Source organism: Synchiropus splendidus, chromosome 10, assembly GCF_027744825.2.
Source record: "Synchiropus splendidus isolate RoL2022-P1 chromosome 10, RoL_Sspl_1.0, whole genome shotgun sequence".
Classification (NCBI taxonomy): Eukaryota; Metazoa; Chordata; class Actinopteri; order Syngnathiformes; family Callionymidae; genus Synchiropus; species Synchiropus splendidus.
Genome location: NC_071343.1, coordinates 8,124,857 through 8,407,865, shown reverse-complemented (window position 1 = coordinate 8,407,865; position 283,009 = coordinate 8,124,857). Strand labels below are relative to the sequence as shown.

Genomic DNA, 283,009 nt, shown 5'->3' with positions numbered 1-283,009 from the left:
TCTATAATTATAGATATTTATGCAAAATTATATACATGGAGAAATAGAGTTGATTATCTGACACAAAAACACAATTGTAATTGTTGCATTGTACTTGACAAGTAACTTGTATTTAACTGTAGTATTATTATTATTATTATTATTATTATTTTTTTTTTTTTTTTTTTGACAGTTTGATTTGTAACCCATAGTTTTCATTTAGGGAACATTATTTTTGTTATTATTATTCCTTATTATTACAGGTTATTGACTGAGCAAACTTACAAGATCAGCTGTGGAGATCTTTGCAGATGAGCAACGGCTCTACTTCTCCTCTCAACCATTCATATATTTGACCCCTTTACCAAATGACCTTCGTATTCTGTCGTCTTCTTTAATGCAGCACTTCACCAATGTCTGCATATAGGGTGCGTGCACACTCTTCTCACTTATATGTAACTTAAACTATTAGAAATTGGGAATCAAATCGTTTAGTAAACAATACATTGGTCGATTCTGTGGATGTTTGAGCTTGCAATGAAGCTGGTCGCCACTGGGGGGCATTGTTGCCGTTCAGGCATCAACCGGAGATATTTTCCTTCCCTGATAGCGGGGAAGACTTGTGTTGCATCACAATTCTCCTCTTCTCCTTCGCCTTATTTACATTTCCTGGGCTACATTCAAAATGTCAATCTGGTCAGAGAAGAATGTTGTGTTACATTTAAAAAGGGAGGCTGACAAATGCCACCAGACGCCTCACACTTGGCTCCTCGAGGGTTTCTTTTCCATTTAAGTGACACGTTTGTGTTACAGCAGGTTTCACCTAAGACTTGTACTATTTTATTTTGAGGCCGACAACTTTTAAAACAGGTCCCTCGAGGACTGATCAAACTAAATAAATGATAGTCTACAGTATACCAATTATAAATGGGAATCCCAGACATATTCTGAGAACATCGGAATATAATTCTGAACAGCTGAGAATGAGACAAAGACTCTCATGCAGTAACACACAGCACAGTTCTGACGCTGCAGTCTCGGATCAGGTACAACACAAACCGGAATTTCCAGTCTATGTCAGGAACACCCAGTTCACCTGTATTTTGTCCAGAACACTGTACACAAAAGGTCACTGACGCAGGAGGGAGAAAGAGAATGATCCGTGACGGACAAACATGATATTTCTCCTCTTATTTCATCTGTCAACGTGGCTGATTTGTATTACTTCAGAAGCACAAGTGAAATACGTCAGAATGATGGTGATGTAACTTCCATCAACACGAGCAAGCAAAAGATAGAACAGAGTAAAACCAATTTGACTCTCTAGAGGTAAAACAGCAACATCTGAGTGAGATATTAAGAGACAGTGTTGCATTGTAGGAAAAAGCAATATTACTTATGAAGCCACACACGACTCTGTCGTCTGGAAACAAACTACTGAGTGAAAGTCCACACTTCACTTGCTTGCACAACATATGACAGATATACTCCTGAACAAACTCAACTACAGTGGTACCTCGACCACAATCCGTTCCAGACGGCCGTTCGAGAAGCGATTTGTTCTGAAATCTGAATCGATTTTTCCCATTACAATGAATGGAAAAAGAAAGAATGCGTTCCAAGCCTTAAAATAGTCTTTTGTCGGAGTGAATGTAGAGTGTCTGCTGCAGGTGCGCTGTTCCTCTATGTGTGTGGCCGCTGCATGTGGGAGGGGTTGCCGAGTGAGTGACGTCTCTCCAGAAGTGAAGAGGTGCCCGGTGCGTGTCCAGCTCTGAATGTGCGCTTCTGTGCAGTTTGGCTGTGACAAAGTCATAAACCAAGTCACGCTCTGTCCCAGACTCGCCTCATCCCTGTCCCAGCTCCAGCCCACAACAGGACATCAAACCCTGGAGTGGAGGTGTGGAGAGCGAGCACCTCCCCTGTGACACTCTACCACGGTCCAGTGCGGAGTCAGGAAAGGTTTTACACAATAACAAAGCGCGTCATGTGTCAGCTGATCGGCGTTCGAGTTCTGGATTTTCGTTTGAAATCAGAAGCAAAAAAATCTCAAAATTTTTGTTCAAACTCCGATTTGTTCAAAGTCCAAGATGTTCAAAAACCGAGGCACCACTGTATATGTAAATATGTCGAATGTATGGGTGCCAAAACATAGAGGAGCAGGAAAAAATAAGCATTGATCTGTGGGAAGTTAAGAAACAGAGTGACAATATTTTTTTTATTTCAAATGTTATTGAAAAAGATCACAGCTCACAAACTAAATCGGGTCAGTGATGGGTTCGTGAGGCTTCATGAAACAGTGTCCTCATTTTCAAACCCCACTAGATGGCACTCTCTTCTCTGAAGTCATTGGATTTGAACAACCATTTCAGTCAAACCTCTCATCTTTTTTAAACCAAGAGCGTCACCTACTGAGTACAGACTATATGGACAGTGTTTCCCGATGCCTCATCAGCCCATCACTTTTCTGTTGCGTGGATCATCATTGGTTTAGCATCTACCTATAAGCTGCACATGGATGCATCATATCATCGGTAGCACTCAGTTGATCTACTTACATAACAACAAAAACACATCAAAATAAAGTGGGACTCAGTGTGTTGTAAATGGAGTTATTTGTGTCTAAAAAAAAAAAAAAGGTGCTTTAAAAGTGCACGTACCTCGTAGGATGGCTAACTTCAGTTCATGTCACGCAGGAGGATTGAGGGGACATTTTGAAGGAGTTAAAAAAAAGAAGAAGAAAATCAATCTCAGTGATCTGCTGGTGGCAGTTCCAGAGGTAGTGGTCTCAAATTGTTCGAGACCTCTGTCAGATGACAGTGAAGGTCTCCAATAAGCAGCGGTGTTGGCCAGTTACATTCAGTGAACTGTCTCTTCCAATAGCAGCCACTTCACACAGCCCTGAAAGGAACAAGTGCTTCAAATACCGATTCTGGCCTTTTCCTCCTAATTGTTTTCCATGCTCTGCTGAACCTGTCTTCACTCCGCGCAGCAGCTAAACCGCAGCTCCATAACCTTCTATTTAAAGCTGCTGGAATCCAATGTTGCTCACTTCCAACAAATAATTGAGACGTTTGGCATTTGAAATGAAGTTGCCATCAGAAATACATTTCCGTTGCATCCTCTCCGCAGTCTTTTTTTTTACAAGCAGCACCTCCAGGGTGGACAACAGCAGCAGCACAACTGCCGCAGCGGGTTCTTCTTCTTATACCTGACCGCCAGCTTGAACTTCTCGTTTGAAGCCTCCACATAGTTTTGGGTCCGCTCAACGTTGGTCTGGATGTGCTCTATGTAGGCTCCTTGCTCGTCCACCAGCATGAAAATGTCCATGAAGAGGTCCTTGAGCTCCTTCATGTTGCTCTCCAAGCTCAGCAGCTCCTGTCCGTGGACAACGCAATGAGGGTCAGCAATCTTAACTCAACAGAGTGCAGCTTCATAACTGCTGTGTAGTGATGGGCTCATGAGGCTTCATGAAACAGTGCCCTCATTTTCAGAGCCCACTAGATGGCACTCTCTGTTCGAGAATTTTGAAGACTCAACAGCCCATCACTACTGTTATGTGTCCATTGTCTGAAGTGTGAAGTGAATTCACACTTCTATTGAGTTCCCTTTTGCCGTACATTTATCCAAATGTATTCGACATGTTGCTCTTTACTCAACCAGATGCCAAAACAAAGTAACTCGAGTACATTGTCCAAGTCACGCTAGTATCAAGCTAGTTGGCTCTGACATATTGACTTTCGGCAAGTGGACTTCTGACGCAGAAGTCAGCCTTCCGTGTTGCATGTTAATGCTTCGGTGTTTCAATGAAAAGTGGGTGTGTGAATGCTGGGGTCGAGAATGAGGGGCTTCTTCGGTTTAGCATGAGTAGGCGGAATATGTGAAAATGGCAAATGACTTCTTCGCCAGGCTGGGATGCTCATGTCTAGTTAAAAATACTCATGTTTGACGTATTAGGAGTGATAATGTGCTGGCCAGATCACATGCCCATCATGATCGCATGCGTGACATTATAGCTACTTTTATAAACGGCCCGAAATGCCAAGGTCACTATTGGGATTTGAACCTTGAGTCTCCACTGAAACGGCTTTCAGCATTGCGTGCTGATGCATCAGGTTTTCAATTGATGTACATGTTCTGGCTCATGTGGCAGTGCGACACATGCAGTACAAAAAAGACACGGGTGGGGTTAGGGTGGCGCTCCTCCCATTCTACAGTCAGCAACTGTGTTTGGTGCTCAGTTTATCCTATGTGTAGCAACATGTCATTGGCTTGTAAAAGCCAGTGAAACGCTATGCGTTCATGTCATGGTAACTTTCTGTAGCGCACTTCAGAGGAGAGCCACGTCGGAGCTTATGGAGTAAACAGCATCTGACATCCAATGTGATTCAGCGAAGAGAGTCTCCCTGAACCCACCTACCCCAGTCACCCTCCCTATAGGGCATTCCCACCACAAAAGCCAACTTTCCCAACATCAATGCAGGGAGTAGGAATGGGTTATGTAGATGCTACGAAAGTAAAATGGATTCATCTTGGAATAAGTTACTCCGAATGCGCGACGTATTAACAGACTTTGTTGCCGCAGCCTTCCACATTACACCTTGCAGACAGCGTTTACAACTGAGTGATGTTCCAAGAGCGTTGTTGGTGTTAGGACGAGGACACACATTGTTGCCTTAATGTGATGTCACTTGGCAAACATATCGTACCTTATGTGACCATAATGACTCACAGTGTTTGCATCACCGCGGTACACAACAGTCGGAGTGACAATATGTTGCAACAGATGCAAATCTCCTGCGTTTGCCTTGTCAAGGTCCTTAACTTGCCTTGTGTCGCTGTTCGATTTCCGAAAGTTGTGACCGTGTTATCCTGGCGTCGTTTAACAGGTTCTCATTGAAGACCTCCCATTTTCCTGTGGCCACCATTTCATTCACCTCCTCCTCTGTCACCTCCCTCCCCGACACCTCCAGTTGCCGGATAATGAAATGCTTACAGCGCTCCTGCTTGATCAGCAGACCTTCATTATACTGTCGCATAACCTGAGGATTATTACGGAGGAGAGAAAAGACAAAATTAATTGGATATGCAGCGAGAAAAAAACAGGGAAATTGCATCACCTTTGGAGAAACACATGGGTTCATGACCCTGTGGAGCATCGCTGGTGTCTGCTCTGGAATGTTACGACGGTTTATGAAGATAAGGAATGATGCAAAATATTATGGACCCAGTCCACATTTTAACACGCTAAAAGTCTTTCTACACTTTGAATTATTCAGTGAGATCTCTGAGCGAGAGGTTACACGGAGATGATGGGAATACAAAACATTCAGCTGATACATTTCTCTGGAAAAGCACAGCTGAATCTCTTCCCCTAAAGTACTGACAAGTATGAACATAAAAGAGGGGTTGTCTTCACGGAGCTGTGTAATACACTGTGTTTATGAAAGACTACCACTTATTACTGAGCGACAATGCCGCTTGATACTGAGTAAACATAACATAGAATATGTGCTGGAGAATACATGACGCTGGCAATGTAATGTCAGAGATTGTAAAGATTGGTACTGCGGAATTAGGTACTCAGAAAGTACTCTATCTTTTCATAATGTCAGGATTTTCCTGCAGCCACTCTCTCTGTCTCTCTCTCTCTCTCTCTCTCTCTCTCTATATATATATATATATATATATATATATATATATATACTGTATATATCAAAAACTATCCAACAACCCTGCGATTTTGAAAACATAGATTTTTACTTTTTTTTTATGAAGTAGGCAATTCATTTATTTGCCTGTAACTTTTTTTTTTCTTTTTCAGTTTTTGTCTTGTTTGGATTTATTTTAAATATAGTTATTCAATTATTTATATCAGATATTTATGTTTTTTACAATTGTGTCACTGAAGTCAAAGTGACATGTAAATGCCTGCACCATTTTTTTTAAATTATTTATTTATTTATTTAAATATTGCTGAATTACTACTTTCCCAGCTTTTTTGTGCCATTTGTCTTTGCCAAGTTTAATGCATTTATTTCTTTTAAATTATATTCATCTTATTTGTTATAATTTGTGTTATTTATAATTATTCTGTTATTGTTATTATTATTGTATTTTACATCATGGTAATGTTACTCAAAACTCACTCATTTAAAATGTATTTATTTATGTATCCTGATCATTTTATTTAACATTGTATCTCAATAATTTGAGCTCCTCCATGTAAATATCGTATCTACCAGGATGAGAGGAAAAAATCAGGTTATGAAGTGGAGTAAATATCACTGAAAAGTTTCTGAGTTTCATGCTCAATAGAGAGTTGGTGATAGATTTTACTTTCACCGGGTTGTGACCCATGAGTCCATGCAAAGGCTGAGCTGTGTTATCTACCTGATAAAATCGGCGGTGCATGACTGCATGTTGGGAGCGTTGTATTCTGGTTGTAACAGAGTCAGGCCCCAACTGTTCTTCGCTCTTCTGAACCAGCTTTGAAAGAGCTTCAAGACGTCTGTGCAGACTTTCGGCCTGAAGCTTGATGTCTCGAGTGATGCTGCTCTCCTTCTTCATCACGCTGAAGCGCCGCATGGTTGCAACCAGCGTCTTCTGCTGCTGGCTGAAATTGAGAACCTGTGTACACAAGAGTCAGTCACCAACAAAAAAAAAAAAGAGCATCCCCACAAAAGTAAATAAATGAGCGTCACCTCCAACTCCAGCACCGTGATATCATCTCGGATTTGTTGGATCTCAGACAGGAAATTATCAATGACTGGCTCGGCCTCAAACAGCACAGCCTGCGGTGTGATGACCTCCACGGCGGAGTTATCACTCTCCCCCTCCTCCGTGGACGGACTGACATTCTCACTCGCTGCATCACAGCACTCCGCCGCAATCTCCCGGAGCTCTCCCAACCGGTCTCTCATTGTGGAGGAGTTTGCTGACCGCTCTGCATTTGGATCCTGTCAATCTGATGACAGAGTCGGCGAATTAATAAGGAGTAAAGTATTTCTCGCCATCTACCACCCACAGTGAAGGACGTTTTTAATCCGGTGCATCCTCATTAGAACCCAAGAGAAGTCTGGTAATGAACAACTTGCAGAAGTTCCAGTCACACTTTACCTGTAGGTGTCATCTATATGTGTCATGCATACGTTCATAAGACATTTTAATGCATTCATAAGGATTTGTGGAAGACATTCCCTAGGTTTTTAATGGTGTGACTTCTTAAAACAAGTGTAACAACTTCCTGCATTTGTAAAGAGAATAGAGTGTTATTACTATGGGTTATTAATATATAAATCAATATGAATTAAAGAAGACATTATTAATCGCATTTTTTATCCATTTTCAATTAAAACTGCACATGTGAGGATGAACATGAGGGTGGACATGCTCCAGTCCTGAGCCTTTGCTCAGATCCACAATTTTATCTTCTATCTCGACGTCTTTTTAAACTTAGATTTTCATCAGCACAAACTCATTTGGCCTCCTTCATCATGGATGTTTTGGTTGTGACAGCAGATATAATGCAACGCACCTGCAACTGGTGCACAGGAAAATATTCCCTGCGTAATACATCTGTGTTTATCGCATGGATTAATGGTTTTCTTCTACTCCTTCTATGTAAATGAATTTATGAAAGTCTTATCCCTATAAAAAGCATTGAATTTTGTGGTGAGAGCTATTGGTTTCCTGATATTTTTAGTAAGGTATTGGACCTATACTGAGCTTTGTGATTCCAGAAACATGTCAATTTGACATGGAATACTTTATAAACCTTGTCGTAGTAGATGTTAAAAACACTTTTATAATGTCTACTATAAACCCAGGTCAGTGCATTGTATTGTCTTGTGAACATAGTAACCAAGAATGCATTTCTTTTTTCCGTTTATTTTTAGCAAATGCCATGTGTATTCTGCAGCTAAGAAACACAATCTAAGTGGAAACGCTGCATGTCTCACCTCTGCAAAGTTAGCAGTTAATGTTCACTATCCGCAAGACACTAAGTACTGTATATACACGAGTACACAAGAATGTGTACTCGGACCAATGTAGGTCAATGGTTCAGAGCCTTATGCAAGATGAAGTCAAAGAATGTTTCTCAAGCCTGTTTACATTTCACTAAATGAGAAGGACCACATGAAGAAAGGGGGGAGGAATGTTTGTTAATCATATAAAACAGGAAATTGTCCAGTTTACTGCAAAGGTTCAAGGACTTCAGTCACCATGTCCATAGTCTGGTCGGCTGTCAACAACAGCAATGTTGACAGACTGAAGAGCGAATGGTATTTAATCCTCCAGAACAGCACAGAAATACGAGTCTGCAGCTGGTATCATTCTCTACTGGTCCGGAGAATTTAACTCCAATCTGTTTGCAAGCTTTCAGATTAAGAGCTTCCTAGACGGAGGCATTAAAAACAACTCTCTCTCAGAGGCAGGGTAATTACACATGTTCATGATATCAGAGTAATTACAGCATTGTTCCACACGCACTCACACCGATCTCATAGGATGTGATTAAATGCACCGCAGCCTTTAGACCGGAGTGAGTCACCTGCTCCTGGAAGAGCATCATCGCGCTCAATGTAAAATTAATATTCACCATTAACGCTGGAGGAAACGCCGCCTCTGTTCCACTTATGAACTCAGGTTTAAAATCAATGCAGATGAGCTGAAGACTTGAACGTCTGTTTTGATACGTGTTGCCGCAGAATGAAGAGAAATGTTGCCTTCTGTTTGTTTAAAGAAACTTCCCTGATAAGAAGGAACGGGCGAGACGATCGTGATGAAAGGACTGTTTATCTGCTCGACTTCCCAAGAGAATAATTTCAGAAGAAAACCAAAGCAGCTTGCGCAACTCTGATGAGTCTCACAACATAAATGTTTTTGAGCAGCATTAAACGTAGTTCACTTCGACAAAAGGACGGGCTGCTGCCGACGAGACGGGATTTTTGGAATTCCTTTGATAAGCGAGATGGAAGACATCAAGTAGGTTGGATTTGAGACGAAGCGACATGGACTTTTAAAGTTCCCTCTAGATAGTTGGCTTCTTGGTAACCAAGCTGTTGACTGTGAAGGCCGTCAGACTGTTCAATTTTATTTTATTTTATTTTATTTTATTTTATTTTATTTTATTTTATTTTTAGTCATGGCAGCGCTTTAAACCAAAGCACTTTCCTGCATGGTGGGATCCCCACTGACCATGGCAGTAAAGTTGATTCTGATTCTGATCCTGAAGGGTGCGAGTACCTTTCTAACAAAAACATTGGCCCAGCATTGCGTGATTGTGTTGTTCTGGACAAAACACTATGAAGGAGAGTTTTCAAAAATGGAAATATACAACGACAGAAGGTTTAATCTCTAAAATTGTACATTTTTAACACAAAATATATTGAAAATAAATGTTTTCTTAGTGCTTCTTTACGAACAATTTGCCTCAAGAACTTGACACTGGTGCCCTTTACTGAGCACCAAGCCCATTTTAAAATCCATTTGCTAAACTTTTTTTTTTTACAAGTCTGATTTGAAATAACTGTGGGCTAAGCAGCCTTGTTGATATTCACTATGTGAGCCAAAATCTGATTGCTTTATCCCCTTGTTAATTTCACTCTGTAAATTGGAGGTGAAGACTGAGAACAGCAAGGACGAAACGCTTTTTATCTCTATCATTTCGCCAAAGCAGGAAATATCATGACATAATGGAGTCATGGGTGAGGCCAATTTTTGTATTTGTTTTTTATTATCATAGTTTTTCTACAAGTTTCGGAGTGAAAACATACCATTCTATTTTTGATCATACAGTATGGGCCTGGCAAACATGTCTGCGGTGATGGCGCTAGCTGGGTTTTTCCAAGGCGACGGCTGGGTTCAGGGCGAGGCAAGGCAAACACGGGTAGTCTGAGATTAAATGATGTTCAGGTCAGATGTCGGCGACGCAATTCCAGGTAAGAAAATGGAATCTTGGTCCTCGTGTCAGAGTCCGATAGGCGGACTGAACGAATGCTAGGTGATGAACAAGATCATTTGAATTGTGTGTTCATGAACTGTATAAATACAATAACAAAACGTCTTGCTCCCCATGTTTGATTCAGAAAGCTGATTTATGTCTGTTTTTTTTTTTCCGGTCTCCATGTTATTCCTGGTCTTCCAGGTCATGGGGAGAGGAGGCGTTGTGGCCTATCTGGAGGAGATTGCCTGAGAGATGCTGGGAATGCAGCCAGGCCACTACTGAGCTAATGGATCATCGTACATGGCGAAAAAAAAAATACTGTAAAATAAGGAAGGGGAACATTTAAAATAACAAATAGATCAAAGATAAAATCCAATTTGCCGCAGTCTCTTGAAGTCTTGGCGAGAATCTTTCAGGGTCATCTTTTTTTTTTTTTCCTTGATTGATAAAGCTGATTTTTTTTTTTTTTTGTGCTTCTACATTTCATCTTAATTTTCCTCAAATAAGTCTATTATAAATCAAGGTGGTGTTTGAAGCCTGCAGACATAAAATGAACGCAATGTTCTCTGAAGAGAAGGGTGTAATAACTGTTGCAAGGTTATCGGAGCTGGAAGAATGTAAAACCACTGATTATTTTCAAGGTTTACTCCAATTTGGATTCACATTTCGCAAAGGGACTTTACTGCGCTCCTTCTCTCCTTGGTTTTTACTTTTACATCGTGTGGCTTGTTGAACTGACTCCCTCCTGTCTCCACCTCCTCCTCCTCCGTCGCTCCGGTGTTACCACTGACCCAGAAGAGCTGATTACAAGAATTGTTGAAAGGATTTCGACAAACATTCTTGGGTGTTCGGCTGAGAGAAAGTGGAACAGGATTTGTCCGCCCTGTTTCACAATTCAATGATACCATAATTCAACTTTTAGCATCTACAAACTTGCAGATTATGTGGAAGTAATTCACCCATTATTCATGAATAAATTCACGAGTTTCACCAGAATTTGTGCTTCTGAAGGCACATTGTCTGACGGATAGATGGGTTTTCCTTTAAACCTCTCCACCATGACACAAATTCTGTGAAGACTGCAATGGAAACCACCATCACCACGAAAAAAAAAAAATATATATATATATATATATATATATATATATATATATATATATATATATATATATATATATTTTTTTTTTTTTTTTTTTTTTTTTTTTTTTTTCTGGAATTCACTACATAATGGTTTCCCTTTTCTCCGGTTGTTCCCCAGGTAGAGTGTCTATTATTTTTCTCTATTTACTGTTGTCTCATCCCGGCTGTGTGGATGCAACCAAGACCTTGACCCAGCCCTACATTGATGTTGTAAACCGAAAGTCTGTGGTCTGAATTGCGACGAACAAAGCAATGGCCTCCGTCCACTAGTCTGCACTGTTTCCTCTTCAGCAAGAAAAAAAAAATAGCTATCTTGTGCTTCAAGTGTTGGCGCCAAAGATATCAATTCACGATTGACATGAAAAGCTATTACACGACTAACGTTGCATTTTGTTTGCTTCACGTTTCAGATTCTCAAAATTAATATCAATTTAACCAAGCCAAAAACTTGTTATAAATTTTTCCCTTCTGTTCATTGTTCATCATCTCAGACTAGCATGCTAAAACGTTAGCTTCCCATGGGCCTGATTGAAAACTTGGATCGATATTTTTGGGTGTGGTTTATAAAAACGAAGGGAATTTCGTGTGTATGAGGCAGTGGATCAAATGGATGGATTAACACAAATAAAAAAGCTGAACTTTATTGACTCACTTTTTACTTCAAATGAATTGACAGTGTCTTCAGTGGTGAAGAAACAAGTGGCAACCACTCATAAAATGAATTCACTGTCCATGTTAAACAACACCTGTTCTCCAGTCATGTGATCATCTGTCAAACCCAAATACACTGTAATAAAGAAAGAAGTATCAGAGAAGTACGACTTACTTGTGCTAGTATTCCACAGCTCCTGTAAGCGGAGATATCCAGGTCCGACTAAAGACACGACATGAACCCATCTTCTGCTGCTGTTCATCAGCTTAGTCCCAGTGGTGTTGTCATCCACAGTGGCAGCAACTAGTGAGAAAACTTTAGAGGAAGTGGAGCAGGCGGATCCCAAGCACCTCCCTCTCTTTCCTGCGGGAGGCCTGGATCTGGAGCCAATGGGAGACCCATGGCTGGAGAGGTATTTGCTTATCTAAAGAAATGAAGGATGACGTGATTAAGCAAATGAAAAGGGAAGACTGTGTGGATCTCACAAATCCTCCCCTGGAGCTTGTTTCTGCGCAGGTAAACAGAGCAGAGCAAATAGAGATCTATTGTGTACATCGCTGAAGCCGAACAACAGTTGGTGTCGAGCAGGTCAAAGGCTTTTCTGACGAACAATGTTTTGTGTATGAAGTGTCTGGGGGCTGCGGGTGAGTCTCCCCACCCTGCCTCCCCCCGCCCCCTGCTCTGAAAGTATTGTATTTCTTTAACACCAGAAAATCCACTGAGTGCTTCTGATAAATGTCCGCTGACAAGTTCCTTAAACTTCACGCATCAGTTCAGCACTTAAAGGGCGATTGTCAGTCGCTGCTGTGTCGCATATCAACTCCAATCTATTTGAGTTTTTGTAATGAAGAAGTGGAGAGGAAAGTACTTTTGGAGAGATCATTTATTTTGTCACGCTATACTTGCAACACAGCAGCCGTTTGCTGGCGTACATAAAATAAGTGAAGGCTAACACAACACACACAACACACTTCAAACCTGAATACGCTGAATAAAACGTGGAGTTAGTATTAGTCTTCAATTTAAAATCTGAATATGAGTCATTCTATTTGATGGAAATTTGGGGATAGATTGTAAAGACAAGTTTCTGACCACATTTTTATTTGGTTTTGTTTCACAACAAGGCAAAAAAAACACCTTTTTTTCTGCCTCGTTTTTACTCCAGAGAAGCACAGGTCTCATCAAAGCCACTGCTGTTGATCATAAACTTTATATTCTCATAATGATATTTGTATCACACTACTGAGAAAACATGTTTTTTCTTTTTTTTATTTGTTTTTTTTTTCTTGGGGGGAGTCTGAAAACTGCTGAATGAATCCTTCATGTGCTTGCAGCACTAGGGCGATTATTGATCCGCCTTGTTGTGCAAGCTGAAAAAAATAACCAACCCAACCGGTATTCTGAGAGTCAGAATTCACTGCCAGCAGCCAGGTATATCACTCCTGTCCTTGTCTGTGATCTCTAGACAAGGAGCCTCATCCTGCTGAGACACACATGGTTGCACCACTCCATTTAACTTCTACATTGTGACAAAGTCGTGATCTGCTGTGTCTCATAAGACAACTGTGCTGGGTTGTCTTTGCAATATATAATATTTTTCAGTTATATTATGCTTGCAACTTAGTCAAAAAAAAAACAATTTGACAATAGCACAATAAATCAGGATGGTGGCTATATTCAAGTTTTTATATCACCTTATTTAAACTAAAGCTCTTTTAATGTCTTGAAAATATTTGTATAAGAATTTCAATTTGATGACAATTTCAAGTACATTCAGAGTAATGGAAACCCTGGTCATTGTGTAGCGAAAAACATCCCTGAACCAAAGCAAACAGCTGCTTTTGTTTGCTTTTGTTCAGGGATTCCTCCATGTTTGTTGTTGTTGTTATCATCCTAGCTGCCACGTGTCTTGTGCAGCTAGGATGATAACAACATCCTATAAAAATATTCTTTTTATTTTAGAATATTTATTTTTTTTAGAATATATATATATATATTTTCTCCTTTTTTTGCCTATTAAGTTAAAAGAAAAATAAGCTCATTTTTGAGCTTATATATATATATATATATATATATACTTCATCAAAATAATTCATGTTTATGTCAATTTAATGGGTGTCACTAACTCTGACTCTAGCTGTTCCCCCAACAAACCCCAGATCAGGGTGTCAAAGTCCATCATACACACTCACCAATAGGTGAGAATACAATGCATTACTGCACAGGCCATCCAAATGGTCTTGTCAGATCATACTTCAAAATAAAATGGTGTCCATTGCACAAATGCAAAACCTCCATAAATCCACCCAGATTGCTCAGACGCAACCAAGTCTCCTGCTGATTCCCTCCATATGGTCTGGACTTGTCAGCTTGAAATCGTTCAGTATAGCTCAGCGGGACAAAGCCGCCGTCTCCTTTCACAGCTCTTTTTGGAGTTACACCAACACCTGCAGCAGCTCACAACACAGGTTTGCATTCACCAACCAGTGGGCAAGGAGACCTCTGTGAATAGACTTTCCACCAGCATATAATGATGGGACCAAATATGAGAGACAAACTCATGCGAACAGCACAGCAATCCTTTAACCTTCTTATCAGACATAAAACCTTCTTTTAAACCTGTTTTTGTTTCCTCCCTCCCGTTTTCTACGCATTTTTACGTTTACTTACAGGTAGTGATGGGCCAGTGAAGCTTCATGAAACAGCGGCCTAATTTTCAGAGCCCACTAGATGGCACTTTGTGCTCTAAAATCTTTGGATTTGAGCAACTATTTCAATGGAATCTAATGTTATTTTTAATCCAAGAGCACCACCTACTATGCTCACATGTTTCATGAAGCCTTGTCAGCTCAAAGATACTTGCCTCCCATTACTGTATTAAAACAAAAAGAGATTGGGTAGAAAAAATGCAATTCAACCACAAATATAGTAGTATTTTCATCATTTGCAAGAGTTGAGTGTGTCTAGTGAACGTAAATACCTCAACAAGTTCCACGACTGGCGTTCAGCCACATGACTCACTCCTGTGAAGAGCTGAAGAGCCAATCTCTGTGGTGCGTCACTTCAAGAGTTCACAGCAAAAACTACACTTCAAACTTGCTCACAATAAAGCTGCCGCAGAGCTCTGGGCCGAAGTGTAATAAAAGGATGTCAGAATCAGTGCTCCGAGCCTATTCTCGATGGATCGGGAGGAGAACCGGAGAGCACAAGGGGAAAAAAAGGAAGACGCAACCTTGAGAGTGATATTTAAACCCCTGTGAGAGAGAATATGTTGCGCTGCTCAACAGTTTATCCGATTTTTGGAAGTCGAGGAAGACGGTGTCACAGGAGGGATTCGGTTTTCTTTATTTATATGTTGAGGTTTGTTGTGTACGAACCGTTAAATATAGCTCTAGTATCAATCACACCCTGCTCATGAATTGGGGTTTCAACTTGGGGAAAACAAATCGAAAACACCAACGGAATGTTGCTTTATCGCTGTAGTGGAAACTGGCAAGCAAAAATAATGAATCATTCAGCAACTAAGAATATATTGGATATAGTTGTGTAACCATTTCTGCTTAGATTTCATGATGATATAGTACGCAATATCATGGTATTAATGGAAGACGCATCTTAGAATTATTTGATGGACTGGTGAGGCTCCATGAAACGGTGCCCTCATTTTTAGTGCCCACTAGATGGCACTCTCTGCTCCAACATATTTGGATTTCAACAACCATTTCAATGAAACCTCTCTTCATTTTTAAGCAAAGAGCACCACCTACTGAGCTTTGAAAATAAAGACACTGTTTCATAAAGCCTCATCAGCGCATCACTGGATCATTTTTTTCAAATTTTAATTCTTTAACTTTGGTCATATCTCACTTTCAATGATATTTCGATGCATTTTAGCTTCCAGTCCACTAACTGAAAGTCACACTAAAACAGTTGGAAAGTTAAGTGTTCTTCATTTGGAGTACTTGGTATTAGGTTTTACTTTTCTCTATTGTTGAGAACAAAGCTGCCACAGCATGAATAACATCAAGTTTGTATTGGAAACACAGGTGCTACTTCAACTGTGCAGTACATTTTTTTGGCAACTACAAAGTTCCAGAGCATTAAAAAGCTGCTTCCTAAAAAGAATGAAGTTGGGAAACCAGACCAAAGCATCCGCAGTCGAGGGACTTCCACCTCCAACTTTCAAACTTGCCATAACAAAGTAATATCCAGGTTTAACGCTGACCCTCCTCATCTTCTTTCTTTCACTGGGAGAGATTAGAACAGAAGGAAAAGGAGATAAATGAGTAAGGGGAGCGAGGTGGTCAGGAGGGCAAGGATAATGAGGTCAAAGCCATTGTCATTTAGCCAATCAAAAAGATTGATACGCCATGGCAAGTCCATGGCCTTGCCCAGTAATATGAGGCTATCAATGATCTTGATATTTAACGTCTCCTTTGAGTATTGCATAAGCTTTTGTCGGAAGTTAGTTTGGAGGACAGTTTTACGCCACATATGTACATTAGTGTATGTTGAAAGCAGGTTTTTTTTAAAAAAGTAATTCTGAGCGCAACACTACGGAGCCGTGGAAGTGGCATGCATGTGTTTATTTTTTTGGATGTGGCATGCATGACTTTATTTTTTTTTAGCCCGAGATAACAGTTATCTCGAGATAATTTTTGTCTTAAGATACAATCGTAAATGTCAGCGCATGCGTAGCTGCCTCTCTGGAAAAGCATTTTGTATACGTGCTCCTGGAACCGCTATGTCTCCCATGGCTTTGTAACTGTTTCTCAACGTTGTCAGTCACTGTCTGCAAGTCAGTCCGCCTTTAACACTCTGACCAATTAAGTTCTACTCAAAATAATACCATATGTGGCTAAGCTATACGTATTACGCCTCCCTGGAAGCGACATGCATGACTTTATTTTTTTCATCCCGCGATAAAAATTATCTCGAGATAACTTTTATCACAAGAGAAAAAAAAACAAAGTCATGCATGTCACGTGGTATTATTTTGACTGTTAAAAGCGCACAGACTTTGCCGTCGGCAATATTCTGATTTGCAGACAGCGAATGACAATGCTGACGAACAGTTACGAAGCCATGGGAGTCATAGTGGTTACAGGAAGTTTCTTGAGATAAAAATTATCTCGAGATAACTGTTATCACGAGATGAGATAACTGTCGGGCTAAATCGGGCTAAAAAAAAAAATAAAGTCAAGCATGTCACATCCAAAAAAATAAAGACATGCATGGCACTTCCAGGGCCCCATACAACACAACAGAAAGTATCCAACATTCTCCTCAACACAGGAAGAGAAATACTGCCCCCAGTTGTGATGCCATCTGGTGGAAGGTTTTTGCAACAGCAAAAAAGAGTCAACGGCTACTATTGTCCCTGGTCTAATGCTAATCCGCCTTGGCAACTAAATTTGCTTTGGACTTTGTTGTCATGAATGAAGGGCAAATAGATATTGGACGAAGCGAGATCTGCTTATATTGTTTGCAGATTATGCTTTTGTGTTCATTTTCCTGCAGGGATTTAACAAAATAATGAGACAAACATTAGCAAAAGAAACATTCAATTTAAGTCAATCCCGCGCGCTAAGTCAACCGAAGCCGTGGGCAAACAGAAGTGCCGGTCAGTGAAGTTGAGAAATGCAATGTGCATTTCACAACTTAATTAAATGTGCAACAACTTTGAATTGACTCGGTGTTGTCAGATTTGAAATCTATGGCAGGAAGACAGGAAATCCGTACTGGCTGCAACCCGCCGCGTCCCTCTGACACACACCCTCGGTCGGACATGCGCCTCCCTGCAGGCACAGCCGGCTGACTCGGAGAAAGCATTGTGGCAGATCGAAATAACTGCAGATGACAAGCTTGGATGGTATTGGCAACTTTGCCCTTGTCATGTCGCTTCACCCGCTCCTAAGCCTGAAAGAGGGCGCGTGAAATGTGTGGCAGATGTCTGACTTTACAGAGAGAGTGTCAATATACACAAAGAAAAAAAGCTATTTCATGAAGGAAGCAGCCTTTTAATTCAACGGAAAGTCAGAACAATTTACTGTTATTTGCTACTGATCATTTTTAAAGCAGTTGCCTCAAATTCATATTTTAAATGTTTTCATGTAAATTATATTAATTTAATTTCATTCTGTGTGTTCGCTTTAGTCGGTTTTCGCTCATCTGTAGTGATTCTTCTTTAGGTGTGAATGGGTAGTGTGGTGGAGTCAGGACTGCAGACTGTGTCCCATCAGATTGAGAGTGTGTGCGCATCAACACATCTGAGTCTGGATGAAACCTTACTGGCTCTTAACTTCTTTTCAATCTGTCTCAGCAGGTTGAACCACACTTAGTTCAAACACACTTAAAAACTCTGTCTTTTCAACAAGCTTTCTGAGTCAAGTGCACGTGAGCAACACAGTACATGCTCGGCTTCCATCAGGTGAGCGATGTGTCAATGTATATTTTAGCTTGAGGTCAATCCTACAGCGACAATAGCTAAAAAAATGCAAGTCTTCCTATCTGTTAGCGAAGAAGATTCCAACAAACTTTTACAGGTAACTGCATTTTTACAGGTAACTGAAGACCACATTGTGTCCTGGATCCTGTCCAGTAATGTTGCAATGCTGCTGAGATGCAACTAAACATCGCATTATGAATGTAAATGAAAAATATTTTGTTATTTATTTATTTATAGCATCATAGCCTTATGCAGCCATTTTGGTCATAACCTTCATTATGCTGGTGAATAGATAAAAATTAAGGCCTGGGATATAAAAACAAATGGCCAACGTTCATTACTTTGTACTTATTTATTTATCTTTTTTTTAATTGATACCTGGAGACAATGTGTAATTTCAGAATTTAAAAAAATACATAAAATGTTTATTGACCAGTAATGTAAAAAGATACAGAACCCCAGACTTGACATGTCAAAAAAATAAAATAAAATGTTTTTTTTTGCCATGTTAGGACTGGGATTCTGTAAATATTGTCTGCTCACTGAGTTTTACTTCTCTGTAACTGGTCGTGAATTAAAACAGAAAAAGAATATTAAGAATATTCCTTCATAATGCTTTCATTTCTTTCCACTTTCATCCTGTAGCACATATTTTCCGACAGGGCCAGCTCTGCACACTGTGGCATCCAGGTCAGTGATCTGCTTGAAGATCTGAGCTTCGCTCCTAACAACGTGTCTTTTCCTTTGTTAGGTGAGATATAACCTTTAAATTAGCGGCAGCTGAACTTTATCCAGGAAGCCTGGGCTCCAGAACATTTCAGCAGAATCAAAATAAATTCCGAGCTACACTGAAATATCCGTCCTCTGCAATAGCAAACTTGTGTTATGAGTGTGACCAACAGAAAACTCGCCTTACGACTTTCCTGTCCGCGACTCGTCTTTTATCAGCTCATGTAGACATTTGGGTGGGGTTCTTTTCCTGAGGTGACACAGTGGCGAAACTGGAGAGGCAGGTTCATGTTTGCTCTGCCTCCCAAGGGGAATAATCACCTGCTCCCATTATTACCTGCCAACATAATAATTGGCAAGAGATCGAGACCCTGCCAAAAAAACAAACCCTCGAGACAGCGGGAGATTGAGACAGATAGAGAAGATGAGACAAAGATATTATCTTTTTAGTTTCCTCCAGAAATCTCCTTGTCACTTTGGTATTGAAATTTATTAGCTGGTTTGCTTGCAATGTCCAATGAGAAGCGGAATTTATTATCCATGTTTTGATATTAAACGCGTTCGGACGTGAGTTTTTTTCCTTCTAATGCAATGGCACCGGGGGTAAAGGGAAAGCATATTATTTTCATATCCTGGAATCTTGCTCCATTTGTCTCGATCCTGTCAGCGAGACTTGATTGGAGGCTTTTCCGACAAAGTACATCAGGTGTAGACGTCAGACGAAGCGAGTCCCGGAGAGAGCGAGGCTTTCCGAAATGACATGTGAAATTGAGATCGAAGCCATCCTATTTGTTCCTGTTAGCTGGGCGTCTCTCATCGACATCTGCTGATGGGAGTTTGTCTTGGCCGATGTCCTTCATTTCACCTTCCAAGGTCTGTCCCATTACTCCCCTCCCATCTACTGCAACCTCCTTTCCTACGCTGAGATCATAAATTGCTGAATATAAAGCCTCGTTTCCGGTCCGTTACACACACCAGCTCCTACCAAGGCCCTTCACACCCCCGTTTTGCACTTCTGAAGGCACCAAGGTGGAAAAATCTGCCTCCATCTCAGTGCGCCGTTGTTCCCTAAATGTCTATGCATCATTCAAGCAGCAACAAAGCCCTTCACAAGGCCATTCAAACGCCCGACCATTAATATTTGTTTAGACACCTGCAGATTAGCCTGTGTCTTTACAAGCGGTGCATCGCAGTCAAGACAACGTCTGTGTCTTCATGCGGAACATGTGATTGGGAATTACATGCATCCAGTGACTAATTACTTTTCGGCTTCATGGCGACATCCACACGGAGACGCACGTTTCCCGTGGCAGTTTCAAAAAAGTGTGCCATAAAAATGAAGCTGTTTCTTCGCGGACTGATGTAGTACATATGCCAGGACTGTAGAGGCGCTGTAATGCTCTAGCGACAAATAAGTAGACAGGATGGCGCATGCCATTAGCATTTAGCTTGCACGCTAATTATTAGCAATGCAGGACATTGGAGTTTTGCCACGACAAGGTTGAGCTTGGAGTCAACACTGAACTACAAGTCGTCCGCGGCATGAGAGAGTGGCTGGGGACTCGTCTTTCACAGCTCTGTGGTGGATTGTAAATATAGCTGCAGAAAAAGCAGAGTGATTAGAATGCATGCTCTTTTGTCAAAAAGAAAATAGAGCAATGTGTTGTACTTTACATTGTAATACTTGAGGTACGTGGCATGTGTGCGTGCAGTACTGTGATTCTAGGAAAGGAAGCGATCTTGAATAGCTGTGTGGAACCATCCATCACTCCTGGCTTGAAAATTGTGTTGAAACGGATTGACTTATAATACTTTAGTTATTACAGGTGGTGAAAGTCAACACAGTTTTTGGACATATATTTGTGATATTATTATTGTTTTTCCCCACTATGGTGCAAATAAAGGACCTATATTCTAATCTCATTATTATTATTATTATTAGTAGTAGTAGTAGTAGTAGTAGTAGTAGTAGTAGTATTAGTATTATTACTTACCCTTGCTCATTGTTTAAAAAACTATTCTGAATGCTATTGCTGTATATGGACATACAGTCCACACATACGTTTACCTTCAGAAATGCAGCTGTTCGTCCTTCTGCCAACCGGCAGACGGTTCCGTAGCATCCGATGCAGAACCACCAGATTCATGAACAGTTTTGTTCCTGGTGCTGTCAGGTTGCTGAATGTTGGGCAATAGCTGCAATACTGTTTATTTGTTTATATTTAGTATATATTTTTATTTATTTATTCATTTTTTGGTATTTATCTGATATTTATTTAATTTGGACATATAGTTTTTGGTTTATGGAAACCGGAGACCTCAGATCGAAATTTCGTTGCGATAATATAGTGATATATTTTTATTCAACGACAATAAAGAAAGTCTAAGTCTAAGTCTAAGTCAAGTCATTGTCTCCTAAAATAATTTTGTGGTGTCAACTTTTGTTTTCCCTAAAACATAGAAGCACAATAGCTATTCAGTTTTACACAGTTGAAAGGGCAGCATTCCTTCTCTCCAGAAACGTCCTGTTCTTCTGGGGCAATACTTGGGTGCTCCCAGGTGAATGTAACTAATGTGTTCTAGTAAAAAGCAGGGGCCTCCCTCCTCCCAGATGGTCATGCCGAGAGGATCTCACCAGGAAGCACCTTAAAAAAATATCCAATCTGAACTGGCTTCTCTTGAGGTGGCAGAGCAGCAGGATGATCAGTGTGCTCCTCACCTGGGGAAGAGGCCGGCTACCCTCCGGAGACAACAGCCATTCTGTCCGCTTGATTCTGAACGCTTGTGTCTGAGGACACTGCACTAACTCTTTATCCAATAACCAATCTCACATGTCTATAATTTAGGAGGGATTTGGACTTTAAGTCAACTATATTTTGTCCTGCATGACTGAAGCTTATCCATATATCATCCTTCTACCCAAATAAAACACTGATAGACATCTGTCATTTCGTTCCGCATCCAGATGATCACTTAAACAAACTAACTCCAATTGGTGAAGGAGCTCTGGATACTAACCTCACATTTTCTGCTCCAGCGCTTTTCATTCATGTCTCCATTGTGAATTGATGGCTTCGACTGGTAGGTCAATTTTTTACTCAGGTGAAGCCCCACTTAAACCCGCCCATGCGTTTTTATGATGAGAGCGGAACAATGAGACAGATAGTCTGTCACATGAGTCTGGTTAATTTGGCGTAGAGGTTTAGAGACTGGATGTTAGTTTGAGTTGGTTACGCTTCATTCATCTTCATCCAGCACAAGTGCTGCATAATGTAATACGATGTAAATCCTTTAAAGTTTCCAAAGTCCAGTATTTTGAGGACTATTGAACTCTGAATCAAACTCTCTTTTTCGTTTGAGTCATTTCCTCAGATATATGAATTTGTGATTAACTAATCTCGATTAATCTCATCTTAATGGTAGAAGGATATTTGCTACAAGAAGCCACATTTTTTATTTTGAATGAATTTGGTATATTACTGAATCAAATGCTGGACCCATACATACAAATAAAATACACATAAAATATTGTTTATTTTGCATCAGTTTGACAATAGCACAATAAATCACAATGGTGGCTATATTCAAGTTTTTATATCGCCTTATTTCAACTAAAGCTCTTTTAATGTCTTGAAAATATTTTTACAAGAATTTCAATTTTATAAGAATTTCAAGTACATTCAGAGTAGTGGAAACCCTGGCCATTGTGTAGCGAAAAACATCCCTGAACCAAAGCAAACAGATGCTTTTGTTTGCTTTTGTTCAGGGATTCCTCCATGTTTGCTGTTGTTGTTACCATCCTAGCTGCGATGTGTCTTGTGCATCAGTGTGATCACTGGAGCAGGAACTCCTGCACTGACAAAGGTTCCCTGTTGTCTGGAGAGCAAACTGTTAAATAAAATAAAAATAAATAAATAAATAAATAACATAACACTATATATTTAGATTTAAAGCTGCACTTCACAGCTCAACACCTTTGTGTGGTTGGTAAACGTGAATCAAAAAAAGTGCTCTTGACACCCCCTTCAGGGTTAAATGTAAAATGCAAACATGAATCAAAGTCTTGTTATCGCACTCCAGCAACTGTAGTTCAATGTCCCCAACACGTCTCAGCTCTTTCTCCATCAAGACGTGAACAAGTTACAGCATGACTGGTACAGTTTTCACTTGATAACGTGTCAAACTGTCATTTTCCTTCTGCAGAAAAGAAAGGGCTGCTGTTGCGTTTGTGGAGCAACCATGGACTGTTTTTAGCTCACCACTTGACTCCCGATTGGCGTTTGTGCTGCCATCTGTCCTCATTACGTTGAGGGATGATCAAAACCTGGAGACGATCGCTAACTGCCGAGACTTCACGATGCTGACGCTGCTGCTGCTGCTGCTGCAAACCTTATAGACGGCTGTCTTCTTGTCAAACATATGTCTGCATTATTCCCACAAAGAGGGGTAGTGGCAAAAATGCAGCAAGCCAAGTAACAAAAAATAAAATATGATGCCTGAGGGCTGTTTATGCCTTCTCTATGTCTGGCAGCAAGATGTCTTCAGTCTGCAGATATTCTGAGCTGCTGTTCTCGGCAAGTTGACATGCCCTGCGCGTGAACTCCTGAAGTCCACACAAGACACGTTTTGTTTAGGAGTATTCTTTTTTTTGACTTACTGCGAGGTGTGCTGTTCGACTATGCCTTGAATGGGTGCATTATTCATTGACGGAAGTTTCAGTATGGAGTATGAAAAACAGCTTTGGGGTCAGATTTAATATATAAGGTTTTTCCTTGAACATTAAGTACAAGGCATCATGAATGAGTTTTGAGCAAGGTCCACCTGAGGAGGTGTTGCGTCAACTCAAAATTCTGATGCCGAGTCCTTGATATCGGAATCCTTGTTGTTGCTCCAGCCCTAATCCATTTGGATTAGTTTTACCTGGGGATGGTCGCTGACTTTAGTCTACATAGCGCTTCCAGAAGACCCTCCATACTGAGGGTCTTAACCTTTTTGATCTCGGGGCCTGACTCATTACTGTGAATACTGACTTCAGAATTACTGATTCCATTTGTGTTCAATAACCAGACATGTAAACAAACCAAAACCTTGTGAAATGACATGAAACTATCAGCGCAAAGATATTTGTCATTGAAAAGTCCAAATAGCAGCGGAACCAAGTGAAAGTCATGTTCATCAAATTTACTGAAGAAAAGAAGAAGAATATATCATAATATATTTTCTTTAACACTAAAAAAGATCAGTAAAGTGTAAATGAAAGTATCGCCATAAAAACTGGGGATCAGTCTTTACTGTTAGTGGGTGCCATCACTTTCTTTATCATTTTTTCATCTCAAGAACTTCTCCATAGTTGGTAACTATCACACCTTTGCAGATGTCAAGTCAATTCAGTGACACACTACAGCCACCATATGTGGCAAGTGCATTGAAACTGAGCATCTCACGGCCCAGAGGTGTAAAACACAAAACTTCTAGCCGCCCTCTAGGGGCCATTTCAATGAAATCTCACATCACTTTTAAACCAAGAGCTCCACCTACTGAGCTCTGAAAATAAAGACACTGTTTCATGAAGCCTCATCTGAGCAACACTAAGACTTATATCCTGATAGCTAGATGACAATGAAAGCGTGGTGCATCATGTTCGCTCCTCTGCAGGCAACCATGGCAATTGCTCAATGAAAGGTATGAATTTGGCAACAGGACCAAATATTTATCAAATAAGATGAGGCCTCTGTTTAGAAGGCAGCTTCCATGTGGAGTGTAGGATTATATATAACCAGAAAAGGACGCCATCGACAATATGTTCACGAGAAATAGACCCACGCTCTTTGTCAAGCTGGACACAACTGTCCTGCTTTAGCCACTAAACAAGTGTTGAACCCGCTTCTCATGCAATAGTTAGATTAGTTTCCTGTCGACGCTGGCCACGTTGATGAGCTAAACGCTGATGCAGAGTCTATTAAAGCCATGTAGGACACAGGTAATTTAATTCATAAGCCAAGATTACATCAGAGGTGTAACGGCCTAATGATGAAGCATGATGTTTGAGTTTGGGTTAATGGGATTCCCTAATAGATGACAGAGATCAGGCAGTACGCAGCACAACATACTGAGCAAGTGAGCCGCGTAACAAGGCTGTGTCCAGGAAATGAAGGCTTGTTTCAGCTCCGTCTTGGAACCACAACACTGTGGCGTCTATCTAATGTAGTAGTGGTCTTAACTGAATATTCATTTCCGCTTAAACTTGTACCACTGGAAACTAGCAGTACTTCATTTGAGGAGCTCTCGATCTACAGTCTCTGTAACTGAGACACACTAAGTCATTTTGATGACACATTATTCGCTATAAATTAAAAAATAATATATTATTTAAAAATGAATTATACATAATCCAGATTAATCTGTATTAATTAAATAAGACGACTAAAATGTTTAAATGCAGACGGCCATATTGGAAAATGTTTACCAAAACTTGCCCATTCGTACCTGACGTCCAAGAGAAACTCAGTTTTGGCGAAGAAGTTTTGTTGTTTACTGAGGTTCTGCCATTTAAATCCCTCTTCTCTGCTTTGCCAGAAGTAATGTGGGATAAGAAAATAAAGATAAACATGTGTTGTCTGTCGTAACCGGAGGTATTAAGTGACTGCTAACATGCTGTTCCTTCTCCTTGCATTCTCCCTCTCTCTTTTCCAAACCATCTGTTTCGCAGGCTTGTTGTCACTACCTGTGAAACAGAAGCTTATACAACCCTAAATTCCAAGTCCTTACCTGAGAGAAGACAGGCACTGACACTCGGATAATTAATCCTTCTAGTCCCCCTCTGTCGCAGTTTTCCTTTTTTTTTTTCCACAGAAGACATGAATAATAATCACTTGCTGTTTTTCTGGACTCGGAATTTGTGGAATTCATGCATACTTAACCTGCTATTATTGGGCTGTGGGTCATTTCATGGTGCAGTTCCAGGTCAGCACTGGGACATTTCATCGCCTTCAGGATCCAATTCATTACAATGCATCAGCTTCCCGTCGAGCAGGAATATCTATTTCCATATTCCCGGTGAGCGAAACTCAAAGGCACCAAACAGCTTGCAGTTTTAAAAGACATTCAAAAGATGCCCTCTGTTGTTACAGAGCTTATACCTGAATGACGTTGAACCGTTATGTCATCCCTGATCATCATGAGGTTAAAGTGGCAGCAGACAATAACTCAACAAAATGATCTGAGCCAGAAAAGCCAGAAAATAAGGGCATCAGTTGCGAAAAACTATTCATCTGGTGAACTTATTTAATTCAGCTCAAAACAACGTCATGGCATTGAACAGAAACTGGTATGTATGTTGAGTATGTTGAGAGGTGGGACTCTCACAAAAAGTCAAATAAATGCCACTTTTTTAACTTAAAAATTTATAATGGTTAAAAATGCCGTTCCACTATTGACTATTCTCGTGCAGGGCTCCGACTGCTCCTCGGGTCAAGGCAATAAACACAAGCTATGACACTGTTAGAGCCCAATGCACCAACCTGCCTGCACATAAAAGTTAAACTAGGCAGTAACTTTCTCCGGCACCGTAATACTGTATACAAAGTGTAGTGATGTTACAGTGTCGGAAGTGGGCAGAGCTACAAGATTTTAAGGTTATGTGTTAGAAAGACAAATATGGCTACTCATACAGCAGAACTTTATGTTTGCCATAACACAGTTTGGCTTTGTATTGGTATGTCTGCCGTTAGTGATGAGGCTTCATGAAACACTGCCCTTGTTTTCAGAGTTCAGTAGGTGGCGCTCATGGCTTAAAAATGATATGAGGTTTCATCAAAATGGATGTTGAAATCCTAATATTTTAAAGCAGAGAGTGCCATCTAGTGGGCTCTGAAATGAGGAAAATGTTTCATGAAGCCTCACCAGCCCATCACTATCTGCCATGGCCGCATCTATGATCAGAAGATTTAGTGTTGTTCTGGATCATCGAAGTGTTTGAAACACTGAAACACAAGATACAATAAACTGGGAAAGTACAGGTAATCTAGCGTTACCGCTTGAGTGATCGAGTAACTATATAAAAAAAATAAAATAAATAAAAAAATATAAGCACTCGGGAGTAAAGTGCCTCTCTGCACCTCTCACGGCTTTACATCAAAAACATTCTGGTTGATGAATGTCAGTTTTAGCTGCGAGCCACGATAAGCATGATTCATTCAGATCATGCGAAGTTGGTCACGTTCACTCGCGTGTCCTCCGCCTGAACTCTGTGTTTATCTCGGTACATTTCAAAGGAAGCACGAGCTGCTCATTTGCATAATCTAGAGGGCACTGAGCATGTGCAGAGGAATGTGCGAATGTGTATTGGGATGAGCCCTGAATAACGTTCTGCATTCCCAAATCTAATTATCCCTTTTGGCCCGCGGATGGAGCGGACTCAATGAGCTGACAGGCGAGCTGGTCACAGATGAGAAGGGAATGGACAAAAAAAAACGGGGAGCTACAACAAATACAGAGGAGAAAAAATGCAAACAACACACAGTTTTCAAAAGTAGGTCAATGTCTTCTATAGGTCCCCTCACTTTTGGCAGCTGGAAGAAGTAATTCAGGGAACACACTTCTACACCTGCTCTGGTCTGTTTCGCTTGTCTGCTTCTGTTGTATTTAAACTCCACAATATGCATCAGCATTGTCAACATTTGACAGTCTTCCTTTAAAGATCTTGGGCTGCCATGACTGTCATTTCATTACCATTCATGTTTTAGATTTGTTCCTGTAAAGCAGTCCTCTGCCTGTATATAGTGTAGTGTTTTTATGCATTGGTTAGAATCGTGATTTTTTTTTTTTTTGAAGCCGTAGAATGTTTTGTGTCTTCACTATTGTGAAGATGATGAAACACCTTCACTTATTTAAATCTGGATTTCTCTCTGTCTGGTGGTCAAATAACAGATGTGTGCATTTCTATTATTTTTTTCAGAATATATTGGGAGCTACAAGTCTTTTAAGTACTGATGGGCTTGTGAGGCTTCATGAAACAGTGTCCTCATTTTCAAAGCCCTGTAGGTGGCGCTCTTGCATCCACTGACAGATTTGGGCAGAGACGCCTCCACCAAAGCAGATTGTCTCAGCAACAGTTAGAAATCACTTTAAAAACAAGAGCACCACCTGGTGTGCTCTGAAAATGAGAACACTGTTTCATGAAGCCTCTCCAGCTCATCACTACTTTTAAGGCAATCGCAACTTTCTATAGGGAGAGAGCTGCAGTGTGTGTTGAGCAAGTGGCTTCTAGAAGACGAGTGCCCCCTGTCCGTTGGTGCTCATTGCAACCAGTTATCACATGCTACAAAAGTATGTATATTAGATAAATTTGGGATAATACGACCTTTAATTCGGTAGAAACAAGCATCTTAGCGGTGGTCTGCACTGTTTTTCTAATAAAATTTTCTGTTATATTTTAAAATTTCTGACGATATAAAACTTCATCCTACTATTTTATTATGAATTTGAATTCAATGTATGCATATCGACATAGTTTTAACATAAATTATTATTTATTGTTATTGCTGTCTTATTCATATCCTATTATTTATTTATTTACTTTGGTCTGTTTTATTGTCTTTAAAGAGTGATTAAATTTGCTCCTTTTTCTGAGGCTTCTAGATAAGCATGAGCCAAGCATTCAGGACAGTTGAGTGATACAGTTTGCATCTCAAAACTAGTTATGGGCTGATGAGGTTTCATGAAACAGTTGAACAGTGTTCAGTAGGTGGCACACTTAAAAATGGTATGAGGTTTCATTTAAAGGGTTCTTCAAATCCAAAGATTTTAGAGCAGACACTGCTATATAGTGGGCTCTGAAAATGAGGACACTGTTTCATGAAACCTAGCGATGGGCAGATGAGGCTTCATGAAACAGTGTCTTTATTTTCAGAGGTCAGTAGGTGGAGCTCTTGGTTTAAAAGAGATGTGCGATTTCATTGAAATGGTTGCTCAAACCCAAAGATTTTAGAGCAGAGAGTGCCATCTAGTGTTCTCTGAAAATGAGGGCACTGTTTCATGACGCCCCATATCTACATAAAACTAACTCTGGGTTATCAGTGTGTCTTGGTTTGAAATAATCAGGCATTTCAGCAGTGAACTGGGTCTGTTTATGAGATATCCTAATATTGAATCAACATTTACTGAAGGAATAACGTGACTGTCATTTGAAACTGTGGTAGCAGTGTGTCGACAAGTGGAGAGATACAGGGACTGAGCCAAAAGCAGAGTGAACAGCAGTCGTGGCTGATGGACAAATATTCACGGCTGTCGATGAATTATTCATATTGTCAGGCAAAACAAAGGACGGCCGCTTTAATATTCAATCTTTTCCTAGCTTCCCAGCAAAACGCTGTGATGAGTGTCCAGCGGCTGAGTCAAACCCACCTTTGTTAAATGGTTACTCATCATCTTTGCACCTCTCCGTCATAGTTTAAACCGCCCTTCATCTTCTTGTTCAAAGACTGCTCTCACTTTAAATGAGCCAATGTAATGTGGCGTGTAATGCAACACCACCGTGAGTCAGCGTGTCCACACAGGTATGGGACCGACAGTGAAAGCTGGCGAACGTCTTTCGTGAGCACACGAATGTTTTGGGAAAGTTTTTAAAAGGCCGAAGCCAGTCAGCGTTTTCCTGTTTTTCTAAGTAAAAGAGCAACACAGGCTGCTGCATCAAAGCGCCCCACTGCAGCATCCACATCATCTCTACAGCGGAGTAACACCAGACTCCAAAGACTGGCGGAGCTCGACAGACAGGTACACAGATTGGTTGCTGGCAGAGATCCGATCCGCATGAGAGGCTCTTTAGATCATACCACTTTCACTTAGGTATGCAGATCCATTCCCGCCTCCGCGTTCCTTCATCTTGGCCTCCCTCTCATTAAAACTCTTAATTGACTCATTCACACCTGCTCATCCACTGGCTCATTTGGGACGAGACTCCACCACCAAAGCAGATTTTCTCATCAACAGCAAGTTCACTCCAGTGCACACTGTCCTTCACTCACCTACCCAAACAACTAGCTCGCACAAAAAGACAAGTTTGAAATCTGGAAAGGTTCTTCGTTTTGATCCTCCACAAACATCGCGGTGTCGTGAAGCTTCGAGCAACAAGTGGAGAACTCTTGACTCCAAACAGGTATTTAAAGAGTAAGAGGACTTTTTTTTAAAAATTATTCAGCATCACTCCTTCCACGTTAGTTTTACTAATAAACTAAACTCATTGTGTTTTGTTTTTTTTTTTGAGGCGTTTTGGTTTCACACAGAGAGACAATTGAAATATACACGTGGTAACTGCTGGTCTTGTCACACTTTATATTGTTTCATTAATTTTTGTTTTGGTCTTTTATTTTCATGTCTCTAGGTAAAACTAAAATCCTGTTGCATATGGAACATCCTGATGCCTACCTTATTAAACAAACTCAAGATGTACCAACAAAAAACTCGACTGCTTCTTGAGTGAAAGCACATTGTTCAAACACAACTGTTTCTTTTATTCATTCTTGTTTTCATAGTATGCATCCTGTGTGCACACTTCTTTTCCTTTATTGGATGCAGGGACACAAAGAATTTCACCATACGTTGTACCCCGTATAACTGTATGTGTGACAAATAAACCCCTTGAATCTTGAAATCTTGAATCTTGAACACTTTAATAATAACTATAATAATAATCGTTTTTATTTTTATGACACCTTTCAGAATGCTGTTCACAAAGTGCCTTTCAGAAGTACACCGTGATAAACGGCCAACTAGAAATACTTTTTAAAAAATCAAATGAAAAAATCGATTTCCAATCGAAATCCAATTTTTATCGTGTTATGTTTCTTTTGTTTTTTTTTGTTTTACACTGTAGATAAAGAACAACAATTCAGACAGCAGCTTTCGCCGCCAAATTCCAGTGACCGACACTCATTTACAGGTAGAGTGAGAAGTGTTATCAAATCGCGGTGTGAACGCACGTCTAGTCTTATCTTAATAAGAAATGGTATGCAGTTCTTGCATACAGATATATTTATAACTATTATTACATTTTGGCTTTGTTTTTTTTTTGTTTCTTTTAAACACAACCTGAGCTCGAGTTCCACCTCTGTGCTCATAATCCTTGCAGACTTTCATTGTTGAATTTTTAAAATTATGATTATGTTTTTATGCTTATTATTATTATTATTATTGTTTGTTTGTATTTTCCCTCTCTGTCTATGGTGTCAGTTATAGAGCTTCCTTGAAACTAAGATTTGGGATGTTCCTTTTGTCACATGACAATTCATAATAGGATTAATGTGAAATTTAAAATTAAGGTTCAGCGACATTAGCAGCTTTACAGACATGGAGGTTTATTAAAAATGAAAACCACGGCCTCTTTTCTAATTTATTGCCAGCAAGCAACTTTAACTTTAATCTCTCCCAAACTCCGGTGACATCAATCTTCAAAATCCCATCCCTCAAATGTAGATGTAACCTTTGTAAATGTCTGGGAGATGAGATCCCCTAAAAATAGACAGCAGAAGTCGGTCAGTGGAAGCAAGAGGCCAGTTGTAAGTGTCCAAACTGTCATCCGTCAGAGAAAGACATCCTGTCCTGCCAAGGTCTTTGTCAGTCACCAGGACATAATTCTGTATCTGAACTGATGTTCTTTCTCAAGGTGTGTGGTCCGTAGCACCTGGCTGTCGTGTTCCCCTCTCAGCATCTTTGCTGAGTAGTTGGGTCAAGAAAGTTGAAGGACCAGTGGTCTGTCATGGGTTATCATCTACCTCTGATACATGTTTATTTTCTCAATCCTTTCTAGGTCACTGACATATCGTCTTCATGCAATCGGCCCGGGTAGAGAAACCGGTGAAGTAGACTTTATTTCAGTGCAGCCTCCCCACTACACACCTCATAAAAACCACAAGGCGACAATATGTTTCCTAACTATTTTCAGATTTCTTCCCCACTCAGCATGTCTCTCTTGCTTCTGCACCCTGCACTTCACACCACTCGGAGATTAGTTCCCCCTGAGTGGTGTTCACTCCAGGAAAATGGCCTCATTAACAGCCGACAAAGCCACACTGAGGGCAATCCGACTCTGTTTGCAATTAGGCTGCACACGGCCCTTAATCTGCTGAGCGCGTGATGGACACTGGCATGGAAATGGAAAGCGTTCGTGGCGGGGCAGGCCTCTGCTATTACAACATAAAGAAGTGTTATTAAAGTCTCTGCCATGTGGAGGCGTCTGTCCTCATAAGCCTGGTGCTGCTGTCTCACTTCGTCACTTCTGGAACTGGGAAGCCTGTTCATCCATTGTGAAGTGCCAACTGATACGAGTGTATTTTTTACTAATCCAGATTTAATATCCTCCCCCCTCGTAGTGTACACATAATTAACTCCATTAAAGAGTGTGTGAATGTGCAGTTAAGTGAATGTGTTCCTGCGTTACGACAACTCATTTTCAGATTCAGTATCACATGACCACAGGCTCAATTTGAATGCCAATGTCCCCCCCCCCAAAACATTTGCTTTTGGGCAGGTCACAAACTCCTAAAACGGATGGTACTCACTGTTCACCACTTGAAATGATCCATTCAAACCAAGGCAGCTCCGGAGCTGACTTGAAACCAAGTGGGAATGTGAAGTGTGGATACATTTCCAGAATACCAAAGTACTTTACTTAAAAACAAAGTTGGATAGGACAACAGGGACTTTTTAGTAGTGAGGACGACTCTTCCGTTTGTTGACTTTCTCTGGTATCACACATCAGCGACCCAAATGGTCGACCGTGTCCGACAACAGGAACAATATAACATGTATGTACAACAGTGTGTTTTTATTTCTCCTTAACAAACAACACTCGGCTAGCATCCAGACTAAAGTTAGCATCCTCATACCTCTAACAGATCTATCACCGCAACATAGTGGCTTTGGTTCACCAAACCAAGTGAGATTATCAGCGCCGATGCAAGAGGTTGCAAAAACGTTGGAGCTTTCATCTCCAAAATGTCTCCAACACTCGATGTGCAGGAACAAAACACAGCACGGCAGCCAATGACACGTTGTCTTTACGCATGACTTCATGAAATGTCCCAGAGTGAGAAATGGAACTCAGCCGAAGTCTGTTGTCCATGAAAGAAATCAATCGATAAGAATAACATCTATTTCACAATTGATGATGAGCATGGTTTTGACCCTCTCTAAAAATATTAATGCAGGATTATGAGGTTGAATACTCCTACTTGAGAGACATGAAGGAGCTGCTCTCACTCAGATTCCATGTGGCCCGTCACCTTAGTCAGACAATCTCTCAGTTTTATATCAGTATTTTAAGGAGGCTTTTCTATAAATAGGAGTGATGGGCCGATGAGGCTTCGTGAAACAGTGTCCTTATTGAGGTCAGTAGGTGGCGCTCAAGGTTTAAAAATGATGTGAGGTTTCATTGAAACGGATGTTTCAATGAAACCTGCTGCTTCAAAAAAATCCAAATATTTTGAAGCAGAGTGCCACCTAATGTGCTCTGAAAATCTTGACACTGTTTCATGAAGCCCCACCAGCCCATCATGAATACATGGGAAAAGAATAAGTAATACATTCTGGATAATAAGTCACGGATGTGCCACATCAACAAGCTTCACGAAACAGGATTGGTGACGTTCGGTAGAGCTTGATTCAACGTTCCTATTTCAATGTTAGAAAAAAAAAGTATCTTGATTCAATGTTGAATTCTGTTGCTTTGTGGTCAGAATTGTTTGAAATTTTAGCGTCTTCATCATAGATTCAAGTCAACACTTCATCCTGGTGTTCTGTCAACATTGATTCCTTTTCCTTAGCTGGCCTCACAATGGAGTCTCAGGCTGGGCGTCTATCATCCGCTGCTCATCATAGTTTGCCGCCGAACCTCCTCTTCAACGCCGTCCTGCAGAGTTGAGGTTCTTAACCCTTTCTGATCTCAGGGCAAACCTCTTCCAAAACAAATGGATCCAGGGCCCATTCAATAAATAGAAGTGATTCATTAATGTGAACTGAAAATTCGAAAAAGATACATTAAACAATGTCTAAATATCAGATTTTTTCTTTCTTAAATAAACTCTAAAAAAGATAAATAAAGTGAACATTAACGTATCAGCATAGAATGTTCTGTTCTAATTAAAAAAAAAAAAAAAAAAAAAAAAACAGGTGAACAGTTTTTACTGTTGGCTGGGCGGCATCACTTTCCTTAGCATTTTTTTCTTTTGAAGAACTTCACCATAGTTGGTAACTATCACAAATTTGGAGTTGTCAAGTCATTTCAATGACACACTACTTCCACCATATGTGGCAAGTGGATTCAAACTAAGTGTCTCTCACGGTCCAGAAAAACACAAAAAACTAAATACTTCTAGCGGCCCTCTCAGGGGCACTTGCGGCCCAATCATGGGCCCCGGGCCTGTGGTTAAGAATCACTGCGGTAGAGGTCACCCTGTGCGGTCAACGATAAAAGGACTTCAGCAACTGCTTCTTATCGTAGACAGCATCGAGTCGATCTGTGTAAGCTTTTACCGCCGAACTCTATCAAAGGTCTGAGGACTTGAACCATATGGATTCATCTCCATACGCCCGAGGACCCTGCTCAAAACTGTGTAGTTGTTGGCATGATGATTCAGCTAAACGTTTCAAAGTCAGGCTGTCCTCCATTAGGATAATAAAAGTGTCAGAGGTCGAGTCTTCAAAATTGTATGCAAAGGATTCGACACAGCAAAACAATCTGTTTTCCCAAACGGTGAGGAACTTGTCAAAGCTGTTGTTGTTAATCTAAAGGCCTTTGGCAGAAACATTAAACATGATGTGGTCAAAGTTATCAGTTCATCTGTCTGTTTGAACCCTCCACAGACTTTTGCCTTCCCAGATTGCTTAATTTGTCAACATGTCAGCGGCTTGCGTACAATGCATAATTACAAAATGATTTATGTCGGGAGCGGCTACCTCGTAGAACTTTCCTCCGTCGAGGCGAAGTATCGGTGGCGACGGTGAGAAAGCCATCAGGCGTCTTGGAGCTTTGTTTGAGGTGGTGTCACGAGGTTCAGCAGTGACAGATTTGCAGTTGATCACCACTGAGGCGCGCTCTCTTGATCGGAGGGCGTCGCCGTGGTCACACTCTGTGATCATAGATGAGTTATTGGTCTCCAGCAGAACACAGGCCTGAGAGAAAGTAAAGCCATTCATCATGAGCTTCACCACCGAAAGATGAAGGGGTCTTGTGCGATTCTGAAATACAACACAGAAAAGTTCGACTTTGCTTTAGCTTCCCTAATTGAGTGCGAGAAAACTAGGAAAAGCACTGAGACAGTGCAAACATCAGCTGAGGCATTTAAAAAAAAAAAAAGAATATTGGCTGAAAAATAAATATAGAAATATATTCTTATTCTTAATTTTAATACCATTCTAGTTTTGTACGTCAAAACACAAGCACTTTCCCACTCCCCTATCATCCTCTATGCCCCCTCCCCACCCTCCACGCTAAAACAGTGCCACCTTGAAGATAACTCGAAAGACGAACATTGGCATTGAAAAAATAATAATTTGGCTGAAAAACAAGCATTGGAAAATGGAATATTGGCTGAAACATGTTTATATTGAACTGGACTGAAACTGAAAACTAGAATGGTTTTCAAATTAAAAATGGGAATATATTTCTATATTTATTTTTTGAGCAAATATTCTATTTTCAATGCCTAAATTATTATATTTTTAAGGCAATATTCTGTTTTTCAATGCCAATGTAAGCTGTCTCTGTTCCAGCCCCATAGTTTTACCTTCTTAACTTGCATACAGTCAAATCAATTCTGTTCTTCTGAATAAAAGACAACCAGGAAAAGAAGAAGTTCCAGTCACACTTTAGACTAGGGAACATTTATTACCCTATATGAACTACTTATTCCTCTGCATATTTGTAGCAGGTTCGCCAGTTATTAATCATTATCAAATATTGTTGATTTTTTTAGAATACAACACCATAATTACCTAGTATTAACAATAAATAAACAAGTAATTAGCTTACTAATATTTAATATGTGTTCCCCCTGATGATAAAGCCGTACGGTGTTTCAGGTCGGAACAGCAAACAGGCACCAAAAGGGACCAGCAACATCTGCATCTGTTACTGGTGACTAACTCAGTCTCATACCAAAACAGATTATTTTTTGCAGCATGGAAATAGTATAAATATAATACAAATATAATCATAAGTATCACTCATATATTTAGGCAGTGTCCCATTTCTCACCCTAACACTTATTTTTGGCTCTAATACTGGGTTTTATGCATTCACATCTCAGTGTAGTGTGTCCCAATATTCCTAATATTCTACACATAGAATACAATAAAATATTATAACAGAAATAATGGAAGATAAAAAAAGTAATTGAATAGAAAACTAACTTGTCGATCTTGTGGCGTGATGTGTGTCGCCTCTAACACGAGTGCCTGCTGTGCGGAACATGGAAGGAAGCTGCCACATAGAGTAGGGCATGCCACTGAACAGTTGAATGTTCTGTCTTGACTGTGTCGTGCACTCGATGTGACTAGGACAGAAGGTTTTGAGTCGAGCAGGCTGAGCCCAGAGAGGGATTCCACAAAGACAAAGCAGAGCTATAAAAAGTCTTGCAATAGCAAACCATTCAATGTGGCTCTTTTAAATCTGTGCGCGGACTCTGACAAGGTGATCCTGGCTGTATTAGAGGGAACAAACGCAACGTGTGTAATCCTCACTGTTGGATCAGGGACAGGTCCTGATCAATATCTGCCTCTCTGGGCAGAGCTATTAGCAAACAGCGCCATGCCTAATAACAGTGGGATGACCTTTCAGTTGAATGTTTTCTCTGGTCTGCTCCAGAACCCCCCGTCACATTGGGGTAGGGGGTGCACCAAGGAGAAAAGGTGAGTAATGTTTTAGTGGTTTGTAAATGTGATGCAGATTGATCACTGTTTTGCAGGTGTTATTGCTGTTTGTCAAGGCTGCGGGAAATAAAAGGGACCAGACTGAAGTTCCTGAAGTGATTCATGGACCTGCCTGTCTTTATTTATGTTCCTCCGTGGAAGAGTCTTTCGAGGGGCTGCCGTTTTTATACCGTGTTCGTTGTCATCATTCATGCATACAAGCATGCAAAAAATCAGTGTAATTCCCGGTCAATGTGACAGAGATGGATGGTTAGCGGGGAAAACAACATAGAATTTATAATTTTAAGCCTTTTCTTTAATTGAGAATACAATGAATCTCCAGTCCACGCGTTGGTACGGTCATTTTTGGATAAATCAGTGCTGACGTTGCATTGAAAAACCCCTGACTGAGCTGCTCCATGACTCTGTCGATCAAATTCTCTGTCATCTCCACTCTTCTCTCGGCATGACGGGTGACAGAAGGGCCCACGCCCCACTGCATTGATCACTGATGCAGAGGGTCAATAACTTGTTGGACAGTGCAACTACCGATAAGAAAAGTCGGGTTGAAAACAAAAGAATTGCAGAATTTCCCCCACACACTGATCACGTTTGCCTTAGCTTGTCCAACTCCCTTTAAACCCCCCCTTAAGAAATCTGAAAAGTTTCAGCTCTGCCGGGGGAAAAAATCATACTATTTTTCCCAGCAACCTCTAAACTCCTGTGAGCCAAACTGGTTGCAGCAAATCAATCACCAAAGGAAGAAGAGTGATAAAGTCTGTTGGACAAGGTTCCTTTGATGTGATGCATGGTTCTGAGACACGACTTTGACATGAAGACAGGAAGTTAAATGCGGAGAGGTTTGGAGGCAGCAGGTAAAAGAAGAAGAGGGAGGCTACTGATGCCGTTCATGAGAAGAATGTATCACTCAGTTATGCTGCTGAAAATGTAGTAATTCTGACTGACAATATTGCATGAAAAGTGGAGGGGTTTTTTTTAACTGAACACAAAAGTACAGGCAAAAAAGAAAGGAAAAGAAAAGACCAAAGAGAAGACAAAGGTCGAAGCGTCAGATGTGGCAACAGTGTTAAAGCTCAAGTAAAAAAAAAAGGTCACAAAAGTGTTTCTTAGGGAAGAAACTGAAGATACAAGTGGTAGAAATGGAGCAAATACACCAGGGGAGATGGTGAAAGGGGGAGAGTGGGAGACAGCAATAGCAGACAGTTGGGCAAGTAAACACTGGGGGACTATTCATTATTGTGATTTAAGTTTCATGAGGACGTTTAACCCTCTTGAGTTAATCGAAGTTAATGAGAAAAGAATAATTCGGTGTTTGAATTGGTGGTAATATCATGTAAAGCAAAGTGAAAATTTGATTTCACCTGGCGATTCATTCTCTTGCTCCATCTGCTCAGTGGGAGCTTCAGCGCTTGCAGTTCACTTCGGTACAACACACAAGCTTGAGGCCAGAATGGATGCAAATGTCAGTGCCACTTTCATTACTCTACTTTCGTCTGTTGATGCAACAGTTGTATGCACACTCTGACTTTTGCTGAGTCATGTGACCTGCCGACACACACACAGTAGATGGACACGGACTCCTCTCAGACGGGTCAGGGTTACCCGACACTCTCCTGGCGATGACTTGCCCTTGCAATGCATTTTAATCGACCTCACAGAAAACTTACTCAGAAGAGCCGCACACATTGTTTAAAAAGTCTTGAAGAAGAGCCGCACACATTGTTTAAAAAGTCTTGAGAAAACCCTTATCAAAAATGAAAGCGATGAAGTTAATCTGAAACCAATTTGTCATCTGGCTGCTGGAAGTAACAGAGAGTGAAATGGAAACGTGACATCTTCCTTTCATTGGCATCAACAGATGGACCAGCAAATAAACAGCTGCCTCTGCTGCATGACCCACACTGATAACACCAAAGCATTTCTATACTGTATCACCTGCCCGGCTTGTGACCACGTATGCATTCAGTTTCTGGAAAATCTTGTGTAGTTTTTTAAGCAAGTAATTCTTTGAGGAGGACATTCAGAAACTGCTGAGCGAACTTTTGTTCTGAAGCATGAAAACAGCCTCCACTGATTTTGCTGCCTCATACTGTACTTGTGGCCTACCATAGTCGTGGCAGGCAACACCCACATGAGCTGGGTGGGCAGGACACCCACACTGGTGAGGTCGGCCAGAGCTGAACATTGCGTAACTTGACAGTTCCTCACATGCATGTAGCACATCATAAAGAAGCTGTCTTCAGCTACATCCTCAGCTTCAGCATAGGACCAGTGGACCTGTAGTAGTACTGTACTTATCCTTAGATCTGAGTGACCGACCCGGTCTGTCTCAGCTGGGGTTCCTGCCGCCCTGCCCACGGAGATCCTCAACCAAACTGTTTGACCAGCAGCCGTCATACCAGTCACATGATGCATTGATGGGGTTGATATCATCAACTCTGTATGTTTAATTATGTTCAAAGTGTCATATTTATTCTTTTTATTTTTTAGCAAGGACGAAGCATGGAGCCTGTTCGTTGACAGACTTGGTAACTTTTATTTCCCCAAAAGCACATTGTGCAGCATTGCTTTTACCTATTGTCTGGTGATATATATATATATATATATATATTTTTTTTTTTGCATGTGTTCTGCAAACAACTTTTTTGTTTTTTTGGTTATTTACTTTACTTTTTATTTATTTTATTTATTTATTTATTTTATTTATTTTACAATTCCATGGATTATATTTGTATATAGTTTGTAGGCAGTTTTTTTTTTTTGTTTCAGGAAATTCAGGAATTTATTTCTATTTTATTTCTTTTTCCCTGTTGAACACTTTTGGACATTTCACTCCATTATTTTTTTTCAACCTTTTGTTTGCAAGCGGTTTCTGAGTGGGAAGCATTGAAAGTCATTCTACGTTTCCCCCATATTTTCCAACATTTCTACAAGTTGCTTTGATTTCTCATCCGTCAACTTCGCACTTGTTGTTTGAAGCCAGTTTGCTCCCAAAACTTGGCGCCACATTTTCGCAATTTTATGTGTATTCTCTGAACGTTATGATAAGCGGGGAAGAAAGTTATTTCATAGCTTCCAAATAATTGTGCTCGATCAAAATTTGTTTGAAATGTATGACACACTATACTTAAAAGTAAAGTGTGTTCTTTGATAAAAGTAAAACATAACTGAAGTAATACGTGGATAAATAATATTCTTCTGCACAAAACAGTAGTCCACGTTCACGCTCCATCTTTAAATAAAAGTCAATGCTCCTTACCTCTTTTCTTACTAATCTCATTTCCATCGACCGGCCGTACACAAGTATTTTACAACAGTTCTGCATGAGAAGCCTATCGACTGCGGCGGAGTTCCGTGTGTGGCTACATTGAGGAGAAAAGATGAGCAAGTCTGTCCTGCGATGATGGATGACCAGGCGCTGCAGAGGAGCTAATTGGCTCTTGATGGGGCCAGTGTTGCAGAGATAAAATAAACCAGGCTGGATTAGAACATTAGCAGGGTTAATCAATGGGGAAATTACCCAGTGTTGTTTCTCTCCCTTGCTGTTTCTCGTTGTTCACTTTGCCTCGTCTGGTGAGAGACGACAACAGTCCCTCCCAATATTGAATATTAATGCAAAGCAGTTTCCAAAATTCAGCAAGTTCACTTTATATTCTCGGACATTAACCCAGCTTGAAGGCAATTCTGGTTTTGATGTGAACCACAGAGCTCTCTGCGTGGAGTTTATACGTTCTCCTCATGCTTGCATTAGTTTCCAACAGGCACTCTGGTTTCCTCCCATGGTCCAAAATCAAGTGTGAGTGGTTTTACCCCCCATGTTGTCTTGTTCTCTTGAGTGGTCTGGCAACTTGTCGAAGGTGACCTCTACCCAGTGATGAATGAATGAAACACTGTCCTCATGTTCTGAGTCCACTAGAGCAGCGTGTCTTAAACATAAGTCCGGAGCCCATGGTTGAGCGGCAAGCGCCTCCTAGAGGGCCGCTAAAAGTTTGCTAAAAGTTTTATTGTTTTACACCATTGAGGGCCGCCAGACAGTTTTAGTTTAATTCGGTTTTAATACATTAGCCACGTATGGTGGCAGTAGTGTGTCACTGAATTTGGGACTTTTGACATTGACTTGGCAGCTGCAAATCTGTGATAGTCAACAACTACGGAGAAGTTCTTGAAAAGAAAAAAATATTAAGGAAGTGATGCCGCTCCCTACAGTAAAAACTGTTCATGAAAGCATCTGTTGAAGCAGTTTTGAGAATTAATGAGAACATTTTATGCCGATACTTTAATTTAGACTTTACTTATATCTTTCCACCTGGAGTTTAAATATAATATATATTTTTTTAATTTTATGATTCATTATATTTATTTTATTCAGAATTTTATTAGGTTTTTTTCAACAGTTTTGCATCAAGTGTGTTTTTTTATTTTATTTTTATTTTTTTTATTTAGTAAATTAGATGAATATGACTTGCACCTGGTTCTGCTGCTGGTTGGACTTGTCGATGACAAATAAATATCTTTGTGATGATCACATGGTTTCATGTTATTTCACAATGTTTCGGTGTGTAAGTAGATTAAATATGGTTGTTGATTAAATATGGTTGTTGATCACAAATGAAATCAAGAGTAATGAATCAGTTCTATCACTTGACTGGGCCCATTTGTTCTGGGACAGGTGGTCCCCGAGATCAGAAAGGTTTAGAACCCCTCTATTAGATGGCACTCTCTGCTCTTAAGTCTTTGGATTTCAGCAACCATTTCAATGAAATCTGTCACCATTTTTAAACCAAGAGCGCCACCTACTGAGCTCCGAAAATAAAGACACTGTTTCATGAAGCCTCACCAGCCCATCAACCCACACCGCAAGTATTCAGGTCAGAACCTCTGCACCTTTGCAACGACAACAAACTAAAAAATTAATGCAAGAGGAATTTCAAAAACAATGTGAACCAACTGCATTGAAATACGCAATAATCCATCACTCGATGTTGCTCAGATAATCACATGAAAATCTTTTTTTTTTTAACCTACGTTGCTTTTATAGACCATGATATTTCCAAGCATTCTTTAGCCCCTTAGAGTTAACCTTGCATTAGTTAAATCCTTCCACGCCCTAACACTTCTTAGTCTTAACTAGTGATGGGCTGATGAAGCTTCATGAAACAGTGTCCTCATTTTCAGAGCTCAGTAGGTGGCGCTCTCAGTTTAAAAATGACGAGATATTTCATTGAAATGGTTGTTCACATCCAAAGATTTGAGAGCAGAGAGTGCCATCTATTGTGCTCTGAAATGACGACACTGTTTCATGAAGCCTCACCAGCTCATGTAGTCTTATCCATTAGATCACCACGCTGACTCAGCTGCATTTCCCATATCTACACCGAGTCATACCAGCTGTAGCCTCATTACAACCTTCACCACAGGCAACAACCTCATTCATCCAGAGATCCAGAAAAAAAAAAATACTCTGCGTTATTTACAAACAAATAAATACAAAAAAGAGCACCCAAGTGCATTATTGCAAGACAGTACTGTACAGTATAATGCTATATTATGCTAAATGTAATCCATAGTGAAGTGCGATTAGATGTGTATGAGAGGTCTTCATCTATCTGAGAAACCGTAGTAGAGCCTCAGGGACTGAGAGGTAGAAAGGTTCTACAGGACACTTCATTTGTTTTGTTTTTTTTTTCCCCCTTCAGTCGTGATAGGTAGCATCAAGACATACTTTCTCGAAATACATCAGAAGAAACGTTATCCCTAGATCTCTATTCCTGGATGATGAAAATGGATCATCCCAATATAGTCGCGATGTGGTGCGATGAAAGAAATTCCACGTTGTTTGGCAGGAATGAGTCCAGAACGCCCGTCTCAATTACCATGTTCCTCTCCCAATGACAACCAGTAACCGATTTGATGGGCTGCTACTGTTCCAACTCCCTGTCAAGTTGACCCCGGAATGAACCAGCTCCTTTTCATTTGCATAATACAAAGATGACAGCTCATCAGCGCATCAGCTTCACAGGCTCCCTTTTTTCCTCCCACAGCGTCTCTCGCAACCAGCCAAACTCTCTGTCTGCCTTCTGTACGCTGCGCTTTCTCGCCGTGATCTCTGGCTGCATTCCTTCAGCGTGATAGCTTTGAGTGGATGCAACATTATAAGCCATCCATTCATAAATTGCAGTCTGTGCCAGAAACCAGAGCTTCCATTGAGCTACCACAGCTTCATTGAACAAATCCAATTCGATCGCAGTCGCAACCAGCTTTGTTGTTTACCACATATGTCATTTGTCAGGATGCTCCGATGAGAAATCTATAACACAAGTACAGCATTTCAGTGTTTACTTGACAGGAAACAGAGGCAGCAGCAGAAAAGAGAGGACATTACTGTCAGTGGGCGCTGTGGTGGAGGTGAGTTGTGAACTGTTTGTAAGCCAAATAGCAAGTGTGGCGCAATTTACTTGACAAGATTTGTGACACCGATCATGACAACCAATGACATCAGATTAAAATACACTTTAAACTTCTAAAAAAACAATAATATTTGAAGAGGGCAGGCTCTCTTGTTCTGGTTCTTTGATTTCCTTTTTCATTTGTTGTAAAATTCAGTCTCGGAGAAGCTAGTGATGGACTTGTGAGGCTTCATGAAACAGTGTCACATTTCCAGAGCTCTAAAAACTTTGGGTTTTTTACAACCATTTCAATGAAACCTCACAACAATTATAACCAAAAGCGCCACCTACTGAGTGCTGAAAATAAAGACTCATCAGCCCATTACAAGAAAAAGCAAAAATTTCAAAAATAATTTTGAACAGTAATGTTCAATGTGTAATGAAAGTAGAGTAAGAAAGAGTTGCTAATGTTAGCATTAGGCTTCGCGGTGGTTAGCGTCAAAACACATAAACGTCTGGTTTCTTATTGAGGCACAAACACTCATCCTCTTTAGCATCCTTCCTTGTATTCCTGTTTACTTGGATCCCCATTTTAGAATTTTCCAGATAAATTATTAACACAAAAGCTACTTGCTACTCTGTTGAAGAACAATAGCTTGGACGCTAGCCGTTTTAGGTTATGTTGTTGACATGCAGAGATCGGGTTTTTGGCTCATTCCTTGTGGCTTTTTGGCTCCGGGGTCTTGTGTTTGAAATGTGTTTTACAGCTTGAGCAGTTCAGAGAATGAAGATGTGTTTGTGGTTAGTTAACTGCGAAACTCTATGATCCAAAATATGACTGAAATTCTTCAATTCAAGCTTCTCAAATAGTCTCCCAGCCCTCCTGCCCTCCTTCACTTTGCCAAGCCTCGTCTCTGATGGGTTTGGAATTCTCATGAGACGCCAGGCTGACTGGCAGGTGGGAATTAGCACAGTGTAAACACCCCGTGCATCTATTTGCATCCAATCATCTCTGGCATCACTGATCTCAAAGACACCGCACCTCCACTGGCCCTGCACGCGGTGGCTTTTCTGCTCTCACTCACTTTTTCTCTGTTTGTAGTGAGGAGAGCGGGGCACCAGGAGTGAAATAGCAGGAGAGGAAGAGGTGAAGAGCTGGATCGGGTCCAGTGCAGTTTGACTCAAGGTCACCTTTCCAGACAGAGAACACGGTGTGAGACACAGTTTTGTTAACGTGTCTGTCTCAAAAAAGACTATTAAAACCCACCTAGTCTTGAAAGCAAAGAGTAAAGTGGTGTGTATTGCGAGCTTTAAATGTACTTAAACTTAACCTTTAAACTATTTTCTGATGTTTTCTTGATTATTTTTCTGTTGCCGTAAAAGTCTGCATCAATGTGTCCCGGTGCATTTTCACCTGGTCTATTCAGTTTTAGTTGTCCTCGATCCCTGATGCCCTTCCATTATCTTTCAATAACTTTCCATCTGTGGGACTGATAAATTCCACAGTAAAGAGGACACAAGAGGCACTTGTTGCCTCCTTCTTCCTGATGTCAATCGTTTTGAACTTCTCACCATCATCTTTATAGCCAGGCTGCTCTGTTGCCTCTTTGCTGACCTTCAGCCTTTGTACTGGAAATCTGTAATCTTGTTTTTCTTCCGCAGATGAACAAACATTTATGTCAATATTAATGAACACCCTAAAATGGTTATGTCTCCTGAATCAAAACACTCTGTCACTGCGTTTCAGGGTCTGAAAGAAACCATCCAAAACTACGCTATTCCATTACATTCTACCAAGGATTTAGTTCTTGAAGTGAACAACAGTATTGCACTGTACGATACTATTTAATTTACATTTTTAAATGGTATTTAATTTTCTTTTTTTTTGAACCAGTCTTGTATTTTGAACCTGTTCTGTCCAACCCAAATTTCACTTGACAACGTTTCACACTGAATTTTGATTTAGTTTTTCTGTTTAGTTTATTTGTTTTAAACTAGTCTTGATCTAAAATCAACTAGTATTGTTGGTCTTGCCGTCCCAAATAAAGGAATCAGAAAAAAACAGTTTCTCATTAACAGTAACAAAGGAACTCACAATACAAACTAGTGATGGGATGATGGGGCTTCATGAAACAGTGTCCTCATTTTCAGCTCTCAGTAGGTGGTGCTCTTGGTTTAAAAATGATGTGAGGTTTCATTGAAGTGGTTGTTAAAATCCAAGAATATTAGAGCAGAGAGTGCCATCTAGTGGCCTTTGAAAATGAGGTCACTGTTTCATGAAGCATCACCAGCTCATCACTGCAACCAACATGCTGCAGACTACAGCTACAGCAATGTCTACAGCTACAGACATTGTCAGAAGGCTCTGATCCGACCTGCACGTCTCTGGGTCTTGGAAACAAATGGGTCCTGAAGAGGTGGCAGGCTGCAGCCGATCAACGTCTCAGCAGAACGTACGATGCGCTGCAGTCAGCTCTTGTCCCTGGAGGTGGCACTGTTGTACCAGACCAGTGATAGAGGAGGTGAGGATGGACTGGATGATGGCCGTGTAGAACTCCACCAGCAACTTCATCGGCAGTCATAGTTTCCGTAGCTGCCTCAGGAAGAACACTCTCTGCTGGGCCTTCCTGATGAGGGACCTGATGGTTGGCTCCCACTTGACGTCCTCAGTGATGGTGGTCCCTAGGAAGCAGAAGGAGTCCACAATGAGAACGGGTGAACCAGCCAACATGAGAGGGGATAGAGAAACTGTGACTCTCCTGAAGTCTATGATCATCTCCACTGTCTTCTTTGCGTTGGGCTCCAGGTTGTTGTGGCTGCACCAGGACACCAGTTATGAACTCCCCAACTTGTGCATGCTACTAGCTTCCTGCTTAGTGACCCACCATCCGAACCATCAGAGCACCTCATGACGCTCGTGTATACATTTGCATTTAGAGTCCAAAGAGAGTTTAATGGGGCTGCATGCTGCGAGTCTGAGCCTCCTTTAATCAAAAGCAAGCTACCATTGATGCTAATGAGGCAGTGGTACTAGAATTGAACCCATGCATCTGTCGTGCTCAGTTAATCTCCAACACACCGGTATCAATCTCAGCTCCTTGTTATGGTGGTTTGTTGGAACTCAAGGGAGTTTGTGGAGAGTTCATTTTATACTGAATCGGAGGAATATAACTCTGTCATTACACTTGAATGTCGGAACTTGGCACTGGCGATGATGGTAGGCGCAGAGCGGATGGACACAGCCTTGTCCACTACCTCCATCACGTCCCTCTAGCAGCCTTTGGTCGTCCTGAACCACGAAGTCGTGATGTCTTCTCGCAGTGATCTGTGTTGTACACACACATTTCAGCACAGCAGCAACAGCAGCAGAGTCCTACTTATGTTCCACTTCATGAAAATCGCACGACTGTCACAAGTGTAGCAGGCGCTAAGCTGCGCCCCAGATCAGAGCATGCCGGCGGTCCTCTCATCCATCCACCGCGATCGGAAGACGCTGCTTACTCTCAGCAGATGGCACGCAACGGCATGTCTGACTGGATACCAATTTAGACGTCCCATCTGTTCCCCCCTCTTTACTGCCTTTTTCGAATCATGCTCGGAGTGAGCGTCTGATTGTCTATTCTTGTTCCACGGTGACACCGCTCTGATTCCACTCCCCCCCATGGCTCATTGACAATAGACCGATGTAACGTCAACATCTCCGAGTCTTGAATGTTTCATCAATATAACGGTTCTATGCCGGAATTATTTGCATTTCTTTAGTTTAATTGAATCAGAATCTGAAAAACTTTATTTATCTGAGGGAAATTTTGTTGCTAACTTAACATGCTCTGCAAACAACAAAAATATAAATATAAAATGTAAAATGTAAAAAGCAAAATACTCTTTTTAACTGTGTAGGAAAGAGGAAAGGAAGGCTATGCACATAGTGCACATAACAACATGGAAGCGGGCGACGTACAAGTATCCTTCAACTTACGACCTGCTCGACTACATTCACCCGTACTTACGACCACGGCCAACAGATGCTTATTTATTTATTTTTATTCAGTCTGGCACCGCAGCACGTAGCATCCCAGCATAAGGTACAACAGTTACGGCAGCACAGTATCCCAGCATCTCACTCTCACACAGTGATCTACCACTACAGTAGTAGCTATAACCTTCGTGTCGGCTGTTTTGAATGTCGTAAGATATCGTAAGATCCCGGTCGTAAGTCGAGTTACTTTTCAATGCCCAAAAAATAAAAAATAAAAACATCCCAAAAAATCTTTCATAGTAAATTTTACAACGATGAATTGCACAGTTTTATTGCCACAGGAACGAAGGACTTCCTGTGGTGCTGCAGTCAATTGGATGCAGAAAACCTTTTGTCATTGGAAAATTATAATAATAATAATACTTTTTCATCACCATATCATGGGCGGAGTCAACCATCACTGATATGTGAAATGTCAAGGTCACATTGTTTTTGTCAAAAAATAAAATCTTAAAACTGGATCAATGTTTCCGTGGATGTTTGTGTCATAAATTCCATCCGCATTTCTGTTATTATTACGGAATGTACAGCCAGGTTCTCAACCGGTGGGTCGGGACCCAAAATGGGTCAGGGGTATTTCATTTTTATTAAACTGTCATTTAACATGTATGTTTGATTGAAACTGTGCATTGGTTGTCTTCACTATATGTTGAAATAAATGAATTTCATTCACGTTTCGTGATCTTGGCCCCGAAAGCTGGACCAGTTGAGAGGACATAATACGATTCATTTATTTCAGCATTTGAAATATCAATGATATAACCAACAGTCAAATTAAAATGAGCAGATTTGGACAGCAGGTGGCAGTAGTGTCACCTAAATGGTGATTTATCTGACACCAAAATATAACCATCTGTTCCTTGTTCTACTATATGTCTTTGAGTCAGTTTTTTCTTCTTTTTTTTTTAACAGTTATTTTACAATTATTATTATTATTATTGTTGATACTAGTAGTTGTTGTTGCAGCAGTATACAACAATTGAACCATGAATCATATCTTACATTTACAAGCTACTTTTCGATTTCTGGGAGTATCTTCATGTATTGTTGTATTCAATGTGTACGAGAAAACCTACTGTAGAAGAACAAAACGTACTACTGTAGACTGGTGTGTCGTCATGTTTTAAGCCATTAAGGTCTGTCTAAAGCTCATGTGGGCCACACAAACAGACTTTGTGAACCACATTTGGCCCACAGACTTCATGTTTGACAAGTCTCAGACGATCTAGAAGTCAGTATTTTAATGACTTTAGATGACTGAATAACAGTGACTATCATCTTATTTCCGTCCCAACAGTGCACTGCATGTGATGCTTATGCAAAGAAATCTCTGTTGACACTTCCAGGAGTTACTTGAACAAGCAGCACAACCTGTTCAAGTGTAAAGTAATTGGGAACTTGTAAAGCGATGCCTCCGCAGCGCACCCTCCGCGGCGCGCCGTGCTTGCTGACAGGCCAGTCAACCGCAGGGTCAGAGGTCAAAGGATTCTGTCTCGGTGGCTATTTATCGTGACAGCCACACCAGCGCGTGTACAGTAAATAGAAATCCTGCTGTACTGACACCTTCAAGCGGCTGGGAAAATAGCAACACATTTCAAGGATTAAACATGCATGTGATAAGAAACGGTCATGTGATACAGGACAAAGTGAAGCGTGGAGGCGGCGTGTCCCCACACGGTGTTAATGAGGGGGTCAGAAACCCTGAACACCCCGCGTCTTCCGGAGGGTCCAGGGTCAACAAAGCCAGAGTTTGAAACCAATGAATTAAACATCGTTCTATCCACCTGGCAGGTATAAATATTTCTCTTCGATTCTGACTGAAGTCATCTGACACAAGGTCGTGGAACGCTGGTGTATTTCCAGGTGGTGATTGGCGGTGTAATGGGATGGAAAAGGAAAGACCAGTGGTCGTGTGCGTTTTTCCCATTAGGTAGGTTGGAGGAGAGGTGGGTTGGTCACATGTGACCATGAGCTGCACACGTTTGTGACTCGGTCTGAATGACCTGGAGAGAATAGAGAGAAGAGAATGAGTGGCGTGAATTGAAATAAAATTGTGGACTTGTTAACTTACACTTGTGTAAAATCTTTGGGTTTGACTTAGTGATGGGCTTATGAGGCTTCATGAATCAGTGCCCTCATTTTCAGAGCACACTAGGTAGCACTCTATAATCTTTAGATGTGAACAGCGATTTCAATGAACTCTCACGGAGCTCCACCTATTGGCTCTGAAAACAAAGACACTGTTTCATGAAGCCTCATCACCCCATCACTAGTTTGACATCAATGAAACCTCACAAGAGTGCCACCTACTGAGCTCTGAAACTAAGGGCACTGTTTCATGAAGCCTCATCAGCCCATCACTAAAAAATAATATTTGTGTTAGTCTCAACTAGAGACCTTCATGTGTGGATATGGATAATTTTACTACAGAAAAATATACATAAATAACTGATTAATATTGCATAAAGTAAAGTAAAAAGAATTTTCACTGCACCACTGTGATGTCATAACAAAAATATCTCTGATGATGCAGAGTAAATGAGGCTCCACTGATGGTCGGGAAATGTGTTAAATTCTAGTGGCAAAATATAATTTTGTACCATTTATGCGACAATGACGACTGCTAAATTCATGAACAGCCTTGTAGTAATGTTATTGTATTTATTTTATTTTATTTGTTTTTTGTTGCACTTTATTCCAAGGCACTTTCCTAGTCAGTGGGCTCCCCACTGACCATGGCAATAAATTTGATTCTGATTCTGATTCTGATTCTGATTCTGACAATATATTGAAATTAAGTTTAATTGTTTTGAATTTGTGAATTGTTTTCTAAATTCAAGAAAATGTGTTGACAATGTATGTGTTTTTATCACCTTTATATATATATATATATATATATATATATATATATATATATATATATATATATATATATATATATATATATATATATATATATATATATATATATACAAATTTTGTTTCATATTCTTAACAATCTATTTTCTATTACATCTATTTTTTTAACCTTATTATTTTTCATGTCACTGTAAATGTTAATTCTAAAATTCAACCATATGCTACATGTTTTAGGAGCCATTCTCTTGGGTTTTCAAGTCAGGACAGCGAGTGCCTTCCACCATCTCAGGCTTGTTTTATCAGATGGCGAATCCCAAATATCAGACTGCATCAGTTATCTGTCGCAGGTGGTCAGTGGTCACTTATTCCGTCCGGTTATCTCTGAGCCACACACTAACCTCGGACACAGACTGGACTTCTGGTAGAAATTCAACAGCCACAGGTTTGTTTAACACTCACACATCACGCCAAAGTTGGGTGTTGTTTCCTTCTGCACATGATCTTCACTGTATTGATTTTTGCGACTCATTCCCTGCCTTCAACCTTTGGAGCTGGAGATGGTCCGCTGCCTTCCTGAGGTCTGAGGCTGAGAACAGAGGGGCTTGTTTGAAATCAGAAGGTCGAATAGAGGTCAAGCCAATAGAGGATCAAAGCGCATGTTCTGCAGCAGCGAGGAGAAAGTGCCGCCTTTGATCACCACCTTGCTGCGGACAGCATGCTGAACTGCTGCCTGTGGCTTTGGATCTCTCAGCAAACACTTTTGTGTTAAAACTGCTTTCAGAAGCTGCTGCAGTTCACTTCTCTGCCTTCGAGTGAAGTTGGTAATTTAGATCAATGACAGGGAGTTTAAAGGAAAACCACATTCCTTCATCCATTCTCTGTTTTAATCCGCTCCAGCAAGAATAATGGCTCTCTCTTCATGGGACAGATATGCATGAGGCCCAATTATTATTTTTTTACGGCTTGAAAATATTGCTCACGTTTTCAACTCGGACTCAATGTGTTTTTTTTAGGGGAGACAACAACTTCACATATTTTGTCAATGGTGTTGCATTAATGTGTTGCAATGTTGAAATAAATGACTACTTTTTAATCAGCATAAAAAACCCTTGTTTATGTGATATATTGTGAATTTATTATATTGTAAAAAATAAATAGAATTAAAGCAAAAATATAAATTGCTAAATTGTTAATAATAAATTATTACAAATGTTTTTTACGAATATCTCTGAGGAAAATATATATATATATATATATATATAATTATATATATATATATATATATATATATATATATATATATATATATATATATATATATGATTTAAAAACATCAGATTTTCGATTTTTTAAAAAGTAAAATGTAAATTGTTTTTCTTAACAATAGTGTCTGACTACTTTGAGACAAATACATTTTTTTTCTTTTCTCATTTTCTTCATGTCACAAAAATAACTAGCTGTCCAAACTGGCCGAGAGCAATTCACATATTCCCAAAGAGCGTCATTCGCAGATGATATTTGGCTCATCAGCTGCTCCTCCATGTCCTTCGATGAGAGTCCACAGACATGAATCGTTGCCCTCGCGCTGACCCTCCTTTTTTTTCCCCGTTTCCTTTGATCTTCTGTGGCGAGTCGGCTAGAATATGTTTCATGGAACGCTGATATGCCTTCAACCCAGGTCAGGTCTTTATTGGCCAATAATGACTTCTCAGGCAAACTCTATGATCGCCCAGTCATGGCCGGTGCTCCGTTCCATCACATGAAAAAAAAAAAAAAGGCTGGCAAATTCCAGTGTCTTTCGTCATCCGGCTAATAGTTATCAGTGCTGTGTGGGGGGGGCAGGGACACTGTGGTGAAGTGGGGTCCTCACTCAGCAACATGTGCAGTAGGTTCTCTGAATATGCAGCTTGAATTTATTCATGTTTATTGGTGTCTTTAAATTGCTTGTGTTGTCTTGCGTATTATTTGATGATTTTTGTTGCATTCAAATAATGATGATATTTATAATAAAATAAAATTTGTAATGGGATTTAAATAAAAATAGAAAGCAAATATATTTGCATTAGTCTCTCTCTCTCTCTCTCTCTCTCTCTCTCTCTCTCTCTCTCTCTATATATATATATATATATATATATATATATATATATATATATATATATATATATATATATATATATATATATATATATATATATATATATATATATGTGAGAATGTGTTTTTATTGAGAAAAACTAAAAATAAGAGGAAGTGATCTCCATGAATTACTACTACGACTCTTTCTATTAGTTCTATTATTCAGTTATTGAGTGTGTTGGAATAAGTTAGGCGGAATGAACTTCATTATTATCACCATCAAAGATGACAACAGAGACTGAAGCACAACAGACAGGCAGAAGACAGCGGAATCTGCAGGTACAATCCATAAAAAAATTCAATTCCTCGTGCCGTCAATAAACTTGAAAAAATCGTGTTGTTTTCGGCAATGCAACTGAAGTAAAAACCACAGATAAATAACGTCAAAATATGCTTTGGGATTAAAGAGTGTCTGCAATGAGAACAGGAAATCAATGCTGTGAAATATGAACTCCATAATAATGCAGTAAAACCAATAAACCGGAGGTAATAAATAGTAGACAGTAGAGAGCAAAAAAAATTTTGATACAATTTAAAAAGTGTCTCAAGATAGACGAGTCATTTTAAATTAAAATGAGAGACAAAATTTCCAGTCATGAGCAAATCAAATTGATTGATGGAGTGTTTTCAGTCCAAGACTGAAGGGAAAAACAAGGATGTTTTTTGGAGCGACTTCTGACCTCAGTGCAGTCCCTCTTGTTCTCCTGCCTTCCATTTTGAAGCCTGTCAGGGACTCACACCGCAGGCGTTTAACATTTGCTTTGCTTTTACCAGCAAACCATGTCACCAGGAGAAACTGTGACATTTCAAGAGGAGGGGCCAGGTCAAGGCTCTCGACCATTCAGAACAAGAGGAAGGAGAGACTTGTTAAATCGCTCCTTGTCACGCAAGCCTCTGTTCATTTTTTATTTAAGCCAGTGGAGGGCGGCGCGGCACGTGCAGGCGGCATCCATGATAATACGGCCGCTATGAATTAGGAATGTTGAATCATGCTAAAATCTTGTCCAGTCCTTTGTTATTTTTAAAGCCCTAGCTTCCGCACCCATTTTTTTTAAACTTGAAATGATGGTGCTGTGAGCGGTCCTGACGTGTTTTAAATTATTTATCCCCTGTTCGCTTTCCCGCTTGTAGTTTCTGGAGAGGGGCGGTCACCGGGTTACATGGCAGGCCACCACCAACCCCTGGCAGATGAAAAAGGTTTTCTCTTTTCACCCAGAGTTGAGAACCAGGCACAAAGAGGCTGCGAATTAAAAATAAATTATGTGTACTCTTGAAATATATTACTTTTTTGCATTGCAAAACCATGAAACAATGAATAAAAATATTGTGCTTTTGTATTTTTTATGATGATCGCAGTAGAAAGATAAAACAAAATAAAACAACAAAGAGAAAAATCCCCTCATTCAGCATTGGGGAATCAAAAATCCAGTCATCTAGCGAACATTAGCGGCAAGCACTGCACGCAGAATATACTTTTTTTTGCCAAATCTATGACCAGGGACGACTCATCCAGTCGTCCACCTATCATTGTCATTCAAACGTTGCTCTCCAAACATGTCATTTAAACTTTCCCTGCCAACAACTGGTTGAGCCTGAGATCTGTTTGCTATTGACAAAAAAAATATGGTATAAAAGATGGTGTGCGAACATCAAAAAGTCGCAGGAGCAAAATCGACTCTGAGTGGCAGGGGGTACTTTGAGTGAAATCACTGCTGTTACAGTCTGCAATGATCCTTCCTGCTGCTGCTGTTTGCTGGATGGCAGTGGTGGGGGTCCAGATAGTCTCTGCAGAGGACAGACATGGTCGTGATTGAGGTTTTTTTTCACTTGACATCGCATTGCAGTTGTCAGGAGAATATGTTTATGGAAATTGTGCCCTGTCAGAAATTGTGGATTGAAATACAAGATGGAAAAACAGTTAGATTTAATGTCTGGTTCTGCATTTGGCTTCCGTTATCACACTGATCTTTGATACAAAGAGGGCCAAAATTCTAATATGAATGTGGAGATGAATAAGGGAAAAAAGAAATTTTCACTATTCATGTCAAGTTACATTTTAGAAAGTTGGTGCTCTCCTGAGTCCTTTAACAAAGAGGCCGCTCTTCATTTCAGATGGACCGTTCAAGTGAGGGTGTTGACTTTTACGGCACAGACTGGTGCTACGATGCTAGTGATGCTACTTGCTATCAAATTTTGCACGATCAGGCTCAACACTACTTTTGCTTTTGGGTGTGAAGGGTGAGTTGCATCCACACAAATGTTCATTACTTCATCGTGGAATTTTGTTGCAGACATGTCGAGTTGTATGTTGTATTTGAGGTTATTGTACATCTGTCTTAACACGTTTTTTTTTTTTTTTTTATAAATAAAAATAAAAACATATGTACTATCTGAAGCACATTTCCATATATATTTCTATATTACTTCCCATGTATTTTCCCTTGTATATGCCGACATGTATTTTCAGGTTTGGGTGCTCCTTGTATTCCACACATCATGCGGCCAAGGATGTTTAGTATCAGGGGCTTCATGCTGTGAAAGCCCAGATTTCTTGTTGCACTTCATGTTTCTTTCACCAATTACGGCAAAACATGTCAGCAACTCATCTGTATGTCGCAGACAGAATACGTTGGTAAATGCCCTCTTTACCACAAACAAATGCTCATAATCTGAACCGTTTACATCAATGAATATATTTATGACAATAAAATAATTTCAGAAAACACATGCAAAGTTCAGCTCCCATTTTTTTTTTTAATCCCTGTTTCCATTTAACCAGTGTTGGCTGTTCAACTGATGCTAAATGTCATTAACATTGTTTGCCACCATCCAATAAAAGAGTATAGCAAATATGTCAGGAAGTATCAAAATATTCCTCAGCAATTATCAACCTCCCCAAAGAGCGCGCCCATCAGGGTGCTGTTTTCTTCGGTCCGCGCTCCTTCTGCCCTTCTGCACGCATCAATCTATCAGGCCGCATGTGAGAGCGACTAAGTCGAGGTGCAAATTATCCTCTCAGCGTGTCCTTGCCCTTGTACTCCTCCTTTACTTCCCCTGTCCTTCCTCTTCCATGACATCTGTCCATGTTTTCCTCCTCCATCGCCCCGTAACTGCAGCCCTTCCGTCATCGCCTTCCTCCCTTTCCATGGGCCTCGTGAAGGACGGACGCCGCCAATTAAGACGCAAGATTTGTTGCTAATACAATGAATGATCCCATCATTAGACGCAGATATGTCACAATATATTGATCGGTCTGATTAATACAGTTGTTTCGTTTAGTTAGGATGTTTATTGGAGCATCAGTAGCGTGTGATAAGCGAGAGAAGTCGCAAGAGGATAAACAACTCAGGCAATTACCAAGCTTCCGTGGCCCGCGAGACACGGCTAGCGTGGGCCTATTGACTTGCCCTTGCTAGCTGTAGCAGGTTAGCGGCTAATAGAGCCCCCCCCAGAGAGACAGTGGGTATTGTATATATCTTGAAAACCTCCGATGGATGTGGCAACACATCAGTACTCTCCCTAATCTGACCCCCTACCGTCTGTCTTCCTGAAGGAATAATATCGGCAAAATTCAGCACTTTTTTCCCGTGTTTGTTTTTGTTCTTGATGTTGTATGTTCTTAGGCTGCTGTTGTGAAGTTTTTAGGATGTTTGTTGGAATATGATTATCTAACTATAATTCTTCTACCGTGTAAAAGCCACAACGCAGGAGGCAACTCAGGCAATTACGCATGGCCTTCACCAGAAGGGGGCCGCGATGCACAGTATATATTGCTGACATAGGTCCATTTCAATGTCCAAACAATGGCGCTGCTATCGACCAAAATGTCGGGAGTCCCAGCATGAGGGACCTTGTCCGCTTGTGCTAGCTAGCGGCTAATAGAGGCACAGTGGACGTGTCAACCACATGTCGCCCACGCTGGTAATCTCTCTAATGGGGCCCCCTACAGTCTACTTTCCTGAAGAGAAATTCTCCCTCAGGCTCGGCAAAATCTTGCACACTTTTATGTAAGAATGTTTTGGTTCTGGCTGCTATATGTTGTTTTTGTGAAGGTTTTTCAATTATATAATCTTGGAGTGGGTGAGTGCCTTTGTGGTCTTTGTAGCTCCAGACACCCAGGGGGTCGAAGCCCTGAATAAAATGCAAGATATTCCACATAATAAATCACAATTTATCACTCAAATTATATATATATATATATATATATATAGAGAGAGAGATTGTGATGAATCATACAGATACAGTTTTGTTGAGGCGTCAATGTGAGTGAGAGGGTAGGCATCAGAGTAGGCAACTCAGGCAACGGCCAAGGACCTTCGCCAGAAGGGTGCTGCGGCATCGCTCCATTTCGATGTCAAAACAATGGTACTGCGATGAAAAAAAACGTTGGGAATCACCGCATGAGGGCCCTTAGTAGCCGCTGCTGGGAACCGACTAATCCCCGAGAGATGGCTGATGTTGTTAAGTTTCTTGAACCTCCGTAAATGTGGCAACAATATGTCGGCAAGATCGGTAATGTCCCTAATGGGGCCCCCTACAGTCCTGAGGAGAAATGATCCCACAGGCGCCCTCGAAATCTTCCACACTGATACGATGTGGTGCAAATATATTTTGACCATTCAGAACAGTCTGGTGGAGTGGAAAGATCAGACTTGGGGACCCACAGGTACTGTTGTCTCCATACAAAAATTACAATATTAGCCCAGCCTCATTTTCCTTTTTTATATTTTATTTTATTTATTTACTTATTTATTCATTTATTTATATATATATATATATATATATATATATATATATATATATATATATATATATATATATATATATATATATATATATATATATATATATATATATATATATATATATATATATATATATTTATTTATTTATTTTTTATACCGGGCTCCTGTTTCTTAGAAGCTGGTTTATTTATTCATGTATTCTTATTTATGTATTTTCTTTTCATTTCATATATATATATATATATATATATATATATATATATATATATATATATATATATATATATATAGTGGTGTTTGTGTATTTCATTATTCTCATTATTATTATATAAAACAGCTTAATAATTAATAATTAAGCTAACAATAATATATATATATATATATATATATATATATATATTATTGTTAGCTTAATTATTAAGCTGTTTTTATATAATAATAATGAGAATAATGAAATACACAAACACCATATATGCTGCTGCTATATATATATATATTCATTCTACTATTTGTGGTACAACGTGTTTCTGTATTTTATTATCATCATTATTATAATATAAAATGCAGCTTTTAAAAGTAAAATAAGTAAGAGCATGATCACAATTCAGTAACTACATTTTATACATGTGATCGCAGTGGTTGAGTACATGGTGCAAAAGTGCTTGTTCCATGACATGGAGGTTCACCCTTCCGAATGTGAGAGGACAGAGGAGTGAGTGACAGAAGAGAGGGCTCGGCTTTAAACAGGCTATCTATGTAAGAGGAGGGAAAACCAAGGAAAGGTCGATCCAGGGTCGCCAGAAACCCGGCGGCCATGGTTTCTTCTTCAGGAGGACAGGAGCTGATAAGGCCCAGGTAGCTCATACGGGGCTGGGGTTTAAGAGGGCGCCAAGATAATAGGAGGCTGATGGAAACAAGCAACTCAGCTGGACTGCAGATAAGAAGTATGGACTTGTTGTCGCAGACAAAAACAAGTCTCTTTCTTTTGAAGCTACTTTTAATTTTCTGTGACCTTTTTTTCGGCGAATCTTCAACTGTTGCCTTTGGTGGTTTGTCTGTTCTTACGGCTTCATTTTCCTAAGATGGTGTCAATGATTCTGTTCGAGATAACTCCTATTGACGGCTCTAGATAATGAGATTAGGATTAGCCTCCCAAAGTCAATATCGGAGATTAGCTATTGAACTTGTGCAATCATAAACTTTTAAAGTGCCTTCGGGAGCTGTTTTTCCTCCAAACAAACAATGAGTCGACGAAAAACGTTGAAATGGAATTTAAGTCACTATACATTTGGAATGACCAAAATGTTATATATTTTCTTGCATATTTCTGAGGGATATATAATACATTTTGATCAGATTCATGAAATATGATACAAACAGTGAGAAATAATTTCATTTATTTCCTTTTTTATTCTCATTTCTTATAGAATTTGAGTCCATTGATTAATTTATTTATTTGTTCATTTTTGAGTGAAACACAGTGTATACAGTTGGACTAAAAGTTGATGACTAAATTCCTTTACAAAACAAAAATCAAAAATAATTGTACTTATCACAATATCAAGAATAATTTGCCTGCACATGTCTTATTAACATGTATAAGTGCTTTAGCTATGTTTTTGTTTTTTTTTAAAGTAAATTGTTGCAAAATACCTTTTGGCCATAAAAATAAATAAATAAATTGTCAATTGCGTCTTTTTTTATTTATTTATTTTTTTATTGTATTTCTATGTATTTGCCTTTTATTTTATTCGTAGCATCTTAGTACACAGCAAAGTTACACATTAAATGCATATAAGTGTTTAAAATTAAAATCATCGTAAAAGGCAATGTGGAAAGTTTCACAAAAAATAAAAATAAATCCAAATTAGTCTTCATTACAAATAAAAAATAAAAATAGAAATGTCCACAGCCATTCCAGCAATTCAATATTCCATGTTAACTCAATGGAACCAAACATTATTTGACTATATGTTATAATAATCATATTTTACATTGGAAATAAAAAGCCATTTCAGTTGAGTGTGTTGGGTCTTCAGCAGTGAGCACTGTTTTCATTGCACATGTAGACCATGAAAGTGAAAAAGTCACTGTGTATGTGACAGGAAAGGGTCCATTTATAGCCTCTCAGCAATGGCAGTCGACAGAACACGACTTGCTACGAATTTAAGCAGACGCTTCGGCGTCACTGGTGGGATTGAAAAATAAAATAAATAATCCTGGAGACAAATTTAAATATGCCTCAAATTCACTGGAGTATTTCCATTATGCATTTACGACAGATGAATAATGCACTATAAAAAATAGTTTTACAGTGCTACTTACAACTGCTTCATAATTTACCGCGGGCACAGAGAAGTGGGAGGTCAGTCACGCAACGCGCACTCAGACTTAACAGGATCCGATTTTAGTTCGTCCAACTTTAATCTGGCTCTCTAGTAAAATGCTCCGCACTGGGAAGGAACATGTCCTGCAGTCACTCAGATTTAGATGATGATGATGATGATGATGATGATGGCCAACTAGGTCGCAAAATGACTCAAAAAGGGATTAATTCAATAGAATTTTCTATCTTATGAACACTCAGTGAGTGCTTTTCTAGTTTATTCAACTGCACGCACTAATATTTCTTTCATCTAAATTTAACTTCTCTCATATTATCATCAATAAAATTAATAAAATACAAGACAAATATTCTTATTAATGGTATTAAAGTGAAAAATAAATTTTTCCATGTCTGTTAAATAAAAATGTGTTCAAACTAGAGGGGAGAAAATAGATTTTATGAAGTGACTGTTGATTTCATGTTGTGCATTTGGGTGTTGAAAGTTGATATTTCACAATTTACTCACACCGACATTTCTGTTTCTATCTTTGTGGGGACCTCTCATTGCTGTAACGCTTTCCCCAGCCTCTCACTCTTAACCTAAACATCCAAAACACATGGCTAACTTTAACCAGGACTCTGAACCAAACTTAACCCTAACTCTAATGACCCAGTTATTTTGAAGTTTTCATACTCAAATTGAGGCTTGGCCTTGTGTAGACCGGCAAAAAAGTTGTCCTCACAAGGACAGCTATACAAGCACACACACACAGGCCCACACATGCACTTCCAGCGTAGCCAGACTACATATTTTTCAGTGTCAATTTTCCTGCATATATACATATACATGCATCCGCCCCTGCTGTTCCTGCTTGTGGAGCCACGGGGGATTGTGGGAAAATAGATATCAATAATATTACAGCCCCCTGTGGAGGTGTACCGTACTGCAGCAGTGTAATGGGGAGTGGCAGGTTTGGCTCCTGTATATTGTTGGAAGCACAACAAATGAAAAAATAAAAAACACTGAACATGTGGTCATAACTGATATTGTTGTTGAGGCTCCTCATACAAACGTTGCCTGCTTGTCATATACTTTCAGTAACCGCATCATCCACACTGGACTCACACATTACAGAGCCATGGCCACTAAATCCAATAATTTTTACATAAGAGTGAGTCAGCAGGGAGCCGTACGGCGCAATATTGGCTTCCCAAGTGCGCCACCATGAAGCAATTAGACCCCACTTCAACATCCTCATTTGCCTCCCCTCGCTGAAGCACGCGCTCCGTCCGGTCGTGGCACGGATCGTGGCCTCCTTCTCGCATGTGTCTTCCATTAGTTTGGCCACTTCTCACACTTCTGCCTTGTTGTCTCTCCCGAGTCACCTTCACTCCTCCGCCTCCTCATCCCGCCTGGCTGTGTTTTATGGCTGAAAGCTGTTATTCCTCTCGACTCCTCTCTGTAATATTTCATTCATCAGAATAATTAAAGCGGAACATTGCTTTCCAGGGTGATAATAAGGCTTTGATGAGTGAACCTGAACGCGACCAGGACAGGACAGTTTGATGACTCTCATTTGGGGGTCTTCGCCAGGTTATTATCCATTTTCTTGTCAAGCAAATCGGAGAGGAAAACAGCCAGGAAGGGAAGGAAAGGTGAGGATGTGAGAGATGAGGAGGGCGGCTGGTGTCGGCACAGGTGTGGAGGTGGAGGCAGCGCGTGGAGAGAGGGTGCTGAATATCACTGTTCGGTAATAATAGCTGCTGCTCCTGAAAGAGTTACGCCACATTAACTTGGTCGCCCGCTGCTCTTTTGAGGACCTCTCGCTGCGTTCCTTCGCCCTCCACTTTCGATAACTTCCGCTGGCTTCTTGTTGGAGAGAGGAAATCAGAGTTGCAGAACCATCACCGCCATCAGAAAGTTCCAAATATTATATGTAAATGAAGTGATCGGTCACATTAGAGGCTCAGACGGTGGAGTGGTCGGCCCAGGATGTGAGGGGTCTTGGAGTGAATGAGGACATTGTTTAAAGCATGGCGGCCGCTGAGTAGGGATAGAAAAGAGTCCTTGTTATTTTTTTTATTATTTTTTCTTCTTCATTTGTTATGTTTATTTATGCTGTCTGACTGAATTCATCAGTTCAGAGCAGGGAAATTATATTTCGAAAAGGGACTCATTACAGTATCTAGTGTGACTGTGTTAAGGCGAAAATAAATAAATAAAAAACTAGAGGCCAGAAATTGGATTAGAAAAACCTGGAAAGAAATTTGGGTAACAAGTAGGAAACAGAGCTCTAAAGTGAGAGTGTAATTATGTTAAAGTGATATTTGAATATGGATTTTCATCATATAGATTTAAAAAATGAATAACATAAACAAAACTATGGTCACACGCTCAAACACATAGACAAATAATGAAAAAAAGTGAATTATATTTTAGAATTTATTTTCATTATATTTATATTTTATTATATTATATTTTTATTGTTATATACTGTTATACTGACAAGAAGCCACGTTTTTCAATGTGAATGAATTTGGTATATTCCTGAATCAAATGATGGACCCATACATACATTTAAACAACAAAATATTGTTTATTTTGCATCAGTTTGCTAGTAGCACAATTAATCACAATGGTGGCTATATTCAAGTTTTTATATCACCTTATTTAAACTAAAGCTCTTTTAACGTCTTGAAAATATTTGTATAAGATTTTCAATTTTATAAGAATTTCAAGTACATTCAGAGTAGTGGAAACCCTGACCATTGTGTAGCGAAAAACATCCCTGAACAAAAGCAAACAGATGCTTTTGTTTGCTTTTGTTCAGGGATTCCTCCGTGTTTGTTGTTGTTGTTATCATCCTAGCTGCCACGTGTCTTGTGCATCAGGGGGATCAGTGGACCAGGAACTACTGCACTTACAAAGGTTGATGAAAATGAAAATGAAATTATTTTTATATTTATTTATTTCCAAATTTTCTCTTTCAACATGAAAGATTTTTTTGTTTTTCCAGTGTAGATTGATATTTCCACTCTCTTTACACTTCATCAGGGCCACATAAATGCAGAGAAAGGGTTTCACATGGTTCACGTCAGTCTCAAACAGCCCACAAGCTACTCTACGCTTTTCTTTGTATCGACCAATTTTTCCACAGCCAAGACTCAAAGGCTCTTGGATCTTGGTCGGTGACCTTTTTTTTTTTTTTTCCTCAAGAAAAGAATAGTTCCACTGTTCTACTCCATTGATCCCAATGACTCGTAGCTTCTTCGAGCCTTTTTTCCAGGGCAGCGGAGTGAAATTCCACGAGGCCACGCACGGCCCTCCATCTCACTAGTAATCACTTCAAACTTGTGACGCTCCATTTGCTTCACGATTAAGCACAAGAGCGGAGGCTGAAGGAATTTCACCGCTAATTCGATGCTTTAATGAGCATGGTAATTTTAGGTAAATGTTAATGAACAGACAGTGGTGCACTTCAGCTAACAATAGTCTTCACATATTATGAAAGAAACGTATATCAGGAGGCAAACGTCGGCGTCCTCCTTAGCTAGCTTGGAAATCTAGTGAAGCAAACCTAAACTGGACCTCGAGCTACTAAACTTTTCTTGTTTATTTTGTTTCTGCCCATCAATTGTTGGAATTGTTCCTTTATTTAAAGTTAAAAATAGAGATAAACATAGTTGAATACATCTATTTTTATGACTATTTTTCTTCAAGAAAAAATGAAGTGCATTTGTACTGCATTTTCATGTATAATTTCCCATTTATACAGGCGCTCAGTCAACTCAGGAATAAACTCACACAAGCATAAATACATTGAAGACATCATTGTGAGGTTACATTTTCTAAAATAAAATAAATCCTGTGGCTCCAGAAGGTGAGATCGATTGAGTGTGAAGTATGAAACGTTGGAGAAAGTTGACGCTGGGTGATGATGTAGACTCCTGTGTTCGTGAAGACAGAAGCAGAAGAAGAGAGGAAGTGGTTTTCCCCCTGCAGCAGTCTGTCCGTTTGGCGTTCACGGTGGCTGAGCAGAGTGGAAGGCACAGCCGGCCCACGGGGAGCACTTGGCACGCCATCAGCTCTGCACCAGGCACGCTCCCCGCACCGCCCAAACACACACACACACACACACAGACACAGTGGCAATCAAAACAACGGCAAACAAACACACACTAGACACACTGACAACATACATGTAGCGGGGAGGCTGAGGGGGAGTTGGAGACACATATAGATCCGCTGCTGGAGGTTTACGTAACAGAGCTTATCCATTCCAGCTCGAAGACCTGACTGGAGATGGCAAACTAACAAGTGAAAATAAGCTACACAATATATGTGTGAGGCAGAAAAAACAGTCGACTGTTGCTGCAGTATTATACAAGAGACACTTAACATTTATCGGAGCGATGATTTCACCTCCACGCTGTTGAGAACATATTAACATTCAGCGTTTTATGGGTTAAATCTGTGTTTGTCATCCTCGGTGGAGAAGCCCCAGCCGCAGCACCAGTTGCCTTGTAAAGCAAAATAAAAAGAGACGTAAATAGAATCACCATCTGGAGACACAGCTAAAGAGCGAAGTGGAGGGGGGGGGGGCACGATTTCGACTTGATTTTAATCAGCTCCTTTCCAGCAGAGTCTTTCTATAAGCAGCGGTTTGTCCCAGCCCACCCCCTCCCAGGTGAGCACAGATCACGGAATATGCCAAAGAAATTCCCACCGGCACTTTTCATCAGCATTCCCGCCGGACTGCAGAGATGATGGACAAAGCAGAGGTATTTATTTCCTGTTGGGTTGAGACCTGAAAGCAGCAATTCCCAGAATAAAACTGAGTGGCATTTAAAGCCCGGGACACCAAGACACGCGCATTATGTCATGTGGAATAGCAACAATAGTGGAGTGGATTCAACGGTTCGAGTACGGGGCTCATGGAATAACATCAGGAAAACAGTTTAAATCCATTTTAAAGGGCAGATTTTATGTTAAACTGGCTTTTACTGGTATTTGGGTTGCTATTATTGGGTCTTGAGATATGAAGTAACATTTCTGAAAAGCACCCTGTTCATGGGTTCCTATTACGAGTCAGGTCCTGATGCCATGGAACATTTCAACTGCCTCTTCTTCCAGCGAATATGTCGCCTCAGATCACGTTTCTTCAGTATTATCCTATTTAAATGTAGCTCCAACTGTGTTTCTGTTCTCAGTTTCTGTACGTTGCGATGTGAGCTTTGACAAAGCACAACAAAAGAGGTGTGTGGACTGCACATAAGTTCAGATTTATTTACCTCAAGTGAAAAATCTAGCAAAAGTTGATGTTAAGATTGAACAAGTTACACACTAAGCGCAAAGGGAACTGAGCTTCTGGGACGTTTTCAACTCCCCCAGCAGCAGCGTGGAGTGGAGGAGTGGGTGGTGATTTCTCCAGTGGCGGCTGAAGATAGTGATCAGCAAAATGGAGAGCACCTGGTGGCTGTGCGGAGGCATGGTCAACTGCTGGTGGAGTTCATCTGCAGGGAAGCCACACACTCCAGGCCCGAGTTGAGAACCTTTTCAAAACTTGAAGATTTTTAACCAGAAAGTCAAACAGTGATTCATGTATTGTCCTTGTTTTTTCATTAAATGGATTAATAATCAAGCAGCACTGGATACTTGTCATCGTTCAACTATTTTTAATATTTTTTTTTTTTTGGAAATTAAGAATTCATAACCGGCGCTCAGTTGCGTATGAATATGTTTTGACCACTCACTCATTACTGGCTGTCTTATTGCAAGTTGTGGGTTTTATCCTCCAGTCAAAGGGGATAAAAAGGCCACTGTTGAAATGTCTTTATTTATGAGGATTTTTCTTGGTTCTAAAAGCATGTCTAGTATAGAAGCAGAGTGTTTGAACCCTTCAACAAAGTCATTCAGTTATTCGATGGGTGACACAGTGAATCATCATGGTGGCCTTCGGTGTATATTTCAAACAAGATATTGTGAAATGGCTTCAGTATGGTTTAAAAGATTTTAATGTTTGAGCATTGACTTGAAAATGCCAGTGAATGTTTTCAATTATTTTATTCTTTTCCCCATGATGCAGGATGTAAGAGGACTCATTCCAAAATCCTTTGACCAACATTATGTTTTCATTGATTTTAAATCCTGCTCTACAACATAAAACTCTTTGATTTTAGACCATATATAGTTGTTGTGATGGTGTATTATGTATTATCTCCATCGTTCCTCAGTAGCATGTCTGAATTCCTTTATTTTCTAAATGTTTTAAACATTCTTGTCCATACCTCAATGCCTCTACTGTGATTAATACTATTTATTTTGAATACCACATGCTAAAAAAATGTATTCACCTTTGAGTTTGTACAATTTTTGCACTTCATACAGCTGTTTTTTTAAAGAAATCATTTAAAATTGAAAAATATATTTGTCCACCAACTGCATTAAAAAAAACACACAAAAAAATAATACTTTTTTTTCCTCATGATTTTGCTTTCACTCACAGTAAAAAATATATAGGTAAAAATAAATAAAAATCTTATTGAAAGAAAGCCCTACTTATCTGACTGTTGATGTTTATCCCAGATCTCAATAAGCCAACATTGACATTGACAAATGCCAAAATAAGGTAAATGTGACATAGAAATTCCAGGCAGAGTGAGTCCATAACAGAGTCAAGAAGAAATCACACGAAACATGCAATCTCGCGCTTGAATCTGGGATTGAAAACAGCTGAAGGTGTGCGACTGCGACGTGTGAAGTTCAACAGGTCCGTGACCGACCTGCCTCCATCACCCGTCATTCACCACCCACCGTCTAATTCCAGACATCCTATTAAACCCAATTAAACAGGTTGTCATCACCATCCAGCCCTGAGACTTTCATCACTCACCTTTTCTTGGAAGCCACCCAGCGCCGCCTGACTTGGATATAATGAGACAGGTGTAGCCGCTCTGATTGCCTTTTCTCCGTATTAATTAAAGGTAGATAATGAGTCGCGTCCAACACTAATCTGGGCGCAACAGGTCTTCTTCATCCCCGCACGCTCACAGGAGGGAGGTTATGGAAGTTCAGGTGTGAGAAGTTCATTTGACTGAGGACACTGTAGCATCCTTAGCTCAGCCTGCTAAGGTACATGGTGAGTGTCATCCAGACACACTGCAATAGACATCAGTTACACTGGTCTTCTTCGGTCATGCTGCTTACATTTTAGAATTAAACTGACTGGGGACCGACTTGAGTCTTTAGATCAGGCTTTAGATCAGTGGTCCCAAAGCCCCGGTACGTGGATCAATTGGTACCGGGCCGCACAAGAAATAATTATTTCTGTTTTATGGATTATCTGAGTTTGAATGACCAGATGCTTTAAGCCTCAGTCACTTGAGAGCCAAAATGTAACCCACAAGCTCGCGAAATGAGTCAAAAACAGCCGCCTTTGGGACGTTCTTTGCGAAGAGGAAAAGACAGGAGAAGAGCCTACGACTTCCAAGAAGAAGGAAGTCTTTAACAGACAATAGCAGGAGACGTACTTGAATGATGGCTTTAACATGGTCGGTGCTTCCCATGTGCCAAGTACGCAAACCTGCAGAGGCCATCTCTAACGGTACGCTTGACCATTCATATGGTCAAGCGTTGACCGGTGGGCGGTGATGAAAAGGTTGGAGACCACTGCTTTAGATGTTTTATAATGGCTGTTTTCAGAATCAGCTTTATTGTCATGGTCAGTGAGGATCCCACCAACTAGGAAAGTGCTTTGGAACAATGTGCAAACATGAACAAAAACACCATAATCACCTTCACCTTCACCTTCTTCTGCCGCTTATCCGGGGTCGGGTCGCGGAGGCAGCATTCGGAGCAAGGAAGCCCAAACTTCCCGGTCCGCACAAACCTCCTCCAGCTCCTCCCGGGGGATCCCGAGGCGTTCCCAGGCCAGACCGGAGACATAATCTCTCCAGCGAGTCCTGGGTCTTCCCCGGGGTCTCCTCCCGGTAGGACATGCCCGGAACACCTCCCCAGGGAGGCGTCCAGGGGGCATCCGGATCAGATGCCCGAGCCACCTCAGCTGGTTCCTCTCGATGTGGAGGAGCAGCGGCTCCACCCCGAGCTCCTCCCGGATGACCGAACTCCTCACCCTATCTCTAAGGGTGCGCCCAGCCACCCTGCGGAGGAAACTCATCTCAGCCGCTTGTATCCGCGATCTCATCCTTTCGGTCACTACCCAAAGCTCGTGACCATAGGTGAGGGTGGGAACGTAGATCGATCGGTAAATCGAGAGCTTCGTCTTGTGACTCAGCTCTCTCTTCACCACGACGGTCCGATACAGCGACCGCATCACTGCTGCCGCTGCACCAACCCGTCTATCAATCTCACGCTCCCTTTTTCCCTCACTCGAGAACAAGACCCCGAGATACTTAAACTCCGCCACTTGAGGCAAGAACTCTCCACCAACCTGGAGAGAGCAAACCACCGTGTTCCGGTCGAGAACCATGGCCTCAGACTTGGAGGTGCTGATCCTCATCCCGGCCGCTTCACACTCGGCTGCAAACCGACCCAGCGCATGCTGAAGGTCCCGGTCCGATGAGGCCAGCAGAACAACATCGTCCGCAAATAGCAGAGATGAAATTCTGTGGTTCCCGAACCGGATCCCCTCCGACCCCTGGCTACGCCTAGAAATTCTGTCCATATAAGTGATGAACAGAACCGGTGACAAAGGGCAGCCCTGGCGGAGACCAACATGCACCGGGAACAGGTCTGATTTCCTGCCGGCAATGCGAACCATGCTCCTGCTCCGGTCATACAAGGAGCGGACATCCCCTAGCAGAGGGTCCCGCACCCCATATTCCCGGAGCACCCCCCACAGGACATCGCGAGGGACACGGTCGAACGCCTTCTCCAAATCCACAAAGCACATGTGGACTGGTTGGGCGAACTCCCATGAACCCTCGAGCACCCGGTGGAGGGTATAGAGCTGGTCCAGTGTTCCACGACCGGGACGAAAACCACACTGTTCCTCCTGGATCTGAGGTTCGACTATTGGCCGAAGTCTCCTCTCTAGTACCCTGGAATAGACCTTTCCTCCCTGGAAAAACACCATAATAATAAATAAAATAAAATAATCAGTAATAATAGAAGTAACTAATGAATAACTAACCCACAAACAACAAGGGCTGAACTCTAGTTGCGGCTGAACTCTAGTTGCAGCTTCAGCATCATTCTGGTTTCACCAGAGAGCTGGTCCTCAAACCGAAAGTCTGATGCCAGATTACTTGTATTAAATGTGCAACACAAACCATTAGTCAAGCTACAGAGGGCCACAAACATTTTCAGCATCTTCCACGCATGCTGGTGAATAATTGACCTTGTGTCGCCCAGAAAAACGTCCCAAGCACATTTAAAACTTGAATTTCATGAGGAAATGAAGCACACTAAGGCAGAATGAACTGTAAGGGTGACAAGTTGGTGGGTTTAAACACGTATTGTTGCAGGTGGAGGGACTGTCAGGCTGCTTCCTTGATGGTGCACAGACGCCTGAAGGCAGGTGTAGACGGACCAGAGACGGGGGTTAAGTTCGGCCTGTCCTCACTGAGACGGACTCCATCATATTTTTTCCCCAGGTTCAGTTTTAGATAGGCCTCTAACCCACATATCTGGTGACTGTTTGGAGCCCTGTGGTCATATTTAGAACGACCAGTTCTACGTCTCCCCGCCCCCAAAGTTTCTCTATTCTCTATAAGGGTGACATTTCACAACAGTGGTTTGCAGAGAAGTGCAGACACAACAGCATAAAATGAACAAAAAAAACTCTTTCATTAAGATCAGTAGCAAACAATCATCATTAACAAGGGCGGCATGAGCCGTGAAGGAGCAATTGTCGGCGTTGATGGAGCATGTAGCAGGTAACTGCAGCTCAGCAAAGCTGCTGTTCTTCTGGGTACAGGGCATTAGCGTCTTCATGTGCCACACCAACAGAGGTCCAAGTTCTAAAGCTACATCCCCACTGATAAACTTGGCGCTACCTGCACCTGCGTGGTCACAGGCTTCCCGCGGGATAAGACTTGAAGCCGTCTCTTGTGAAGCATTAAAAACCCATTGTAACGAATCAAGAGAAGGGACGTGGAGCGGAACCCAAACGCAAGTGGTGAAAGCCACAGCGAGGCAGGAGCAAATTAGAAATAATATTTAATAATTAAACAAACAAACTCAACCGAAAGCGTCACCGAACCGGGAGTTAAATGAGCTAGCTAGCATGAGAGACCGAAACAATGAGAACCGGGAGTTAAATGAGCCAGCTAGCACACAAAACAACAAGCCAAACAGAGAGGGAGAGACACGGGAACCAGCTAGCTAGCATGAGAGACCGAAACAATGAGAACCGGGAGTTAAATGAGCTAGCTAGCATGAGAGACCGAAACAATGAGAACCGGGAGTTAAATGAGCTAACTAGCATGAGAAAACAAGAAGCCGAACAGAGAGGGAGAGACACGCGAATCGGGAGTTACCACGGGGGAACGAGAAGTCCAAAATCCCAAGAAAGGGAAACAACGGGTGAGTCCAAGGAACTGGAAGTGACGATCATGGGGAACAGAGAGAAGGTGACGATCTGGCACATGTTGCTGGAGTCCAGGTGCTTAAGTACTTAGTTGATTAGGGGTTAAACGGCTCCAGTCGTGTGCCAAAGGAAACAGAGGGAGAAAGGCAAAACATGGCTCAGGGACACTGAGCCAGGAAGCGGAGTCATGACACCCATTCTCACTCCCATGGCGTCATATATTGAATATATTACTGGGATAGTGGACTTTCGCGTACTTTTGTTGAAGCCGAACTAATCTGCGTTGCATGTTAGGTGTTTCACCTTCACCTTCCTTCTTCTGCTTCTCCGGGGTCGGGTCGCGGAGGCAGCATTCGGAGCAAGGAAGCCCAAACTTCCCGATCCGCACAAACCTCCTCCAGCTCTTCCCAGTGGATCTTGAGGCGTTCCCAGGCCAGACCGGAGACATAATGTTTGGTGTTTCAATGGATTAAAAATGTTTTCCTTGTCATGTGGTAGAAGTCACTGTGATACAGGCTTTTATCTAGGAGGGTGTCTAGCTTGGCCGCCAGATGCCGCCATATACCAGCGTAATCTGGCGGCCGAGATACGGTCGAGAATCGGGCGTTCATTTCTTCATGCTTTGTCGACGCCCAGACGCCCTCCTAGCTAAAAGCCTGCCGCGATAAATGCATCTTTATGTCGCGATTGACATGGTATTACGTATAGTACAATAGGAGTACCGTCCTTTGACAAACCCAAGCTACAATCTCTGCCTTTATTTACGTGATGCGCTATTCACACCATGAGTATGCGTTGCATCCCCTGCTCCCGTAAAGAGTTGACATGTAAACCATTTGCTTTCAGCACATAGATCGAGCTTTGTCTGAACTTATGAAACACAATATATAAAAAAAACAGGTGACCCAATAGGTAAAAGGAAAATGTTCTGAGCCAGTCCTCTCCATGTAAAGCTCAGTGATACGAGCAGGAAGACTGCAGAGCCCGAGACACCAAAATGATCAAGGCAGGAATCTGGTTGTTGACCCTGTCAAACGCTGTCTAAGAGTCCAGAAGGGGGGGAAAATAAAACACTGCCGGAGAGGATTCTCTGAGAGTTTCCTCAGTGACAACACAGAGGGCAGTTTCAGTTGACTGGTCTCGAAAATGATGCTACTCAGATCAGGAAGAGAGGTGCTGTCTGAAACCACACCCGGCATCTGTTGTCCCATACATGGCTCAGGCTGAATATCTTCATCTGGCACCCTGGATTACCACAGAAATAAGGCGGTCTAATAAGAGATACGTTTGAAGGGGCTTCAATGCATTTTTATGGAGTGTATCATTGTGAGTTTACCTTTTATAAAGTGCCACTCACATGACTTTTAAACAGCATGGAGCGGCCCATATGGGCCATTTGACGGAGGCATATTTCACCATAATGATCACCATTACTCTGTCAGACATCAACGTCTATAAAAATACCGTCATAAAAAAAGCGAAGAACAAAGCTGCATAACTTGTTGAATTGCCTGTGAAATATTGTTTGGTTTTTTGACAAGAGAAACAAGCTTGATGGTAGACGACTGCATCATTAGTTCTGCAGAATGAAGCGCAGTTTTAAATGGTTTAAATAAACGGGTTTGATTGACAAATCTTCTTTTTGGCAGCAGCTGTTTGAAGGGAAGCAGAGGATGGTTGAACGAGCCCTTCATTGTCTAGAGCTTGGAAACTTCACTCGAAATTTAGCTTTTCTGCAATATCGTATTTGTTGGTGAAAAATTGACTTTAAGGTAATGTCAACACTGAAAATGATTATTCACCATGTGGCTCGCTGGTGCAGCGTTCACAGAGAAGTGGCCTCTGCTTTTTCTTTTAGGTTTCAATGCTCAGATTATGATGAGGAAAATAGCTTGTTTAATGCTACTACCTACTCTTTCCTTAATCCTGCATGAACTATAGGTTCAGTTGTGAAGGGTTTTTGACTAAATTCTTATCTTTGGAATTTTTGTTTCAACCAAAGAATATTATAAAAAATATTATTATTATTATATTATTAAAATAATATAAGAAAATTTTGTTCAGTCATAAGAATAAACATCTACAACGCACAGTCCATGTGAACCACATGAACAATATGGCCACAGAAACACATCATCAGTTGGTTCCACCAAGCTCGCAATCATAGCTGTTATGAATTGGACTGGTAATGAATTATAATATCAGTGAGGATCTATGATAATGGAAAGGGATTAAAAATTCAAAATAGTTGTTTGGATTTTTCCCTACTGTTCAGTGAACATCCAAATTTAACTATAAATAAATAAAATAAATAATTTTCTGTCTTAAAGAAAAAAAATCAAGTTGCTATTGGATGGAAAAAAATAACACTAGCATTGTTAAGAAGTTTTTTTTAATACTGAGGCACATGACATCATGAACCTCCGTGAACTTTTAAAAGTCCAACACCCTCCGCGCTCTGGTGAGGGGGGAGTTTCAGGGGTTCCGTCTCGTAATTTCAGCCATCAGACAGAATTAACAGCCTCATCAAACATTCAAGACAGGCATCATATAAAACCAATGGAGCGCAGTATATTTTTTTATGGTATGTTTATAGTTTAAACCTTTATTTAATCATCTCAGCAGCCACAAATGCCCCGTCATCTATGAACTCTCAGGCTCATGAAGGACAAACTCGCCAATTATTAACACGAAATATGGAATATTTCCAGACTTCTATATCATGTTTTGCTGCGCATATTCCTGATCTTGTGAATTTTAGAAATACTAAGAGGAACCTGACAGCGATGTCTGCCGCATGTCTGTACTTATTTCCAGACTTCAGGTTTATTTTTGGGTAGGCGGCGCTGACATCACTCCATAATGTATTTCCACTCAGCGGATCTGTCCACGGTGCTGAAGCAGCACTGCCACAAGCTTTCACACTGCAGTGATTTTGTTCTTGTACGCTGTCCAGGTCACTGAACTCACTTGGAACTCTGGCTGCCGCTACGTTTGTCTGAGGATGTTTAATTTTACATGAAAAAAATCTTTGCAACCCAACTTCGGTTTTGTTCCGAGGCACTTGGTGTTTGCTCTGCTAAATTAAAATGTGTATCATGTTGGACACACATCTGTCTGTGCTTCTCAGCGATGTGGATTATGATGTAGAAGAGGAAGGTCCGCTGCCTGACGGCGGCTGGGGTGGAATACCAGGCATCCACTGGCAGCAGCAAAGGTGTGTGGAATTAAAGCAGAATGATGGGGGCGAGGTGGACAGGGAGGAAGGGTGAAGTGCAGGCGAAACCATGTATTAACTCAATGGGATAATGGAGTGTCAAAGTGTGACCATGCTGTGGAAATAGGAACTTGTCTTTCATCATCACCAAATTGTCCTCTTCCTGACCCTGCAGGTGAAAATTAAAATGATGAGGACTCAATGGAGAAAAAAAAAACTGTTTCAATTTACTCGTGCAGGAGCATCGATTCCAGGTGGAGAGTTTTGGCCCGAAGGCTGTCAGACTCTCCCCGGTCTCTGGTGAGTCTGGTGCTCCAGATCTCTTTCCCAATTTGCTATTCCATTTTATTAGAGAAGTTATGAGACTGAGATTCTTTCATTGGAAATTATTGGTGGGGTATTGGACGGAGGGTTTTAATGAACTTACTAGGTGGTCATGATCAGAAAATATGAGACACTGTTGACCATTGTAATTGGTAGAATACCAGGTAGTTCAGAACTTTCTTATATTTGAAAGCCATTTGCAAAGAAACCGCACCTGCATTGGTATTTCTGTATCGATCAAAGAAGCAATTGAACAATGTCTTTTGAACTATTTCAATAGTGCTACTGCCTCTCTATAACTGTGTTGATGGTAAAGTGAAGTATGGTCGCTATTTAGCGCTTTGCAATAGCACTGAAGTATCTTCTGTATTTTGTAGCTAACAGTCCCAGTGATAGACAGAATCCCTGCGCTAGACTTCAGACAAGTCTGGTTTAGCATGTATGCACCTGAAGTAGCATTAATGGTGACTACTGTCTTGAGTAGCATCTACACCTAGCAAACGCTCTTGGTCTAATGATAAAATAATATTCCATTTCTGTTGTTTCCAACGCAAGTTAGCATTAGCCGCCATGCTATATAAATGTATGTTCCGGTGTAGGTACAGAATGTGTCCACCAGTGGAATCTAATTTTCAATGGGTAAATGAAACTTCAAATGAAGGATTCAGTGTCACTTTCTATAATGTAAAAGATTTATATCAGTGAAAGCCAATTCTCTATTCAGGATGTTGTTTGTACATCCTGGTCTGACGATAAACGCATCGTGGTTGGCTGACGTGTATAGCTTTTTTCGTCTGTCTGTCGTCCTGCAGAATCCTGAAGCGACTTCTTCAGAGACACTTACAAATCGGGGAAGATAAATATATTTGTTAATAGCAAAAAGTAGGCATCAATGAATGAAGCTTTTCACCGTTACGGACGGTGTGCACGCTACTTCCTGGTCTGACGACGACAGGATTCATGTCAGGTGATCAAGAAGAGTTCATCAAATCCTTCATATGAAGTTTTGTTTACTCATAAATTTTTTGTTTACTCATTGCGACCCACGATGTCATCGCCCAGTCCATTGCAGAAGCTGACGCATTTTGCACCGACACCAAAGCAAACCTGTTTCCAGTCTAATTCAAGTCAATGCTAAAGCTCTCTTTTTGGTTTCGTATGAAAAATCACATCATGTAATTCCATCCATTGAAAATTTGATCGAACCATCCTGATTTAGACATCCAAACGGCGATGACTCGGCAGTATCACTGAGTGAAGGGTTGTTGAAGTTTCATTATTTCGCCTTAAATGATGTATTCAAATCCAAAGATATTAGAACAGTGCCATCTAGTGGGCTCTAAAAATGAGGACACTGTTTCATGAAGCCTCATCCTCACAAAGTGGTGCTAAAGAGCAAATCCTGAAATAATAAAGGTGTCTTGAAAAAAATGTTATTTTGTTGGATGGTATTTTTTCTGATGGTTGACTACGTTGGTCCTGAAATAACAATGTTGATCACAAATCATTTCTGAAGCTTGTTTTCTGGGGACACCAGCTTGGTCTCCCTGCTCCTCCGTGCTCATGCTGTCCCAGAATCAGCAGCCCCTGCGAGCACTTTGAATAAAAGACACGATGACAAGTATTGACTCGTACTGGACTGCAGACATTATTGATTCCCTACTCGCCAGAGCCAGAGACATGTGGCGCAGAGGAGAGTGCAGAGAAAGCCATGTTAACTCTCACATTCCATTTGGTGCCGAGCCTCTTCTGTCCGAGTCACACTTTCCATACAGCGATGTCATAAACATCCGTCACCGGAACAAACAAATGGTCAGTCAGTCCAGTTTAAGTGGGAGTAAATAAAGCTCCTCATCCTTTAGTGGGTGTATCGGTATGGCTGATGCGGGCGTACATGGCATGTTTGACACATGTTGTGCAGTGCGGCGTTCACCTTGGACAAGCGCAGCGAGGTTAATGGTAGCCACATCAGCAGGTGACTCAAAAAGCGTTTAGCAGTTATAATTGATGATGCAATTACTTTCCAAATAAAGCCAGAGTCTGTTTTCCCCCGTGGTGTTGTGCCCGGAGAGCCATACATCTTTCCCCGGGTCGACCTCTCTGCCTGCTCGTACCTTGGCTTCTCTCTTCTGGTGGGCACCGGGAGGGGCGGTGGGTGGGGGGGAGCCAGGATGGTTTTAATTCACTTTAGTCAGTGAACATGTCAATTGGGGAACATTACTGCGGAGCAGTTACTCAGGCAGAAGCAGGATTTAGACCTTGCATCCACCTGCTTGCTTGATATAGTCACTCAGGCTGTAGTGTTCGGAATGAATGACAATTGATCAGCAACGTAATACCTATTTAATAATGTAGTCCGTGGTTATACACAAGCTTTGCTAATTACATCTGGAGCGCAAGTTTGGGGCGACCTTGACTGCAACAGTGGCAACAGAATCTTACCGGTCTGGGGTGGGTGTTCTCTTGAAAATCTCTGCATGGCAGTAGCGACGAGCTGATGAGGCTTCATGAAACACTGCCCTTATTTTCAGAGTTCAGTGGGTGGCGCTCATGGCTTAAAAATGATGTGATGTTTCATTGAGATGGATGTTTAAATCCTAATATTTTAAAGCAGAGAGTGCCATCTAGTGGCCTCTGAAATGAAGTGAAAATGTTTCACGAAGCCTCACCAGCCCATCGGAAAGTGTGACTCAGACAGAAGGAGGGCGTCTGGGCGTCGACAAAACATGAAAAAATGGACGCCCGATTCTGGACCGTAGCTTGGCCGCCATATACCAGCGTATATGGCGGCCAAGCTACGGTCCAGAATTGGGCCCACCCAGACGCTATTAATGCTACCTAAGAGACGGCTTCAAGTCTTATCTCGCGGTAAGCCTGTGACCACACGGATGCAAGTAGCTAGGAGGGCGTCTGGGCGTCTACAACACATGAAAAAATGGACGCCTGATTCTCGACCGTAGCTGGGCCGCCAGATTACACTGGTATGTGTCGGCATCAGGCTACGGTCAAGAATAGGGCGTCCATTTTTTCATGTTTTGCAGGCGCCCAGACGCCCTGCTTGCCTGATGTGCGAGCTGTTCCCTGCAGAGAAATCCTAAAAATAAAATAAATAATTTAAAAAGTTGAATGAAAATGTGCTTTATACTTGTGCGTACATCAAAAAGCCGAAATAGAAGGATCACAATGTTCTCAGCCAGGGGTTCAAGTGCGTCCAATGCACTTTGGATTGCCCGCCTCTGAACTAATTACAGTCCTGTGGGACCCCTGGGTCGCGGCCGGTGGAAACTGCCAATAAAAACCTGTCTCCGTGAAGTGTGTGTGACTGGCAAGGTGTCCATTTCAGCTCAGCAGGTAGGCACTTGTGTGCATCTACCTGAAGGCGGTTATGCAGACAGATGCTCGCACCGCAGGACGCCTTCCAGAGCACAGTTCACACGTGTGGTGAACACACACTTAGCTTGTCAATGAGTCACATGCTCGGAAGGAAATGATTGTTGATGCAAGGTAGTTGCTGTCGAGGCGACCACGTCTAAATAACTGTGTGTCTGAGCTGTAAAGTGAACAAAGGTCTATGAATAAGTCAGTAAATGGTTTGCAAACCGACCTCATATTGTGTATCTAGAAGCATGAGTCGGAAGGCCATGACTTCTGTTGACTTGTTGTAGCTTAACACGTCTATCCACAAGTGTCTTTTCAAGCCTGAAAACCTTGATGTGTGCGGCAGGGGGAGTCATGGGCTTCCGGCCAAGCGTTTAGCTCACGGGTAAATGGAGTCATTGACCTTGTCTTGTTTTGAAGAGTGTATAAAGTATATCGCCAGCATTATGCCAGTCATGTTAGTGCGGCTTGGTGAGAAATTAATTCATTTAATTTCCCAGGTTGCTGGGGGGTGTGGAGTCAATCCCCCAAACACAAGGCAACAGGTGATGTGGAAAGTAAGCTGGGTATTTTGAGGCCACATTACACCTTGGACAGCTCCTGTCTGGTGTCTGCAAACTCACTGAAAAAGAGAAATAATAAAAATAATAATTTAGTTTAGTTTTATATAAAGGGCAATTTATTTATTTTTGTTGTACTAAAAAAAAATTCAGGACTGTTTTTACTTTGTTTTTTGTATGTTTTTTATGTCAAGTATTTCATATAAATGCATCATTAAATCAAATATGGATTTCATTTTTTTTTAGCTTTTTTCTAACCCACCATTAAGAATAAAGTTGTATCAAAAATGCAAGTGGTTAGGACTTTCTTTTTTCTCATAGTTCAGCACGTATCTTAAAACTTCAGTTTTGAGTTTAATGTCTAGCCATCTGCTGCATTTGCTTTTCACTATGGTTAAATTTGTAGAATTCTACAACTTACGTACGTCGGCACTGGCCTTACACAACTATGAAGAGATGAGGGAGGATGTATTTGTGGAGTGAACGTTCATTTCCTGTTACACTCCAGCGACATGATGGATTACATCGTCCTTTGGGGAAGTATAATCAAGATAAATCAAACACTTATTCACCAAAAATACTCACTTGTTTCCTGCCTCCCTGACTTTCTGCGCGAGTCCCTCACCTCTCATCTGGAATATCCAACACAATTCCATAACATTGCGCCAAGAAGAGACATCAATTATTCGTGCCGCTGAGAATTGCAAATTAGCTTTGAGTTAGCATTGGAGGAGACAGGCGCGAGAGGCGGGGAACCGCTAAGGCAGATGAGCATGTTGTATTAGGCCTCGCTCTCGGCGGGACACAGAGAGAGAGAGAGAGAGGCGACGCCACCAAACCTTTCAAGATTCACAGTGACAAATTGTGCTTCTTTTAATGTCACAAGTGACGGATTTCATTGGAGCGTCCTGCTGCGCTGGCTTGGTTGTGGACTTGCAGATCAGGTTCCAGCCAGGAAGGAATTAGCATACCACTGGGACGCCAAATGGCTCGGCAAGGTCAGGTGAAAATGATAAATACGCCAAATATCGCGACGACAAACTTGGCAGTGGAGACACTTTTGTGACGCACAGGTGCTGGTTTGAAAGTCTTGACAAGTTCTACACAGAGGAGCAACACTATCATGTTGAGTTCAGTGATGCCACTGATGTTGAACAAACTTTTTTTTCCGCAACATTTAATGACTGCATACCTTAGTATTTGCTACTCAATCAACGAATACATCGATAGAAATGAAGAAAAAAAAAAAAAAGAGAAAAATATTTTCTAATTATTATTTCCAAATTATTTTTCTTCATTTCAAAACATTTAATTCGTTACAAAAAAATATATATTTTTAATGTTTTTCAGCCAGATAAATTATAAAGTAGTCTTTTTTTTATCATTTGATGATGAATTATTAGTGTTATTTTGTAGCTCATTTTCTCTATACTAAGCCTCAAATTTAAATATTTACCGAATAAATCACATTTTCTTACTTTAGAAATGCAAAACCTTTTAAGTTGCTCTTCACAAATACATGGAGGAAACATTCATTAATACTAACCTTGCATTTTCAATGTTCCAAACATATCAAAATTACAATTGTGCAGATGATGAATGTATGAATTCATCATCTGCGCGCGCACACACACACACACACACACACACGCATATATATAGAAAAATAGAAAATGTAGAAAGAATGCAATAAAAAGAAACATAAAACCCCTGCAAAAAGTTATAAACCTAACCCTCAAGATATTTTCTTTCTTTCTTTCTTTCTTTCTTCCTTTTTTTCTTTTTTTTTTTATAAACCACTAAATTTTCACTTCCACTTCCATGATCCTATGACCTACTCCATAGCAGTTTTTGGTTCTAAACTGTTCAATTACTACAAAGTATCTTCATTTCAATAAAGAAGAAGCTGACAAAAAAGGTTGTTAGGATATTGTCAATAAATTGTAATTGAATTCCAATCTGGGAAAACAGGAATAAAACACAAAATCGAACTGTGGATACATACATTGCATGGTTATCCAATGTTTTCTGCACGCACACAGACACACTATATACATACATATATATATATATATATATATATATATATATATATATATATATATATATATATATATATATATATATATATATATATATATGTATGTATGTATATATACATATATATATATATATGTATGTATATATATATATATATATATATATATATATATATATATATATATATATATATATATATATATATATATATATATATATATATATATATATATATATATATATATATATATATATATATATATATATTCAAATCAGGCACTTGCACAACCCCCACTGATGTGATGACGGTAAAAAGTGTCATTGAGTTCAAGGTAAGAAATAGGATTAATGAAGTGATTCCTGCAGTGAAAGCGATCCCTGCTGGTGTAGCTCGTCTTGTTCAGCCATCTTCAGTCAGGCTACTGTTTTCAGCCCAAATAAACGCAGCTCAGTACTGTATCATCACTCCGCATTAAGCCCACAAATCAGGTGTTGTAAAGGCAGGAAGCATGTTTTATCAAGCTCTTTCAGAGATTGGAACGCTTTCCCTCCAAATCCTTCTCTGCGAAAGGCCAGGCGGGGACATATTAAATTTCAGGCATAAATAAATATGATGAAAAGGTCACCTTTCCATCTGTTATTTGTGCAACCTCTAAAAGTAATTACAAACAGAGTGGTGCTGTCTGCAAAGCTGTTTGTGTATTTTTGCTCGTCTCCTGAAGCTGATTTCATATCCACCTGAGGACGCTGCGTTTGTAAACAGATGAGGTAAACACTGGTCAGCGATTACTCACTTTCAAACCGCCGTGAAATGTTTGCATAAATTCGTCTGCAGCTCTCTTTATTATGGAGGCAGAATTAAAGCAGCATCGGGTGTGTGTTTAAATGTTTCAGTTCTACTGGACTCTCACCTGGGTTAGGTCTCTCTTTTTTTTTCCCTTTGAGCTGTAATGGTGTGTCAAGCTAAGAAGCTAAGCTAATGCGTTTCTGAATCCATAACTATGAAACGTTCATTATTTAGTTAGCTTTATTATGCAGCAAACTTGAGGCCTGGTGTGTTTTTTGGCTCCAAAACTGGGAGTTTGTTCAATTGAGTTGTATATTAAAAATAGTGGTGGGACTTCAATGAGTTAATTACAACATTATTACGATTCAGTAGTTACAACAACAACGACAAAATATTTAATTTAATTGAACAGTTTGCTCTCCAGACTATGCAGAACCTTTGTAAGTGCAGCAGTTCCTGGTGCACTGATCACACTGATGCACAAGAGACGTGGCAGCTAGCAGCTAACATGGAGGAATCCCTGAACAAAAGCAAACAAAAGCATCTGTTTGCTTTTGTTCAGTGATGTTTTTTGCTACACAATGGCCAGGGTTTCCACTACTCTGAACGTACTTGAAATTCTTATAAAATTGAAATTCTTACACAAATATTTTCAAGAGCTTTAGTTTAAATAAAGCGATATAAAAACTTGAATATAGCCACCATCGTGATTTATTGTGCCATTGTTGCTATTGTTTAACTGTATGTATGGATCCGTCATTTGATTCAGTAATATACCAAATTCATTCAAAATGAAAAATGTGACTTGAAGGTGTATACAGCCAACAATTGAGAAAAAACCAACCCGTCACCTGGGATTTTAATAATAACAATATAGTCTTGAAATGAAGGTATTTAAATATATATTACACTCTCTTACAGTATTTCTTTTAAGTAAAAGTGAAAGTCTTCTTTTCTGTGCTGCTAGACTTTGGAAGCCATCCATGGTTTATGAATGACAAAAGCACGTCTCGCAGTCGCAGCCCTGCAGGGTTGCGTGCTTGCCTCCTTTTAGAAGAAGCAACAGAAAGAGGTCAAACGTGACATCAGGCGAAGGCAAGCGATGGCAGCGGCGCACCGCACTGCACTTTGAGGAAAGCGAGGGAGAGAGGGAGATTTCTCGTGGGATGGTTTCTAAATGCCAGGTGGTTGTCTGGGCTCTCTGGCTTCAGAATATTTTTGTCTTTGCAACGGTAAAGTTTTCTCCTGAAATAGAAGTCTGTCTGGGCCCGAAGTATGTCAGTAAAAATGTACAGTAAAATCCAAAAATGTTCCAGTCGCTTTTGAAACTTGTTTCTTTAGATATTGAGTCCCATTTGGAAGAATGTAGTTTTCAGTACGGCCCTGTGAAATGGAGAACAATTATAGTATTGTTGAAGGAAAATTATGTTAAAAGAAAGAATAAACTAAAATAATAAATAATTCCATACTACGGTCGACAGTACAATTGTCTGCATCAGGCGCCTGCCTGTGGAATAAACTCAAATCCAATATTTCATCTTGGAAGGTGTTAAACGTCTGTTACTTGCAATGTTCTTTTTGGCGCTCTCCCACAGTGAGCCCAGCTTGCTACACACCTGCGTCGCCGTGAGAGGCCGATATTAAAATATTTAGGAGCTTGTTTATTTGATTAAACTGCCTTTACGCTTGTTTCCCTTTACTGGATTATTTTCCACGCGGCCGCCGTCAAGTCGACATCGGTATTTTAATGAGCACATATTTGCAGAGCCATTATATTCACGTCCAGCTGTGAATTTCAACAGTCGAATCCGATTTTTCTCTTTTAGCACTAACTTTAGCTTCTTATATTCATTTTATTCTGTTAGCTCCATGAAATACAGTGTAATAACACACTGGTGGCCACATTTTGTTTATTTTTTTCTTGATGCTAAATGTCTAAGACATTTTTGCTCTAAAATTTATTTTGCAATTTATTGATTCATATATACTTTTTTATTTAATTTACTTGAATTTACTACACGTTATATATATTCCTAAATGTAAATACTAATTCATCCTCTGCATAAAATACATTTTTTTTAGTTTTCTCCTCAGCTATTTTTCTTAAAACATCCAGATGCTTAATACCAGTACCATCATTTATGTTAATGTCTTCATCTCTGTCCTCAAAGGTCCAAACTGGAGCAAGTTTTTCGTTCCAAGGAACCAAGCTCACAGTGTTGAACCAGTCAGATAACTGAGGATTGTTAGAGTTGACACCTGATTCGTCAACCTTTGTGTGCTTGACTGAGTGGAGCAAAAACCTCTGGCAGTTCAGTCCTTTGTGGACCAAGTTGAAGACCCCTGATCTAGATCAAGTTCAATAAGTAATGGCACGTAACACTTTTGCATATCATGTCATAAATCTTCATATTTGTCTGCAGATTTTTGTCTTCTGTTAAGCAAAAATTTCTATTAAGTATTGCACCATAATACAAAATTTTGTTTCCCAAGGATTAAAATATAAATCGAACATCCAATTGTGCCTTAGGAAAGTGGTACAGAATTTATTTACAAAATAATTCATCATTCGACTGGTCCACATTCTTAGTCAAGAGTCAGTTCGGCCAAAGCTCCATTTGGTGGTGTGCCTTTTTTTCCAGTGTAAACTATTATGTTAAGAAATGCTGTGTATTATGTGAAAGGAGGATAGGCAAGTTGACTGACTTGCTGTGGCAACTACTGCTGGGAAGCGCCAAAGGAACAATGAGACACCAGCCCTGGATTATTATTGTTGTTGTTGTTGTTGTTGTTGTTGTTGTTGTTGTTGTATTTTATTTAGTTATTTTAATTTTGTTTTGTAAATTATATTGTTGGCATAAAATTGAGACACCAGCCCTGGATTATTATTATTATTATTATTATTATTATTATTATTATTATTATTATTATTATTATTATTATTATTATTATTGTTGTTGTTGTTGTTGTATTCTATTTAATTATTTTAATTTTGTTTTGTAAATTATATTGTTGGCATAAAAATGAGACACAAGCCATGGATTAATTATTATTATTGTTGTTGTTGTATTTTCTTTAATTATTTTAATTTTGTTTTATAAATGATGATGTTATTATTGTTCCCCTAAAAATGAGGCACAAGCTGTGGATTATTATTATTGTTATTATCATTATTATTATGATTGTATTTTCTTAATAATTATTTGTTATTTTAATTTTTTTTCAAAATTATATTGTTATGTTGGTATTGTTGGCATATATATATATATATATAAGCTATATATATTATTATTATTTATTTATGTATATTTTTTATTTTTTTTTGTTAAATTTTATTTTATTTTATTTTTTCCCTTGATAATGTTTGTAAGGCAAGCTTCTCTGGTCATTTTCATCTATGAATTTAATGGATTTATTTCTTTCATGGTTGAACAGTGTTTGATGCCAGTTGGATGTACTAGTAATCAAAGGGTTAACAGACGTTCCAAAAGTATACAGTTTGTTTCTAAAATATAATTAAATATGTGTTCGTTATCATCACAAGACGGCTCCACTGCAGAGGTCATTTCATAACTCATGAAGTCTGTTTGGAGCTTGGAGGTCAGGCGCTCAAACAACCCTCCGCACATCTGTCCCTGGGTTCTAACGCGGAGCAGCTCGCAGTAAACTTTGTTGGCCTCATGGCGGAGAAGCCCAGAGGCCAATAACGCCGCCGTTGTTAAAATTTACGGGCCTCCTGATCCCCAAGTCAGATTCATCACAAATTTGAATAAGTCAGCTCGAACCCGACCATAAAACATCATCTGAAAGAGATGCGGCTAATGATCCGCCTGACAACACCACGCGCTCTGTCGCTGCATCAAAACCCTGAAGTTGGCTCCCTCTGCTCCTCAACACTTCATCCAATAATGGGAATTTACTGCGGGACCCCCCACCACTCCGCCCACCCTCCACCCCTCACCCCCCACACTTGGTGAGCTAAACAGGCGATTGATGAATCAGGCGTAATACACAGGCTTACGGGCACAGACAGCACGCAGCCCACAGTAAATATGTGCAGACAGATCGGATTTCGGCATTAGCAGAGAGGAGATGCATTTATTTGCCGCTCGCTCAGACTCATAACGGCGCTGAGTCTCAATTATGGCGTCTGAGAGGTGCAGATAATACATGCAGCCGGCACCACTCCCAACCATTACCAGCGTTTCCCCGTCTGGCCCAGACCTCACCCAGCAAGGTTGCCTCATCAATAAAACAGTCCACCAGCTTTGTGTCAAAATGTGTTTCAACTAGCTCCGTCCATCGATTTTCCAATAGTCAAGTTACTTACAGACGGTGAAAGTGTTGGCCAAGTTTTTAAATGGTCACCGAGTATCGGAGTGGATATCGGCCGACGGGAAATGCTAATAGACAAGTGCGGAACATGTCTTGGTCGCCAAGTTTCTGGACTAATTCTGATGTTATTGACTATATATCTATAACAAATTAAATAGTCTGGACAAAGCTCTCAGATCATGGATCATGTATTCCAATTGAGCGTGTGCCATCTGTAGTCTGTGATGTCGCTGAAAGTAACAGTACTTTTATTATAGCCGGATCATGTGAGCTACTGTATACGAGCAGTTGTATTAAATGACCAGAGGCAAAGTAGAATTTTCTTAAATGAATTATACTTTTTATTAAATGAATAAACCCGTAAAAATGAAGAAAAAAAATTGAAGAAGCAAAGTGTGGTATCAATGCATAATTTCACAATTTTTAAGAGCATCTGGAAAAGGAAAGACAAATAAAAGAAATACTGTTAAATTCATGTGGTAGATGTTTATTATGTGTTGCTTTGTGGATTTGAGCTAGAAAATGACTATAAAGTGCCAGATTTATGTCTGGAATGACATATATTTTGACACATTTTTACATTGTTGGAGCTCATGAAATGGACCATGAATGATAAATTACAATAAACAGATATTTCATGGCTGGAATAAAAAAAAAATGTTTTAAAAGTAACGTACTTGTAACGTCATTGACCTTGGAAGGATCATGTATAACAGACAGAATTGCTGACTCAGTATAATGGGTTATGTGCTTTGCTCATTTTGTTGCTGGAAGTTGGATGACCATTACTTTTTTTTTGAGTTGCTACATGAGTCATGGCCAATAAAAATAATTTAAAACAATTAAGGTGTACAAAATGTATTCAGAAATTATTCTTTATATTAACGGTAGAAATGTCAAGTTGCTTTTATTATTATTGTTGTTGTTGTTGTTGTTGTTGTTGTTGTTGTTGTTGTTGTTGTTGATGTATTTTATTTTATTATTTTAATTTTGTTTAGTAAATTATATTGTTGGCATAAAAATGAGACACAAGCCGTGGATTATTATTAGTATTATTATGTAGTATAGTATTTTATTTAATTTTTGTATTTTTTTTGTATTATTTATAAATGATAATGTTATTATAATGTTATTATTGTTGCCCTAAAAATGAGACACAAGCTGTAGAAATGTGAAGTTCCTTTTATTCTCGACAGCTATTCAGTTATCCTTTAACATTTAGGCACTAGAGCGATGACATCATCACCTGTGATAGGTCAAAATATTGTCACATGATACACATTGCATGAGATTAAATCTGTAGTGCCAGTTTTCTGGTTTGGAATAATAGGAATTCATTGTACTATCTTGAGTTGTTCTGGTGGCATCTTCAACGTCACCATGTCGCTTCACGCCCGACCTCAGGCCGGCGGGTCAGAGCTCCGAGCCCGGAGGCCGCCCCCCCTCCCCTGCCCTGTGGATGTTAGCCCTGGATTGTGTTTTGATGTTTCCTCAGACCCACAATCGAGGTCTATTCTCAACAGCCAAAACAGACATTTGTCAATTCACATGCATCAGGGCACCGCCCCCCTCCTCCAGCCCGCTCCCCTCCTCTGTCTCAACACCGCCACTTTCTCTGTCAACTGGGCCGTCTCCAGCCGCAGCATTCAGTGGCATCAATCCCCCCCTCCCCTCCGCCGCCCCCTGCTGGGAGTGATGTCACATGTGATTACCATTATTTATAAAACTCACTCAGGCTCGGTTGCGTTGTTGGCCTCTGCTGGCCCCCGACCCTGCACACCACAGTCAATATTTGCACGCAATCCTGAACTGTTGAGTGTTTCCATGGCGGTGAGAGCCTCCATTACATGAAATATTCAGGACGCATGGACACTCCCGTGAGGCCCAGCTCAGGGTTTTTACTCCGATTTGATTATACGACATGATTTTTTCATGAACTATGACAGTCCTCTTGAATTAGAGTCAGCTCGGAATCCTAGTGATAGTCACGGAAGCGGTGAGCAAGAGGAGAACAGTGTCCTCCGCCCGGACTTTGGTTTTATTTCCACAAATTTGGGGACAATGTGATGGGCCATTTGTTGGAGAAATGTATTCTAAATCCCGGTTGCCTCCACTGGGGCATTTCTAAACATATAATGGGAAAAATAAGAAGCACTGTTCGGTCCTGGGGGCCAAGAGGTGGCCCTATAACGGTCCATGTAAAGCACTTGAATAGCACAATAATGACAGTTATCACAACATCCACAAAGACTATTTCCAAAGTGCTTGAACAGGTGATGCAAAATGATAACACAATCCAAATATGCACAGTTTACAAGGCAATAACAGAGTTGGTGAAAAATAAATAAATATACAACATGCGGCTTGACATAGAGTCTATAAAGAAAAAAAAAATTATAAAAAATGCTTAAAGGTTGAGATGGAGTTGGCAGGCTGTTCCTAGTTCAGACTTGAGGCATGATCATGTGACACCATATCGATGTGTCCAAAGCAACGGATTTGCATGCAGAGGTGTGATTTCATGCGACAAAGTGTCATGCGACAGTTTGACAGCGGATGCAACACATTTGACGCTACGCTTGAAGCGACACATTTCAGTGTCTTGTCGCATCCAACACTGAAGTTGAGACAAAAGGCATGAACCAATCAGAGCCCAGATTTTTAGAAGCGATGTATGCAGAGAGGGAGTGAAATGGAAGTCAAGCAGAAAGTTTTTTTTTTACTTTTAATATATTTCCCCTGCAGATACAGGGCCGACTGCCCTTTCTGACCTGCCATGTTAACTATTCTCTAACTTGACTGCAATGACTTGCATGACTTGAGAGGCAGAGGAAAGTCGCAGCGACTTCTCTGTGAAAATAGTGATTTCAGAGGTCAGCTCATCTTGGGTGTTTGAACAAGCAGATGCATCGTAAAAACATAAAAACGAACAAAATAAGAAGCAGGATAACACCAGAGCAGCCATGTTGGATGTGATACTTCAGTACAACAGGGACCTGAAGGGTTCCAATGAGCTCATAAGGAGTCCACATTTCTATAATATATTCAGAAGCCAGCCAGTGGAAGACTTGAAAGTTCTCAATTAAATCTAAAGTAAATGTGGAAGCGGACAGTGAGCCAGTGCTGCTGAAGATGATACTGCGATTAAGTGATGTCGTCTGTTGGCGCCAGCCTCGCTGATGAGTTCTGGACTAACAGGAGGGGAGAAAGATTTCTCGTTGATACCAGTGAGGAGAGAAATGTAGTCATGCAGACAAGAGAGATGAATCTGCGTGTTTTTCCAAGTACGACACAATTTTTAGCAGAAGAAACCGGAGCTTTTTACTTTTTCAATGAGGTCAAAAGTGCATAATGGCAGGTGAGGCTTCATGAAACAGTGTCCTCATTTTCAGCCCACTACATGGCACTCTCTGCTCTAAAATATTTGTATTTTGAACTACACTTTCAAACATCATTTTTAAACCAAGTGTGCCGCCTACTGTACTGTGAAAATAGGGACACTGTTTCATCAGCCCATCACTAAAGGGAAGTAAAACATCATATATAGGATATGAATTGCAATAATCTCAATAAATTCATGACATTTTGTGAAGGGAAATGAGGCCTTTTTTTTTGGTTACTTTGAACGGTAGAACAATATTCACAACGCCCATAGTTTCTCATTACCATTACACTCACTTTAAAGTGTTCAGCTTTAATATTTATTCTGAATTTGTTCAGTCATTTCCTTTTGTTTCAAGTCATATTTTTATCTTGCGTGTTAATATGATTCCATCATGGCTAACGCAATGTGAAGATTTTGCTTTTCTGTCTTGTGACAACAGTGACTATCTCGGATAGTGGTGTTGGACGTCAACAACTGCCAAAACTAATGTGGAAAATGACCAGAAACAAACAAGTGCCTTGTTTCTTTATTAAATACTTGTATTTTGGGTTTTATTAAAGGATCAAATAAAAAGTCTTCATTCAAATAACACGACAGGATCACACAAAAATAACTGCCAATGGCAGCGTGGGACATTGTTTGCACCGTCATCATGGGAATAAACCTGAACGGACGGGCGAATGGCCGCGGCGAAGGAGGAGAGGCCACGGATAAAGGATAATGAAGTATTTGATGGCGCCGCCACAGATAGTGATGGTGTCATGAGCGTAAAATGATGATTAGGACTTTCTGATGACAAAATCGGTCATGCTCGCCACATAAACATACGGGAGGTGAACAGCACTGCGCCTCTGCTGTGATGATTTCATGCATCATAAACTATAATTTCCTGTGATGTGCGTGACACATAAACAAATAAGTGGCTGGCAATTTAAGAACACACTTGTTTATTCCCCCTGTTGTACATTCATTAACAGAACAACTCCAATATGTCGAACACACCGGCAGCAAACACTGTTTGTTTGCATCTTCATTTGGTTTTTTTTTTTTGGAGCAGCTCCAGGACCAGATGACCCTCTGTGACCTTCTGGTGTGGATAATTATTGTTTTGCTGGATACCAATCACTAGAGTTGAATCCTTTCCAGTACAGATGTGACCTGTGGTCTACAGCTGTCCTCCAGCACCTGGACTCTTTCAGCCCAATGTTCCTGATTGTGCTCTCTTTGCAGACATCTACGATGCCAAAGTCAGCCTCAGAGAAACTTCAGGAGCGAGGGAAAGACGGAATGTGATATATATATATATATATATATATATATATATATATATATATATATATATATATACAGACGTATGGGTTCTGAGTCCTGAGGTCTGTCATGAAAAGGAAAGATCAATCTGTTCTCATGGCCACAAACTGAGAAAGAAGGTGCAGAGCTCACTCAGAGAGGAATTGGGTTTTAGCCCTTCCCGCGTTCAGGTGTGTCCCAATACTACTAAAACAGAGGGCACTCGGCGTTCACCACTTGAAATGATCCATTCAAACCGAGGGGGCTCCGGAGCTGACTTGAAACCAAGTGGGAATATGAAGTGTGGATAGATCTCCAGGATGCCAAAGTACTGTATTTACAAACAACGTTGAATAGGACAACATTTTAGTAACAAGGACTACTCTTCTGTTTGTTTACTTTCTCTCGTATCACACATGAATATATAGACACAAATGGTCTGGCATGTGTGTGTACAACATGTATGTACAACAGTGTATTTTGATTTCTTCTCAACAGTGGGCTAGCATCCAGGCTAACGTTAACATCCTCATACCTCTAACAGATCTATCACTGTTACATAGCGGCGTTCGGCTGCGCCCGTTTCTTCCCTGTTGGTTCACCAAACCAAGTGAGATGATCAGCGCCGATGCAAGAGGTTGCAAAAACGTTGGAGCTGGCATTTCCAAAACGTCTCCAACACTCGATATGCAGGAAACAAAACACAGCACGGCAGCCAATGACACGTTGTCTTTACACAACGTCACAAAGTGTTGTCCCAATTCTTAGGGACGTCAATCACTTCACTTTGTCGTCGGAGGTCACTTCATAGTGGAGGGCACTCAGAACCACGTGCTAGTGCTAGGGTGAGAAATGGGACACAGCCATAGTTCCTTGCGTTGAGAGAAACCAGTTGAGTGGGCTCGGACATGTTTTTTAGGGTATTTCCTAGACACCTCCATAGCTCGGACATGTCCCAACTAGAAGACCCTGGAAACTATTGCATCTCATTTGGCCTTGCAATGTTTCATTATATCAAAGAAGATAAGTGATTTCTGAGGAGGATGCTTTTCTTCTGCACCTGTGTTGCGTTGTTTTTATTTCAGAGACCTTAGGAATTCTTGCTAACAATGTGGGCATTAAAAAAAAAGTAATTGTTGCCCTTAGAACTTCAATTGCAATATTTCAAATTATTTAGCGCTGCACGACATGCAGTTTTTTCTCAGCTGTAAAATCAAACTTTTACATAATCGAAACAAAATAAACAGAAAATCCTGCAAACCTTGTTCCCATAGCAGCTTGGAGTTTGACAGGTTACGCGAACGTGGGTTATTCTTTTGACGGTGGACAAAATTGAAAATTAAAGCCCAGTTTTCACGTTTCTTTGAATAAAATGCCATATTTTCCTAAAAAAATTTAAATGGTCAACGATATCCAGTGACCAGAGCTCACGACGGAAACATGCACTGATGCATCTAAACAAAATAGCTAGCGTCTTTACAACTATGGGTATGGTGTCTCAAATAAAATTTGTGTTTTATGTATTTATTCTGGTAATTTTGAGTGGGAAAATAATTAGATTACACACCGAGTTCCACATTATTATGCAAATTATTTGTCTGATTTTTAGAAACCTGTGATGATGCGCCAGACAGAATCATTTTCAAGTCATCAAGCATATGCTGTTTTCGAACAAACCTTCCAATAATAACCTTTTTTTTCCAAATATAAAAGTCTGTTTCAAATTAATATGCACAACTAGTGTTTCTAAATCAATTTGTACCATATTAACTGGAGTATCTAGAATTTTTATATAAATCTGAGTGACATCTGCATCATAACTCGCAATGCAGAATATATTTTTCTGTTAAAGCAACATAATGACGGTGAGTTAAAAAAATGTAGACACACACTCTCACACACACAGACTCACTTGGAGTGAGCTGTTCCTGGCCCCTGACATTAACAGAGCAGAGTCCAAGCCAGTCAAACAGAGACTGCTTATGTATGGCCAAACTCAGAGGGACACGATTGGTTGGCCTCACCTCTGCATGACAGATGGTGGCATCAGTTCCCCACAGGTGGTGGGACTTTTTACTTTCATGAGGAAATCGATTGCGGCGCTCAACTATAAACGCCACCCAAAATCAATTTGGGGACCATCATTTTTTGCGTTTTGTTACTCCACCCCGATGCTATCGTCTGATTCATGCAGCTTTATGCCGAACATCACTACACCCGGCAGATTTACAAGTCGGGTTTCCCCCGCCTGCATAAAAGTGACTTATTGAATAATCATAGTTTTAATTAAAGGAGTAAGTCATGCTCTGTAACTATTGATGTTGTGCTCTCCCGGCTTTATTCTCCCTTGCGGAAATGTAAATGAAAACACAACAGAAACATCCGTTGTGCAGTGTGATGGCGAGGAAGCAACTTCTAATCGTTTTTGCAGTGATTAAGGTCTGCAGCTCTGCCTCAGTACTGGGCCTGGAGTCTTCTGTTGTTCAGGACTGGATGTCAAGCTCCGGTGCTGACACGCGCTCAGGTGTTGAAGTGACAGCATTAAAAGGCAGCAGCATCGCATTGCTGTCTAGGTTTAGCTGTGCTCAGTTACAAGGGTGTCGGTTGGTTTTGAGAAGTCGAGCGCGGTGATAGTCATGGGTTTTACTTTAGATCGATCACTAAAATTAAAATAAAATCAGAGACACACGCTTATTAAATGTTTTAAGTGAAATATCCTGTGGAGTGAGACACACTTTTTGTTCACTTCAGGCCGCCGTAGATCAAGCTACTACTGCTTCAGGCTGAAAACAACAAAGATTGTTTTTGTTTTTCCATTCCTCTCTCTGTCTCTTTCTGACGTACATTTCTCGGACACGTGCAGGCGGTGTGTTCAGGAAGCATCAGAGTTCTCTATGCTACAGAAAATAACCGGGGTTATGAATGCAAGGAGGATTTGTGTGTGGCGGGGACAGAATGTCCCTTAGCAAAGAAGTGGGTGGCATTACTCTTGTGTCGCCCTAAAACGCCTTTGCTCATATGGACATCAGGCACATTTTACTGTAGAACGGACTAACCCCACAGAGGTGGTTATGTTTTCGATGCTGTGTTCAAAATAACTTAAAAAGCTATAGATGGGTTTGGATCACATTTTCAGGAAACTTGAAACGGGACAAGGACTGTCTGTGTCCAAGGTTTTTTTTGGTTTTGTTTTTTTTACGATACGTTTTACTTTGTTAGAGAGGATCATTTGGTCCAAATATCTTTTTTGGGCTGATACTTGGGCTACTCTATTGGGCGTAGCCTGAAGATGCTTGGCCGATTCCACTTGTTGAGCGTCCATTTGCCACACCATAGGAGAAGGAATGTGCCGGTTGGACTCTACGGTAGGTTGAGAGCTTTGGATTTCAGCTCCTCTCTTTTATTCACCATGGGAAACAATACAGTGTTTTTCCTTCACTCCTGAACAAGACCACGAGATACGCAAAGTGAGGAATCTTTCCTCCAACCTGGTAGACATTCCACCTTTTCTAAACAAGAGCCATGGTCTTATATCGCTATCTTTGTGGTTTCCATGCTTTTCCCAGCCTCTCACAATAAACTCTGGACTCACGCTAAACCCAGTTATAATGACTTAGTTATTTTGAAGTTTTCATCCTCAAATTGAAGCTTAACCTTGTGAGGACCAAGAAGTGGTCCCTACAAGTATAGCTAAACCATGTACAGACACACATGTTTTCCGATGTTGTGATTTTGGGGAGACATTTCATTGACTTTCATTCTTTCCCCAGCCTCTCACCTCGAACCTAACCATCCAAAACAGATAACTAACCTTAACCAGGATACTGAACCAAACTAAAACCCAATTATTATGACCTACTTACTAGGTTTTAATCCTCAAGTAGAAGCTTAAACTTCTTAAACTAACAACCAGGTGTGTTTCCAAGAATTGGTACCCACAAGCAAAGCTATAGAAGGAACACACAGAGACGCAAAATAGGCATTCCAGGTTTCTGAGGCTCTGTACAGCACAACAAGTTCAGTATTTTAGTCCATTTCTTTGTCTTCCGACACAAATCTGCAATTCTCTCTGGCTGCTTTCATCAAAAGCATCCGTGCACACCACCAATTAATCAATTTTGTCACAAGAAAAGGTCAACTTAGCATATTTGTATCAGCAGCGTTTCTCCCCGTTTGATCCAAAAACATTGTCGAAACAATTCCGCCGCGGAACGAATCACGTTTGATCTGTAGACGGAGGGGCTTGACGCTGACCTCCGACGCTTTGACAGCGTCACTGAGAGACAGTCTAATGCGTTCACGACACACTAACTTAGCGGTAATTGTCTTCCTCTCTGCCTGGCCATGAAGGGATAAACGCCTCTTAACCTCCAAATTGATTGTCGAACGGTCATTAACCTCTGATAAAACTCTGACTGCGATTGAAAAAAATATAAATATTGATAAGGTATTGATCATGTGGGAAAAGAAGAGTCTCCGAAAGACAGTAAGAGGCTGCTGTGCGTTATAATTGAAGTGGTTAAAAGCTTTGCTGCAGCAGCCGCGGGGTGCGGAGGAAATGAAGAGGACAAACTCTTGTTATCTATTCTGCTGCTAATTATAGGACGGTGCCTCGGGCTCAACAACTGTCCCTCGTCTCACTCTTATCTTGTCCAAGAGTGGAGTGCTTCTCCGGCTTTGAAGGCACAGACGGAACGCGTCAAATCTTGGGTCCATTTGTATGGAATTCAGAGAACGACAAAAGAGTTTGCTTCGGATGAAAGTTTCGATTCAGACGGCTTTTCACTGGCACGTGCATCCGAGTGTGTCTCCGAGCTCAAGTGTCGCTGGCGGTGTTTGTGCTCAGCAGTGTGATTACAGCTGACTCCAGAGTGAAGGCGCCTTTTAAATAAACCAGTTGCTTTCTTGCTTGATGCTCCACCGTACACTTCTCTCTGTGAAAGGAGGCAATTACCATGTCATTCGCTACAATGTTAACATGGAGAAAATAACTTGAGCTACTTTTCCGCTTCCTCTTTTCAGCTGGAGAAGGAAACAAAAGCTCCTATTTGATGGGGAATCATTGTATAGCTTGGCCTTTTATTTCTCATGTGTGGTGGCCATTCATTTACATGCCACTAGAAATTGGAATTCCATATGTAAAATAAATTAATAAATGACCATTTGGCATTGTTGCTATTTAACAACTTCATATTGGAACCAAAGCCAATCGCAGATTTGTCAAACAAATGGTTGATATATTTTCAACTGGATGAAATAAAAAAAAATGGTTTGAATGCCATTTAAATTAGTTTATTAACCTATTTAAAATTTTAATAGAATTTTTAAAATTCTATTAAAAATCGAAATTTTAATATTTATTTATTTATTTATGTATTTATTTATTTATTTATATTATTATATGGGACTAAAAGTAATATACAATACAATGGAAATATTTGTTCTATTCAAATGCACTTCTTTATCTTATTCATGCCTTTTTTTCATTATTTTTCTTTTTTTTTTTTAATAAGGCACGATATTTATTCCCTCACTCTGTTTCTCTACATTTTTTCCATTCTTCATGCCTGATTTTTTTCATTATGGAATAAGTCATGGAAATAAAATGTATGATTGCTTTTAGATTTAATTTCACCAATAGAATAAAATAAAAACAATTCAAGAAAAAGAGGTTTGTCTTATTGTAGCCATGTCATGACCCGCCGCCCCCCGCCAGCCATAAAAATAAAAATAAATTAAATTCCATAAAACACAATGGAAACATGAAAATATTTTAGGCCATCAATCATCATCCAGTTTTGCAATGATTATCATCACAAATCATTACTCACTGCTACTGGACTTTCCGCCCTTCTGAACTCTGGGCTACTGATCATGTGACTTGCCGTAGCAACCCCCTCACCAAACAAGACATTTTGACCCCATAAAAATACAAATGATTCGGAAAAGGAAATGTTCTGGAGCCTCACATTTTTGTTCTTCCGACCTCATGAGTTACAGCTGCAAAAGTCGACAGCACAGCCCCAAATATTGCATAATTTATTAGACTGCGGGACTGAACTATTAGTGGAAGTTCACATGCAGAGAGAAACACATTTTCTCTCCAACCACAGATGTTATTTCTCTGTACTGATGACTCGCAATGGTTTCAGAAGAATATTTTAAAGGTATTTTAAAGGTCAGCAAAACTATGTAAATGACTGTAAAATCATATGAAGGATACAGGAGCTGGTCTCCAAAGAGGCCACTGCTCTCTCACCCCATTTAGCCTGGATGATGGAGAGGTCATTTTATAGATCATAAATCCACTCATTTGTCAGACACTAATGGAAATCTTAGGGTCTCAGAAGGTGGCAGGTACCAGGAAGTGTCTGGTCGCCGAGCGCCAACCTTCGCCACTGACTTTAATTATGGTCTGTCTGGACGATGGCCCAAGCTCCAGGTTCAAAAAAAGGGATGTTTTACTCCAATTACAATGCATTCATTTTGTATATTCGATGGGAACATGATCGGCTAAATACCGCACTGTGTGCCTTTCAGTGGGAGACAAGTGGCTTGATGACGCTCCACTGATTCGCTCCTGAAGATGCGGAGGGAAAAGCTGCCTCTATTGTGTCCATTCACACTTTGAAACAGCCACTATGAGAGCTACAATTGTGGGACATCAAACAAGTGGGCGTACAAAAGGTGCTCGTAATTCTGAAAGGAAATGGAGCAACATTGCAGCAAAGCGTTATCCTTTGTGTCTCAGCCGCACCATAAAAATGAAAAGGGAAAACAAGAGCTCTTAACTTTGCGTTCGCGATGAGTGATGTCCTGTCAGCATCTTGAAATGACTCCCATCTGTGAGGGCGTCCTCTTTACTTCGATGAGCGATATTTCGGATGTCTCTTTAACAGCTGAGGTTACGGACCCGCTCGCTCCGGGCTGTGATGGTGCTGCCGCTGTATTTGCTCTGCTCATTGTCCGCAGCAGCGTGGCCGTCCAGATTAGAGCCCATGCGCCATTAGGCAGCCAGGGATGTGGGCAGCCCGAGATGTGGCACTTTGATGTGTGTAAGTGCGTGTGACAGTGGATGTGAATGTCTATGTTTGCAAGAGAATGGCGGGGAAATGAATGACATTTTCAGCTCTCTAACTGGTGTTATGGTGGTTGTTATGGGGCTCATAAGAAAAAAAAATGGAATCATTTTGGAGGTCACACTTCTGCCTGTTTTGATGCAAATTGTGCGCTCATTGTGTAATAATGAAAAATATCAGGTTTTAAACGGTGAAACTCAGGCAGCCGTGGGACTCCTGGCTGCTCGCTCATTGGCCTTCCGGCTTGGGTTAGACATCCAGAGCAAGAATAGCAGTTTGTTATTCAACCACATGTTGCGTTGTCCCTCTAAAATAAAGAAATATTAGCTCCCCCGATCAGGGCGTCAGAAACTGGTTGACTTTCAGAAAAAAAATGAAAATAAAAAAAGAGAAAAAAATTCATGCCACCATAATGAATGAATGAATGAATGAACGCTACTGTGTCTATCAATGACATTTTTATGGTCAATTGCGGACAGAGTATTGATTTTCAATGAGAAATATTACTGGCTTGGTGTCGGTTTAATGAAAAGTACATTAATAAAACCAACATTCCCAATAAAAAAAAAGAACAAAATAGTATTTTTGTCGCATAAAAGAAAACATATTTTCCTTTTTATATATTTAGCTCACATAACTTAAGGGTCATGAATAAACGTTCAGTTCAAGCCACATATTGTTTGCAAAAATAATAAAAAAAAATTGCTCTTGCTAAAATCTAAATGGGGAAAAAAACATCACATCAAAACCGAACTGGTTGAAGTCTCATTTGATCCGTCCACTTATATTAACATTTATGGTGGCGTTATATCAGCATGTTTGGATGATGGTGCAATATTTTCCAAAATCACTGCAGCCACGACACGATCTGACCATCAAAGTCAAGAAAGAAAAACAGCTCCCAAAAATGCCGAGAGTGTTTTCTTCTCTTGGTTTTCAAGCCCTTCTTCATTATTCCAGGCCTTCATTCTTCTCTTTGTGGCCATCAAAATAAACCTGCATCTCTCGGTGCGCTACATTTTAACTTTGCATTAAAACATTCAAGCCAATCACAGTTTGACTTCAGAAAACAAATCAAAAGGGAATAGAAACTTTGAATAGATAGCAGAACGCTGCAATCACTCTTGGTTTTTGCCTGATTTGTTTGGGTTTTTTTGTTTTTTTTTTCAGCTGCTTTGAAAATCCATTTTTACCTGCCTGCCGGCAGACACACATGGCTTCAAAGAGACAACACTGACAAAGAAATGTGTGTCTGTCAGTCAGCAAACACAATACAAGTGTGTTAATGCAAAACACAAGTACAGCTCACATACAGCGAAGTAGTCGTACTTCACAATTATATGAACGTTTTCTTCTGTACTTCTAATCCACAATCGTTCATGAGGGGTGGATTTCTTTAACACCGTCCTGACTGCTTGGACTCCATCCACACTTTGGACAATCTGGTCGGTACTTCATTGAGAACAGGACATTAGCACCATAAAGTCTCATTGCCAAGTCAGTTGTGCTGATGTGGTGGTGTTCCACCTCTCGGCCGCTGATGAGTACAGATGGACGAAGCTGGTGTGATCTGGAAGGAGCAAACAATAGCTCAGAGTTATCTTCAGTCACAGCTGATCGGAGGCCATTATGGAAAGGGAAACCGTTGGCAGCAAGAGGAACTTCTCCCACCAGTTTTTGTGTCCTATTGAGCATCACTCTCAGAGTGGTGGAGAGGTTATTTCAGCACGATAGGGTCGTTGTTTAAACCTGCAGTGTTGCGCGTGGAAGCCAAATGGAACTCAAGTAAAAGAGATCCGTAACAAAGATTAGAGGGAACATTAGCAGTTCAACTAATGCATATTTATCTTGAGGGCTACGTTCCAGAACCTCGAGCGAAAAGTGACGCTCCATAATCTTGTGAATTTGATCGGTTACAAGGTGCTCCCTCCATGATAAATACATTTCTTACTCTTTGGTAAATCTTTCATTTGTCATGTCACAAGCCAAGAGATACTGACTCTTCTTCTTGGGATTCAGTGCTCAACTTCCAGCACTCACCTCTTTTATTTATTTACAACACTTGTACTTATATTTATTTTTAACAACGAAAATCCAAATTTTAGAGGCAACTCTACTCTTTCAAGACAAATAACTTGACAAGGGAGTGAGAAGACCTTGGAAAGTACATATATCTTATGTATTGAATGCTTGAATTTAGGGCTTAAAAAATAAAAAAAATAAAATTCCAAATCACTCTCAAAATTCAATTTCTTTGTCCCATTTTATATTTTCCCATGAAATTTTCATCCATATCTGTCCATAACTTTCCACATTATTCTGTCACAAAAAATATTATTTTTTGATTATTTCACATGTTCAAAAATGTTGATAAACATGCATTATTTCAGCAATATTTCATGTCCTAAATTTTGGGACACCATCTATGCATAATCTTTGATGAACTGAAGAAGCGAAAAAATGAGTACAATCTGACACGGTTTACTGTATTCCTTTGTTCAATTTCAGATTTAAATCTTGAGTCAAACTCAAGGCCTGGGGGCCGCATCCGGCCCTCTGGGTTATTTTCCGTGGCCTGCAAAAGCTTTAATATACTAAGAATCAATTTCAATATCAGTTAAAAGAAATCCTCAAACTGCAATGTATGTTGACATCTTTAATGCCGTAGCGTTGCAGAGATTATAAATGTCAAATAAATAGGAGGGGATTTGGTGGATGTGGATGTTTGCATTTCAAGATTTCTTTGGATCTTTAATAATAAATAAAACTGTTGACAGCTCATTCTGTTTAAAGTCCTTTTCCCTGTTAAAGGCTCTTAAATAAGCATACGTATAGTACTCGGCCTGCAACTTGACCTGAGGTAATAATTTTGTTTAACCTCTTCAGGCCCAAGATTTAGGTGTACTTATCTAGTTATTTTTTTTATTTTTTTTTCCCATTTCCTGTGTTATCTGGGAAAAGGAAGGTATTATACTGTATGTACACTTTGTCTTTTTTACAGAAAATATTTTAAGAAGACAGTTGGTTGTCTATTATGATTATGTGTATTGTCTTTATTACTAGCCATGAAATTGGTTAAATTGTGCTTTTTGAAACTAGGTGGGACTTTATTGTAGCTATATCAACTGGCTTCTTTCTTATTCTTATTTCCAATTCTAGTTTGGTAGTGAGTGTAGAAGACTTGCTGACGTTCCTGCCTTCATGTTTTCACTGAAGCAGACGTAGTGTTGAGATATCATTACAAGACAGTGGAGCTAGAGTCCATAAATGTGCCGAATAAGCCAAAGTTTCAAATAATAAAATAATAAGTGTTGTGGTGCTCAAAGGCAAAAATACAATGTCCTGGAAGGAGGCCCATAGACGGCTGAGGATGTGGACTTGTTGGTCTATTTTCATGCAACATCACACCTCCTGAAGAACTGAGTTTATATTGAAATAACTTTGTAAACCTTCTGCTTCTGTGTTTGAAGGTTCCTCCCAAGTGGACGGCTGTTTTATTCTTGACCCAATGGGAAGAAGACTTTTGCATTTATTGACAAATGGAGAGCAAACAGAAGGTGCAGAAACATTGGGGATACCAGAGGCAGATGCCTCCAAATCTTCCACAGCAACTGCTTGTCTAAAATTCCAACATCCTTATCTTTCCCTGAAAGGCAGCACAGGGTTTTATAGCTGCCATACACCGTAATAGCAGCGCATTTTTGTAGCATGTGCTTCATACCTGCAGGAACACACCATGCAAATATATTCCACACAACATCCCTGCGTTCTCAAAAAACAACTCAGCAGTCAGGTGGCGGCTCCTCTGCATTGTTTGGTGATTGGCCGAAAGATAAGTGAAGCTGACAGATTGTGATGTTGATGTATTTACCTCCTCTGTGCTGACAGGAAGCTATTCCTTGGCCCTGATTGACTGGGCCTCATGGCAGCGGACGGTGTTGCTTTGTTTAACCCGGTCAGGATCGGGAGGGTTTGCTTACTCACTCGATGAGACGTCCATGAAGATGAGAGGAAGACCTTCCCTAATGTTGGCTGACATTGGCAGCTTGGCAGGCGGAGGAGCTCACGCCACACTCCAGCCAGACTCCATTGGAAACTGAACTGGTTGTGCAGATCAGAGCTATGGAAAAAAATGTGACGATAAACATGGAAAGCGTAGCTGGCTTTTATTCCATTTGGATGACTCAGTTATCAAATATTACAAATGGTGTGACAAAAAAAATAATATGCTGTGGTGGATTTAAAAATGGCTATTGAAAAAAAACAACAGTATTGAAGAATGTTCAAAAGTAAAGAAACAAACAAAAAAAATAAAATAGAAAATAATTTAATTTAAATATTTGGGAATATTCCACCGTCTCTTTAGGCACAATGGGTGGGATGAAAATCACAAAATATGAATACATCTCTTGTATATCATGTCTCTTGAAGTAGTTTTTTTCTGCTCTCAAGAATATGTTATTTATCATGTAACGCGTCAAATTTTGAAGTATCTCTAATTTCAGAAAATATTAATATTTGAAAGAATCTCATCAGTTATTTATACTGCAAGACAAATTATTGTAGGAATAAATAAAAAAAAAGAAATCTTATAATTCAATACAAAGGTTTTGCTCAATGCAAATAAAACCATTCAGCCAAGTACGTTTGAAATGAAGAAAATGAAAATCAAAGGTATTAGAGATAGACATGGATGAGGACACAACAGTGATAACAACTGAGTTTACATTGAAAGATTTGCTGCTGAGCTTGTATTCATTGGTAATGCAAGCTAGATTTTTTATTTCTACTAATGTGTATTTAAAAAAAAAACACCACTAATGGCGGTTAAGAAACATTCTCCTCTGATTCCTGTCTCCAAGGCTCTACGTGAGGATTTCTTCACCCTTGTTTCTCAGCAGCTCTGCCTGCGAAGATTTAGTCGCTGTGACAGTGTTTCCAAACACGACTGACCCCACGACCTCAGGTCACTCTGCGGTGGACTGTTAATTGGGCAGACGCAGCCGCTCGACATGGAGGCCTCTGTCTTTTACAAGGATGCACTTTTGGTGGCGCACGGGTGTCTAAACTACATGAGAGACAAACCTGCAGAAGTCTACAGTAGGTGATACGGCTTGCTTTCACTTTGATCCTGTTTATGGTTGTTGAGTTGCTCGTAGTTTCTTTGGCTACAGGGAACATTTGCTATAGTAGTTACCATCCTGTGGGGTGGAATTACAGTTGTGTTTTGAAGAAATGTCTTCAATAATAATGTGATCCATACTGTTCTTTTGTGTTGGGGTTAGTTGTTTGATTAAAAAAAAAATGCAACGTTTGACAAGAAATCTCTGCATTACATTGTAATAACTATACAAACGTATTTTCTTAAATAATTTAAGGTTAAAATTGAATCAGAGAAAATACAATTTGTGATAAAATTGCTTTCAATAAAACAAAAATATTTTCTAGTGCAGAAATAAAATTTAAAAAAATGAAAGAAATGTTCATATATTACTGAAATTAAATTATATTTCTTTATATTCCTTTTATTTATTTAACTTAAGTGAATCTGTTTTTTTAATTGTGTCCTCGGAATGAAAATTATTAATTCTGCTTTTGGTTTTAGCCTTTTAATGTATGTATATATATATATATATATATATATATATATATATATATATATATATATATATATATATATATATATATATATATATATATATATATATATATATATATATATATATATATATATATATATATATATATATTGTCAGCCCAATGCTGAGGTTAATATTGTAGTTTTCCGTAAAAAAATTAAAAAAAAAAGAAGTTCATTAATGACTCAAATCCCCAGGTATCAAACTCGAGGACCCGGGGGCCAAATGTAGTCCATTGAGTCATTTAATGTGACCCCCAGGAGCTTTAAAAGCATTGCTCAAAATAAAAATAAAAATACTCAATTGAGTTAGACCACAAATGTCCAAGCCAGCGTCCAGTCTTTGCCACAGAATTTGATACAATTCATCCAGAAACATCCCAAAACTGAGCGGCAGCAAGAGAAAATTGATCAAATCTTGGGTCAAAGTCGTGCAGTAAAACACCCCAGTAGTGAAAATATTTTCACCCCAAACACCGAGACTATGACACAGACTCTCAACAACTGAATGATGGATTGCTATAGCATTGGATTTATATTTTGGGTTGAAGACTGCTAATTGTAAACGTTCTTCTGCTGAATCAAAAATATAGCCTCATCCCGAGCAAATCGTTGCATGAATTCATGATGGTTTTGAAGCAAACTTTGTTGGTGCTGCAGTCATTAAAAATGTTATTTACCATTGGATGAAGGTTTTGTCAGTGTCGATCAAACCTCAAACCAGGATGGAATACATTCCCCAGCCAGAGTGGCACGGCACCTGGTGAAATACAGTTGTGAAATGCGTCCTCAGACACCGGGAAACGCACAACGATCCCCTGATAAATTGCGTCATAGGGAAGCAGAAGGGAACTTGTGTCTCACACACACGCACACACCGACACACACATCGTTGCCTTATCAGCTAACCCCCTCTAGTGCCGGCCATCCTGCACACACGCGCTCCCTCTCCCAGTGAAGACGCGTCTCCTGCTGCATCCCAGTCACTGCTCCTCCTCCTCCAGCCTGGAGACAGCGCGCAGCGCATCGCTGCTCCACGGGATTTTCAAAAACTCCGTCACGACTCCTGGAAAAGATGTAGAGCGTCTTCAACACCAGTAAAAGCGTCGCGACCCGCAGGAAGTTTGTCTGAGCAAACCCGAAATTGAAGTGACAGCCAGCAGTTTTTGGACTCGTGCGCATCACCATCACCACCTTCACCATCGCAGTGTCAGAGATGGAGCTCTACGTGCACAGGTACGCGCTGCTTTTGTCCGACGCGGACCGAATGTGAGGAGCGGAGCTCGCCGGGGATCCAGTTGGTCTTCACTCGGAACACGTCGGTATCTTCGGGCTCGCGCGTGAAGCCCGGGATTGACGTTTCTGCAGACATGAGCGTTGGAACGAGATTATTGTCGGTCTTTCTTGGAATTGTCTTCACTCGCCCGATCCACTGCAACCAAGGTGAGTTTGTCTCTTCTCTCGTAGTCCGTTTAGACCCAGCAATCTGCTCCAGGAAGCTCCACAAACAAGAGTCGGACACTTTTATTTCTTTCCCCAAACCACCACACTTCCGTTACCAGTCACAAATGACGTTGAAGTATGACACTTTTGCACCACAAAACCAGCGATCAGTGAAGATCAACTTTATCATCAACACATTTTCATTTTCTTATCACCAATGATGAATCTATATTTTTCCCATATATACTTATAATTCGAGTTATTTTGGTCCTCATTTTTACATGTTTAACGACAAGGCTGGAGAATTTTTCATGAATTGTTTAAATATTTATTAATAATTTGTTTAATTGTTATTTGTTTTGTCGATTATCATCACCTATAATTAATATGATCATGTTTAGCTGGCAAATTACAACAACAAAACAGTAAAAAGGCGACATAATTGTAATTCCTCGTGAGAAAATGCAATAATTTCAGTTAAATATTTACATTTGTGTGTGTTTCAATCGCTTCCTCTGGATCGTGGGACTGCATGTAAATGCCAAGAGGGTGGTTCTAAACTTTATTAAATATTAATTTCTACATGCATTTCAATCATATAACAGGTTATATGATAACAGTGAAACGTCAACATCGAAGCAGGTTTTTATTTTCATCCATCAATTCTTTTGCTCCCCTCTTGTACCAAAATGATAAAAACCTCCTTTAAAGAAAACAGTCGATCCTCTCAGTGTTGCCTCATTTGGCTGCTCCCAGTGAAGCAGTGGTGCTGGGCTTGACGTCTCTTGCAGAGCTGGCCAGATTATCTATTGTCTGTCACCTGCCTTCAGAAAACCCATTCACACCATTTGTGTCAGTGCACTTTCCTCATCTGTCACGAGCTTTGTCATCGCAGAAGGAGCAAAACATTGACTGCCGGATTAAAATCTGTTCAATGTAAAGCTGTTTCTGCTCTCGCTCTCGGGCTGCTTTGTCGCTTTACTCTCTAGAACACAATGCCATGTTTATATTTTCCTGTGAAAATGGTCACAAGGTGTTAAGAAATTGAACAGTGACAGAAGATCTTGTGTTTCTGTCTGATTCCAAACTTCACGGTCACTCCTGTAAAGACACACTCGGTGGCATCTCAGAGGTTTAAAATAGTCTTATTGATTGTTCAGGGACAAGAGAATTGCGTCCCCCACCTCACATACACAAACACCTCAGGTTATATTTTATTGTTTTCTGAGTTCAATAAGAGCGATGTTGCTCCCTGTTCTCCCAGACAGCAGCCTCACTTTGTGTTTTTCTCAGTCTCCTCGAATGATTGAACTGATGTCTCCTCGCTGCTGTGCTTTGGTCTTTTTTATCGACTGGTCTGGGACCTAGGTGGCCGTCACATCTTCAGCGAACGGCTCGGCTTACTAAAGAAATATGATACAGAGTGTGACGGCAAGTGAGACTCTCATTATGGTTATTGAATTAGCAAGAGAGGCTTTATGCGGTTCATTGCTGTCGGATCTGTAATAATAATGTGTGTGCGTCACTGTGAGTGGGATATTGTGACGTTTAAATGTGTTTTAAATGCTCCTCCTGACTGAGTCATTTCATTTCAACTGCTTGAGTTGTTATGACAGCATCTTCTACGTATCTTACTGTATTTATTTCCTCTATTAAAACTCAAGAAAACGTATATATTTATATATTTATATATATATTTCTCTCCTGTTTCTCCCACCAAAACTTGAACTTGAACTTCATTTAGTTTCAAAGCAAATTCAATTGTGAAGTAAGTAAAACTACTATCAAGGGTCTTTTATTTGTTCGCGTAGCTTCTTGAAATATAATAAAAGAGAGCGGATGTGGATCTACGTAAATGTGCATTTCCCCCTCTGGGTTGCCACAGCCTCCTCCTCCTTGCACGTCTCCGCTTCTCACACCTACAGTATCCGCTTCATGTGGATGGGATTTCATCTTCATCTTGAGGAGCCGTTCCTTTTTAAGAGCCCTTCAGTGGTGGCGCATTCCAAAGTCAAAAAGAAGATTTGAAATAAATATAAGTAGCATTGACATCATGTCTGTGTTATGAGGACATGTGAAGGCAACAGTTATGAACGGCTGACCTGCAAGTCGGTGCATGAAGGAGCCGTTCAGAGGACACACATCCCTGGACCTCAGTTGTCTTCCCCTTCTCCTGCTATCTTTATCTCCAACAGTGTCCATCCACTCGTCTCCCGCCCACATGGGTCTGCCCTCCCTAACTTGGCCTCCAAACTACTCCGCGTGAGCTGTCCTTCTGATGTACTCATTCCTCAGCTTGTACTGTCTAGTCTATGACAACCTCAGTATCTTCATCAGAGTCTTCATCGAATGCTGATAAATTCTGTCCATCCGCTGACAATATTGTACTGCATTCACAGTGTATCTATTGTGTTCGTATATGTGAGGGTATGTAGACATGCGTCTGCCCACACATCTACCCATGTAACCTGGGCATGTTTTGCTATAACAGCTGTGAAGCTCTTCATGTGTTACACATCACACAAGTTGATTCTTCCTGTGATGCGCTTTGAGATGATGGTGATGAGGCTTCATGAAACAGGTTGGTGGCGTTCATGGTTTAAAGATGATTTGAGGTTTCTTGAAACGGTTGTTCATATCCAAATATTCTAAAGCAGAGAGTGCCATCTAGTGGGCTCTGAAAATGAGGACACTGTTTCATGAAGCCTCACCAGTCCATCATCAGCAACTAGGAGTGTAAGAAAATATTGGTGCTCAAATATATAAATTCTAGATTGCACAATATTGTGCACATTATATTGATATTTTTGCTAAAATATCGCAATATTTGATTGTCTAATATTGTCTTCACATTTTAAGTTGCCCATATCGATATTTGATAGACACAGCAGATACTTGAACATGCTGCTGCAATTGTAATATTTAATATCAATGTTTTGTTTTTGGACCCTGGAATTATTTTGTCGACTAAGGGAGCAATTTAACTGCAAATCTAGCTGGACCGACTTGTTTTCATGCATATATTATTATTTATATATTAATTATTATTATATGTCGTACAATTATTATTATACGATACCTGCCAATAAACAGCCCTTTTTCTAGAGAGAGAAATATTTAATATTAAATTATTCATCTTTTTTTACATGTTTTTACATGTTCGATCTCCATATATATATATATATATATATATATATATATATATATATATATATATATATATATACATGACTTTAGTATCTGTATAACCATAATAGTTATTTATTTAATTTCTTTCTTTACAACTGTTTATTCTCCACATTACACAGCGCATAGAATAACAATGTCCACTTGGCACACTGAGACGGAGAATTGACGTCATGCATGAATCGGAGACTAAAGCTGCAAACAGACGCTTCAGCGAAAGCTGCTAAAAACACCAACAAATTTACAGTCAGATGGATTAGGTAAATTTCCATCTGGTGAAAATGTAGTTTCAATCCTTCTATGAGAGCTCACTACTGCGACAAGAGAATGCCCACGTCATATTTTAGACTGGCTCATTTTCCAGTCTTCGCCGTCATCAGACAGATTCAGAACACGGAAGTAGCTGTGAGCCTGTGTTTAATCCAGCAACAGGGTGATCGTGACAGAATGTTTTCTACACTTGTACCATCGAGTCATGTACACGAACAGATAAGACAGTTGAGACGCCGGATTTCACAACAAGTGCTGATGTTGATCGTGTGAAAAACACAAGGCCTGGGGGCGGATGGTGGCCCTAGAGCTCAGAGTTGAAATTAAATCTGCTTCTGACCAAGACACAGTCAGAAAAGTGGAGATCATAAATGTCAACACCCCTCGGCTAAATATGTCCTACATGAACAAGTTGTTCCAGAGTTAGGAGACAGACAGATGTTCTACTTATTTATTTATTTATTGCTATTTATTTATTTTTGGACATATAGTTTTGTTTTTGGAAACCGGAGGCCTCAGACCGATATTTCGTTGCCATAATATAGTGATATGTTTTTGTGCAATGACAATAAAGAAAGTCTAAGTCTAAGTCTAAGTCTATTCTTTTCAGTTCCATGCTCTCTCTTGAAAGATAGCCAGTCAAAGTAATTCACTCAATAAGATTTGTTTCTGGTTTCCAACTTTGTCTCCAATGTGGCCTCTTGCGTGATTTAGTTTGATGTACTTGACGTGAAATGTGCCGTTTAAGCCTGCAGTGCAGTTAATAAGTCAAATTATGGCATTGTCGGGTTGAAAAGCTTTTATTTTACTGCATATTTCTGGACAAAATATGAAACCTCCAGTGTACGTTTATAGCCGCAGACATTAAATGTTTTATTTCTGTCACAATAGTCAGGTTGGAAATCGTATTTATCTAACTATTAACTGCGGCTTTATAGGTCTCTTCAGGGCTTTGCTGTACATCATTACAAACAGCCGTTTTAGTGTAAATGGATGCTTTTGAAAACTGACAAACAGAAATCCAAAGCGCAAGGACGAAATTGGATTTCTTGTTAGCTGTTGAGAGTACAATAAAACCAATCACCCTTTGCCTCTCGTCCGTGCGCCTGCTTTCGTGCTGCAGCGTGTCCGACAAACCGCTGCATGAGCCACGTTGTGTTCACAGCGCTCTCCTGACTCAGGTGCGAGGAGGCTTCACACTTCATCATGTTTATTTCAAAGTTTCATTTCAAAACACATGAACAAGTCAACCCAAATCGTGGACCAAAAGTAAGTCATTTAAACATTTAAAATACTCATGGTATATGTAAAGAGCTGTCTTCAGTATTTCAGTTTTGCTCTCACGCTTTCAGTCCCACATTAAAAATGACTCGTTCGGGATGAAAGGCCAAATACATACATCCGAACGGCAAAGTCAATGCAAAAAGCTGCAGGTTTGTTTACCGCGTGCTTTTGTTTTATTCATGCTAATAATGTCATATTTCAACAAACGGTGCCATTTGGTGGGATAATTGCTGCAGAGCTGTTTGCAAATGTGTGAAAACGGAACCGTGAGGAAACAAGAGGAAACAAAGAGAGACGACTTCGGCTGCCTGAGGCACAAATAAGCCGCATTCAAATTTAATCATTGACATTTCTCATTCCAAAACCAGTGGCTCAAGGTGACCTGGAATGCTAATAAATATATCGACTTCATTTCCATGCATGTTGGGCTCTTTGTTGTGAGACAGAATTGATCTGGGGGTCCTGATTTGAAAAGGATTTCTCTTGATGTTTTTTTTTATTGTTGAATAATGTAAAAGTGAAGTGCGAAAGACCAACTTGTCGGCTCCAAGTGAATCTGCTACCGTGGCATTGGCGCCCGCTGTTGACCGTTGCAATTGGGGTCAGGTGTGTTTGAGTGATTCTGTGCAGGTGCGTGACCACAGCCTCATGATTTACATCCCTGCACCTTTTCAGCAGTTTTTCTACGCCCAAAAACTAGAAATAGAATTCAGAAATCGGCACGTTGGGCCGCCTTTGGAAGCTGGAGAAGTTGCTCTGTCTGAGGCTGGTGAGAACCTGTTCAGATCTGTAGAAATGCGTCCTCTGAGGTTTGTTGATGGCCCATAGCGTCTTTGGGGTCATGATGTTCTACCTTTATAGGTCAGTTTAATTACCGTAATTTCCAGACTATTGAGTGCAGCAAAAATTAACACTGACAAATTCAAAGAGGAATAAAGATTTTGCACATACATACTGTAAGTCATGCCAGTCTGCAGGCTGCCGGTGCAGCAGTGCAGTCCACGCTGTCGACAGGTGTCATGCGCCAAGTCTAGATGGCATCACACAGGACATATGGCTGCCCCTCTTTTCAGCCTCAATGCTCTATAGTAGAGATGCACCAAATTGAAAATTTGTGGCTGAATAGAATTTAAATTCTTGGCCTAGTACCGAATAGCCAATGTGCTTCTGTTTGTGCTATTTTTATTTATTATATTATTATTTTAAGATGTACATGTGCATACGTGCATTATTAGTCGAAAACGTATTTGCATAAATGTTTGTCAAAGAACGTTAATGTTTAGATTGAATATTTATTTTTATTTCTTTGTATGTTTCAGATTTTACTTTTCCAATAATATATATATATATTTTTTAATCACACAATTTCCCATTATATAAAAGGCTGATAATGTAGATAGTTGGGTTGAAGCTCCAGATAGTTGGGTTGAATACTTCTCGCTCTCCAACACTTTAAAAAGAAACAAAAACTGATCTCTCTACGCAGACTTTGGCTCACACTTTGCACTGCAGAGTTGCCATCATGACTTTCGGTACTGTTCGAACTAAATACTTACTTACTTAATAGTAAATATTCCTCCCGTTCGGTCACCAGCCGAGCAGTGACTCTTCGCCAACCAAAGTTGAATGTTGCCTTTTTTATTCGGCCACCATGTTTAAAATAATGTAAGGTTTCATTGAATTGGTTGTTCAAATCCAAACATTTCAGTTTGACTGTTGGATGACAACAAACCGTCCATGTAAAGCAACAAACATTCAGCAAAATGTAAAGCAACACTCAGTCATATTGCACTGCCAGAGTGACTCTTTTTAGGGCCCTTCCACTTTAGGCCTGTTTAAGTCGGTATAAGCCACCATTGTCCCTCTAACCACCTGTTCCAGCACTAGAACTGTGTGGATTTGAAAGGGCCCACAGACTGACCTGCTTCACAACAAGCCAGTCTTCATAACTACACACCTCTTATCATCCTTTTTATTTCACTTTCTGCAGGCTGACACTTTCCCAACGCTCCCCTACTTCACTAGTTGTCACAACAGTGCCGCTACTTTACTTAAGTGGACAAAAGAACGAAGATAATGAGCGTACTTTATTGAATGACACGCAGAGCTGTGGGTCACATTTAATAAAGCATTCTGCAGTGAGTCTTGCATAATTGCTGCCATTTTCCTTTTACTATTCGCGCCGTCCATTCGGAGGAGCTCAGTAAACTTATTTTCCCCTCATATTTAATCTCATTCTTGAACGCTTGCCATTGTTTGGAGCGCGAGCTGAGAATTCAGTCATGGCTGCCCAAGCCGTGGATGGTTTTCCATTTCACACTGAATCAGGGCCTCATCTGCTGAGAGCCTCGCACTTTGTTTGCACCTCTGAATGACAATCGAAGGCTGAAATACCAACTCAAATCAATTTCCCACAATCCTCAGCTGACTTCTGGGACACCGCTGTTTGGCTTTTACCTCTGTTATTGACCTGTCGCCGCATTTAGGGAACCGGCTAATTAAATTTGTGTCTTACGGTGAGAATCGCTTTCGTTTAAAGAATACACAAAGCCATTAGTGTTATTTTTGGATAAATAAAGTGACCACCTGGGAGGCGACCCAATTGTCTCGAGTGTGAAGGGGCTCATTTTGTGGCCGAAGACGGTGCTTAATATGAGTTTATTAACTCCGCCGAGGAGGTTTCATTTTTATTTGTCTGGTCAGAAGAGAACTTGACAAGTTCTGAATGTAAAATGGAATTTTCTGGAAATGCTATGGATTCAATAAGGTTTTGATGTAATCCACTGGATTTTAAATGGTTAAAAAAGTCCCTTCAAATCACATTAGTAAATGTATGATCATGTGACACAATGTGACACAAAAATGTGTTTTACCTTGACAACTCCAAAATACAAGTAACATCCGACTTACGACCGGGATCGGTTCCGACCAACCGGTCTTAAGTCGGATTGGACGTAAGTGGAATGCCATTCAAAACAGCCGACGCGAGGGTTATAGGTGCTCCTGTAGTGGTAGATCACTGTGTGAGAGTGAGATGCTGGGATACTGTGCTGCCGTAACTGTCGGACGTGTTGCCGGGCTGCTACGTGCTGCAGTGCCAGACATTGAATAAAAAAAAATAAAAAAAATCTGCTGGCCGTGGTCGTAAGTACTGGTGGACGGTAGTCGACCAGGTGGTAAGTCGGATGTTACCTGTATATGGTTTCCAAGGGTTTTGAGTTTCAGGTGGAGGAACTTCCTATTTTGTCTTTAGAATTGTGTGAAACAGTTTTGGATTGTGTAAACTAGCTAAAGTTCCACTGCAGGATAAGTAAAGTGCACCCATGCTTTCCTGCTGTCCAATACACGACTGCTCTTAAAGCAGATTTACATAAAACACAGTGAGACATTGGATATAGTTATTTTAGGTTGTTTGTTTGGTCTGCTGGGGTTGTAGGGCAGAATGGAGATGTCATCATTCTGCTCCATATATTTATGAGTCGCTCAGCTCATGTTCTATTCATACATAACCAGCTGACGTCCCAGGGGACCCTCGACTCCTGGCGGGGTCTGTGGGTGCTCCCTGAGCGATAACTCTGTAGAGGGAGGGAGGATGGATGTGTGTTCAGGGGAGCGCCGCTTTACAGTAATGGGAGCACCAAGAAGGTTCCAAGTGATTTCTTAGCAACAGCCAAAGTGGCCTCCTAAATATAAATTTAGTGACACATAAATCAACAAATGTATACGGACACGTCAGGGGTCTGTTAATATTTATCACCCGTCAGTTTGGAAGTATGAACTAGACATTTTATTGTTTGTCGGGCATCATAAAAGGGTGGTGAGGGTCTGTTGAAGTTCCTATTGTTTCTTCAAAGATTTATTTGTGGTGTGGAATATATCTACAGGTAGAAAAAGATACATTATTCTCTAATGCCCTGAGCGCACAATTCCGTTTTTGTGGCTCAATATATTTCCTCTGTTAGGGAGGAAAACATTACGGAGGCAACTGTGCTCTGATGTATTAAAGAAACAAACAGAAGGAAATGTTTCAGACGCAGCAGACCATGGACGCCTCATACTGGTGTTGATGCGGCTTCGTTCACTCAGATCTGGTTATGAAAAGGAAATTTAAATGGGTTCTTTGCTTGAATGTTGGATACGAAAAATGCATTACTTTTTGGTCTTCTATTTCTCAAGTTATGGGCCACAGCTTAAAAGTACAGTGTTCAGTAAGGGAAGTCACAATGAAAACTTAAGATTCTAATCGGTGTTTAGCAGCCACTTTCTTCTAGCCTGAGATAAAATTATAATTTATAATCTAGCAAGAGACATGTTATTGTATAATAAACACAACAATTCATTAGCACACCTGTTTAATTCATGTTTTGTTGGGACCGCTCATTGCAATAATGCTTTCCTCATCCTCTCACCTTAAACTTAACCATCTAAAACAAATGGCCAAACTTAACCAGAAACAAAACCAACATTAAATTAAACTATTATGACCCCTTTTTTAAGTTTTAATCCTCAAATTGAGGCTTAAACTGCGGCAAAAACAGCACAAGTCGCGAAAAGTCCCCACAGGGAGGTGTGTTTCCAAGAATTGGTCCCCACAAGTGGACACACACACACACACAGACAATAAAGGTAAAGTTAAAGAATAAGTAACGCAGGATTATGAGGCTAAAAATATGAAACTGTTCTTCACTGAGCTCCTTTTCATTCTCTGCGTCTGAAAAATAGAAATATTACTGAGTCGCATGCACTGTATCAACCAAGAGGCTATGTGACATGATGGTTGCGAAAATGTTATATAACTTATAACATGATTGCGATGTATCAGTGGGTTAAAACAAATGCCATAATGCAAACTCTTTGTATATATTGTATTAGAACGGAGGCATAGTGGCCACATGTCCGTGTTAACTGACAGCAAATGCAGTGCGTGTCCTGCAGGTAAATGAAGCCCAGCAGCACAACAGTGGCCATTAACACGTTGGCTTGGCCTCTTATTTCCCTGTGACAGTTCTGGCATGACACTGCTAAGCAAAAGGAGCAACTGACCCAAATGCAGCAAATGCAAATTGCCGAGAATTTAGGACAAAAGGAACGATTAGCAGAACTGCTTTGTCAGGCTTGTGCAGGCATTATGGCGTTAAGAGCCAAGCGGAGCCGTGTCAGAAGAACACGACTTTTCTATCCAGAGCTAAGTGGACTCTGGTGAATGTCATTCATATACATCAGTGGAAAAAATAATCTTAACAAGACATGGTGTGTACAAACTGGCGGTGGACATAATAAACATGTTCTAACAAGATAGCAAAAAAAAAAAAAAAAAAATTTGAATACTGTTACACAAGTGCTGCTTTTGAAGGACCCGTCACCCTTTGTGTGTTGACAAAGCAATGCAGTGATTTCTTCTTTTGTGGTGCGTTCCGTAACACTACTGCCACCTATTGGAATATTTCATTTTATACTCATCCAATTTGAATATAAATCAACATAACTATGGACCAGACGTTCAAGATAAAAAGGCAATTTTTTTCAAAATGTATTTTCAATTTTCAATATTTTGAGGAACAAGAAAAACACTCAAAAATGGCAGATAAAAAGAAGAAAATTCTAGTCATCAAACAAGAACATGCTATATTTACTACTGAATGGTGAAAAACTTCTGAATTACAACATATCAGTTATAGTTTTAGTCTGACGTCAAAAGGGCCACAGAAATGCAGGCATAGGGCCGCATATGGCCCCCGTGCCGTACTTTGCCCAGGTCTGATTTAGAGGAGAGTCTGAACATATGCACATTCTCAGTCCTAAGAAGTCCTTGTTGTGGACTTTTGCGACCCAAGATAACACTGAAGTCACACACACTGTCTGCATTGCATGCATGAAATCAATCAGTTGATTCCCAAAGGATGGAGAACGGTTGTGGTTAGGATGAGGTCATGTATGTTGATGATCTGAAGCTAGCTATGTCACTAGAGCTAGAAAGGCTACTTGATGTAGTCGGCAATAATCGACTGTTAAATGAGTCGAGGTCCGTATCACCAATGCGAATGGAGTTTGTTGTTTTGGATCAGAACCCGAGTTCTGCTGTCAAAAGCCGGCGTTTTCAGCAACTGTTAGCGCACCTGGACCCCAAATACTCTCCACGGATATGTAGTCGATAAGCGGTCTGTCAGGTTATAAGGCAACATTCTGGTATTTAACTAGTGATGAGTGAAGTTTATATTGTGGGTTTGACCTATGAATTGTTCATTTAAAAGGGAATAAAACATATTTATTTTATATTTAGCACTTTTTTATTGTTTATTTGATTACTTTGAAAGGTGCAATGTTTTATATATATATATAAATGTTATATAATTATTGATAATATAGCTCTGGCACATTGTTACGTGATCTTTGTGTCTCAGCAGATATTTTATATATATATATATATATGTGTGTGTGTGTGTGTGTGTTCTGTTGTTCAGTATTATTGTTAGTATGTTTGTGTGTTTTTATTATTTGTTTTTTTAGTCGAGGAGAATCAAAAGAAAAAACTATCGGCAAAATCAATATCGGCTAAAAAATGGCCATCAGTTCACCTGTAATTACTATGTTACTATGGCACCATGAGTCAAGAGAATAGAGCAGCGGTCTGTCAGGTTATAAGGCAACATTCCGGTATTCAACAAGTGATGAGTGAAGTTTACATTGTGGGTTTGACCTATTAATTGTTCATTTAAAAGGGAATAAAACATATAGATTTTATATTTAGCACTTTTTTATTGTTTATTTAATTACTTTGAAAGATGCAATGTGTTGTGACAGTATACTGTCTATACTGTACCAGGTGACATCACATTCTTTGTAGGATTGCGCCACCAAGTGTCTTCACTCATACTTCATTGTTTTTCTGTTCCATTCTTTGGTGAACATGCGTCCTAATGCATCAACATGCGTGGTTTATGACTGGCTCCTGCGTCACTCTGGGATGAATAACTCCACTTGACAACCATCTTAGGAGCGGGAATTGAAATCATCTCCCTCTTGACCTTTGTGCTCCCAGTGTTTGCTTGAACCAAATCTCGATGATCTGATGAGTGTTTGCAGACTGCAGCACGGGAGACGTTCAATGCTAAACAGACGTGCAGTCCGACAACTGATATTGACATTTACAGTGGCAGAGAAGCCTCCACTCTCCCGCGGCCATTTAACCTCCCACTTGCCCTCGGTGGGAACTTAACCTTTCATCACACCTGAATCCTTCCTGCATCCGTTGCATGTTTCTGGTGAGTCAGTATGAAGCAGCGTTTTAATCACAGCCCATTAATGCTAACTGCTGGGCAGCTGCGTTCGCCGCTAAACTGCTGCACTGCGGTGATAAAATCATTGTTGTACAATTGCAGTGACTGAAAAGAACCCATTGTTGTCCAAATTGTTATCGCTAATGGCACATTTGTGTGCGGGCGCATTCTGGACAATAGAATGGAAATGTTGTCCCGACACTTTCATCCCCGGAAGTTTGACCTGGAACCACTGCGGAGGGAGCCGCGCTACGCACCGTTGACTTTGTCGCCGTGTTTTCATCTGATGCTGACTCGCGCTCTTTAAGTGTGGATGTCTATGAAAGACACATATGGACTCAATGAAGACTTCAGTGAACATATTCATGGGCAATTTTTTGTCAGCTATGCTCCATCAGAGGTTCACTGGCTTGTGACAAACCGATTCTGAAATGTCCCTTTTGCTGAGCCTGAAGCAGTGAAATATGGGTCTATATGCAACATAAGAAGTCCAGCTTGTCAACTTGTGCGTTTGATACTCCTTATTGAATTGAATTTTAATCCGGCGGGATTAAAATTCAAAGATTGAAATGAGAGGGAAGCTCTCCTAGTGCCGGTGTGGTTTTCCTTGGGGCACTCAGATTTCCTCCCACTTTTCAACAACATGCACAAGTCATTTCATGTTGATAGACACTTATGGCTAAATTTGCTCCCTTTACGTACAAAATTGTACCCGTCTGTTACAATGTTGTGACAATGTTACTATCACTGATCACACATTTCCATGAGTTCTTTGCGTTGGTATTGCTGTTCCCCAATGGGGGAGCAGCCCAGAAACAAACGTTTATAACAACAACAAACTCCAAGACAAACATGATAAATGTAGTATAAGTATTGATAATATAGCTCTGGCACATTGTTACGTCTTCTTCGTGTCTCAGCAGAGCTTCGTATTGGCTAGTAACAGCAACACTGCCCCATGGTTTCTAATGGTACAGCTCCATATACGTAAACGCGCAGGAATATGGTTGAAACGCACTTAGTGCACAGACAGAAGACTCCGTCAGTATCCGAATCTGTACGTAACGTATAGCATAAATGGGCCTCTAATGGAGAACTAATGTCCCCAGTATCTCATAAGGAGCCAGAACAACAATATGCAATAATTATAGATTTTGAAAAAGCAACTTGATCTGTGTAGGATTTTCTGATGTTGTTTTTCGAATATGAAGGATTTCTTGCACAGCAATGGGAGTCAATTCGGAAATGTTTTACTGGCTGCACCATCCTGCTGAATAATTGAATGTATTGTCCTTCAACGAAAGGGAACTAATCTGAGGGATTATTTTCTCTATTTTATTTTGTTTTTTTAAACAACATGATGCCTCTTATCGTGTCCTTCTAAGACATCATTATCTATCCTTAATTTCCTTTAGAAGTCAAATCTGTCATTATAGAGGCAAGGAGCTGGAACAGTCGGATGCCTCTTCCTTGCGTGTCGAACGTCCCACTAAGCAAGTCCCTGCAGCAGATGTAGGGGTTTGTTGCAGAGTTTACAATAAACAGTTGGCCCCTGAGCACCACAGTGCTCTCCCTAAATAAGAGGTGAATTTTATGGGAAGGCGCTCGGGCCTCTTCTTTAACTATCTCTGTTTCTTACCGTGTAAGATTTTTTGACTCTCATTTTGATATGAACTCAAGGTTCATGGTGGTCGTTGAATTCAGAATCCCAACTGATCGCCCTACGTTCGGAACATTTTGACTGAAGATAGCGTCTCAGAGCTTCTCTATCTCCATTTTCAATTTCAGATGCAGTTGATTTTCATGCACAATATGCTGGTTTTGATGGATCTGACCATCGAGGCGAAAGTGTGATGTTGAAGAGACATGTTTAATTTGCAAAACTCTCGATGTGGTTATAATTTTAAATCTTGAATTTTGCGTAATTAGACAAGCCTGTATTTTCTGTAATGGCTGAGAGCGAATCCGTCGTCGCCCCCAAATACGGCATCAGATCTTTTGGACGAGCCTTGAGAGCAGTGGCAGGCGGAGAATGAAATGCTGACGCCAATCTGACTGCAATCTATCACTCTGAAAATTTGTGATCTGTGTGACTCAAGTTTCCTCTGCGTATCCGCTCCGACTGAAAGATTCAACCGAGGAGCTCATTTCTTTCATGATGCGAGACGCTGTTTATGACAAATATTTGAGTTTGAGGTGTAAGAAATGGGACCATTGTGGCCCCACAGACTGCTAATGTTGCAACATTTTCTCATTACAGTTGTTCTGCTGGACACCACGTCTGTACTTGGGGAGCTGGGATGGAAGACGTATCCTATAAATGGGGTAAGAAGGCCAAACTCTCGACTTCCAATTATTCCCCTTTACCTTCCAGGGTGCCATGTTTTCAGTCCCGCATCCTGCGGCATCCACTGCATCCATTATACTCATGCTAAATGAGAGGGACACGGGGAAAACGTTATCTCATCTTTGTTTTTCACGAGACTGCTCGGCCCCACGGGGGAAATGGTGCAACTTGGAGACAGATAATGAGCCAGGATCCCCACGGAGGGCTTTCTAATGTTATTCAATCTTTCCTTGTCAATTCCTGTCCTGTTTGTGTCGGTACAGAAATGGCACCCTCCTCCGATGTTAGATTGAGGCGTTCACACCATTGCCAGCTTGGAAAAGGCGATATTTAACACCCTGGGATGAGTTCTGTTTCTGCTGCTGTGTGGAACAAAATGTCAAATACGTCTATGCTTTTTTCTTTATACACATTGTTGAAGCTTTCCATACATTCAATTTCATGGATATTTGAAGTACTGACGGGCTGATGAGGTTTCATGAAACAGTGTCCGCATTTTCGTCGTTCAGGAGGTGGCGCTCTTAGTTTACGAATGATGAGCAGTTTTTAGATTTTAGAGCAGAAAGTGCCATCTTGTGGGCTTTGAGAAAGAGGACACTGTTTCATGAAGCCTCACGATCCCTTCTTTAATTAGAAATATCTCTATGAAATATAATGAACAAAGGTGACAGATAACAATGTGAATACAAAAATAATCTCTTCGTGAATACAGTTTTGTCTAAACACTTTCAATGTTTTTTTTTGGAAAACCACTAGTTGGCGCTGTGCAGTTGATAGACTAGATTTTTTGTTGTCAGATCTTCCAATGTATTGATGTTTTAGGGGACTTTGCATTGAGGTTGTTCGTTGCAGTGTGTAACCATGTGTCAACATTTTTATTCACAAACCTTTCGTGGAATCATCTGCTGTCTTTGGGGTTCTCCTCTCCCTCGTGCTACACAGTCGGGGTCATTAGGTCCCCAACTTGTGCTGCATTAGCGCCCCCACAAATTTTGCTTCTACCACAGCACTTTCTTTGTGGTTTCAGTCGCAGCCTGCATAGACCTTCATATCCCTGAACATATGACTATAACAGGTCGACAATAAATGCTCAAATTGCCCATGAGGAAACCCTACAACACGCTTTTGAGGTGCATATTTTAATCATTTTAATATATGTATACTTTATTTTTTTATTATCGACAACATCCAAACCCATCTGTTTCTTCTCATTCAAAGTCTATGTTTGTTTCTATCAACATTATCAGTTACCAAGTTAGTGATTAGCATTACATATTTACTATAGATAATGTAACTGAGCACTGGAAGACGAAACATTTATTTTGGTCAATGGTCACAAAACAACTTCATTTCCTGCTTGATTTGACTCGTGAAATTAGTCCATGTGATTCTATGTAGACAGGGGTTGTAATCCTTTTGTTGCTCAAGCTGTTCCTGGATTATTGTAGCAGTAAGAGCCTTGAGCTTCACTGCGGCGCCTTGTACCTCACTTGAACCTGCACCTGAAATGCTGAGCGGGGAAAAAGCCGAGTTCCAGACCAGAGGAATTGGTGAAACAAACTATAGATTTGCTGACAAATCTATAGTTTATTTATAGATAAACTATAGATTATACAGCATGATCAGCTCCTGTCAGTTTTGCGCCTTTTCAGGGGCTGAAATCAGATTTCATTGGTTGGTTTCAGGATGTAGATGTTCAATATCTGTCTTCGCCACGTAATAACGCGTGGAACATAGCGATCTGAATTCCACTTGCTGTTGCCAAAATTTTTCAAAAGATAGGTGGAGCTATTTGGTGGCATTTTCCTTCGCCGCTGAGTTGTTGGTGATTCAACTGTATATTTTTGGATTGTATTATGGTTTCAGAGGTGGAAATGGTGGCGCTCTCGTCTACAGTCATTCCAGTTACAACGTCTTATGCTAATCCACTCAACACCGTCCCCTCTCCCGTTGCGACTTCACTCTCAGTTGAAGTGGTTTTTGACTTATACGATCCCCAAGCTTTCAGTCTGTTTCTCCCCACAAGGCCCATCGCAGCCCCGACCAGGGTTATGGAGGTGATTACATCATGTAGGTCGTGGTGACAGCCGCCTACAGCGTCGGCGAGAGGGAGAGAGGTAGACCGCTGGTGCCATGATTAAGCTGTCAACCCTCTCCCCTCCTCACTCATCCACTATCCCCCGATTTCCCATTAATATTTCAGGCATCGGGTGAGAGGGCCTGAGGGAAGGTGTGAAGATCTGGGGTGGTAAAATAGTTTAAATCCCCTTCTCTACTTGGGAACCAGCACGAGGAAGTCAATCCCCGGCACATTAGACACAGTCTGGTATCAGGCCTGTACAGCAGCACACGCCGTGTAGCTGCCTATCAGAGCGGCACCGGTTCTGGTTCTGGATATAAACAGCTGTCAGTCAGGTTGGCCCAATTCAAGTCATAGATAGTTTTGCATGCAGCGGCCGCTCTCCCGGCATGTCGCTTGACAGGAACGTTACAGGGATGATGCCTGCGCCGTGGCAGACTGAGGATTGTTCTTCCTTCCACTGGTAAATCAGAGGTTATGGTGAGGATTTATTGAGGGTTTCACCACTTTCATTTGTTTTAATAAGGTTTTATATGGGTCTCAGGATCGGGTCCAGCCTGTGGGCATCTCTGTGTTTGAGGCAAAGCTGAGTTTTTAATGCTTCATGTAATTGGTCAGCCAGTTTATTTTATTTATTTATTTTTTTGTGTGAGGACGGATCGCAAGCTTCTCTATAGTGTTAGTCTTTCATAGCTCCTGCACCCTGCATCCCTGGCATACCGCTTGTAAGCATCCATCCACACTATCCCAATTTATTTTATTTTATTTTTTTACCTTAGTCAGTTAATTCATCCAGATCTGTATCCCCTCAAAATGTAGACCTATTCAGAGTTTGTCAACAGTGATGATGTATGAATATGTTCACACACATTTCGGTAACGGATAGTGATGGGCTGGTGAGGCTTCATGAAGCAGTGTCCTCAGTTTCAGAGCCCACTAGATGGCACTCTCTGCTCTAAAATATTTCGATTTGAACAACCATTTTAATGTAACCTCTCTTCATTTTGAAACCAAGTGCGCCACCTATTGAGCTCTGAAAATGAGGGAACTGTTTCATGAAGCCTCATGAGCCCATCACCAGTAATGAAAGTGTGGCAGTTGTTTGTCAAGCTACGTGAGAGAGCTACCTACAAAAATGGCACGTTTTATCTGCATAAACTCAACGCTGCTGAACGAAAAAAGGACCCCAGACTCTGACAACCATCCACAGACCAATACAACATGTTTAGCGCTAAAAATGTTGAGCGTTTGCTTAACCATCAATGTGGTATGTGTGATGTTGTCATTCATTTTATTGTGAATGATGAATGAATGAATGAATGAATAACTGAATAGGTATTCATTTCAATTTTCTGTTACATTTGAGACACATTAAAGACATTTCAAACATTGCTTGACATGTTATATGACTGTATGGTAACTATACTGCACACAATTCTGTCAATATTTCTTCTTACATGATTGAAAAAGAGCAGAGTGAAAAACAGTTATTGTGGTATCTGCCCCCTATTCCCACTTTTCCTGTTTTTGGTTCAGTAGCTTTGTGTAACTATGCGTGAACTTGTGTATGTGTGTGTTTTTTTTGTGTGTGGGGGCTTATTTATCCTTCTTTGTGGGGACCAATTCTTGATAAATCACTACCCTTGTGAGGCCTTCGAGCTATTGAGATAGCAATATTCAGAATTATAGTGCAGTGAATCTGAAGATTTATGACAGTTGTGTTGACAACGGTTTCCCACAATCAATTGGTGATTATGTGCCGCATTCTGTGTGGCCTCAACACAACTGACCTTGCTTCGCCAGAACACTCCCATTGTGCGTCCTACATTGGTAGTGTCTGGTGGAGTGTTGCTGGCAATGTAGCAAGGTGAAGGACGGAGCCGTCACGTCTTCACCGATTCCGAATATCAAAGTTAACTTCTTTGCTTGTTTTCTTTGTGACACCAATACAGAACAACAGAAAAACATAACTCCTCAAAGCCCCAGATCTTCTTCTGCACCCCTGCGAGCTGCAACTTTTCATCTCATTTCAGCGACCATACTTATGTTTTCCTGTGTCTGAGACCCGAACAATGCTGAACAAGCCATGGGTGTCCGAGTTCCTGCTGCGACTGCTTGCTGGCTGTGCAGCAAACACAGGAATACAAACATATAACAACAGTCTGTTATATGACACTATTCTTCAGTGAGATCAGACCAACTTCCTTTGAAAACTACACAAAAATATGGGGGTATTTTTATGCTTTTCCCCTCTTGCTTGGACCCAACTGCGGTGTTTTAGTCAGAGAGGTAAATCTGGCTCCTCAGATCAGTTGACTCCCCTATAAGCCGCAGTAACACATCTCCTTTCTGAAAAGCTATAATCATATTTCCAACACAAATACGATCATACGTCCTCAGTCCTGGTGATGCGATTTGATTATATCACTCCTGAAGCTTAAATGCTTCTATCATGTTGGTAAATGAAGACAAGACGCCCAGAGGAAATCATTGTTTATTGCAAACATAAGAATTAGAAAACAAATCCCAGACAAACCACCTAAGGTTTGCGTGCGCCGGTTCATGTAGCCGTGTTTTCTTGGTGATATTTACGTGGGGTTCAGTAGTGATCGAGTGTAATGCAAAGGGAGGAAGAAGGGTGATTGCATCTACATGCGCCCACAATAAGGCGAACTCCACATGGCCAGACAGGCTGCTAAAATATGCATGAGTCATTTCCAAGTTTGTGCGCTGGGTTGTGTGTCGGCATGTGTGTAGGCGGGAGGATAGAATTTAAGGTATGTAGAACATCTTGATGGCGCTAGGTTTCTGTTTGGAGGTATTTCTAGTTGAAGTCTTGAAGTCTGAATCTTAAACTCACACACGGTAATTGAATGATCAAGCCGGTGTCAAGCTGATCAATGGGAGTGTTAAGCGGTAAAGGCGAATCGCGAGGTGCGATCACAGTTCCGCGGCGCCAGGTCTTCATACGCCCGCCTGGACAGTTGCTATATCAGGAGTGGGGCGGAGATAAGGTGGATCTGATTCAGGTCTCTGCAGCACAATCACACAAGGGGCCAAAATCTGATCCACAGTCCCAGTCCCCGGCCGAACAAAATTAATATTTACGTCAGTGGAACTCATTTAGCAGGAAATTGGAGTCTGCGATGTCTGTTAAGAAGCATCAAATGTGGTTTCCTATTCTTCCTATTCTTCTTCTGATTTTCTCAAATAAACATGAATGGGAACACTAGAAATTCTAAAACAAAAAGTCTGAAAATATGCCCAAAAAAGTTGTTTTTTTATGCTTGGAGGTAGATTTGTCTGTGTATTGCTAAAAGAAAATTTCACCTTTTTGCTATGGAAAAAGGATTTGCTGATAAAGCGATGAATGGACCAGCTAGCATCCGAAAAATGGCGGTTGACGATAAAGAGATATGTTTGGGGGCACTAAGAGAATTTTCTGGTCTTGATCAAAGAAGCAAACATTTATGCTACTCTAGATGGAAAACTGCAAAGTAACAGTTTATCATCCACTCAAGCACAAAATAGTGTAGTCACAAATGGAATCGGGCGTAAAGTGCGTTTTCTTCTTGCGCATTTACAGGTATTAAAAAAAAGTCGAAACACTCAGATGAAACAGACCATTCATTCTAATAATTCTGTCTTATTGTATAGCACAAAAAAACAAATCTTCTAAGGCCCAGACATCTCCCTGCTGTACCTTTTATTCCTCACCCATTTTCCCATTTTTTTTTGTTTCCTGATATTCCATAATACTGGTTTCTGCCAGTTGCAGGCCACATAAAATGATGCGGCGCGCTAGATTTGGCCCCCGGGCTTTGAGTTTAATACCAGTGATTAATTATTTTCAGCATCCCGACAGTCGTCCGCTTGATCTGCTGTTATTGTTAGTCATAAGCCTCTATAACCACATTATAACCACATCTAATTATAAAAAAATAAAACTTTTTTATGACTTTTTTATTAGTCACGGGGCTTCATTGAAATTCCTTGGCACTGACGTTTTATATTCATTTCAATACGGTTCTGTGATGAAGCCGTATAAGATGCAGAGGCGTATTTCTAATATATTTATGATTAAGCACCATACTGTGTACCATTTTGTCAGTTTCATGGCCACATAAATTGTGTCAGAACTAAATGATTATATTTCAGAGACATTAAAAAATGTAGCGCCGTCTGTTGCTTTGGCTGGAGGAGCCGGGGGACGCACAGCCGGGAGCGGGTCCAGGCGAAATGGGACAGTTATGAAGTTGCAAGCAACATCTTGACTGTTATTGGAGCAATGGATGTTTACTCAACTGAGAGAAATAGATTTGGGACAAAGCGAGGACGGAAAGAGCATTTGGAATTGTCTGCTGTGGGAATTAAGAAGCGCAACATCACCTTTAGTTATGTTAAAAACAAAGACGATCTAAAAGGACTGCTGCGGCTCAACTGTCATGGGATCTTTGATCGTAATAACGTCCTCATGTTTGTTACGTTTTATCAGCCCTGTCCGGATGGCAACGTTTTCTGGTGGAGAAATTGCCCCACGCATTATTCAACAATGTTTCTGTCAACATTATTTTATTATTATTTCATAATTGGTGGAGCGTATTGGCAGGTGTCTTGCAATACGACAAGCATCCCGATACAGGAGTGGTGAAGCAATACATTGCGATACTGTTTCAACAATATATTGTCATTGGAGCCATCATTTTAACGGGGGAACGTCTGATAATGTAGTGCAATATGATGCGCTTGTGAACAAGTTTGTTACGACGTCACTCCAGTTATACTTTGAGTTAAATTTCTCACTCCAACAGAGGAAGGAATCGCTCCAAAACAAAATAAAAACCTCAAATGCAGCAGCGTATCCGACTATCTGTGTATTAAATATTGATGTAGCTGACCTAAAAAAAAAATTAAGGCAATGTCACAAAATCAATATTGCGACAGCAAAAATTGTCCAATATCCCAATATTTGAGTGCATCTATATTTTCTTACATCCCTAATAATAATGTAGAAACAATAACGCAGAGTGCGCCGTTTAAAATGTCATGTTTTTATTTCTCATCTGTTGTTTACTATTTTAATTGAAATGTCTTCTGAAGAACTTTTTAATTTGAAAAAAACGAACAAAAATAATAATAATACAATAATAATATTATAACAATAATAATAAATGCAAACTGCATTGATAGTCTGAGTTAACAAAACTTGAATTTCATGAAACTCTGCTGGTGGAGAACGAGTTCAAGATACTGGCTCGTGTCCATGTTGTTGTGCTCACTGCACAATTCAGGTTTGAAGCCAAAATATTCTCACACTCGGGCTTTGGCATTTGGCTTTGCAATAATGTTGTTTCCACAAAGATATTGCATCGTCTGTTGCTCCTCACGGGTCTCGCTAACTGGCTAAACTGAGCTCGCGCCTGTGACTCACTCTGAGAAGACTGACAAGAGGGTTCACTCTGTTCATTCTGCGGTGGCACAAATGTGACCAGAGAGGTGTCTGACATGGTAGACAGAGTGAACCCACGTGTCAGTCTTCTCAGAGTGAGTCATAGCAGTTAGGAGAGACGAGGAAATGAAACGAAAATGCATCATGGCAGTGAATCGAAGGAGTATCGTACCATTTACTGACTTAATATCGTGTCAGACCTGCTGTTAATTGCAATAGCGTAATAGGATCCTTAACTCAGTCAGCAATGCAAAGTGCTTTTTGTCAGGAATGTAATTCATGTGTTCCCACCTGCAAAAAAACGGCGCCACCTTTTACCTCCCGTTCTTCATTACTGCCGAAGCCTTTATTGTCATCAAAACAGAAAATCCCCGTCTTATTGCGCACCGCTCCGCCATGATAATCTCCAGCTTTCTTTATCATTCACCCAGCACGGCAGTCACAAATCGACATTAAGTCCCAGACAAATCCCTCTCTGAGTAGAAAAGTTTTCAGAAGATTGCTTCCTGATTTACATTTTCAAGAAGGGGAGGTGAGCTTGTCAAGGGACGGCGGCTGTAAACCCGTGGGAGCATATAGCAGGAGGATAATAAACACATATTTGAATGCAGACTCTCGGCGAGGTGTTTGCACACGCTCCGGAGCCTCTTCACCCCTTTCGGATACTTAATCTTTTTATTGCCATGTTTAACCACTGTAATTGATCGCAACTGTGTGACCTGGGGCTTATCTGGAGGCACTTATCCGTCCCGTACTCTTGGCCATTGCAGTGAGAGTGAACAACAGGGAGGAGAGTGAAATCCCTGTCAGTGTCCTTCAGAGCTGAGATAAACTCCTCCAAGGCTGCTGAGCGGCGGCCTGCAGTGCAGTCAGGGAAAAAGGAAATGATCCCGCATCACTCCGCTTCTCTCGGCGGACATAAAAAAGGTATGATGATTTAGCACGTCGGTGTTCGTCTTGGGGACCTCTGCCATAACCGGGCTTAAGCAGTGCCAGGGGGATCCCTTAATTGGCTTGTTTCTTGTCAGTGACACAGCGAAGGCCGATAGCTAATGTGCTCCCGCTCGGCATCGCGCTGACAGCAGAACATATCCTGACAGCTTTTTTTTGGGCAGCATCGTGCGAAGAATATAGCGATGAAGATCTAGAGGAGGCAAGAGTGTGTGGGATGAAGTGCACTGATGCAAATGGATCTAAGGGAGAAAAAGTACGGAGAGACCGAGGGGGTTATTAATGTCGAGCGGAATACGGGCGTATGAATACTTGAATGCTGAATACATGAATATCCGAAGTAGACTCAGTGTAGGAGTGAAAATTAAATCTCTTCGGCTGTGAAACCCCTTTGAGTCTAAACGCAGAGACATCTGAGGAACCACGAGGGCTGGTGAAACACAGTCACTAAATGATTCTTTTAATCTGCCTCCAAAACCTAAATATTTCCAGGTAGAATACTATTAATCACGGGTGGTTATCGGCAGTGGTGGGCAGGTGAGGCTTCATGAAACAGGGTCCTCATTTTCACAGCCCACGAGATGGCACTTTCTGCTCTGTCTTTGGATTTGTTCAACCGCTTCACATAATTTTGAAACCAAATGTCGGAAACTGTTTCATGAAGTGTCATTAGCCCATCACTAGTTATCGGTATCGGTGTGGATCAGTATTGGGTCAAAAAAAAAAAAAAAAAATATATATATATATATATATATATATATATATATATATATATATATATATATTTTATATATATATATATATTTTTTTTTCAAAAACCCCTCCGATCCGATCCACAATCCCAAATGTCCTAAATTTCACTTTGAATGAAGTGGCGTAATGTCGTTTGGATTTTACAACGGTGCGGCAAACAGGGTTTATAGCGTAGCATTTTTGTTTTCCTTGCTTAATTATTTCAATATTTTTACCATGTTGCTTTTTTATTCATGCCGCTAAAAGCTTTACCGTTCAATAAATCCAACGCACTGCTGTTTTTAGGAGTCAGTGTTCAGCAGCTCACATCCATCAACATTAACAGCTTTTGAATGAAAAGTGGATGGTATTGGATAAGATTTGTATCGACTGATCCTAAAGGCTGAAGTGTCTGTAACGGTCGGATGTGAAAGAAGTGGCTTTAAAATGTCCCGACTATTTATGCCATGGTAAGAGCACTGCCAAAAAAAACAACAAAAAAGCCGAGCTGTCTGGAAGAAATATGCTTGGTATTCATGAAGCCATGTCTGTATGTTAAGATCATTTGACTGGACAGGTTTTCATAAATAAGTTACCTCACTGGTTAACTTGAAGTGAGCTTACAAAAAACAAGAGAGACATCTTTTGATTCTGAGCCCCCTAAATTTAAGATTACCAGACTCTGTGGAAGCCATACATTTGATAAAATTTGAGATGAAAGAATCAGCTCAATACTGCTCACTGCATAATGGATCATCAACCGATGGATAATGGACCAATCGCGTCATGGATTAGATGAATTAGAAAGGAACCGCAGACAATGAGCTCATTTCACTTTACTTTATAAAACACTGCATAAATCAAATGTATAAAGCAAATTCCACGGTTCATGAATGTTGTTGGCTCAAGGCAGAAATGTGTGGGATTCAAACCCATGCTACTGGCTTGAAGAGACTTCAGCTTATCAACAATCCAGGATCAATATCTTCTCACAGCCCTGCAAAAATGAACTAGATCAACACTCTTTGTGATGAGAAAGCTGATTCATTTTAGTCATTCTTTTATATGCGGTTTTATGTATTTATTGCTTGGTACTGTAGTTTACAACAGTCAGAGAAAAATCTTTACTAGTAAAGTAAAAACAAAACAGATTTGTTTTAATTTTATTTTGTAGTGTAGGGCCGTGGTTCTTCAACATAGGCCCGGGGGCCAATGGTTGGGCAGCAAGCGCCTCCTAGTGGGCTGCTAAAGGTGTTTTTTGTTTTACACCTTTGGGCCGCGAGACGATCAGTTTAGTACATCAGCCACGTACGGTGGCAGTCGTGTTGACTTGACTGCTGCAACTCTGTGATAGTCAACAACTATGGTGAACGTCTTGAAAAGAAAAAAAAGATGCTAAATACAGTAAAAACTGTTCATGTAAGCAACTGATGAAGCAGTTTTTCTTCACTACTATGTTCTTTGGAGTTTAAATGAAAGATATTATTTTTATTTTATGATATTTAGACATGGTTTTATGATATTTATTTTATTCAGAATTGTATACAGTATTTCAAATGTTCTCAACAGTTTGCATCAAGGATGTTTTTTCTTTTTTTCTTTTGTAAATTTGCACCTGGTTGTGCTGCTGGTTGGACTTTTCTTTGACAAATACATATCTTTGCGATGATCGCATGGTTTCACAAGGTTTTCACAATGTTTACGTGTAAGTAGATTAAATATGGTTCTTGATCACAAGTGAAATCAAAAGATATGAATCAGTTCTGTCACTTGAATGGGCCTTGGACCCATTTGTTCGGGGAAAGGTGGGCCCCTAGAACCTAGGTGTAAGGTACTAATACACATTTTAAAAAGAGAAAAAATGTATTGTAGGGAACCAATAACATAAAATTTACAATGATAATAAACAAATACTAAAATAATATTAATAATGAATTGTGTTGAGCATATTTAGCTAACAGACTGTCCGATCAAAACAGGTGCAAGTAATGATCGGATTGAAGAAGAAGGCTTGAAGTCACCACCGATGGCGATGAACTTAGTGGTCGTGAATGAAAGAATACGATCGTGAATGCATCTCCCTGAGAGATGAGGCTGAGCTCAGCCTCAAAGTCGAACAGCTGCTCCTTCATTCCAAGTGAGGGCAGTTGAGGCGGCACAGGCAGCGTTTCATGATCCCTCCTGGACTTCACCGTTGGGGCGGTACATGTGGGAGGAGACCCTGGGACTGACCCAGGACACGTGATATCCAGGTCAACCCTCACACAAACCGATTTCTCGCTACAGAATCTCTTTTTTAACTCATCGTCACACAATTCTCAGTGTTAAATACAGAGTATTTTGAAGCTTGAGGGAAGCGCAAGTGAGAGGAACTTAATTTTTGGAGTCATTTACATGGCAGGCTTCTTCTCTGAATCATATTAATTAATGACATTTAACTGTGCGTGTATTCGTCTATGCTAATGACATGAATTTGTTTGGCTGATTTCGCAGAAAAGACTCCAGCGTTCGATGAACTTTGTCTCCAGGTCTGCATGTGGTTGATTGAAACAGGATTTTTCTTTGCAGCTGTCCGTAGTCTTGTAATAGCTTTGTGCCTAGCGGAGCAATCACGGCGGTCTATCAAACTCTGACACATCCATTTGTCACACTCTCTGTGGTCAGACAGAAAACCAAAAAGAGATGCACGCACACACACGTCCTGACACACAAACGCACGCAAAGTGAGGATGTAGCACTCAGAAATCTGTCTGGGCCTGTTGTACCACTGGATTTATGGTATTCTGATGACAAGACGAAACAGAGCGTATCGTCACCTGGTGCATTGTTTTGACACGGATCTGTCAGGGACGTGCGTGAAAAATACCAAGGATAACACGATCGGACACTTTCAAATGAAAAAGAAGAAAGTTGTACGCAGCTATCGGGCGATGTTACATTTAATATCGAGCGTGATCGATAAAGTCAATAAAAGGAAGCGAGAGAAAGGTGCATCATCAGTACACCATCAAGTGAAACTCCCAGGTGACCTATATCCATTTCAATTTGGAATCCTTCAACATGTTTTTCAAACATATATGTATGAAAGGCTCCTAAGGTCCTCTGTTCAGTTTATAAGAAAAACAATGGGAACTGTCATAAATGACATGTAAAAATAGAACAACATTACAATTTTATCACCATTTATTCAACCAAGTCATCTGCATGTTTTTGTGATGCTGGTGTCATCGATGCTAGTCGTTGAAATCCACTTTTTCATTCAGTCTCTTGCATGAAAAAGTTATTTTTAATAAATGTGTCATGGAGTTCAGCTATTCTAAATAATAGGAATTGGCAGCAACTACATATTACTCATAGAAAAGACTGTGTTGCCAGCCAACTAACCAACAGTCCAATAGATTTAGATGAATAACTCTACTGTCATTGCTCGCAAACATTGCATGGGAGCTCACTCCTGTGACAACCGAGTGCACATATGATATGTTGGACTGACTTGTCTTTGCCCGTCATCAGTTAGAGTCAGAGCGTGGCGCCCTCTGGTGGCTCAAGAGGAGAGGCGTATCCAAGTAGTCAGCCAGTTCAAGTCCCAATCCCGAGTCAGTCTAGTCCTCTTCATGTCCTCATTCACCACAACTTCAATGGTCGCCTTGCTCTTCTGCCTTTACCTACCACTTGAGACATTGACTGGCGCTATAGGCAGCGCTTCACCAGACTGTCGAAAGGTTGGCACTAGGGTAAAACCATGGAGTGATGCTCCTTAAGGTTCTGCTCTTGCAATGCACTGCGAGTAAAGCTATGTCCGATTTCTCACCCATACACTCGTATTTGGCCATAACACTTGGTTTTGTCCCAACAACATGTATGTACAACAGTATGTTTTTATTTCTTCTTAACTAACAGTCGGCTAGCATCACGTTGACATCGATATACCTCGAAGCCAGCTTCGGCTCCGCCCATTTCTTCTCCGCTGGTTCACCAAACCAAGTGAGATGATCAGCGCCGATGCAAGAGGTTGCAAAAACGTTGGAGCTGGCATTTCCGAAACATCTCCAACACTGGATATGCAGGAAACAAAACACAGCACGGCAGCCAATGACACGGTGTCTTTACACGGGACGTCATGAAGTGTTGTCAATTCTTAGGGACATCACTTCGTCATCGGAGGGCACTTCACTTCACAGTGGAGGGAACTGAAAACCAAGTGCTAGTGTTAAGTGCTAGTGTTCGGGTGAGAGATGGGAGACAGCCTAGAGCTCATGGTCACATGAGATCCATCCTGGTAACAATAAGAGCTTACGCTGTCACCCCTATGTTCCCTCATCCTAACCCTTTCTTTCACCTCAAGAAGAGCAGCAGGAAGGGAAACATTTGACTCAAACTGCTAACGTGCATTTGAGAAGCCTGACTTCTATGTCATCTTTGAGTCCACTTGAAGATCGCCGGTGTGTTCACGTTTGCAAAGTCCCCTCTCTTGAGTTGTCCATGTGCGTGAGAGTTGCAGGTGAGGGTTAACCAATGCAAATATTTAGAACCGAGCCTGTGTACTGCGAACCTAGCTAATACAGCTTGTGTTAAAAAATGGTGAGATTTTTGCAGAAATTGTGTCATAGACAGAGTAGTTGTGTGTGTATATACGGTAAGACATTGGAAAATGTCAAACAAAAAATCTGGACTATGGAGTGCGACGGAATACACACACGCCACACACACTAAATTTAAGAGGGAAAACAGATGTTGTTCACACATTAACCGCACCGGTCTATAAGCCACGGGTGCAGTGGTGCTGTCTGTGCCGTAGAAAGGTCAGAATGCATTAGGATCAAGTCTAAACTGGTTTTGAAAACTGGGTCCAGCATCAAAATAAACTCATCAATGTTGAATAATTACCTCCTTCACATCTTTTATGATATTAAAGTGCTCAAAAAGCGAAGTTTTCACTCACATGTCCGACGTTCCCACACCACCGTCGGTCTCAGCTGCTTCTTCACGTCTCTGGTCCTTCAGGAGATCTGCTCTGTAGGCAGAGTTGTGGACACGCAGTCGAAAACAGAGCACTTTGAAGGCTTTAAGGTGAATAAAACGCCTGTGATTTCATCGGTTTGATGTTACGAGGCTCAATATTTTGGCAGCATGACGCTCTGTAGACTGAAAAAATCCATATACTAGCCACATCGTCGCATAAGCCACAGCTAGTTGTGGCTTATGGTCTAGAAATTTCCAAAAGCAGTTCATCCAGGAAACACAGTCGCAAAAATGCGCTCGACAAAATCGAAAAAAGCTTTATTCACTGAATTGTTATCCCTTTTTCGGGCTGTTCATAAAAACTAAGGTGAAGTGTTTCAGGGGTCACGAGGTGCTGCCTATTAAAGGGATACCATTTCACCACCGATGACTGATCTGTCTGGCAGGCTCTCTAAAATGCACTTAAGATTCCACACAACTTCCAAAGATGGAGAAAGGCGTGCTCCACCACACGCTTCCTCTGTCTAAATCTATGCTGCTCCTTCCAGCCTAATTGATCGAAGAGCCCAGACAATCCCACATTGTCTGCTCTCATTTCCAGTCAGGCTTGTTTAAGCACTGCAGACTGGAGTCGGATGGCCTCGGAAAGAAAAGGCATTTCCTAATTTGACTAGAAAGACAGCCAGACAGACAGGCAAACAGGGGTAAGAGAAACGGCGGCAAATTACAAGGAGACAAGACAGAAACGTCTCGATGGGGTTACAGCATCCTCCCATGGGCAAATTGGCTCCAAACTTTCCTTTCATTTCATATATGTTTTGCTGTATGAGTAGATGCTACTGAGCACTAAGCTGGATGTTTCAGGCTGCTGGCTGTGAAGATTCCCATCGTGATTCATGGTCTATGGTTTAGAGTAGGGATCCTGTTCTTTCAAATGCAATTTTATTGGTTCATATTTACCTTCAAAGATAAATGTACAATAAGGTCATTTAAACATAACCATATTTTGAGTGTCTGTGCCTGAAATGAGGCAGTAAACTTTATCAAAGTTGTACTATTAAGTTAAAATTGTTGCCCTCAAACTCATGTTCAGTACTAGAGCAAACACTTGCACTTCCCTCAGTATTTGTGGTGGAAATGTTTGTAGTCCATTCGTGTCAAAGCAAAGGCACAATTCTTTTTGAATGTAAATTGTCCTCTTCTTAGGCTTCACTCATCGTCCCCCCCCTGCTGCAGTGGAGGGTGTTGTGCTCAAACCAAGTGCTTCATTAGTTCTGTATCATTGTTGCTTGATCTAGAATCGAGGAAAAAAAAAGGTTCATCGCAATTATGATTTGAAAAGTTGGATTATGAATTGGTAATCCAGGGAAAATGTCATATTTACGTGCTCAGTATAAATCAGCACTGAATTCTGGCTGTAGACTTTTGCCTGGAAACGCATTTCCACATCAAACCAGGTCAGGAAAAGAAGATCTATTCTGTGTATTTTCAACAACTTATCTCCATAAATGCCTGAAGTTGGCGCACAACAGGGTTTGCTTTTGTGATCCTCTTCCTGGGTGACCAGGGATTATCTAGTCATGAGGTCGCACCCTGCCTTCTCCTGCATCCTCTGAGTGTGTTCTGGTTGTAGGACCGTACGCAGCCGTCACTTTGATCTGGCATCAGTCAGAGCCCGCTGAGCACACATTGACATTCCAGACTGTGTGCCCGCTCTCTGCTCTCAAAAATAGATATGTAAAACGACAAGCTCTTTCCCCCCCTCGCCCCCCATTTTCCCACGCAGAGTTCGTCTGAAAGAACTGGCCGAGAGGAAAAAATAAATAAAAACGTTGTATCAGCACAGATCTCAGTCGGGAGCTGACATTGTGCCGTTTAGGCAAAACAAACAGCAAGGACACCTGGGTAATATCTGAAGTTCTTGTGCATGTCGACTGTGTTGTAAAGGTGTGCTTCACTTTAATGTTATCGGAGTGCACCATAATGCGTTCATTTCCAGGGCTAATTTTTGTCTTGCTGGCTGTTCTCCTGCTGGGATTTCCCTTCTCTATTTGAATTAATAGTTTTATACGTCTGTTTACAAGCAGCCTGCTATTTCAAGCTACCGTTATATTGTTGCTGTTATATAGCTTAGCGCACATTCAATACAATAGACAATAATTCAATAATCGTTGTGCAGGATAGTTGAGCGGGTAGAGAGTTAACATCTTGCTACCTCTTTTATTAGTGTCTAATGTAGAATATAGACACGTCGTCATCGCCTGATATTCCGATCATGTCCTGATATGGTTGACATTTCTTCTGTGGCACTTGGGCTCAACACATAATGCCAATAAACAGGTATGTATTAAGGCATCGATAGCATCTGGACGGGGTTGTGATACATATTATGATCCATCTCCTCCTGTAGGAGAAGGGCAGAATATTGGCATGTTTGATGATTATTAAGACCTGTGCTCCTTTGTTCTTTTTTCCGTCTAAAAGCGGCTGTACAGTTCCAATGTCACGGATGGAAAGTGAAAGTAATGACCAGGCTGCTCTGTTTGCTTTCATGTTTCTCTTACCTTTCTTTTGACTGCACTTTATGTGGTAAAACGCTTATCTGTGTTTGCTCCCAGATACTCCAAATTGCATGAGAAAAACCTATTTCTCTGTTGTTGTTTGCACATCTTTATATGACTTGAAGGGATTCAAACAAAACAAAATTGTATTCGTCAATTGTAAGTTTGGGCTCCTTCAGTTTGTCTTCTTTTATCCGCTCAAATGTAATGGCAGTCTTTTTTTATTGTATTTTTTTTTAATTATTAAGTGTCAAAATACTGTTTAAAAAGTCTTGATCCAGTGCCGTGCATTCTTTTTTTTTAATCTTTGTTCTGTGTGATGTTACTGAGACAAAAAAATATTAAAACATAAAAAATAGGGAGGAGAAACCCACATGAAAACTCTGGTTTTAAATATACATATACTCACATAAAAAAATGTGTGATTTGAGTCTGCAAAATGACCTTTGTGATATGCCCGTTTCATAGTCAGCAAAAGCAAAGATTATTTACTCTAAGAGTAACATAACATATATCCGTAATATATATTTTATATTCATATTGTCTAATATAGATAGTTAGATATATTAGTATTATTATTCTCAATGTTTTTTTGGGTTTTTTTTTGCTTCTGTAGCATCCATAAATAAAGTTCACGTCAGATGAAGGTAAGATTAGAATTTAAAAGGAGGCTGACTAGTGTCTCCTGAGATGATGTCATTTTAAGATGAGAAAGGAAAAATGTATATCTAATTTCAACAAGAGGGATTTGCCATGTATTTCTTCATGTGAAGGAAGCAAAGCCGCAGAGAGAGGCCACGGCATCTGTCGTTCAAGCTCCCGGTGTTAGCGTGGAATCAACGGTATTTGAAAAGTGATATAGGCTGAACTCTATCTCGGGTGGCCTTTGGAGGAGAAGTGAGGCCGTGACCAACGGGGTGTCACTTTGTGAGAACACCACGGTGATGACAGATGGGTGCTGGGGCTTCACCCTGCTGGCGAACCATTCACTGTGATGGATGCGGGAACGAGACCAGCACAGGGTCTTTGGATTTCATTTGCTCACCGCTCTTCACTTGCTCCTATTGATTTAAAGGTGCGCTGGTGATGGGCAGTGGGACACGCGCCTGTGGCAAGAGTAATGGTCACTTCACTTCAAAGACATTGAAGAAGATTGTGATATAATCTCTGTGGCCGATTATTAACCTATTAATAATTAGGGACCGTCATGGCGTTATTGATGCACGGGCAGAATCTGAAAACGGTTGAGATCCGTATTGACTGTGCCGCGAACATCGCTGTACTATACAGTATGTTGTTCGGTTGTACATTATCGCTCAGGCTGAACCGTGAAATAAAGTAGGACAGAAAATACATGAGGAAATAAGCAGAGTTAAAATATAATCGATAAATGTTGATTCTATTGAATGTATTTTTGTCCTGCTCTCAATGAGTTTGGGCTATGCTCTATTTTTATCTCCATATACTGGTGTTGCTCCGATAACCATGTGACATGATGCCATGTAAGGGGGTCAAGTCCTACTTGCCCGCCTCAATATCCTGCAGAAAAAAAAAGTAGTGAAGGAGTGAACATGTTCAACCGCACAATGGATAACCTTGGTTCTGTTTTGTGAAAGTTGCAGCGCTCTACCACACAGTGTTTGACGGAGATAGTGAGGAAGACCAAGATGGTGGTGAGGAAATCGATTTTTAGGTGTTGGCGAGATCTTTCACACCAAGGTGGTTCCAGTTCTCGAGTGTAATTTCAACCAGCGGGCGCATTCTGACAGGAAAATGAGACTGGTTCGGCGCCTGAAATGTCGTCAAAACTTTTTAGCACTGGATGGGAATTTAGCTATAAAAAATTCAGAGGACACATGTAGACTGTATATCCTCAGGTCACGAGTCACGATCCCTTTCCAGTCAGTGAGTTCTGTCCTTCAGTATGAGATGGGTCATGTGGTACCGTACTGACATGACAATGCAGTTTAAGTTAAAGACAAGTTTTTTGGGTCTCTGTCTCAGGTCACCTGGGCTGAGATGTATCACAGTGCGAATGAGTTTTCCGTTCCAGCACTCCAGGATGAAATTATTCGTTCACAACCAAACTGTAGATTACTCGTCATTCTTCACTTATCTTCATGACTTACTTTGGAAAAGACAATAAAGAGGCTCTTTTGCCATTTTATTTTCCCCATGGTTCACAGCCAGTTGTCACGAGAAATGAATAAATCGGAGCCTTTGGTTTTTCTTGAACGTGAGTCGTTTGTTCTTGCTGTCACCCTTGTAGCAGCATGTCAAAATTAGCTCGAGGAACACTTTATCCTTTCTATTGTTTCCCGCTTTGTAAACAGCAAGTAAGTGATAAATAAACTTTTAGAGGAAGACACTCTTCAAGTTAGAGTCAACTTCAACCAGATTTACTGGTGGTTTGTTTTCATTGCGAGCACGTTTTGTGCCGAAAAGATATGTTCCCATCCAGTGGCAATGGCGCTCCTCCATTTTCCTTTTCTTTCGCCAGCGCCTGTTCAATTGAGTTGAATAGGTTTTGTGTCACCTTTCGTCAATTTATCTCATTGGCAAACTCTAATTGAATTCAGGGTCCTGATTTACACGGGGAAAATCTATTTGCATAATTTCCTAATCTAAGTATTGATCGCCTTGTTGGCTCAGTTAAACACACTGACAGCCCCGGTGTAGCAAGAATCTGCTGAAATCCTCCGAGTGAAGCCGTCACCTTCTAAAACTTTACTTTAATTGCAGTTTTACTCATCAAACTGGCTTCAGGGAGGGAAGCAAAAGCACCTGAGGTGGCTCAGTGTGATGGCTCTGCATTCGCTGTGTTGAGGTCGTGTGCGCCTGTTTTGAATGACAGCGGCTTGCGCCTGGTCTGCATACTTATATTGGGTGGAGGTGGAGAACACAGTGGCGCGGGCAACACAAACAAATAACCACAGTTCAGTTTCAAAGAGATGAGAGACATGGTGTGAAAGACAATTGAGGATGAAGTTACGTCAGACGGTTGCAGTAAAACAAGCAAAGGAGAGGTGGAAGAGGTGAAAACAACACAGTAAGAAAAGGGAAGAAACATAACTACCGCAACAGGACCATGTTTATTTAATGCTCATCACTCTGTCTAGTTAACTGCAACTTCATGTTCGTTTGCTGGTGCAATACTAGCGATTTTTCTCCAGTTTTGTAGCAAATTCAACAGTGTTTTTAAGTCACTCGCAAACGTTCTTGAGGTTTCCTGATGACTGAGATGTTTTAAAATGGTGCCATGATGATTCTGATCATCTGGATTTACAAACGTTTTAAAAAGGTTTTCACATTCATGAGAAAGGGTTCCCCGCTGTGCTAGCACTTTGCACCTCCTGTTTGTCTTGGGTGGTACACATGCCAGTCCTGTAAGTGGCGCTGTCTCTTTCTGTATCTTTTTGAAAACACCAAGGAAGAAAATGTCACGATGTGTCATGATTCCGGATGAATGGACCCAAGTGCAGGAAGTGTTGGTCGACAGAAGGCACGGGACACGAGATAAAATTACAATAAATAGACAGCGCCGGAACCAGGACGTGGACCAGGAACAAAAACACAGGCACTGGGGAAGAATCTGAAAACACAAGAGAGGCGAATTAGAATTCAAAGCCTAAAACCGGGAGAACACAAAACACACTCGGAGTTAAGATCATGAGGTGGCAATGAACAAAAAGCGCTCGGTAGTGGAGAAACACACACACACACACACACACACACACTCACGAGGTGTAACTATATCGGAGTTATAAATGAAAAGTCAGACTGTAAAACTGCTCGCACACGGACTGAATGGCGTAAAGGAGAAACAAAAGCGGAGCGAGGAAGAACAAGGGAACTCAAGATACGGCTGAATAGGGATTCAAGCACGCAGGAAAATCTAAGGTCAGGGAGGCAAGTGAGAACGCAGGTGTCTTCCGTCCGTAATGGAGCGAAAAGCAACCATCTGGCAAACGGAGCTGGCGTCGGAGGGAATATATCCATGGAAGTACCGATGAGGAGATCAGTTTTTTATTTAGTTTCTGCCAACTCTTACAAACTCCATCTGAAGTTCCTGAAGTTGGATGCCTTCATGGGCAGCGTCTTTTGTATCATGCTTATTTTAAATGCAGTTCAGTGTCTTAATTTTGAGAAACAAAAAGCTTTTCTGTTCACGCGGCTACACATCTGAGTGACAAACAAGGATATAATGCAAGCTTACCTGCAGTTTTCTCTTACTTTTAAGCGCGTTTTGAGAATAACTCTCTGCATTTGGTGCACGTGCAGGTGCTGCTGTTCGTGGGGCAGAATTCACCCCCTCTCATTTTTATCCTCGCTTTAATCGAGACAAGACATCTCAAGGGACAATAAGACCATTTACTCTGACATGTGGTATAAATGTGCGGGTGTATATGGCGCGATCAAGTCTGGCTGGATGACAAGGAAGACTTATTGAATTCTCTCACCACAGTTCCGGAAAATGGGGTAAATGTTTATTCAAAGGGTCTCCGGTGATCTGAGTAAACACTTGTGATTTGACTGTATTCTTCTCTGTCGACGGCAGGATACCGCAGCAGTGTCCCGGCAGCATCCCGCAGGACCCTTGTAATTCTTTCCCGAGATTGCTGTGGGAGCCCAGAATTTCCGGCAGCAGAATGATAAGATGTATAATGAACAATTCTATTGAATTGCGGCAAAAAAAGCATAATTTAAAAAGCATTTAATATGCAAATATTTGGTTTACCTTCCTGCTTGCTACTGAAAGCACACAATGTTGCTGAGACTGCATTGAGCATCAGAGCATTAGACTTTTGTATTTCAGATTTTAGTCTGGCGAGTGCTTGCTTTTCCCCCCCTTGGGTTGCCATACTGAGATGGTTGCCTTGAAGTCAATTGAGAAAACCATTTTGCAAATTGACCATGGCTGACGTGACAGTCAGAATTTAAGGAGAATTCTTATGGGAAATATGTGGTTAAATGCATATTGAAGGTACAAGATTAGACAGGCAAGATTACATGTGAGTGTCACTGTGAATAACGTCTGGGGGGAGGTATGTGGAGAGGAGAGACGAATGTTGGTGATGAAGGTACCAAGTACTAGAAGAGGTGGTGGTATGAAGCGGATAGATTTGACTCTGGAGGATGATCAGGATAGGTTGACCCACAAGAGCAACCCTGATGGTACAGGCATGTAAATGCTTAGGATAGAGAAGGGTACAAATAGATTTTTGGGATTACTGTAGATGCCTTAGTGCTCCCTGAAAATAAAATAAATAGGTGCGCTATACAAGAACCATCCGACTTACGACCTGCTCGACTTACGTCCACCTGTACTTTTTTTTTTTATTCTATGTCTGGCACGTAGCACGTAGCAGCCCGACATCACATACGACAGTTACAGCAGCACAGTATCCCAGCATCTCACTCTCCCACAGTGATCTACCACTACAGTAGGACCTATAACCCTTGTGTCGGCTATTTTGAATGGCATTCGACTTACGTCCAATCTGACTTACGACCAGTTGGTCGGAACCGATCCTGGACGTAAGTCGGATGTTACTTGTATAAATTAACCATCAATATCGAAACACATTTCACCAGTTTCCTTAAGATCACTGCTGATAACTTCTTTTCAGAGATTTTTGTCAGCCATTATAGCTGAGGAAATTGGCATCAATAGTCAGGTGATCTGCATTTATTGGGGAAGGTACAGTATGTTGCAGCATCTGTCATATGTTGCGCTGCCGACATGACACGGGTGTTGCTTCAGAGTCAGAGTGTTCCGCAACATATGGTCCATCTGCCGACTTCAGCAGGTGACGCACACCCTCTGGTCAACTGTGCTAACAAGTAGGCTACTCCAGTCGGGAACTCACTTCTTCAGTAGACTCCTCGCATCCAGAGAACGGTTCAGTTATACTGTTTTTAAAAAAAATGAAACCAGTCCTAAAAAAGGGTCGTTGTTTCCCACACTGACTTGTTTGGCGTCCATGAAAATTTCCAATGAAACTACCTCCATGAGGCTTCACAAATGTGTTGTTCATTCAACCTTGTTTGAGGCTTTGTGAGTCTTCATGAAACAGTGTCCTCATTATCAGAGGCCACTAGATGGCACTCTCTGTTCTAAAATATTTGTATTTGAACTACAGATTCAATGAAACCTCACATCGTTGTTAAACCAAGAGCGCCACCTGCTGAGCTCTGAATATTAGGTCACTGTTTTGCGAAGCCTCATCAGCCCATCACTATTGATCAATCTTCAGGCTAGCCAACATGGGAACTTAGTTGATGTGTTGTCCAAATGTGTACCTGCATTTTTGAGGGCCAGGAGCTCAAGCAAAAAATAATGTGCACCTGTCTGTAAAATGAATGAGAACATTGTTATTGTTACTCATAGTGTTGTCATTGTGCACTTGGGTTTTCTTAAGAATTTAATATGTATGTCTAAATATATATATATATATATATATATATATATATATATATATATATATATATATATATATATATATATATATATATATATATATATATATATATATATATATACGCTACTCTTTTTTCCTTGGTTCAATGTAAAAGAAATCAGGAAAACTTCCGTTCCCTCATGACTCTGTCTAGGTTGAAAAGCAGAAAATAAATGAATAGCTTTTCGTGTCTCGCGAGTGATTTATCTTTGGGAATATTAGCTTTGCTGCACACGCATGACGCTGTCTCTTGATAATCACATACCAAATGCCAGGTTTATCTCTGGTGGCAACTTTCAATTTGCACATTTAAACATTGTGGAATGGCATGCGAAGCTGTGCCAAATTAAAAAAGTGTTTTGTTTTTTTGGGGGGTTTTTTTGTGCCTCTGTGTAAACAAATGCAGGATGTTATATTCCAGCCTACTGCTATGTCATCGTAAGATTTCAATTTTTTTTTTTTAAGAGTTTTCATTCCACCCCGCCTTCCTCTGTCACTGTCATTTAAATTAATGCTTAACTTGCGGGTCATAATGTTCATTCATTTACACAGCCACTGACTTTTAAACTGTGTTTCATTTAATGACCCCGGACCCCAGGCAAGTGTTTGAAGCATTTATTGCAACTAAACGTTTCATTTGATGGATGTGGAGCACACAGGATTATGACACCGTAGTTAAAAGGACATTCCGCAAAGAGCTTGAGGTTGTCACAATTATAATAAAAAGAGTTCACCTTCCAGTCTGTGGCCAGTGAAAAGAATATTGCTCTTTCAACTGGAAGCGCAAGGATCGGTGCGCGATTCAATCCAACGCAGTCCTGGTGTTTTTCAATTACACATGTTGTAAAAGCATCAGCGGAGGATTATACGTTCTCCTTCACGATAAAAAGTCACATTACGACTCAGAATTTGCATTGTTAAACACGACCACAGGTAGTCAGCTTTGGGTAAATTGGCTTTTCTTGGGAAGGATTTGGAAAGGAAAAATGAAGAACTTCAACCAGTCTGATATGAATGTGCAGCCATTACATCACTTGTCAGCGATGTTTATCTGGAGGCCAGTAAATGTGTTACTGGCGCAGTTGTTAAGACTGATGGTGACGCATCCTCCGTCTCCATTCTGCCCATCGCTGAGCCTTGTTTATCTAAAAAACTGGGCCGCAAACAGCCATTTTTTTTACCCTTCAACCACCTTCACATAGTCCATATTTAAAGCTCTTACTTCTGAGAAAGACTTTTTTTCACTTAAAGAAATTATATTTATCAAGTGTGAAGCTCACACAGCACGTTACATCTTATCTGTTGTATGAATATATGACGTTAAAATCCGAACAATCCTGTTCTATGGGCTCTGCCATCGCTCTCACTGAACCAAAGAGAACCTTCTTAACTAGGGTAATTACATTTTCATACTGTTACTGTTGCAATAGAAAGGAAGCAACCAAAGTGAATTATATAAATTTATTCGAAGCAAAAACCCAACTCCTTTTTATGTCACATTTTCACTGCTCCAGGATGGTGATAGCATGACACAATTATTGATGTCTTTAAACTGTCATGTTTGCTGTGAACTCAAACAGTAATTGTAAAGGTAGGTTTACGCCAAATGCGTCAAAACCACTTACCGCCATCGATCAAGTTGCGCTAAAAAAAAATAGGTCAAGCTGCCGAGGGCGGAACTAAAGTGAGTCAAATTCACAATGGCGCATCGGAGAGGCAGTATTGCAGTCCTTTACCTATATGGATGTCCATCAAAATCCCCCAAATAAACAAGGAACTGGAACCGTCATCGAGCCTCTTCAATGACTTTACATATAAATAACTTGGGTCCTGTTTGGTTGTGTACCTTTCACATTTGCAGTCGCATGAGATGGTTTTGGAGGAGAAACAAAGAGGTCATGGCGCCACCTTTCCCCTTAGCCGTCATGTTGAATTTGTGATCAGCCTTTATTGTTTTTTTATTATATATATATATATATATATATATATATATATATATATATATATATATATATATATATATATATATATATATATATATATATATATATATATATATATATATATATATATATATATATATAAACTCGAACGCCCCCAAAAAAAGCCGGAAAAAACACAACGTGCGTGGACCGATCAGCTGACCCACAACGCGCTTTGTTGTTGTGTATAACGCAGCCTCTGTATGCAGACGTGTCCCGTTAGCTACAGTAGCTAGAATAGTTTTTTCTTCATAATAAGGTGTAAAACCTTTCCTATCTCCGCACTGGAGCGCTCACTCCAGGGTTTGATGTCCTGTTGTGGGCTGGAGCTGGGACAGGGATGAGGCGAGTCTGGGCCAGAGCGTGACTTGGTTTATGACTTTGTCACAGCCAAACTGCACAGAAGCGCACATTCAGAGCTGGACACGCACCGGGCACCTCTTCACTTCTGGAGAGACGTCACTCACTCAGCAACCCCTCCCACATGCAGCGGCCACACACATAGAGGAACAGTGCACCTGCACACCACCTTTATTATTTTTTTTATTGTTATTATTATTATTGTTATTATTATTATTATTATTTTATTTGTTTTATTTTATTGACAGCACTTCCGAAGCACTTTCCTAGTTGGCGGGATACCCACTGACCATGGCAATAAATTTAACTCTGATTCTGATTCTATCATCAAGGCAACAATAGTCAATAATTCTACTCTTTCTCCACTTCAAGATACAGCAGTTGAACTCCAATATTTGAATTCTCACTTTGAAGTGACTATATAAGTGACTTGAATGACACAATTCTCCTCCTCCCCACAATTCTGCCATTTTTTTCTTCTTCACTGGCCCTGATCCATACCATTATGACATGGATTACTTTTTTTGGCGAGCGGGTAAAACACTATCTGGCAACATCCTAGTGGAGCCACATGGCTGCAGAAACTGGAGAAATACAGGGCGAGAGTTGCTCCCAGCTACGTCTGACCTTGCTCTGTCCGCCTGTGCCTGTGTGTCAATTACATTTATAATGTACAGTAGCAGCTCGTGATGATGGCAGCCATCTACTGGCAGGTGATAAACTGCAGTTTCATTGCTCAGATGTCCTTCAAGTGATGGAAAGACCTTTTTTCTTTTTTAAAATTCTGTAAAAAAAGTTTTGTTCAATTGATTAAAAAAAAGAAACTGACATGAACTAGAGCTGAGCTGGCGATATTGATCATTAGCTTGTGACGTCCTTTGTTTTTGCTCTTACAGCTTCAGCCAAGTCTTAAATTGTTTTGCTCAGTTCTCACCTGGAAGTGAATGATAAAGGCATCTGCAGGTTTTCTATGCATCAGCATTGATCCTCTCTTTCACCCCATATAAGTGAAGACAAGGAAGCAGCAGTTGTGTTGTGAAAATCAGTTATAAATTATAACTGGAAAAAAGTTTTGACTTCAAGAAACAGAATGTTCAGTACTGAGATTGTGCTGTATCCATATAGATTTTCATGAGGTTGGTACCTGATTCATGAACGTATATGTGCTTGACATTGTGGCCCAAGTTGCAGACCCCTGACCGAGTGAGTCAAAACAAGACATGCATTTCACAAGATGAATTTTCTGTTGCCCTTTATTTAGGAAAAACATTGAAACCCACACCTCCAAGAGTTTACTCTTCCAAGAGTTGTTGCAGTACATTATGGGACTTGAGTGGTTTTATTGTATTTCTATTTGCAGTTGCGCTTCTTGCCGGAGCATATCCGCCTCATTGGAATCTTCTTCCACATGCTTCCACCTTAACTCACCATCATGAGTGATGGGTTCGTGAGGCTTCATGAAACAGTGTCCTCATTTTTCAGAGCCCACTTGATCGTGCTGTCTGCTCCATAATGTTTGGATTTTATTTATCTCATATTTACATCAAGAGCGCCACCTACTGAACCCTGAAAGGAAGGACAATGCTTCATGAAGCCTCATCAGCCCATCACTATTGATCGTCACTCCATCCTCCTTTACTCCATATATATGAATGTTGATGGTTGTCGCCCGTCTCCTATGTTCTTCATCCATAATGTCTCCTAACTATCTTAGCAGTTTTTGACATACAAAACCAAAATGGCTTCCAAAAATGGGAATTATTGAGGCACTGAAGGAATGAGCCATAAATGGACAGTCAAACTGATCAACTCATGTTTTCACCGATTGTTTCCTTCTGTTTTAGTGGGATGCGATCACAGAAATGGACGAACACAACAGACCCATCCACACTTTCCAGGTGTGCAACGTGATGGAGCCCAACCAGAACAACTGGCTGCGCTCAAACTGGATCTCTCGTCAAGCAGCCCAGAAGATCTACGTGGAGCTCCGCTTTACTCTACGAGACTGCAACTCCATCCCCTGGGTTTCAGGAACCTGCAAAGAGACATTCAACCTGTTTTACCACGAGACCGATGAGGCTCACGGTGTCAAATTCAAGCCCGTCCAGTACACCAAAATTGACACCATCGCGGCAGACGAGAGCTTCACGCAGATGGATCTGGGCGACAGGATTCTGAAGCTCAACACGGAGGTGCGTGAGGTGGGACCCATGACCAAAAAAGGCTTCTATCTAGCGTTCCAGGACATCGGGGCCTGCATCGCTTTAGTTTCCGTCCGAGTGTACTACAAGAAGTGTCCGTTTACACTGCGGAACTTGGCCTCATTTCCTGACACGGTGCCTCGCGTGGACTCCTCCTCATTGGTTGAAGTGAGGGGGGCATGTATCGACCACGCTGAAGAGCGAGACACACCTAAACTGTTCTGTGGTGCGGATGGAGACTGGTTGGTGCCCCTGGGAAGATGTGTCTGCACCACTGGGTACGAGGAGATGGACGGGTCATGCCTTGGTAAGTCTTTTCTTTTACCTCAGACGTTAAAAAGACTCTGCAATTTCGGGTTTCCTGTGAGCCTTTGGCAACATCTGCCAACAACCTCAGCATCTATCTGTAACAGTGAGCAGCAAATGATTGGTGATAACAATACAGAAACATGCTCTCGTGTCGAGGACTTTATAGCGCCCCACTTACAGGACAAGCTGGTCTCCTACATTGTTATCTAAAGCCATGTCACACAAGAGGTGCCCTTCTACATTATAATGAATGGATTTTTTTTAATCTCAGAAAATTTTCAAGCTGCAAAAGCTTGGGAAGCGCTGCTCTAGCATATGGTTGGTAGAAGTTCCCTCTTCTTCTCTGCTCCTCCTCTTCTTTATAGATGATCGAGCAGCAGTCCATGTCTGACTAATGTCTAAATCAGAAATGCAGCCGGATCCATTTAGATAACTCACATAAGGTACTTATTTAATTGTATATTTAAAATCTATTTAAGTTTTTCTCAACTATATCAATGTTCATACGACAATGCCAAACATGCCACCTGGAAAAGTGGAATGCAGACACCGCAAAAATAGAGTGATCTGATGAGCAACACACTGATGGTATTGTGGCAAAAGATGAGCACGAAGGTCCTGGATTTGGCTGTTTAGACAGGATGTTGTTACCAAATATGTATGTTCGCTGTCCTGTGTGTGAAGTTGGTTGGAAGCTAAATAGTGTGCAACTCATGAGTCAACTTGAGTCAACGGTGTGTTTAAAATGGACCGGCAGAATATTAATCGACAACTTCTTCAATGTGTCTGTGAATATGTTTACATCAACATGTTCCGAGGCTGAACTGGTATGATTGTTGTTATGTATAATTTGGCGATAATCGAATGATAATTGAATAAAAAAGTAGGAAATAAATAGTTTTAAGGTTCCATGGATGGAAGTAACTGGTCAGAAATATTCCATTAAAAACAAAGTATTATCTGTCCACCCGCTTTTGCAAGGATGCTTTACATTACAATTTCTCTGCAGTCTGTTGAGGAACAGCATGTTCTGTGATACAGTGCCGTCCCCAAAATCGATCTCTGATTTAGCGTGTATTTATTGATAGATAATGGGGACAGAAGAGGCCGACGGTATTCTCCCAGAACACGTCGTTTATTTTCATTCAAAGCAGTGGCGTACATTAACAAGATCGATTTTTTTTTCTCCTCCAAATATGTAGCCCACCACACCAACTGTTTGCAAACACGACAGATTTTTTTTTCCCCGGCCTCTTCATCTCCTCCCGCTCCTCATCCACACCCCTCTTTAATTTCCCTTGCTTCTCTCTGCTGTGCACCCTCCGGAGATCAAGATGACATCGAAAGTAATGCAAGCAGGTCTTGGTGCTTATGTGCGCACAAATGTCTGCGACGGGGAATGTGCGTTTCATAAAGATTATTAAACATTTAATGAGGCGGCGTGACCACTTGTCCAATTGTTAATTTGCCGAAAACACCGGGAATTCACTTGGACCACAGGCGGCTGGTTTTAGTTTCACCTCTATAGACACACTTCTCTAGATCTCGACATTTTATCCTGTATGTTGAAGGTAGCTTTTTCTATAAGTGGAACCCAGGAAAATGCGATATACACTGCCAGGCTCAACTTTAAATTGACTCTTCCTTCGACTTCTTCCTTCGCCAGCTGCCTTCTGAGCTGCAGATTTCACAGTCGGGTTAAGTTTGGCCCTTTGGGCAATGTGATGGCATTTCACTGCAATGTCAGCCCTGAAATGCTGCTCCTGCTCATTGTTCCAGGATTTAAACAAGCCCCGTTATTAAAAAGTATGTGGGAGAAAAAAAATAGGCAACGGTGGAGTGCCTTTGGGCGTCGGAGTGGAGAGGCTGGTGTGGCAGGCGAAACGAATAATTCAATCCCCAGTTTACAGCCAAGTGGGCCGTTCGATGCCACGATTGACTAAACTGGCAGGAAATTAGAGGTTAAAATGGTTTCATTTGAGGTAACTAACACATTGATAAATGTTTGGAAGCGCGGGGTATTGATTCTGATCTCCCTCTGGTGGCTGAAAACTCAGAAGGAACGATTTTAAAATAAGGTGCACTTCTGAAGGACATCTGAATAAAGTCAGCATCATCTTCAGTTCAGCATTACTGCGGGAGCAGCCGTGATCAATTGGGACGTCACCAAGACCAGAAAGAGATGAAGTCAAAACGGCCTCACTCACACCCAGCACAAGGAGCCTCCAGTCCGGCGTCTGGCTGAAGAGGCTACAGACTAGAGAAGCCACTTCCCACTCAACTACTTTGTTATTTTTATTATTACAGTGGTACCTCGGTTCTCGACCACAATCCGTTCCAGACGGCCGTTCGAGAAGCGAATTGTTCGAAATCTGATTTGCTTTGTCCCAGACTCACCTCATCCCTGTCCCAGCTCCAGCCCACAACAGGACATCAAACCCTGGAGTGGAGGGAGAGCGAGCACCTCCCCTGTGACACTCTACCACGGTCCAGTGTGGAGACAGGAAAGGTTTTACACCTCAATATGAAGAGAAAACAGTCAGTAAATGTAGCTAGCGGGACACGTCGTAGGTCAGCTGATCGGTCCGCATAGGTTAGTTTTTTTCCAGCTTTTTTCGGGGGCGTTCGAGTTCTGGATTTTCGTTCAAAATCCGAAGCCAAAAAATCTAGAATTTTTTGTTTGAATTCCGATTTGTTCGAATTCCGATTTGTTCGGATTCCGAGACGTTCGAAAACCGAGGCACCAATGTATTTTCAAAAATTATTCTCACATTATTCACATTTCTATCACAGTAAGACAAACAATTCATAGCTTTATCTGGCTTCTCCATCATCTTGCGAATTGACTTTCAATTTTCTGAATGGGATGCAGACTGTCGGTGCAGCAAGGTGAGACAAATCCTGCAAGTTTAAAAGCAAATAGCAACCTGCTGAGCTCCCATTTCTTATTTTCAATTGTTGGGCCCGTTCAGTGATGATGATGCATGTCTCAGTAATTCACAAAAAAATATCATTTTTTTTTAGACCTTTAGAAAGACTTGTTTTAAGCAGCATCTTTCTGTATGTACCAGTTGTACTGATACCACAAATGTGTTCATTACTCTACTCTGGCAGTTCCTTGTTTTCAGAGCTCAGTAGGTGTTGGAAGGTATAAAAACATGTGAGGCTTCATCGAAATAGTTGCCCAAATATAAAGATTTAAGAGCAGAGAGTGCCATCTAGTGGGCTTTGAAAATGAGGACACTGTTTCATGAAGCCTCACAGGACCATCAACAGTGTTTAGAACTCTTGCTACATTACGCTGTTTGAGTTTTATGCTGAAACCTAAATGTCGATTTGTACAATAGCGAGGTATTGTCTCGACTAAACAAACTACTGCCGAAAGTGAAAGCGTTTCTTGCCTACCACCATCTGTGCTGCTCATATTCATTCTCATTTAAATCGAAAACAAAATCCCACAATCCGTCTTAGAAGAGTGTGGAATGACGGATGAACTGAATGAAGGAATATTTATTGTAGCATCTGCATTTATTATACAGCATACTTGACTCATACGATGTGTTGTCTTGGTGTTTACATTGCATCAGACTCACATGCACCAGACGACATTCTACCCAAAGCAGTTTGAGTCTGTGGTATTTTTAACCTGTAGAAAAGCTCTCTGCAGTGGTGTAAATAATTCATGATGCCTTTATGGAAGCTTGTAAAGTGTGTGTTTGCATTTGTTTGTACACACAGTTTTGGACAGAAATAAGTCACAGCCATCAGATGCTTGGAAGTGTACGGTAAGCAGACAATACAAGTAACAGGGCCGTCGACAAGAAGGATGTTAATTGGCTGGCAGGAATAAACATCCTTAAGAGTTTCCCAATTACAGCGAGGAGAGAGGCAGGCAGCAATTACGGCATGTATCCTTTAACCTGTCAGCTGGCGGAATGAGACGTCACACATGCCACAGAGGGGGAAAAGCTCAGGCCGTGGTTTGCAGCAGCCACTTGAATGACTCACTGAAACTCCAGCACAAAACGCGGCACCTGGCTACGACGGTGGCAAACAAAGTCCAAGGTGCATGTATGCAATAACAGCCCCAGACAAGATTGTGCCTCGGTGACACAGATGCAAAGAAGCAGGGGAGCTCACCGGGGGGGGGGCTCGGTTCGGCATCATCCGAGAGGGCTGTTTACAGAGCGGCCACACTGCGGGGAAACACTGTGACATTTCAGAAAGGGATGGTTTCAGTTTAACAAGCACGGCTCTTCAGGCTTAATTGGTCGTGTCTGGAGAGCCTTGTTTGTCTGAAAGATTTTAGCCCTTGTCTTTCTGCATCAACACTCAGTTCTGGGTTTTAAGTGTATTTGAGGATTTGCATAGCCATGTCGCTGTTAAGTCGTGGCTCATAGTGAGTTTGTAAAAACTGTTCGTAAAACAACTTTGTTAACCACAAATGCTTCTTTGGAATTGAGCTCAAAATAGTGTCAAAAAAAGTCCATTAAACACCACGGTTTGTCACTCACTTACAAACCTTACATTATATATTACACATGTAGTGTGAATTTGATATATACATCAAGTTGTTGGTTTTTTTTTAGTATTATAATAGCAATCTGTAATTGATAAACATACAGCAATTGGTTAAAAGATTTTAGCTCATACATTGTTTGCTTATTTTGATCGATTCCAGCAACATATACAATTAAAATGTGCAACATATTTGTTTATAATTTTCATCTAAAACATTTATTAATTAACCACGATTAACTTACTAAAATATTTTAATTGCGTTTAATTGTTTAAATTTACTTTAATTTAATTTAATTTAACACTTTTCTCTCCAGACAACAGGGAACCTTTGTAAGTGCAGGAGTTCCTGGTCCACTGATCACACTGATGCACAAGAGACGTGGCAGCTAGGATGATAACAACAACAACAAACATGGAGGAATCCCTGAACGAAAGCAAACAAAAGCATCTGTTTGCTTTTGTTCAGGGAGGGTTTTCCGCTACCCAATGGACAGGGTTTCCACTACTCTGAATGTACTTGAAATTCTTATAAAATTGAAATTCTTATACCAATATTTCCAAGACATTAAAAGAGCTTTAGTTCAAATAAGGTGATATAAAAACTTGAATATAGCCACCACCATACATTTCCAATATATCCTCACTGATCGTGATGCTCACTTCCTTTGTCCTGAAGAAGCTAATTCAGGTGCCATTGAAAGTGGCCTTACTTTTTGTTGGTCGCGTTTTATTTCTGGGCACAAACATGGGTTCTAGCAGGTGACTTAACAGGCAGCTCAGAGGATGAGCTGAGCAAAATCTTTTGCTGCAACAATCCTAGTTTTATTTTCTGTCCTGGTATGTTTTAAAATGGAATGAAAGTGAAAGCATGCATTTAAAAGTATTATTCTAGTTCACTCTTACTTTGATGGCTTAGCAGCATCTTAGATTCATGTCCATCTAGAACGAAAACATGACTGAAATACACAACAAGCAACAACCAAGTGCAGTATATTTGATCCTTCAAAGCTTCCAAAGAGAACTCATTGTACATTCATAATGAGAAATGGTAATTCAGCGTTCATCATACAGCTCAATGCACTCCAGCGCCGTCAAGATTTTGTGTATATTCGTGGTGAGTGAAGACTTCCCTTCTACTCTCCGCCAGTCAGGATATTGCTGTTCAGCTGCCGCCACACCTGGAGCTCCCCCAGATTCGATGTGACAGCAGTTATGACAAATTTCAACGCCGTCATCGCATCTGCTGTGATCAATTTCTCAACACGCTGTCAACATTTCTCAATGAATAATGCATCACAGTCAAACAAAGGATCACAACATTGTTGGGAATTATTGAGAATCTGAATAATTGATAGAACACACGTCTGTTTTTTTTTTTTTGTTCTCATGTATGTGTTACCAGCATCAGAACGCGTACGTCCCAATATTTGGTCCAGAATTGTTTATTTTATTTATATCAAAAGTTGAACTTGGTATGGGAAATTATACAACAGTGCCCCTGGGAACCTTGGGATGTAGTTTCTAACAAGAACCCAGTGGAACTGCACTCAGTGACTTGAGTCGAAGCCGCGGCACTTCTGCTATGTGACAGACGCTCTCAGTGGAGAAGAGGGGTTTAGCATTTGTTGCCACTGAGCTCTGGCCTTTTCTCAATTCCAGTCACATGACTGACATGGTGGAGAAACTTTCATTATCATTGGCTAGCCAATGGGCTGATGAGCCTTTATTTCTCAGCTCAGTAGGTGGCGCTCTCAGTTTAAAAACGACAAGAGGTGTCATGGAAATGGCTGTTTCAAATCCAATGTCCGATCCAAAAAACTCTTTTCATGAAGCCTCGTGAGCGCCTCACTTGCTGGCATCTGGATCCCGTACTGCGATTTCACGGGTCTTATCTGTTGCTTTTGTCATTTTGCAGTTTTGTGTGACTCGTAATAACAGCTCATAGTCGGACCACACTTTCATCAGTTATTACACATTCCGTTTGTTATGCTAATGTAGTATCCTTGTTGGTTACGAAGGCCTGCACCATTCTCTCTCACATTCTTTCACTCACGAATTTCAATATCGGATCAGACCCACTCGAATCTGCGACACCGTCACATACCAGGAATCTGTTTTGTTTCTGGAATTCCAGAGGTTGATCTGTGTTATATTTAGTTTTCGTCGGTTGGTCCCTTATTCGTGGAACAATCCCACAGCTTTCCATATTCGCTGTCACTGACAGCTCTGACAGGAGGCACTGTACTTCCTCCTGCCATGACCTTCAATCCAGAATGTTGCTTGTGTGAAAAGGCTCAGTGAGTGTGAAGTCGGGGTTTCTGTCCTTTGTGAGGACACACTGTGTGAGTCTCCGATAATCGCCACACGAATTGCGAAGTACTCTTCCACGTCAGTACTTTGACATCCGCAGACATGAGCAGTTTATTTTAACAAATTCATCGGCATTTAGTCGCTGATCGTATTGAACAAGACTGTTAGCCATATTTCAAAGGGGCGTGCGGAATGAAGCTGTTAAATCACTGGTGGGCTATATGGTAATTTTTATGTACTGAATTGTATTTTTTCCTTGAGAAAGCCACTTAATGAGCATTAGAGGCTTTCTTGTTGTCACACTTGAAACTGTAATTGAGAACAAATGTGGAGTGGGAGAGTGTTTAATTGGGCTTGTCAAGCAAGGGAACGGGGGGCAGGTTTGTTCGGCAGCGCCAGATCTCTCCATCTAGTTGCGTTTTAACTGTTTGAAGAATAAATTATGCAGATTGCAGTTTTTGAGAGTCCTAGTTGCGGCGTGAACTTACGATGACTTCTGCTCGGCTTTTTTCCCCTTTCACAGCGACTTACTTCAAAGGCGGGAAGTGATCAAAGACAGTTGGAAAAAATACATTCCCCAGCGTGCCGGCACCCTGCATACATGCATAGAGATATTCTGACTGTCTCGACACCACACACTCGCTCACCGAGAAACAAAAGCTTGTGACAGCGTATGATACTCGGCTCCTTCTTCTCCGGCACAGCGCTGTCACACATTTCAACATTTCAATTGATTTGCTTTTTCCCCGGCGTGTTTCTGTTTGTTCTATTTTAGTGTGGGACTGAATTAGTTATTAAAGTGTATGTATAGCATGACATGGCCCAGATAAAAACATCAGAGGGAAAAAAAAAAAGTTGTCATAAATGAAAGCATGCTTCATGTCGAAGACGGCCCCCCTGGTTAAAAACCAGGGTTTATGGAGGGTTCAGCAGCGATGGTGACGCCGTTGTTTCAGTTTGGTTCCTCCATTTAAAATCTCTCATCACTCTCTTTGCAATAGGCTGAGGTTACGGGGTGATCGCAACCCAAAACGTAGAAAATATGGGACCGTGTTATGGAGGACACATCATAGGATGCATACCTTTCACACCGCAAGTAACCTTCAAATATTAGGTCTCAAAGCAACATTTAATACGACACAAGTGTTGACAAGAGTTTACTGATTTTTCTCTCTTGTTTACACACACACATGTTGGCGTGTTTGTCACACCGTACACGACGTGCTGACTAGTCGGCTACTCGCTAAGGTAGTTGGTGACTCAAAATAGTCATCAGTAGAAGCCTTGAAATGAAGTGGAGGTACTCAAAAAACAAATAAAACTGAAGTGAGTTGCTGCTTACATGTAAGTGACTCCAATTCACGGAAAATGAAGCGAAATTAATAATAAAATTATAATAAAAAAATCAATGCTACGATTTGAGCAGTTGTTCATTTTAGGATTGAGGTTACTACATGAAAATGATTGTGGCTTTTTAAAGAATGAAATTTCACAATATGAAACGTATTAATACTAAAAGAAACATGATAAGATTATGGTGGTTTCAGCTTGGTTTTATAGAGAGACGGACCTGGTGAGGGTGGCCGCCGACAAACTAGCGCTTACTACTCATTTCATTGTCGACAATTCAGTAAATGTCTTAACTCCCCCCTCTGCTTCCTTGTTTCAAGCCGGAGCGATACTTGATGGGCTGCGTTACGTTTGATGGAGGGCAGTAAAATCCTGGCATAAAACAAAGATTCATACCTTGAGTTGGGGTTATTATTATTAGTCAATACTATACAGGAAGTGGGTTGCCCTGGTAGATTTACTTGACTTCAGGAAGCAATTCAAAGTCATAGGTTTATTGAATTATACACAACAACTGAGTGAAGTGGCTGATATATCGGGATCCGATATTCCGGATTGAGATGTTTACATACAGTAGGATGTTAGTCAGACTCATGGACTCACCAAATCACATCATAGCAGTGACTCAAATTGAGTTTGGAATCATTCGTCACCTTCTCGCAAACAGAGCGACAATATAAGTTGCTCTGAGGAAAACAAGTGCTTCACATAGAATACAGTTCATGCTTTTCACTAGCCTGATGCTATGTGACGTGTAAATGATGACAACAAAGTCAGCAGGATCAAATAACAATAACAAAGAAATATATTAATAAATTGCATTTTATGTACATAACTAAATAAGTAAGGTGCATATGGGTGTCTCCCACATCTAACTCTGATACATTTTGATGGTATAAACCCGGTTTACAACAGCATGACTGATTCATTACTTGGCTTCATCACAAGTTTTGCGCAGAAAATATGTCAAAAATCCAAGACGTTCCATAAATGCGTCAGATTCTTGGCTGCGTATGAGAAGCCACGACTGCAAAAGTTGACAAGTCGACCCCAGGCTACAATACCATTTAGTTAGCAGTAGGTGTTTCTCAATCTTCAGGATGGCAAGAGCCAAGCTTGTTAGTCACAGTGCTGGCAGACGCACACGTACACAGACATGCACACTCTTTAATCCGACTATTGAATGCAGCCAGTGGTGATAACACAAGTGGGTCAGTGCTGGGGAAAAAAAAAAAGCAGAGCTACGAAATTGTTCCCCTCTGGGCGGATTGAGGTCTGAACTTTAGCTGACCTCTGCCGGTGCAGACGTACAATAAAACCTGTGAGTTTACCGTGAGGGATACGTTTGAATTAGTGCTGGCAAGTCCCATTGATCAGGATTAGACGTGGTCTCCAGCAGAAAGCAATGATGGCGCGCATGGATATGGGAAATGGAGTTTTAAACCCGTCGAGATTAGTTCAACTGGAATCTAAGGATGTTGAGCTTCAACTGGAGACTCCAGTTCCTGCTCTCATGCTAGCACGATGAACCGTGTACCATTTATTCATTTGTTATTTTGTCTAAATGTCGAAAGCAACCTGCAGAAAATGCATGCGCTGTTACGTGACAAACTGGAAATTAATTTAAGATTATTTTTAGTGTGAAGCAGCAGCTGTGCTTGTCCTTGACCTTGAGAAAATTTCATGAGGCTTCATGAAACAGTGTTCTCATTTTCCACTAGTCCACTAGTGGGCACTGTGAAATATATGGATTTGACCAACCACTTCAATGAAATCTGTCATCAATTTTAAACCAAGAGCGCCTCCTAGTGAGCTCTTAAAAAGGTTAGTTACGTAGATAAACTGTGGAACATATATATATATATATATATATATATATATATATATATATATATATATATATATATATTTATATATATATATATACACACATAAGTCAATAAATCATGAAACTTTGGCATCTGATATAATTTCAGTATGTCATCTCTTTATAGGCTTTGGATTTAGTTTTTTTAAAAGCTTTGTTACGTGTGTTTTCAACATTTGTTTTTCGTTTTTTTTTTTTAATATTATTATTAAAGTTTAAGTGAGAAACTTGATGCACTTTTTTATTTTAACTAACCTGCCCATTCAATTTTAAGTCACATTGTGGGTTTTGTTTTTCATTTGTTTTGTTTGGTTTTTTTTTAAAGTAACTGTGTCAACTTACCTCAATTTCGTGACGTATCATAACACCAATGTATCGTCATGTGTATCAACATCATGTGGTTTTTGCCAATACTCACCCCACTGACCCCAGTGGAAATGAGCTGCTTGACAGAGGTCTGCACTCTCTGAGTGCTCTACTGGTTGATACTATTATTATTATTATTGTTTCTAGTTACTGGATTGGTGATGAACAAAAAGTCAGAATTTTCCACAGATATCTAGTGGTGTCAATTGTATATTCAGTGATTTTACCCTGTCGCTCTCATGTCACCGAGATATTCATGCGGATGAGTGGCTGTCGAGTGTTTTAATAAATTCCCTGAAGCATCTTGCTTCATTTATCCAAGGATGACAGATGTATTTGCTTCATTATAAAACAGTGCGAATAACACTGAGCAGAATTCATGGTGGTTTATTGCATTAATACAGTCTTGCCCACCTAAAATCACTTTCCTCTAAACCTTTCAGAAATTGACAGCACCTTGAATTGCGTAACGTTTTCTCCAGAAGTGGAGACTTCACTGCTCCCCTTTGTATACATAATATATGCTCTTTTTTTTTTTCCTCTTTTGAAGCATCTTCATGTGGGTGTTTCATCAGCAGCTCAGAGCCCTCACAACTCCTTACATTAAAGCTGATGTATGCTGATTGAGCAGCCAGGGAAAGAGACCCCAGGTCTGATTTATAAACCTGCGCCACATGCTTTACGGTGGATTGATCCGCCAGTGTCTCTACCTCTGAAGCATTCTCTTCGTCTTTATTCAGAGTGACGGCGGGTGATGAAGTGGTGCCAGTGAATGAAAGTGATGATGGTGTTTACGTTTACAATGTTTCGTCTATTTATTGAAGGCATGTCACGAGGATGCAAACGCGTAATTGTATTAAATCACAGACACGCAAATGGTTTGTCATTGTTTGAATGCATCAAAATAAAAATAATAAATATGTTCCAATATAAACATATATCAGTTATAATTTACTTTAAACGCTGCTGCCACTTTGACTCAGACTCATATCTTTAATAAAGACACATTATTTTGCTCCGAGGAACTTTAAAACTTAATCTCTAAACAACAATGGTGTGTAAAACCGACTCACGCACCTTTGTTTTTTGTCACGTTTTGGGCTTGAATTTGCAGAAATGGCACCCTAAGAGCCGAAAGTACCTCTAACTGCTTCCGCTTCCCAAATAACAAACACAATTAATCTTAAACAGCCTTTGGGGCATTAAAGTTTAAAAGAAACTGCCAAAAGAACATTTGCATGTGTTTGTGTTGGTGAGAGCTCAGTAATGGAGGGGTGCCCCCTTAGGCTGCTCTCTTTCCGCATACTGGCAAATATTCCCCGTCTGCTTCTCGTGGGAAGCTGTTTGATGTTGGAAATGAAAACAAGGTTGTTTTGGTGAAGGTGCACAGCATTTCACTCAATGATATGTCTGGATTACTGGACTCTGTTCTGCTCATGTGGGCTTTTTGTTCTTAGGCAGGATGTCGAAGGGTCTAGTAATTCATTTATTCATCCAAGATAACACTCAGAGAGCGCTGACCTCCACCAAGCCGATCATTTACTCCCATGTTGGATTTGTGTTTTTTAAATATTGATAGCATTGAGCTCAAAGGGACAGTACGTTCCAGATCTTTCCTGAATCTGATCTTTCCTCAGACTGATGAATCCTTCTAGTCATCTAGAACTTGCTCCACTATAAACATGTACTGAAAATTTCATTGGAATCCGGTGATCGGTTGAGTTATTTTGCGAGCAGACGGAACTTCAAGCGTATTTTTACTCAGTGTTGGACCCTTATCCGTAGGTGTGAGTGTCTGCAATGAATTAGCAAGCTTTGCAGGGTGGAACTTTAAAGCCGTGGCAGGTTACAGCTCACTGCAACACTGACAAAAAATGATCGGAAATAAATTATTAAATGAACTTGAGAATGAATAGCAGAACAAGATATACTGTAATTCCGGGACCAAAAGCCACTGCTTTTTTCTTGTGGTCTGAACCATGCGGCTTATACAGCGACGTTGCTAATATATAGCTCTTTACAGGCTAAAGAGTCTCATGCTGCCAAAATGAAATCGAACACATTTTATTGACCTTAAAGTGCTCAAAATGTGCAGTTTTCGTCTGCGTGTCCGTAGTTCTGCCAACAGAGCCGATCTCCTGGAGGAGCAGAAAGACGAGAAGCAGCAGCTGAGACTGGCTGTGGTGTCGGAACTTCTGACACGCTGGAGAAAACAGTGCATTTTCATCGCTTTAAGGTCAATAAAAGATGTGAGAAGTTGATATTCCAAGTTCAGAATATTCCCTAGTTTGTTTCACAAGTCAGTCTCCATGCTGGACCCCGTTTTTCAAACCAGTTTAGAAGTGATCCTCATGCATTTTTAAGCCAGGTGCACCACTAACATTTCTACAGTGCAGACAGCTCCACTGCACCCGCAGCTTATAAACCGGTGCGGCTCATGGATGATCAAGATCTGTTTTCCTTCTCAAATGTAGTGGGTGGTTCTAATATTCCGCTGCGTTCTATAGTCCGGGTATTAAGATAGATAGAAAATTACTCTAGTACTAGGTCGAGCACAAAAAACATTTCAATAAGATACAGAATTAGTTCAGCAGCCTCTGGAGTTGTACATTTAATTTGCCGAGGTTCTGCTCCTCTCTCTGAAGTTGGGAAGAATAGCAGTCGCTGTAGCTACCAAAATTTCCAGGTGGAAAACTGTTTACTCTTCGGTACAAGACAGTCATTTTGGAAACGGAGAGCACTCAAGGAACATGTCTGTGCAATTCATATGCAGGGAAATGGAACCCAATTTTGGTCCCACGAGAGGTAAACAATTCTGAAACACACATCAGAGCGCTTGGTGTGTGACGCTGGTGGAGACTACAAACATACTTTTATATACCGAGGAACTGGATCAGAATATTTTCCACAACAAACCAAACTCTGCAGGGAGTTCAAGTGGCTGTAAAACCCACAAGACTACTACACTTTTGTTGATGTATTTTGGCATTGAGGTCTTTGGTGACTGTATTGTTGCACAGTTACTATATTAGCATATCAATTCATGTGTCTGCAGGGGGACGCGAGTCCTTTTATTGAGCTCGGTGCACTTGAGCTTGGTTTCTTACAGCAAGTAAGTTTGTGCTCTCAGGGCACAGTGGTCAGTTTTATGCTTTCAATTTCCTTACATCCTCCACTTTCACTGCAGGGAAGAGAATTGACTTGACTTGACTTGACTTGACTGAACTCCAATTGTTTATATACTGGATGATATCGCTTCAAACTGCAGGTTAATAACAATAATAGGTCTTCTTTCTTCAAGCTAGAGTGCTTCATGGTTCCTATGGAGCTATGGCAGAGTCATTGTTCATGGCACAGAAAGCCGAGCAACACCTGACGCCTCCCATGTCTCGATTAGGAAAGCTGTAATTAAAGATCGCAGTGTGGTGCTCCGCAGAAATCCCCTGCCGTCTGACAGGAGAGCAGCCGAATTAAATCACCTTTTAATGTGACATTGTGAAGACGTTTGACTAACTGGTTTTTAAGGTATAAAAGAAATAAATCTGTGATGCTGCTACCCACTTTATGGAATGAAATGAATGGCTCTGAAGAACGGCAGAGGTGTGTGTTCAGTCCCGTTTTTGGTTTGCACACAACACAATAAGCGATAACATGACAATGGGGCGACGCTGCTCAGATGGTGGAATGGCTTGCCTGGGATTAGGAGGTTGCTGGTTCGATCCTAGCACCAGAGTGTCCCTGTGCAAGACACTTAACCCTGGTTTGCTCCTGGTGGTTTCCCAACCGACTGCCATTAGTCGTGTGTGTGAGTGGGTGACTTAAGGCCTATTTATGTTCAACTTCGAGGAAGGATCCGTCCATATCCGGATCTTTCTGTCTGTGTTCTGCGTTCATCTCACCCATATTTCTGCACTTATCCACAATGCGGGCTGAACGGAGCAGTAACAACCCCATACGTAGCTCTAGTGAGACACGAAAAAGACAACAATGGTGGAAATTCTCTCTACTGTGAAAACTAATTTTTGAGTAATTTAGCTGAGAGATGCAGACAATCACGTCGGACTGAGATGATCGTGTAACACAGTAAGGTGGCTGCTTGTTAGTGGATGAGCTTAGAAGAGTCTTAGGATGCTATGGTGGCTGATCATATGAAATACAGTGGTACCTCGGTTTTCGAACGTCCCGGAATTCGAACAAATCGGAGTTCGAACAAAAATATAGAGATTTTTTGCTCCGGATTTCGAACGAAAATCCACAACGCCCCCGAAAAAGCCAGAAAAAATATAACATGCACGGACCGATCAGCTGACCCACAACGCACTTTGTTATGGTGTATAACGCAGCCTCTGTATGCAGACGTGTCGCGTTAACTACATTTACTGACTGTTTCTTCTTCATATTGAGGTGTAAAACCTTTCCTGTCTCCACACTGGACCGTGGTAGAGTGTCACAGGGGAGGTGCTCGCTCTCCACACCTCCACTCCAGGGTTTGATGTCCTGTTGTGGGCTGGAGCTGGGACAGGGATGAGGCGAGTCTGGGACAGAGCGTGACTTGGTTTATGACTTTGTCACAGCCAAACTGCACAGAAGCGCACATTCAGAGCTGGACACGCACCGGGCACCTCTTCACTTCTGGAGAGACCTCACTCACTCGGCAACCCCTCCCACATGCAGCGGCCACACACATAGAGGAACAGCCACCTGCAGCAGACACTCTACATTCACTCCTACAAAAGACTATTTTAAGGCTTGGAACGCATTATTTCTTCTTCCATTCATTGTTATGGGAAAAATCGATTCAGATTTCAAACAAATCGCTTCTCGAACGGCCGTCTGGAACAGTCGAGAACCGAGATACCACTGTATAATGGTTCTATTGTTGTGTATTTATTATACTCATCTATTACAATTTTAGAAATCATGAGACAACCTTAGCAGTAGTGAGAGTTATGACTCATTTAACCAGAGATAAGTGTGTGCAGATAAATCAAATAAGGATAAGGATAAGAATTTGATGACTGAAAACAAGAAGAACCAAGAGAAGAGATGTTCAGAAAATATATATTGAAATGTCCTGCATTGAAGTTTGTCTCAAACACTGATGAGTGACAGTGCTGCCGTCTCATCCCTGCTGTGACTCATAGATGACTGCGAGCAGCTTGTTTGAACCAAATGGCTTGGGCTCATCTGCGTGAAGTAACAGAAGTGAGGAGCGCGAAACTTCTCTGTGCCTGGCTCTTTTCTGAGCAATCGCACTGTGATGTCTCAGTATCCGCGATCTGCCAGGCTGAAGGCTCGACAGCCCACACACACACACACACACACGCACACACACTCCCGAGCTTCGGTTTTCTGATTTGTCCGTCTGATAGTGCTGTCAGAGAGAAAGAATCTATTACAGGATCGATTTGGCCACGCAATTAGGTGGCGGTGGGAATTTCTTATTATACTTTCTTCCAGAGAGCTTTGAAGGAGAGATGAAGTGATGGACCCAGAGGGAAAAAAATGAGCAGGTGGGATTATATGAGGAGGAAACAGTGAGTGTAGCTGCCCTTCTGTGTCAAAAGTGGGAGTTATTTATCAGGAGAACAGACTCACTGAGGTGGTGTACATGTGTGTCCTCGTGTTGTGAGCCAGTTGTGGAGTCCTGCTGTACGGATGTGAAGTCTAATAAATATATGTGAGATGAAGAACAGGAAACTTTCCCTAAAAAGTTCCCTCAAATGAAGGCGTGCCTTATACAAGTCATTTGGTTGCGCAGCTTCTTCAACTGACCAGCTCCGACCAGCACATAACTCTTTCTCTTCAACTACATTTCAGGATGGGTCCTGAACTGCCATGAGGGCTCCGTCGTGGAAAAAGATTTTAAAGGATCATTCTGAATGACAATTGTCAGCAAGCTGTAGGATGTGGTGAGAGAAGTGTTAAGATTATGCCGTCACAGTCAGTTGCCTTATGTTTCTGTACTCATTGTTGGCAGACGTTAGAGGTCGGGGGTCACGAAGTGGTCGGCCCGTGGCCCACACCACCAGTCTGCAGTGATCGCTGATGTTAAAACCTGTACCAACATAAGGGGGTGTTGCCACAACAAATTGCTTTTAAATAGCAGGTAATGTCTCTGACATTGACTTGTTTATTATTCAAATCAATTTTTATTTTCTTATTTTTAAGAATACCTTTAAAATGCTATTTGCTAATGATGTTGTTCTGCTGGCCTCATCGGACCGCGACCTTCAGCATGCACTGAGGCGGTTTGCAGCCGAGTGTGAAGCGGCCGGGATGAGGATCAGCACCTCCAAGTCTGAGGCCATAGTTCTCGACCGGAATAAGGTGGTTTGCTCTCTCCGGGTCGGTGGAGAGTTCTTGCCCCAAGTGGTGGAGTTTAAGTATCTCTGGGTCTTGTTCCCGAGTGAGGGAATAGGAGAGCGGCAGCAGTGATGCGGTCGCTGTATCGGACCATCGTGGTGAAGAGGGAGCTGAGCCACAAGACGAAGCTCTCGATTTACCGATCGATCTACGTTCCCACCCTCACCTATGGTCACGAGCTTTGGGTAGTGACCGAAAGGATGAGATCGCGGATACAAGCGGCTGAGATGAGTTTCCTCCGCAGGGTGGCTGGGCGCACCCTTAGAGATAGGGTGAGGAATTCGGTCATCCGGGAGGAGCTCGGGGTGGAGCCGCTGTTCCTCCACATCGAGAGGAACCAGCTGAGGTGGCTCGGGCATCTGATCCGGATGCCCCCTGGATGCCTCCCTGGGGAGGTGTTCCGGGCATGTCCTACCGGGAGGAGACCCCGGGGAAGACCCAGGACTCGCTGGAGAGATGATGTCTCTGGTCTGGCCTGGGAACACCTCGGGATCCCCCGGGAGGAGCTGGAGGAGGTTTGTGCGGATCGGGAAGTTTGGGCTTCCTTGCTCCAAATGCTGCCTCCGCGACCCAACTCCAGATAAGCAGCAGAAGAAGATGGAGGACCTTTAAAATAATCATTTGAATAATCTTGTTTTCTAAATGTACATTCATCGCGGGAGCTATGAGATGCAAATAGATGCGAAGATGCTAATAACATTTTTTGGACACATCATTATAGATGAATTTTGATTGTGACTCAAAGCAGTGAGCTTTACTTTAAACTGTCTGTGATCACCTTGGCACAGCCTTCCTGAGGCTGTTAAGCAGTGCAATATGGGCCATTGAAGCTAAAACAACATCACCAAATTAACTGACACGACCAGCGTTGGCTTTAAGCATCATAAAGGAGATGTGTGTTTACGCTTCTTAGCAACACTGCGTGTCTCACCTGTGTGCCGATTAGCCAGGTTCGCAGTCTGGTACATGGTCCTAACTAAATAGTACCACTCATTTTGTGCCAGTACAATGTTGGGAACGGAAGGACTTAATGATGCTTCCTCTGCGAGCTAATTAAAATGTTCCTCTCCCCCGCTCAGTCATTAAGAAAGTTTTAACAGAAAGGAAAATAGACTTTTCAGTCAACTGGCGGCAGCAGGTGTGTGTGAGCGTGTGGATGGACGTTGCATTTGGGTGAAAGGAATTTGTTTTCACAGTGCAGCTCTGGTGCAAGTTTGGGAGGCTCGTGGTACATAAGCGCACACAAACTGGCCACGAGTGAAAATAGATAAATAGAACTGTTGGCGTACTTAATCTCCGCCGCAGCCACCGCGCACCTGTGGACAGGCTAATGGGACGCACCGTCAAACTCTGACAAGCGTCATTTTTCTAATACATTTGAGCGGCTGGAGGACTCCGCCGGGGTTTAATTGCCAGGGAAGCACACATATGTACTTAATTAAATTCCTTTACCAGGCACCAGGTTTTTTTATTTGCATTTTATTTGGAGCGTGAGCCGTGTGGTTAATTACACCCCGATCTGAAAGGAGAGTGTGCTCTTTCTTTAGCATTTCTTCCCTCAAGGGGAGGATTTTGTCTCAATCTTTTTATTGAGCTACTCAGTTATTGTTTCTGCGTGTCTGTGATGTGTCGCCCTTTAGCTTCATTAGGTTCACAGGAATATTAAATGAATTTAAAGTGAAATCCGAGTGTTTAAAGAGCTTCAATTTTGATACATATTTCTCTAAGAACTGTGAAGGTCTTCACTCAGAAGCCGTTGTCGTAATTGATGGGAATGTGGAAGGGATTCAGATTAGGGTTCAGTTATATAAGCCGAGCAATGTTTCTGAGTTTCATCATATCAACTACTACTACATAACTGAAACATGCAAGAAGCATATTCAGCTGAGGCTTTGTCTTGGTGTGGTCATGTTGTAAAGTCATGGTCGCGACAAATGGCGAGGCATCATGAAACCTCATTTTCAGAGCTCAGCAGAGGGCACTCTTAGTCTAAAAGTTTCATTTAAATGGTTGTTCAAATCCAAAGATGCTAGAGCAGAGAGCGCCATCTAGTGGGCTTTGAAAATGAGGGCACTGTTTCATGAAGCCTCAAGATCCCATCTCTAAAATGGTACAGAAAATAAGGAACAACTGGGTGTCAAAAAAAGATGTTGTGAAGTTGCTATTTAGATAAAAATCCAAACAACATTGTGCTGTTCATTTTAGTGTGACAGGAAGTCCTACATCTACCACTAGGAGGGATGGTTATTTGGGTGCAACAGGGCTGTCCAATCATAAGAATGCAGTATTAGTCTCCATTTAAAATTGTAACCCTGAAGCCTCTCTGGATGTGCTCTAGTTTTTTAATACGAGCCAACGTTTACATGTTTAAAGCTTGTGTGGACCATATAAAATAACTTGACGGGCCAGACTTGGCCCCCAGGCCATGAGTTTGCCACATGCAGTGCTATTACTAGTAACATCCGACTCACGACCTGCTCGACTTACGTCCACCTGTACGACTTTTTTTTATTCAATGTCTGGCACCGCAGCACGTAGCAGCCCGGCATCGCGTACGACAGTTACAGCAGCACAGTATCGCAGCATCTCACTCTCACACAGTGATCTACCACTACAGTAGGACATATAACCCTTGCGTCGGCTATTTTGAATGGCATTCCACTTGCGTCCAATCTGACTTATGACCGGTTGGTTGTAACCGATCCCGGTCATAGGTCGGATGTTACTTGTATACAGAAACAGTTGAATTTTGTCACAAAAAAAGTAAGTTATCTGTGTGCAATTTTTTAAAAAAAGAAGGGTGTACATGGAAAATAAGTCGACAGCCATTATGGAGTCACAGAGGTGTTCAGTGTGTTAACTGCTTGCTTAAACTGAGCGAGAGAAGTGTCGTATTATGAAGCGATTTACGCACTGCAGACATGATCACTCAGATATATCGGCCCACAATATTTCCAAATTGGATTAATGGCGGGTGCCTGCGTGTTAAAAGCTTCTCAGCTCCAACCAATGGAGTCCAGCCGCGACAGTGACAGCTTTAATTTGGCAGCTGGTGGTCAGCGAGATTAGTCCACTCCGGGAGGCTTTTTCCGCCGCGGACCAACTGCCTTTGAGCGCGAGGTCAAGATCAGCAATTAGAAGACTGCTGGTCCTGGCACACGGAGAATATAAAGCTCATGTTGCATTACGTGTAACTGACATGAGTTGCTTTTAATCATCGGAGGGACTCGTGTGAGGGACTTTGTTGCATGTAATCTGCGCACTAGCATCAAACCGCCATAACACGTTCATTACACTTGACAAGGTGTGTATAATGCAGACATGCGCATAATAGCCCATGAAGCCGCCGCCGCCGCACAAAGGAGTTGCCATTCTACATGCAGCCTGCGCACATTCATTTCTGTTGCGAGCGGCCGACACGCCACTGCTTCATTTTCCAGTTGGCAGGGAGTTGATGTGTGCAGATATGATTTATTGATCATGTTGAGCACATTAGTTTACCCACTGTGTTCAGTTAAAAAGCAATAACACATTTCACGCCCTCTGTTCTATGTGAATGTAATAACGCTAAACTAATTATGCAAACAGGGGACAGCGGCGTGATTTGTATAAACCCAAGCTGTGAGCCAACTTTCAAAAGATCCCCGCAATATTGGAAGTCATAAAGCTAGATTAGATTGATTCATACCTTATCCCTTCTTTTCCTGTCTAATATTGAAAGCAGGCTTCTGGGATGGAGATAGTGTCCCTTCCTGTAAGGCTAAGAGTCAACATCCAGAATAAATCAACTTTCACTAGACCCCGGTCCCACTTCAAATCTACAGTTGCTGGTGCATTTATTTAGGGCGAAATATAATATTTGTTATCTTGACATTTATTCACAATCGGATATTTAATCTGCAGCTCTTTTTAATTTTTCTTTTTTAAAAAAAATCAAAACCATCAGATAACACGTAACGGAAAAATCCACAAAGAAATATCATAAATGCTGAAGTCCTTTTCTCGCGGAACTAAAGTCGCGCATTCCTGCCAGACATATGAAGAGACTGTGTGAGGACCACTGCAGATTTGAGAGAGATTTACTTCTCATGATTAAAAACTAGCGTTTTCATTGTTCACAATCTGATATTTAATCTGCAGCTCTTTTGAATTTTTCATTTTTTTTAAAACAAAACAAGTAGATAACACGTAACGCCTAGTAGAGTTGGACTGGATCATGGTGGTTTTCACCGTGTTTTTAACAGAAAAATCCACAAAGAAATATCATAGTGGCTGAAGTCCATTTCTCGCGGAACTAAAGTCGCGCATTCCGGCCAGACATATGAAAGGACTGCATGAGGACCACTGCAGATTTGAGCGAGATTTACTTCTCATGATTAAAAACTAGCGTTTTCATTGTTCACAATCTGATATTTAATCTGCAGCTCTTTTGAATTTTTCTTTTTTTTTTAAATCGAAACAAGCAGATAACACGTAACGCCTAGTAGAGTTGGACTGGATCATGGTGGTTTTCACCGTGTTTTTAACAGAAATATCATAATGGCTGAAGTCCATTGCTCGCAGAACGGAAGTCGCACATTCCAGCCGGATTTGTAGTTTTGAGAGAGATTTACTTCTCATGATTAAAAACTAGCATTTTCATTGTAAAAGTTTTAAAAAAGGGAAAAAAAGTAACTTCAGTAAAAGTCAAAACATCGTCATCTGCTTCCTTGTTTCTTTTTTCTTTCCTGGCTTATTTATTGGTTGCATTCCCTTTTTTATTATAATTCACAGCTGTCTTTGTACCTGATAGATTGCACACTAAATAGTTATACATTTAATTATTGATGTTGAAGTATCTTGCTTTCCCTTATCTGTGTCCTTGTTGCGGCACATGTCAAACTCAAGGCCCGTGGGCCAAATGCAGGACATAAGTCCATTTCAAGTGGCCCATAAGGCCTGTGAGATTGAGTCCGACGCTCCTGCCGTGACACCGTTGGGAGTCAATACAAATCATGTTGCTTTACACACGGCATGTACCACTTTGGGAAACTTTTCAAATGTGTTTTGCTGTTTCTAATAAGCTCCTGGTGCACGCAAGCATCAAATGGAACATTCTCTGGCCCAGCTCTCCGAAGCTCTGATGATATGAAAATAAACAGTTCAGTAGTCCATCAGCCGTAATGATCCTCGTCACATGCCCTTATCGCACCTTAATAAAAACTGTATTAGACCAAAATAAAGAGAACGGCAGAGGATTTGAGGAGACGCGGCATCCATCAGCTTTCCTCCTCCATCCCATCAGTGGTAATTGATATTTGAGGCCTCGGACTTCTTTTCTTGAAATGAGCTTCTGGAGCACAGAGAAAACAGCTGAGGCGGTGGAAATGAAATTGGTTGTGTGTCGGTGCATGAGAAAGTGGGATTATAGCAGTGTAATGTCAGCCTTATTAAACACTATTACACTCTATGGATCAAGGAGGAACGTGAAAATGATATACTAGCTGCCCGTTGCTGTGAGGCAGTGAGTGAAGATTGGGACAGAAGGAAAGGGGAGATCGTGTCATTCAATATTTGATTTCTTTCTGTAAAGACGGTCCGCTGGGGATCAGAGCCGATACCTTTATGATGATGGGAGCATTATGCCAGTGACAGGAGATGAAAGCTTGACTAAAATACGAATTAACTCATCATCAAATGGCCTTTCCGTGTTAACAGGAAAGGAATCTCACTTCAGAGATCAATGTCTGGGCTCTTTGGTCGCCAACATAGTTTTCAGGATCAGTAAAACTGGGCTCCGAAAATGCTTCATTTAATCATTATGCAGCAGAAATATTGAACAACATGGCTGTGATTTATTTTCCCAACCCCAGAAGGCTTACCGTTCCTGAGCTCCTTGTGATTCATGAAAGTCCCCCCAATGTCATTTTCTACTTCCACTCCTCTGCTTGCTCCGGTGTCCGGCAGAAAAGTCATCACCGTGTTCCTCCTACTGTGTCGACCCGAAGTCGCTCTCTGACTCTGCTCGCCAAATCATGTATTTTGCATTTTTCCGCTCGGGTGACGGTTCGTGCAACCCGAGGAAGTTGCGCTAATAAAACATGTTGCCACTTTAATCAGTATCAGGCCCTGCGTTTTCTGTGGAGTATCATAACATCTAAATCAAACCTTTTTCTTTGTGTTGGGAAACATCTGACGGCACCTGCCAAATCCTTCAAGTTCATCTCAGACACTCAGATATTAAAACAACTTCTCTTCCCAAACCAGTCTCAGCTGAGTCAAACTAAGCAGGTTTCTCCTGTAGGTTCTGACTGTAGACAGCGGTTTGACGCCCCTTTTGTTGCTACGTTTTCTTTATTCAATACCCCACACTCTTAAATTCAGTGAGCTACTGAGGCACAGAGTTTCAAGAAGCCTCATCCACTTCTTTAGGGAGAACCAGGACTTGCAAAAGGAACCTGGCGGTGACATTGCTCCTTTGTTTTTGTTTGAACTCAGTTGTACATGCCTGAAACACCTCACCAGGAAGCAACCTGATGCATTGCAAAGAGTGTCTCTCAGATACAGTAGTTTTGTAGTCAAGGCCACCTGACCTCAGACTGAGACCTGGCCATGCAGAGGCCAAGACCAAGACTTTGAAGCCCTTGGACAGAGTCAAGACCAAGACCAATAACAGTCCAGACCAAAACCAATAAGAGGCGAGACCAAGACCAAGTGACTTAAGATGCTGCACCTGCATCCATTTGGAGACAAGAACCACCCAAAATTGTGCGCACATTGATATTATCAGTATAATTTGATACCTCTGAAACATCAGAAGAACATCAGTTATTTTGAGACTTATTTGTGACTTTGCTTCGGAGCATAGGCTTGGGCTGGAAGTTGGGCTGCCAATAGAAAACATTTTTAATCTCGATTAATCGCTGAGTTAACTCGCGATTAATAGCAAATTAATCGCACATTTTTTATCCGTTCTAAATGTACCTTTAAGGAAGATGCTGAGTGAACAATAATGCTTTCCTCATACAAATATTTGTCGACTACAAGGACCCAACATAACCGTCACTGTCAAGAGCATTCTTTAGCGTAAACTCAGAGGCACTAAACATTTTGATCTATTGACTGCCCTAGTTTTGAGAAGCATACTATATGTTTTCTTATTTCTTATTGTTCTTTTTCGTCTTTAAAGATGAATACTCAGCTAAAATGATTTGTTTCTGTGATGTACTTGTATTTACACACTCACACACACTTGTAATTCCATTCTTGTGGGGACATTGTGAGGTTTCTCATTGCCATCACCCATTCTCCCCCTAAACTAACCATCCAAACAAATGGCTGACCTTACCCAGGACTCTGAACCAAACTTACACCCGGTTATATTGACCCAGCTATTTTGAAGTTCATCCTCAAATTGAGGCTTAATCTAGCGGGGTCCAGCGAAATGTTGCCACAAAGTCTGGTTTTGTCCACAGCTGGTCCCCACAAAGAAGGATAAACAAGCCCACACTTTACAGTGGGAGTATAATTTAGAGGTGAAACACAGGGGACGTGGCTTCCCCTTTCATCCATTTCCAATCCACCACCTTAATGTTGCATTAAAAACTAACACCAGCGCCTGCAGGCAGTGGGGCCACTGGTGCGCACTTGCACTGAAAATGGAACAGAGTGTGGTGCTAGCAAAGAAGCTAGACCTGCTATAATACAAACAAGGCACATTAATAAATGATTCCCACCTTGACCATCCAAAAATAGTGTATTTAATGAGGCAAAATATAAAGATCACAAGAGTACAAGACTCAACTGAACTGCTTTTGCAGAGTAACTTTCCTGCAGCGCTGGCTTGGTTTGAATGCATCCCCAAAAGTCTTGAGAGAACCTGCTAAGATTGAGTTTTTGTTATTTTAAATTAACAACAACGTCTCACAAGAAAAGCGGCAAAGACAAAGAAAGCGTAGATGAGTTCAGGGGCACGATGGGAGAAGGAACAATTTGGGGCTGAATGGATCTGACAAGGGGGTCCAGCATTGACAAGAGGATGGATGGAAGAGAGGCCAGTGAGAGATGTGTGATGGGAGAGATAAGCTCCATATGAGGCCGGGGTTGAGTGGATCTTTTGTGGCTGTATAAAGGACGTTCTCTTGACTTTATGTCTGCTGGTGATCGCAGCTCAGATTAACAAGCTTGTTTTGGGCCAGTTTAAATATAGTCCTCCATCTGGTTTCAGTATTTATTTGAAGCATTGGATTCTTTACTTTGTCTGCTGCGATGCCCTTCAGAGCTGAAGACGACCTTCATGTCCACGCGGACCTCCTCAGCTATTTATGATGTTCATGGGTTTCAGCCTTATTATGCAATGACACACGTTTCGTCCGTTTGGCATTTTGGTCTTTTTTTTTTTTTTTCTTTGTCGCGTGGTCCTTCTTGTATAAATGTCAGGGGATTAGAGCAGTGAAGACCGGAGCACACGGTTCAAACTTCAGGGTCTGGGATTTTATTTCACGGATCAGACTTCTGCTGACGCGCCACTTTTTGACAGAGTTGCTGTGATGGTCACTTCATGTAACTTTCCAAACAGAAAAAAGCAGCTCGTACTTAACCTCTAGATCTTTTTCTTTTCCCCTTTGTGTTCAGTGTTTAACGCCTCATACATTGGTGAAACATATTAAACCAACAAGACTTCTCAGTTGTCTGGTCAATTTTGACGCACTGCTGCTCCAGTCCCCAGCTGACCGGGCCGCCATGTCGACTCCATTTCAGCTCTACTGTTTTTTCTACTGTTTTGTGCCGTGTCATTATCGAGGTTCAATTCCCCCCAAAGTTTTATGCAAATGTGACCTCTGCTGAACAGCACTGGCTGTTGATTTCAGAGTTTACTAAAGACTGCAATCAGTATAAATCACGGAGAAGGTTGGAAGAAGTTCGGTTTTGACACCTCCTTTATATAAAACAAACAAACAAAAAAAAACTTTTGATGAGGTTGTCATTTTAATAAAGGTGTGTGATGGTGTTAATCCGGAGTAAACTATTATGCAGCATTGAACTACAGATTCTATTAAATATGACATCAAAGTATGCACTAAATATAAGAACGTTCATGAAAAACCATATGTGTATAATGGTATGATCGGGAATATCCAATGCAATGAGTCAAACCCAAGGTCCACGGGCCAAAGTCAGCCCGCCGAGTCAACTCATGGGGCCCAAAAAAATTCAGTGTTCACATCACATACCAAATCACAACAAAGTTATTGCAATTTTTCTATTTTGCTAAATTGATAAGCTATTTGTGATAATAAGTATGTATAAAAAAGAATTTTGAATTAATATAAATTTTGCTTGGCTCATTGTGCGTTTGAGTTCGACATCCCTGTACTTGGCTTGAGTGAAGGCTTTGGTGAAAGTTCAAGCAGTATATTTAAAAGGCTGCTCTATGCAATGAAGCTGATTCTGAGAAGACCGGAGCAAATATATTGTGGGGTTTCCCTCACGTCTATCGGTTCCCCCGCAGGCCGCATCACTCTCGTGATATGCATCTGATTTATGGCGCACTCTGCCCAACTGTTATCATGTATTTGCCATACACTAATACGGGTCAGAGCTGTCCCATGAAGCTCTGTTTTTACTGTTCATCCCAACGCCTCAAACAACATTTCTGTCTCCAAAGTAAGATTTAGTATAAGACCGTGCGCTTCTTCAGGCTGAGCGAATGTCTTTGGTGCCGTTCACTGCTCAATCAATGTTCCTGCTGCAGGAGAAGGAGCTCTGCTCCTGACCTCTAAACAGTGATGGAAAAAGATCTTGTCTTTGATTTTGTCAACGCTGAATAAATACTCTGAAATGAAGCTGAGTTTGTTTATAGACGGAGCTTCACCAGCTAAGTTATTGTTCATGCTCGTGGATCCTTCTCTGCCATTGGAATAACCTATATTTGATGTTCATATTAGACGGGCTGATGAGGCTTCATGAAACAGTGTCTTTATTTTCAGAGCTCAGAGGTGGCGCTCTTGGTTTAAAAATGATGAAAGGTTTCATTGAAATGGCTGCTCAAATCCACAGCTTTTGGAGGGGAGAGTGCCATGTTGCGGGTTCTGAAACTGCAACGCTGCATCATACTGTGTTATTTAATAATCCACGCATCTGATGACAATGAGAATGATTCACTAAAGAGTTTGCTGCAGATCACTGGAGCACTTCCACTCTGATGTATAAACTCATGTGCATAGATTAGGGATGCTCCGATCGTTCGTCACCAGTCGTGTTCGGCTGACTTCAGCGTGATCGGTGGATGCCGAATGCATCCTGCAGCACATGCACGGGAAAATACTATGCATGGAAGCACATCAAAATTAAATACGGCATTTAAAGCGCCAGCACAGATGGAGCGCGGAGAGTTTTCCAGGCTCATGAAAGTGAGACCGCAGGTTCCTCAGCAGCAGGCTGTTAGCGCAACTGACGCTTAGCAACACCCGCTGGTCCGAGCGTGTCATTCAGAACGCTGAGCGTTGATTCTGTTGGTTGCCCAAGAAATTATCATTAATTTCAGCTAGATGACGCGCCTCTCTCAGGTGTCGTTTATGCGGAGACGGAAATGACCTATTCTGTTTTGGAGTCTGGTGCAGCGTTTGTTAGCCACCTGAATCTGAAACGTTTGAAAGCGTTCGGTGTGGAAACTTTCAGAAATTCATAGCTCTCTGTCTCGGAGTCCCGATACAAGCAGCCAGTATGTCAATATTTCACGGACATAGTAAACTCTCAAGAGATTCACCAAAGTGCCACGTCTCACGTCAAATGAAATGTTTTTCAGTTGTCCTTTCGACAGAGTGGTTGCTGCATGCTGCAAGGTTTTTCTATTTTTTGCCGCCTTGAAGAGGCGTAGAAAAACATGTCAGAATTAAAATGATTTAATGGTTTATGTTTTCACTTGTAGACAGAAGGTCTCCTCATTTTGATAACAAATTCAATCAATCCATGTGATCGGTATCGATGATCGGCAGCAGAAATCTTTATCGGAGCATCCCAAGTGTAGATTCAACATACATTTGACCATTCTGGCATCAATTATTAGATGCAATTCGTCTAAATAAAACCACAAATTATTGATGTTATTTGTGTTTTCAGATGCTCCCCTGTTAAAACCTTCAAAAACACGTCATTGGTTCTTCAAAGTTTATGGTGGATGCACGTGGATGTATACATTTTTCAATGGGTTGAAGCTTTACAGTTGCATGAATACTGACTTCCTCCACTGCGAAACAGAATTTCCTCGCCTGCTCCTGTCATTGCACTGCCTCTACTTTGTCACCTTCTTAATGCATAGTAATGCAGCACAGACCAAAACCGATTGTTTCCATCAACATAGAACACTGCTTCATTTCCTGCTCTGAGCATAACCAAGGGTTTGCCGGAATTTTACAATACATAAAGAAAAGCCTCATTTAACTGTGGCTGACCTCCACCATGGCGCTTCATTCTAAACCGGCGACTTGAAAAGAGGCACTTTATTGTGAAGAACAACGAACAATTGTGGAAGTGTTAAAAACCGAAGGAAGAAAGCGGAATGGTGTCTCCCTTTTAACCTCTCGCTAAATTGCAGCGCCGATCCTTCAATAGACACAATGGCTGCGGATGTTTTGCTAAAGAAGCGGCGCATTTTCTCCTGCTTTTTCCGCCTGTAACACCACCATCGCTGCAGCTCTCATTTGCATCGCCTCTTCACCAGCTTTGATTTCAAGAGCTGAACTATTCTGCAACATTTGTTGATGTGGTTCTGCAAGTAAATGCTGCAGAATTGTGCTCCTCTTGGAATTGTTCTTCTTCGCTGACCACCAGGAGAGAAATTCATCATCGGGCCGCTCACCGCAAAGAGGGTTCACCCATGCAGACAGTCCTACATTCTCGTGAATTCACCAGAAAGGTAGAAGAGATAGAAGCGCGACGGTTCACTGCCAGTGATGTGATGAATCAGGTGATGGTACGAAAGCCCTGGCCGACTTCTTTGAAGACATTTTTTTTAAGGATGAAAATGATGTGAAGGCTACGATTGAGCTGCAAAGTTATTGGGCGTATTTCTGATTTATCAATATGGATTAGGTAGCGGCTGCAGGCTCACAGCAAGAGAGGCTGTGGGTTTGTGTCCAGCTCGTGGCAAACCTGGGTCCCTTCTGTGTGTGATCCAATCTCACGTGTTCTCCCAGCGCGGCGGGGGATTTCCTCCAGGCGCCCGGCTCACAGTCCAAAAACAATCAGAGGTTAATGGATGTCTAGTCTGTAGCTTTCTATGTGAGACCTTAAAATCCATTCAAAGTCTGACTTTACTTTCATTAACACAGTGACAAAGGAAACATTTCTCCTGACTGATGTTGATAACCGTATCCTGAAGATTTATTTTTACTCTTCAAAAATGTTTCCGCGCATTTTTTTTAAAGTAATATGATGAAGGATCAACAAAATAAGTCGATCTCCGAGTCGTGATACGTTTTGAGCGCCCTCTATATTGAAGATTTTTGTCATTATCACAAGTGTTTTAAGAAGAATATTGCGACAAATGTGTTTGCCTTCAAGCTGATGTGGCTTTTAAAAAGTATTGCAGACTGACTAACAAGAAAAGAAAGATGACAAGAAACTCAAGCAGATGGTCAAGCAGCATGTTCAGCTCAGAGACAGACCCACAAAACTGCCGCAGTGTGTTGTTTTGATCCTCGGTATGGAGAGCAACAGAGCCCGTCCGCCGGCCTGCTACCTCTGGTCTTCAGCCCCGCAGCTCTGGGAGCAAGTGAGAAAATTCCAAATCTCATTAACCTTCAGGCTACAAGTTTGATCTGGATCCCAACAACCGGTGGGCAGAGCACTGATCCTCAATGTCAAGCCGAGTTTGCTTTCTCTCAGCACGGGGCCGGTCAGTTGTCCAAATCGTGCGGAAGCACAAGTTTAATTTAGTCATTTATATCAGCAAAACTATGTACAATCTGAATGTATTTTTTTCTCCATTCATGATGGCCTGCTGCATGAATGTCAACACCAGTCCAGCATGTTGAGGTGGTTACTTTGTTAAGTTTATCTGGGACAGAAAAAAAAGACTGAATCCAAATGAAGTATCATTTATGCTATTTACGTATGAAATTGTACCCGTCCGTTTCAAATGATGTTACCGTCACGTGATCACGTACTTCCGTGTATTCGTTACATTGGTATTACTGTTAACCAATATATCCACCAGGAGGAGGAAAAGTTTATGACATATACATATTCCAAAACAAACATGGTGACTGTGGTGAAGTATTGATAATGTATCGCTTGCACAAAAGTGGAAAAAGTAGGCAGCGTTGTAGAAGGCGGTGCTCGGTGAGGCCGTTAAATATATCGCAAGTTGAGCACAGAGAATTTCCGCCACTGTTAACCTCTTTGTGTTCCATTAAATCTACAGTACGTATCGGTTCGTAGCGGCAACGCTTCCCCCACGAAAAAAAATGTGGAGGCGTACTGAAATATGGACAAAATGAACCCAGAGAACATACAGTCGGCTCCGTCCGTACCCATATGTCAGCATTTAGCATAAATGATGGATAATAATAATAAATAAACATAAGAATAAAAACATTAACATGCGACAGAAAGTAGAGAAACAACTGTACAATGCATCTGGCATTTGGTTAAGATCAAGGAACATGGGAAACAGGAAGTAGTGATTCTTACATTTTACCCATTTTTTTTTTTTTTTTTGTGAACTTATGTCCTGAATTGCTCATTTAAAATTTGTATCTGATTGTCTCATGAACGGGCTAAACTGAATAGTACTATTCAGCATCTTAGCTTTGCGACCAGAGAGCCTTTTCTCTAGTCACAAAACTTGCCATGTGAAATCATGAACCAGTCTCAGTTGCACGTGATGTGTGGCAGGTGAGATGTGGCCACGTATCCTTCTCAAACGGTGCAATACACTTCCTGTATTATATTAATATGTTTTATTAAATCAGTGACAATGTCTGTGTATTCATTCATCCTCAAAAAAAAGTCTAAGACAGAGGTAATAAAAGTTCTAATTCAAGCCATGCATCATTGCTCCCCAGGGCTGGAGTTTTATTTGAATCCGGGGCAAACATGTGACCTATCGGAAGAGGAAATGATCAGCAAGTCTGGATTTCTGTGCTTCAGTTCTCTTGTCCTACACTCATCCTTATAGTAAAAAATGCATGCAGTTAAGGACCTTTGTGTTATTTTAAGTCAGTTATATTGCAATTATTTGATAATGTTTGCTTTTCTGTAAAGAGAGCTGATTTCGGTGGGACAGCACCGTGTCTTGCCGTTGAGCAGGGGACCTGAAACTCAATATTGAAACGCTACAATCTGATTTCCGTCTGCGGCGCAGCCATGTAAGCGAGCAGCTCTTGTAAAACTTGTTCATATGGCCTTGAAATTGCATTCTTTACATAGTCACACAATTCTTCCTCCAGTGTGTTTGGTGTGATTTACTTGAATAAAAGAAAAGCCTCTTTCCAAAAGTGGAGAATTCTTGCTATAAACAAGGTGTTTTTGAAAGTTTGTAAACAAAAGAGTGTGTTAGATGGTCGTGTTTTGACAGCTCACATTGTCTCCTTTTATGACAATCACCCTGTTCAGTTTCTCTTTTCAATATTTTATTGCAATTCTCCTGTGAGTTTACTATTAATAATTCAACTGTTGAGCCATCTGCTTCTTTTTATAAACTTGTAAACATTGTCTGTATCACAGCCAGTGTTTTGCCGAAGCATGTTGCTCTCTGCTGTATCCTCCATGGTCAGTGTGTGGTCAGCCAACGCGCAGCAGCACACTGGCCTTGGACCTGAGCAGACAGATGGAGGCAAACGCTTCAAGGTACAAAAGTCAACATCCCCGCAGTTCGGCGGAGGTCACCAAGAGGCATCATTAGGTCGACACTCTTAAATAGGATCTCAGGGGTGTCTGGCACTTGTGACTCAAGGGCCCGTCGGTGTCTGAGGTTAATGACAGCGGTAGCCTTGGTTGACTGGAGTTTACTCCATAGACTTTCCCTGCAGTTGGAATCAGAGCAAAGAGGCTTTGCAGCTCGGTGGGGAAAGTCTCTGTCTTTTATTTCTCTTCACTAAATATGTGTCACTCTGAGAGCAGAGGGGTTGTGAGTGTCTGAGCTGGTTAAAATGTCTCGTTTGCTCCTTGTGAGTGCCAGCTAGAATGGGCTCCAGCACACCGTGACCCCGGCGTGTCAGACAGAGCAGTTGCTGCCGCTAAAGAATCTAATGTCCACGAGTAATCTGAACTCAGAGGTGGGGGAGGAGGTCCTTGCACATGTCATTTATGCCGGAGGGTGGGGTCCACATCCAGTACCCTTTAGATTTCGTGGATCGTACAATACTTTAAACACACTTTTGACTGTGATATATCTATCCAGCTCCACTGCCATTTGTCCCTCCACTCTCGACTGAGCTGGACGCTCTGCCATGGTGGTGTCAGACAGTCTCAAGAAAGGGAGCTGGATTTTAGATTTTGAAAGGCAAGCTTCCTCAAATTGTTTTTGCAGATCCTCTACTCCAGTGATTCTTAAACATAGGGCCGGGGCCCTTGCTTGGGACGCGAGCGCCTCCTAGAGGGCCGCTAAAAGTTTCTTTGTTTTATACCTTTGGGCTGTGAAGGCGGCATGAGGCTCAGTATAGTGCATTAGTGAGTCAGTGAATTGACTTGACAGCTGCAAATCTGCGATAGTTAACAACTAGGGAGAAGTTTTACAAAATAAAAAAATGATAAAGAAAGTGATGTTGCCCCCTGCCAACAATAAAAACAGCTGTTATGGCGATACTTTCATTTACACTTTACTTATATCTTCTTTGGAGTTTAAATAAGATACATTAGTTTTATTTTATTTAGACACGGTTTTATTATATTTAGTTTATTCAGAATTTCATTCAGTTTTTCATCAAGTGTATTTTTTTTCTTTAGTAAATTTGACAAATATGACTGGTTCCGCTGCTGGTTGGACTTTTCCGTGATAAATAAATATCTTTGCAATGATCACATGGTTTCATGACATTTCAGGTTTTGGTTTGTTCACTTGCAAGTAGATTAAATATGGTTGTTGATCACAAATGAAATCAAGAGTAATGAATCAGTTCTATTGAATGGACCCCGGGCCTGTTTGTTCTGCGAAAGGTGGGCCGCGAGGTCAAGAAGGTTCAGAACCTCTGCTCAACGCGACATTTAGCAGGTGTTTATTTGGACCCTGATCAAAGTTTATATAATATGACTTTCAACTGGCAACAGGGCTGAAAGGTAATGATGGGCTGGTGAGGCTTCATGAAACAGCGTCCTCATTTTCAGAGCCCACTAGATGGCACTCTCTGCTCTAAGATCTTTGGATTTGAACAACCGTTTCAATGAAACCTTGTGTTATTTTATAACCAAGAGCACCACTTACTGACCTCTGAACATGCCGTCACTAATGAAGGGCAAAGCTCTTTGTAGTAGCGTCAGATGTCAGATGTGGTGGAGTGGTTTTGAGACCATAATCCCGTAGACACAAGCGCCAAATTTTCTTGGCAGGACGACCCAGACTCTCCCTTGGAGATAGTGGGAGGGGCTTCAGTATGGAACCTGCTGCATTCCAGTATCAGGATGACAACTTGACAAACGCACCGGGGTCCAACCAGGGCGACTCCAGTTGTTGCCATTGCTAAGGCACAGAACATTTCTGAGACGCATAAGGAAATGGAGAAATGGATATTAATTTAATATCAAGATGTTTTGCGATGTGATTATTGGTAACATTCAACCAATTTTCCAACTGCAAATTCTAGCTGCTTGGCGCCTGCAGGTGGTCATCAGCAATGACAGGAGGTCACCCCCCAAATGTGACCACCTTGACAAAGAGACGTGAAACCATTAATTGACACAGGCAGGGATTTCTCCTTTTTCAGTATTGATGCAGACTGACAGCACAAATGGTGTGTTTGTGTGTCTTTGTCCGTGTCCTAATTGTCCTCATTTAATCAGACTAGTCAAGGTTTCAAGCGATTTGTTGTCTCGATACGGCGCCATTTATCACAGGCGGCCCAGACACACAAAAGCACTTGATGCGTCAAGGTGAGCTCTGCGAAATAGCCCGTGTTAGATCAGGGAGTTTGGTCACATTCAGCTGGAGAAAAGCCTCAACGGAAGAAACGTGTCCTCAGCGTCACCTGACTGAATGAGGCGGCTTGGTCTTTTTTAATGGGTTCAGATGAACATTGTATGAGCTTAAGCCTGAAGAAACCATGAGAGATGATGGGTGGGTGAGTGAGTGGGTGGGTGGGTAACTTACATCCGATTCCGCCGCATTGAGCCGACTTGCTGAAGCACTTGCATTTGAAAATGGCGACCGGACACACAACACTTAGCTCTCAGCAGAAACCAATCTTAGATGCCGAAGGTTTTATGGCCTGAAATTGGTCATCAATAGCCGGAAAGTGAGTGTTGGTGTTCACTCAAGCCGTTGTGTCGAAGATAACAAAGGCTTTTTTTTCCCGGTTGAGAACATGGCGTATTGCTTGTAAACACCTATTTCCTGTTTTCTTCCCCAGCCTGCCATCCTGGCTTCTACAAAGCCTTTGCCGGGAATGTCAAGTGTTCAAAGTGCCCTCCTCACAGTTTCAGCCATGGAGAAGGTGCTACAATTTGCCACTGTGAGAAAGGATACTTTAGGGCCGAGAAGGATCCTCCAACAATGGCTTGTACCCGTGAGTATTCCTGCACCCCCCCTCTCAAGCTTACACTACAGACTGTGTTACCAGTACTATATACAGCATCTGTTGTTTCAAACCCAACCGCACCTGAGGTTGAAAACATTTCCCATTGGACGTCGTTGGTCAAATGGAATACATTGAATTGAAAATATATATTAACAGATTGCATTGTGAGGCTCATTTTTAGTTTTTATTGAACTTGAAATGAATATTGAATTCAACTACAGTGGTACCTCGGTTCTCGACCACAATCCGTTCCAGACGGCCATTCGAGAAGCGAATTGTTCGAAATCTGAATCGATTTTTCCCATTACAATGAATGGAAAAAGAAATAATGCGTTCCAAGCCTTAAAATAGTCTTTTGTAGGAGTGAATGTAGAGTGTCTGCTGCAGGTGGCTGTTCCTCTATGTGTGTGGCCGCTGCATGTGGGAGGGGTTGCCGAGTGAGTGACGTCTCTCCAGAAGTGAAGAGGTGCCCGGTGCGTGTCCAGCTCTGAATGTGCGCTTCTGTGCAGTTTGGCTGTGACAAAGTCATAAACCAAGTCACGCTCTGTCCCAGACTCGCCTCATCCCTGTCCCAGCTCCAGCCCACAACAGGACATCAAACCCTGGAGTGGAGGTGTGGAGAGCGAGCACCTCCCCTGTGACACTCTACCACGCTCCAGTGCGGAGACAGGAAAGGTTTTACACCTCAATATGAAGAAAAAACAGTCAGTAAATGTAGCTAACGGGACACGTCTGATAACAGAGGCTGCGTTATACACAATAACAAAGTGTGTCGTGGGTCATCTGATCGGTCCGCGCACATTATGTTTTTTCCGGTGTTCGAGTTCTGAATTTTCGTTCGAAATTTGAAGCAAAAAACTCCGGGACGTTCGAAAAACGAGGTACCACTGTATTTGTTTTCAAAGCACATTTGGGCCACAAAAATAACTTGACAGTCCAGTAATATGGTATATTACTGTACAGGGTCTGTGGTTGGTGGTCATGTCAATCCTGTGTGATTGGTCGGATGCAGTCACATGATTCGGAGCGTCCTCTGAGGAATATCTGGCTGCCAGTTAAGCAGCCCGTGGGAGTTATCATATTTTATGACTCGCCGCATTCATGCGTTTGTGTGTTTCAATTGGAGCTCACCGAACCGTGTTAACACAGACCAGCATTTTTCACCCAATTTAACATGTTCCTTTTATTTTCAAGATACTTAGAGGCTTTATCAAAGTCTCCTCGGGTTAATCCCAATTTATGCGACCCTTCGACAGCCAGATATTTAACAATGATTGTTGGAGCGGGGAAAAAAAACACCTTACAACGTTCTGCTCAAGAAGACAAATGGCTATTTAGGGGTTCCTGAGAGAGAGAACACTGTGATATAATTTTGCCCGATTGAAAGTGTTAAGTGCCATTAATTAAGTCTATCTATTCAAGCAGAGTGAGACCAAAACGGAGTAGCAGTTAGCGATGAAGAGAATTATTTCAATGGCCTTCTGCCCTTGTCTGGTGTCAGAGAATTCACCAGAGAGTCTGTGGATGAATCGCACGGCCGAGGTTCAGCCTCTCTCACCGCCGTTTTTTTGGCCTTAAATTACAGTTTAACTACACATTCTTTTTTTTTTTAATTAAAATTCCATTTAGCCGTCACCTAAATAGACGGGGGGCGACTTCTGACAGCTTCCAACAGTGGAGGAGAGTATTTGTCGAACACAGCCAGACAAGCTAATGCAATATTGTGAGTTTGTCGTGCAAGATGAAACACTTGAGGAGGATTAACTGAACCGCTGTTGCTACTATTAGTGCTTTTAACCTCAAAATATGGGCACTATATTCACTTGACTCAGCTTTGCTAAGATTGTTTCCAGCTGAATATCAATTGCCTCGAATGGCATGACGCACATAATTGAATGACAAAATGGTTGCAAACTATCAGTTGAGGCTGATAACAATTGACTCGGAGGAGATATACTGCTGTTATGAGGACTATTATTCCCCAAAGTGAGCTATTTTGTCGAAACCGACCCTGCAATTGTTTACCATCCTTCAGAGATGTTCTCTTTAACTCACTCGGAGCAGTTTTGACCTGATTTGTGTCCTGCAGACCAACGCTAGCCTCTCGTGGTGTAAGTCAAGTCCTGACCATTATAGTATTCCTTTCCCGTGGCCTGTAACTGCTTTGCTCAGTTGCTTCGGCTTCTTTCATGCTGACCTGCTTTCTGGCTCTCCTATAGACGCCTTTTGGCTTTTCTCATGAATCAAAAGAACAGACTTTTTTTTTTCATTTTGGCTGCACATTCTGCTTACTGTGGAAGATGGGAGGAAAAATTGATTTATTGTCATTACGATTCAACGACGGGTACCCAGCGGTCTTAGATGGGTACCAAGGAATGGAAGCTCACATCGGTGTGAATGACATTTTAACTTTAAATCATCAAGTAAATTTTATTAAAGTTATTTCAGTTTTGTGAGATTATGTACTAGCAGTCAGAGAGTGCAAACGTCTATCTTTGAAAGAAAAAAATCCTGGATCCAGACGGATTGAATCGTATCTTGTCCTGGACATCATCCAAATTGATCCATAACCTTTCAAGTCATTTTAAACCGTCGAAAACATAACCTCCCTCTTGGATGAGCCAGTGCTCCCCACCAAACGCTGATACACCATTTGTACGCCATCACTTATCCGAAATTACGTCTTTAGAACAGTTACATTATTGTTTCCTTTGCCAAGAAGGTTATGTTTTTGACGTAGCTAGTTTGTCTCTTTGTTTTTATCACTAGAAGATACGACCATTTTATGGCACCATTTGAATCCAAAAAGGTTTTTGAAGGACACTTTGCAGGAGATTGTGGGGGCTGAAGATGCTTGGTGGAGGTTTGTGCTTTCTGAGTGCTTTTTTATAGGACTGTCAAAGTTAAAGACGCACTAACTGTAGTCAGTCTTAAAGGCCACTGATATTTTTGATAACGTGCACATGTTTGACCGTCCACTCCCGGATGCGTTTTGAATGACCCGATGTCCGTTCCTAACTATATTTATCTGCAAGCCACTACAGCTTAGATGAGACAGCCTCAGTCAGGTGTAGTTTTAAAGTCGCACCTGGTGCTTGTTTCAACTCGAAGTTGCTGTCACTGTCGATGTGAACTCTGATGTCCACGGAGTATGCAGAGTCTTGTGGAGTATTTACACATATCCGCTGTCACCGCCGAAGGTTCCGACTCTGGACTCCGTTTGCAAAAGCCGTCACATTCACCGGTCCCTTCGCTAACCCTCTGGACGAACACAGCATATGACAAGGGAATACGATGGAGTGCGGAGCTCTACACAGCCACTTGTCTCTTCCTGATACCGCGCTGCATTCATGTTCAAACAATAAGCAATAGAACTGGGGGGTTTTCATCTCCATCTTGGCCATTAAGGGCTTATTCTCATTCAGCCCAGGTTTTAATATTTGATACAGCGATGTTAAATAAAGAGGGAGGACAACATGTTCTATTTCTAATTAACACTTTTGGAAACAACAACTTCCTCCTTAGTCCAAACATGAGCATCCCTTCAGAGTGCGTTCTCCAACGTTGCATTCGTCTTCGAGGCGTATGTTGACAACGTTACGCCGCATTATTCTGAAGAATCTTCTTGACGCTATATGTTACGTTTGGTTGTTTGCATGCAACAAGTGTTTGCATGAGGACAGCATTCTTCTTCAGAACGTCCTCCTTTAAGATACAGTTAGAACAGATGTTAAAATAGTCATACGTTTGGAATGTATGAGAGGTTTGAAATTAGCATTCATTTAGATGCAAAAATCGCGATTAATCACGAGTTAACTAAGGCTCTGGTGCGATTAATCGCGATTAAAAATTTAGATTGACAGTTCTACTGTTTTAGTTTGAGTCTATTTTTGCAGTGGCTTGGATTCACTGCCTTGAACCCTTCAACGCCATGTGTGTTTCCATTACGTTCAACCAAGACAGCAATCTGATGCCAACTCTGACTGCATCGACACCTGCAAATGCACTATTTCACCTTAATCCTCGTGATGAGACCTTGCATGTACAGAAGTCCCTACTTGTCCTGAAAGTTTGGATATAAATGAGAGAATACATCTGGGAAAACAAATGAAAATACATATAACTATTTAGCTTTAATAATATAGCTGGCAATAGCAGCGCTAACTGGATTACTAAAGGAACAAGGAAAATAAAAAGTACCTGTGGAAGTATTTATTTACATTTAAATGTATTATGATTTATATTTCTATTTTTCAGGTGTAACCTCCTCACATGGTCAATGCTTAGCAACACAAGTAGAATATAGTTATAGTGTGTTATTTTTCTGCGTACAGGGATCATCAAATATTTGACAACTTCACTATGATGTTGCAAGAATCTTGAGAATCCTTGAAAGTGTGATCGGTTTGTTCACTGCCTTCAGTCACATCCAGTCAGAAGCGCATTTCAAAGTGTGAGTTTGTCTTTTCTCCTGCGGCTGATTAAACTGTGTGGGTGTGACCATCAAAGTTGGCGGCTTCTGTACTGTTTTCGACACCATATTTCAGGTGTCTCTGCATAACCTGACGTGACTCTCTGAGAATCATCATGTCAGTGTGCTCAGTGTTTGTGCAGAAAAGAAAACAGAAAGCAGATTAAAGAGTTCAACAAGTGTGGGTGTCACTGGATCAGAGATAACCGTGGAGGGGGGGAATTTAAAAGCTGGATGAAGTTGAAAGTGAATAGAGAAGGGATGTGGGGTGGTGATACCAATCTCCCCCTTGTGGAGAAGGGAAGCTGATTGATGGCACAGGGGTTGCTCTGCAGGAGGGGAAGTGGGTGGATTCTCCCCGAGAACAGATGAGGTGAGGTGATGGCCGATAAAGTCAGGAGGAGATAAAGGAAAAAAAGAATGGATGTATGCTGACAGTGTGGAGAGGATAGGAGGAGCCGTCTTTGTGAGCAAAGATTTTCAGCGAAGGTGGAAAAGGGATAGCAGGGAGGAGGGAAACATCCTATTGTCTAGGCAGACAGTGAGCTTGGCAGGACGGGAGTATTCAAATCCCCCTGGTCTTTTAACTCAACCCTGTTGACAGCTGGCTGGCTGCAGCGGCACAATGCTGGGCCCGACACACATACACACGCAGCGAGAGTCTGCAGAAATGGCGGGCAAAAGTGAGACGAGAGGAAGGGAACTATGCACTCACTTGAGGGTCCTGTCTTTTAAACAGTAAAAATTCTACAGTAGAACATGCAGGCGTGAATATATAAAAGAGTTATTTACCTTTTTTTCTAGCATTTACATGGAATATATTCTAGGCTCGTTGGAAGTGGGAGGACAAACAGAGGAGGAGTTGAACCGTGCCGCATCGGCAAACGGTTTACATCTAAAGCTCTTTACGTCTTGAGCAGAGAGAGAGAGCTCCACGATATGTCTGGACATGGAGCAAAAGTCCCTTGGGCGATACGTCTGGAACACTGGAGCGGACATGTTTACGAGGCTCCGGGTCCCCCTCAGTCAGGAGAGTCTTGCTGAAGACTTTTTAATGTCCAGTTCTTCCACCAGCTGAAGAGATTGATCGGGTTCGCCAATAAATTTGCTGCACCACACGCTGCCATGTTACCAACATTATTTATGAACGTACAATTTCATGTACAATTTCAATGTTCTCACTAGTAAGGTGGGACATATTGACAGTCGTCAATTGCTGGTATTATGTTAAGGACGTGCATCCCATCCTCACTTCTGTGGCATAATATATTGATGTTGGGAAAGCACGTAGCAGGCTGGCATCGCATACGACAGTTACGGCAGCACAGTATCCCACCATCTCACTCTCACACAGTGATCTACCACTACAGTAGTAGCTATAACCCTTGTGTCGGCTGTTTTGAATGGCATTCCACTTACGTCCAATCTGACTTACAGCCGGTTGGTCGGAACCGATCGTAAGTCAGATGTTACTTGTATACTGACTCTGACTAACAGTGCCAAAAAGTTGGCACCGTAAGTCATGCTCATAATAAGATGAGGAACTAGATACACCAAGTGACATGCTAATAGGAGGAAACTGAAAAACTGCCGTGTCTCAACCCTTTCTTTTTTATAAACATACACCTGCCCAAAATTGAATTCACTGATAATTTAGACTCCAAAAGAGAGATCTTCTTCAATGCTGTTGATCATGTTACATCCAAAGATTCCATTGTTCAAGGTTTGCTGCTGTATAGGCTGTTTTGTAGCAAGACGTTTTACTTCAAGCAGCGATTGAAGTAAAACGTCTAAATTGATGCAGGTGAACTGTAAGAAAAGTGCGGTATGTCCAAGTCAGTACTCAATGACAATAATACTGTAATTTCCGAACTATAACCCACTACTTTTTTTCTCGCAGTTTGAGCCCTGTGGCTTATACAACAGCACGGCTAATATGTGGATTTTTAAAATCAGAGGGTTTTAATTTACTCTTAAAGCTAAATGCTCTGTTTTCGCTGCATGTCCACAGCTCCATCAACAGAGTCGATCTCCTGGAGGTCTGCAATCGAGAAGCAGCCGCTCAGACCCGCAGTGGTGTTGAGCACGCGGGCAAAAACAGCACATTTTCTGGGTTTTAATATGAATGAAAGATGCGAGACACTGTCTCCAGCCAAAGTGCGTTCGGCTGAAAAGTCCAACGTGAACACAAGCGAGTCGGGTTTTGGCCGCTGACTTGATCCCTGCTGGAGAGCTGTACTTCGTCTATTGTGAGAGCAGCGTGGATAAATCCAGACGCTCTGTATTGCGGACATTATATATATATATGTTTTATTTTTTTTATTTTTTTTTACGAATACATTTTTTCCGCAATTGAGTTTGCCACCATTGAGTCACACAACTCTCTCAGCAGCAGTTTGGGTGTCGTCTACTGTATAAGCTGTTTCCTGTCCTTCCTGCAGGTCCCCCATCTGCTCCGCTTAACTTGATTTTCAACCTGAACGACACATGTCTGATGCTGGAGTGGTCTCCGCCGAGCGACACCGGCGGCCGTCGGGACATAACCTACAACGTCCAGTGCAAGCGCTGCGGCGCCGCGGCCGACCAGTGCCAGCTCTGCGAAGAGGACCTGCGCTTCGTGCCTCGGCCGTCGGGCCTGACCAACACCGCCGTCACCGTCATGGACTTTGCTGCTCACGCGAACTACACCTTTGAGATTGAGTCGCTGAACGGGGTGTCGGGCGTGAGCGTGTTCCCGCGGCAGATCGCCTTCATCACCGTCAGCACGGACCAGAGTGGTGAGTGCTCTCTTCTCTCCCTGCGTTTGACTGTGCAATGTGGAGGCATATCCTTAAACCTGAAACATCCTCGTGTGTGTTTAAAAAAAAAAACCTCATGGAGACAGCTGTTACATTGAGAAGGCCTCACTCCAATCAGTTGTAAATTATATGCTGCATTAATTAATTACGACTCTCGCTAAGGTAATTACTTCCAGTTTGCAGCACCGTAAGGTGCTTCCATGCCAGATATGCTTCTTCTGGTGCGGCGTCGGAAGATGTATCCATTCCCTCTAATTTAACTGGATTTGAAATGAAGTCCTGCTTATGTTATCACCGCGTTTGTTCCTGTAGAGGTTGGTTGCTCTCTGTGTTTGAGGTGAATCAAAAAAGAAAAAGTCTCATGGCTTTAGATTGTTGTTTTCTTGCATCTTACTTCTCCGTTCCATCGTTGCGGCTGTGACGAATATTGTTGATCAGATTTTGTTGCGATAACATCTGTCAATATATCCAGCGACAAATTTGACAACATCCAGTTTGCTGGAGTCTTAGAACATAAGTGGAATAATGGACGAATAGGCGACAAAAACAGTAGGAGAATTCGATTAAAGCTGAACATTTTGCGTGACAAAGGTAGATCATTGATGACAGTCGTGTAGTGATGAGGCTTCATGAAACAGTGTCCTAATTTTCAGAGCTCAGTTGGTGGCGCTGTTGGTTTCATTGAAATGGTTGGTTAAAAACCAAAGCTGTTAGAGCAGAGAGTGCCATCTAGTGGGCGACAAAATTGAGGACACTGTTTCATGAAGCCTCACGAGCCCATCGCTACAACACAGCAATGGTGGGTAAAACTGGTTTTACTAGACAAAATAAATAAAATTATTAATCTGTGTAGGTTCTGGTCAGTGTGAAAGACAATCAAAATCCTGGAGGTTTCCTCTTTCAAACCATTGTTTCCCAAACTGGTCTGTACCGCCGAGTGTTGGGCTGGTGAGGCTTCATGAAACAGTGTCCTCATTTTCAGAGCCCACTACACTCTAGAATCTCTGGATCTGAACAAGCGTTTCAATGAAACCTCGTGTCAATTTTAAACCAAGAGCGCCACCTACTGAGCAGTGAAAAAAGTACAGCCCATTGGTTGTGCGACAAGAATAAAAAATGATCCATACTGATGAAGAGGAAAGAAGCAAGACACTATGTTTGGAGCATCAAGCACAGCATATGTTGAAAGAGGACGGTTGCCCGGGTCTGTGGAAATGCAGAATTGTTCCATATCTGTCAATGAAGCGTCCGGCATTGCAGTATGATGAAGCATGATTTGTTTCCTGTTCATGAGGTTTCCTGTGTGCGGCACCATGCTGTCACCTGCGTCCCTCTCTGCAGGAGTACACTCGACTACTCTAACCAGGAAATGTTGCAACTTCAGCCGAGCTGTTTGAAATGAGAAAAACAAGCAGTTCTTTGTACAACCTCTTGTTTTTGACCAACCCTTGGCTTCTGAAGGAAAAAAAATGTTTTTTGTTTGTGTATATTTTCAACGTAACTGTTGTACACACAAACATGTTCACATCACTGTGTGTAAAACAAGGACAAGTTAAAATAAGTATCATTATGAAGCCCTATATTGTTTCAAAGCTCATAATGGGGTTGATGAGGCTTCCCAGTTGAAGCTTCATTCATGAGGCTTAAGTTACAGTCAAAGTTTAGGTAGTGATGGGCTGATGAGGCTTCATGAAACAGTTCCCTCATTTTCAGAGCCCACTAGATGGCACTCTCTGCCCTAAAATCATTGGATTTGAACTTGGATTTAAACAACCGCTTCAATGAAACCTCACTTCATTTTTAAGCCATGAGTTCTACCTACTGAACTAAGGACACTGTTTCATGAAGCCTCATCAGCCCATCACTAGTTACAAGGAATAAACTTAATGAAGCCTTGTCTTGCTCCTCAAAGCCTCCTCAACCAAGCGTTAAATATCATGAAGCCTCACCATGAAGCCCCATTGAGATGGGCTGCAGATTCTTTTAGGTTGAAGCATCAAAATGAAGCCCTGTTATGTTTCATCAAGTCTTGTTTAACTTCATGAAGCCTTGTTGTTTCGGGAAAATGTAACATCATGAAGCCTCATAATGAAGCCTTGTTGCAAAGCGTAAATGTGAATCCTCTTCATTTATCATTATTATTGCTTATAATAGTGTCTGTAGAAGCAGTAGACAATCGCATTTGTAGGTATATGTATGTGTACTCACTTCAGTGTCCAGTGCATTTCCTTTACGACTGTCAGTCAGTTGCGCACGTTAGTTCCGTTTATCATGGAAGGTGCTGCTGTATTGTGACTAAATGAGGGAACCTGAAAATAATTGGTTGTTGCTCCTTTGATGTGAGTTTCATGATTGTGTAATATTACTTTGTCAAGTTTCCTGGGTGTCCTGTTTATACTTAATTAGTTGTTCCGGGTCGCGTACCAAAACACGTCTTTGTTTACCTTCTTATACTCCACTTTGCCATTGTCTTTCAGCGTTTCACTTTGTCCTCGACTCAGTGCTGTCTGCCACCCTCCGCTGTTATGGGAGTCAGACGGGGGAAAATGCATTTTCTCTTCCAGCCAAAACACAATAAACGCACCAACTGCATTATGCGATGTCACCTGGGACGGCTTTAGACTTTACCGGTGACTTAATGTGAATCCCAACCTTTTATCAATTAGGATTGTCGGTTTAGTACTTGAGCACCGCAGGTCCCAGGGCTGTAAACAGACGGCTAAATTTATCACTAATACACTTACTTATAGCCGCTAAAATGCCCATAAAAACACAGATTTTCCTTCAAGACATGAGCAAGCTGATAATGGGTCACATTTAAGAATCATTATTGCTTCCTTTCAGATACAGTATTCAGCTTACATGAATTAAAATTGCTGGAGTCTGAAGGTGTTTTCACTTATTGAAGACATGCTTTCATCGTAGCAACATGGTTTTAGCATTTAAACTTGTCAAACATTCTTTTATAAAATAACTGCAGGATCTGAGTTTAACCATGGTTTAATGGCGAGGACAAAACTTGACGAGACTATGACATGGCATGAGACCTGACAAGACAATGCCTTGACTTGATGGTGAGTAGACTTGACTCTTCCCGCCATATACCAGCGTAATCTGGCAGCCACGCTACGGTCGAGAATCGTTTCATGTTTTGCAGACGCCCAGACACCCTCCTAGCTAAAACTCTGACTGGACGGGACTCGACGAGACAGTTACATGACTTGACTCAGAGACTTGATGAGGTCTTGATCGATCAGACGGTTACTTGAATTGACACAGAGACTTGACAGGTTGACAGGGCAAGACAAGATGATGACTTGACATGACAAGACGGGTCTCAAATAGACAGTTACATGACGTGATGCAGAGACTTTGGTTGACAGGGAAAGACAAGATGATGACTTGACATGACAAGACGGGTCTCAACTAGACAGTTACATGACTTGATGTAGAGACTTTGGTTGACCGGGCAAGACAAGAAGATGGCTTGACCTGACAAGATGAGTCTCGACTAGACAGTTACATGACTTGACTCAGAGAGTTGATGGGGTCTTGATCGACCCGACGGTTTCTTGACTTAACATGGAGACTTTTGTTGGTAGGGCAAGACAAGAAGATGACTTGACTTGACGAGACGGGTCTCGACTAGACAGTTACTTGACTTGATGGAGAGTAGACTTGACGGGAATAGACGAGACAATTACTTGACTTGACTCAGAGACTTGATGGGGTCTTGATCAACCAGACACTAACTTAACATGGAGACTTTGGTTGACAAGGCAAGACAAGAATATGACTTGACAAGACAGGTCTCGACTAGACAGTAGCATGATTTGATGCAGAGACTGTGGTTGATAGGACAAGACAAGAAGATGACTTGTCTTGGCAAGACGGGTCTCGACTAGACAGTAACATGACTTAACATGGAGACTTTGGTTGACAAGGCAAGACAAGAATATGATTTGACAAGACAGGTCTCGACTAGACAGTGGCATGACTTAACATGGAGACTTTGGTTGACAAGGCAAGACAAGAATATGACTTGACAAGACAGGTCTCGACTAGACAGTAGCATGACTTGATGCAGAGACTTTGGTTGACAGGGCAAGAAAAGAAGATGACTTGACTTGGCAAGACGAGTCTCGACTAGACAGTAACATGACTTGACATGGAGACTGTGGTTGACAGGGCAAGACAAGAAGATGACTAAACTTGACGAGACGGGTCTCGACTAGACAGTAACTTGACTTGAGAGAGAAACTTGACAGGGCAAAACGAGTTGGGACTCATTGCTGTTACTTTACTCAATGTGGCAGCTTGACTTAACTTGACAAATAGACGATGACCTGACTAGATGGGGGTCGACAAAATGGTTACTTGACTTGATGGTGACAAGACATGACAAAAAGCATCATCCTGCTTCGGGATTTATCTTGGGATGTAAGTCTGTGCTAACTATGTGCAAAGTTGCTCATAGGTGGTTTGAAATCTTGACAATGTACCGTTCTTGAGATATTTACTTTATATAGATATTTCCGCATCATCCCTGCTTTTTGGGTCAACAATCCCAGTGATAGAGATTCACCTCCTAGCTCTGGTGGGCCACAATAGAATCCTGTGATGAACCCTATTTCGCCCCCAGGCCTGTAGTTTGGTGTGTGTTCTTCAACGTTTCAACTGTGCTCTACCATCAAACCTACATACAAATCTATGGGCTGAGGTGGAGGAGGAAGTATAAGGAAGTTTTACGTGACAAGTCGTGATCACACCGTATCAGACCTCTCCTTCAGTCGTACATCACGATGTCTGCCGTCTCCTGCAAAGCACCAGAAAGACTTACTGACATGTAGAAATTCACCTGCTATGTCTCCTGAATCCTGGCAGCAAATCACCCCTACCCCGTCTGATCACCACTGGCTGCCAATGAAATCCACAGTTATCCTTCTGCACATCTGAAAATCATTTCAATCACCCCTCAGTGCCGCTCAGCTCCCCTACACCGATACCCCGACTCCATAGCTTCACTGATGGAGTCCACCGTGATGAAGCCCCTCGCCTCCACATCTCTCTCCGTAACCACATCAGGAAGACTTGGAGGTGTTGAAGCCACGGAAAAAAAGCATCTCTTTGCGTGTGAAGATGTGGCTTGGCTCTGTATGAAAGGTGTGACTGTATATCAATGAAGTGTTGATGCTCCTTAAAGAAGGCAGGTGAGACCTTTATCAGGCAACAGGTGGAACATTTGACAGCAGTCGAAGGTAGAGCACAGTGAATTATGTTTGCATGTATCCAGCTAGGATATTTTTATTCATAGAAGGCCCCTGAAAACATTAGCATAGCGCGGCCGTCAGCAAAGTCGAGCTGATTTACAAGTAATGGGAGGAATATTTAGAGTTTCCTGTGAATATTGGGACTAAAACATTTGACATTAAAATGCAGATGTATCTTTTGCTGAACGCTTTCTGCTCGTGAACCCATGAGCCGACCAGCGCACACATTTATAGCTGAGTGGCTGAGAAAACTATAGCCGCCTGCAATCATTTCCAGTCTGCCTTTTTTGTTTTTTGTTTTTTTTGTGTCTGAAGATCCTCTGATTCATGCACAATCATCAGTCTGAGCAACCCGCCCTGAGAGAGAATTATGAAGCGTGAGGATTAACATCAGGGACGCACCGCGCCTCCAAGTCAATCCACTAATATTTGGGGAAAGAAAGGAGAAGGAGTCGGGGGAAATTAGGTGCACATCGACTATTCTTGCCGTCGACACCTGGAGCCGTGACTTATTAGTTTGTAGGCGCTGTAGGTCAGAGCCGTACACATATGTCAGTGAGATTAGATATAAGGGTTCAGAGATTCATCTCGCTCAGTACCTCGTGGCGCATTTGAATCTTTTATTGCGCTAGTAAAACTAAGATCCAGACGACTGCCTGTTTCTGAGGTGAGGTTTGACAAATAACCTTTTGAAACAAACATTTAAATCACGGATTTAGAGGGTTTAAAAAAAAATCAAACTCAATCAGACTTGGGCAATGTGTGGCCCAGGAGCCACATGTGGCCCCTGAAAACAGTAAAACTGAGTATTTTTCACCTATTATTATTATTATTATTATTATTAATAATAATAATAATAATAATAACAATAATAATAATAATAATAATAATAATAATAATAATAATAATAATAATAATGTTGTCATGTATTTTGTGATTGTTATTATCATTATTGTTGTTATTATTATTATTATTGGTGGTGGTAGTATTATTCTTAATAATATTATTAATAATAAAACTTTTGTCACATTTTGAAGTTACACTTTGCAATAGTTCCTTGATCTAAATATTCACTTAAATAGAAAATCATGTATTCAATGAAAACATCATAAGATCATTTGCATGGTACACTCTTGGATCTTGTTCTACTAATACTTTTCAGTTAACTTTTCCCATTATTTTGTTTATTTATTGTATTATTATTATTGCCCCTCACCACATGTATGCAACAATGTATTTCTTCAAGAGTTGTGCCATTTGGCTCAGCTCTTTCTTCACTGAGACAGAGTCCTCATGATGGAAAACACTGCACGGATCCATCTATTTTTTTAGCTCAAATGGTTTGGCCATGAGTGGAGGAGAAACAGGTGGTGAATATTAGAGACGGAGATAAAAGGAGAAAAGAGGCGGACAACTGATGAGACTCTAGAATGCTGTTACTGAGGACATGAAGAGGAAAGTTGAGATGAGGAAGGAAAGTCGAGGCACTGGGGGCACAGGGCGCTTTCACGCTGCTGGTTCTATCTTGAGACAAAGCTCTTTCAGCTCAGAAGTCCGAGATGTGAACACAAGTGAGTCGGGTTTTGGCCGGGGACTTGATCCCGTCTGGACAGCTACACTTTGTCTCGGGAAGCTTTCAGCGGGTGGTGAGATTCTCGCCTCAGGCGACTCGTCGCTAGACGCCGGAAACTACGTGTACAGCGCGACTCCACACAGACATGATAAATGCTGGGCGCGCAGCGTTCCGGGACTTGTGTGCGGATGTTTGATCACTCACACGTTTTCACCTTTATTAGGCTGATGTACACCTGATTTTACTGACAGACAGATTTTCTTAAATGAATAATACCACGCTCTACAGTAACTGTTTTCACTGCTGTGATGTGGCTGCAGTGCAGCTGTCTGCATGAGGAGAACAGCGAGGAGGAAAGACGCAGCTTGACTTTCCCCAAGTTACTGAAGATCACCAGACTATTCGTTGATCATTTCCGACGTCTGGATCTGTACTGTACTGTACTGTGCTGTACTGGATCAGTAATCTCTCTCACTGTGTTCAACGTGTTGTGAGAGCCATGTGGATAAATCAAGACGCTCCGTATTATGCATCTTGTTTCCGCTATTTCCTTGTAAAATAAACATGACAACACTCTTGTGTTGATGTTGACTTTTGTCTGTGAAACGTCATATTCTGTTACAGCCGTGGCGGAGGTCTGTCATCAGTTCATACCTGAGGGGACGACGACTCGTAGTACTAAGAATTGACAGAAATAAGGTGGTGAACATGATGGTGGTAAATAGGTTATCGCGTGGCTCAGGAAGAAAGGGACATGGCCTGAGGCGCAGAGGTGCGAGGCTGCACCACCAGCTCCCCACTAAGACTAACAGTCTTCCTCTGCAGTGTGAAATGTTGCTCAGACATTATAACAAATGAGAGGTTACAGATGATGAATGACAAGTGACGCACAGGCAATGATTCAAGAGCAGCTGGTGGAGTATACATCCAAGATAAGTGCCGTAATTAGACCTGAATTCAGGTGGACGGTGCGTTCACTCGCCGTGACTCAGCAAGAAAACTCTAATTAGTCTCACAAGAGAGTTTAGAGTTCCGTCACTGTCTGTCCAAACTTTAGCTGTCAGCAAAGATGCCTGGAAAAAAAAAAAAAACTTTGTTGAAAAGATTGTTGTGGAAAATGTGTTTTTACCGACAAATTCAAGGCTCATCTGTTTTACACCGTTTGAAATCAACGCCGAGACACGAAGTTTGAGTCCGACGGAACATGAATATATTCATTTATATACATCACAGATTCGCCTTCATTTGTTTCAATGACACAACATCAAAGAAGGATGAAGGAAAGGAGGTAGAGAGGAGACGTTTTGTTTTGCAGAGCAGAGAAAATGTCTTGTTTTTCTTTCCTTGTAATTACTCACCAATGTTAAATGGAGCTCAGACTATTAATAGTGGAGAAAAAGACATTTAATCCAAGATGAAATTAATCTGTTTGGAAAATGGCGTAGGATAAAAATAACTAATGTGGGCATTAGCATTTGGAAACTGTGTTTTAGTAATGACACTTGTGTGTCGGGTACATGAGACGTGGGGGTGGTGATGTCCTACTTTCACTGTTATAACTAAATGTCATCATCAGAATTAGACATGAGTCCTTTTTTCTTCTTTGAACTTATTGTAATGAAGTGGAGTCTAATGTATTTTTCTTCTTTTCTAAGTCTAATATTGCAACTAGCATGACTGTTTACAGGGGAAAATAAAAACTTTATATATTGTATAAATGGTGCTGCAAGAACAAAAAAGTGTTCAAGCAAACGTCGCTATTTTTAAAAATGTTTATCAGTTTTTAAAATAAAAACGGACACAATTTATATTATTATTATTGTTATTTAGACTTTAAATAATACATTTCATAAATGTATGAAATATATATATTGCAAAAAAAAGGGAAACAATTAAAACAATTCAAGAAAAAGGTGAGTGAAACACAACAACAATTCAAGGATTAAGAACTGGAGGTGACTGTTAGTTTTGCATTGAAATGGTCATTTGCCCTTCTTCTGACCCCAGAACTTGTGTGATGCAGAGCTGTTTAGGATTTTTATTGTTGTTGATTGTAGGTGCGAACGGCAGGGTGTTAAGATCCAACACAGGCTGGTGGTGATGAAACTAAGGTGGAAGGCTTGAAAGAAAATGCCATTGCACATCGATGGGTCAGTCTAACTTACTGTCACTAGCTGCTGTCTCAAATTTCCATTGTCTGCTTGTGTCAGGCTTCTCTGTGTTGGTCACTGTGAGACATGATCGAGGGACTTAAATGAAAAAGTTAGCTTCCGTTGGCCACTAATATCACTGTGCAGCGAGGAGCTAATCCTCTGCTCTCACGTGTTTCTTGCCTTCGTCCCTGACAGCTCTCACTCACTTCGTCTTCAGTAAATGTCTTACTTCCGCCCCAAAATAGCTTCATTTCTCTTTCACCGTCCATATCATGAGCTTGATCATTTGCCTTCTGCAAATACTGGAGGAGCGCACAGATAAGCAGCACAATCGGAGGCGCCATCAGAATCCAAATGGATTTGCTTATATTCCAGCTGAAAACCTCAGCGTTGTTTAAAGACATTAGCAAGGGCAGACTGATCTGAATGCTGCCAGCGATGTACAGGTTGGTTTCTAGGTTACGTGAAATGAAAATATAAAAGCACACCATTAAATAAAAACTGATGTTTCTGAGTGATGTGGGTCAAAAGTAATAAGTTAGACAATGCACTCGGCTGGTGGCGACCAACGAATTCATTTTAAAATATTATATTGTAAGACAGAGGCGGAAAAGCTCTTCTACGAAATGTAATTTCAGAGAGATAAATATTAGATTAAACATATATGAATAATATATTGTATTAAATAAATGTAGTGTTATTAAATAATCATTAATATTTCAAAATTATAGTATCAAAGCACCAATTATAATATAAACAAGCCAAAAGTATGAGACGTATTCATTAAAAAAGATATTTTTTTAAAGCTTTATTGATTTATTTTTCATTTCTTTTTCAAGTGATATCAAATGTTTGAAAATGTAGTAAAAAGTATGCTGCACAATACCTATATTGGATCATCAAAGTCAGGTTAGACATTCACACCAAACATTTCTTAGACTTAGAGACTTAGACTTAGACTTTCATTATTGTCATTGCACAAAAACATATCACTATATTATGGCAACGAAATTTCGGTCTGAGGCCTCCGGTTTCCAAAAACAAAACTATATGTCCATACATAAATATATATATATAAAATATATATATAATATTTTTTTCTTTCTGCGTGATAAGTTTTATAGTTTCATGCTGACCAGGTCGATACAGAATATCGGCTGCTTCTTTTTTTTTCCCTTCGCTCTGCCACATTGCAACATGGTGTTGCCATCTGTAAATGACGACGCTGAGCCAAACTTATGACTCAGTCACCATGACCCTTCCAGACTGTACCGTCCCGCCGATGTACCGTCGTAAAACTCACTGTGACAAATTAACCACACTGTTAATTACCAGTCTGGGGAAGTGCAATGATTTTTATTGGCTGCGGCATCATAAAGAGGTGTTTCTGTTGGAGGCCTGTGAGACGCTAATAATGACAACACCCATACAAATGGCCGGGGGAGTCTCTATTCAGCCCCGTGGTGTCGGCAGGCGACGGCTTGAAACCTGACTTTCACGGGAAGAAATCATTTGTTTTCTGTCTCGACTTGTGGTTCGGCTGTTGTTCGTCGCCCAAAGTTGAGGGAAACCTGCTGGGTTTGAGTTAGAGGGCACCGCGAGAGGATCACATCTTCATCAGAGGTGCATATTGGAAAGGAGCCGAATACATCAATAGTCAAATGCTTTGTCATTGCGGTCGCGTGTTTGTGTTTGCTGGTGCGTGTGACCACGGCTCGGTTCGGCCTTGTGAAGTGAGCGGTCGTAAATACAGTCTTTACGCTCCCGGGCTTATTAACACTTGATTTATATGCCGCTCTGTGAGGAACGCTCGCCCTTGGCACCCAGGACCAGGAATTGGCCCCAGGAGGCCCCAATTATCCGATGCCATGTGTTAATGTTGAGGCTTGTCAGGGTACTTTTTATTTATATAGTTCCTCCGGTCAGTGATGAGGCAGAGAGTGTCATGAAATGGTAAGCCATTATGTCAAAAAGATTTAGAGAACAGAGGAGGTTACTGTCGGGTTTTTATGTCTGTTGGCCGAAGTAACTCAAAGCAATGAAGTGTTCAGGAGACGATAATGTGGCGGGAAACTGAAGATTTGTTCTGACAGTTTTCTCTTGTTTCGCTGTACTGTCTGTACTGCATTTTATTCCGTGTTTGTGTTTTAGGCCCATTGATGCTGCTTTTATGTACAAAAATGTACCCGTCAGTTTCAAGCAATGTTACGGTCACTGAGCACATACTTCCATGTGTTTTTTACATTGGTATTGCTGTTCACCGATATATCCACCAGGGGGAGCAGCCCAGTCATTCAGTATGTCAGGATGACAAACTCCAAAACAAACATGGCAACTGAGCAAGAAGTATTGATAATGTACCTCTTGCACAAAAGACGAAATGGAGGCAGAATTGGTGAAGCTGTTCTCGCGACTGGAGGACGGAGAATTCCCGCCGTTGCTATGTCTTCTTCGTGTCTCATTATAGCGACGTAACGGGTAGTAACAGCAACACTGCTCCCACAGTTTCCAGTGCTCCGTTTGGTCCGCATCTATAAGCTTTGGAGAAACGTGAAGAAATACGGATGAAATGAACGCAGCGTGTGGACAGAAGAATGCGCCCGTAACAGGATCCATATGTTGCCTTGAGCATAAATGGACCTTTAAAGAAAGGAATCTGGTCACGCTTTCTCATGCCGTGTTTATTTTCTTTATCTTGCGAGTCAGATGACGAAACCTTGATGTAGCGAAAACCAGTTTTTAAAAAGTGCACAGGCAATACAAGTTATTTTCTTGCACCTATTGTCAACAGAAGCAGCAACAGATGAATGATCTTTTCAACTTGAAGCATGAAACCTCAAGGGGCGCTTTCACTTCAGGGCTGCATCTATTGACACAATGATCTTGCCGGCATATGATGAGTACAGCTCGTCTGATGGTAGTGTTTTAAATAGTAAACACTTGTATACTGTGAAGCGCAGTTTGGAATCTTAAACATTTTATTTGCTCAAAACAATTGGCTTGTTGTCCCAATGGTCCTGGAGTCTCAGCAGTTGCCGACTTATCGTCGTTGCAGCCATATTTCACTTTCACCAGAGTAACACTAGTATTAGTCAGTATATATACTGATATACTTTATATATCAGTATATATAGTATAATATAGTATTATTATATATAGTAGTATTATAGTATTTTCTTCAATCCTGGGTGTTTCTCAACTTGTTTGTGACATGAGGCGACGCAGTCCGTGAGTCATGGAAGTTGCAGTGGAGGCATGCGCTCTTGCATTTTCCTGCCCGACACTGAGATGTTTTGACAGGAAACAGGAGAACAAGACGTACGCTCATGACGACTCCTACTTAAGTACCATTTGCTGCATATTCTGCGACAGTCAGATGTAAGAATCCCAATCATCTTCTCCCCGAAAGGTCACAGCTCCGTCCCTGCGGCAGAATAACGCTGTATTTGTAGAAAATTAGCATGATTGAATGCGCTTGTCAGAAGAGACCACTGTATATATCAGAGGCCAGAATGCTGTGTTTGCGAATGTAAAAAGAGCGGCACCACACACGCGCACAGACCTGCTCTCAGAGCGGGGACTCGGGCACCTGTAATGGATTAGTAATGCTGAGTAAGAGGCACACGTACTGTACACACACAAAGCCACGCACAAGGAAGAGCTATAGCTCTTTCAAAGTTGCGCTGCGGCGGAGAAGTGAGCTAAATGGTTTGGGATCGCTGCATCATTGGTCATTACCATTAAAGGTCTGGTGATATATGGCGTCTATAAACAAAGTGTAATGCAACGCCGTGGCTCACCGAGCTGTGTGAGGTAGTCAAGACATAAACGTAGTGTAAACCTACTATTTTTAGGGGCGTAACCATGTGCTTTTTCGGTATTCTATTTATGTTCCTATAGCCACAGTGCTCTATTTCCAATGATCATTGGTGAGGATTGGACTATCATGGGTGGAGTGTTGTCCATCTTTGAAGTCCTCCACAATATTCCTTGAAGGAAATGGGGAGCTGCAACATGACATCGATAACTTTTCAAATACAACAGTAATCGACGCTTCACCATGGTATTGAATCGTCACGGCTCCAAACGGTTTTCGACAACACACAAGGAAATGCAGTCTGGCAACCCTGAGCCCGGACACCACCAGCTCGTGGTGAAATTGTGCTTCCCACTGTGACTCACAGACCTGCAAGTCCTCACATCTTTCTCCTGCATGTTTATTTCCATTCCCTATGCATTATTGATCCTCACACTATTACCACATTAAAGCCCGGTGATGCCTCGGTGAGCGGGTAGATTCTCACGGAGAGAACACATCACTTAGCTCTTGCATTTTTCGCCGTGAAGCTGATCTATTCACCAGTGTGTGAGCGATACACACACTCTCCCTCACAAACACACACACACACACACACACACTTTGTCGGCTGTAAATCCCCACCTACATGTCTCGGCTTGTTTGCAAAAGGATTTTCACTGACAGTGTCCTTGAGTTTGACCATGTGTCTGGTCACTCATCAGGCGGAAAGTCAGCCTCACAAGTAAACATGAGACTATATATATATATATATATATATATATATATATATATATATATATATATATATATATATATATATATATATATATATATACACATTGTGAGATTAATGTGACGGTAAGGAACAAACTAGAAAACAATGTTAATTTATAGTACTGCGCAAACCCTTACCCCCAATTTCCGCCAGGAGCAGTGTACAGCAACATCATTTTGGATTTCCACGAGGATCAGAGCGCAGTGTCGCGGAGCGAAGGTTCTCCACTCGGGAAACGCAGTGAATGAATTTGGCCGATCCGACCTCTTGTGCATGACGTGCTTGCTCTCTGTCTCATCGCTTTCAATTTCAGCCAAGGCTCGTTCTTTGTTTTACGTTGTCTGCATCATGTTTGCGACGGGTGTCATACAGACTGGGCCGACGCTCAACCTCCAAAATGTATGTCTCGCCATCCATGTTTTAAAAAAGCTCCGTCGTCAATCGTGCTCCTCGTGTGCTGGTTTTCACGTGATGTTTACGTTGCTCTTTCACTGTGATATGCGACTAACTCAACTCATGTAGTATTTTGTTTCTGAAAATTTTCAGGATTAATTTCACTTTTCACCCGCTGATTTCCTGTCTGTCAGTTTCTCTCCGCTCCAACTTGACACGGTGCCACACGTCGCTCCACAAGAAACAGAATTCTTGTCGTTACGGGGGGCAATTGACAGATTGAAAACAATTCCTTCTTTTGGAAAGCAACTTGCAAATACACTCCCGGTGGAAATTGGCGGTTACGCATCTGGTTTTGACGTGTAGATTCGGGTGGACGAAAAAGAATATTTGGTGGAAGAATTATTTTCAGAAGGCTGAGTGACAGAACAACTGACTGATCGAAAGTTCTGTGTGCATTTTGTAAGTGTGAGTTCAGCTTCCACCGTATCAGTTCCTGGTTAAAATATCATCTGAACGCGACACATCTGAAGCTGAAATACTAGATCACAAAAATAGATTTAGCCATTATAAAGTTACAGTGCGTTACATTGCAACAGGAAGATTTTAGAGGATGGTGGACTGTCAGCTATGTGTTGCTCGGTGTTCAAGATTCCAGTCGCTATAACACATCATTTCACATGTTTTGATCATCGCATTTGGATCATCTTTTTTTTCTCACATTGCCATCTTAGCGATGCTCCCGATTAATTATACCCCTCCTAATCGCTTGAATAATCCGTGTTTTATTAATGTGCCTGGGGTTCAGAAGAAGTGCGACAACACCTTTTGATTTTCGCAGCAACGCTGGGGTAAGTGATAATCAGGGAAAAAACTTTCTTCTTCATGTGAAAAGTGTTAAGAAGTCAAGTCTGTCCTGAAGCTCATGTTCATTACGGGAGATGTACTTTTTTTTGTCTGTGCATCTCACGTGTCAAACCCAAGAAATTGGGGCTAATTTCATTTCATGTGACCCATAAGAGGAATATTTGTCGAAGCCTATCGTATGGTTAATTTAGTCTGAGTGTGGCCTGCTGCCTGTATTTATTGTTTTATAGTCTCTCTTTTGTTTTTCCCTTTTTTTTCTTTTTTTTAGTTATTTTATTTTCATAGTATTTTTCATGTCCCTCAAAAAAATTATATGAAAGATATGATGGAAAATAACATGAGATAACATACCTCTATGTTACCCTGTTACTGAAATATTCACCTCTCAAAAAATTTATGTAAATGCTCAGTAAAATAGAATAAAAATATACATTCAAATATAGGTCTTTTTAGCGCACAAAAATACATTATTTTCCTTTTGCATAGTACTGACTACATTAAAGAATCTTTATCACTGTCCTTCAGACGTTTGGCTTGACAGTTATTCATTTACAAATACATTGTAAATAACATTTTTAAATAATTCAGTTTAAACTCCCAGACCACTACATGACGTGGATGGCTGGATTTTGCCCACCGACTATAAGTTTGACACGTTAATACATACCCGATAGTCATATGTCACTTCTGTCTTTAGATGCTTAGCTTCCAAAACTACCTCCAAAAAGGTAGATTTCAGCCGTCCAGATTGTCATGGTTTTAAGAAGTTTGAGGGGAAGCTGTGTGGCACATAAGTTTATGAGAAAGTGTGAAAGGAGCCAGCACTTGAATGGCAGCGTTGTACATCCGCTGCCTGGCTGCTAAAAGTGCAGCTGACAGGAAGAAAAGACTACCTCAGGAACGTTTATCGAGCTGCCCTTGTTGGGGCGGAGGAGGAGGGGGAGGCGAGGGGGGACCGCGACAGAACAAGATGTGCAAGACAGAGTGAGTCTGACTGGCTTTGAGAATTCTTTTCCCTCCACAGACGTGAGGATATGAAGGTCCCACCGGCTGCACCTCAAGCGGCGAGAACGCTTCTGAGCTGCTGTTTAACTGAGTCATTTTGGTGGCTGATCGTGTGCACACTGAATATTTAAAGGTAGATATGAAGGTGATGAACAAGAACTATTTCTGATGTAATAACAACACGTATGATCACCTTATTTAGGATCATTCTTGGTCTCAAAATTTGTATTTTCACCCCTCGTCCAACGTCAGATTTACTCTCTGGGGGTGCAAACTTCCACTCTCTGTTTTTCATCCTACATTCGAAGCTCATTCTCGATTGGCTGTTGGTCGCCAGAAACTTTGCTGCGTTCAGGTCTGAGTTCCCAATTTGGCAAGCTTTCAAGCAATGTTTCCAGCTGTTGAAGACATTGTGACACCACAGCCGTGTGGAAGTTGTTTCTTTATTTCATTGCTGTTTTCAAAGTCAGGTTTTCTCATTGGGTTTTCTTGAGCTCTTGAATGTGGGGAACTCTCTTCTTACGTGTGTTCTTTTGGCAAGGAAGAGCCGTACCCATTTTCCTCTTACGATCGGTTTTTATTGTCCATTTTTCCCATGCCATGAACACGCTAAAAAACATATACTCGTCCACATTCCAAAACAAAGAGACACACGGCGCTTATCAACAAATTGGCTGGTCAGTGCGCCACACCTGGGCAAACCAAAGAACTACATCCAAAAGAACCAAACGTGACACCATGGCTAAATTATGATCGTGGCTCCAAACACTCTCCTGAACGCAGCCATTCTTCTTGATCCATTGCTTGCTAACAAACAGACAGGGATCAACACGCCTTGTCAGCTGTTTCTCCTCAGTGTCAAAAAAATGTTTTTCTTTTCATTGCACAATAATCTTCTTACGATTACTGCAACTGTCTTCCTCAAATCAAGGTCCAGGTTGCTGGGTTACTTCGATCGATTAAAATGTAACCGCTGAAAGCTTCAACCGGAGTTGTCATTTTACTCCTCAGGTGGTTGAGGGTTTTGTTCAAGGACTATTGATTCCAAGCATTCCTCTCATAAGAACAGATTTGCTTCCCCCTGAGCTTTCCCTCCGTGTATTTCCCAGCATTCGGAGACAAAATGAGATCTGTTGCAAACCCACGAAGGCGGGAACAGCAGAAGTCATTTGTCCTTGTTCAACCCTGCAGATGTGGGACAAGGGCACGGTGAGCACAGGACTACGCTGTACAACATGAAGTACGGGTCCTGGATCCGATAGTGGGAGCCTCTTAATGCCTGTGAGAACGTCAGGGATCGGCCTCCTTTGTGTTCCGTTTCTTGCTGTGCTAATTACAATTTGTTTTTTTCCGAAGGTATTTGAGGGCAAATCGAACCGCCGACGTTCCTATTCCTCCTATTGAGCACTTGTGCGTCCACTTCTGTACTTGTTTCTTCTCTTGGAGTGTTGCAGCTGCTGGATTCCACGTTGGATCATTTATGAAAAACTATTGATGTATATGCTATTATTCTGTGAGCAAAAGAACCAATGTTTATTGCGCCGACACACAAGATGAAGAAGTTCATTTCAGATACAGAAGCGCACACACACACACACACACACAAACAAGAGATTTAGTGTTGAGAATGAAAGCAATGATGTGAAGCAGAGGAATATGATACAGACTGGTGGAAAGTGTGTGTGTGTGTGTGTGTGTGTGTGGCGGCTGGAGGGCTGCACTTCTTGGCCACAGCTGATTCTTTCACATCTGAGATCTGAGCGTGGATTATAAAACCAATCAGCAGACGGTGATTGCGGCGGCCAGCCTGGGAGTGGATCACAAACTCGGGCCGTCCTGTCGGCTCGCTATAGCCACAGAAAGAAAATAATACAATAGATTTTTTGAAAGAATACAATGAGAAATGTGATCAATGAAATGAGCCATCAGCAGAAGATACTGCTGAAACAAGACGCGGGCGGCAGCGAAGGTTTGTTTTGTCAAATTTTCAGACGGAAATCATTTTTGCTTTTCGTCTCCTGTGAAACTGGTTCATCTCTTGGTTCATCGTGGAGAACTCTCCAGATGGTACGTCATTACAACATTGAGCCGTAGAACATGCATTTTTTTGGGGATCGCTGCCTGCCAAAATTGCTCAATTGGAGTCCACATTTAGACGTTTTAAAGAATCGGGTTCCATTTGGAATCAGTGGATACGTTTGCAGCTGCCTGAGGAAGTTATTAACTGCTAGCAACAGCACGCAGCTGCACAGGAGCTCATTATGTTGTATCAGGTGGTGTATTTCCAATTCCAGCATCTTCACCTTTGCATGCTGCATTGTGTTGAGTGTTCCTTTGTGCCGAAGCTATTTTGCTGTTGTTGTTGGAAAATAGCTTCAGCACAAAGTGTATATATATCTATCTATCTATATCTATCTATATATATATATATATATATATATATATATATATATATATATATATATACACACACACACAGTGGTACCTCGGTTCTCAACCACAATCCATTTGAGACGCAATTTGTTCGAAATCTGAATCGATTTTTCCCATTACAAGGAATGGAAAAAGAAATAATGCGTTCCAAGCCTTAAAATAGTCTTTTGTAGGAGTGAATGTAGAGTGTCTGCTGCAGGTGGCTGTTCCTCTATGTGTGTGGCCGCTGCATGTGGGAGGGGTTGCCGAGTGAGTGACGTCTCTCCAGAAGTGAAGAGGTGCCCGGTGCGTGTCCAGCTCTGAATGTGCGCTTCTGTGCAGTTTGGCTGTGACAAAGTCATAAACCAAGTCACGCTCTGTCCCAGACTCGCCTCATCCCTGTCCCAGCTCCAGCCCATAACAGGACATCAAACCCTGGAGTGTGGCTCCAGCCTCGGAGGTGGCTAGAGCGAGCACCTCCTCTGTGACACTCTGTGAAATACACCATAACAAAGCGCGTCGTGGGTCAGCTGATCGGTCCACGCTTGTTATGTTTTTTTCGGGGGTGTTTGAGCTCTGGAACGAAATCAGAAGCAAAAATATTTCGAAATTTTTGTTCGAACTCCGATTTGTTGTATATATTGGTATTGCTGTTGACCAATATATGCATTGGGGGAGCAGCCCAGAGTCAAAGGTTTATCACCACAACAAACTCTAAAACAAACATGGTGACTGTGGAAGAAGTATTGATAATGTACCTGTTGTTACAAAAGAGGCAAAAAAAAGAGGCAGCGTTGTCGGAGGCGGTGGTCGGTGAGGCTGTTAAATATAGCGCGACTGGAGGACGGAGAATTCCCACCAGTGCCATGTCTTCTTTGTGTCTCATTAGAGCTACGTATCTGGTGGTAACTGGTAGCAACACTGCCACCACGGTTTCCGGTGGTACTGCTTCCTTTGGTATGTGTCCGTAAGCTTTGTGGAAACGTGTAGAAATACAGACAAAATGAAGGCATCCATATATAAAATTGAGAATAAATGAGCCTTAAATCTCCTGAATCCTGCATGTCATGTTAGCGCCTCTAGCGACGTCGACGGTTGAAAGTAAAATGATGATATATTGCTTGTATAACATAGCCAAGAAGCGAAACAAAAATATATGACCAATAACTTGCACAGAGCTGTTCTTCACAAACTGTCTCAGCTCTGGCTGCTTCTTATTTCACTGCTTTCGCTACTAATCTTGAGATATTGCCGCATAAAAATTATCAGTAGACGTTTGGGAAAGTTTTTGGGGCACTTAAGTTCTTGAGAGATTGGACTTTATCTATTGAAGTGTTGGGCGTTTTGTTCAAAACAAGAAGCGTTTTCAGCACCGTATTAAAAATAAACATTTTCATCCGAATAATTTAAAGAATGTGGTTTATGACTAGTTGTATCCGTTGCAGTTTATATTTGTGTGAGTCTCGATGACGTGGCGGATTCACAAGTCACTCATCTGCTGCAATATAATGGTAATGAGCTTGAGTCATCGAGCGTGGAGAATGGAAACATTTTTCTCTCATTATGTCCGACGCCAGTTAAGAACCACACAGCGAGTGGAGGTGAACTTCAGGAAGATTTCCCTCAAGTGCTGCATCCCGGTGTTTTAAGCAAAGCAGCACGCAGACAGATGCTTGTCCAACCCTGAGGAACACACAAGCTGAGCAATTTGGTGTAAGCACTCCAGTGCAGCGAGGGATACTCTGATCTGCACATCTGGGGGAGCAAACAACTGCTGAATGTGCACGACGTCCTCAAACCAAAAAGGAAGCATTCAGACTTCTAAGTGACAATCTTAGAAGGGAGTGATGTGGGGGACAAAGTGCTGATGAAGGTTGTGGTGTATGGGGTGAGAAGGGGGTTCTTTTTAAGAAAGGTGCCTTCCAGACGTTCTGAGGTCTCACTTTTCTATACTATATATTATGTATCATATTGACTCTTAAGGTATGTTTACATCAAATGCCAACACTTATCGCTCTACTTGCACCATAGTGGTCATTGGGGCGACCAAAGCCCCTCACCTCTATAGTTGGGCGGGTCTAAAGCTATAGGAAAGTCAACATGGTGGACCCTAGCGGCAGAATGGCAGCGTAATATCAACCATTTCAGGTAAATTAAAAGCTGAAAAATAACTGGATGCCACTGTCTGAGGATCAAACTGATCCTACGGCAGCAGTATCAGCTCAGCGGCTTCCACCAGTCATGACGATCCAATACATTCTGGCTCCTAATATATTGATATTCAGCAAGCGGGCTTTTGTGTTCAATGTGGACTCACTTGTCAGTTTACGTTGTTTGCCTTGTTGAATTTTCCGTCTCTGCATACATGACCGTAAAGTCTGGCCTTTGTTTGGTTCCCGCCCAGCGAGTCGTCGCTGAAGTTCCCGATTTTTCAATGACGTTTCAATGATGTTGCGTGAAACGTACTGATGTTACGACCTTGTTGCTAGTGATGGGCTGATGAAGCTTCATGAAACAGTGTCCTTTTTTCAGTGCTCAGTGGGTGGTGCTCTAGGTTTAGAAATAATGAAAGTTTGTTTAAATCCAGAGATTTTAAATCAGAGAGTACCATCTAGTGTGCTCTGAAAATGAAGACACTGTTTCATGAAGCCTCATCTTGTCATTGTGCCCCGTCCTCTGCTCCTGTATTATACTGTGACTGTTTGTTGCATGTAATTGACTTTACAAATAATCTGTCGCATAGATCACATTGTGGTTGAACACACCAATAGGTGATGTGGTGATGTGATACAGTGCGTAGAGACATTGGATCCCCCTCAGAAAACTTGCTGGACTGTGGGAGCTTGAATATATCCGTTTTTATTTTGCCATTAAAAGGGAATTGTTTTAAAAGGGGGTGTTCTTTGATGTCCTAAATGCCATAAACAATTCCCAAAGTGATTAAGTAACACTGTGCCACTTGCTTTTAATTGCAACTCAACTGTGGCGTCTCCTTCCTGTGACCCAGAAACCAACACAAGCAAGTCCTCTTGTAATGGTCATATCGACCCAATGATGCTTCAAGCCCATTAATAGCTGTGCCACCTTTTTCCCCTGTGGATTCAGTTTGTCTTTATGGCCATCATTTTTGGAGGATTTTGGAGGCCTTGAATTGGTGAAATACAATGCTTCCAATAGACCTTGGTTGTCAAAGAAGAATCCATAGGATCCTTGTTAAGGCATTTAGTGAAAGTGGTGTCGGCCCCCTTTTTTAATAATGTCCCCCCAAAATCCCTTAAAGAACATCAGAGTCAGTGTGTGATTTATTCCCTTACTGCAGCAGTTTGTGGGCATCGTGATGTACTATTTCGGTCGTTTCAGTACCAAGCTAACAAAGTGAAACACAGATGCTAATTAGCATGCGTGCTGTCACACAAGAGGAAATCCAGCATGTTGATCATGTGAGTTGTGTATACATAATGCATTCATGCGTCTGTGAAATGTTTCCAGGTGTTTGTTGGCAGGTTCATCTTCTGTCCCTGGAGGCCTCAGTTAACCTCAGGCATCTGCTGCTTTCCACCCAAGTTTAGCCCCTTAGCACCTTTTATCATATGACCCGCAACCAATACACACACAAGAGGTAAACAGCAGATGCAAAACCAGTCAGACGACGATGAAAGTCAAACCATTTGGCTCTAAACCTGTGCCAGACTTAATCACTATTGGTTTTTGTGCCAACCAAAATTTTGGTTTGGTAAATATACTCAGTTTTCGAACGAATATTTTGAGATTTATTTGCTTCGGATTTCGAATGAAAATCCAGAACTGGAAGGCCCCCGAAAAAAGCCGGAAAAAACATAACGTGCGCGGACCGATCAGCTGACCCACGACGCCCTTTGTTATTGTGTATAACGCAGCCTCTGTATGCAGACGTGTCCCGTTAGCTACATTTACTGACTGTTTTTTCTTCATATTGAGGTGTAAAACCTTTCCTGTCTCCGCACTGGACCGTGGTAGAGTGTCACAGGGGAGGTGCTCGCTCTCCACACACACTCCAAGGTTTGATGTCCTGTTGTGGGCTGGAGCTGGGACAGGGATCAGGCGAGTCTGGGACAGAGCGTGACTTGGTTTATGACTTTGTCACAGCCAAACTGCACAGAAGCGCACATTCAGAGCTGGACACGCACCGGGCACCTCTTCACTTCTGGAGAGACCTCACTCACTCGGCAACCCCTCCCACATGCAGCGGCCACACACATAGAGGAACAGCCACCTGCAGCAGACACTCTACATTCACTCCTACAAAAGACTATTTTAAGACTTGGAACGCGTTATTTCTTTTCCATTCATTGTAATGGCAAAAATCGATTCAGATTTCGAACAAATCGCTTCTTGAACGGCCGTCTGAAACGGATTGTGGTTGAGAACCGAGGTACCACTGTATTTATTTTATATAGCTTGTATTTTTCTCTTTTTTTGCTTCTATTTTCTTTCGTAAAAGCTTTTCCAATTTCATGAGAATCATATTTAAAGCCGCTAAATGTTCCCAGTCCCGCGCAAGTTCTTTCAGTGGGATCAAATATATCTCCTGACAGCTGCTGAGAACGAAGTGCAGAAGTACAAAGAGCCACCAATTCACCAGTCGGCGTCAGTGGTGGTGATTCCCAGGTTTGCTATTCAGCAGCGTTCAGACCAGGTGGGGAGCGCCAACCTAAAAAGATGAGCTATTTCTACTCCGACAAATGATTTATGCCCCCGACTTTTATCTGGAAGCCTCTCATCCCGCCCCATGAAGATAATTTCCCTTGACTTTACCTAACAACGGGAACTATTTTAAGCATCGGCTCATTAATGCGAGTGATTGGTTTCATTGTTCTGAAATCCTGATGGATGTTCTCTGAAGTTTGCTCTTTTTCGACTCTCTGCTCAATCCCCTCTTCAATCTTCAGGTTGAATTTCCTTCTGAGGATGCGGCACCATTGTCCCCTGGAAGTTCGATAAATCAGCTTTTGATGCCTTTTGTCGCTTCAGCTCATTTGAATGAAATTGCATTAGCTTCACTACATCAAACCATTCATTATGACAGCCTGTGTAACTTTCATTTTCAGACCCCTTTTCACACAATTTAACTGCCGGGATCAGATGGTACAGTTTTTTTCTCTTTTACCTGACTTGTTTTATGCTAGAAAAACAAAAGAATATTCAGCATATTCAGCAATTTACATTTTAATCCAATATTCAGTTCAACATTAGAAAAGTTTTCACAACAAATTGATAGCGACTAAAGCGAGTTTAAATTCAAATCCGTTCAGATCTGCCGCTGCAGCCTTGACATGTTTATGCCTCTGCTTTATAATTGGACGGTCTAAACATGCTGCAACTTGCCCGTGTATCAAGCTGCCATCACCTCCGACAAACAGTCCTATAGCTCATGTCTATATTCAAGCATCGGTGACATGCCAAGGCAGCCATGTATTTATCGCGGCGCCTATTTTAACTCCGGGGCTTGGCGACAGCTCGGCTGGTCGGAGGCGGTCATGCAAATAACAAGCTCTATAGTATCGTATCTCCGCTCCGCTATCTACCTGCAGCCAGTCTGAGCTTTGGGGGTGTCGACTATTTTTACCATATCTCCACTGCTGAGGTTCTTCATGTGACTCGGCCTAGAATAATGTATGTATACATGTAACCTGCAACTGCATCTGAAATTGTAAACGTTCTGCTTTCACCTTCTAACTTTTCAAGTAACTTTCACCAAGCCAAATAAAACTTGCAGCCTCTCCAGTATACATCAGGCAACCGCTAAACTGCAGTTAGTTTGAAAGAATGCTTTGCTTTCCCCCCAAAAAAGTCGCATAATGCATGTAAATGATGAGTTACAGTAGATAAGTTAGTTAGGATTTTAGCGATGAGGTTATCAGTGTTCTGTCTCAGTGGGTTCAAATTGTGGGCGAATGGAAAAATCAATTTAAAGGTTATCGCTATCTTACACCTTCGGAGTAAGAATGTGTGAGCCAAGCAATTCTACTAGGGGGAGGAGGGACGCGTGTGGGGGATGGTTTTTTAGTTGATGGAAGTCACGCGTGTTCATGTCAAGGCTTTATGATAGTGGAAATACATTGACCATAACGGCTGCGTGTCGGCGACAGGAGCCGAGACGGAGGCTGCTTCACAACCGTCATCACCACAGCATTTAAGCAGCCCTTTACCACAGAATCAGGCCGGGCAGCGAAACAGCGCGGTGCAGGGTTAAGTGATCGCGGAAGGTCCAATGAAAACTTTCAGGTCAGCACACCGCCACCACCACGAGTTCATAGAAGTGTGCCGCTGTCTTGAAATTTATGCTGATGCTGCACTTTAGCCACGCTATGAAATCCCGCCGCGCACCACTTCAGAGTCTCCGTGTGTGGATGAACAATCCTCAGGAGGATGTCAGAAGCACTGACCAAAACCCAACCACTGTCCATTTTTTGGTGCCAGGAAACGCCACAGATGGGGTCAACATGCACCGCAAACCGCAGACTTCCGCATCACTCTGGAGCACAGAAGTCCACTTGACAAGAGTTGGTATTCAATGCTTTAGGAGTGAGAACACGTGTTGTTGCATGATTGAGTTTGAGACCCATGGCTTCTCTGATGTACACAGTGTGTGAACTATACTATGGGTCGGGAGCTCCCATTGGGGAAGGGCAGCTAGGTGTCATACTTGGCGCCAAAGGGGTACACAGGCATCGACGGTCGACTGTTTTTACTGTCAGGACCTTGAGCCACTCATATTGTATAATTTATTCAGAGCACCTGAAATTGTCCTTTTCATTTTATGAATCTAAAACTGTTTTTAAACTTTTGTTGATGGACATCAGCTCAAAGACTTGGTAATGCAACTCTTGATGGATATAAATCCCTCATCGCAAAAGCTTTTTTTTTTTTTTTAAATCCAAGGTGGATGTGTGCTATAAAGCATAAACCTATTTCAAGATTCTTCTGTATGGAATAGGGCGAGTGCCTTGCAGAACCAGAGACTCAAGTGACTCCCACCAACCATCAGGTCGCCCAGCGTCTCTGAACGTGATGGTGATTTTCACTGTGTAGCCAACCCATTTTTTTTTTTTTTTTCTGGAGGAGAATATTACTCACACTGCCGTCCGTGTCAGCCCAAATTTGTGTCAAATCCCAACCTGGAGTTCTGGCATGCAGCTATAATGAAGCTTTTAAGTAGCAGCATGAGGAGTGGACAGGTCACTCGCAGGAAAATCAGCTGTCGGTGACCAGACACCTCCGCTCTTTTATTAATTACTTTTGGCGAGAGCGAGTTGCGAGGCTTAAATGAGTATTGATTGCAGCCGGCCTGGATGGAGCTGGGCTTCCTGGCCTTTTCCACTTGTCATTTCTTCTCAATATCCCCATTAAGTGGGAACAAGAGGGATCAGTGGCAGCCTCGGACCCTATTAATGACGGGACCTTGAAGTGTCAGGTCGACTTGCAACCAGACAAAAACAGCCCGACGTGACACTTAAGAGTCATTAGAGAGCCAAAGACCATCGAAGGTTGGACCTTTTCTTCGATTACCTTCTGTGTTACACTCATGCACTTCTATTCCTTACAGAAGAAAAACACTTCTTCACCTGAAGAAATATGTTTTTTCTTTGCTTTTCTCAGCCCCGCAATCCTCTTCTTTTGTTGCTTGAGTGATGATTTTAATTACCTGTTACCTCCCCGTACTCAGCAGATACGTGTGATAAATGGTCCGGCGGGGTGATGTAGCTACCATCTGGATAGGGCGAAGGAGCCTCCCTCCGGTGTCATACTAAAGACAGCGAACCCAGCAGGGGGGTTGCAGGTCTAGCCAGGGAGACGTCCCGGTTTACATCCAGTTGACAGCAATTTAGTGCCGCTGGGGTCCCATCCGTTTTTCCAAGCCCGAGATAGCAGCCCACGGTATTATGTGTCTGGACGGGAAAGAAGGCTGCATCGGCGCAGTAGGGCGGAAGATTGTTGCATATCATTGGCCAGAGAAATTGTGGCAATTTATATGGAGATTGTGGCGGAGGAAACAATGAGACGGTACTGCAGCTATGCGCGCAGCTGACTTCCAAAGCAGCACTTTATCGAACTGATCTTAAGAGTCTAAAACTTCAAGAAAAATGAAGTATAAAAAAAGGAAAGAGAAGAAGCACGTCACCTCAAAATTTGTTTCGCAGAAGATGTGAACTATGCTTATTGTGTTGAGCTCTTGCTGAGCTTGTGTGGGACTCACCCGGGCTCTTCATGGTCGACAAGTAAACAGAGGTGAATTGGGTTTGACTTAAATATTATTGTAAAATATTCCCACAACTTTGCTTGGGTTAGCTTCATGTATAACCCTTCAATCGCAGGGAATATTCTTCCACCATTTCCAGACTGAGAAGTTGCACTGGTGGACGTCAAATTTGTGTTAAATAAATTCTCGATCAAAGCAGAAAAATTCCACATTGTCACGGCTAACGCATCAAATATCATAGCTGTCTTTCTTGCATGTTGCCACATTAGGGTTTACAGCCAAACTTCCACAGAGATGCAAAAGAGCTGAAAATCCTTGCCATCTAAATATCGCACGTGTCCTGACCCCAACTCCTCCTTTGGGAACGTCATGGGGAGGCAAGCTTTTCCCTGCACTGCAACATGCAAGGCTGCCTTTGACGTCGGGCCACTTGAAAATGGTCACTGTTTGACTCTTTGGCGGTGAGAATGTGAAGGACTCGCCGTCAGTCGATCACTTACACCACGGCGTTTGAGTTTAAATGTGACTAATCTCCATTAGTTATCAATCTATGGAATTATAACATGTCCACCACTGACTGTCTACTCTATTTTTCGATAGTAACATAGTTTTAAGGCTAAAAAAAAACAGAAAAAAACTTAAAAAATCTGATTACTATAATGCAGTTTTTCCCTCACACCTACACGTAAAGATGTTTCTGCGATATTGATAATTTTCTGTAGGTGAAATTCAGTGACAGGAAAAGTTTATTTTAAAGTAAACCCATTGGGAGCACCAACGAAAGGATAATAGGCTGAAATATATAAACTATAAACTGACTTTGAGCTACACAACTAGGTCGCGAGAAAAGTTAAGTCTTATTAGAGCGAACGTTTCATTTACTTCTTTGTCCGTGCTGCTGAATTGCAGTAAACAGAAAAGACACATTAGAATCCGAAGGCAGAGGCCAGATTGTCCCCAGATTAACTTTGCCATCCACACGGACCTTTCAGACCTTTGCAAGGATGAGAAAAGTTTGTCATCAATCAAAGTTATTGGGGCTCACAATGGATGGGGTAGTCCACGAGTAAAAAAAAAAAAAATAGAATTCCTGCTGGCAAGGTGTGAAATGCGTTTAAGAGTTGCCAGTTAGGGGGGAGGTCGCGAGTCGACCTGCAAGACAAGGAAATGCTGAAAGAGGACAGCTTGTGTCAAAACCTCCATTTGACTGCACAAAAAGATTTATTAGAGTCAGGAGCGGAGGTGCGCTGATCCAATGTGCAGCGATGCAAAAATGTGACCTTCGTGTCAGAGGATGAAAACATTTCCTGCATCCATATCGGAAAAGCCGATCTTTTATGTCTGATAGGGAACATCTTCACAAGCCCGATGCATAAACGGAAAAATGAAAGGACGAATATTGTGTCTGAATGCAAGGAGGCTTGTTTTGTTGAACTGAAGAAGGAAGGTGAATTTGGTTTGTTATTACATAGCACTTTTTTACAATGAAGTGATTATGTGCAACAATGTGGCTCTGGGGAAAACCGTCCTTCATGCCCTATGAACACGTGTTTTTGCTTTCATTTATTTTCTGCTCCTACTGTTTGGAAGACAACATAACCTGAGTTGTGTGCCTTAATGTCTTTCAATATATTGTTAGGGAATATGGATGAGAATGTTAAATCTATTTTCATACAACAGAAACAACCCATCCTCGCTCACATGGCGTCATGTATTGACGTTGGAGAAAGTGGACTTTTTTCGTCCTACACTGAGGATAAAGGCAACCTTCTGTGTTGCATGTTGACACAGAGGCGTTTTAATCAATTAAAAAACAAATTATTTCTTGGGGAGTCATGCGCCACAAGGGGAGAACGAAAAAAACAAAGGAGCACTATCCCCTGGCTTACAGTGCCTAATGCCAACCTCTGTCGAGGATATGCAGCGGATGGTGGAACGTGAAAACTTAATGCATCGACATCGGTGTCTGCATAGGAGGCAACAGTCCACTTTCCCACCATCAATATACAATGGTACCTCGGTTTTCGAACATCCCGGAATTCCAACAAATCAGAGTTTGAACAAAACATTTTTTGCTTCAGATTTCGAACGAAAATCCAGAACTCGAACGCCCCCGAAAAAAGCCGGAAAAACATAACATGCACGGACCGATCAGCTGACCCACTTTCTTCATATTGAGGTGTAAAACCTTTCCTGTCTCCGCACTGGACCGTGGTAGAGTGTCACAGGGGAGGTGCTGGGGCGCGCACTCCAGGGTTTGATGTCCTGTTGTGGGCTGGAGCTGGGACAGGGATGAGGCGAGTCTGGGACAGAGCGTGACTTGGTTTATGACTTTGTCACAGCCAAACTGCACAGAAGCGCACATTCAGAGCTGGACACGCACCGGGCACCTCTTCACTTCTGGAGAGACGTCACTCACTCGGCAACCCCTCCCACATGCAGCGGCCACACACATAGAGGAACAGCCACCTGCAGCAGACACTCTACATTCACTCCTACAAAAGACTATTTTAAGGCTTGGAACGCATTGTTTCTTTTTCCATTCATTATAATGGGAAAAATCGATTCAGATTTCAAACAATTCACTTCTCGAACGGCCGTCTGGAACGGATTGTGGTCGAGAACCGAGGTACCACTGTATTACGCTATGGGAGTGAGGATGGGTTAACACCTGGGGCCAAATGGGGTCTTCCAACAGCCCCAATTCCACCCCATGTTTGCAGTATCAAAATTAGAAGAGATTTTTCTTTTGGAATTATTATTGTTCACATAAATTCATTCATTCATTCATGTTCACATAAAACCCTTTCTTTTTGTGGTCAATGCTCTCCTGTGTCTTTCTTTAAAGAGGCACCAGAAACCTTATTTTCATTTTGTTCCCACCCCCTCTCTGACTTAAAACATGATAGGATAATATTGTGATATATATGTAATACTGACAATTTAACTCAGAAATGTTTTTTTGTGCTATTTATGGAATGAGGGCTTTTTTTTTTTTTGCATCATTATGGAAGTGGCTTACATGTGGATCCCATGGATAAATTATTTGCCGCAGATTTGCCTGAGACACTTTCCCCAAATGACTATTACCAGAGGGCATGAGCCTCAGAATTGTGGCCCTTCAATCAATAAACTCTGCCTCTCCTGTCGATGCTATTAAGTCAGTGTTTAATGGAATTTAAAATCTTAAATTAATTTTTCTTCAATTTGGCGCGTCACTAATACAATTGTTCAACATTCTCTTTGGTAGCTTGGTGTGTGTGTGTAGATCCTTTTTTTCTAATATTAAAGAAAAAAACCTAAAGATCAATCCCTTTCTGTTGCTTCAAATGTAAAGCAATGTTTTCTTTCTCTGAGTGCTTGTTCAGAAAACCTTTGATGATCCTTTCTGGAAGAGCAATTTGTGATGCTGAGCAACAAAAGCAGGCGGCCAGATAAGAGACAGACGTATCAATATTGCAGCTGTAAACAACAGTACCTGCATTGTGTGCGTGCGCTGCTCTCTCTCTCTCTCTCTCTCTATCAGCAGTGAATCAGCCGAGTGTTAGGACATCGCTTAAGCCCTCGCTCGGCATCAATACTGCCTCGATTGATTTCTTTTAAACAGTTAATGGAAGCCTTTGGGGTGGGAAAGCTAATTAAAATCATATGCAGGTCAAGCTCATTTAAAGACTCTCCATTAGTTTATGTTGAGCTTAACCACGCTTGACTGCAAAATCTATCCATCGGGCATCGCGATTGACTGCAGTTTCTAATGGCTTTCCGATGCGTCTGTGTCTCAGCCAAAGACAGCTCCTCTGGCGGAATTTTGAAGCCCTAATAATGCACATAGAAATCATTAAAGACGCGTCCTCAAAGCATCTTTTGTCGAGAAAGGGCGACGTGTTTCTTGCCGCCGCCTCAGGACACGAACGGCTTTCGTGGGATTCGTCATCAAAACACACTTCTCCAGCGTCCTAGGTCAACTTCTGTTTTATAATTATGTTTATTATGTTGTAAAACTTCACTGAGTGGGGAAGAGAAAGTAGTTTGTCAGAGACTGACTGAGTTGTTAGGTTAAACAGAGCACTTGTGACACGAATGAAGTGGGTGTCTACCGGCATTCTCGTGTCTGTTCCATGCGATGCTCACACTTGCAGTTATTGGAAAACTTTTCTTCTGTTAAATCCAAGTACAAAGCCCTTAAAGCAATCTGCTTGACTTAATATTATCTTTGTTTATATTTAGGGTGCGTCCCAGTTGTCACACAATGTACATTTCCAAGTCGGAAAGTTGGAGGAACCAAGATGGCCTCTGCGATCGTAATTGCGAACTAGAAGTAGAAAAGTAGAACTGAAGCAATAAACACATTCTGCACGTAATTCTCAGCTCCAACTTCCCACTTCTGAGGTAACTGGAACACAGCATTAAGGCCATTTTATGCTCAGCAAAATGTACGGGATCCAGAAACGGACGGAACCTTCTGTCCGTGCTCTGCATTCATGTCGTCCGTATTTCTGCACATTTCCACAAAGCTTATGGATATGGACCAAATGGTACAGTACTATCAGAAACCATTGGGGCAGTGTGGCCGATTAATACCAGATGTGTTTCTCTAAAGAGACACGATGAAGACATCGCAATATATTTAACAGCCTCACCGACCACCACCTCCTACAACGCTACCTCTGTTTCGTCTTGTGTACAAGTGTTACATTACCAATACTTCTTTTCGTTTGTTTTTCTCATAAACTTTTGATTCCGGGCTGCGCCCCCTGGTGGATGTATTGCTGAGCAGCAACACGCACAGTAGCATGTGATCACTGACGGTAAAATCGCCTGAATCCGACGGGTACAATTTGGTACGTAACGGGAGCAGAAAAAAGCCTTAACTCCGCGCTTGGTCACAATACGCCACTCAGATCAGACTTTTGGTAATTGGTGAAAATCCTCAAAAGCCTGCGGCATTAAGCTCTCACCTCTTGTCTTCCTGACCTCTCAACCCCAGGCTGCCTTATATCCCAAACTGGCCCGCACCAAACACTCGATGCCAGTACTTCATTGCTCTCTTAAATCCCGAGCTTCCATCCCCTAATACCCGACATGAGTGTGATCGAGTCGGACAAAGCTTCGGCAGATGAACTTGTTTAATGGGAAAGAGAAAGAGTAACGCTGTGGAATACAAATGAGTCATATAATCGCCATGTAATGAGTCGGCTTTCTACTGATGGTAAAATATGTTATGACTCTCCCTCTCATTTGCCGACCTCTTTTAGCTCGCCGAGCACAATTGTTTAGCTGACAGGCATTCATCAAAGTCTGAATCGTATTCTCTCAAATCCACGCGTCTGATCTTCTCAGTGATCAACTTTTATTGAGTACTATGTTGCTGTTGTTACTCTTGATTTAATTTGTGTTCAATAGCCATATCTAATCTACTGACACGTAAACAAAGCAAAGCCTTGTGAAATGACATGTGATCAGCACAGAGATATTTGTTTGTCATGTTGAGAAAATTGGAAAAACTGTGCATCATGGATACAATTCTGAATAAAATAAAATGTCCAAATATCATAATTTCTTTTTTCAACATAAACTCTAAAGAAGATACAAGTAAAGTGTAAGTGAAAAAACAAATGAACATTGAAGACAATTTCAGAGACAGTGTTGGACACCAAATTTAGAGAAGGAGATACCTGGTTGAACAATACTAGGAAGATAACCAATGAGGTTTACAGGTGTGGTGAAGAGGACAAGTGTGACTTGAGGGTGTTCAAGGCCAAGGCATAGGATGAGTGACCGTGGTAGCCCCTGATCTATATGACGATAATGAGTCAGGTTTAAATATCTGTAACCATAAGTGGAAAACACAAGCATCATACTGAGCTCAAAGTGAAAATAAACAAAATATGTTTGGAAAAATGTTGCAAAAATGTTTCAAGATTATCATGAGCTATAAAGTGTCATTTTGCTGTGGAAACGTACCAAAAAAGTCATAATATTACATGAAAAGTCATATATTGACGGATAAAAAAATGTGTTTAGGTCCAATTTATTTAAGAATCACGAACATTGGCATAACATATATTATGAAAATAAGAATAGATCAATAAACTAAACAGAGAAATAAGGTCTTCATAGAAGCAACAGGAGACTTTGCTAATGGGAGCTGTCAAGCCGTCTCCAGCAGTGCAGTGTTGTTGACTGAGTTTAAAAAGCCTCTCCCACAGTTCTACTTCACCAATAAACAATGGAGCAGGACTTTGACCAGTGGTTTGGTGGATCTGGCGCGAGACTCCTGTGTAACTGAAGGAGCTTCAGAGTCCGATTCAGCAGTCAAGCGTGATTTAATCACCACCAGCATGGAGTAATGACGGAAACTATGGGAGTCAGGTTTAGACTGTGGTACGGAGGTTTAGACTGTGGAACGGAGTGTCGCAGGAGACGCAAATTTACTTGAGCGTGACCAAAACAAAGCGTTGACGGCAACAGTGTAGAGTTTTTTTAAGTTGATATAGGAATTGGACCTGGGAAAAAATCAAATTCATTTGGTTTACTGAATCAGTACTGGGAAAAAAAACACCACATGCTCAGCTTCAAGTCTTGAAAAAAACCACCTTCCTGTAAAGTTGGTCTAAATGGATTTGTAAAACCAATAATAAAATGTTTCTAGCAACATTCAATCTCTATTTTTAAACTCTGAATTTTAGAGAGAAAGTAGATTTGAAGTAACAGGTGTCTGTGTAAAGCAGTAACCCCTTCAGGCACTGTATTTGCAGCTTGGCTTGTTTAAATGCCGCACTGTTGGACAATGGTGGATAAAGGGTTAATTCAGCCCCAGAAAAAGAAAAGTTTCGCAAAGATCATTCCACCATCATCGAGTCATTGAAGTAGGTGCTTGGATATTTTACGAATGGAAGTTTTCTGTTCTGTCTCCAGGTCCGTCCCTGGTAGGCGCCATGAAGAAAGACTGGGCCTCCCCGAACAGCATCGCCCTCTCCTGGCAGCAGCCTGAACAGACCCAGCTGCCAGTCCTTGACTATGAGATTAAATATTATGAAAAGGTACGGTTCGCTACTAGCACTATTATTGTGGTGTGGATTGCAATGCAGAGGTGAAAGCAGCGACGCTTACAGTGAAGGCAGTGAACTGTTTTTGCTCAAGGAAGGTCACTACTATCTGTGGTATGAAGAGGCAAAAAGAGCCTTTGTTTTTGGGTCAGAACATTTCTCTTCTAACCACCTTCCTCGCTGTGCCGCAGGAACACGAGCAGCTGAGCTACTCATCAACACGTACCAAAGTTCCCAGCGTCATTATCTCAGGTTTGAAACCGGCCACCTGGTACATCTTCAGTGTGCGCACGCGCACATCAGCTGGATACAGCTCCTACTCGCCCAAGTATGAATACGAAACCACGGGAGACTGTAAGTGGCAGATGAGCTCTTGTGCATGATTGTATAGAAAGTCTTTTTCGTCTTGAATCCTGAAGCTTTAATCATTTTTTTTACTATTTCTCTGAACTTTGAGTTGATTAAGCTGAATAATAGTGAAGGACTAATGAGGTTTTGTGAGTTCGAGATGAATAGATGGAACTGAGGGACTTTCCTTCAAAAAAGTAATTCACAACCCAGACTCTGCTGAATATTTTAACCACCCAAATATAGGTTAAATAATTGTGGTTCTAAAAAAAATGCCACAAGTGTTTGAAACTGCCAATATATTTTGCTATGTAATTGATAACGTGGCCTTATCGAACTCGCACTACTGAAAAAAAATACTGAAAATTCCGACAGTTCAGCTGAGGAGCGTGTTAGAACGGACCTATGGTTTTATAATGAACAGAAGCACTTTAGATCCAAACATACGCCGCTTGTCGGAGTTCAGTGAAGATTTCAAGCGTGGATTGATTCGGAGGGTCAGATAAAGTCCAGAGAGCCTTGAGCAAACCTTGAGGCGAGAAACAATCTGGATATGGGCCTTCGATAGATCTCCACAAATAAGTCCTCCAAAATTTATGAAGACTTTTTTCACCACTGCGCAACCGTCCAATAACGTTAGGATTTGGCTCACAGCGCAAAAACAGACGTGCGCTTGGAAATCAATGGAACTGAAAAAATACTGCCTCCTTAAAAGTAGCCTTTAAAGGTGTATTATGATATGGCATTTTAAATGTCAGGACATATTCAAGGCATGGGAAGATAATAAAGGGAGTACAGAAAAGTTCAAGGGAAAAGAAAAAATAAATGGTGGATTGTTGACTATGCCACTAAAAACTGAAAAATACATGTGATTAAAAATACGATGCATTAAAAAAACGATTTACAGATTGGACAAAAGATTAAAATATAGAAAGTAGACAAAAATTAATTCTTTTTTTTAACTCAATGTAAAATAAAACACTCAAAATTAATAAGAAAATGAGTGAAATTAATGCTTTCACAAATCTAAATACAGATCGAAAAAAGTAAGCTATGAATTATTAGTATTACTTAGTACGATAAATGGCTGCTCTCATTGTTATAAATGTTACTAAAGCTGTTTTTATTATTGTTTTCAGTGTGACTGTAGAGGCATCACGAAACAGTGCTCTCACTGTCAGAGTCCACTAGATGGCAGTCACTGCTCTAAAGTCTTTGGATTTGAACCATTTAAATGAAACCTAACATCATTTTTAAACTAAGAGCGCCACCTACTGAGCGCTGAAAATGGGGTCACTGTTTCACGAAGCCTCATCAGTCCATCACTGCCTGTCGCCAATCCAGATTTTATTTTATTATGCTATTAATGTCAACAGAATATCAGATTGTTTTTGTCAACTGGAGTTAATTTTACTGGTGACATCATTAATAAACGTAAATATTTGCTTATATCAAGCCAGACAGGGAAGGACCTCGTAATAAAAATGTACATTGAAAAAATGGTATCTCAAGTATGAATGAATGACAAGAAGACAGAACTTACATTTTTGTACTGTAATAAATCATAAGAGACATAAGTTTGAGTGGGAATCAAACTGTTGCTGAAGGTCAAATAATCATAAATGTTGAATTTTGTAACTTTACAGAAAGGTTCCCACAGAGCAAAATGTTGTTATCTAACTATTGCACTATTTTCATATCATATTTTTCAATGACAGGGTTAAAACATGCTGAAATAAATTAGCGCTTCCACGACACATCTTTCAATTTAGCACCCATTTGAATAAATGTGCAGCAACGCAAGGCGTGTGGAGCCAATTCCTGGCTTCCAAGTCATTTGACTCCTGGCTTAATAAGAGCTCCAGTTCCCCGGGGGAGAAAAAAAATGTCACTTCATTATGGCGGCATCAGAATCTTCAGCGACCTTTTCGCTAGCTAACATAATGCTACATATATCTCAGAGCGCTCAGGCACGCTCGCGCTGACCAAACACACTTTCAATAAAGGATATGGCTCAATTCAATCCTGACTTAAAGCTCAAGAAAAATCTGAAATGAAAGATGGTGAAGGAGAAAACACAGTGTCAGGCGAACCACGGCGATGCTACCGCTAATGCTAGCTTCCGATGAATAACCCATTAGAACACAATTTTTCAGCTTTAGAATGTGGACTGGCGTGTTATCGAGCTTGACACCGCAGGAGCGGATTGAATCAAGCCGGAGATTGAGGGAATATCGGTTGGCTTTCTTACGTCTCCGACCTTTTCCTATCATTCTGTGGCAGGGGAACGGAAATATCTCTGCAATCAACAATGCAGACAATAGAGCTCTGATGTTTGGTTTGAGTTGACTCAAGCACAAAAGGTCCAGCTGGTCTTTTATGTCGGGTCAGGTATTGTGGAGGGCTGATTTGGCTTCACCGTCTCTCTCCGTCTTTCTGTTTTATCTGCGGATCAGATGGGACTGAGCCAAGCCTTTGCAACACTCTTGCTTTCATGTCGGAGAGAAAGCAGATTTGGCCTCTGTCGCCGACGTCTGTCAGTCAGTCGTGTCAAATCTGCCTGCTCCTTAGACGTCACACCATTAGAGAAGCATCGCCCACATCTATCTTCGTGAAACACCCCCCCACCCCCACCCCACCTCCGCCCACCTTTGACTGTCTGAGTGCTCTCCAATAACTTCCATTAAACCAACACACACACACACACCGCTCAAACTCACGGGCGCCGCCACCACTGGGCCGCTGGCCACGCACTCTGATCTCCAATTCATATTCATTAAGCATGAAATATGATAGAAATAAGTTTGGTAATAGCAATCATCTTTCAATTATCCCGCATTCGTTAGCCTTTTGACAAGACACAGAAAAAAGGAAAATCATGAATATCAAATGGGAGCAATTGAACCAAATGATCATGGACTAAATCACAATTTCATGAATGAATAATATTAATTAAGCAGCAGCAGGCGACTGAATCATCTCCGTCACATTTTTTTTTCGTCCTCTTGCTTCACAAAGAGCTGATCAAACATCTTTCTGTAATACCTGCCTATCAAAATGTGGCCTCTGAGGAGGTGAATATTGAAGCAGGACGTTGAATAAAATATATATATTTTTTGACTCACCCCTCGCGCTAATCTTCCTCTTCCTCCTCTGCTTCTCTCCCACTTTGAAAAACGCACTGTTCACCTTGAAGCCTCGGATTTGACGTCAGACCAGGGTCAAGTGTTGGTCATCGTCACGGCAGCAGTTGGCGGCTTCACTCTCCTGGTCATCCTCACGCTCTTCCTCCTCATAACTGGAAGGTACGATACCATCATTTTTTGCTATTTTACTTGAGAAATTACATCCCAAAATGTGATCTAAACACTTGATACTTTCTCTTTTAATTCTCTGGAGGCAGAGCAACCGCAGTCATAAACACACAATATGAAACTCCTGTCCAGTGTGTGTTTACTAGCTCACTTCCCAGGCCTTTTATACCTTAATTCAAAATATGTAAAACAAGAACTGAACATTATTATGTCCATAAATACTTTCCGTTTAAGTTAAGAGGTTATTCATACAGGATGTTGGTGAGTCTCGCAAAAGCATTTGTATATAGGTATCAGTGGGGGTGTGCGTTTGAAGAGTGCTTATGACTTATTCAGGCACTGACGCCGCACCACATTCACCCACTTATTCATGGCATCATCCCTGTAAGTGTCTCGGCTTCTGCTAATGCCAGGATATATGGCTAAATTTAAACTCGCCGCTCACCCGCTTGTACATTCGTATACATAGAAGTACTCTTGAAGTGGTTTCTCTTCAGTGCATTAACCTTTATTGTATTGCTTTTTTTTTGCTATTGAGTATCATACATTTAGTACAAATCAGTTGTACCAGAACTTTCAACTCAAAGTTACACACTCGTCGTGTCTTTCGATGTCTTCATATGTGACGCTCCACAGTGCTACTCACTCGAGTGGTGTTTGGTTTCCTGCTGCAAAAACAAATTTCCCTGCGCCTCTTTAATCATGTTAAAAAGGTTAGTCAATCTGTAGAGTTTGTGGAAAGTCAACATGACGGAGCAGAGACGCAGATTTATGAGCCGTTTATCTGCTGTGGGAGTCTGGTCAGGGTCCATCAGAACCGGTGTCAGGTTGGTGAGTCAGGAACCGCTACACTCTCGGGTATATAGCACCATAAAATCAGGGTTAACGTGCTACTTACTACTTGAGTGTTTGACAAATGTCGCAGAAAACACACTGAAGCCGAAACCCTCTCACCCTCCATTATTGTATCTCGACAGTTAGTCGCGTGTTACTGTTCCTCTCTTCAACTTTACACGTAAATAAGTCGCCTTTGTTGCTTAAATCGCTTAAATTGGTGAGAACATACAGTTAGAGACGATGTGCAGCTACCTCAAAACCTGAAATTTCTACACTTAAAATTGCTTTTGGAAAATAAAAGCATTTGCATCTACTCACAGAAAACGTTGCAGCTTTGGAAAACAAAAACCGTTGGGTTCTCGCTTGATAGGTCACCTATGCTTTTAGCAGACTTTCATCGCTCGTAGTTGAATCCGCCCTTAAGTATATTTCTGTTTTTGTCTCGGAGGACATGACGACAGCATCACTTTGACGGGAAAACAAACATAAAAACTTGCTGGCAAGAGGCTATCTATATCAGACAACCCCTTCATTCCTGATGTCCCTTCCCTTGGCCATTTCAGAATGTGCTACCAAGCTAGAATGGAGATCAGAATCTGGGTCCCTCTGGCCTTCTCCTATCTGGACGCGATGAGTGAGTGTCGCTGTAAAGATGCTAATACAACCTTTATTACCGGAGCTACTCTGAATTTCCAGCTGGTCAGTGCTCCCAACTCTACCCTTAAACAAGGCGACAGACGCCCACAACAATGGTTTATGGAGTTCCTTCGCAGGTCCTACAGACCAACGTTGCCTGCAGCAGAAGCCTGTACCTCTCTTTGAAGACAAATATGAAAAATAAACTCACTGAACTTTCACTCAGAGAATTTTAGAAACTGTGTTCACATTGTTAAACTAAAGTTCACTTCGAAATGTACTTTACTTTGGTCTGTTGATGACTGAAGACCAAGAATAATTTTGATCTACTCCATAATTGTGCTTCACAGAGCGACTTCAGGCTAATTTGAAAAATAAAAAAATGTCATGTGAGTCAGAGTTTTCGTTTTTTTACCATTTCAAGAATGAAGATGTTTGTCACACACACAATTTTCAAGTGAAATTTCTCAAATATATGACGCGAGAGCTCGATATCACCCAAAATTAGCATTTTTTTTGGCATGAAAATGTAATGTTCAAAAGTATTTGTAATTCCGCTTTTTTTTTTGTTTTGTTTGTTTTTATTGCGTGACATCGTTTATAGTTTCCCAAGAATAATCGAATTCACAGAGTCGGGATAGTGAGATGAAAGAACTGTATTGAAAAAATACATTGCTTTTTCTCCGCTGCTAAATTTCCAACATCAGATAAGGCACCGTCTTTGGTTTCCGGAGAATAGGGCAACGATAAATCACATTTGCACACACAGATGCTGCTTGTGCATGAGCCCGTTTTTACCTCATCCAACCAGCCAACTTTTTATATCAGTTCTCCTCGACCTGTGTAGGAGGGAATTTAAATCCGCAGGTTTATTCGTTGTTGTTTCAACGCTCCAAATATACTTGTGCTGCCGGGAACAATGAGTGCTTTCAGCTGCAGCGCTCTTATGAGTGGAGGTAAGAGCACCTGCTGTGAGAGGAGTTTTCCAAACTTTTTTCCTCCCTCTATCGCACTGACTTCTCAAAAAGTGAACTGCTTTAAGAGTGCTCTTTGTGACACTCTCCCAAAGCTGTGCCCCTCTGTTGTACTGTGCCCTCTGCAGCCGCCGTGCCACGCTGAGGTGGTTGTGAGGAACGTCAGGGCGAGTGTGGTTTCAATTTACATTGATGTTTTGATTGGGGCTCTAGGCAAGGTTGTGTTGTGTGCATGTGCAGATGTGCGTGTGAATATGTCCGATATTACAATGCTCAACAAACCGGAGAGAAAAGCCAAGGTCTTTGTGTCTGATAACTGTGTGTGCAACTGCTTCCTAACATAAAAGCCAAAGAGACAGAGGGCTCGAAGGATAAAGAGGATCAGACGACAGGACTGGAAGTGACTGATAAAGGCACATGCCACTGTTTTTTTTTTTTCGTTTTTTTTTTTTTAATGAACAGCTTGACCCTATCAGCAGAGGTCGACAGTAGCTCTCCAAGTCCTGCTATTCTTCTCCCAGCTAGAGTCAGCTGCCGTGTTATCCGCCCTCTCGATCAGTGACCAGGATCCCTCAGACGCTGCTCAGCCAAAGCCACAACCTGTGGCTCGTAGCGCCCTGAAACCGCCTCTAATCTGGGAACACAGATTATCCTGGGATTTCAAAAAGAGGATGGCTTGACACAACACTCTTTCAAACACTAATGTGTTTTATTCATGTCATCCTTGCAGCTAGTCTGACACTTCAAACCGCCCTGTCCTTGGTCACACTATAGTATTATCATCAATAAACCCCTTATTACTATGTTTAATAGTAGCGTATTAGCAAATTATAATATACATTATAAAGCAGTGGTCTCCAACCTTTTTGTCACTGCGGACCGGTCTACGCTTCACCAACTGAACGTGGCCCGGGTGTTATTAAGTTACCACTTTGAACCGTCAGATAAGGCCTCTGCATGTTTGTGTGCTTGGCACGAGGGAATCACCGACCATGATAAAGCCATATTTCAAGTACGACTCCTGCTATTGTCGGTTAAAAACGTTCTTTTTCATGGAAGTTGATGGCTTTTCTTCGGTGTCTTCACTGAGTCATATCCTCTCCACAAAGAAACTTCCCAAAGACTATTGTTTCATTTTGCAAGTTTGTGGGTTACATTTTGGCTCTCAAGTGACTGAGGCTTAACCAAGAGGATCCAGTCATTTTTCAAAATAAAAGATCATTCAAACTCAGATAATTACATGAAACAGAAATAATTACTTATTTCATGTGCAGCCCGGTACCAATTGATCCACAGGCCGGTCCCGGTCCTCGGCTCGGGGTAGGGGACCACTGTTATAAAGTACAGATTAGCGTCGAATTAAGTGTCACTGTAAGTAATAAGAACGTTATCAATGTGTAATTTATGTTTAATATGCGTTCCCCATTCTGAATTCTACATGTTGTTGCTATATTTGCTGGGTTGTTATGACAGTCACACAGTTTGTTTTTTTTTTCCATTCTACTTAGGGATCATTCAATAAAAACAATCCACTTCATTGATGCCTTAGAGATGCAGTTGTGCCGGTTTGGTTTCTTGTTTTTTTGGTTCATTTTATTGTTGCATTTCATCAGAAATATCGTTGAAGGTATTTAAAAGATTTATTTCAAGCAAAACTATGTTTTTTTTTTTTGTTGTTTTGGGTTTTTTAATGTTCAACATTAACGTTCGATGTGTAATTGCAATAACTATAGTATTTAATACCTTGACATACTGAGTGCATTTTCATTCCCTCAACCTTTTCATCGAGGGGAAACTCGCGCAGACAATGTTTCTTTTTTTTGAAAGTGAAAAGTTTCACATCTCCATAGACAGGAAAGAAGACCAGAACCAGTCCAAATAAAGAAGCGTAGTCACAGTTGTTTAAGCACTTCACCCTGTTTCTAAAGGAGATGTGAGCTGCCCTCAGAAGAAAGTACATCTGGGCAGCCTGCGTTTATGAGCTTTGCCCACTGGCTCAGCTCTTTTTGATGCACTATGGTGAAGTTTCTCTGTATCAGATTGACAAATCCCCATAAGGTACCAAACCCCTCCTTACGAGGCATCGACTTGTTCCGTCAGAATTGACTGATCTGTTATATTTATTGGCATCTCCCTTAGAAATATGGTGAGGAGCTTGATCGCCCGCCAGGCTTGGAGTAGACGCCCCCTGTCCAACTCCCTTTCGGAGGTTTACCAGGCTTGTCCAACTGCATGGAGACTACTGGACAGACCCAGGATCAGATGGAGCGATTGCTTTCCACTTGGGCTTGGGAACATCTCAGGATGGCACCGCTGGAGCTTCCTAAAGAGGCAGGGGATAGGCGAAGTTTGGAAGTCAGTGAGGAAACTGTTGCATCCTCGAGCCAGCACTTGAGCCGGCAGTGAAGCAATATTTACTCGAGAGACCAGCAGCATACACCCAAATAGTAAAATCACTTGGACTCATTTTCATTGTGAAACAAATGTATCCTGGCTGTGACGCGTAACAATGAACATCTGGACTTGACATCAATAGACACATTTAACCATGACTCCCCTCACTGTGGTAACAGCTACTGTAAAACTGTGATAGTCTAAATCAGAGGTCAATGGAAGTGCAATAATATATTAGTCTGTGAATCTGAATAGTTTCAAGTAAACTTGAATGGATGACTAGATGGAAGCCTGTCATCTGGTGCTTTATCAAAAGTCAATAAAGAGTTGATTTTTAAAGAGTGAACACATTTTGTGCACAATAACTTGATGGTAATATTGGGATTGTGTGTGTGTATACTATATAGGGGTTATGTGTGCATGTAATGTATTACTGTCCCAGGTTATTTCAGTCAGTATCACTGTGCTTCTATTGTTTCATCTTGTTTAGCACTGTTGATTCTTTCATTCAATGGTGTTCAATATGAAGCTCAAATTTACTGGACATTCCTTTACAGTAATTCCCCCCGGTTATTGCTGGGGTTACATTCCAATCCACAAAAGGAAAAAAACTTAGATCTTGGTTTACGTCTTCCACTTTTGTGTTCCGCGATTTCCGCAACTGTTTGAACTCAGTTCAACCTTAGGTGCCAAGTTTTTTCAATGAAATATGCAACAATTTCAAAAGGCTGTAGCTTGAAAATTGTTTGAGATAAAGGTAAACTGTAAAGAGAATAACCTTCAGTACGACCCAAAGTTTGGGATAAGAGCAAGTATATGTATGTTATAATGTCACCAGGCGGCGGCCGTAGTGAATAACGTAACCTTTTTCTGTTTATCCGATCCACTAGAGATACTCTTCCTCACCTTTGACGCAACTATGATGGATTTTTCGTCAGGATGTTTCGCGTTAACATGGGTCACTTTCTGTCTCACTGTGTGATCTTCATAAGAGTGTGACTATTACATTTCATAATTGGAGTCGGTCAAATTCGTTCTCTTGCACTCTCTTTTTCTCCTTCTGTGTAACTACTAACTCTCATCTCCTCGAGGCGAGATTTTCAATCTCAATTTACTCCAAACTTCTACTCAGAAATGCCTGTTGCAGTTTTCCGACTTTAACGCAAATAGTGTATTAAAAAAAATCTTTTCAGCCTTGCGTTGCACATTGTGTGCACAGATACGATCTTAGCGCACAAAAATTTATCCTGGATTGAATATACATTCTTAATTTAAATATATATATAAATTGTGTTATGAATTGAATCTAAATTATTGCGATTTCCGGATTACAGGGCTTCTTGCAGTCTAGACATGAAGTCGCGTGACATTAGACCAATAAAATTAAGCGCTGACTGCGCTGTTCGACTGAGTGTATCCTTAACCGGCAGGTCCTCCGGTGCAGTGGTGCCTAAGACCATCCGTCGAGTGACATCGCTACATACAGAATGGAACAAACAGCAACTAGAAGAGCTGCTATTTCATGTGAACTATAGGAGCTGGCTGATGTTTAAGAGCTGATTTTTCTTAAAGTCGCTCGTGGTTGGTAAAATGTGCGCATGCACTGAGCCATTACATTATGATGCAGTTGAACAAATATGTAATATGCAATTCAAAGACAATTGAAAGCATTTATTTTTAAATGTTACATTTCAGACGTTCTATTCCTCAATGTGAGTTATGCAAATTGTAAATAATTTTTTTAAACACTGTTAGAAACTATTACAGCAGTCACCACAACGACAACGACAGATCGCTTGTAGTGGTCCAGGTGACCGCTGTGAGAGTTTGTGTGTTTGTAAGTACAGTAAATTGGTGTAATGATAATGGTCTCTTTAATGGGGTCAACATTTGTGTGAAATATTGTAAACTGTTGACTGTTGACGTGTGCAGCCTCATCAATAGGCGGACAGAAACGGCCTCTGGTGTGAGTCACTGCCCAGGTCCGAGGCAAACATGGCCGCTACAGTAAAACTACGAATGGCTGTCGAGGCCATCTCCTGCCTTCTCTGTGATGTCTACATGTATAATTGTTCCTCTGAATGTTATATTTAATCACAAGGCAAACGATAATGTAATCTGGAGATCAAACAAAATATTCTCTGAAGTTAAACCATAAAAATCTGTAATATATACAGTGGTACCACAATCCGTTCCAGACGGACGTTCGAGATGCGATTTGTTTGAAATCTGAAACGATTTTTCCCATCACAATCAATGGAAAAAGAAACAATGTGTTCCAAGCCTTAAAATAGTCTTTTGTAGGAGTGAATGTAGAGTGTCTGCTGCAGGTGGCTGTTCCTCTATGTGTGTGGCCGCTGCATGTGGGAGGGGTTGCCGAGTGAGTGACGTCTCTCCAGAAGTGAAGAGGTGCCCGGTGCGTGTCCAGCTCTGAATGTGCGCTTCTGTGCAGTTTGGCTGTGACAAAGTCATAAACCAAGTCACGCTCTGTCCCAGACTCGCCTCATCCCTGTCCCAGCTCCAGCCCACAACAGGACATCAAACCCTGGAGTGGAGGTGTGGAGAGCGAGCACCTCCCCTGTGACACTCTACCACGGTCCAGTGCGGAGACAGGAAAGGTTTTACAGCTCAATATGAAGAAAAAACAGTCAGTAAATGTAGCTAACGGGACACGTCTGCATACAGAGGCTGCGTTATACACAATAACAAAGCGCGTCGTGGGTCAGCTGATCAGTCCGCACACGTTATGTTTTTTCCGCCTTTTTTTTGGTGGCGTTTGAGTTCTGGATTTTCGTTCGAAATCCGAGGCAAAAGAATCCGGGATGTTCGAAAACCAAGCTACCACTGTATAGCGAAGGAGTAAAAGATGGATCACTGTAATTTTGTTTTCTATTTTTGAGTATTTCTGCATCTTTGTCTTGCAGGTGCCAGTGGTACATCAAGACTAAGTTAACTTCAGAAGACAAAAGGAGGACAAGTTTCCAAAATGGACAGGGTATGTTATGACCAAATGTTTACCATGAACCCGCTGTCCTATGCTTGGTCTGAACAAAGGCTGTGCGGTGATGTTATTGTATTAGGAAGGCTTGTTGCTGTATGGGCTCCTGCTGAGATTTCACAGCTATAAATAAAGCAGAGCAAGTAAGATGTCACGCAAATAAGCTGACAAAAAAGAAACACAGCCTCCCGCCTCTCTTGCATCACACCCCTCCTCGCTGCTCTCAGGTTTCATTTGAAGTTTGTTCCCTCTGTATTAATCCTGTTCATCACGTCTCAGTCTTCAGCATTGTGCGCCCATCCGTCTCTTCTGCCGTCTTTTGTGTTTGAATACCCAACTTTTCATTTCAAACGAGATGGAACACAACTTTAAACGGGAACAGTGAGTCGGAAATGGGAAGGTGTTTGAAAGGGACTACAAAGAGAAGACAAAGAAAAGTGAATATTTCAAGCCGATGGAATAAGACATCAGTGTGAGAAATGTGGCAGCCAGGGAAAAGTTTGAAGTTCGGAAATGGAGTGGAAAGGCTGAAGTGGAAATGTTTCAGTGGGTGGGGTCTCAGTAAAAAAAACATGCAGGCTGACTTCTTTGATCTTGGACTGGAGAGCTACTCAAGGACAGCGTCCGCTGAGGTTTTACTGGCGTCGCTTCGCCGATCAGAAGCTCCGCTTGTTTTCGTGATACTCTATTGATCAGCACAGCTTGCGTCTGGCCGACTCCACTGAGAGGTCAGGGTCAATGACAGGGCAGCGGCGGTCTCTTAAAGATTTGCCCATTTGCTCAAGGACACTTCAGCAGGGTGGATGTTTGCTCTGAGGAAGGACAATAGCCAGTATATACACCTGTCTGCCGCCCTGCTGCTTGCGCGTGCGCTTGCTCTGGTGCATGTGTGTCAAAGACGATACTCAATGTCAGACAAAATAACTTGTCTTCCAGCTCATGATCAATATCTGCGAGGAATTGTGTCTCTACATGTCTGGAGTCGTTTGTCTCAAAATCCCTCAATTCCTCACTAACCATGAAGCAAAACAAATATTAAGAGGAATCATGATAATGCCATTATTCTTATATATATATTTGTTTTTAACAATGTTTTCAACAACAATATTTTACGGACTTAAACAGAAGACATTTTACTGGGAACATTCACAAACGCAGAACAAGAGAAGGCAATGTTTTGACCACTTCTTGAGCCTTTGGGAAAATCCAGTTTCTAGCTGATTCTTCCCAAGATACAAGTGATATTAAGGGGGTGTTTTAATCATGGGCAAAACACTTCAGCTTCCATGAAGAAGATGTATTCCATTCTGCAAAATTCTACTGTCGCGTAAGTCCCTAATTGTGATGAAGAGTTGTGCCCAAGGACTTGTTTCTTTTCTCATGTTTGTTTCAGCTCAGGATTCAGGATCATTGCCCGGAATGGGGTGCAGAAGTAGGATGTGATGTGATGGAGTCAGGACCGGGCTTTTGGTTTCAACTAGTCCTAGCGGTTGCATGTCACCATTGCGAGTTGGATTTCTTCAGTCAATATTCTTTGTTATAATGTGGACAAGTGCTTGGTAGAATAGCACATATTCCTAACCCCTCCCCGGGAGGAGCTCAGGTGGGTGGAGGGCAGTGAGGGGCTGATGAGGCTTCATGAAACAGTGCCCTCATTTTCAGAGCCCACAAGATGGCAGTCTGTGCTCTAAAATCTTTGGATGTGAACAACCATTTCAATGAAATATCTCGTCATTTTTAAACTGAGAGCGCCACCTACTGACCTGAAAATACACTGTTTCGTGAAGCCTCATGTGCCCATTGCTAGTGGAGGGCTTCTGTTAAGAGGGGGCCACCCTCTGAAAAAAGATCCTAGCAAAGCCTACTGCAGCACTTGCTCCCTGCGTACTCCCTTGACGTGGCCTGGATCTAGCTGTTCCATTGGATAGTTTCCAAAACGTGCACCGGGGTTATGAGTGACTCTAAATGCCTCATATGAAAGGGATTGTTTATCATCTTGCCCTGCAATGGTTGAGTCTCACAGATAAAGCTTGAATGGGCTCTGACCATGCGCGGCCCTAAATTTCTCTTTCTTGTCTTTTGCAGTCCCCTTTCCTGGGATCAAGACCTACGTGGATCCTGATACGTATGAAGACCCCACACAAGCTGTTCATGAATTCACCAAAGAGATCGACCCATGCCGAATCCGCATCGAGAGGGTGATCGGAGCGGGTAGGCTCACAGACAGACCGCTGTTTGTAACCAGTCCTGTACACTGCCATTATTAATGCAGCGTCTTTTGTCATGTTGGCTCACTGAAGCGCTCGCGGAGCTACAATAGATAAACAGTTTCACTCCAACAGTAATTGCAAACGAATCTTTTCTCTTTTTTTTAACTCCACTCAACGTTTGCAGCAGATGCCCTTTCTATTTTTTATCCCAAAGTTTTGTGCCACAGATACAGTTTTCATTGGAAAGAAGATATTAGTTTTAGAAAGCAACGACTCAAGTGTCATAACTCGAACAGGCACTGGTGTAAAGTGCAACACTGCCCCCAGCTGGTGGAGAAGAGAACTCAGTGCTGAGTGAAGTTGAGTTCGAGAGAGATGCATATTGCTGTTTGTGTCGTAGGTGAGTTCGGTGAGGTGTGCAGCGGTCGCCTGAGAACTCCAGGAAAGAAGGAGATTGCCGTGGCTATTAAGACTCTCAAAGGTGGATATGTGGAGCGGCAGAGGCGGGACTTCCTGCGTGAGGCGTCCATCATGGGCCAGTTTGACCACGCCAACATCATCAGGCTGGAAGGGGTGGTGACAAAAAGTAAGTGTCCTCTGCTAGACATGAGGTGTGAAGCGTCTATATAAAAAAAAACGCAGATCTATTGATTTGAAATGTCAATTCATAACAAAACTCTATCGCATGACGACACCATCGTCGCCATCTTTATTCTCTAAACAATAACAGATTCATGTTTACACCACTATTGAAGAAATGTATCTCCATTAAACTTGCTGTGTTTCTCCTCACAGCGGCCAAATAAAAAGGGTTCTAGAAATAATAACGGCAGGCTTATAGGCTGTAAGGGGCCGTCAGCCATCTACTCCGGTGACTCCTAAAAGTGAACGTAGACCCGCGTCCATGCTTGTGTGTGAGTAATCGTAATGAGTGTAGCGGCGTGTCTGTTTTACTGGGTCCCACCCGGAGCAGCATATGGTCACATTTACAAGGTTGTAGTAACCTGAGACGGTTCGGTGAATATAAATGATCCTCCTGAATATTCACTGCGACGAGTCACTCTTTGGAAATGCACCTGAAGTTGTTCCCTCAACAATGTGTCGAAAACACATCCGTCCGATGTTGGTGTCCGTCACTCAAGGTGTACGACGGCTAATCGTAATGTGGTATTGGACTCGGTGTTGGTACTCAGATGTAAATAATAGGAATTTAAATAAGTCATTGTTGAAGCAGGCGAGTGGCACAATGGTTCAATTCTTTGACGCCTCACAGGTCGACTTGGAATTGAATTGTTTCCACTATCAGTCATAGCGATATAAAATAAAAAAAATAAATAGGGATAAAAGGCAACCTTAAACAGTTTTCTTGACACCTTAAATTGATCTGAAAAACCTCCAGGTAAATGACAGATGAGAAAGCAAGAATGGCAATTCATGTATTTATACACAAAACGCAGAAATGTTTCAGGCTAAAATCACCCTCCAAATGACTGATATACTCTTTTTTTAACTGGGTTTGACACCCCTGAAATCCTCACACTGTGAAGTCGTATTTCTATCCTCTGGTACTGCAGCAGTTGAACTTTGGGGATATTGAGTGGCACAGACTGAAAAGGACGAGTGGATCTACACATCCACATAAACAGAAGCTCAGCATCAGTCAAAGAATAAGTCTTCGGAAGCACGACTCCCTCCATCTGTTGTTGTTCTTTAGAGACTAATTAGGGGAACTATTTTGCCGTGACCAACTGCTTTACCTGGACTGAGGAAGGAAGAAAGAACAGGTGACACGTTAGACTTAACAGGTGCCTTTGTTTTTGTTGTGAAACCGAACAGAAGAACTATACGTCGTCGCGCCAGCTGCTAATGAGAGGAGGAAAGCCGAGCTCAGCCGAGTGTGTTCATGTGGCTTTGCATGTGTTCAGTAAGTTTAGAGACGTGCGATCGTCGAACTGTTCTCAAAAGTCTTGCAACGGCTACTTTACCAATAGGAGTTTGAAAACATCCAGCTGTGAAAGGGGAAGAAATATGGGGGGAAAACAGAAATCCCACGATCTAAACCTATTCAGTCCAACTTGTCTGACATAAGAATCCATTTTTCTTTCATTAAGCCGCTTCCAAAAGCAAAAAGTCTGTCGTCTGTTGGGCTCAGCAAGTGAGCGAAGCCTCCCCTGCTGCTCCACATCACTCTAATGAGCGCGCCAGTCCCCCAATCCATCACTCATTGTGCGCCACTTACTACCTGCTCATGTTCATCAATTATCGCCATTACATTTCAAGCAAGGTGAGGCTGTGTTGACAGATGCCGTTTTAGGTTCAAAGTGACAACGCGAGCGGGAAACCATCGACTTGCCTGTAATTTTATTAGTTAGCCATGTCAAACAAGGGTGTTAACACCGAGCAGGCGGATTTAAATTCGCTCCGGTTCACACACTGCTATTGAAAGTAGCACGGCAAGACATTAATTCTTCCGTCATGAGGCTTGCTTCTGCCTTGCTTTACCCAGGTGCCTGGGTCGCCCTCAGAATCATTGGTAGAACACACTCTGTTTGTGTCTCGACAGGTCGACCCGTTATGATTGTGGTGGAGTACATGGAAAATGGATCACTGGACTCTTTTCTGAGGGTGAGTTGTCCAGCCATCTTACATTCAGGACAGCCCTTCTAAACTTTAGAAACATTTTGACAAAGTTTAGTTACAGTTGAAGATATTTGTAGGTCCCATTTGCCACATGGGGTACATCCATCAACCTCATTGGTTGTCCTCATCTTCTTTTTGTACCGTGTGACACTCTACTGTCACAGACCACCCTTGAATTTCTGTCCATTATAAAGGCATATCAAACTCTAGGGCAGCGGCCCATTCACAGCGCAGGGTGTTGTTGTAAATGGCGAGGTACATCATTTTATAATTCCGACTGTTACTTGCCAAAAGTACCATTCAAACTTCAAGTCCCACAATGCTATGCAGTACTAACATAATGTCTGAACAAGGTTCAGATCTGATGTGTTTCCCAAACTGAACAGTGGAATAAAGTAAAGCCTCTTTGGCTTATTTTTCCCCTTCTTCGCTGGTCTGAGTTCTATGCCTCTGCTCACACACCTCCCAAGATTAAATGCATTGGACGAGCTTTTCACCAAATCTTTTAGTCAAGTTTAGAAAAAACTCCTAAGTTACTCAAGATATTGATATCTTTTTTTTGCTGCTCTGTTTTTCAGCAACATGACGGCCACTTTACAGTCATCCAGCTGGTGGGAATGCTGCGTGGCATCGCCTCTGGCATGAAGTATCTGTCAGACATGGGCTACGTTCACAGAGACCTGGCAGCACGAAACATCCTGGTCAACAGCAATCTGGTGTGCAAAGTGTCAGACTTCGGTCTCTCTCGAGTCCTGGAGGACGACCCCGAGGCTGCTTACACAACAACGGTACACCTGACTCCTAAAATTCAACTGGATATCGGCCAGGTTTTTCATCCCCATTTATTCTCAAGTTTGAGAACAGTCTGGGAAAATATGATATATGAATTGATTTCAGGGTAAAGCAAGCACTAATTTAAATGTTTTATGAATGTTGATCTTCATTCACTGAGACAGTAAAATAATGTGGTAAGCCATGACTAAAGTCTGTCCGCCTTCTTATGTGGTTAGGGTGGCAAGATCCCTATTCGATGGACATCCCCAGAGGCGATCTCTTACAGGAAGTTCTCTTCAGCCAGTGACGCATGGAGTTACGGCATTGTCATGTGGGAAGTGATGTCATACGGAGAAAGACCTTACTGGGAAATGTCCAATCAGGATGTGAGTATCATCCGACTCATTTGTAAAAAAAAGTCCTGTTTGTCAAAGCCTTGTGATGGGAAAAGTGCTGGGCAGATACTTTGAAAAGGATAAAAACGATGAGTGAGAGGAAAAGAGGCGAGAAGGTCAGAGGTTCAGCGGACTTTGATCCTTTAGATGGGACTTTCAAGCCTGTGGAGTCAGTGGGCTGCTGATCCCTGGACTTTGGCCGGGGATTGGACGGGCTGTTGAGGAATCAGATCTGTCGTCTCCATGCAGTATGTGAAAGCTTCACAATAATCCCTGCAGCCCCTCGCACACACTGAGCACGCAGGGTTGGGTGTGTTGGGGGGGGAGGGGATTTGTGATGTTTGGGCAATTGCTTAGAAGTTCCAAAGTGAAAGGCCAGCCAAGCTGTATTCTGCCGAAGCATCAACCAGCTGACACCAGCTAATCCTGGTCAGCTATTTATCGAAGCTCGTACCGTATGGAGGTTAAAAGGGCAGAGGAGGCCAAAACTTGATATCAGTGGAACCTTGTTTACTGTTGCCATCCATTTACCGACTTTTAACAGAAGTATTTTGATATATTTGTGGAATAAACGTGGTGTCCTTCTATTGAGAACAGGTGTCACACGGTGGAGAAAATACAAAGGCTTAGATTGAGTTGAATGATTTTTCCATGCACCATGTACTTTACTTTTTTTTTTTTTTATCTTAGCATGGTTAGATGACTTTGAGTCAGACCCCAGGTCGGGGACCAAACCTATAATTTAATGCGGCCCACACGACCTTTAAATAACCTGTAGATAAGCGTCAAAGCCATGGTGACATCAGGGCCCAAGATAGCGTGCCGTTCCAAAGGCTGTTTTCCCGAAAGCTGTGATAATAGACGTCTAGAAGCTAAGATTTGTTGGACGCTCTAAAGGGAGTCAAGTGTATCGCAATGGATGTATTCTGAGACTGACCACGAGGAGGCTTTGCTAAAATTGGCCTTTGGCAATTAAAACGGAGACTGAAAGTCCCTTCTGTTGAAACTCCGATTCCTTGTTCAATAAATATTTGTGACCTGGACTGTGTTGAAAACGTCTGCCCCTTGTGTAATTGAGTGTGACACCCGTGACTTAAACCATACATCAGAGTGGAGTTAGTATTCATCGATTCTATTTCAGGACTTCAGCTGCAAACCTTAAGTGTGGCTTTGTCTTGTCGCTGATTTACATGTATTTTCGACTGCACTTGGGTGAGCACTGCTGCTATATACCAACTTCCATCACTTGTTGGCTGTTAATAAATCATGACAGCTACACCATGAACAGTTGAAACTGTATTTCCACGTGAATAATTTTGAGTGCTGATGAAATACTTCAGCAGGAACAGGCAAGCAGACAGAGTGATAGTCGACCAGAGGAACAAAAGAGTGTTACAGCAAAAGGAGGAAGCATTTCAGGACCCATAAAAGCACATGTTGGAGTGCCCAAATATGAAGATAAAAGATCAGTCTTTGTTCCAGCCAGCCTGCCTTCTGTGTGAAGCATGTGATCTCCCTGTAGTGATCGTAAAAAAGAAAAAAAAAACTACTCACTGTCTGTTCTCAGGTGATCCTGTCTATCGAGGAGGGCTACCGGCTCCCCGCACCAATGGGCTGTCCTGTCGCACTACACCAGCTGATGCTGCACTGTTGGCAGAAGGAGCGAAATCATCGGCCCAAATTCACAGATGTTGTCACCTTCTTGGATAAACTCATCCGGAATCCGAGCAGCCTGCTGCCTCTGGTGGAGGATATCCAGAGGTAGATCAACACGAAGCACACTAAGACCCTGTATATCATTGTTGCAGATCAGATTTTCACTGCCAGACAAACCTGAAGTCTTTTAAATAACTTAAAAAATGTTTTTGAAAGCACATAAAGGAGCACAGCAGCAGATGTCAATGCAAATATTCTAATGTCCAATATCACTTTCTCACGGCCGATACCGATATTTTCCGTTGATTCCAATCTTATAGCTTCTTCTTGTCACCAGCTTTTCACCCCATATCGTTTTATTTATTTCATAAATATAATTCCATATTTTTTCACACTTGAAATACCGTAGAAATGAGCTGCCAGTGAGCTCAATGGGACAGCAGTACAACAAAGATGCGGCTGACGTTTGGCGGTATTCAAAACACCATTACGTGGCACAAATAATATAACAAAATCTAACCGTTAGTGCACAAGAACACAAAGGAGTTTCCACCAAAATCTCTTAGATTTGAGTTTGAGTGTAAGCGTTTTCCAGTTCAGCAGCGGCAACTGACCTCTGTTCATTCATCAGTTCACCAGAGTCTCCAGGAGAAGAGATGGATTACCCGATGTTCATCTCTATCGGCGACTGGCTGGACTCCATCAAAATGACGCAGTACAAGAGCAACTTCATGGCAGCAGGATACAACACTCTGGATTCTGTGGCTAGGATGAGTATTGAGTGAGTCGATGTCGAAAGAGTACACAAAGCTTTTCACAGATATATTAACCCTGCTATCTCTCACGTCAACATCCAAACAACTCCAATAACAATTTTCCACTTTAGCTGTAGTGAAAATAAAGTTTTACATTCGCGATCATGAACTTACATACTCTGTGTCCGTGCTTGTGCGTGTGTGTGCGTTTGTGTTTCCACTCTCGGCCTAGAGATGTGAGGAATATTGGCGTGGATCTGATTGGCCACCAGCGGCGAATCATCAGCAGTGTACAGACTCTTCGCCTTCAGCTGCTGCACGAACAGGACAAGGGTTTCCATGTATGAGGACGTTAGCGACGACGTGGGAGGGCGAGCTCGACGGGACGGACCGAACTGAAGTGTAGACGTCAGGACTACAGGAGTCAGCGACCTTGTGCCTGAGCTGAGATCCCTCATATTCAGCCTTCTGAGAGAGACTCTTCTTCCGTCGCTCTTTCCAGACTCTTTTTCTACGACGAACAGACTATTTCCGCCTGACACTCCACAGGTTCAGGCACACTCGTAGGTGAATGTAATGCCTTCTTGCAGCAGTAATTTACTGTCTAAATACTGATTTAATTTGAACTATTCATGCTTTGCTGCTATTGGTTGTGCAATCGACAGGAAACACTATTGATTTCATGGTTTACTCTCTTTGAAAAAAAAACATTGTTGCTTTCGTACATGCAGTTAAAACTTGAAGACAGTTGATAAGATCTCTTGAATGTCAAAGTGTATAGTCAAATATTCGATAAATATTATTATATTCAAGTATCTATATATGTGCAGTCTTGTATGTAAAAGCCCTAGTAAATCTGGATATTAATTTGAATATTTTACATTTACTTTCGATCCAAATTAGCAATACAGTTATATGCAGTCACCTTTATGAAGGTTGTTACCGACCAATGTAACTAAAACATCGTCAACTTGTGAAGCCTCGATCTGCTGCAGCAGGTGAAGACGTTAAATTCCGAAACATGAAGAGAGAAGCGCGCAGGCGAGTGCAGACCTCCGTCAAGCCGCTCATTCAGCTTGTCGTTTTATTTATAGGTTTATTTTCTGTTTAAAATATGATACCTTGTTTAGCATTTGAAATGTCATTGATAGCAATTAGCTCAGTGGGTGGCACAACCTTCCGCACCACACTGAGCGACGGATCTTCAAACGATTCCTGCATACCGATGGTAATTTGAAATACTGCAGTTTAAATGCCTGTTCCAAGCCCCGTTCAAATACAATCAACGATTATTGAGTAGGTTTGCGCTCAAACGCAGGCGATCTCATCGCCTCCTCGGCGGTGGTAACCACCGGCTTCAAACGGTTCAGAATGTAAATGACTCATGTTGCCTGACACAGTCTTCACTGGCCTATCATATGAATGTTCATGCTTAAAAATAGATTCTCTTTTTACACCCACTTTTTCAGTGATGTCAAAATGTGCTGCCAAGCTCTTCAACTGGTGGATTTCTTGGGCCTGTTTCAGTACAAGTGAAGTGTAGATGAGCAAGTTAGGCTGGAACTTAGACCAATGTTTTTAAGTTGATTTGAGTTTTGACCCAATGACATATGGAAAACTGAAGTCTCTCCAACATCTATGAAGATGATTAGAATCATGAATGTAGTGTAACATTTCAACCGTTCTAAGGCAACACCTTTGCTTTTCATGTCATCATGCACCTCACGTTATTTTAAGATAAGGTCAGAAAAACAAGATTTCAGATAAAAAAGACTCTTAAAAAATACATTTGAACATGACAGATTATTGTGAGCACTGCAGGGGTGTAACAGCCGACTATATTGAGCTCATGAGGCAACTAGCTGTGACGTCATCCATCTCTTTTCGCACATATGCGCGGCTACACTACACAATCCGCAGGAATAGGAGAGAGGGCTGAGGCTACGGAGGCATCACGACCCAACACGTCGAAAGTATGGGAGCAATGGACGGCTCAAAGATTGAAGTGAGATGGCATATTTGCCGAACACTTCTTTCACACCACATTTTTGAGCAATCGACATTCTAATATAAAGTTTCATTGTTTCAAATGTTTTTGTTTTTTTATTACTATGTGCAACACTACAATCAGACATTGTCACAGAGCAACTGGTCGACTATCAAAACAGTGGTTCATTGCAGTCCTAGAATACTGTCCTCTCATGTCTCACTGACATTAAAATAGAACATGATGGTTTGAGAAGGTGAGACATTTAAATCAGATGTATTTTGAGTTTCATCAGAGCAAGTTAAGTTTTAGGTTTAGGTAAGATTTAAAGAAGTCTTCGGAACATGCTTGGTTTATCCTGGGAAAACGGGAAGACATGACACGCAATGTTGAGCTGTCACATTTTTCTTGCAAATGTAAACGTTTCATCTTGAAAGTGACGTTGCAACGGCCGAACTAGATTGCAGAGTATAACGTCTTGAATGCAGTTGAATGACCAAACAGACCAAAGTTGTAAAAATAATATAAATACTATTAAAGAAAGGAAAACAGTTTTAAATGTGGATATTGACTGATAATATATATGATGAGGCTGACGTACAGAAGAGTGAAGTGACTTGTTTTGTCTAAACATTTTACATTTGTGTGTCGGCATGAGTGAGAAAATATAGGAGGTTATGGAAACCATCAGTTTTGTTTGTTTGTAAAGTCAGTGGTTCATAGATGAAGCTGCTGAATATAACCGTTTAGTTCGGCAGCAGTTATAGCTAGAAGTATGTTGGCGAAATTACGTTAAAAAAAAGTAGATGTGTTTGAAGGAAAGAGCTGGCAGCGACAACAGCAGCATCTTATCTTACACTATCAGAATGCCTTACAGTTTGTTAACCACAGATTTATAAGTTCCAGCTGATTTTAAGGACCTAGCATTCCATTTCGGAGCACGTAACAAACGGCAGCAGCAGGAGGGAAAACAGTGCTGTCGGGCTGCGGGGGGAAGTTGCACGCACAAACCCAAGCACGTATACACAAGCTCATACTCACCACACCTCTACAGTATACAGAGAGTATCAGATGCTGTTTGTTTAGCATGTTCTACTGCTGAGCAATGTTAGAACGTTCTTTTGTACAAAGTACAAGTATACTTAATAACTCTTGTATTTTATTTTTCTATGATTTCCAAAGAGATGTTGTAGATCTTGCACACTGTAAGAGGCAGTTACAGCGGATATTTATTTGCAAATAAAGCTGAAAAGTTCAATTTGCTCTGTGTTTCTATCATTGGGTTTTCAGGTGCAAACTGGAAAATATACGAAAATGATGTAAATCCATCCATTAACACTCAGATGCATGATTGTTTTGCGTCACTATGAGAACAGATTTGCAGAAACATTCCAACACATGAGCCACAAATATGGCAGGTAAAAGAAATGATTACGTTTTGCGGGTCAAAATCTTTTTCCCCTCTTCATATGAAGTTGCAGGACACCAATGTGTTTTCACATATGCAAATATGTAACCAGTAGATGGTGCTATTGGAACACTATAAGCAGAAGAAGAGAACGAATCGAATCCAAAGCATTTGGTTTTATGTACATACGGTTGTCCTTGGGTTAGTTTAATTCCCTTGTGATCAAAATAATCTCTTTTTAAATTTGTTTGAAGACATTCTGAAAATCCCTTAAAACCAATTTAGGTTAAACTAGATTTTATTCATCGATTTACTTTGTCAGTACATTAATTTCTTACAATATTTACTATAAGATTTTTTATTTCATATTTTAATTCACTTTTATACAGATGTCTGACCAAAGAAGTGCAGCAGTAATATAAAAATATCATACATTCAGTTCATCTTAATAATTTATTTTTTAAGTATTTAAAAGTCGATAAAACTTGTTGATAATTATTTGTTAGAAATGTCTATGTTCCTGCACCGATCCAAAGAGTCAGACTCCCCATGAGGTCACACGTCGGTACACAGAGCTTAATTTAATCTGATGGGATTAAACTTTACAAGATGGGAGGCAGAAGCAGCAGCGTCTGAGTCGACACACAGCTCCACCTCCTGATCATGTGTTTATACCGTTAGACCTCTTTATTCCGAGTCCATGGATCAATGTGCAAAACATTTCACCCTGGTGTAGCTTTAACTGGGAATAATGGGCCTCCTGGATAAACTGTCCGGGTGGCTGGGACTGAGGAAGAAGGAGGTCAACGTTCTGTGTTTGGGATTGGATAACAGCGGTAAAACCACAATCATCAACCAGCTGAAACCTGCCAACGTGAGTACAACGGGAGATATTTTGAGTGAATTATGTTATGATGATTATTATTTTCATTTTCTATAAACAAAAAAAATCCGTTGAGGTTGCCCTCAAAATGAATACATACACCAGGTTATCTAAATAATATCAATAATACAATAATACAATTATTTTCTAAAAAGAATTATTCTTTAAAAACCCCAAACTTAAAAAAAAAAAAAAAAAAAACTAAGCAGTACCAGTGGCAGACAATTTCACTTCATGTCAATTATTTCAGGAGTTACTTGGAAATTGAAAGCAGCCTTATCTGTTGTGCAAATTCCATCGTGTGGCCCTTAACTACAGCGATCATTACCGATTTTCAGCATTCGAACCTTTTAGGCCCTTTATCAGAGGACTGGAAGCATGCTAGTCAGGTAAAGCCGATTCCTACTCCATTTCCTTTTGACATACTTTTGCCATTACTTGTCTCTCTCTCTCTCTCTCTCAATGTGTTTGTGTGTCTGTGACTGTCTGGCGGTGCGCAGGCTCAAACCCAAGAAATCGTCCCTACAATTGGATTCAACATCGAAAAGTTCAAGAGTTCAAGGTAGAGCGCTGGATTATTCCAATTCTGTTTGAAAATGACTGAAGCATATCGCAAGAACAAGATCACAGCCAAAATGAGTTTTGTCTGAGCGGTTACTCTCACAGTGAGAGGAGCTTAGTCATCTATGAGAGACTCCGTCTCAGAAGCACTGCTTCTTTACTACAAGAGAAGGCAGTTGAGTTGGTTTGGGCATCTTCATTTATAGTATGGGGTATGTCCAAGTGGGAGGAGGCCCTGTGGCAGACCCAGGACACATGGCAAAACTATGACTCTCAGTTGGTCAGGGAACGTCTTGTCATTCCCCATAGGGGCAGGAGAAGGTGTCAGGGGATGTAGAAGACTGGGCTTCTTTCTACCGGGTGCTGCCTCCCTGACTCGACTAACTAAGAAGTCATGAGACATTTTAATGCTAACTATTGAAATTAGCTCACAATAGAATTTAATGAGAAACTATTTTACTTTAAAATTTACGTTAATACTGGCTCATTGGTACAAAAAAACATGCCGCAAACTCAAAACCTAGCACATGACTTGAAGCTCTACTAACTATTGATGGGCTGATGAGGCTTCATGAAACACTGTCCTCATTTTCAGGCCCTCTCTGCCTAAAAATATGTTTTAAATGAAACCTAACATCTATTTTAAACCAAGACTGCCCTCTAGTGGGTTCTGAAAACATGGACACCAGTGGTGGGCTGGTGAGACTTCAACCAACAGTGCATTTCTTGTCAAAGTTCTTTAGATGGCGCTCTTGATTTTAAATGATGTCAGATTTCATTGAACTGGTGGCTCAAATCCTAAGATTTTTGAGAAGAGAGTGTCATCTAGTGGGCTTTGAAAATGAGGGCAATGATTCATGAAGCCTCACCAGTCCATCACTACCTCTACCAGTAAATACTTAAGAGACATGACACTCAAGGCACAAACTAAATGTCTTAAAATTAAACCCTCGAAGTGGGCTGCATACATTCCACTTAACATAAAAAAGTCTAAAGTACAAATGCTGTCAAGTTCGGAATTTCTTACTAAATTCAGGAAGTTCAAACTGTTCTCATCCAGACTGCTTCCCCGCATTATGAGTAAACAATGAAGTGACTTCAGTTGATCATTTCTCCTTTATTCCTGTGTTCAGCTTGTCCTTTACAGTGTTTGACATGTCCGGGCAGAGCAGATACAGAAACCTATGGGAGCACTACTATAAGTACGCACACAGACACACACTTAAGTGTTCGTTGTCTGCTTCAACAAACATGAAAACTTGATTCTATTTGTCAACTGTTGCTTTTTAGGGAAAGTCACGCCATCATATTTGTTATTGACAGCAGTGACAAATTGCGAATGGTTGTTGCCAAAGAGGAGCTGGATACTTTACTCAACCATCAAGGTATGGATCATACGACTACTATTATGGTTAAGTAAATCTTCTGTCAACAGGAAATAGTTTCTATCACGATCACTGAGTCAATTATTTGGTCTACCATGTTTGATTCTGCAGATATTCGCAGGAAGAAAATTCCTGTTTTGTTCTTCGCCAACAAGATGGACCTGCGTGATGCCGTGTCTTCGGTCAAAGTTTCACAGCTGCTGAGTTTGGAGAACATCAAAGACAAACCATGGCATATTTGGTAACGTCGAAGTTATTCACATCTAACTCCTCAAAGAGAGGAAACGTTGGTATAAATGGGACTCGTTGAAAGTAATGTTTAACACATCAAAACAGGTCCAACGGTTATAAATTATTATCAAAAATAGGTGCTGCAATGGAGTGAAATGAACTGCCGCTTTGGTAGAGGAAACAAATGTCAGACACAGAAAGATCACCTGTTCCAGGAATTCACTAAAATAAGTTATTTGTTGTCTTTCATAAATGAACAGTTACTTATATGAGGAAGCAGAGCACTTGTTAATGAAAAAGCTTTTATCATCAGCTGTTTAATTATTAGACAGATGGACGGCAGATGATCAGCAACTAGAAAGATTAAAACATCCAGAATCCAAGGAGACATGAGAAAGTGAAGAGATAAGCTTCTGACACCTGTTGTTTTTTTGCTTTCTCAGTGCCAGTAATGCTATCGCGGGGGAAGGCCTGCAGGAAGGCTTAGACTGGCTTCAAGGTAGAGTACACGTTTGCTACAAACACAACATGCCTCCATTTAAATATGTAAAGGTCGCGACTAATTTCATCTTGTCTTTTCTAAAAACAATAGAACAAATTGCACAGTAAGTATTTGCATCACTTGTGGATGTGTTGTCGTGTTGGAGTCATCTAACAAAACACAAGAATGTGTCCCTTTGTGGCTAGTTGCAGAACTAGCTGACCTTAAAACTAGTCTCACACATCAACGTTGACAGAGTCCAGTCAGTTGTTAGCTACTTGGTATTATTTCTTCTCCATTAGTGAACGCATGACCCTGTGGCCATCAGGACAACATCTACTGTAAAACCTTATTAGTCAAGCTCCTTTACGGATCAACACAACAGCTAAAGTGAATGCTACTCAGTTGCGCAGTTGTTCTCTCCCTTGCTGTGTTTTCAAGGCAACTGAAAAGCCATAAAGTACCTATGTTAATTCAGAGGACATGTTTCACCTTCAGTTGCAAGTTTGTGTGAATTTTTTATTTCTTTCTCTCCAACCAGATCATGTCAAAACAATGACCACCTGAAGGATTAAGCTGCCTGTGAATAAGCAGTTGGAGATGTTCACCCCACCTACATGCTGGCCTTTCTGTCTATGCATGACTTTAGTGACTATGATAACAACCATGCTGCTCTTTATATATGTCCTCTACCTGATGACGGGAAAAAGAAGCATTAAACATTTTTGAAAGTATCTAAAAAGATCATCGTGATGTTTTATTTTTATGTAAAAAGGCAAAATGATGAATATTATTTGTTTATATCAGAGTCGATTATTCATTTAGGCATCACCTGCACAATTCTATGGTTATCATTGAAACCATTTCATTAAACTATTAAAATTTTGACAGCATTATACTCACACACACATTTTATTTTGAACACTGTTAAACAGGAAAATACAAAAAGTATAAAAGTAAAAAAATAAAATAAATATTGAATAAATACTTCGAAATACACTGGATTTTCAATAAATATTAAATACTGATTACAAAAGTGTTTTCAGCTGAAACCATTAAAAGTAAAAACCGAGATTGTAATGTCAGTAAACAACTAAAGCAGCGTAGTTAACAGTCAAACAAACCAAATGGCTGCAACACTTAATTGAACGTACACTAAGATGTACTGTTATTACCTCCTGTTCTACAGTATCGGGCTTTGTCCTGTCACTGTTGAAGGTTCATCAGTACTATATCAATACTCAATGAACATGAAAAGGAACCTCGTGTGGAAGCGAGCAATGGAGTCCAGAATTTGCAGAGAATCAAGAGTGTCGTCATCATCTGGATTGTTTCCTAAAGAGGAACAAATTACAAAACACAAGGAATGCAATCAATAATTGTAAACAAGTCAGTACCAAAGAGAACAGAGTCAGTTTTACGAATAACAGACGACACAAATGTGTCATTACTGTCAGATCTCTTCTTCTGTTGGACTAACTCAGTGATCAACTTGTGAAAACCTCAGGTGCAGTTGTATTCACGTACCCAAAATGGCAGACTCAAACATCTCCTTGGTGACTTCAGAGAACATGAGCTCCAGCTGTTCGATGAATTTGAAGCGCTGGGAAACTGGGGTGATGACCTTGCAGATCTGATGGACCAACTTTGCTGCCCAGTTCATGTGATAGCATTCCTTCTCACACACCTAAACATGGCCATTTATGTCAGTTAACACTGCAGTTTAAGGTTTAATCAACATCAAGTACAAACGTTGAACAGTTCATCCACAGAAAGCATTCTGACATTGCAAGATAGCATTGCTAAATGTGCTTAGCATTCCCTCAGTCGAGTGAAGGGCAGGTGAGGCCTCGTCAAACAGTGTTCTCATTTTACAGCCCAATAGATGCCACTCCCAAAATCCTTGGATTTTAATATAATTTGAATCATTTTCTGACCAAAAATTGAAAAAAAAGGTCTCATGTCTTATGAAACCTCATCTGCCCATCACTACCTCACTCTACTGCCATGCGAATCATCAAATCCCCATAATATGAAACACAAGCATCATTTTATAGACAATTCCACGATTAAAATAAGAAAGATGAACAAAACCTCACCAGTACGATGAAGACAAGACATCTGGACATCTCTGCAAGTCGTCCACTGAGTAGTTTGTTGACCAGGATGGTGTAACAAATGTTTCTTCCACAAAGAATCAGGAGACGGGCTATATTCTCATCCTCCCATCGATGAGGTATGCCTGCCAGTAAGAAATAACAGCTTATTGTACTTCTCACTTTATTCTCTTGTTGAAAGGTACTGTTGTAGCTACAAGGAAGTATGTACCTAAAGCCATCCTTTATTGTTGAATTCCCCACTGTGGGATAAATAAAGGACATCTAATCTAATCGGTGCATTCTGCAGAATACATTTAAGCACTACTGGGTTAAAACTAAGAATATTGTAAGAACTGCTGGAAACCAATTCTACCTAATTTATTTGTAATGTGACATGAACTCACACCCAGACAGACAATATTAAATGTTGAGTAACGCAATATAGCAAGTGGTGGCGGTAGGGCAAATGTGAAACATGCACACTGAAATGACATTCAATATTTCACTTGCCATCTAATCTAATGTAATATTTGTACGCTGCCGTAATAAGAAAAAATAAAGGCTGTCTAACCGAATGTCAGAATCAAGTGTAATTGCACATCCTCTGCAGTAGGTGGCAGTGGTGCTAACAAACCCCATGCAGCGTGCTGACTATAGTAGAACACAGACACACCCACCACAGCAGGTGATACGAATTGTAAACAGGCAGAAGCAATAAAAATGTATTCCACAGTGATGAGAAAGACAACAGAGAGACAAAAATAATGGTAAGAACAACAGTCTCTCAAAAGGAAAGACACATAGCAATGTTCACGAAGCGCTTGACTTCACAGTGACCATGGTGAAGGTAAGGAAAGACCAGTAAGTCTACCCTGCCCAGAGTAGTAATAATAATAAGTTTCATTGAAGCATATTTTTAGTATCAAATAGCTCATTTGGTTGAAAAGTGCTCATAGTGTGCATAAGGACTTGATCGAGCTGACTTTGTTTTCCTTTATGTTATTAAAGATACTATGTTATGCCGAGGTATAGAAGCATTACATTTTATAGACAATATTATTTGGAGGGAGAGATGTGCATAACACACTAAACCGCTGCACAATAGTGGTTTAGGAGTCTCTATGTTAAGTTAAAATGGATTTACCGGTGTGTCACAGAGCATCTGTCTCAAAGCTGAAGAGGGCAAAAGTAGTAATATTTGAATCAGAAACATACCAACAAGTTCCTCCACGATTGCCAGCACAGAACCTGTGGTGCAGCCTTTGACCCCTGAATGGCTGAACAAGTGTAAAATGGCTTTGGCCAAGTCCCACAAACAGTTGTTGGTGAGAAGCGTTTCCACTGGCTCTCGCCAACCAACAGTGCCTGAGTGGAGAAGAAGAAACGTGTTGTTTGAGGTTGTTAAAATCAAGTATGTCAGAGCAATGGCATGTTTTACCATCAGGCATCAGTGGTCCAAAGAGGATGAAGAGCAGTTGAGCTTGAACAACCAAAGGCCAAGGATTCAGGAGCTCCACGAGCCAAAACTGATACTCCTTCTGATCAGACCAGTGGTTCAGAAAAACGTTACGGCAGAAGTTACGGAGCTGAATCTCCGTGAGTTCTCGCGCGCCTTGCTTTCCACTGAAGCTTGACTCAATTCTTGAAAACATGCCTGTTTGCTCGCACAGGAAGAAGAACACTTTTTGAATTTCCTCTCCACTCCAGCCAGCAAGTAGTGTCTAAGATTTAAAAAAAAAGTACAGTTTAGTGATAACAATTAAGACCATACAAAGAATTAAATATTACCATAAGTCAAGGCAAATCATTTATTATTGAAATAATACTAAACAAGGTATTTAGCAGCAAATGAATTATACTTGAAAGTATCGTATCCATCACCTGAAGAAAAACTCCAAGGCAAGCAAACCCAGTGCAGTTTGGAACACAACACTGAGCATACATGAGGCAAGGAACCTAAAAAAAAAGAAAATTAGAAAAACAAAGGGTTTTTTTTGAGTGAAAAGCACTCAGGAGCTCACGTACCACTACTCGCTTAGTAGTGGTATGGTTGTTCCTTTCAAAATAAATGTAAACGTCCCATCAAATTTAACGACAGTGAAATTAATAAATGGGTAGTTAACTTAACTCACCACTGAAAACTTTCTGAAGACATATCGTAGCCTCTTCTTCGTTGGTAACAACATGGTGCATTTCTTAAATAACAGACCTGAGACAGAACTGGTCCTTTATCACACTTCACAACCATATTTACGATTTTCTGCATTTCCAAAGAAAAAAAAGTCAAATGTAGAAGTCAGTTTACCAATGTCCCTGTAGTGTTTAAAGTTCTGCCTGCGTTCCGTGCAGCTGGGAGGATGAAAGTCTCTGAAAATGTGTTTTTTCCTCCAAGAAAAGGTGTCGATGTAGTCCATGATAAAGCCGCAGAATTTCTTGGACACAGTGCAGAGAACACTCATTTCCACCACTGTGGAAATGTCAACAGGAACAAGTTTAGACCGGAAACCATGCTGGTATTTTAACAGATAGATTTAAGATTGCTATGTACACAGTCTACCTACCAGACAGAAGATCCAGGATCATGTGGAAAACTTCCGATGGAAGCCCGTGGAAGAAGCAGTCGTCCCTCGAATGGCTCCGGGTCTTGATGGTTCTGACGTTTGGGAACCTGGTGTCGTGGTGTAGACGCATCTTCTTCAACCGCTCAGACATCCCTAGTTGTTAATTTAACTTTTAAAATGTATGCTGTGATTTCTGTCGCAAAAAATACTTTTTTTTCCCCACTTTTTTCAAGATTAAATCGTGACAGTTGACTAGTTAGCAGCTAGCCGAAGCTGGCTGTCACTTAGCTTTTTAGCTTGTTGAGCAAGTTTACCAACCCCGGGGAAACGTTAGGCTGGTAAACGAGTTCATACTTATAGTATGCCGATGTGACTAATACTTGTCGGTGTTTTAACGCTCACACATATTGCATAACTGTGAATATTTTCACCTACCTGCGCTGGAAAGTTCGCTGACTCAGCGGCGCAGTGACGTATGTTTCAGAAGGTCCGGTGGCGCGGATTTGCAGGCAAGATGGCGATGTAAATAATGAAATAAAGCACTTCCATTTTCGAAGTTGATTTGGCGTTTAGCATAGTTTTTCAAATTAAATAATTGTTTTGCCTTAATAGAGCATATAACTGAAATCCTCACTGGTACTTGGTACTTGTACTATTTCAGGAAAAACCCGGGGATCAGTCGAATAATACATGTACAAGCGTAAAATCACATTATATATACTTTATAATGTTACAAACATTGTTGTTAATTGAGCCTGCGAATATTCGAAAGGAGTTGGATTTCGTTTGTATTTAGTTAGTTAGTTGTTTAGTTATTGACGATGTATGTATATGTATTTATTTATATTTATCCATTTAAAAAAGAGCAATCTATCATCAATCTACTATGTAAATGTTGTTGTGTAACAGGCCTGAAACCAGATGCTTATAAAATGCTCATTTAAATTTAGATTTATATTTAATTATGAAATAAAATTAAATGAGAATTTAGTCTTAGTGTCTCACATTTACCCACTTAAATATTTCCAATTTATTTCACAAAATCAAGATTGTGCCTTTCAAAATGTGAACAAAATTGAAGTGCGCACTGCAGAAAAGAAGAATCGGGAAGTTTTTGAAGCTCTCCAGTAGCTGCCGTATATACTTTATTAATATGTTTGCTTTGAATGCACTAATAATTTATCTTGTTTAATAAGCCACGTCACGCTGTTCGAGGGGTGTTAAAAAATGTTTTCCTCTTCCAATAGTGGGGCTCTCCATGGACCACCGGAGTGACGTTGTCATGCAGCACAGTACACCAGAGCTATCTTCAGCTTGTAATCACAGGATTATTCCGGCTAACTAAGACTATTAACAGCGTGTGTCCCACAGGCACGCCTGCACGATCAACTCCTCTCCATTGAGCTCATAGAGACAAGTGATATTCTGCTGAAAAGGGGCCTGGAACAGCTGTCGGGATGTCACGCCAGGTTGCACCAGTCCAAAGTGAATTTTGATGAAGGAAAAACGATGATCTGACAAGTCCAGAGATGACACTGCAGCTTTCAACCTCACAGTACGTAGATGAAACACAGCATTTTTTTTTACATATATGTATATTCCCGCCAATGCAATTCAAATGTGGGGTGCAAGTTTTATATCTCTACTGACAAATGAAAGCTAATTCCAAATATATATATATATTTAAACCTGTTTCATTCTGCTTATCAGTAGTTAATTATTTGAATAACTCATGGACAAAGCTATATATTTTTAAGCATTCAGAATAGAATAATGAATGAATTGTTGTTCATTAATATGCAGTGTTCATCGGTAAAGTAGGTCCAGTAAAATAGCAGGATTTATTGAAGTAATGTTTATGATATGTTGAGATTAAAATCAATAAATAATTGAATTCCACTCAGTAAAACAACATTTGAATATAAAAGCATCAGAGTTCATCAGAAAATAAAGTTGTCGTTTTCAACTCTGTGAACAGATCTTGGTATTTTCATTCACTGAGACTGAAAACGGAACTCAATCCTGCGGACAATGACCTCCCCTGTGTGCCTCTCAGTTGCCACTGGCTCTGATTGTCTGAAACAACAGGCCATTAAACGCTGTCGTGACACTGACGGCAGTAACGCTGATGAAGGTGTCACTCACATATTGTGGCCCGGCCTGTGGCATGTTGCCTTTTCTTTCATTTGGGCGCAAACAGATGGAGCTGCTCTGCGCAGTGTCCGTGTTGATCTCTGAGCTTTTATGACTCTCTGTCAGGCCACCACCTGTGGATGTGGATTTCTAATGCGACGTGCTTGTGAGTATGCACCAGTTACTGTTCGGACTGAGCGGCATGTCTTGGTTTAACTGCGCCGTTGTTCCTATTGCTGGATAATCCTGCCTTCATAGTAGTAGTCAATCATTGGGGAAGCACAATGATCCTTGTGTATTTTTAGAAGCCAGCCACTGAACAGTGATACCGTCTGACTCTGGCTGTCCATCATTTGGTTGACCATTTAAGAAGGAAAACACAACTCTCAAATGTTAATCTTCTCAGTCAGTCTCATTTTGGATCAAACATAAATTCTTAAACATTTATCTTGTTTATTATTGTCATGGCTACAACTAGCCACCGATGTATGATACACATATGTAAACATTTGAATTGTGTTAAATGTTGCTTTGAAACTTAACATTTTAACTGCTCCATATGTGGTTTGAACAGTTTGTGTGGCATCTTACTTTAGTATAGTAATAAATGTGTCCATGGAGACATGATGTCGACCATTCAATGTTTTGGGCCCTAATGGTCCAGTAGCCTCAGCCATTTCTCTTCTTACTGCCCACTGCATACATGCAAAGGCAACAATGACTTCATGACTTGTTGAGACATCACGCCATTGGTATTTAATAGTCTGTTACCGTCAACTAGTCCTTGCAGCTACATTGTCAAGTCATCTGTCAACCTTGACAGAAAAAAACTCCCAAAAATGGCATACATTTTGGTCTCATTCACACAAACGCAAGATTCATAGAAACCAGTCTGATGAGGCTTCATGAAACAGTATCCTTATTTTCAACAATTTTCATTGAAATGGTTGTTCAAATCTAAAAATTTCAGAGCTAACAAAGCTCTGAAAATGAGGACACTTTTTCATGACGCCTCACCAGCCCATCACCAATACAAACATAATGCTCACTGTGTTGGGGAGTGCACCTCTTCAATCGAAACAAAATCAATGCAACTCGAGAGTGTGTCTTAGTTCTAGAGATGGGCAGGTGAGGCTTCATGAAATATATATATATATATATATATATATGTATATATATGTATGTATGTGTGTGTGTATATATATATATATATATATATATATATATAATTATATATATATATGTCTGAGTATTAAAAGCAGGGTAACCTTGAGCTCTTGATAATGCTTTGAATTCACTTCACTAACTTCTGCGGTCACGTCTGGAAGCATTTTCAGTGTTTTTTCTAGCGATGTTCAGCATGACTGGTTCCTGTAAATGTTTAATTCCTCCATCTCTCACTTCCTGCTCTGGCTGGTCCTCTACTGGGAAAGCAGTCCAAGCTGAACACTCAGCTCATTAGTTACAGATACACTCACCTGCCACTCACAAGAGACCGCCACAGCGAACGTTTGTTCCCTTCTGTTCCTCACAGACGGGAACCACTCTGCATCTGAACTTTGTTTTGCTCTGAGGGGACGATGAGGATAAAGCTGGAAATCCATCCAAATCTGGAAGAATCATCGTAAAAAGGTGCAGAATTATCCTTTTCAAAATCTACTTTCTCTAGAGGTTATTTATGCATCTGGGGTTTTTTTTTCAGCTTGTGGTCCAATAATGCCAAATACAGGGGTCCAGTTGCTTGGCTTCTTTTTAGGCCTGTTAGGCTTCATCGGCGCCGTTGTGGCGACTGTTCTCCCACACTGGCGCAGCACGGCGTATGTCGGCGCCAACATCATCACAGCCACAGCGTACATGAAAGGCCTGTGGATGGAGTGTGTGTGGCACAGCACGGGCATATACCAGTGTGAGATGTACCGATCTCTGCTGGCTCTGCCGCAGGACCTGCAGGTGCTTAATCTGAAGATGTTCACAAGTTTCACAACTCTTAACACTTTCTTTTTTTTTCTCCTGCAGGCTGCACGGGCTCTCATGGTGCTCTCCTGCGTCACCTCCACCCTGGCAATATCCTTCTCCGTGATGGGGATGAAGTGCACGCGATTCGTCCATAACTCCTTCATCAAGTCCCCCCTGGTGCTGAGCGGAGGGATTTGTTTCCTCTGCGCCGCCTTACTCTGCTTAGTCACAGTGTGCTGGACCACTAATGATGTCATCATGGACTTCTACGACCCGTTCCTACCCAGTGGGCTGAAGTATGAGATCGGCATGGCGGTCTACCTGGGGTACGGCTCGGCCTGCCTGAGCCTGTCGGGGGGAATGGTTCTGTGTTGGAACAGCTGTGGTGAACGACCACGGAGGAACACGCAGAGACAAGGGAGACAGCCTGCTTCGCCTCCCCCTCCATTTAACAACATTTACCCCCCTGCTCCCCTCTACAAACCACCAGAGGCCCTAAAGGGAAACCACGCTCCGTCCCGGAGCTCAATGTCCAGCAGTGGCTACCGGCTAAATAATTATGTATGATATATATATATTTAAAAAAAAAACACTTGTGATCTTCATGTAATTGTGACTTTTAATAGCAATGTATTTATTTTTCTGAGAACTGTGGCTCGGCTTGTCGTGTGGTGGAATGGCCAGAAGGTGGTAGCAAACTACAGATTTTCAATGTCAATAAACCCAATCGAAGACCATATGATCGAATGAAGTAACGATGAACGTCATTTCGAGTGATGCTGGAAACAATCTATTTTTGTGTTTATTACTGTTCAGTAACTGCACTGTTGGACACAAAGTTAGAAACAAACGAATACAGTTGGTTTTATTTGAATTAATTGGTTGCATTAAATCTGGTCTATATCAATGTTGAAGTGATTGGGTTGGTAAAATAAAGTGTGGGCCGTTTCCTGTTTGCAAACATGTTGGTTGATGAGTCATGTGTCAAACCCGAGGCCCAGGGGCCAAATCCACCCCGTTTATGTGGCTCGCAAGACTTGTAACAAGTGTCTTCTGTTGAGTTTTCAGCGTCTGGGGTTCAGTTTGCAACAATTGATTCTTTGTTTTTAGCAATTGGAGCTCTGTTGTTAGCTTTTGATGCAGACTACTTTGCTACTGACGTTGTGTTTGGTCTTCAGCCAGGATCCTCTCTAACTTGTTTCATTCGCAACTCAGCATTTCAGCGTTCAGCTTATCAGTCGTGTCCTTGAACGTCGGTCACTTCAGTCGCCCGACACTGTCTCTTCTTCCTCCCTGTTGCCAGAGTTAGCATCAATGTTGCTAGCATTGCTAACTCTAGTTTGCATCGCTCCCTTTCCTCTTGATATTATTGTCCTTCACCATTTTCACTACCGCCTTAGTGTTTCCATGTAGTTTCTACAACTCACACTCCCTTTTGTAGTTGTTCATTCCCACAAAACTGATACTTTGATTTGGTAGTGGAGGCTGAGGTGCAGCTTCGTGTCACCATTCTGTTCGATGATCAAAGTGAAATGACGTTTTAAATATGTGTAGTTGTTAAAAATCGAGTTAAATTCCCCCGGTTAGATTGCCTCCAACCAGAAGGCCTCTTGTGCTATGAGTCAGGCATTTTACACTGAAATTATTCTCCCAAGATCACAGTCCATGTTGACTATTAATGCCTTTTATAAAAGCACAGCTTTCATTCTGTGAAACTACACACAAACTACACACTTTGGCCCCATGTTTTGCCCCCAGTTTATAGGTTGTAGGTATATTAGTTACGTTTATTAAGATGTCTTTACTGTATTTAGTGTTTGTATGGTGCCATAATAATCCAAATCTCTCGATGGTGAAGAGAATAAAAGCACAGTTATTAGTCGCACAGTGGGGAAATTCGACGTGTTGCAGCATCAACAATAGAGTTATAAAAGATGCACACAAAGCAACAGGATGCATAATAGATAAAGCTGCGCCACGTTCCATACTTAAACAATTACATCTACAAAAATAACAAACTGTGTTCCTGCCTCTCTAGTTTGGATGAGCCTACACTTAATTCAATTCATTTAAGTGTCTCCTCATGCTGTGTTCAACTGACTTTCATTTCCTTCCAATGGCACAATAGCATTAAATGTGCGTGAGGATAAAAGTGCATGCCAAGTGAAAGTATTTAATATTAAAGTGAAAAGGATGAAAAATAATTGCAGCTCATTTGAAACAAATGAATCCTTGTTTATTCATTTATTTTGTTCTTGTTTTATTATTCCAGTGAGACGTTCCCTCTTGAGATGCTGCTGCTTCTTTTGCCGTTTTTTTTTTTTTTTTTTTTTGGGCTCCAATTAAAACTGATCTCTCAGTCGGACTGTCAGACATGCCCATTAATTTGCTCGGCTTGTCACAAACAAAGTCACCTTTCTTACTTTCCAGCGGCCGAACAATTTGATCATTATTTTTTATGGGAAACTGATGCATGGCATGGCATGCTGAAGCATTTTAGATGTTTTAAAAGTGAATATATTTAAAGGCAAATAATACAAATAATGATATAAATTATGTCTGGAGATGTTACAACAATGTGACACAGTTTTATTTTAATTTTACTCTTATTATTATTGTGTGTGTATATTCTATGAGAAGGAGTGTAAAATATTTCCATGGACCAAATTGTTATACAATTATCATTTTGTTGTGAGGTTTAATGTTTTGAGGCTTAATAACAGAATCAGCTACAAAGCAGCAGGAAAACTTGAGAACATTTCTTGGGTGAAATCACATCAACATCTTTAAATAACGCCTGGTCCTCATAAGGAGGGGAAGGTCACAAGGTCTTCTGGGGACTTCTTCTTTTCTTTTTTCCCAATTATTTAACATATATCTGATCAAAATATCAGCCAAATATTGTTGACGTTTTGCGGAGTTGTGACTTCTGAAGCAGCTCTTGATATTACAAACTAAGCTAGTCCCGCTATAAGACCACAAACACAGGCTATAAAATGCATTTATATACAGTAGTTACGCTTGAAAGTTGGATCAATTGGGGGGTCACAGATGGTTCAATTGAACCATGAGAGGTTCTAGTGTAGTTGGTGGTGTGATTACATGTGAGATGTTGGGGCCATTTTCATTTTCCAAAAAACACCATGTTATCATTTACCTGTTCCATGAATGCTGGAAGATCCCTGGCCCCTCCCCTACAGTGTCACAGTGCGTGTAGTATGCAAACCTCCAGCAAACAGTCATCAATGCCATGAGTCTCAAAGATCATTTTTGTAGCACAAAAATAGCAAACAGGATAGTGCTGTTAAACCCAATCGTTGACGTCCTGTTACATTTAGTTCCACCTGTTTGCAGACAAATAAAGGGGATAATAAATAAAATAAAATACAGGTGAAACAGGGTGAAGAGGTCTTTCATACGTGAGGGACGAGAGATGCTGAAGGACATTCCGTCATGCAGTTGAAAAACCCCTTTCATAAGCTCCCAAAAAAAAGCTACAGCTACCAGAGAATAGTCCTGATTTCAATCCAACCATGAAGCTGGTTAAAGGTTTGGCAGCCTAGTCATGCGTAAGCAGTATTGATAAGCAACTGATATACAATTGATAACTGAAAAAAAAAATAGGATTCACTCTTGAGTTGAAACAAACAAAAAGTCCCAGTCAAATCTGGACAAACACTTAATCATCTAATTACTTGATTCATCTTGGCCGTCACAATATATGGAGAAGTATTAGGGAGTGTTTCCATGGCGACCACTTGAAGTTAAATTACCTCTGCCAGAATATTGAAGGGCGTTAACTGATTGATGCTTGTGATTTAAGGCTCCAGATGGACTGTAAAATGTGAACTGAGCGTATCATCGGAATGACAGAGGAAGAAGAAGAAGACACGCTGAGGAAGCCTCAAATCAAACCTGAGTGTAAACTGGTATCTCGCCTCCGTCACCGACATGATGTTCTGATATTGGAAAGCTTTCCCAATCAAGCTCCTGCGCCATGCCACTCTCTATTAGGTGCTATTTTCGTCCGACCCTGGAAGACATCCATCCACAATCTACCCACCCTGACAGCACCCAATAAACCCACCACTCCCATTCATCTCCAGCCCCCCTCCCACTCCTACACTCCCTCCCATCCCCTCTGTGCTTCTGCTCTCTCACTTCCAGAAGAGCACCAGTGACTTAAAAACGCTGAAAGATAATTGTGTATGGATGCGCAGCTGGATCCCGCTCCCCAAAAACCACTGCATTCATTTCAGTAAATGATACCATAAGTCTTTTTTTTTTTTTTTTTTTTGGACCTGGAGGTGCCACTCGTGGAATCTTGGACTTGTTCGACTAAAGTGCAAGGTAAAGTCATTTTGTTTCCTGATATAATCTTCTTAAATTGCCGCTCATACGTAGCTTGATGTAAGTCAGTGTCGGGTGTTAAATTGGAAAGTGACCACCAGCGCGCAGCCGGCACGGTCTCTCTGACAAGGAAAAGTAGAGGCTGCAATTTTGTTTTTTGGTCCAGGTCCAGCGCTGATCACGAAACGCAATCCTTTCGCAAGGCGCATCAGCTGTTAAATTACTTTTATTTCTGCAGAACTCAATCTAATGTACGATATTTATTATTTATGAATTTATAAAAAAAAAATAATGCCGATCAAATAAATGCGTGCTTGTATTTCATTTGAAAAAAAGAATACTTATATGTGTGTGTGTGTGTGTATAGTGAGGGATGGAAATATTTCACTGACGGTGCTGGTATATATACATATATATAAAGTAGGGCATTGCTAAAACCTCCGTAATAAAGGAAGTCTTTCGGAACTTTAGAAATCTTTCATCATCAGGCAGGATCTCTTTTCTTTTTCGTCTTCCCAGTCATCTTCATGAGATTCCAGCCGTCCGTGCGCACCAGCTCCCGATTCTGAGGACGCGCTCCGTGGGAAGATGGCCATCCACGTCGAGGGTCTGGTGGCTATCGTGATCTTTTACCTCCTGATTCTCTTCGTGGGGATCTGGGCTGCATGGAAGAACAAGAACTCAGGGGTGACGAAGGGAGGGGACCGGAGTGAGAGCATCATGGTCGGAGGACGAGACATCGGACTGTTCGTGGGAGGATTTACAATGACCGGTGCGCCCTTTTACGCACGGAATATACAGTAAGAAATGCTCAACTTAGTATATGTGAATATTTGTTTCAGCCACGTGGGTGGGTGGAGGTTACATCAATGGAACAGCTGAGTATGTCTACCTGCCCGACTATGGTCTGGCGTGGGCCCAAGCACCATTTGGGTACGCTCTGAGCTTAGTAGTAGGTAAGTAAAGTAAAATCTTCTGAACTATTTTAGTAATGTTCACTTGAAAATCAAGTTTAATGGTGTTACAGTTGGTTCCAGTTTTAGTCAGAAAGGCCCACAAACCACATGTAGACCGGCTTCTGTGTTGACAAACAAGCCGTCATTTATCTTCCTCAGGTGGCCTTTTCTTTGCCAAACCCATGCGTTCTCGTGGCTACGTCACCATGTTGGACCCTTTCCAGCAGCTCTATGGGAAGAGGATGGGGGGTCTGCTCTTCATCCCGGCACTCATGGGAGAAATCTTCTGGTCCGCGGCCATTTTATCAGCCCTCGGTCTGTCGTGATCTCTTTTACTTACAGTGATCCGATGACGCGGATGTTGTTCCAGTTGTGCTCACTGAAGTGATTTGTCATCAGGAGCCACTCTGAGCGTGATCGTGGACATCAACATCAACATGTCAGTGATCATCTCAGCGATGATAGCCATCTTCTACACACTGGTGGGAGGACTGTACTCGGTCGCATACACAGACGTGGTTCAGCTCTTCTGTATTTTTGTGGGGCTGGTGAGTTTTCATTTATCCACCTCCTTTGAACCCATTTCTTCTTACTTACATTTTGAGCCACCACAACTAGAGAAACAAGTTTTCTTGTCTGGAATAAGCACCAGAATATTAATACTTTAACATGATCCTGCTGTGTATCTATGAAATAAAAGTCCTTATTTTCCTGTCTGCGTTCCAGTGGATCAGTGTGCCTTCGGCGCTGGCCAATCCTGCTGTGTCAGACATCAGCGTGACAGCTAAGGAGGTGATCTTCCAGTCGCCATGGCTGGGCAAGATTGAGCCTGAAGACAAATGGCTTTGGGTGGACAACTTCTGTTTGCTGGTAAAGCCAAAAGAAATTCATCAGTGATACTTAATCATTGATTTCATTAAGTAAAGTGTGGGGCTCAGACGCTCTTAAATCTGCTGTGTGTGTTTGTTAAAAGCCCAGGGAGGGATTGGTGGTGGATGTTGACATTTATTTTCCCCATAGTTTTGAATACGATTTTGTGGTTGTTGGATTTTGTTGGCCTGTTGTTTGACATGATGTTTCTGTTTCTAGATGTTGGGGGGGATTCCCTGGCAGGTCTATTTTCAACGGGTTCTTTCTGCCTCTTCAGCTACGTACGCCCAGGTCCTTTCCTTCCTCGCCGCCTTTGGTTGCTTGGTCATGGCCGTCCCCTCGGTCCTCATAGGAGCTATAGGTGCCTCCACTGGTAATTACACGCTACCATACCTTTAAACCTTTAAAATGTATATAATGAAACAAGCACAATTCCCTCACTGTGGGATGAATAACGCCAGTCTAATCTAATCAAATTTCAATGGTACATACCTGTATACTTTTTTGGCTGTCAATAAAGGTTTTCATCTATCTATCTATCTATCTATCTATCTATCTATCTATCTATCTATCTATCTATCTATCTATCTATCTATCTATCTGTCTGTCTGTCTGTCTGTCTGTCTGTCTGTCTGTCTGTCTGTCTGTCTGTCTGTCTGTCTGTCTGTCTATCTATCTATCTATCTATCTGTCTGTCTGTCTGTCTGTCTGTCTGTCTGTCTGTCTGTCTATCTATCTATCTATCTGTCTATCTATCTATCCATATATCTGTCTGTCTGTCTGTCTGTCTGTCTGTCTGTCTATCTATCTGTCTGTCTATCTATCTATCCATCTATCTATCTATCTATTATTCCGTAGCACAGTGTTCTCAGTAGCTGCGTCCTCCAATCTGACAACCAAATATATTTTGAATTCAAGGGGAAACCTTGCTGTCTCAGTTCAGTAAAACTGGAATGAGACGTTCCAATTGAAACCGTAAATGTCAACTTTACAAGTCTGGTCCAGGTCAAATCATTTAGTTTAACCTTATGCTTCAATGTCGATTTCTGGCCCAAAGAAACGCGGCTCCAGGAGAGTGAAGTCGAACGGTCACATCCGGAATGTATTTGCTGACAGGCAACCACATTTGATTACCGCTGTAGTTGCTTTTTCGGAAAATACCAGACGCAAATATTGAATTAAAACCCCTGTCGGAATAAAGCACTCAGAACTGAGTGATCAAAGATACCTTGTTTAGACAACAGCGCCATTTTTATACAGATAAATTCTGTTTCCTGAATGACTGGAGGGTAAAAAACAGCAGAAGGATGCTGTCATGGCTTGGAAGAGAGAGCCGCCGTGCCATGCAGATGTAGTGAATATTACATCTGAAGAGGAGCTAATTAATCTGCTTCATGTCGAACCAGTGATTGTCCAGCTGAGTGAGGAGGAGACGGAGAAGATGAATATTCCCGTAGGACACAGACAGAACACAGGGGGAAACAATGAGTCAAAATAGTCTTCAAAAATATCAGCCATGGAGTCGTTCTCTTTAGGGATAATCTATCTAACACTGCAACACGCCCCAACAATTCACCACCAAACACACTTCCTGAAACTGTCACTTCAGTCATCTCATACTTTACCATCATGTGTTCTGTTTGATAACTAGAAAAGGTCTTCCAACACAAAATGGATCATCTGATTTTGTTTTTGTTTTCCTGCATCCATCTTTCATCTTTTGAAATAATGAATCCCCAGAGCAGCTCAAATAAAATATTATGCTGTGATTGTTTTCAAGTGACTAGCCTGAGTGTAATTACAGGGGACGTAGTATAATAGCCTCAAAATCCAAAAAGAATAAATACCAGCGAAAATCAACCAAAACCAGAAAAGAAAAGTGGGTCGTGGAGGAGCTGACAGGCCCGCGCTTCGCCTAAACCTCCTCAGGCTCCTCAACCCAAGTGGACAATGGAGTGTCCAGGAGGTCACATGACTAAATATTTGCGTCTATAATCTTCCATTCACAGTACCCTTACCAATAGGTGACAGTCGGAACATTTTCATTGTTTTTTTGTGTGTTTGTTTTTGTAAACCAAAGCATTCTTTTTATGGATTTCTTAAGGTTATGTGCTTTTAAATTAGATGATAGTGCCTCTATTCTCACCACATGGTGAAATTGTGGTTCTTACAGCAGTATATAAACATTAAAGAATATCAAAGTAAAATAAAACTTTATGAAGGGTCTGCTAAATAACATGTAATGTAAATGGTAAGTCAGATTGTGGTTTGACCAGTAAAGTTTAAAGAGGAATCTTATTGTTATTCAGACATGCACTGATGCAATATGGGAAATGAAATATAATCTAAGTCATCGATATTTTGTAAATTATGAGACCAAATCTGAGGCTTAAATATTGGCGTTTTACTTTTCTCCACCTGTAAATTTAGAATACCAGCCTTCCTTCTCCGTTTGAGTGACAGCTATTATTGTTTTTCGTAGCTTGCATGTTCGGAGTTAATTCACCTGTCATTGCTCTGCCGATGACTTTGAACTGCCTGAGAGATTGAAGATTCTAATAGAGAATGCTGCCTCTGCTTCAGTTAGTGTACAGTGCCGATTCCATTTTCTGTCTCCAGACTGGAACCAGACCACGTATGGATCCCTGCCCCCCAAAGACAGGGATCAATCAGACATGATCCTCCCCATCGTGCTTCAGCACCTCTGCCCGTCCTACGTTTCCTTCTTCGGACTGGGTGCAGTGTCGGCGGCTGTCATGTCATCAGCTGACTCATCGATTCTCTCTGCCAGCTCCATGTTCGCAAGGAACATTTATCAGCAAACCTTCCGACAGTTGGTGAGAATTCATCTGCTTTACAGTTTAAGGTTTTAAAGAGAATATGCTGCTGGACTTACCTTGAAATGTAACTCGTACTGTGGTGAATTTCATCTTCTCGATGCCCTTTGCTGTCTCATTGTCAAGCTCCCAATAATGTAAACATCTTTTCTCTTCCAGGCATCAGATTGGGAGATTGTTTGGGTGATGCGAATTACCATCTTTGTATTTGGCGCACTGGCCACCGCGATGGCGCTGCTGACTGGAACGGTGTACGGCCTCTGGTACCTGAGCTCTGATCTCGTCTACGTCATCATATTCCCCCAACTTCTCAGCGTGTTGTTCGTCAAAGGAACTAACACATACGGCTCTGTGGCCGGCTACATTTTTGGACTTCTGTTGCGGATCGGAGGAGGGGAGCCCTACCTCAAGCTCCCACCTTTCATCTACTACCCTGGATGGGTGACCGAGGAGAGGATCCACCACACCACCGGAGAGGTAGAGTACTTCATCCAGCAGAGGTTTCCGTTCAAGTCTGTGTCCATGGTGGCATCGTTTTTGGCCAATGTGTGTTTTTCTTACCTGACAAAGTACCTGTTTGAGAGCGGGATGCTGTCTCACAAGTACGACTTCTTGGACGCTGTGGTTTCCAAGCACAGCAAGGAGATCATGGACAAGGCCACACTGGTTGGTAACCATGACGCCATCAATCTGTCCGAAATAGCGCCGGTCAATCAGGCTCTGGGTCCGTCTCTGGCTGGGACCTTCTCCAATGCTGAGGTCCTCAGTGATGATGGAGCCTCCAGTCCAGAGGCCTTTCAATAAGACGACTCACTGACTGAAAATCTTCTGAAGGAGGTGGGGAGAGTTGGAGGAGCATCAACATTCTTCAGGAAACCTGTTACTGCCACACTGGAAATAAGCCAGTGATACTGGGAGTGTGTTGTATGCCGATGATGTGATGGGCGTTTTGTGCGTGTGTGTTTGTCTAGTTTTTTTTGTTTTGGCGGGGTGATTAATCTGGAAGCAGCTGTGCAGAGTGAATATATATGCTGTCGTATATTTCACGCAACCGCAGTATATTGCATTCACTTGAGAACAAACGATGAATGACATATGAATGAACAAATGACATACTGGGTGTATTCCATCATTGTCATTTCTCCACTAGTATTACTGTTTTTTTATATTTGTAAGCAGACAAAATTATACGATTTATTAAAAAATATCATTAATGAACAATGTAGTATATTTTTTAAACTTTTGTTGTTTTTTGTTAACACTTCAAAGCGTAGACCACACACAGACATGTTAGATTTTTTTTAATGTAAATAATTCAGTATTACATTTCAAGAAGAAATATGTTACTACAAATAATATATGTTTTTTTATTATTCTAACATACTGTAATTGGAAAAATAATATCTACTTTATTGAGCAGCGTCAAAGTCACTGTACATGATTTTCCTGCTGCAGACACAACTGTGGACCCTTTCCAGATCCTCCATTCTGTGTCCTCGAGAGATGTTATGCACGCAATGTCCAAAGAAACGTTGCTTCAAGTCATCTATCTGTGCACCATTAGAATCCCACTGTCTTGCTTTGAGCATGTGAAGCTGTCGTCATTGTGGCTTCTGTAGTCAAGCTGGGCTCCACCAGAGACTGGATTGTTTTTCTCTCAAGTGAATACAATATCCTTCAAATCCACAAAAAAACATGCTGCTATTATCGTTGAAGGACATTTTCGTTTCGGGTCATGAGACTTGTGCAATAGCTAACTAAACAAAGGTGTCGGTACATATTGTGGGTTTACGCATATTATGTAAATATACCAGATGTTTAAAAAATATTTATTTGAGTAAAGTAATATTAGAGCAATAATATTTTTTGAATATATATAGTGTTGACTGAATTTTAAATTGATATGTATTTCAATTATTGTCTGTCGCAGTACTGGAACTTTTCATCGCAGTGAACATCTGTGTGCTAACTTCTCCTAGCATTTCCTCTTAAACCTAAATGTACAACTGCACAAGATGCAGACTTCAGTTGACACCGAACAAGTTTGAGTCTTTTCATTTGAGTCATTTTTTTCAGCCAAGATTTAGATGACTGAAGGAGGAGTTTGATCCGTGATGGGGAGTATCAAGTGCTAGACCCCTATTAGATGGATTTTGGTCACCATTTCTGGATGAATGGATGGATCAAACTCTGTTTAAAGGGTGAATGGTGTTTTTGATGGCCAACTGTTTAATGGTAATCCATTCAAACAAGCTGACCAGAATGACAGTTACACTACCTTTAATTCATAGGTTTTTGTGAGTGACTTGAGTGAGAGTTTGTTTTACCGAGTGGACAGAGGAAATGACTCCTTATAGATGAACCGCACTCAATCGATCAGCCCTTTAAGGTGGTTGGCTGATGCTGCTGAAAAACTTCCAAACTCCTTTTCCTAAAACTCACATCATTGACATGTTGCTTTCTCCGTCATGTCGATGTGCTCAATTGTTGTGTTGCTTTCTGTGTGTCTTCTGTCCACATTGCTGTTTGCTGTACATACCTTCTATGGATTTGCCTTAACTGATGGATCAACTCATGTAGAATTATGACGTAGAATTACAACCTTTCAATTTTCCAAATGCCAAATTTCCAGTCTTAGTGAGCAGGTCTTCACTTATCACTGTGGACTGACGCCACTGTGATGCCTCGCAACGTGTCAGGGAATCTCAGTGGTCTTAAATGTGAATATAAAGTTCCTTGTCATCAGAAGAGCCTTCTATTGAGGGAAAAAAAAGAAAGACAGCTCTGTATATTGCAATATAACTGTATTTTTGTGTGATAAATGTAAACAAAAGCATATAAAGCAGCATTGAAGAAGATGTTTGTTAGCATACAAAGTTATTTCTCAATGCAGTGTGTACAGTGGTGATGTATTGTAAGGTTAAATTATTAAATTATATTATTTAGCAAACTGTTTTCCTTCTCCCTTCTTTATCAGGTGTGGCTACAGATCAAAGTTTGCTTTAGTCGTTGACTTACCTACCATTTAGTGGCTCTTTATTTCAGATACACAAACATGCAAGTGAATGAAAAACAGATGTTTTCAGAGCTAAATATGTCTGCTTGCTTCTGTTGTGTCGGTCTAGGATCCTTTTTTCAACTGTCCATGTGAATTTTTCCAGATAAAATTTTATGTTTTCCAAGTATCCCTTTCACGTAGCTGGACCAACTACTGTTCTCCGCACCAATACATACATCATCCCTGTTTAGAAGCTGTGATCTGCTCTGTAGGACCACTGACTCACGGAACACAGAGAAGGAAGTGTATGTCCATCCCAGAATTTTTGGCTCAGCTGACTCCGAGTGGAGTTGAAAGACCACCCCTGAAAATACCAATCATATGTCTTCAATTGGAAAATTCCTTCTTAACAAATCTGCTGTTTCAGTCTACGATGCTTTCCTCATGTTTGGGAGGGAGAAAGAGAGAATGACTGGCAGCTCAGACAGCTGAAGAGTCGGAGGGGAACAATTTGATTGATGCATTCAAGTGGGGGGGGCATCTGCCTGATTTCAGAATCTGCTTGTCTCTTCATGACACACACACACACCTATGTTTGTATTTCTATCTTTGTGGGAACCACTCACTGACATAACCCTTTCCCCAGCCTCTCACCCTTCACCTAACCATCCAAAACAAATGGCTAAACTTAAACAGGACACTAAACCAAAACTTGGGGTCCGGACAAATGTGTTTTGTCAAGAACTGGTCCTCACAAAGTTGGATAAAGAAGCTCACACACGCACATTTGTTTCACTACTTTTGTGAGGACCTCTCATTGCATTGACATAATGCTTTCTCCTGCCTCTTAACCATTAACCAAACCATCCAAAACAAAGTAAAATGTCCTCACAAGAAGGTGGCTTGTCAATTATGGCAAAACACGCTCACACACACAAGTACACACACGAGTTACATCCATATTTTGAATGCATACAGAAGACTTCCTGTCACACAAGATATTTTTGGGATTTGCTCCACAAATATATGTTGTCCTTGATTTATTATTGTCTCGTGGAGACGCCAGACATGATACCTACCAACCCACTCTATTAGTGTAACCGACAACGAGCGCCTCCTCTGCATCAGCTGATTTGCCCACAGGTGACAGAAGAGTGAAATCTTATTAATAAAACAGCGAGAAGAGTGTGCGTCGAAAAACCTTCCCATCAATGGCGTATGTATAAGTTTGGATTCGTGAGAGATGGTGTTCACCAGTGTTTAAAAATATTTTTTGGGCTCTCTACTCGATCTGATTATTGACAGCACATCCCTCTTTTGTGCATTGTTTTTATAAATTATTTTATGAACTATATCGATGGTAGATTCTTGGCGTCAGTGGCCTCTTTTTTCTGTGCGTCATTGTTGTACACACAACACTCACTGGAGGGAATTCTTATACTTCTGATACTTATGTCTGATCAAATGTGTCTGTGTTTTCTGTGTAAAATCTGATGCATATGGAACCAGAGAATCGTTGAATAAGGTTAAGCAATGAGGTAATTATGAAGTAGCCCTGTCTCATAAGAGCCCTGCAGCACTGCTCATGACTTATTCTCTCTTGGATAACAGCAATATTGGGGTCACTTGGTGGGCGATGATCAAAAGAATATTTAATAGTTGCGTGAACATGTTATTTATTGAATCAGTCACATTCTATGATTGCTCTTTAAATACATTCAACACCCTGTTTGAGCCCTTGAAACAGCGAAGTATGTGCAGAGCTTTTCTTTTCTAACAGATCCACGGCGAGACCAAGGGGTGCCACAGAGATGATGTCATTTAAAGCCATGTATCTTAGCCGTTTGTTGCTTGTTCAATAGAAGTCAGCTCAGACAACGGTCATCATCATTATTCACTGCGGATGTTTTATTCCCGGGGACGGAGCTGCAAAAATACGGCGGAGAAGCTTGGATAAGTCACTCGCTTGGCACCACACTTGCTGGATGACTTCATCATTCACGACTCGTAGAATAAAAACCCATTTTAAATCGGGTATTTCAACCAAAATCTTCAGCCGGAAATATCTTTTCATTTCATTCCGCTGCAAACTTCATATCACATACATAGCTCGATTACATAATACCATGCAGTGGCTCACACACAAATTGACTCCCAAGTCTCCCGGGAACGTTTTATTAATGCGGGCCACATCAATAACAGCTTCATAAATTATGACGTTGCAGCTGGAGTTATACGAGAAGACTAAATGAAGTCTCTCTAACAACGGGGAGGAAAACATGCATCACTTTAACACATGCCATCTGCGTGTTTCGATTGCATTACTTGAACTCTGCATGCTTCCATGCTGCGTGATATCAACATGAATAATTTATCTTTATTTCTGCGGGAAATAAAACTCTGTTCAAGGCCTGGGGATACATTGTTTATATTTTTTCAATTCAACGTTTGAAAGTGCCAACTCATCAAAAGTATTGGAATACTTCTCTAGGTTTTCTTCTCCTCCTTTGTAGAATGTCACTTATTGCATTTACAGATTTCACTTGGGATCATGTTTTATGTTGACAAAATTTTTATTGGGCACATTCTGCCATGTAGTGAGTCAAAATTGCAGCTGCCGCCTCCTTGTATTCACTGTTTATACGCAAATAAATAATCCATCCTATTCCTCCAGCTTCCCTCCTACCTTCGGAGTAGGAAGCATTAATGTCCAGGTTATAAAATGAAGCCTCCATGCCATGTTCTGGATGTACTCAAGACAAAGACCTCTGGACAGGACAGGATCAGCTAATGAGTCATGGGCTCTATTACTTAAATTAGAGTCAAGGCCATTTGTCTGTGGAGTCAGAGGTGGCTCAGACCCGCAGGAAGGATGTACACAAATCGTGATCTTTTTTTCCTGCAGTATCCAACACATCACTTCCCTCAAGCTCTAGACCGAGTCATGATATGTATCAAACCCATTTCATTTATGAAACAAAATGATCTTCACTCATTTGCATTATTGATTGAAAAACTGGAGAGAAAATGACACCCTCTCTGGGCAAACTACAGTCTTTCTATTTACGGAAGCCGATGGCAGGAGCAGCCTCCTTCGTATCGAGCTGCGGTAAGTAATGAAAATGGTCCGCGTCTGCTGTGGGTTCCTCTATTGATCCCATCACTGGTAAGTAGCTCGGCTCCAATTTAGCCTTAATAGGCCCCAGAGAGTAGCGGATAGGGATCGTGAATGTATCAAAGTGTGTTTGCATTTTAAAGCCCTACGCACTGTGTACAGTTGAAGCTTCTTAAATTGGTTGAGCTTGAAAACAGTGTAATATATTTCCATATTTCTCTCTACCTGGTAATTCTATTTAATCATTTCATGACCCCATACAAACGAAAAGATATATTTATACTTTTCTAACTTTCTTTTTATTCCATTTTTTGCATCAGCAATTCCCTTCCCCACTTTATAATAATATAATAATACAGTACAATGATAGAGTAAACATGATACATTTCACCAAACAGAGAGCAGAGTCCGAGTACGAGAAATATCCGCATAAAGGAAGCAGAAAAATCGCTCCATTATCTATGGGCATCAAGAAACAGCTTCCATCGTTTATCCAAAATATTTGTTTGAAGTCTAAGCAAGTAGGTGAGTCGTTCCATATTTATCTTTTTTCATATTTCCAAGCTACAAAATTTTATTGAAAACATTGGCGTTAGAACTGGTGATGGGCTGGTGAGGCTTCATGAAACAGTGTCCTCATTTTCAAAGCCCACTAGATGGCACTCTCTGCACTTAACTCCACCATTTCAATGAAACCTTGCATCATTTATCGACCAAGAGCGCCACCTACTGAGCTCTGAAAATAAGGACACTGTTTCATGAAGCCTCATCAGCCCAAGGAGAAGTTGAGGTGGGTGTTGAGGGACCATGTCATCATCACCATTACTGGTTGTGGTTTTCACGGACTGGATCTCAAGGCATGGTCTTGAGTGGCTACTGTTTGGTGGCTTCATCTCTGCAGATGATGATGTCTGTCGGGTTGAGGATTTGGATCAGCACCTCTAAATCTGAGGCCATGGAAAAAGAAGGTGGGGGACTGGTCCTTGCCCCTGATGGGGGAGGGTTATCTTGGAGTCCTGTTCACACGACAGGGGACACAATAGCTTGGCGAACCAGCACCACAGGTGGGCTCATGGTGTTGGACCGTGGTGACGAAAAGAGAGCTGAGCCAGAAGCCTCTCTATTGTTCGGTTGTGCCACCCTCATCTACGCTCATGAAAGAGAGATACTGGGAGGGTCTGTTCTAGTCGTCAGGTTTCTTCTCATCGCCCAGAACACATGGTAGCACTAGAATGTTAGCAGGTGTGTGAACAACATGATAACAGTGCTCACCATAATAACACATCTGTATCCACTTCATATTGATTCATCAGTGGTCACTGCTTTTCATATATGCCAAAGTATTTTTGTATTATAATCAAGCTGTGTGTCCCTATCATATAATATTCCTAGAGACAGTTTGCTATCTGCTTTTAGAGTGATCAGATCCTTTTATATTTGCCACAGATGCACCTGTTGCAGACAGCAGACTGCGCCTATGATCAGAAGCGATACCAGCCGCAGCCGCGCACAGCGAACACATTTATCTGGCTAACTAAGTCCTGGAAGAGCCTCTTCTCCCTCGGCTCTGCTCTCCGTAATGCTTTATGACACTGTCATTTAAAGATGACGTATGAGACACACAATATTCTACTTGCCAATATCCTCCTCCGTCTCACACACACGAGTGTATACACACACTCGCGCACACGTACAGGGTGGAGGCTAAGGGGAAATGATGGATGAGCAGCAGTAGTCTGTCTGTGTCTGTGTGCACACGTTTGCGTGTGAGTGTGTGCAAGAACTTGTATAGCTACACTTGTGGAGACCATTTCTTGGAAAACACAGCTTCTTGTGGGGAGCGGCAACAAAAAATTAAGCCTCAGTTTGAGGATTTTAACTTATTGTTATATATTTGTTTTGAATGGTTTGGTTTAGGGTAAGAGGCCGAGGAAATTATTACAGCAATGAAATGTCATGCAAAACATAAAACCATAACGTGTATGTGTTAAAAGATGATTTCATAAGTAGTAATTTCAAGGTTAAATGTAATCTATTAACATGATTCTGACATCAAATTGATGAGATATAAGCTCTAAAACTAAAATAAACTAAAATGTTTAAACTGAATAAAATTAAGAATTATTTATTTATTTCATTACACAATGTTGGGTGCAAGACAAATTATAAGCCAAACTTAAACTATAAATCAAGGGAAAAATAATGCATTAAAAGTGTCAAAAAATGATGTTCGTTTTTCTAGTCAAAGATATTTAATAGAATCTATGAAAAATTTGCGACTCACAAGGGATATAATAGACACTGGATGTTGAACTTCCAAAATGGATAAAATGCTAATTTATGATTTTATCATTACAATATGAAATACAAGACTTAAAAGTTAAAATTGGTCAAGACTCATGGAAATATAGGTCAAAAGAATATAACTAAAAAATAAAATGTGTAATTTAACAAACGTCAAATGGGAAGACAGAGTGGTCTGAAGGGAAAGGCTAAAATAATAACTGTCACCTTCATGCATTTGTTCTAATATAAACGCCATTAGAGTCAAGCACGAGATGGATCTAATGGTTATAAATGGCTTAGTTAATATGAGATGTGAAGTCACTTATCACCATGATCGCTTCATAATGTCCACGTTTGTATGTGTGTTGTTTACCGAAGTGGGTTTGTCAGAGTCGCATCACTCTCTCTGAACTCTTCAGCGACTGAACATGATGTCGTGTATCCGTCTCTAATGTTAGAGACTCACAACATCAGAGTACGGTATACCAGTGTCTTGGTCTGGACTGATCCCCCAGGTCCCACAGCTAATCATTTATTGAGTAGAGGCATTACTTATTAACAAATAAATTAATATTTGATTAATTAACACAGAAAGTCATTCCAGCGAAACACCAACAGCTAATTATAGTACACAGTTTCCATAGATACAGAAATGGATAAACAGGCATGAGGGATCACAGACATGAAGAATCGCTGTCCGAGGGGGGAAATCTCTTTATTTTCATCTGCTGTTTTCAACTGCCTGTGTTTTTGTGGAATAATAAAGTGCATCCAGAAACATGAGTCACGCAAGCCACTATTGATTTTTCTTTTGCTTTCATGAAAAGAAAAGCATCGTGAAGTTTTTGATTCATGACTGAAGTTTTTGTCGTAGATTTAGAAGTGACTCATTTGTTAGAGTTTTATTTTAGGGGTGGGATTTGATTGAAAAAAAATAATCTAGTTAATAAGAGAATTTGTGATTTGTTAATTTTTCAATTGGAATGAATTTGGTATATTATTGAGTCAAATGATGGACCCATACATACATTTAAACAACAACACATGCATCAGTTTGACAATAGCACAAAAAATCATGATGGTGGCTATATTCAAGTTTTTATATCGCCTTATTTAAACTAAAGCTCTTTTAATGTCTTGAAAATATTTGTATAAGAATTTCAATTTTATAAGAATTTCAAGTATGTTCAGAGTAGTGGAAACCCTGGCCATTGCAGTGAAAAACATCCCTGAACAAAAGTAAACAGATGCTTTTGTTTGCTTTTGTTCAGGGATTCCTCCATGTTTGTTGTTGTTGTTATCATCCTAGCTGCCACGTGTCTTGTGCATCTGTGTGATCAGTGGAGCAGGAACTCCTGCACTTACAAAGGTTCCCTGAGGTCTGGGAAACAAACTGTTAAATTAAATTCAATTAAATAAAAAAATGTTGTAATTAATTAGTTGTAATAATGTTGTAATTAATTCAACGAAACTAACTCATGAAAGTCACACCACTAATTTGTATATGTAGTTTTAGTAAACAAATCTACAGTAGCTCCTCAGCCCTCCTGTTTTGCTTCTCCAGCATCTCACTCAGACGTCAAGTTTCTTGCTCCACTCTGTCAATCCATCCTGCTTGTTTGCGGTTTTCAACAAGCCGACTGCTTCCTTTTCCGATGGTGGTTGTCGTTCCTGATCGATTGTCTTCAGACCCTTCGTGCTGTCATGTCAGCATACTATGCTCGTGCATATGTTTGATCCCTGACATGTGGCCTCACAGACCTTTTCACCTTTCGAAAAAGCATCACAGAATGAACCATTTTTCTCTGACAGAAACCATCATCTTTTTTCTGGGCTGATTCCCTCCCAAATCCAAACATTCAAAAGGTTATTTACTGTCAGCAAGAATGTTATGAACCTAATGAGACAGCAACAGAAAAAAACACAATATAAAGTTAAAAATGAACTAAACTACATGGAAATTCTGTTGTTAATAGTAAGGCACAATCTATATTTAAGAGTAAGGAAATAAACATGAGTCTGTTCAGCAGCTGAACAACAGACAGTCAAACTAATTTAATCTCGCACCCACTTGTTTATTTACCACCCTGTAAAAAATAATTCGACCGAGTCAGTGTTGTTGTTTTCTCTCCTCCGATTGTATTTGAATATTCCCACAGAGGAACACGCCGTTTCATAATAAATACTATTGAGCTGCTGCTGCTGCGGTTGTTCCTCTCCCTGCATATACAGGAAACACCAGGACATAATCAGGTTACCTTTTCTGAATGGGGAAAGAAATTACATCAACATGAGCTAACCTTATTTACCAATTTATTGATCCTGTTATGAGGTGGAACCCCCTGTACTGAATGCCAAAGGATGGCCTCTTCACAAAGATCAATGGAACTGATATGTACTGTAAAGTACAAGTACAAAGTTTTTGCGATGAAGCCCAGTTTTTTAAACATGTTTTTATTTGAATTTGAATGCCATCAAAAATATGAATATATGTATAACTTCAACTATCAATTTGATGTACTTTGTATGGATTGTGCCAAGGTGTGGAATTTACAGAAAATCTCAACATTAGACTGTGTACAAGTATTCAAATGGAAAATTCAAAATATTTTTTTTATTTTGTAGAGAATAGCAATGTGTCTAGACTGGAGCCCTGTGGTACCCCACTTGTCACCTCTTTCATGGAATGGACTGGATTCAAATGCATTTTACAATACACAGCGCCGGGTTATAATTGTACCTTGATGGAAGATAAATAATAAAAGATTTGAACCTTCACAGAGACAATATCTTCCACAGCTGCTTGAGTAATAAAGGCCACAATTAGCATGGAACCTTTCCAGTCCTTTCATAGCTAGAGTCTGTTGGATTTAAATAGACTCTAAATATTCAACGTTTTATCTCGATGTCTACATTCCGTGCAGTTAAATCTGTGTTAACAATATTGTGCGCTGAACGATAAAATACATTTGATCCTATTCATGAAATCCCCGATCCTGGTTCGATGTCATGAGAGTCTCGGGTCAGTTCAATGGGTTCCCTGAGAGAGGCTGCGTGGCTATTTGTCTCAAAACAAGCTGAATCTCAGCGAGAGATCAATACTGATATCTTTAGGCTCCTAACTGCTCCAGTAATATATTATTGATGTCTGGGTCTGACCGAATTGAATTTGGGGAAGCACGCAGCTCTTCATCTTGATCAACGCCCACAAGGGAGTCACAGCCATAGCAAGAATTACCTGGAAAATTGCTGTATGATGTCTGACGCCATCGAAGACAAGGGCTTTGAAGGAAGTTTCAAGATGAGCGATGATGTTGGTTACGACGTGCGGTCGGGCCCAGGTATTGGTCCAGTGTTTATGTTTGAGTGGAACGACATTGGTATTTAATAGAAATCATTATCCAAGGCCCTGAAGGGATCATTTATCAGTCACTTGACCTTTCACTTCAACACCTGGTTTATTCCATATAATATACTCTGTTCATCTGATTTAAATGGGTTGCTGTCTGTTTACCATCAGCTCATTTTAAAGAGACAGGTTGGACATTAACATCAAAGCTGTCGCTGGAAGCAACAGTTGAAAAGACTAGTTCAGCTGCCGCTGATGTCCTAACACTAACACTGCATTCGACACGAGGCGTAGATGGCACCGGTTGCTGTTATCTTAAAGTTGCCGCGAAGCACTCACATAGAATATTTGAAGAAGACAAAGTTTTTAAGCGGATCTAAAAAAAAAAAAAAAAAAACATTGGTTGCGAAAACATTGCAAACTGGTCCCACTTGCTATTTTTTTATTGTGTTATTTAGTTTTTGTTTTGCTTTGTTCTTACTTATTTTGACATTTAGGAAACTGGTCCGTGCTCTAACATGTAAACAATAAAGATATTTTGGAGAATCCTAAACGACTCCACTGTTCATCCGCTGTACCACATCAGCAGGGCTGCTCAACCACTTGGTCCCATGGCACAAGATCTGTTGCTTGAGGGGCAATTTCTCCTGTGCCCCAAGAACTGCCTAGGCTTAAACTGATCTACACTAAAACTTCAGTCAGTCCGAGAAACAAGAAGAAGAGTGACGGACTTCTATCTGTATTGTATTGTCGAGTCTTATTATTATTTTTATTTTTATTATTATTATTATTATTATTATTATTATTATTATTATTATTATTATTATTATTCATAGTACAAATGATATCATTAATAATAGCCAATAAAACCTCACTTACTAATATAGTAGCTTTGCATCAAAACATGTTTGTGCTATTCTACCATTTGTGCAGGAATATTAAGGTGTTTGAATGTGGAACTGATGTTGAGATTTTTTTTTCACCTGCAGCAACTACTGGTAGACGCAAACCTTTTGCTTCCTCCAAACCGGTTGAGTCAGCTCTCAGTAAAACGTGAAATAAAGGCCCACTCATTAATTTCCAGTTTTAGCTGCTTAGTATGGTTACAACATTTTCAGCTGTTCATTATAATTTCTTGCTTCAAGGGTATCCGAAGCCTTTATAGCATTGTACTTTGTTAAAACACACTCAAATTGGGCAGATGGGCATGTCAGGAAGAACAATTGCTTCATATCATCATATTTTGTCAGAAGAAAGGGATCCGTTTACCAGTGAAATTTTACTATCATGAAAACACATGAAAACACTCGCGGACTAGAAGCAATTTGATGGACACCCCTTTGTGTATATGAAGCAAAAATACTACAATGAAAGTCTTTAACCGTTTCCTTCATTTCCCTGAATGAGGCAGCAGTTTAAATAACTGACCTTCTACCAGCAGCAGCAGCAGCAGCAGCTTCCTGACTCTGACTGAAGCCTCCCTAATTGCTGGAAAAGCAGAGTCGCTCCTCAGCTATTACATAAAATGGTTATCGTTCCATTGAGCCCCTGTCATAATAATCAGTTGTGCCACTTATCTGCTGGCTCTTTTAGGGGTCACAAGGGAGCCATATTAAATAATTCGATCGCACACTTGTGCTGAATCTGTGTTTTTAAGGGGGGAAATTGAGCATCTTCATTATGGGTGGAGGATAAAACATTTGGAAAGTGATAACGTGACATGAATATCAATGTATCTTTTGATTTATGAAGGCGGGCTTTTAGAGGAAGTGGATCTTGCTCTTAAACAGCCACTGAGATGTGGTTGAAGATTCAGGAATGACATGTAAGTAAGGGTGGAAATGAGGTGTCTCCGGGGAACTTGTCAGATGGCCACCTGTACTCTACACAAGACTCGGTTTTACCGTCAAGGAGAGTTCCAGCTCTGTTATGGGACAAGAGGAAGGTTTACCGCAATGGCGGAATTCTGCCTGATGCGTGTGTGCTGAGGACCAAGACAAAGTTGAGCGTCGGCCAGCAATTCCATTAGCTCTTACTGAAAGTGAGGCCTTGGAGATGAAATACATTCGCCTTCTGCGACGCACACGCATGCACACACATCGATAGCTAAAGGCCAATGGTCCACTAGACAGAAGATGAATGACAAGAAGCAGAGAGAGCGGGAAAAAAAAGATAGGAAAGCAGTATTTCTGTCACACTTAGTAAACAGCTGTCATGAGTGAATGCACGTCTGAGTGTGTGAGGTTGTGTAGTGTGTCTGAAGAAACGCATTTGATTTCAAATTGCACCGGGAATTCTACCATTAGCTAACAACAGCCGAGCACCGTCAATCGTGGCCGCATCAGACATCTCATGTCTGTGACTTTTATTTAAAGGGAAAGGGACACACTGGAAAGCCAGTCGATCAATACATGCGGAAAACAGAAACCTTTCCACACTCAGAGTTTCTGGTTCCGTGTGATCACTGTTATTATTTTCCACCATCTTGAAAAGAGAACTGGCGACTGGTGGTTGGCCTCCTTTTATTTTTTTGTCAGGGGAAAACAAAAATGATGTGAAATCAACATCTTAGCAGGAAGTGATTTTGTTGTACAACAGAGAGGGGAGGAGGAAGAGAAGGAGGCCAGTAATCAAGATGGAGCTTAAGTGCAGATGGATGCAGGTTTCACCGCTGGCTCCTGATGAAGTGGTTCTCTCCTGCTGAGCCACCAAACATTTTTTCGTCAACAGCCGACAGCCACGGAAGAGAAAACTGCTTCACTTTCGGTTCTTCAGTTTCTGCTTAATTGACTTCTCTGCTAAGACAGTGGCTATTTAAGGCGTGCGGTTCTGAGGACGCTACATGTCTCCAATGCCTCAAAACCTGACCTTATCGTTCACTGACCACAGGCGCATGATGAGGATTACTGAGATCAAAGGTCAACCACCCAGTTTGGGTTCCTCTGATCGGGAATCCAGCTGACAGGTTGGCATCATCAATAATAGATGTGTACCAGGAGGTGTCGTCCAATGCTTCGTTTGGGGTGTTTGGCGAAGGACTGAAGGTTTGGAGAATGTCATCAGAAAGATTTTAAATAAAAAAAAAAAAAATATTATGGAGCATTCAACATTAAATTGTGATAAATTAATACCCATTAATACAGTGGTCCAACATTTTTTATCACTGTGGACCGGTCAACACTTCACAATTGGAACACATGCCTTCAAAATAGCATACAGATACACCACAAAACCGAATATGAAGTGTATTAAAATTTTGAATCACCATATGGTTAAATCAATGGGAGCCCTGAGCTTGTTTCTCTGCGACAGGACGGGCCCATCTGGGAGTGACGAGAGACGGCTGCGATAAATTTATATATCTAATATAAGCACGACCACTGGCATTATTTGTTAAAAACTTTCAGAGTCGTAGGCTCTTCTGTCTCTTCACTGAACCTTTTCCCCTTCGCAAAGAAACGGCTGTTTCCTACTCATGCTGCGAGCTTGTGGGTTACATTCTGGCTCTCAGGTGACAGAGGCTTAACCAAGAGAATCTGGTAATCTTTCAAAATAAAGTTTGTTTTTTTTTCAAAACAAAAGATCCTTAGGACTCAGATAATACACAAAGCGGAAATAATTACAGTGGAGTTCGAGATTTTTCTGCTTTGCGAAAATCCAGAATTCGAACGCCCCCGAAAGAAGCCGGAATAACGCGCGGACCGACCAGCTGACCTACGAGGCACTTTGTTATTGTGTATAACGCAGCCTCTGCATGCAGACGTGTCCCATTAGCTACATTTAGTGACTGTTTTTTCTTCATATTGAGGCGTAAAACCTTTCCTGTCTCCGCACCGGACCGTGGTAGAGTGTCGCAGGGGAGGTGCTCGCTCTCCACACCTCCACTTCAGGGTTTGATGTCCTGTTGTGGGCTGGAGCTGGGACAGGGATGAGGCGAGTCTGGGACAGAGCGTGACTCGGTTTATGACTTTGTCACAGCCAAACTATACAGAAGCGCACATTCAGAGCTGGACACGCACCGGGCACCTCTTCACTTCTGGAGAGACGTCACTCACTCCGCAATCCCTCCCACATGCAGCGGCCACACACATAGAGGAACAGCGCACCTGCAGCAGACACTCTACATTCACTCCTACAAAAGCCTATTTTAAGGCTAAGGAACGCATCATTTCTTTTTCCATTCATTGTAATGGGAAAAATCGCTTCAGATTTCGAACAATTCGCTTCTCGAACGGCCGTCTGGAACGGATTGTGGTTGAGAACCGAGTTGCCACTGTAATTATTTCTTGTGCGACCTGGTACAAATTGATCCATGGACTGGCACAGGTCCCCAGCCCGGGGGTTGGGCACCACTGCATTAAAGGATTTGAGAGTAGCCATTTAGTCTGGCCGCAACAGCTCAATATTGTTTATGCGCTGGGGAGTAGCATGAAAAAATAACCCACTTTATTTTTATAATTCTGAAAAAGTAATCTATATAATACCTTCCCCACTCCATGGCTCCAACATGTGATTAATAGTATTCAACCCTGATGGATTACTTACTCACAGCACGCAGACTTTATTAACCGTTAACCTATTATGTAAAACGTCAACGTTATGAACAGCAGCTCACAGGGTAATGGCATAGTCAGTCATTTTTGGGAAGTATTTACTTCAGTCATTCATTAAAGAAACACACCCAAGGTCTCCACTGGAAAGAACAATCAGAAGTTCAGTTCCACAATAATACATTAAAATGTCAAAGCCATATGTTAAAATGTCAGGGCCGGTAATGGTCCTGCCAGTCTGTGGAGGTAAATGTCAGGGAGAGAGAAAAGCAAGAGGCACTGAAGGCAACAATCACACAACTGCTTTGATAAACAAGATCTGATAATCCTGTCGCAACGGGCCGTTCAAACCAAACGCAATGGCGTCCATAGAAACCAAATACAGACTGTACATTCAGAACAATTTGATGGTGTGAAACAACTCTGTTTTTGTTTCAAGATATGTACCAGCTCAATTTCTAATGTTGTCCCATGCAATAGCCAGAAAAAGAGTCACTTCTACTGCGAGTCAGTGGTGTAACTGAAGTAACTTGACTGAATATTTTGTGTTTCTGTGACCTAATGAGGAGGGCCAATCACACTCTGACATAACCGTTCTGACCTTCACTGATTGGCCCAAGGTTGAGTGCCGTGAAGTACCGGACAGAAGGAGCCTCAAGATCATGATTGCCTTCACTTCACCCACTTGACAAGAGTGTCAACCTCAAAGCTGATGGCAGTTATGGATATATTTATTTAACTCTTTAGTTTCATTTTAAGCGGGATTCGATTAAAAAATTTAATCGAGTTATTTAGAGAATATGTGAAGAATTAATCTCAATTAATCGCAGTTTAATCATATAAGAACATTTGCCACAAGAAGGCACGTTTTTCAATTTGAATGAATTTGGTGTGTTACTGAATCAAATGATTGACCCATACATACATTTAAACAACAAAATATTGTTTATTTTGCATCAGTTTGACAATAGCCAGATAAATCAGGATGGTGGCTATATTCAAGTTTTTATATCACCTTATTTAAACTAAAGCTCTT

General features: G+C 41.2%; 6 protein-coding genes across 15 annotated transcripts; 4 read left to right on the top strand and 2 right to left on the bottom strand.

The window, feature by feature from the left end:
* Nucleotides 1–2,043: 2,043 nt before the first annotated feature.
* Nucleotides 2,044–12,016, bottom strand: stx19 (syntaxin 19). The gene is made up of 5 exons (XM_053878054.1): nt 11,892–12,016; nt 6,681–6,943; nt 6,370–6,606; nt 4,806–5,018; nt 2,044–3,354 (listed from the first exon to the last, which is right to left on the bottom strand). The coding sequence occupies exons 2-5, from the start codon at nt 6,897–6,899 to the stop codon at nt 3,118–3,120; spliced, it is 906 nt and encodes a 301-aa protein (XP_053734029.1). The 5' UTR covers nt 6,900–6,943; nt 11,892–12,016; the 3' UTR covers nt 2,044–3,117.
* A 90,829-nt stretch (nt 12,017–102,845) lies between these two features.
* LOC128765709 (ephrin type-A receptor 6-like) lies at nt 102,846–244,222 on the top strand. Of its 2 annotated transcripts, none has more exons than XM_053876698.1 (17): nt 102,846–103,129; nt 117,614–117,678; nt 145,083–145,746; nt 180,075–180,230; nt 187,155–187,490; nt 220,916–221,040; nt 221,238–221,400; nt 224,591–224,699; nt 232,474–232,544; nt 234,633–234,758; nt 235,158–235,343; nt 237,321–237,382; nt 237,976–238,185; nt 238,408–238,557; nt 240,134–240,327; nt 240,854–241,003; nt 241,212–244,222. In XM_053876698.1, the coding sequence occupies exons 3-17, from the start codon at nt 145,101–145,103 to the stop codon at nt 241,381–241,383; spliced, it is 2,856 nt and encodes a 951-aa protein (XP_053732673.1). In that variant the 5' UTR covers nt 102,846–103,129; nt 117,614–117,678; nt 145,083–145,100; the 3' UTR covers nt 241,384–244,222. The 2 variants fall into 2 exon arrangements, with proteins under 2 accessions (XP_053732673.1, XP_053732672.1); XM_053876697.1 differs by having other exon boundaries at nt 102,846–103,336; nt 241,210–244,222.
* A 770-nt stretch (nt 244,223–244,992) lies between these two features.
* On the top strand, nt 244,993–248,649 carry LOC128766184 (ADP-ribosylation factor-like protein 6). 7 transcript variants are annotated; one of them, XM_053877626.1, is made up of 9 exons: nt 244,993–245,246; nt 245,594–245,644; nt 245,756–245,817; nt 246,950–247,018; nt 247,107–247,201; nt 247,313–247,442; nt 247,876–247,931; nt 248,025–248,037; nt 248,455–248,649. In XM_053877626.1, the coding sequence occupies exons 1-9, from the start codon at nt 245,124–245,126 to the stop codon at nt 248,486–248,488; spliced, it is 633 nt and encodes a 210-aa protein (XP_053733601.1). In that variant the 5' UTR covers nt 244,993–245,123; the 3' UTR covers nt 248,489–248,649. The 7 variants fall into 7 exon arrangements, with proteins under 7 accessions (XP_053733601.1, XP_053733602.1, XP_053733598.1 ...); XM_053877627.1 differs by lacking the exon at nt 248,025–248,037; XM_053877623.1 differs by having other exon boundaries at nt 247,876–248,037.
* Nucleotides 248,650–248,803: 154 nt separating this feature from the next.
* LOC128766182 (F-box only protein 47-like) lies at nt 248,804–253,105 on the bottom strand. The gene is made up of 10 exons (XM_053877618.1): nt 253,009–253,105; nt 252,574–252,726; nt 252,318–252,479; nt 252,145–252,221; nt 251,894–251,968; nt 251,451–251,733; nt 251,228–251,377; nt 250,013–250,155; nt 249,441–249,600; nt 248,804–249,248 (listed from the first exon to the last, which is right to left on the bottom strand). Exons 2-10 carry the CDS (start codon nt 252,722–252,724, stop codon nt 249,148–249,150), a joined length of 1,302 nt encoding a protein of 433 aa, XP_053733593.1. The 5' UTR covers nt 252,725–252,726; nt 253,009–253,105; the 3' UTR covers nt 248,804–249,147.
* Nucleotides 252,165–258,930, top strand: LOC128766183 (claudin-14-like). Of its 3 annotated transcripts, none has more exons than XM_053877620.1 (5): nt 252,165–252,525; nt 253,945–254,128; nt 256,241–256,338; nt 256,409–256,656; nt 256,723–258,930. In XM_053877620.1, exons 4-5 carry the CDS (start codon nt 256,423–256,425, stop codon nt 257,227–257,229), a joined length of 741 nt encoding a protein of 246 aa, XP_053733595.1. In that variant the 5' UTR covers nt 252,165–252,525; nt 253,945–254,128; nt 256,241–256,338; nt 256,409–256,422; the 3' UTR covers nt 257,230–258,930. The 3 variants fall into 3 exon arrangements, with proteins under 3 accessions (XP_053733595.1, XP_053733594.1, XP_053733597.1); XM_053877622.1 differs by lacking the exon at nt 252,165–252,525 and adding an exon at nt 252,646–252,752; XM_053877619.1 differs by lacking the exon at nt 252,165–252,525 and having other exon boundaries at nt 252,613–254,128.
* Nucleotides 258,931–260,611: 1,681 nt separating this feature from the next.
* LOC128765833 (high-affinity choline transporter 1-like) lies at nt 260,612–268,625 on the top strand. The gene is made up of 9 exons (XM_053877000.1): nt 260,612–261,012; nt 261,532–261,784; nt 261,855–261,968; nt 262,128–262,283; nt 262,368–262,516; nt 262,695–262,838; nt 263,058–263,211; nt 265,458–265,675; nt 265,835–268,625. Exons 2-9 carry the CDS (start codon nt 261,601–261,603, stop codon nt 266,477–266,479), a joined length of 1,764 nt encoding a protein of 587 aa, XP_053732975.1. The 5' UTR covers nt 260,612–261,012; nt 261,532–261,600; the 3' UTR covers nt 266,480–268,625.
* The last annotated feature ends 14,384 nt before the right edge of the window (nt 268,626–283,009 follow it).

Coding starts and splice junctions, on each gene's coding strand:
- stx19 (XM_053878054.1), bottom strand. CDS start 6,899: ATGAGAGACCGGTTGGGAGAGCTCCGGGAGATTGCGGCGGAGTGCTGT. Junction 6,607..6,680: donor TCACGGTGCTGGAGTTGGAG/GTGACGCTCATT, acceptor TTGTGTACACAG/GTTCTCAATTTCAGCCAGCA. Junction 5,019..6,369: donor TGCACCGCCGATTTTATCAG/GTAGATAACACA, acceptor AATAATCCTCAG/GTTATGCGACAGTATAATGA.
- LOC128765709 (XM_053876697.1), top strand. CDS start 103,264: ATGAGCGTTGGAACGAGATTATTGTCGGTCTTTCTTGGAATTGTCTTC. Junction 117,679..145,082: donor AGACGTATCCTATAAATGGG/GTAAGAAGGCCA, acceptor CTTCTGTTTTAG/TGGGATGCGATCACAGAAAT. Junction 187,491..220,915: donor CGTCAGCACGGACCAGAGTG/GTGAGTGCTCTC, acceptor TTCTGTCTCCAG/GTCCGTCCCTGGTAGGCGCC.
- LOC128766184 (XM_053877623.1), top strand. CDS start 245,124: ATGGGCCTCCTGGATAAACTGTCCGGGTGGCTGGGACTGAGGAAGAAG. Junction 247,019..247,106: donor CTATGGGAGCACTACTATAA/GTACGCACACAG, acceptor GTTGCTTTTTAG/GGAAAGTCACGCCATCATAT. Junction 247,443..247,875: donor GACAAACCATGGCATATTTG/GTAACGTCGAAG, acceptor TTGCTTTCTCAG/TGCCAGTAATGCTATCGCGG.
- LOC128766182 (XM_053877618.1), bottom strand. CDS start 252,724: ATGTCTGAGCGGTTGAAGAAGATGCGTCTACACCACGACACCAGGTTC. Junction 251,734..251,893: donor GCCTTGGAGTTTTTCTTCAG/GTGATGGATACG, acceptor TTTAAATCTTAG/ACACTACTTGCTGGCTGGAG. Junction 249,249..249,440: donor GTTTGAGTCTGCCATTTTGG/GTACGTGAATAC, acceptor GTTCCTCTTTAG/GAAACAATCCAGATGATGAC.
- LOC128766183 (XM_053877620.1), top strand. CDS start 256,423: ATGCCAAATACAGGGGTCCAGTTGCTTGGCTTCTTTTTAGGCCTGTTA. Junction 256,657..256,722: donor CTCTGCCGCAGGACCTGCAG/GTGCTTAATCTG, acceptor TTTCTCCTGCAG/GCTGCACGGGCTCTCATGGT.
- LOC128765833 (XM_053877000.1), top strand. CDS start 261,601: ATGGCCATCCACGTCGAGGGTCTGGTGGCTATCGTGATCTTTTACCTC. Junction 261,785..261,854: donor GGGAGGATTTACAATGACCG/GTGCGCCCTTTT, acceptor TATTTGTTTCAG/CCACGTGGGTGGGTGGAGGT. Junction 265,676..265,834: donor AGCAAACCTTCCGACAGTTG/GTGAGAATTCAT, acceptor TTTCTCTTCCAG/GCATCAGATTGGGAGATTGT.